The sequence below is a fragment of the Pristiophorus japonicus genome, chromosome 13 (assembly GCF_044704955.1).
Source record: "Pristiophorus japonicus isolate sPriJap1 chromosome 13, sPriJap1.hap1, whole genome shotgun sequence".
NCBI classification, from domain to species: domain Eukaryota; kingdom Metazoa; phylum Chordata; class Chondrichthyes; family Pristiophoridae; genus Pristiophorus; species Pristiophorus japonicus.
The window spans coordinates 120,835,418-121,080,174 of record NC_091989.1 but is presented as its reverse complement, the minus strand read 5'-3'; the positions used below and the strand labels follow the sequence as shown (position 1 = coordinate 121,080,174).

The 244,757-nt window shown below is 44.1% G+C and overlaps 1 protein-coding gene across 1 annotated transcript; it reads left to right on the top strand.

The window, feature by feature from the left end:
- Positions 1–97,285: 97,285 nt before the first annotated feature.
- On the top strand, positions 97,286–216,813 carry carmil2 (capping protein regulator and myosin 1 linker 2). The gene is made up of 35 exons (XM_070896921.1): positions 97,286–97,365; positions 102,470–102,567; positions 103,897–103,967; positions 106,573–106,646; positions 107,676–107,751; positions 111,582–111,670; positions 117,199–117,293; positions 118,742–118,828; positions 122,990–123,099; positions 126,111–126,188; positions 129,040–129,116; positions 133,406–133,510; positions 148,815–148,884; positions 150,092–150,173; positions 150,253–150,349; positions 150,471–150,525; positions 151,710–151,882; positions 162,974–163,042; positions 167,605–167,698; positions 167,832–167,930; positions 168,760–168,888; positions 170,802–170,915; positions 174,653–174,828; positions 177,870–177,957; positions 181,622–181,759; positions 182,493–182,559; positions 183,528–183,793; positions 191,937–192,076; positions 197,575–197,935; positions 199,527–199,643; positions 201,361–201,397; positions 208,372–208,470; positions 211,037–211,333; positions 213,030–213,125; positions 216,369–216,813. The coding sequence occupies exons 1-35, from the start codon at positions 97,286–97,288 to the stop codon at positions 216,470–216,472; spliced, it is 4,008 nt and encodes a 1,335-aa protein (XP_070753022.1). The 3' UTR covers positions 216,473–216,813.
- Positions 216,814–244,757: the final 27,944 nt, after the last annotated feature.

The following is a 244,757-nucleotide window of genomic DNA, read 5'->3' as shown; positions in this document are numbered from 1 at the left end:
AAAGCTGCTAAGGAATGTGTTTTATTTTTTTTAAATCAGGAATTTGTTAGGGAAACTGTAAATGAAGATGCTTATTGTGAAATGTTTGTAAAAGCAACAGCCACTTCTAAGTTTGGCATTCATTCTTGTGTAACTATACTGTGAAAGTAATTATTCACAGGGATAAATTTTGGTCTTGGTGTACATTGAGAATTTGGTGTGTCTCAATGGACAGATAATCTTGGGGGATGCTGCTCAGTTCCTAATATAAGCTGCTGGCTTGTGAAGATCTGCTCCAAGAGTGCTAAAAAATTAAGACTTGCCTGAGGTTTGAAGAAAAATACTTGGCATGTGAAATAAGATTTTTTAAGGAAATAGCAACCTAACTGGGAACCTACCACGGTCTGTGGGTTGGTCCTTCAGTTTGGGGCTGTTATTGTTACCATATTTCTGTGTTTGAGCTCGACTGACCAGCACCTACATACATTCATTGAAAGGAGAACTTAGTTACAGTAGGTAAGTTGGTGAAAAAATACTATTGTAGAGCTCTAACTCAAAAATCTAACTGGTGATCTCACTTAAGTAGCTAGCAACCAAATGATGATTTTATAAATGTCTCTTTTAAAATGAGAAACTTCTGATGTGGCCAATAAAGGGGAATTTCAAATATGCCAGTTCTTTTTTCTTTAAATACTAGTTGGATTATGTTTGAGAGTAAACCAGGGATTTCTAAGAGGGGCTTAAAAATTCAAAGACTTTTGCAGTCCTAAGAAAACTAAAAGGATAATTTTGGATTCGAAAAGTGAAAAACCCTTTGTATAGAGGATGCACTACACTGGGACAACTAATTTGCAAATCTGCCTCAATTTGTTTTTATTCAGCCATTGTTAACAATCCAAAACTGAGCCTATCTAGGTCGCCTCCTGGTGCCCCACATTTTAATCTGTACCGACACCATTCTGGCCTGAAACTACACATGGACTCGAGGTCCAGAACTTGGCAGTGCAATTGTACAGTATTTTCTGAGAACCCTGTCAGCAGAGCACTCATGCTTTAAACCTTGCTGAGGTTGAATGCTTGTCTCCGTGGGTGTAATTGTGTTTGTAATGAAACAAGCATTTGTTTATTTAGATTTTGTATATGGATCAAAGTTGCTGTGTCCACATTGACAAATCACGTTTTGCAGTACCAGGTTTCAGACAGAATGCGATTCAAAGATCTTTAGCACTTCAAACTAAACAGTTAAAGTGAGTACTTGGCATAGATGCCAGTGACTCACTTATTTGGCTATGAAGCGCTTTGGGATGTCCTGAGATGGTGAAAGACACTATATAAATATAAATTCTTTGATCCAATTTTGGGTCATCAGGATAAGACAATCGTTTGACTTCCCTTGAAGCCAAATTAGTTGATCCAAAATCTGACCATTTGCTGTTAGTTGTAGAGTTAGGTGAAATTACTTTGCTGCACGGCTTAAGTCGCATTTGAGCTGTCTGGATAGTAGATTCTCTAGCCAAAAGTTAAGAGTGTGATGGAGTATTCATTCACCTGGATGGGTGTAGTCACAAGAACACGAAGTTCGGCGCTATCCAAGCGATGCACACTCTGTCACTGGATTTAATTAGTTTAAAAATTGGATTAAATGCATTTTCGAGTGCTGAGTGGGTGCCGTGCTTGGAGCATGTGTCCTGTTGTGGATGCAACTAAGGCCCCCTATTTGATCCTCCTGGTTAATTAAAATAAAATAGGTGTGTTGCCAGTGCTATTGTTCATTGGCTAACTAATGGGGGTCAGCAATATTGTGCGTTGCTGACACTTTAAAGCCAACCAGCACATCTTAAAGGGGAGATGAACTTCTGTTGCAGGCAACTATAACAGAATTGTGAACAATAGCAGGCACAGGAGAAGCTTCAAGGGCCCTCTTATTTTCTGATAATGCATTGGAGGGTGTTTGCCGGAGAAGGGACACCTTTGATGCATCAAGTGTGCGAGAGCAGAGGGCTAGGATGGCCCAGGCAACTTGTTGGACAACTTATGTTCTAACACTGCTGCAAAAGGCATACATGATGACATTGAGGACCCACCATTCATGCGAAGACTGATGGCAATCCATATGGACCTTCTATGTGCAATGGGCTGCTTGCCTGCCAGCGATCTTGTGCACAATGTCTGAGAGCATGGAGGAGTCCAACACCATCGTGTGTACTGTGCAGTGAACCATGGACCGAGTGGTCAGCTTTATGATCAGTGCAAGGTGATGGAGTCCAATAACAGCTTCGTTGGAAGTTTAGGCTGCTGCCATTATGGCTGAGGTCTAGCACCTCTTGCAAAGCTTAAAAGAAAGTGGGTAAGGGCTTGGAAAGCCTCCAAGCATGCACTCTTCTCATGCAGAACAGTGGGAACCAATTTGGCCCTGCTCGCATGTCTGGTGTAGAACATTACACTGAAGAATTCAACTTCGTGGTGCCCGTTTTATACCCTGAAAATGGATGATAAATACCAATTTCTACCCCCTTCAGCATTGATGCACTCTCTACAATATGTACTAGCTGTAAGTTGCATTGTGTTAGCTCACCAAGCTTGCTTTAACAGCATCTTCCAACATTGCAATCTCTACCAGGGAAGGACAAGAGCAGCAATATCCAGGGAAGACCATCACTTATAAGATTCTCTCCAAGTTAACATATCCTGACTTGGCCATGTCAAAATCCTGAAATTACCTACCTAAATGGTGCTAGCCCACCACCACAAAGATTGTAGCAATTTAAGATAACAACCGATCATCCCCATCTTGGAACAATTGGGGATGGGCAATTGTTATTTCTTGAGATAATCCTCTTGAATAGTTAGGCACTTCAACAAACCTTTTACAATATTTAACTCTGCAATGATAGCTGGAACTTGCCAGCTGTCCATAAGTTGAATGCAATTCAAAATGAGACACGTGATCCAATTTGAAGCTTGTAACCTCCATAATGGATTCGGTGCTTTTCATATATGATGTCTTTTTAGAAAGAGCCAAGATGGTACAAATTAAGTCAGTTATGGAAGCTTTGATAATCTGACTTTCAAGATCTTCATGAGAACATCCTTAATCAATGCAAACAAAGTGGACATCTTACTCCAGAAGTGGAGAGCAGCATGTCCTGACCAGTTTGAAAAATGAAACCATGTATATTTGGGGATTGGGGGAACAGAAGGAGAGCACCTGTCCAGTTCTTCGATTGGAAGCAAAGGAGAGTGGGACAGCCTGATATGGACTAGTTCAGTTTTGTATAGTCTCAACTCCGAGCCTCTGGGGTTACAGACGGAAACATTGTCGGTTGTCTCAAGAATCAATTAGACTATTTTATGTAAAGTGCATAATCAATTTGAGACAGTATTTTAGTTTGCAAATTGCCATCCCAAAATGTTACAAATTTAAATATATATTTGGTATGACTATTTAGCTCTGTGATGCATAATAATAGATCTGTATGTATATTTTTTATCTTTCCTCTCTCCTTTTCCCCCCCAATGATAGTGCAAAAATAAAGAGGGATTCCTTTTGGTGTCCTTCAAAAAGCAAACTAACTGGCAGAACGAACAATGGACATAGTAAAGGTAGAACCATTTAATTAAACCAATGCTGAAAATGATGGCAAGCTAGTGGATTTCCAGCATAGCTAAGAAAACTGGGAAATGCATCATGTAAGGAGAGCTTGGAAAAATGTCACTTTGCATTTCAAATGTTTTGGGAATATACAAAGAGAAAGTATGTCATCGAGTACAATTTTAAATGCTGCAGTTGGACTGGGTAAATACTTGTTTTCAAATTCTACCCTAATGTACATTGCCCTATAATTTTGTGTGTATGTAATGTAATTCTTGCAACAACAGCTTCAGGCTAATAATTCTATAATGTGCTAATGTTCCATAGTATCATCTATGGATCTTGTAAACAGGCTTCTTGTACAAATAGACAGATTCGTTAATAGATCAGTCATTTTGTTAAGTTTTTTTTTATTGTTACTCTTTTCCACTTGCACATGCAATTAACTTTACCCTTCGAAAAACAAATCCCTACATTCTAAACTATGTTAATTGCTTTAGAACTGCAAATCACAGTTTTCTTCATTCTGATATCCTTGGTTATAATATGAGCCGACAGAAAAAAATGTGGTCTTCCTGAGGTCTACTCTTGGGATTGTTTAGGCTGTCACAATTCCATGATGTGATTGCTTCCCCCATGTTCAACGCATTGGTATGTGTCTAGGTGATCATGGAGTTAAAAATGCTAAGTCTATCAATTCATGAAGATTTCCACAACTGGTGGACATTGCATGGAAAAGACAGCCCTGTCAATTCAGATCTGACAGTTGTTTGAATTATACAATAATGACATTATATTGGATAGCCTACCATTTCTTTGTTAGTGGCATTCTTTTTGAAGGGCGAGAGTTTGATGTTTGGTGGGATTTTGCTTTGCCAAAAAGGCTGGCGAGAAAGCGAATCGGTTCAATAGTGTTAAAACTTTTCATAGTTCATTAAAAAGCAAATTTGTTTTTTTTATACATGTACTAATTTTTTTTATTCTATCCATGTAGTTTACACACTAATGACTGTTTAATACAGAACATGTGTTGAGGTACACATTTCACGATATCTTCATGCTCTGACAGTCAAATTAAAGTCCGTTTAATTTGAGTTGAATACTCTTCCACTCGAACAAATTCATAAATTTGGATTTCCAACTTGCTTGTTTATCACATGCTGCTGACACACTTTGCCACAAGGTGGTGCTATAGGTGTAGGCATGAACTTGTGTTACATGGAAGATGTAAAGCACTAGCCATTCACTAATGTATACGCCCAGATTTTCCTGTTAAAGTAAAGGCTAATGGCACTCATCATTATTTATGTGCATATAGTAGAGCAGCTTCAGACAAGGGACAGACGCACGGTTAAACTCAAATATCCAAAAATTGCTGTCCAAGTTGCACCACCCTGCCATTAACTTTGCTAAAATGGTATCTTGCTGGTTGGCTCACATTTGAAATGCATTGAATGGCGTGAAGTTACTGCAGTTGCACGGTAGATAAGAACTAAACTCACTACAAAGTTAAGTCTTGCCCGTTCCAATCAAAGTGCCCTTTTGACAAAATGATGTGTTAATTACTGCCAAACAACCTCTCTGGCACTGAAAATTAACGTGTGGAGTCTCATTCCATCGGATTTTAATTGTTGGAGATTTTAAAAATGTAAAATTAAAAATATATTTCCCTTATATCATTCCAATCTATCTTTCCCTCTCTGTACTTCTCTTTCTGTGCCTATATTGTCGTTCCTTCATCGTTGTTGGTTCAAAATCCAAGACCTCGCGCCTTAGCAGCACTGTGGAGTACCTTCACACAGACTGCAGCGGTTCAAGGTAGCGGCTCACCACCAAGTAGGGAGGGCAATATGCCCACATCCTAAGAATTAATAATTAACAACTTCCCATTGTTTTTTTTTTTAGTATACCCCAAAAATGTTTTTGCACAGTTGCTAGAATAATGTTTCATTCAGTACAACTAGCAGGGCTCTTGGCTCTTTTTTTGAGAAATCTTAGTGATTTATTTTTTTCTGTTATGTTTTCCATTTCTAGTAGACGATATCCGCATTAAGCTCTCCAAGGCCAAGGTGTAGTCTACAACTTTCTCTACGCTACCTGACTGTTCCTCAAAGCCAACCTAATTACAATGCCTGATATGCCATTGTTTTATCTTCCCACACCTGCGAGTGAAATTTCATTAGTGAGATGCAGGTTTAGGAGCGATATGATTGAAGTTTTTTTTAAAAAGATGAAAGGATGAGATTCTGTCCAGTTGGATAGGTTATTTGAGATGGATAGGGATGGAATGAGGGCATTAGTATAAAATACATATCCAAAGTGTAAAATTAGATGCTAGGAAGTACTTATTTTCATAGAATCCTCACACTACAATAGATTTCCAAGGCATGCCCTTAGAAAGGGAGCTGGACATGTTTGTGAGAGTGGGCGTTTCAGTTATAAAGGGTAAATTGCAGGGTGATTGAGAGTAGTGAAACTCATGAGTGACTGCTCCCTTGGAGTTTCTTGGAATACCTTAAAGGGGAAGAGAGGAATTTCTCTTAAATTGGCCAGAAGTTTTCTTTCGCAGATCCAAGAAATTGTGCGATTAAGGGCTGGATTAATGGTGAACGTGGCTGCAGTATGTCTGGATTGATGGTGAACGTGGCTGCAGTATGTCTGGATTGATGGTGAACGTGGCTGCACCATGTCTGGACAAACGGGATTGCTGGTAGACGTGGCTGTACCATGTCTGGATGAGCGGGATTGATGGTGGCCGTGGCTGTACCAGTACAGGGTCGAGTGGGATTAATGTTCTTGTCCTTTTTTTGTTCAAATAAAGTACCAAATGTTTTGTAAAGTGACTTAACACTTGGGAATAAATGGATAAAACTATAGTTTCTCAAAGAAAATCATAGGCTTGAGATGACTACTTTTCCTAATGCAACTGGTAAAATGTCCTATTTCTTTGTGAGAAAGATTACACCAATGCTGCTCTTAATATTTTTATTGGTACTTCAAACTGGATACACTTTCCAATAAGACATGAAATGTTGCAATAACTTTGCTTTTTTCCCCCCAAACCTTCACTTGCTGCTGATGAGATAATACTTGCGACAAAGTTCCCCACCATGGAAGAGCAATCTTGTACTGTAGTATTGTTGTCATTTCTAGTCAGAGTAGGAATCACAGGATAGTTCAGATGAATACGTGGCTTGAGGAATGGTGCAAGGAGGACGGATTCAAATTCCTGGGACATTGGAACAGGTTCTGGGAGAGGTGGGACCAGTACAAACCGGGCGGTCTGCACCTGAGCAGAACCAGAGCCAATGTCCTACGGGGAGTGTTTGCTAGTGCTGTTGGGGAGGAGTTTAACATGGCAGGGGGATGGGAACCTATGCAGGGAGACAGGGAAATAAAATGGAGGCAGAAGCAAAAGATAGAAAGGAGAATATTAAAAGTGGAGGGCATAGAAACCCAAGGCAAAAAACAAAAAGGGCCACATTACAGAAAAATTCTAAAGGGGCAAAGTGTGTTTAAAAAGACAAGCCTGAAGGCTCTGTGCCTCAATGCGAGGAGTATTCAGAATAAGGTGGACGAATTAATTACGCAGACAACAGTTAATGGATATGATGTCATTGGCATCACGGAGACATGGCGCCAGGGTGACCAAGGCTGGAAACTCAACATCCAGGGGTATTCAACATTTAGGAAGGATAGGCAGAGAGGAAAAGGAGGCGGGGTGGTGTTGCTGCTTAAAGAGGAAATTAATGCAATAGTAAAGAGGGACATTAACCTGGATGATGTGGAATCGGTATGGGTGGAACTGCGGAATTCCAAAGGGCAGAAAATGCTAGTGGGAGTTGTGTACAGACCACCAAACAGTAGTAGTGAGGTTGGGGACAGCATCAAACAAGAAATAAGAGATGTGTGCAACAAAGGTACAGCAATTATCATGGGTGACGTTAATCTACATATTGATTGGGCTAACCAAATGTAGCAATGCGGTGAAGGAGGATTTCCTGGAGTGTATTAGGGATGGTTTTCTAGACCAATATGTCGAGGAACCAATTAGAGAGCTGGCCATCCTAGACTGGATGATGTGTAATGAGAAGGGACTAATTAGCAATCTTGTTGTGCGAGGCCCCTTGGGGAAGAGTGACCATAATATGGTAGAATTCTTTATTAAGATGGAGAGTGACACAGTTAATTTGGAAACTAGGGTCCTGAACTTAAGGAAAGGTAACTTTGACGGTATTAGGCGTGAATTGGCTAGAATAGACTAGCAAAGGATACTTAAAGGGTTGACGGTGGATAAGCAATGGCAAACATTTAACGATCACATGGATGAACTTCAGCAATTGTACAGCCCTGTCTGGAGTAAAAATAAAACGGGGAAGGTGGCTCAACCATGGCTAACAAGGGAAATTAAGGATAGTGTTAAAGCCAAGGAAGAGGCATATACATTGGCTAGAAAAAGCAACAAACCTGAGCACTGCGAGAAATTTAGAATTCAACAGAGGAGAACTAAGGGTTTAATTAAGCAGGGGGAAATAGAGTATGAGAGGAAGCTTGTAGGGAGCATAAAAACTGACTGCAAAAGCTTCTATAAATATATGAAGAGAACAAAATTAGTGAAGACAAACGTAGGTCTCTTGCAGTTGGATTCATGTGAATTTATTAAGGGTGAACACAGAAATAGCAGACGAATTGAACCAATATTGAACCGAATGCACTAGGGGACAATGGGTCTAGTGAGCAGGAGGTACTGAAGGATAGCCTTATTAGGTGGGAAATTGATAGGATTGAAAGCCGATAAATCCCTGGGGCCTGATGGTCTGCATCCCAAAGTATCTAAGGAAGTGGCCCTAGGAATAGTGGATGCATTGGTGATCATTTTCCAACAGTCTATCGACTCTGGATCAGTTCCTATGGACTGGAGAGTAGCTAATGTAACCCCACTTTTTAAAAAAGGAGGGAGAGAGAAAAAGGGTAATTATAGACCGGTTAGCATGACATCAGTAGTGGGGAAAATGTTGCAGTCAATCATTAAGGATGAAATAGCAGCGCATTTGGAAAGCAGTGAAAGGATCGGACCAAGTCAGCATGGATTTATGAAAGGGAAATCATGCTTGACGAATCTTCTGGAATTTTTTGAGGATGTAACTAGCAGAGTGGGCAAGGGAGAACCAGTGGATGCGGTGTATTTGGACTTTAAAAAGGCTTTTGACAAGGTCCCGCACAAGAGATTGGTGTGCAAAATCAAAGCGCTTGGTATTGGGGGTAATGTACTGACGTGGATAGAGAACTGGTTGGCAGACAGTTGGGATAAACTGGTCCTTTTCAGAATGGCAGGCAGTGACTAGTGGAGTGCCGCAGGGCTCAGTGCTGGGACCCCAGCTCTTTACAATATATATTAACGATTTAGATGAAGGAATTGAGTGTAATATCTCCAAGTTTGCGGATGACACTAAACTGGGTGGTGGTGTGAGCTGTGAGGAGGATGCTAAGAGGCTGCAGGGTAACTTGGACAAGTTAGGTGAGTGGGCAAATGCATGGCAGATGCAGTATAATGTGGATAAATGTGAGGTTATCCATTTTGGGGGCAAAAACACAAAGGCAGAATATCATCTGAATGGTGGCAGATTAGGAAAAGGGGAGGTACAACGAGACCTTGGTGTCATGGTTCATTAGTCACTGAAAGTGGGCATGCAGGTACAGCAGGCGGTGAAGAAGGCAAATGGTATGTTGGCCTTCATAGCTAGGGGATTTGAGTATAGGAGCAGGGAGGTCTTATTGCAGTTGTACAGGACCTTAATGAGGCCTCACTTGGAATATTGTGTTCAGTTTTGGTCTCCTAATCTGAGGAAGAACGTTCTTGCTATTGAGGGAGTGCAGCCAGACTGATTCCTGGGATGGCTGGACTATCATATGAGGAGAGACTGGATCAACTGGGCCTTTATTCACTGGAGTTTAGAAGGATGGGAGGAGATCTCATAGAAATGTATAAGATTCTGACGGGACTGGACAGGTTAGATCTGGGAAGAATGTTCCCGATGTTGGGGAAGTCCAGAACTAGGGGACATAGTCTAAGGATAAGGGGTAGGCCATTTAGGACTGAGATGAGGAGAAACTTCTTCACTCAGAGAGTTGTTAACCTATGGAATTCCCTGCTGCAGAAAGTTGTTGATGCCAGTTCATTGGATATATTCAAGAAAGAGTTAGATATGGCCCTTACGGCTAAGGGGATCAAGGGGTATGGAGAGAAAGCAGGAAAGGGGTACTGAGGGAATGATCAGCCATGATCTTATTGAATGACGGTGCAGGCTCGAAGGGCCGAATGGCCTACTCCTGCATCTATTTTCTATGTTTCTATGCACAAAATTCACATCCAAGTTTTGACATCTTGCATTGAGAAAGCAATTAGGTTAAACTTTATCAAATAACACTTATACTTATAGTGCCTTTAATGTAATAAATTGTCCCAAGGCGCTTCACAGGAGTGTTATAAAAAAAAATTGACACTGAGCCATATAAGGAGATGATGGGGCAGATGACCAAAAGCTTGGCCAAAGACGTAGGTTTTAAGGAGCATCTTAAAGGAGGAAAGAAGGGGAGAGCTAAGAAATTTAGGCAGGGAATTCCAGAGCTTATGACCTAGGCAGCTGAAGGCACGATCATCAATGGGGTGGGGCATTTTAAAATTGGAGATATTCAAAAGGCCAGAATAGGCGGACTGAAGAGATCTAGGGGCATTATAGGGATGGAGGAGATTACAAAGATAAGAGGTGAGGCCATGGAGCGATTTGAAATCCAGGACGAGAATTTTAAGATCAAGGTGTTACTTCACTGGGAGCCAATGTAGGCCAGCAAGCATAGATGGGTGAGTGGGACTTGGTGCGAGTTAGCACAGGGGCAGCAGAGATTTGGATGACCTCAACTTTATGGAGAGTAGAACTAGTGAGGCTGGCCAGGAGTGTGTTGGAATAGTCAAGTCTAGAGGTGATAAAGGCATGGATGAGGGTTTTGCAGCAGATTGAGGTAAGGGGGGATACAGGTGATATTACGAAGGTGGAAATGGACGGTCTTAGTGATAGAACGATACTGGGTAGGAAGTTCAATTCGTGATCAAATATGACACCAAGGTTGCAAACAGACTTCCTCACCTTAGTCAGTTTCCAGGGAAAGAGATTGAATCAGTGGAAAGGGAACGGAGTTTGTGGCATGAACTGAAGACAGTGACTTCGGTCTTCCCGATATGTAATTGGAGGAAATTTCTACTCATCTAGTGTTGGATGTCAGACAAGCAGTCTAATAGTATAGAGACAGTTGAAGTTTGAGACAGGTGGAGGAGAGGTAGAGTTGGGTATCAATCTTCTAGTAAAGGATCCCCTCGGAATGAGTGATCATAGCATGATTGAATTTCAAATTTAGATGGAGTGTGAGAAAGTTGCACCTCTAACCAGTGTACTAAGCTTAAATAAAGGAGACTATGAAGGTATGAGGGCAGAGTTCGGTAAAGTGGACTGGGAAAATAGATTAAAGTGTAGAATGGTTGATGTACAGTGGTGTACATTTAAGGAGATAATTCACAACTCTCAAGAAAAATATATTCTACTGTGGAGGAAAGGGTGTAAGAGAAAAGATAGCCATCCGTGGCTAACTAAAGAAATAAAGGATGGTATCCAATTAAAAACAAGGGCATACAAAGTGGCCAAAACTAGTGGGAGGACAGAAGATTGGGAAGCTTTTAAAAGCCAGCAAAGAACAACTAAAAAAATGATTAAGAAAGGGATGATAGACTATGAAAGTAAACTAGCGCAAAATATAAAAACAGATAGCAAGAGTTTCTGTAGATATATAAAAAGGAAAAGGGAGGCTAAAGTAAATGTTGGTCCCTTACAGGACCAGACTGCAGAATTAGTAATGGGGAACATAGAGATGGCACAAACTCTGAACAAATATTTTGTATCAGTCTTTATGGTAGAGGACACTAACAATATGCTGATAGTGGATAGTCAAGGGGCTATAGGGGGGGGGGAGAAGGAACTTAACACAATCACAATCAGTAAAGAGGTGGTACTCAGTAAGATAATGGGACTAAATGCAGATAAATCCCCTGGACTGATGGTTTACATCCTAGGGTCTTTAGAGAAGTAGCGACAGGGATTGTGGATGCATTGGTTGTAATTTACCAAAATTCCCTGGATTCTGGGGAGGTCCCAGCAGATTGGAGGCAGACAAAAAAGCAGGAAACTATAGACCAGTTAGCCTAACATCTATGGTTGGGAAAATGTTGGAGTCCATTATTAAAGAAGCAGTAGCAGACATTTGGAAAAGCTATAAATTTGATCAGGCAGAGTCAGCATGGATTTATGAAGGGGAAGTCATGTTTGATAAATTTGTTGGAATTCTTTGAGGATGTAACGCATAGAGTGGATAAAGGGGAACCAGTGGATGTGGTGTAAATGGACTTCCAGAAGGCATTTGACAAGGTGCCACGTAAAAAGTTACTGCACAAGATAAAAGTTCATGGGGTTGGGGGTAATATATTAGCATGGATAGAGGATTGGCTAACTAACAGAGAACAGAGAGTCAGGATAAATGGTTCATTCTCTGGTTGGAAACTAGTAACTAGTGGGGTGCTGCAGGGATCTGTGCTAGGACCCCAACTATTTACAATCTATATTAACGACTTGGAAGAAGGGACTGAGTGTAACATAGCCAAGTTTGCTGACGATACAAAGATGGGAGGAAAAGCAATGTGAGGGGGACACAAAAAATCTGCAAAAGGGCATAGACAGGCTAAGTGAGTGGGCAAAAATTTGGCCGATGGAATATAATGTTGGAAACTGTGAGGTCATGCACTTTGGCAGAAAAAAATCAAAGAGCACAAGTTATTATTTAAATGGAGAAAGATTGCAAAGTGCCGCAGTACAGCAGGACCTGGGGGTACTTGTGCATGAAACACAAAAGGATAGTATGCAGGTACAGCAAGTGATCAGGAAGGCCAATGGTATCTTGGCCTTTATTGCAAAGGGGATGGAGTATAAAAGCAGGGAAGTCTTACTATAGCTACATAAGGTATTGGTGAGGCCACACCTGGAATACTGCGTGCAGTTTTGGTTTCCATATTTACGAAAGGATATACTTGCTTTGGAGGCAGTTCAGAGAAGGTTGATTCTGGCGATGAGGGCATTGACTTATGAGAAAAGGTTGAGTAGGTTGGACCTCTAATTGGAATTCAGAAGAATGAGAGGTGATCTTATCAAAACGTATAAGATTATGAGGGGGCTTGACAAGGTGGATGAAGAGAGGATGTTTCCACTGATGGGGGAGACTAGAACTAGAGAGCACGATCTTAGAATAAGGGGTCGCACATTTAAAAGAAAGAAATTTCTTCTCTGAGAGTTGTAAATCTGTGGAATTCGCTCCCCCAGAGAGCTGTGGAAGCTGGGACATTGAATAAATTTAAGACAGAAATAGACAGTTTCTTAAACAATAAGGAGTTAAAGAGAGCGGGCGGGAAGTGGTGCTGAGTCAGATCAGCCATGATCTTATTGAATGGCGGAGCAGGCTTGAGGGGCCGTATGGCCTACTCCTGTTCTTATTCCTTATCAGTCTGCATGTGAAAACTCATCTTCCCGGATGATGTCACTAAGGGGCAGCATGTAGATGAGAAATAGGAGGGTGCCAAGGATAGATCCTTGGGGGACACCAAGGGTGACAGTGCGGGAACAAGAAGAGATGCCATTGCAGGTGATTCTATGGTTATAGCTGGAAAGATAGGAATGAAACCAGGAGAGTGCAGTCCCATCCAGCTGGATGACGGTGGAGAGGCATTGGAGCAGAATTTTGTGGTCAACTGCTGCAGGCTGCAGGCAAGTCCTGAAGGATGAGGAGGGATAGATTATCTTTGTCACGGTCAATTAGGATGGCATTTGTGAGCTTGGTAAGAGCAGTTTCGGTACTGTGGCAGGGGCGGATCCTGATTGGAGGGATTCAAACAAGGAGTTACGGGAAAGATAGACATGGATGTGGGAGGTGACAACATGTTCAAGAACTTTGGAAAGGAAAGGGGAGGTTGGAGCTGGGCCAACAGTATGAAAGAATGGAGGGGTCAAGGGTTGTATTTTGAGGAGTGGTGTAATGATGGCAGCTTTGAAGGAAAGAGGACCATAGCTGAGGAGCGAGAATCGTGAACAATATTCTCTATCATGGGAGCCAGGAAGGAAAGTTGGGTTGTCAGCAATTTAGTAGAAATAGGGTTAAGAGAGCAGGAGATCGGTCTCATTGACAAGAGGGGAGATAGGAGAGCAATAAGCCAATTTACGGGGAAAACAGAAAGGAAATAAAGTTGGGTGGACTAGGAGAAGGGAAGGAATTGAAAGCAGAAGCAATTGAACAGATGTTTTTTTTAACAAAAGTCCATGAGCTCCTCGCGTTTATTGTTGGAGGTGAGGGAGGAGGAGGACAGGGAGGATGGTTTGAGAAGACTGTTAGTGGTGAAGAGCAGTCCGGTGTTATTTTTGCCGTCCTGGATGGTCTTAGAATAGTGGGCAGTTTTAGTGATAGAGAGCAGGACCCGGTAGTTCTTTATATGATCTAGCCAAATCTGGTGATGGAAGATTAGACCAGTTGTCCATCAAAGACGTTCAAGTCTGCGTCCCTTGGACTTGAGGGAGCGGAGATGAGGGGTATACCAGGGGACTGAGTAGGGTGTGAGAGTGTAATGATTTTAGTGGGGACATGGGCATCAAAAGTGGTGGAGTGGGTGTGAGTAAGTCAGTAGCTGCAGAGATGTCATGAAGAATTGCAGGCCAAAGGCTAGGTAGTTGGAAATTAGGCATTGCAGTAGTAAGGAACTTGAGGAAGAGTTTTTTCCAGGAGCAAATAAGAAAGGAAATGGGTTTAAGAGGGGTAAGGCGAATATGCAAAGAGACTGATATAAGGAAATGGTCAGAGCTTGCCTTATCGGTGGAGGGGATAGCGAGGCCACGTGAGATGAGTTCAAGGGATGGCCGTGAATATGGGTGGGGGAGTTGACATGAAGGGTGAGATTAAGAGAGGAAAGGAGGATGGTGAAAGCATGATTTGAGTTATTCTGAAAAAGGTTAATGTTATCAATGATTCATTGATGTCAGAAGCCAAGACAATGATTTAAAGTATTTCTTGAGGTTGAGTAGAAATAGAATATTGTCAGTTGGTTAAACGATGCAATAAGAAGTTCCAATCCATGTTCCAACTGTCAATCATGGAAGGTTCCTAAATTCTATAAATGTAAATCATCTTTTGATGCACTCAACAAAGCTTTCAGATGGTATCAGCCTATCAAAATCCCAATTTTATTTAAAATACTTTCATTCTTCTATGCACTCATTGAAAAATGAGAGTGGTAGAGGAGGTGCTTGAGTAAAAACTTCATTATTTTTTATTTTGACAATGAAGAGGAGTTGAGGATTTCGGGCCTGAAGAGACAGCAAGTAAGGATGCAAAAAATAATTCTAAGATACAGTAAAAGTTATTTGGTGAGTGAGTGATAACTTAATTAGGCAATATATGTGGTCGCAGGGCTGGGGTAGTGGGCCGGGTGTATGGCTCAGGCAGTCTATAGGCGGGTACGCGAGGGTGTGTGGCTAGGGCGGTAGCCCAGTGTGTGTGGCTCAGCGTCTATAGGGTGGTGGGCCAGGATGTGTGTGGCTCAGACACTCTGTTGGGTGGTTGGTCAGGGTGTGTGGCTGAATTTACATATTTTGTGTACTGGTACAAAAACCCTCCAGCTTTATGATTTTATTAAATTTTTACATAAAATGTTTTCCAAAGAAAGTGTTTTGTTATATTTAAAGAGCTTATGGGTTTAATAATCTAGTTACAGGCATTCATCTATCTGACAGGCGTTGTTAACTGTCACAAATGGCCTAACACAGGTGTTGTGAAATCTTTACAAAAATCAGTGGAAGGGGATAGGAAACCTAGTGGATATATCAACAGTGAAAAGCTTAACAAAGACTCAAAATCATCATCATCATGTAATGTTAATGTTATGAAGATCTCTTAAATAGTTATAGTGTAAGATGGATCTAGAATTCCCCAGTAATGAATTAAAGTAATATAATCATTATGAATTCATCAAGGGTGTGGAGTGCAGTGACCACATGCATACTTACAGCTCCTGTCAGCACTAAGGAATTAACCCCACTCTCCAAACACTTACTTGAACTCGTGCTTGTCAAATTGAAGTGTCATATACCACAGAGTGATTTCAAGGCAGTAGTCTAATCTAGGTTTCAGATGATAGTTATAACTGGATCTAAACCACCTCAATTATCGCCATACAATATTACTCAAAGTAATTCTCTATATATTTCATTTCTAACTCTTTCCATTCACCATGGTCATTTTAGTGATGTTTCTTTGTGCATATGACTGCTCCATGTTTGCTTTTGTTTGATAGTGTCGCCCAGTGACACTACAGTTCATGCCCACATCACTTAGCCTCAAACTCCAGCTATGCCTCGTGTTTTGTTCACCTTCTGCGCATTGTTTCAGTGGAGCAACTAAAATTAAAACAACATTGAAAATGAATCTGTAATTTGCAGGAGCAAAGTATTATTCTTAGTTTTGATAGCTGTCACTCACTAACAGTTACAACAAAACTTAATTCTGTTTCATTAATTACCTCAGTTACTCAGTGGCTCTGGCTATATTTTGCATGCGTGACTTTTTGCTGTCTACAGGTTAAAATATCAGTTTAATTAACTACAAACAACGATGGCAGTAAATATATTATATATAAATAATATAGGAATAAAAATATTAAACCACAACAATAACATTTCTTGATGTATTCTTGCTGGATCATTTATTGTTTTTCCAAAGACGGCTGCTTCCTCTCAGTGTAGTGTGGTTACTGCAGCAGGATGTGGAACTGCTTCTAATTGGTATTTCTCTCAGTCACAGTACCTGCAGAGTCACTAAGGCTGTCGCTGCAGATATGTCTACTTCTAGTCAAGATATTTCAGAAGAGCTACAAGGTAACGGGTTTGATTCTTGTTAATCCTAATAGAAGACTTAATTTTTGTGTGTACCCTCTTTAGATTCCCATGCAACCTTTGATTTCAGTTTTATTGGTGCAGAATGTCACTCTTGAAAACACAAACCAAACAGATGTACATGTGGCATATGATTCGGTCTGTATCATCCGCAAGTAACACCTGTAAAGTCTACGAGCCAAGCAGATCTATCTAAATAACTAAACAATGTGATGCGCAATGTATTGAGAAAACTTTGTATGGTTTTGTTTCAACTGGGGCACGTCCATGGATGCTGTTTTTTTAATAAAAATGAAAATAATGTTGAGGGCTAAGCAAATATGTTTCAAAATAAAGTTCACTTGGTGAGCAGAAATTTTAAATCTCCATCTATCGACATGAACCTTTTGTCAGCATTTTGAGGATATAATCAGCTTGAAGGTTGCATTGTGTTACTTTTAATAGCCATTTTATCCATTCTGTGGGATTGCTTGCCCCCGGAGCTGTTTGGATGAGACGTACCATGTGGTATCTGTAATGTGGGCCCTGAAAAGCAATGCTGGGGATCTACATGATGAATGTATTGGAAAATAATTTTCACTGAAAACTTCTTTGAAAGGAAAATGGGTACAATTGAAACATTAATACAAAAGCAAAATACTGCGGATGTTGGAAATCTGAAATTAAAACGGGTCAGCAGGTCAGGCAGCATCTGTGGAGAGAGAAACAGAGTTAATGTTTCAGGTCGATGACCTTTCGTCAGAACTGGAAAAAGTTGGAGATATAGCAAATTTTGAGCAAGTGTAGGAGCAGGGAAAGGGGGGAAGGGATATGTGATGGGGTGGAAGGCAGGAGGGATTGAACGACAAAAGGTATGATTGTACAAAGCAAGGGGAAATGGTAATGGGACGAGTAAAGAAACAAAAATGAGTCTAGAAGAGGTGTAAATAGGAAAGGCAGAATCATTAACAGCTGTAATCTGAAAAAATAGGGGCAGAGGTTATGGTCTGAAATCGATGTTGAGTCCAGAAGGCTGTAAAGTGCCTAATCGAAAGATGAGGTGCTACTCCTCGAGCTTATGTTGAGCTTCATTGGAACAGTGTAAGAGGCCGAGGACAGTGAGGTTAGAGTGGGAGTGAAGAATTAAAGTGACAGGTGACCAGAAACTTGGGGTCACGCTTAAATCAGCCCTCCCATCCCCAGACTGAAGGGAGGTGTTCGGAAAAGCGATCATCCAATGTAGAGGAGACCGCATCATAAGAGCAGCAAATACAGTATAATAAATTGCAATAAGTACACGTAAATCGCTGTTTCACCTGGAAGGAGTGTTTGGGGCCCTGGACAGTGGGAGGGGAGGAAGTAAAAGGGCAGCTATTGCATCTCCTGCGCTTGAACGAGAAGGTGCCATTCGAGGGGGAGGGGGTGTTGGGGGTGATTGAGGAGTGGACCAGGTTGTCGCGAAGGGAATGGTCCCTTTAGAATGCTGAAAGGGGAGGGGAAGATGTGATTGGTGGTGGGATCATGCTGGAGGTGGTGGAAATGGCAGAGGACGCTCTGTTGAATGTGGAGATTGGTGGGGTGAAAGGTGAGGACAAGGGAAACCTTATCATGGTTCTGGGAGGGAGGGGAAGGGGTGAGAACAGAAGTGCGGGAAATGGAATGGAAACAGTCAAGGGCCACGTCAACCATGGTAGAGGGGAATCCTCGGTTGAGGAAAAAGGAAGACATATCAAAAGCACTAGTATAGAAGGTGGATTCCATATTTAAACATTGTTTAGTTTGTAATTAGCTTCTTTCAGGGGAGATTTAAATATATTTTTTAAATCGTGAACTATGTTTAATGTTACAAATTACCAACAGAATTTATTTTTGCTTTATTAAAAAAATGATAATGGCTATGTAACCACGTTTTAATTTGCTGGCTTAGAAATTTATCTGCGCAGCGCCCATTTTTCAGGTGCTAACGAGGTCCCAATATGAAGTGCATGCACATTTCCAGCTGGAAGTGCTTGCTATCTTGGCACCAGTCATGACTCTTACATCCTGCGCCAGTCCTTTGCGCTGCCTTTATTTCAACCAGGCCGCCAAGTTCCAGGTTAGCTATTGGGTGACAAGGGCTATCTCCTTCAGACATGGCTCATGACTCCTGTCAGGAACAGCAGTAGAGCTTACAATGAGAATCATGCTGCAACAAGAAACATTTTCAAGTAAACGTATGGTGTGCTCAAGCAATGCCTCCGGTGCCCTGAACTGTTTCGGAGGAGATTTGGAGAACACCCCTGAGTGGGAATCCAGATTTGTGGTTCTGTTGCATGATCCACAACTTTGTCATCATGAAGGTGGAGCCTTTACCACTATCTGGGCAGCAACAAGTGAAGGACGAAAAGAGGCTATACCCCTCTATGCCTGAACTCTCAGACCTGCTCATCGACCTTCACCTAAATCAGCCCTCCCATCCCCAAAACACCAACAATTCCACAATCCTTACTATTGTCTTTACAACCACCCGCCGATTGCCTTCCTTCAATTCAGATTTAGGGATCTTGCCCTCACTTCATTACAAAGATGAACACCATCATCAAATCCAGAACAAAAAACAAATTATCACGCAGCTCAATTACATCTGTCTAATATGTAACATAAATAATTAAGAATCACCCTTGTTCCAATGCTAAGTGCCTGTCTTTCCATATTCTCAAGCTCCTACCAAGTATTTCCCCAATGGCTACAGCTTAGGAGATGGAAGGCTGCTGAGCTTCCATTGAGGACACAAGTAGTAATCTCGGGATTGCTACCAGTGCCACGTGATAGTCAGAGTAGGAATCGCAGGATAGCGCAGATGAATACGTGGCTTGAGCAGTGGTGCCAACAGGGAGGGATTCAAATTCCTGGGGCATTGGAACCGGTTCTGGGGGAGGTGGGACCAGTACAAACCGGACGGTCTGCACCTGGGCAGGACCGGAACCAATGTCCTAGGGGGAGTGTTTGCTAGTGCTGTTGGGGAGGATTTAAACTGATATGGCAGGGGGATGGGAACCAATGCAGGGAGACAGAGGGAAACAAAAAGGAGGCAAAAGCAAAAGACAGAAAGGAGATGAGGAAAAGTGGAGGGCAGAGAAACCCAAGGCAAAGAACAAAAAGGGCCACTGTACAGCAAAATTCTAAAAGGACAAAGGGTGTTAAAAGAACAAGCCTGAAGGCTTTGTGTCTTAATGCAAGGAGTATCCGCAATAAAGTGGATGAATTAACTGTGCAAATAAATGTTAACAAATATGATGTGATTGGGATTACGGAGACGTGGCTCCAGGATGATCAGGGCTGGGAACTCAACATCCAGGGGTATTCAACATTCAGGAAAGATAGAATAAAAGGAAAAGGAGGTGGGGTAGCATTGCTGGTTAAGGAGCAAATTAAGGCAATAGTTCGGAAGGACATTAGCTTGGATGATGTGGAATCTATATGGGTAGAGCTGCAGAATACCAAAGGACAAAAAACGTTAGTGGGAGTTGTGTACAGATCTCCAAACAGTAGTAGTGATGTTGGGGAGGGCATCAAACATGAAATTAGGGGTGCGTGCAATAAAGGTGCAGCAGTTATAATGGGTGACTTTAATATGCACATAAATTGGGTTAACCAAACTGGAAGCAATACGGTAGAGGAGGATTTCCTGGAGTGCATAAGGGATGGTTTTTTAGACCAATATGTCGAGGAACCAACTAGGGGGGAGGCCATCTTAGACTGGGTGTTGTGTAATGAGAGAGGATTAATTAGCAATCTCGTTGTGCGAGGCCCCTTGGGGAAGAGTGACCATAATATGGTGGAATTCTGCATTAGGATGGAGAATGAAACAGTTAATTCAGAGACCATGGTCCAGAACTTAAAAGAAGGGTAACTTTGAAGGTATGAGGCGTGAATTGGCTAGGATAGATTGGCGAATGATACTGAAGGGGTTGACTGTGGATGGGCAATGGCAGACATTTAGAGACCGCATGGATGAACTACAACAATTGTACATTCCTGTCTGTCGTAAAAATAAAAAAGGGAAGGTGGCTCAACCGTGGCTATCAAGGGAAATCAGGGATAGCATTAAAGCCAAGGAAGTGGCATACAAATTGGCCAGAAATAGCAGAGAACCCGGGAGAAATTTAGAACTCAGCAGAGGAGGACAAAGGGTTTGATTAGGGCAGGGAAAATGGAGTACGAGAAGAAGCTTGCAGGGAACATTAAGACGGATTGCAAAAGTTTCTATAGATATGTAAAGAGAAAAAGGTTAGTAAAGACAAACGTAGGTCCCCTGCAGTCAGAATCAGGGGAAGTCATAACGGGGAACAAAGAAATGGCGGACCAATTGAACAAGTACTTTGGTTCGGTATTCACTGAGGAGGACACAAACAACCTTCCGGATATAAAAGGGGTCGGAGGGTCTAGTAAGGAGGAGGAACTGAGGGAAATCCTTATTAGTCGGGAAATTGTGTTGGGGAAATTGATGGGATTGAAGGCCGATAAATCCCCAGGGCCTGATGGACTGCATCCCAGAGTACTTAAGGAGGTGGCCTTGGAAATAGTGGATGCATTGACAGTCATTTTCCAACAGTCCATTGACTCTGGATCAGTTCCTATGGAGTGGAGGGTAGCCAATGTAACCCCACTTTTTAAAAAAGGAGGGAGAGAGAAAACAGGGAATTACAGACCGGTCAGCCTGACATCGGTAGTGGGTAAAATGATGGAATCAATTATTAAGGATGTCATCGCAGTGCATTTGGAAAGAGGTAATATGATAGGTCCAAGTCAGCATGGATTTGTGAAAGGGAAATCATGCTTGACAAATCTTCTGGAATTTTTTGAGGATGTTTCCAGTAGAGTGGACAAGGGAGAACCAGTCGATGTGGTATATTTGGACTTTCAGAAGGCTTTCGACAAGGTCCCACACAAGAGATTAATGTGCAAAGTTAAAGCACATGGGATTGGGGGTAGTGTGCTGACATGGATTGAGAACTGGTTGTCAGACAGGAAGCAAAGAGTAGGAGTAAATGGGGACTTTTCAGAATGGCAGGCAGTGACTAGTGGGGTACCGCAAGGTTCTGTGCTGGGGCCCCAGCTGTTTACACTGTACATTAATGATTTAGACGAGGGGATTAAATGTAGTATCTCCAAATTTGCGGATGACACTAAGTTGGGTGGCAGTGTGAGCTGCAAGGAGGATTCTATGAGGCTGCAGAGCGACTTGGATAGGTTAGGTGAGTGGGCAAATGCATGGCAGATGAAGTATAATGTGGATAAATGTGAGGTTATCCACTTTGGTGGTAAAAACAGAGAGACAGACTATTATCTGAATGGTGACAGATTAGGAAAAGGAGAGGTGCAACGAGACCTGGGTGTCATGGTACATCAGTCATTGAAGGTTGGCATGCAGGTACAGCAGGCGGTTAAGAAAGCAAATGGCATGTTGGCCTTCATAGCGAGGGGATTTGAGTACAAGGGCAGGGAGGTGTTGCTACAATTGTACAGGGCCTTGGTGAGGCCACACCTGGAGTATTTTGTACAGTTTTGGTCTCCTAACCTGAGGAAGGACATTCTTGCTATTGAGGGAGTGCAGCGAAGGTTCACCAGACTGATTCCCGGGATGGCGGGACTGACATATCAAGAAAGACTGGATCAACTGGGCTTGTATTCACTGGAGTTCAGAAGAATGAGAGGGGACCTCATAGAAACGTTTAAAATTCTGACGGGGTTAGACAGATTAGATGCAGGAAGAATGTTCCCAATGTTGGGGAAGTCCAGAACCAGGGGACACAGTCTAAGGATAAGGGGGAAGCCATTTAGGACTGAGATGAGGAGGAATTTCTTCACCCAGAGAGTGGTGAACCTGTGGAATTCTCTACCACAGAAAGTTGTTGAGGCCAATTCACTAAATATATTCAAAAAGGAGTTAGATGAAGTCCTTACTACTAGGGGAATGAAGGGGTATGGTGAGAAAGCAGGAATGGGGTACTGAAGTTGCATGTTCAGCCATGAACTCATTGAATGGCGGTGCAGGCTAGAAGGGCCGAATGGCCTACTCCTGCACCTATTTTCTATGTTTCTATGTTTCTATAGCCGTGGAGGATGACGAGCAGTACTGGGCCTAGAGAGCCAAGCTGCAGATTGGTGTGGGTCAGAGCAGCCTGGCCCAGCTGGCTGTGTGGCACTAACAAGGGCACAGACGGAGCGTCTGGCGAGGGAGCAGGCATGCTGTCATCCTGAGAGAGGATAGCATATGCCTCTCCCATGGAGTCAAGGCCACTCTTCTGGATCAGTGCCTGAGCTATTCATCATAGGCTGTCCCTCAAAATCGAGGGTGCTTCCACTCTAAAAGTGAGTTCTCAGGTGGTTGTACAGTCCAATGCGGAAATTATAGTCTCTGTCACAGGTGGGGCAGACAGTGGTTGAAGGAAAAGGTGGATGGGGAGCCTGGTTTGCCGCACGCTGCTTCCTCTGTCTGCGCTTGATTTCTGCATGCTCTCGGCGACGAGACTCTAGGTGCTCAGTGCCCTCCCGAATGCTCTTCTTCCATTTTGGGCAGTCCCAGTTGCCGGTGAGAATGTTGCACTTTATCAAGGAGGTTTTGAGGGTGTCCTTGAAACGTTTCCTCTGCCCACCTGGGGCTTGCTTGCCGTGTAGGAGTTCTGATTAGAGCGCTTATTTAGGGAGTCTCGTGTCAGGCATGCGGATGATGTGGCCTGCTCAATGGAGCTGGTCGAACATGATCAGTGCTTCGATGCTGGGGATGTTGGCCTGAGCGAGAACACTGACATTGGTGCGTCTATCTTCACAGTGGATTTGCAGGATCTTGCGATGGTAGCGTTGGTGGTACTTCTCCAGCTCTTTAAGATGTCTGAGACATATAGGAGGGCGGGTATCAGTACTACCTTGTAGACCATAAGGTTGGTGCCAGATTTGAGGTCCTGGTCTTCAAACACTTTCTTCCTCAGGCGACCGAACATTATTATGGCTCTGCCCGAGAGCAGAATATAGGATTGCTGTAATACTATCAAAATTGGCACTCAGAGCTAAGATGACAACAGTGTGAGCTGACACAGCAACTGCCTGAGCTTCCATGGCAGCAGTCTGTGCCATGGAATCTGCTAGAGCTGTCAGCAGAGGTTCCACCATCATCATAGGCAGTCCCTCGGAATCGAGGAAGACTTGCTTTCACTCTAAAAATGAATCCTTAGGTGGCTGAACAGTCCAATACGAGAACCTTTAGGGCTGCTGACCAAGGGCCGTGCGGCTCTTTGTCGGCCAGCGTGGACACGATGGGCTGAAATGGCCTCCTTCTGCGCCGTAAATTTCTATGTTCTATGTTTCTAACCACAGTCCCTGTCACAGGTGGGACAGATAGTGGTTGAGGGAAAGGGTGGGTGGGACTGGTTTGCCGCATGTTCTTTCCGCTGCCTGCGCTTGGGTTCTGCATGCTCTCGGCGATGAGACTTGAGGTGCTCAGCGCCCTCCCGGATGCACTTCTTCCACTTAGGGCGGTCTTTGGCCAGGTGTCGGTGGGAATGTTGCACTTTATCAGGGAGGCTTTGAGGGTGTCCTTGTAACATTTCCTCTGCCCACCTTTGGCTCGTTTGCCGTGAAGGAGTTCCAAGTAGAGTGCTTGCTTTGGGAGTCTCGTGTCTGGCATGCGAACAATGTGACCTGCCCAGCGGAGCTGTTCAAGTGTGGTCAGTGCTTCAATGCTGGGGATGTTGGCCTGATCGAGGACGCTAATGTTGGTGTGTCTGTCCTGCCAGAGGATTTGCAGGATCTTGCGGAGACATAATTGATGGCATTTCTCCAGCGATTTGAGGTGTCTACAGTACATGGTCCATGTCTCTGAGCCATACAGGAGGCCTTTATGACCCCGAGATGCAGAATGCCTACAACGCTTGGTCTGCCCTCTATAACCAGTGCTTGCGAAGAGACGCTCGGTCACCAAACCAGTCCTGGTGTTTCCTGGTTGAATGAGAATGACCAGGAGATCCAAGAGCTAAAAGATCACAAGCGCAGGGCACTTCTGAGTCTTAAACAATAACCCAACTCTGGAGCAGCAAGGCTGAGGTCCAACAAAAAACTTGGGATCTAAAGAACAGATGGTGGATGGAGAAAGCACCGAGATACAGCAGCTGACCGACAGCCATGATGTGCAAGGATTCTTCACCACAGTCAAGACCACCTACGGCCCAAACACCCAAGGCCCCACCCCACTACTGGCCAAGAACAAGGACACCGAGGCAGTCAGGGCCCGCTGGAAGGAGCACTTTGAAGATGTCCTCAATTGAGACTTTGCCTTTGACTCGAGTGTCCACAGCTCCATCCTGCAGCAGAGGTTCCACAATAGTGGGTGCAACTGTGTTAATGGAGCTTGGTCCATGTTGGAGAGAATGGTCTCGGTGATGTGCAAAAATCCATGAGGCAAGTTGGACCTGGACTCCTCCATACTCCATGACACTGCGCGCAAGCTTGCTGACAGGTTGCCCAGTGCGCCTAGTATTACCTGGTAGATGCCCATCAATCTTCTTTTATACCTTGGGGCCCTTGAAGTGAGCATCTGAGTCCTCTGCAACAGAACTGGTATGCGACCTCACCCTCCGTCGAGCTAGCACCTGTGACGTTCTACCCATGCCCTAGTTCCTGCACACTTGTGCCTGGTGAGTCATCTTGTGTAGACACCTCCTCTAACCTAGCCTTTGAAGTCCGCACAGTGCCAGTATCTAAGCCAGTGCCTGTGAGAGTCAGATCAATTGATGGTGCATTTTGCTGAAGGCTCACCTGCTCTTCCTCCACTGGCACAGGAGCTTCCACATTCTCAGCACCTGAGATAAAAGAGGGGACAAATGTTAGCTGGTGTTGTGAAAGGAGAGCAGAGAGAGAAAGAAGTGGATGGTGAAAGCATCTCCACCTTGTCATGCAGAGTGTGATAGAAGTCAGATGGGACAAAGAGGATAACGTATGAAGAAACCCTGTGTGACATCTCCTCCAGCGCTGCTAGTCGCCACAACCTCAACTCTGCCCCTGCTCATGATAGCAAGCATTAGAGGGGTGAAAGGATGTGCAGGCGGGCTCTTACTCCTCCGGTGCCAGCCCTGGAGTTGTGTGCGACCTTCTCCTGCAAGAAAGAAGGGAATATGTTTTTGAGAGTCTTGCAAGATGCTTTGAGAATGCACCCATCATGCTGTAATAGCTGATAGTCCATGTGTAACGTGTGAATTCTGGGTGAAGTTTGAAATAGTGGTAAGCCTGCGAATATGAGGAGCAGGAGGTGTGGTGAAGGAAATCGGGGGTAGGGAATCTTGAGTGCTGTGAGGCTGTAGGTGGTGCGGCTGTGAGCAGAGAGTAAAAGAGCTGTAATTCTTACCTTAACAACTCTAGTGAGATCATTGAATTTTCTCCAGCATTGCAGCCATGTCCAGGGTGCTAGGCTCCTTGCAGTCATATATTCTGCAATCTCTTTCCACTGATTACAATGTTTAGCTCAATGACTATTGCTTTTCCAAGGTGAGATCTTGTCTCACCATCTATGTCTGTTTCACATGTAGGATGGACATAGTTTATTTTATTCATCTTTTGATGCCGCAGGGCCAGCTGTACCAATAATAGTAACAAACTACATTGGCAGCAGGTAACATATATCAGGATTACCTTGTATCATCATCATCATCATCATCATGGGTAGTCCCTCAAAACAAGGATGACTTGCTTCCACGCCAAAAAGGGATGAGTTCACAGGTGTTTCAATGAAGGACCTAATATTCCAGGTCCCGAACTACATCTTGAAGGGTGGAAGATGCCTGTGCGTGGATTTTTTTAACATGTGGTGGCCATTGCACACCAGCCACCACACTGGCTTGACAGAGCTAGGTCTTGATCCAGTGGCAAGGATTAACCAAGACAACTGGAGACCAGCTCTGCCTTGTATAGCTCTCACTGCACAGACAAGTGTGAACATTTTGTACTTGATGCAGACTTGTGACTTCCGCAATATAATTGTGGGTTGCATGGTGGCACAGTGCCAGGGAGTGATGGGGCAAAGATGTGCAATTTGTCGATGCTGTCGAGAGCAGGTGCAGAATCAAAGCAAGGCACTTCTCCACAAGGAGAGGGGGAAATCTGGAATGCCAGCACACCTGGCAGCCAGTTCAGGGTGACAGAGTAATATAGAATGAATCTGGGTAGGAAGGTGAAATTAGCTCCCTAAATGCTGGCAGAAAAATGAATAAAACCTTCAAGGATTAATACACCTCAATGCTCATTTGCCTCACTAAAGTGTGAAACATAAATATAATTAACCAGCTTTATGCAAAGCTAGAAATTAAAACATTTTTTTCACAAAGATATATGGAATAGATTTCCATTGAAAGTTCATATTTTTGATTTAAACTGTTTTAATGGGTTCTGAAGATTAGTACATCCACATTTTATGAAGTTATCATACATTCACACTTGTGTTTGACGAAACTTGTACACATAGGTGTATATCAGCTGCAGTTCAGTGGTAGCACCCTCACCTGAGTTAGAAAGTTCAAGTCTTGAGCACATAATCTAGGCTGACACTCCAGTACAGTAGAGATAGTGCGACACTGTCGTAGGTGCCGTCTTTCAAATGAAATGTTAAATTGAAAACCTGTCTGGTAAAAGATCCCAGGGCACTATTCGAATAAGATCAGGGGAGTTCTCCCCAGTGTCCTGGACAATGTTAAGCCCTCAACCAACATCACTAAAAAAGATTACCTGGTCATTATTGTTATATATGTATACTTGTATTTACTTTGTACAGCTACCAGAGGGCTCATCCCCTGGAGTCCCAAGGGATCCCATAATCCCTTGGGAGCACAGGTATTTAAGGAGGCTTCACAGCTTGGAGAGGCACCCTGGAGACCTGTAATAAAAGACTGTCACACTTTACTTTGAGCTCACAGTGTTCAGTCTGACTCTTTCTCCATACACAACAATTATTTTATAGATGTTTGTGGGACCTTGTGCACAAGTTGGCTGCTGGGTTTCCTACAATACAACAGGGACTACACTTTAAAAAGTATTTCATTTGCTGGAAAGCAAATCTCCTGCAATGTTTCTCTTTCCACTCCTGCATCGTTACCTCTGGTGTCCCCCAAGTTCTGTCATTGGCCCCCTCTTATCGCAAGAGGCAGCATATAGTTGAGAAATATCATCTGAAAACATGGAGTCAGTTTCCACATGTACGCTTATGACACCCAGCTCTATCTCTCCACCACTTCTCTCGACCTTTGCTTGGTATCTAAATTGTCAGATTGCTTGTCTGGCATCCAGTACTGGATGAGCAGGAATTTTCTCCAATTAAATATTGGGAAGACTGAAGCCATTATCTTTGATCCCCGCCACAAACTGCGTTACCTAACCACTGACTCCATCCCTCTCCCTAGCATCAATCTGTTCGCAACCTAGGTGTCATATTTGACCCTGAAATGAGCTTCCAGTCACATATCCGCGGCGTAACTAAAACCGCCTTTTTCCACCTCCGTAACACCCCTGCCTCAAGTTTTTCTGCTTCTGAAACCCTCATTCACGCCTTTGTTACCTCTAACTTGACTACACCAACTCACACTTGGCTGGCCTCCCACATTCTACACAACGTAAACTTGAGGTCATCCAAAATTCAGCAGCCCATGTCTTAACTCGCACTATGTCATGATCACCCATCACCCCAGTGCTTGCTGGCCTACATTGGCTCCCGGTTAAACAACGCCTCGATTTCAAAATTCTCATCCTTGTTTACAAATCACTCCATGGCCTTGCCCCTCCCTATCTCTGCAATCTTTTTCAGCCTCACAACCCCACAAGATGTCTGCGCTCCTCAAATTCTGGCCTCTTGAACATCCCTCACTATAACTGCTCAACCATCGGTGGCCGTGCCTTCAGCTGTTTGGGCCCTAAGCTCTGGAACTCCCTCCCTAAACCTCTCCACCTCTTTACCTCTCTTTCCTCCTTTAAGACGCTCCTTAAAACCTACCTCTTTAACCAAGCTTTTAGTCATCTGCCTTAATTTGTTCTTCTGTGGCTCGGTGTCAAATTTATCTGTTTTGTCTTGCAACGCTGCTGTGCAGCGCCTTGGGATGTTTACTACGTTAAAGGCACTATATAAATAAAAATTATTATTATTATCCTAAGGTTGTGAAAGATGCTATATAAATGCAAGTTCTTTTCTTTACATTCATACCTGTTTTTTTTTGAAGGCATAAAATATAGATGTACATTCAACAAAAGAGGGCTGCTGCAGCTCTCTTTCTTCCAAGTGCAGGCCTCTCTGTAATGCAATGCCTCCCCTCGCACCGCCTCTCCCCCGCCCCCCCACCACCCCCGCGCCCCATCCCCCCACCTCTCCTACCCTCGATCCATGAGGCAGCAGGTCCTATTGCAGAAGATTGCAACAGTTTGAAACCACCTGCTTGGAACAGTGTAGCCTCCTTCTGCACTGCTCCACAGAGACCAAAAAACGAGTTTAGAAACTGGCCTGCATGCTGGGTATGGCCTCCTATGAGCAGCCTCCCTCACCTGCTGTCTTCTGAGAGGCCCAGCTACTGCCGATTGCTGAGGCTGCAGCTGCTGCTCCTTCTTCTCCAAGTGTTCCTTGATCCACAATAAAGTAGCAATAGCTGCAGCCTTAATAAGCAGATCAAGCTTACTGAGGGTGATGATGCCCAAACAGTGTGAAAAAAGCAAGCTGGAAGCTGGAAACTCCTCTAAAACCAGACAGCAAAAGTATCCTCTGATCCAGTGTGCTGCAGCTGAGAGGCCCTTATTATACAGTTTCAGTAGCTCTCGCACACCAATCCCGCTGTTTTACTGGCGAATCTGGGACTGAGCGGGGCTTCCATGATTTTGAGTCCGGATGATATTGGAACATGGCTTTTATATTTTAATGAGGCCCCCCTGCCTATGGCAGGTGCCCCATCTGCACTAAATGGCGGCGGGTCGCAGGCGTCAGGAACACAGCAGGAATCTCCTGCTTGGCAATTTAACCCCTCACCCACCCTGAAACCGCTGGGTAGACAGAGTTAAAATCGGGCCTTAAAAGAAAAAAAAATTGCTAAAATATCAAAGAAACATGTGGAATCAAACATCACTGCTTAGACCAAATAATTATCAAACGGAGTCTTTACCTTAACATTTGCAGGTACTGTACACAGAACTTACTGCACTCTTCAATATTTTAGTAAATTAGCATGGGATTTGTAGTTATGGCAACAGGAAGTGGATGATCTACAGAAATGTATATGCCAGTTTTGACAGCACAGACAGAGTAAAATAATCCACTAGGCTGCATCTGGCAGCTTTTCTGCAGGAAAGCAGCACAATATGTCTCTGCTTAAAAATATTGTCAGAAAAGACCTTGGTGTTAATAATGTTGAAAGACTTGGATTTATATAGCGCCTTACCTGACCACCACACGTCTCAAAGCGCTTTACAGTCAATGCAGTACTTTTGGAGTGTAGTCCCTGTTGTAATGTGGGAATGTTGTAATGTTGCAGTCAAAACACATGCATGTGTGAGCAGGAGTGAGAACCTGAATTTTTTTTGCCCGATATACCCCAAGGGCCTTTAAGCCAATTATGGCATCCCTACAACCAGCCTGGCTGAGGTCAGGCAATTCAGCAGAGACCATTGATCAAACCAGGGACTTTCTGATCTGCATGGCCTAATGACTGACTGCCGTTTCCTGCTGAGACAACTATATTTGTTACCTATGTAAAAATCCAAAGTTGCTGTTCAACAGAGAACCAGAATTTTAGGCCTACTTCCCTTCAAATCCACAAGAGTGATGGCACTGATGGGAAAGGGGGTACATGTGTCCTGAGGCGACTCCACTTCATTTCAGTGGGGTTCTTAACTTTGGACATTAACCTGGAGCCATTTGCACCGGACAACTATTAATTAGCAGATCATAGATTACCCAGCCACTAGCTTGTTATGCTCATGATTTCCTGTTTGGAGGCCCTCTGATCTTAGGTTAGTCATCAGAGTGGAGTCTGCTCTTGCCGCACAGGAGGAATAGAAAATACACTTCAGCCGAGGCAACTTTTGCACAATTCCCAGACTAGTGACTATCTAAATAGCAGAACCGAAAGAACCTTATTTGGATTAATGCCCTGCACTTTATTTGAGTACTTTTGGAGGTTGAAAGGAAATTTCACAGTTCCTTTATCTTCAAGGTTTAACTTATGGTTAGTTGTCTCTTTCAGGAGATTAAATGGATTGGTAAGTTTCAATGTTCCAATCGGCATTATTTTAATGATTTTAATAATCACCAAATTACATGTATAAAATACAATATTAGACAGCTGTGTTTTCTCATGAGCAGATCCATTAACCTGCTCATAATTTTGTGAAATCTAATTTCATATTTATGTTTCAAAGAGTTTTATTTGTTTACAGAACATGTAACTAGATTTCTGCAGCCAAAGAAAATAGAGTTTATGAAGAAAGTGAAATCAACAACGAAGTGTAAATCAGAAGAGAAAATATTGGTATGTTCGTCAATGTTTGTGATGGCCTGACAAATAATGCATATCATTTATAGTTGGAGAATGACATTTAAAATGACCTTTTAGCTTGCAGTAACATTAGGAATCCAGTAACTCCACAACACCGACTAGGATAGTCCCAGGTTTCATCCCTGTCTTGCACTGAGTTAACTGATCTTATAAGAACATAAGAAATAGGAGCAGGAATAGGCCATTTGGCTCCTCGAGCCTGCTCTGCCATTTAATAAGATCATGGCTGATCCGTTATCCAGGGTAACAGTGGGGAGGCTGCAACTGGCCTCAGTCTCACTGGGTCTGGTCGGGAAAAATAAGGATGTGGCCCAGCTTTGATGCTCTTCAAAGCTGAATAACTTGCCATTGTCTAGCTTCATTCATGGAGGATGGCCATTTTGATGAGGTACTAGTGGGCTGTTCATTTGTGTGCAATAATACTACAGCAAGAGTTGGTTCCTTTAGTGGAAAAAAAAATTGAGAGGGAAAAAGATTTCTCCTAACATAGTAGGGAGGTGACATTTATTCTGAATGGTATTTAATTGCAATATCACGTTACTGCAATGCACCATAAACTTGTAGACTTTGTACTGGCTCTCAACGTCAGCTAATGCTCAACTGAACTTCCCTTTGATGCTCAGTTGTGTCCAATTGATTGTTGTGCACAATGCCAAGATATGGTGAGATCCTTGTCAACAGGACGGAAAAACTCCACCTTGGATTTCACTTCAATGTCCTTTGTTGGATGGCCACCATTGGTAGAGTAGAAGGTGATGCTCATCATAGAATGGTTACAGCACAGAAGGAGGCCATTCGGCCCATCCAGTCTTGCTGGCTCTCTGCAAGAGCACATCAGCTAGTCCCACTCCCCCGCCCTTTCCCCATAGCCCTGCACCTCATTATCTCTGCTGAAGCATAGAATACAAAGGCCAGGAGGCAACAATCCAGAAAAAAATAGAGGGAAATATAATTGAAAAACTTTATAATTAAAAACTTTAATTCGTAATTGCCACTTGCATGATATTCCATTAAGGAGACTAAAGGTATTTTACTTTAAAATTTATTCATTAAAAGCTGCTAAAAATATTTCAATGGCTTCATGTTTTTAGCCTTCTGAGAATACCCGCAAGTATTTACATAATATTTACTATTTTAGAATTTGAATGAAATTACCTTCAAAAAGCAAATGCAGCCTCCCCTGATAACATGGAGAGTTTCACCAGCGAGTAGCTGAACCATAGAGACCAGGGAGATCCCAGATTCTGTCTCCAGTCTGTACTGAGTTAACTGATCTCAGTCAGGACTGTAATAGGGATACTACAATTGGCCTCAGTACCCTCGGCTAGGGAGGGGAGAAATACTCCTCGCCACTGCTCAAAATTGTGTTTTGCTGGAAGCGTGTGCATGTGGACAAAATTGAATTGTGCTTTGGTGATAGTCTGGTAAGACTTACTGTCAAGTCTCACACATGACTATTTGCCACGTGGAAAGATACTGGAGAATAGGCGGTGTCCAAGGAACTGTACCCTAGCGAGCATTCAATTTCTTCTGGAGAAGAGAGGAGGAAATAAATTGGCATGGGGAAATATGTGTGTTTTACTGTTCTTCATTTCCTTTAAAAAAAAAACGGCTACGCATCTGAAATAAGATTAAGGATAATGAACTCATTGTGCTCTTTAATGGGGCTGTATTGAATTGCATACTGTGGTGAGATATGTGACATGGGTTTGTGTGCAAGAGCTAAGAGATCTGGTGATGCAAATAATACATACTGAGGTTTGACTGTTTCATGGTGGCTGATAGCTGTAGTCTCTGCATGTAAAACTTTGGTTTTAACCACTCTGAACATGTGGTTGAGGCAAGGTGGTAATGTGCACACAATGCTCCCAAGCTGCAGCAGATGATTTGGAGGTACACAGCTATAAAACCAATGTTTTAAAAAAAATAGCATCATCAGAAGGCATTTAAGCAGCACAATAGAATGATGTGCCAGATGGGAGGGTACAGTTGTGTGCGCTAGATACCCCAACATGATGAGATTCCAATCTCAGTTAGTGGAAGCCGGCAAGTAGAGGACTGGAAATGTATGGATGATGCTCTTGCACAAAAAAAGCGATAGAATCACTAGTATTTGCTCTCCCATCACATCACCCGTTGATGGGAACTTGCACAGTCTGTCTTTGCTAGAAGCCTAGATTTGCATCCCCTCTTTACCCTTTAGATTAGGGAATGGTATAGGAGGGAAGATCTATTTTTAAGAAAAAAGTTTTAAAAAATGATTTCCGATCTATTCTGCTGAAGTTGCAGAAGAGCATTGGTAACAGTCCTTTCATGTAAAGTACAGGTACTTTCATCCCATCCCCATCACTTAAAACTTGTAATAAAATTTGATAACTTCTATCTGTGAGAAGTTCTAAATTGTCAGTGTTATGAGGCAGCCTGACACTGACCTGCCATGTTGGAGTGGAGGCATTCAACTAGCTGAATGGGTGGGATTACCAACACCCTTCCTGCCCGTCAGGGTCTGAATATTGTTAGCGTTAGTGTTTTCTTAGAAGAATCACTCAACACTCAGGGTCGGTTCCAATGCTGAAGCAGCTTTTATTACGCTCAGCGGGAAGGAAAAACTCAGGACCGTATCCAGGTTTCTCTTCACAGAACAAAGAGTTACATGTACCTTTATATGTTTCACAACAGTTACAAAACAGTTTACTGCAGTTACACAGTCCATCACGGCTGGACACAAGCCAATCAGAACGATTATAAATTACATATAGGTTCTTTAACCCAATAGAATTAGTTCTTTCATCTGGGAGAAATAATTGGTATATAGCCTTGTTTACAGCAAATGGTTTCCCTCTTATCTTTCTTCCTGAAATAATTGGTTTCATGGCCTTGTTCACAGGAGATGGTTTCCTTCTTATCTCTGTCTTCCCAGGCATTCCTACAGTGGGCCTCACAGGGTTATTGCTCGGTCAGTGAACGTTCAACAGTTCACAGTTTGACTACCTGATTTCCCATAATGCCTGGGCAGCCACTTTATGTGTGTGTCCATTTAAGCTTATGTGAGTTTTAAATATCCAGCAGGTGCCTAATGCCTAAGTCTATATATATTTCTACTCTCTACAACAATTCCCCCCTTTCGGTAAAGGGACTAGTCCTAGTCCCCTTTTAACCGACCGTACTGCCTTTATCTGATATTTGTGCACTGCCCGGTACTCCTTGCCTCAACGTGCTGGCCAGTCACGCGGTTTCAGGAGTTCCGGTTGCTTAAATCAAATTAACAAAGGCTAGCTCCTCCCGTCCCCTTATCAAACAGGCCTGTTTAATATCCAGGGAACGGTGATTAGTCCGTTTCCGCCGTTTGTGGCGCCTGCATACCTGGCAGGCCATCACGCCCCATGTTATTGCTAAGATTAATTGTATTCCGACCAGTGTGTGTGAAATAATTCGGATCCATGGGTGGATGTTCACATTTATTCCCCAGTCCCAGACCTTTCTCCACCAACTCTGACTTTGTAAGTCTACCTCGGTATCTTCTTTGATTTTAGTTTGTAGCTGGTGATAGAGTTTTACAGATTGACCCACTCTGAGCCTCAACTCCCGTAATACTTCGGTTAGATGTGGGATAGGGACCTGCTCTGGCTCGTCATAATCCTGCAAATGATCATGGAGCTGATCAGTTACTTCAATAACTTCGGACTTACGGCGCCTAACCTGGGTGATATGCGCTTGCCCGATCGCGACAGGTCGTAGTGGTGTAAAGCAAAAGTTTGGCTGCGGTATAGGGCACTGCAGGTCATTATACTGGTATGAACGCTCAGTAGTAGAGACGCAGTATCTTCCCCTCCCTCCGTAGCCTGCCCTCGCGAAGTGCATGTGTGCGGGCACTATTTCTAGTACACACCCGTTGGTTCGGTTAAACCCGCACTCGTCTAGTTCCCCTTGGCCCACCGGGTGAGGGCATACTGTGATTTCCCCCCTTTGCTTGCAATCTGCTAGGGAAATCCCAGTAAGTATGTTGTTTCGACGAACGGCAGAGGTGGTGGTTAGGTAGTAGCGTATGGAGACATTTTCCCGTATTACTCCGATATTCTCTAGTTGGTATAAGGGGAACGGCCCTGAGTCCGGCGTTGCTATGGGGATCAACAGGACTATCCCTATCCCGGTAGTCCTACCCATCTGGCAATCTGGAATTGCTGGGTATACTCGGGTCAGTCCCTTCAGAGTACAATTATCCAGTGTCCCCCTTTGGTTCGCCAACTGAGCCAAATGTGAACTGTCTATCCAATCGGGTACTTCCCCGCGTTGGATCTGGTCGAGGTTGTGGCGGATCTGTCCCACCATCCACAGACCATAAGCATGACAGAGTTGCCCCTGTCTTTGCTTTATTGTATCTTCTTGTTCTCTATCAATGAGGTGATTGATGGTTTTAGCGTGAGCTTCCAGGACTGAGATGCCATCCAACTGGATTTCGGCACCCTCCTTTCCTAGGTTGGCCTGGTCTTCCTGGTTTTGCTCCACCCTCTCCAATAACCCCTTCATCACCCCTTTAAGCTGTTCTACCCTCTCATTTAGCCCTTGTATGTCTATCGAGTTCACTACGGAGGTTCCTGTATTGAAAACGGTAGCAACATCATTTACTATTTCCCTCTTCACCCTGGGTGCTAACCCCTGTCCCCGGAACTTACTGGCACCCATGGCATCGGCAGCCTGCTGCATTACGACTTTACTTAATACATTGTACATCTTCCTTGACTGTTCGGTACAATATTCCGGCATCTGGATGCCTGAAATATTGATCAGAACAGGCACAATTTCATGTTTAACATTATCATACAATAATTCCCCTTCGTTGTACATTGCAATCCCATTTTCTGGTCCCTTAGTAGTTATGGGACAAGGCAGTTCTTCGGGCAATGTAGTGATTCTTATGGGGCGCGGTGTCGGAGGGGGTGAGAAACATACATACAATTATATTGCAGCCGCCCCCGCCTCCTCGTAATACCCACACAGCCCTATTCCCTTCTTGCGGATGACTGATTGCTGGGATTGTCCCGGAGGCGCGCAAATTATGCCGAAAGTACATTCATCAGGCCCTTTGACATCCCTCCGTTTAATGCATCTGCTCCTTATACCCGTGGAGCACTGTACACATACTCTTATTCTTATTAGGATTCTTATTAAAATAAGTTCTGTCCTTGCTCCAGTCCTTGGCTGCTGGGATGCACATTCCGTCCGTTAAATTAAACAAGACTCCATAGTTCATATAGTTGTTTATTTCCAGCGTGCTCTGCTGTCCGTCGGTGTTGCCCAGGGTACGTGCCTGTCGCAGGGCTATCCATATTACGAGTAGCGCCGTTCGTATTCCCATTCCGGTAAGTATTATCTGTAATTTTAAACAGACGGCCTGGTCGTCACCAGGGGTTACGTTTTTTGCTCTACGAGAGTCCCTGTCACCCTGCAAAATCAGAAGCACAAGGTTATAATCGAACCATTTCGAGCTGAATCTGTAGGGCGTGCGCCCGTGTCTTTACTCACTTAAATATTACCCAAACTCCTATTATGACCAAGGCCAAAGCTATTCCTCCAAACATCGCTGTCTGCTTTACCGTTAGGTTGGGTTTGTGGACTACACCTACCCACCGTGGGGTACATTGGCTCTATTGCCAGAGGTGATGGTGCTATGGCTGCGCACTGCACTATCCGTCTAGTCCCGTTATCTCTTCCAGCCTGTTTATCTTAGCTTTTAACTCTTCAATTTGTTTTATTGAATATCTATTTCTTTATTGTATCATTACATAAGCTAGTTCTGTTTTTATTTTTGTTTCCTCTGTTAGGTGAGTCTTTTTTTTTTCCCTATTAAGAAATCCAAATTAATAATGTTCAGTATAAAACGGCTGTCAATGGAAAGGGTTAACTCCTTTCCAGGTTTGTAAGAAGACCTGATGTCATTACGTGACTTCACGTAATCATCTGAAAAAAAAAGTCTTTGTGCCTTCAAAACTGGCTTCGAAATTAGGAATCCGTTAAACAGCATAAATCATTAGAGTAAACTCCAATGTTTTCTTTACTTCTAATTCAAGTACTTGCCAAAGAATTTTTTTTTTTAAATTGTTTTAAAACAAGACCACACATACAATAGCAATTTTGTTTACTGAAATTCAATTCTGTTTTTTTTTTATTTCTCTCTTTCTCCTCGTTATCTTCAAAACCCTCCTGCTTGTTTAGACTGTTCGGGACATTTTTGATAAACACTGTCCATTTTGGAAATCTTTTCAAACTGCATTGAAACTTTTTCATAATTTAAAATTCGAATCCATGTAGAGTGTTTTTTTACTTATTCCAATTTTTTTTTCTCTTCTAATTAAACCAATATCTTTTTCACAGCAAACATCAACTAGTATTTAGTAAGTTATGTCTTTTTCCATTTAGTCCGTTACATCTTTTTTTTTTTCCTTTCTTCAAATTAGGTTTTGTATTTTACACGGAGGGTTCGTAACTCCATAAAGTTGTTAATTTAAAATCATTTGTTTACTTTCAAAGTGGCGTCTTTATCTTTTTCTTTTTCTCCATAACTGGAATGAAGTCCATCTTTGAGAGTTTGAGTGCTTTTTCGTTATCTCAAAATGCTCCAGTTTCAAAGTCGTTACTAAAGCTTGCTGTTTTTTTTTTAACATTTTCCAAAAGTTCCTTTTACACCTTCGCAGATAGCTCGCCACTTACCCAGGAGTTTGACCTGATCAGATTTAATTTAATCTTTCTCTTTTTTTTAAATCCACCTCAGTATTTCCTGTGCCTTCTCTGAATATCTCAAAATCCCAATTCAAACGTTGTAATTTCAATCTTTATTTAAAACTTTTTTTTTAGAAGCTCTTTTTTTTTAAAGCATTCTTTATCTCATTCCGAGACTAAATTTATGTCTTTCAACCCAATCAATCATTGCATGTTTTCTTTCGGCAAGTAAGTGAGCATGTCAAATAAATATTTTGCTCAACAAACCTATTCTTTATTTGTTTATTTTCCTAGCTCCGTAACTTATCATCCGAATAAATCCACACCTGCGTTTCTAACTTAAATGTCTTAAAACTTCCCACATACAGGACAACATTACAAAGGGTTTAAAAAAAGACTTTCACTCTGTTTCTAAAATAAACAGACACTTGCATTCCTCTTCCAACCAGGCTTTCGGAACATGAAAACATAAAAAATTCATTCTGCAGTCAAAAATCACACAGACACTTCTCACTCAACGATCAGACATTTACAACAATCTCTCTTCTTGTTTTGGCCGGCTCTATTTTTGGATCCATGACCTTTCAGGGAATTCGTAGTTTTATCTAAATAATTCCTCACATAACTAATTCCTGAGGATTCCACCCTGCTTTAATCATTTTTTCAATTAGCTTCTTTTGTTTTTCCGCCAGGTGGCGGGTAAGCGACCCTTCTGGTCCCCACTCGAGTTTACTTGTTTTCATGGCCATTCCTGGGTAGGACTACCACCGTTAGGAATCTACTCTCAGAGGTCCGCTTTCTTTCTAGCGCGACTTGTAGTAAACTGTCTCTTGGCTACTGTCAGGTCACAAGTTCTGCTGTTGCACAAACTTATACAATTCTTAAAAACGCGTTTAAGCAATTCCCGCAGTGCTCTACATATCCTTAACGACTACCTACCACCGCTCAGCCCGTTGGTCCGACCCTGTTCACAGGTTTGGATTCCGTTAGCCGCTGTACACCGCTTGGTTCTATCCCGGGGTATTTCAAATTACACTACTGGGTCCGGAAGATGTCTCTCGGTATCACGATCCCACGGTCTAAGTGTGTTCCCTACGCCTACTTGGTTCCTGGCCGTCACGTGGGACAAAAGTCCTCTTAATTCAGGCTCAGGCTAGGCGTTTGAGATATTAGACCGTCTCCTCATGTCGATCAACCAGCTTCCACCTTCCGCACCCTTTATACTTAAAAATAGTTTTTTATACTCACCCGGGTTTTTTTTTTCCAAGGGCGTCCAGCGACTCCGGGAAATCCCGTCGACTACGCCATTGTTAGCGTTAGTGTTTTCTTAGAAGAATCACTCAACACTCAGGGTCGGTTCCAATGCTGAAGCAGCTTTTATTACGCTCAGCGGGAAGGAAAAACTCAGGACCGTATCCAGGTTTCTCTTCACAGAACAAAGAGTTACATGTACCTTTATATGTTTCACAACAGTTACAAAACAGTTTACTGCAGTTACACAGTCCATCACGGCTGGACACAAGCCAATCAGAACGATTATAGATTACATATAGGTTCTTTAACCCAATAGAATTAGTTCTTTCATCTGGGAGAAATAATTGGTATATAGCCTTGTTTACAGCAAATGGTTTCCCTCTTATCTTTCTTCCTGAAATAATTGGTTTCATGGCCTTGTTCACAGGAGATGGTTTCCTTCTTATCTCTGTCTTCCCAGGCATTCCTACAGTGGGCCTCACAGGGTTATTGCTCGGTCAGTGAACGTTCAACAGTTCACAGTTTGACTACCTGATTTCCCATAATGCCTGGGCAGCCATTTTATGTGTGTGTCCATTTAAGCTTATGTGAGTTTTAAATATCCAGCAGGTGCCTAATGCCTAAGTCTATATATATTTCTACTCTCTACAACAATATCAATCCTCAACTTACAGTTCCATGTATAGTACTGACCAAAACTCTGAATATATGATGACATTGAATCAGGAGATCTTTATCTGCAGCACCATTGCAGACAGCCATATGCACTGTTTGCAAATGCATATGCCAAATCCGTTGTTGGATTGCAAATAGCCTGTTGGGTGATTAACTGACCAACATTTCTGAATCTCCTGGTTCACCAGCTTCCAATTATTTTTGCAGTAATCTGATTGGTTGCTTTAATCATGTATCTTGCTATTCCATTGGATGACTGTTCCCAGGCCATTGGACATCAGGGGGGAATGGGGCAGGCTGAATTTGAAATAATACCACATGGCACTGAGTCTTAGCAATGTAAATTGTAGTAAGAGACATTTTAAGCAATGCATTAAATAGAGTTTCCTGTAATTAAATTAATATATAAATGTATAATTCAAATGTATTTTTTTAAATTCACACATTTTAAGAAACAAATTTATACTGAATAAGCATTCATATTTAATTGACAATGGCCCTGAAATCCCGGTTGGAGGCTTCCCGCAGGCGTTCACCTGAAAGCAAGAAGTACAATCTGCACCTACCTTCTGCTCCTGCACCCTCCTGTGATTCCGTTTTTCTCTGGAAGTTCCCGCACATCGCAGCACGTCCCCGCCTTCCAGGTATGCAAGTCTAAGATAGAGTCAAGTGTGTCTGGACAACCAATCACGGTACAGTATTCTCATTGATAGTAATGGGAACTCCGTATCTCCGAGTTCCTATTACTATCAATGAGAATAACCTCCTAAAACACCCAAACACAACATCATAAAAAAAAACTCATATTTAAAATTAATTGAAATTAAAGTTACAGTTAGAAAAAAAAAATGTTTAATTTTTTTTTAACCTGTTTTAATACGGTTTAAAATAAACTTAACTTAATGGACAGGGTTTTTAAACATAATGTGTTTTTTAATTTAATTTTTATATGTATTAAAACTCTTACACTGGTAAAAGTAGGCTATGCGCCAGCTTTTACCAGACGTAAAAGTTTTAAAGACATTCGTTGGGCAAAAGATGGGTAAATAGCCAGTTTTCGGCGCATGCACACTGCGCACCGAAATCTGGCTTTTGCAAGGCCTCGCTGGGTCCGTATGCATTCCGTACAGACCCGGCAAGGCCGGGATTTCACGAGTATTAACAGGCATTGGATCCCTCGTAGTTATTGTTTTAATAAACTAAATGGGTCACCCAGGGTTATAATGGCATTTTAAAAGCTGTATTTGTATTATATTCTGAATATCAATGCTCAGTGACAAATCACTGAAAACACCTATTTTGATTCTGCAGTGGGCCAGCCAGCTTGTTAATGGACACACAGGCTGGAATTTTACCGTTGGGTCAGGTGTCAAAATAGAAATGATTGACAGTGGGTCGGGAGCCCGCTGTCAACCCGCCTCCACGCTAGTCTCCCATGTGTCGGGTTTGTCAGCACTTAACAGACCGAACACCAAGCAATTGACATCATTAAGAGGTAGTTAAAGGCCATTAAAGACCATTTTATCCTCTACTTACCATTTTTCCAGCTTTTTGACCTTTTAAAAAATCTCACCTCGGTCCTCAGAATCCCACTATGATCAGCCCCAACACTAAGATCACCAGGCACACCAGCATCAGGCACGCCAGCAGCACCACCAACAACACCAACCTTCTCCGCAGTCAGCTGATGCAGCACAGGACACAGGACATCAGCACCCAACCACATTGCTGCCTGGGAGGTCAGGGATGGCCTGACCATGACCAGATTTACTTTATTTGATGCTGTACACCCTGGCTAGCACATGATGCGCCAGGTTGGCAACAACCCACACCAGCGCCATAAAGCATCCCTGCAATGCCCAAGCCAATCCTTTCACACTCATCACCATTGTGAGGGGTACCGTTATGTCTCACCATTCACTGCAACTGACTAAGATACTTCCAAAGATGCACACAATTCTGTCCAAGAAGGCAAAGTGTTGAAAATAAAAATATTTATGTTTGACACCACATTAATAGAAACTTTACATACATATTGGTGAAAACATCCAACTGCCTACCCTTCTATGTTCTTAGTTGGTATGCTTGCAGAGGGTGAAGATGAGTGTGAGGGGTGGCTAGTGAGATGGGAGACGCGTCATCTGACCCCTTTCATTTTAATTGGCCGGGAATCTCGCTGAGCGGGTTTAACAAGCCGAATCAAGGTAAAATCAATTGGCGAGAGCGAACTGCAGCCAGGAGTGGGTTGTGGCCTCGGCCGCCACAAACTCACTTTGGTCAGCGAAATCGCAGCCAAGGTGTCAGTTTTGGCTCAGTGGTAGCACTCTAGTCTCTGAATCAGAAGGTTGTAGGTTCAAGTCCCACTCCAGGAACTTGAGCACATAATCTAGGCTGACACTCCAGTGCAGTACTGAGGGACAGCTACACTGTCAGAGGTGTTGTTTTTCAAATAAGACATTAAACTCGGGCCCTGTCTGGAATCTCGGATGGATGTAAATGATCCCATTACACTAAAGAGTAGAAAGTTTTCCCAGTGTCCTAGCCAACATTTATCCCTCAACCAGGATTCAATAAGGTAAAGCATAGTAGTCATGACAGTTCGGCTGAATGGCCTGTTTCTGTGCTGTGGGCACAATGTAACTCTATATATTATTGCTGTTTCTGGGACCTTGCTGTATGCAAATTGGCTGTTGTGTTTGCTTGCATTGCAGCAGTGATTACGGTTATTGCCTGTGAAGTGTTTGAAGGGATATGAAAGGTACTGCATAAATAAATGGAAGTTCTTTCTTTCACACACAACTATTCCTCAGGATCTGATACGTTTATGTAGGGTCAAAGATTGAAATTTTAAATTATGATAATCTAAACTTCCTGTAATGAAAATACCACGTAATGGAAAGTAGAAATCCTTTCATCTGATTGTTGTGTTGAAGTTTGCTAAATGCTGGTTGATCTGACTATCAAATTGATTCTCACTGTGTTGTCCATATTTAGTTACTTTCATCTTCAAAATCATAGGCGGTCCCTCAAAACGAGGATGACTTGCTTCCACGCCAAAAAAAGGACGAGTTCACAGGTGTTTCACTGTAGGACCTGAACTACATCCTGAAGGTGCCTGTGCGTGAATTTTTTTTATGTGGGGTGGCCATTGCACACCAGCCACCACACGAGCTTGACAGAGCTAGGTCTTGGTCCAGTGGCAAGGATTACCCAAGACAACTGGAGAACAGCTCTGCTGCACGGACATAGTGCGCACATATATCGCAGTGTGGGATGGTCTGTGCTGCCCCTGGGCTCCTGGCCCCGAACTCACGCCTCCCCTGGGCCCCGATCATGTCCCTCCACAGTCTCTTGTTGCTCCTTCGCCCTGACCTCGCTGCTCTTGCTGCATCTGCCCACGCTCCAATCACCGACCTGGATCTTGATGATGTCCCTCTTCACAGCCGTCGCCCTCCTGCACCAGCTCGCACTGTACCTTGCAGTGGCATGCCTCCACGCTGCTCATGGCCGCCGCTCGCCACTCCTTTTATGGCCCCGACCGCAAGGGCCACGTTAGTGAATTGAACAGGATTTACTGTGATTGGATTGAGGCCCCGATCTGCAAGGGAACATCAGCAGCAGGTCGGGGCCATAAAAGGGTTTAGGTACTTTATCTATGGGTTAGCCTAACTGACATCCACAGAGTAGGGATGGAAATCAATTGTATATTTAAAAAAATAAATACAATTATTGCGTATGATGTGTATGTGTGTGTGTGTGTGGTGAATGGTTAATTAGGTGCTGTACTAGTTCAATAATAGCCTGAACATTTGCTTTGTACTCAGTGTGGCTAACTAGAGTTTATTACGCGATTAAAAAAAGTATATCGGGCAATAATCTTCTTTTAAATGGGCATTGGAGACCAAATATAAGTGGATAATAGATTTTTTGTTTACTGATGAGTGATAAATTAGGAAAAATACATACATTTTAGTAGTAAGGTTGCCCTGGTAAATTCAAATACAGACATTGCATTATTGCACAAATATATTGTTCAAACAAATATGTGATAAATGTAGTCCAATTTTGGCAATTAGTCAATGTGCCTTTATAATGTGAAAAGAAAGAACTTGCATTTATGCATCGACTTTCACAACCTCAGGATGTCCTAATGTCCTTTCACAGCCAGTGAAGTATTTTGAAGTATAGTCACTTTTGTGGTCTAGCGGTACACAGCAGCCTATATGCGCACAGTAAGGTCCCACAAACAACAATGAGATAAATGACTAGCTAATCTTTTTGGTAATGTTGGTTAAGGAATGTATATCTAATTCAAGGTACAGCAATAACCAATTTCTCATAAATTGACTCATTTTAATTTTTAAAATCAATTGTGAAGCAAAAATATGTCCCACGATTAACAGGTTTTAATATGAAATGAATTTTTTTAGCATTGGAGGGAGTGGGCGGAGATCCTTTTGGGAAATGTGCACATTGGCGCACAGCACTGGGAGTGATGTTTTCTAACAAGCTTTGCATTCACTGCACTTGGACTCCATTTGTTTTCCTTTTAATTACACTGTAAGCTGATCATAGAAGTACCTGTTGATATCCAGTGGTAGAATGGTTGTAAACAGAAGTAAAAGGATATGCAGAAGGTTTCACATTCTCCAATTGGTCAGCCAAGTCTGACATGGGTATACCACCAAAGCGCTATTCATTTTTACCCCGGTTTTCCAATTTTTTTCATGGGCACCACACTTTAAGAAGCATGTGAAGGCTTTGGAGAGGGTACAGAAGATATTTACTAGAATAATTCCAGGGATGAGGGATTACAGTTTCGTGGATAAGCTAGAGAAGCTGGGGTTGTTCCCCTTGGAACAGAGAAGGCTAAGAGAAGAATTGATAGTTGTTCAAAATCATGAAGGGTTTAAATAGAGTAAACAAAAGATAAACTGTTTCCAATGGCTGTAGGGTAATGAGAGGTCACAGATTTAAGGTGATTAGCAAAGAACTAGCGGCGACATGAGGAAAAGGTTAGGATTTGGAATGCACTGCTTGATAGGGTGTTGGATACAGATTCAATAGTAGCCTTCAAAAGTGAATTGGATAAATACTTGAAGGAGAAAAAATGGCAAGTATATGGGGAAAGAGCCAGGGAGTGGGACTAACTGGATTGCTCTTGGAAAGAGCCAGCACAGACTTGATGGGCCGAATGGCCTTCTTCTGTGATGTACTATTCTGTGATTCTATAAAGAAAATACAATTGATGTTAGAAAAAAATCACCACAAATATTGACGTAAAACAAATCTATCCTTTAAGTAATACTTTTGGCAAAGTTGTATCACTAACTATATGGGGAGAAATGGCAAACTCGAGGAAACAGTTTTAAAAGTGATTACAGTTTGGAAACCTTCGAAATCGCAGTGAGGATATACCCTGTACTGAGGAATTTGTAGATTCTGAAGGTGGATAGGGCTGTGTGTTGTGACAACTTTCATCCAAGGGTTCTGGCAGAGATGGCTCAGGAGATTATGAATCACCTCACTGATATTTTCCAGAACTCATGTCCTGGAGGATTGGAAAGCGCCAAATGTGATGTTTATGTTTAAAAAGGGGACGATGTACAGATTTTTAATCTTTACCTCAGTTAAGGAAAAGTTGATGAGGGATAGTATAAGAACTCAGCTTGAGGGATGGGGTTTAATTAGCGGTTTTAGGAACAGCTTAAACAACCTCTCAGATTTTTTGAGGTTATGGACCCGCTGGATGATATTGTATATCTGGATTTCTGAAAGGCAATTGACACTGTCTCATACAACAAACTACTGTATAAGGTTTGGGCCCATGGACTGGATTAAAAATTGACTGGTTGGTAGGCAGCAACAAGTTGTGGTGCATGTTTAAGGTATCTGGGTGGCAACCAGCTATTAGTAATGTGCTATAGGGGTTAATGTTGGGACTGTTGTTGTCTACATTTTTAATATAACTGGTTTGAAAAATGGAATCATATCTATGGTGTTCAAATTTGCAGGTGAAAGCAAGTTGGGAACAGTGGCAAATGATAAATATCAATGTGCACAAATCCAAAAATAATCTAGAGTAGCTAGGTCTGTGGGCAGAGCAATTTAATATAAAGAAGCTTAAAATTGAGATCCAGGAAGAGGTAAAACAGGATGGATTAAGTGCCGAATGGAAATGGGCTTGTGGTGTCATGGCAACAAAACGTATCTTGGGCTTTTGGTGAATAGATTGCTTAATGAGTCAGTTCAGAAGGTGAACAAAATATATGGATGTATAACTAACAGCATAACTTAAGTTGAAAGAAATAATACTATCATTATATCTGCCCTTGGTGAGACTGCAACTGGAGTACTATGCACAGTTTTGGTCTTCCTATTATATTAAGTTATTGGATGGAGGGCTACTAAATTAATTCCATAACTAAATTAGTTATCCTGGGACTTTCTTCTCTTGAAAAGAGAAGATTAAGAATTGACAGAAGCATTGAAGATTATGAGGGATTTGGAGAATGTGGATTCAGATAGGTTCTTCTGTTGTGTGTAAAATTCAAGAACAAGGGCTCATAGTTTCAAATTAAGGATAATAAAACAAAATGGTAAATAAAGCCAAGTTTTTTTTAGTCAAAGGGTGATAAATGCGTGGCATGGAGACTGGGTGATAGTGCGTTAGACATTGGCAATTCGCTTCTGCAACCTGCGTTCAAACCAACCAAATTAGGATTTCCCATGTATGCTGGCTGTGAGAGTCCTATGTGAAATATCAATCCACTTCCTAGTATATATGGGCCTACAGCACAAAAACATGTTCCTAATTTGGTAACTATTTGACAGTGTCGATCAGAGAGGCCTAAGGAAGGCTGGTAGGGAAATGAAAGAAATAATAGGGATGTTCTTCTGAGATTAAGGATAAGGAACATTAGTGGGGTTGAGTGGAAGGAGCTTTACGCTGCAGCTAGCTGTGCTACATCTGATCTGGGTATGTGTGATGCTGACCCTAGGGCCCTGATTTCAACTCCAGCCTGCTTATGGGCAGGTGGGTGGTGAGGTGAGTTGGAAGCTCACCCACTGCTGCAGAAAGCAAGCCCAGACTATTTTAAGTCATGGGCCTGATTAACACGCTGCCGTTCTACTTCCCACCTGTTCTGGGAGGGAGCAGAAGAAAATCCTGTGGCCTGGAGGCTGCTCGCCGACACAAGATAGGTGACGGGATCAGGTTCCGGGTAGCATCTCACGTGGGTCTTGTGTTCACAAAGATGGGGATCTGGGAGAGGGGAGACCTAATCTTTTATTGTGGGGCCTGGAGGAGCACTCCTGCTCCACAAAAACATTAGCTTTAATGCCCTGTTCTGAGGCTAATCATCTTCTGTCCTGGGTTGGGGCAGTCGCAAAGGCTTCCCTGCTCAATTAAGCAAAGCAATGGGGGCCTGGAAAGGGCATGATGCTTCTTTTTTGCATATGCAAAAGGCCTATTTCAGGATTGGACACTGCATGCTGAATTTTTGGCCTTTACCAATATGGCAGGCATTGCACTCCCAGCTCGTAATGTATGTGAATTTCCTGCCCGCCATATTGGAGGCTAAGGAGAACAGTTAGCACCCGAAAAACGGGTGCTGCATGGCCAAATTTCTAGGCCCTGGTGTCAACTGATTCTAAACAATTTAAATGGGTCATTCTACCCAGTTGAGAATAACCCAAGCTAAAAGTCAGACAATTTTGTTTCCCCTAAACACGAACATCTTGCATACCATCTAGTATTACTTGATGGTACCAATGTACCGGATACCCATGCCAGTAAAGTGCAGTATTTTTTTTTAATCCTGTAAATGACAGCATTGTCCCATATAACATCACTTCTCAGATGGCAATATCTGGAACAGAGGTTGAAGCTGGTGTACTGCTGCATAGTTATACAAGTTTAATGGAATCTTGTCTTTTCAATATTGAGGTGCTGCAAAACCCTGTACTGTCACTGACAGGAAAGGCGGAATGCATACTGTAGTTTGCATATTCTCAGTAACAAGAGTACCGTGCACTGTGCTGCTAACAGCAGAGAAGTGAATCTCTGAGTTGTATCATTTACTAAAGGGTCATGAATTGATGGTGTGATGATAACAGCAGGGGTACAAATTCAGCTCCAACCTATGATCTCACTTCCTTCTCAAATGTTCCCTTATATAGTAAAGATTGGGTGAACAAACAGCATATTCATAGCCCTAAGTGAGCAGTATTCATACTTGCATCAACAAATTTCACTTTGCTTCTTAATGCATGCATGACAACAAATTAATATTATTACTTGAAGGATTTCTTTACTGAAAGTATGCATAATCAAAACATATTTCCATCACATTTATTGGCATGCATGTCAATATCTAGGTCATAAAGCATGTCCTTTAAAGTAGGCCACCTGAGTTGCCTGCAGTTACAACAGATTACAACTGAAACTGAGGGAAGCTTAGTTTCGGGCTCAAGTTTCGGCTTGAGTTGTTCCTAATTTTTAAGAACAACTAGTTTAGTATGGAGTATCTTAGAAATTGCAATTCTCGGCATTTAGTTTGCTCCAATTCTAGGTAGATAGAATAATTTCGTGTTAGAACAGTTTTTTTTTCAAAAGGGGGCATTACCAACCACTTACGCCTATTTTGCAAGTTTAGGCAGCGAAAACTTACTCCAAACTATCTTAGAATGGAGTAAGTATAGATTTTTGTGCGCTCAGAAAAACCTTGCCTACATTTTAGGAATTAGGCGCAGGGAGCGAGAGATAGGGGAAGGGGGAGGGGGGGAGGGAAGTTAGGGGACTTTACAAGCATTAAACACTTCACTTTTACCAATAAAGAGCCATCATCAATAATAAATTATAAATAAATCAATTTAAAAAAATTAAATTTTCCTACCTCTCCATCAAAGCAGCGGTAGTAGGCACCGAGCTGCGATATTTCGGCCAGTCAGCCAGGGATAGGGTCGGCATGAAAAGCACCGGGAGGGAGGGCGTCGTCAGCAGAGCCTAGCCGCAGCAAAGCAAGCTGCGATATTTCGGCCGTTCGGCCAGGGGATAGGGGAAGCTTAAAAAACACCGGGAGGGAGGGCCAGCCAGCCAGCCAGCCAGCTAGCACCTTTGAAAGTTTAATTTTTACTTCAAGTATGGGTGCTGCATTATCAACACCACGGATTATGCAATGGTTCTCCATCAATTCGCTGCATAGGAGAGAATTGATTAGAGCTCACCGCACCAGGAACGTCATAGCCCGTAGGCTGATGGGCAGGAGGCCTTACCCATGTCGGCAATATCGAGTCAGGCGTTCGTACCTGGACATGAGCGAGGCTAATTGTGTCAAAAGGCTGCGTTTCCACAGAGAAGTTGTCGTTGAGATCTGTGAAATGCTGAGAGCAGATTTACAGCCGAGAAGCAGAACGCTGACTGCTTTGTCTGTTGAAGTGAAGGTTACATAAATGTAATTATTTCTTTTACAAACAGCTCCTGAGACCCCAACAATCTCTCCATTCTGTGAAGATCTGAGACTCAGTGGAAGCATGTTTCTCTTTCTTCCTCAAGCCTGTTCTTGAATCAATGCCTATGCTTAGTAGACCAGATTACTATCCTCAGGATCCTCAGGATCTCCTGGGCCAGTATCGCTCTGTAGTTTAATTGAAAAACTTAACATCATGAGTGGTAATGGCAGTATCACTTCTTGTTCACTCCTTTGCCAGCCTCCATGTAGGATTAAGTGCATGAGGCAAACATGGATCGACAAGGAGCTGCGCTTCACTGTGGAAGTGCTACAGCTGGCTTGTGAGACACTGGTTGGCCACCGCAGAATAAGAGAAAGTTAGTGTTCTTAATAACAAATAAGACAATGTTTAAAAAAACATATGTGGCTAGAATACCATAATGTTTAGATTAATTGTTCTATATTAACTATATAAAAGTACGAGGGATAATAAAAATAGAAAATACTGGAAATACTCGGAAGATAGGGCAGCATCTGCAGAGAGACAAACAGAGTTAATGTTTCAGGTCAATGACCTTTCGTCATGTAAAAGCAAGAGGGGGTTGGGGAGGAACCTGGGTTTTGATCTGGTTATTCACTTCTCTCAGGAGATTACATGGTGGGTGCAGGGTGTATGTATTGTGTTTCAAAAGACATCACAACTGTGTGGTGCAAGCTGGATGGGCCAGTAGATAGATTCCTGTCTGTCATTTTCATATGTACGTAATATGTATATTTTTAATTTATTCGTTTTCGGGATGTGGGCGTTGCTGGCAAGGCCGACATTTGTTGCCCATCCCGAATTGCCCTTGAGAAGGTGGTGCTGAGCCACCACCTTGAACCGTGCAGTTCATGTGGTGAAGGTACTCCCACAGTGCTGATTTTGTTGTAGTGGTTTGATAAAACTGAGTGGCCATTTCAGAGAGCAGTTAAGAGTTGACCACATTGCTGTGGGTCTGGAGTCACATACAGACCAGACCAGGTAAGGACGGCAGATTTTCTTCCCGAAAGGGCATTAGTGAACCAGTTTGGTTTTTCCCGAGAATAGCGTAGTTTCATGGTCACCATTACTAATACTAGCTTTTAAAAAAAAGTTCCAGATTTTTATTTAATTAACTGAATTTAAATTTCCCCTCCTGTGCCTCAAAATACTGGTTTTAATTATTCGTAAGATATTTCCTGATCATAGGTGGCATTTTTTTCTTTACATTTCAGGCCTTGACACTGTGGAGGGCATTTGTGCTGCCTGTTCGAGTTCCTGTCAAGGTAAGCCCTGGAGATTTCTCCATCTCTTGTCATCGTTTTCCATACTTTATGTATTTCAGCACTTGAAGCTGTTTTCAATCATCTTCACTTTTGATTGAAAGTGGTTAAACTATTAAGCCAATGGTAATCAATAAGCTCAATTTTAATATGTCATTGCCCTGATGTAGTAAGAGCAGGCATCACATGGATTTTCCATGAGTTGCCCGGATTTGATGTCCATCTCACGGTTTCACTTAAACTCACGGAAGAACTTTCAGGGCGCCTCACACACCAACATCGTGTTGTAAGGCGGCCTGGGTTGTGTGCCCATGTGGCGCCTTAACCTACTGTGATTGAGAGAAGAGCCAGCCAACTCATTGAGGAAAGTTTGATTGATCTACGCCTCTCTACGGTCGAGAAATATCCAACCAGATGAATATGAAGTTTATTAAAATCTCACGTAGCCCTTGTGTTTGAGAAAAAGCCAATGTGTTAATGACATGATGTCATTGACCCAGGTGAAGGTGTTGGTGTTGCGGATAAAGGACCAGTAACATGTTATAAATGACAGCAGGCCTGCATATGAATGATATCATGCATATGTTATTTTCTTGGAAAAAGTTCAACTGGTGTTTAGTAAATTTGTGTAGTTCCAATTCATTAAGAGTTAATCATTCGATGAAAGAGTTTTATATAATTCTTGAAATCATGAAGCTATTGTTGGAGTCTTGACATTGTGAGCCAAATTTACAGAATTTTCCAATTTCACACATTAGGAACCACGTTCACTCAATTTGCTTTAACAATGTAACCTATCTGTCCATATGAGACTCAATAATAAATATAACTTTATGTCTAAGTGGATTTTCAATCTGGTTTATTCTTTGTGATCCTTAAGCTGATTTGCAATATTTTCTCTAAGTTAGCATCTTGCAAGAAAAGCTGTTCTCTTGCCTCCAAAAATGCTTAAACTGAGTGGCCAGGGGCTTTGTCCTTGGTCACCAACTGAGGCTCTGTTGCTAGACACTTTGGGCGACCCTGGACCCTCAGCAAGTTTTGGAGAAGTTGCCTCACTGATTCCAATACTTAAAAAGTTGACATCTCTGTAGTAGATGATTAATTTGGAAAAATAATAACTGTCATGGCACAGTAACCATTTGGGTCATGTTTGTTACATATGTGTTTGTAAATGTCCAATTGGTTACCTGACTCTTGGAGCAATATGATGGAAACTTCATCAAAAATTGGAAATTGCTGGAAATATGCAGTCATTTCATCAGAATCTAAAAGGTAAAAATGGAATGACATTTTGGATGCGGGCCCTTGTCAGAATGGGCATAAGCAGGCAGGAGAACACCCGTCTCCTGCCTGTCTATACTTAACAAAGTAGAAAATAGTTTTCCTGCCTGCCTGGCGAATGTTGGAGCCTCACAGCAGCCTCCAAACTTGAATAAGCCATTAATGATAGGCCCAACATCACTCAATAAAAGAGCCAAGAAAAGCTGTTCAGCAGCAAACACTGACTACGTTTTCCACTGAGCTGAGGGGTTGAACACCACACATGGAGATTTTAACTGGGAGCGGGTTTCATGGCAAGTGTCAAACCCTCTTGACATCATCAATTTGATGCCCGGGCTATTTTAATTCCTCAATCTCATGTTCAGCCCATCAGCCAAGTACCCACCTGAAATGTGCATAGCGGTTACTGGCTGGCTGCCAACAGGCGTAGATTGGGCGCCTCCGAGGCCACTCGCAGCATTGAGTTAAATTGGTGCTGGGTGGGGTTACAGTAGGGTCTTGTGGGTGGGGTGGAGGGGAGCCTAGGGCAGCAGAGTCCAGACTTTCCTTGTGGGGCTTGGAGGAGCACTCCTGCTCCTCCTGGTCCCATAAAAGAAAGTTTAACACTTACCTTACAGAGCCTCTTGCAGAACAGGTTTCAGTGAGCTGGGCAGAAGCTGTAGGCTCCTTGCTCAGTCAGCAGTTACAAATCATCGGACAACAATTTCCATGTATTAATGCCTAAGCAGGTGGGTGCCTCAGCCATCTTAAAAAAGGGTCCACTTAAGGTGGCGGCAGGCAGGAATGGAGTGAAAACAGGGCGGTAAGTGATTTTAACTGCGGCCACTCCCATTCCTGCTGGGCGAGGTGAGTTAAAATTGCCCACTTTTCTCTGTGTTCTCCTTGACTTTGGAAAGCAGTATGATAAACATTTTAGCAGACCATGTTGTGCTCTATAAACTACCAAGCAGACGTGGTGACAATAGTGGCAAAGACAGACACAGATTTACAGTAATACAGAACCTAACTGTTTTTCAGAACACGGAAAATCATAAACAGTTGCATCTGCTGTGCTAAAACTCGATGTAAATCAGCTTGAAACGAAATCCGTCATCATAACTTTATGTGGGGGTTAATTTCTAACCTAACACAGGAACTGAGCCAGTTGTCGGTCTGTGTGTGTTTCTCTCATAGTTTCTGCCTGGGAACAGCTAACTGAGAATGTATGCAAACCACCAATAGCTGCTGAAACAATCTGATTGGCAGTAAATTGTAAATCCACTTTTGAACTTACAAGTACAAGGCATTTGCATATTAGTGTTTCCATGGTACCTACAATAGATGAATTGAAGCCAATTTTTCTTCAGGGCATTCACTGGACACCTGACAGATGCAGCGTATCTGAAGTGTGCTGTGCCTGTCACGAGATAGGAGTATATGATTTTCCTGTATTTGTCTTTTTGCATGTCTCTGGTGCAATCCTGTCACAGGTTCAAAGCCGTGCCCCACCCTACCCCTCCCCTCCCCTCTTCCTCAGCTGGACCTTGTGTCTAAAAATTGGGGAGGAAATAGCAATGCAATTGCAGACCTCTCCGCTGCTGAGAGCAGGAACCCAGGATCCTGGGTGGGGAAATTACTCCCTTTCAGTTTGGCTTCTTCCCAAAATACATATTAAAATCACTTGTGTGCAAGTCTTTCTTATGGAAAAATAGCTGGAGATTTCCGGAGAACTTCGACAGTTTTGAATGGGTTGCGGGTACCGAAGCTTGCTGAAAAAAGAGGAAGAAGATAATAAGGGAGAAGAAGCACTTGGTGTAGCTTGTAGTTCATTATCCAGTCTAGAAGCTCGGTTTTGATTGAAGTGTGTTGGAGAGGATAACCGTCTTTCCTCTCTGACAATTACGAAAGCTAACCGGCAAAATGAGTTTGACTGTAGTCAGTTCAGTTATTGGTGGACACTGAATCACAGCTCACAGAAATCTCAGATTCAGAAATAGATTTTGTTTCGTGATCCTAATCTTAAATAGAAATTACCACACAGCAACAGGCCAACTGATCTATGCGGGTGTTTATGCTCCATACGAGCCTCCTCGCACTCTGCTTCATCTAACCCTATTAGCATCATAATCATCATAGGCAGTCCCTCGAAATTGAGGAAGACTAGCTTCCACTCTAAAAGTGAGTTCTTAGGTGACTGAACAGTCCGATACGGGACAGATAGTCGTTGAAGGAAAGGGTGGGTGGGACTGGTCTGCCGCACGCACCTTCCGCTGCCTGCGCTTGCTTTCTGCATGCTCTTGGTGACAAGACTCGGGATGCTCAGCGCCCTCCTGGATGCTCTTCCTCCACTTAGGATGGTCTTTGACCAAGGACTCCCAGGTGTCGGTGGGGATGTTGCATTTTATCAAGGAAGCTTTGAGGGTGTCCTTGAAATGTTTCCTCTGCCCACCTGGGGCTTGCTTGCTGTGCAGAAGTTCCGAGTAGAGCGCTTGCTTTGGGAGTCTTGTGTCCAGCATGCGAACAATGTGGCCCACCCAATGGAGCTGGTCGAGTGTAGTCAGTGCTTCGATGCTGGGGATGTTGGCCTGATCGAAGACACTAACGTTGGTTTGTCCTCCCAGAGGATTTGCAGGATCTTGCGGAGACATCGTTGGTGGTATTTCTCCAGCGATTTAAGGTGTCTACTGCATATGGCCCATATCTCTGAGCCATACAGGAGGGCGAGTATCATTACAGCCCTGTAGACCATAAGCTTGGTGCCAGATTTGAGGGCCTGATCTTCGAACACTCTCTTCCTCAAGCGGCCAAAGGCTGCGCTGGCGCACTGGAGGTGGTGTTGAACCTCATTGTCGATGTCTGCCCTTGCTGATAGTAGGCTCCCGAGGTGTGGAAAGTGGTCCATGTTAGATGGTGGATGGGATAGCAGCTCCCTAGGGAGTTCTCCCCAAACAAATCTTCCTCTGACCATCTGCTGCCATTCTCCCCGTCTTTCTCCCTCAAACCTTCCCCCACCTCACTGTTTAAGCCCCCTCTGGCCCTAACTTCGACCCCCCAAAGTATTTTATCTACCCCTAAAACCCTAAAATCTCGTATTGCAAGGGCCCACTGCCCATCCCCCATCCCCTAACCTCGGTTTACCTTCCAGGTCAACCTCTCCGGTGCCAAGTCTCTCCAGCTGGACCCTCGCTTCGCGCCTATCAGCATAATCTGGAAGTGGACTGCATTTATCATAAAGTAATGTGGGGAACAGAAAGTAGGGACGGAAACAGATGCATTGGAAAATGCTGGACAACTGATGCATTTTACTAATAGAGTAAATTTCTTGCCGGCTTAATTAGTCATTTATATTCCTGACAAGCAGACATTTGACTCAGCAGTGAAGTACACACCTCTATCCAATTTTTTTAAAGCCTAAACTTACTCTTGAAAATAGAGTACGAGAGGAAGCTTGCAGGGAACATTAAGACGGACTGCAAAAGCTTCTATAGATATGTAAAGAGAAAAAGGTTAGCAAAGACAAATGTAGGTCCCTTGCAGTCAGAATCAGGGGAAGTCATAACGGGAAACAAAGAACTGGCAGACCAATTGAACAAGTACTTTGGTTCGAATTTCACTAAGGAGGACACAAACAACCTTCCAGATATAAAAGGGGTCAGAGGGTCTAGTAAGAAGGAGGAACTGAGGGAAATCCTTATTAGTCAGGAAATTGTGTTGGGGAAATTGATGGGATTGAAGGCCAGTAAATCCCCAGGGCTTGATGGTCTGCATCCCAGAGTACTTAAGGAGGTGGCCTTGGAAATAGCGGATGCATTGACAGTCATTTTCTGAAGGCTTTGTGTCTTAATGCAAGGAGTATCCGTAATAAGGTGGATGAATTAACTGTGCAATAGATGTTAACAGATATGATGTGATTGGGATTACAGAGACGTGGCTCCAGGATGATCAGGGCTGGGAATTCAACATCCAAGGGTATTCAACATTCAGGCAGGATAGAATAAAAGGAAAAAGAGGCGGGGTAGCATTGCTGGTTAAAGAGGAGATTAATGCAATAGTTAGGAAGGACAGCTTGGATGATGTGGAATCTATATGGGTAGAGCTGCAGAACACCAAAAGGCAAAAAACGTTTGTGGGAGTTGTGTACAGACCTCCAAACAGTAGTAGTGATGTTGGGGAGGGCATCAAACAGGAAATTAGGGGTGCATGCAATAAAGGTGCAGCAGGTATCATGGGTGACTTTAATATGCAGATAGATTGGGCTAACCAAACTGGAAGCAATATGGTGGAGGAGGATTTCCTGGAGTGCATAAGGGATGGTTTTCTAGACCAATATGTCGAGGAACCAACTAGTGGGGAGGCCATCTTAGACTGGGTGTTGTGTAATGAGAGAGGATTAATTAGCAATCTCGTTGTGCGAGGCCCCTTGGGGAAGAGTGACCATAATATGGTGGAATTCTACATTAGGATGGAGAATGAAACAGTTAATTCAGAGACTATGGTCCAGAACTTAAAGAAGGATAACTTTGAAGGTATGAGGCGTGAATTGGCTAGGATAGATTGGCGAATGATATTTAAGGGGTTGACAGTGGATGGGCAATGGCAGACATTTAGAGACTGCATGGATGAACTACAACAATTGTACATCCCTGTCTGGCGTAAAAATAAAAAAGGGAAGGTGGCTCAACCGTGGCTATCTAGGGAAATCAGGGATAGTATTAAAGCCAAGGAAGTGGCATACAAATTGGCCAGAAAGAGCAACGAACCCGGGGACTGGGAGAAATTTAGAACTCAGCAGAGGAGGACAAAGGGTTTGATTAGGGCAGGGAAAATGGAGTACGAGAGACAGCTTGCAGGGAACATTAAGGCGGACTGCAAAAGCTTCTATAGATATGTAAAGAGAAAAAGGTTAGTAAAGGCAAACGTAGGTCCCCTGCAGTCAGAATCAGGGGAAATCATAACGGGGGACAAAGAAATGGCGGAGCAATTGGTTCGGTATTCACTAAGGAGGACACAAACAACCTTCCGGATATAAAAGGGGTCAGAGTGTCTAGTAAGAAGGAGGAACTGAGGGAAATCCTTATTAGTCAGGAAATTGTGTTGAGGAAGTTGATGGGATTGAAGGCTGATAAATCCCCAGGGTCTGATGGACTGCATCCCAGAGTACTTAAGGAGGTGGCCTTGGAAATAGCGGATGCATTGACAGTCATTTTCCAACATTCCACAGACTCTGGATCAGTTCCTATGGAGTGGAGGGTAGCCAATGTAATGCCACTTTTTAAAAAAGGAGGGAGGAAGAAAACAGGGAATTATTGACCGGTCAGCCTGATATCGGTAGTGGGTAAAATGATGGAATCAATTATTAAGGATGTCATAGCAGCGCATTTGGAAAGAGGTGACATGATAGGTTCAAGTCAGCATGGATTTGTGAAAGGGAAATCATGCTTGACAAATCTTCTGGAATTTTATGAGGATGTTTCCAGTAGAGTGGACAAGGGAGAACCAGTTGATGTGGTATATTTGGACTTTCAGAAGGCTTTCGACAAGGTCCCACACAAGAGATTAATGTGCAAAGTTAAAGCACATGGGATTGGGGTAGTGTGATGACGTGGATTAAGAACTGGATGTCAGACAGGAAGCAAAGAGTAGGAGTAAATGGGTACTTTTCAGAATGGCAGGCAGTGACTAGTGGGGTACCGCAAGGTTCTGTGCTGGGGCCCCATCTGTTTACATTGTACATTAATGATTTAGACGAGGGGATTAAATGTAGTATCTCCAAATTTGCGGATGACATTAAGTTGGGTGGCAGTGTGAGTTGCGAGGAGGATGCTATGAGGCTGCAGAGTGACTTGGATAGGTTAGGTGAGTGGGCAAATGCATGGCAGATGAAGTATAATGTGGATAAATGTGAGGTTATCCACTTTGGTGGTAAAAACAGAGAGACAGACTATTATCTGAATGGTGACAGATTAGGAAAAGGGGAGGTGCAACGAGACCTGGGTGTCATGGTACATCAGTCATTGAAGGTTGGCATGCAGGTACAGCAGGCGGTTAAGAAAGCAAATGGCATGTTGGCCTTCATAGCGAGGGGATTTGAGTACAGGGGCAGGGAGGTGTTGCTACAGTTGTACAGGGCCTTGGTGAGGCCATACCTGGAGTATTGTGTACAGTTTTGGTCTCCTAACTTGAGGAAGGACATTCTTGCTATTGAGGGAGTGCAGCGAAGGTTCACCAGACTGATTCCCGGGATGGCGGGACTGACATATCAAGAAAGACTGGATCAACTGGGCTTGTATTCACTGGAGTTCAGAAGAATGAGAGGGGATCTCATAGAAACGTTTAAAATTCTGAAGGGTTTAGACAGGTTAGATGCAGGAAGAATGTTCCCAATGTTGGGGAAGTCCAGAACCAGGGGTCACAGTCTAAGGATAAGGGGTAAGCCATTTAGGACCGAGATGAGGAGAAACTTCTTCACCCAGAGAGTGGTGAACCTGTGGAATTCTCTACCACAGAAAGTTGTTGAGGCCAATTCACTAAATATATTCAAAAAGGAGTTAGATGTAGTCCTTACTACTAGGGGTTCAAGGGGTCTGGCGAGAAAGCAGGAATGGGGTACTGAAGTTGCAAGTTCAGCCATGAACTCATTGAATGGCGGTGCAGGCTCGAAGCGCCAAATGGCCTACTCCTGCACCTATTTTCTATGTTTCTATGTTTCTATGACTTGAGCGCAGCCTCACTGCGGACTCTCAGTTTCAAGTGGTAAAATTTGAAATACATTTGCTGAGCGCTGCCTTTTTATGTCCTTTATCACTGCACCAGTTTTTCAAATGGAAAACCAGGAGCTGATGCACCCTTCATTTGATAATTTTACCATCCCATCACAGAACTATTGCTGCTTATCTGAGCGTTCAGTGGAAAATGGTGCATGGCTGAAGGCAGGAAATAAAGCAAAAAAAAATCAAACAACCTTGTTGCATCTCACCTAAAAAGTTCTCCTAACATTTCATACTTGCCAACAGAAAGCAGAGGGTAAAGGGGTACTGTCTCCTGAGTGTCTTAATCTGCAATAATGTGAACCATTTCATCAGATGGAAATGAATCCAGCTTTACTTAATATTATGTCTGTAATATACTTATGAGTGACTCCACGAGACAATGTGTTGTACTCAAACTGTAGTGACCTTGGCCCTTTATTCCAAACTTCAGAGTGAGGCGCAAGCATGGTGTGCAGCCTTTTATTCTGGGCCCTGCCACCAGGGCAGGAAACCCCGGTCTCCACCAGTTGCACCCTCTAGTGGTGCCAGCATGTATATACTCAGAGTAAATCTTATTGACAGTGCATCAGATGAACAAATCTCCATCCTGTGCAACTTCACAGTGACTACACCGAGAGTATATCTACAGTCTGCATACACAACACTTAAAACATGGTATATCCTCTGGGCGGGTTGGGTGGGGGCGGGGGGGGGCTGGTTTATGGCATGTTGTTGTGCTTATTGAGCTCACTTCCGGGCATTAACTTTTGAAAAGTAGAAAACGTAGCGGCAGATGCTAATAATTCTCTCCTGCCGGAAAATTCAGTTTTAGCATTCCAAGAGGGAAGTGGAGCGCTAAATCAAGCTCTAACCACTTCTCTTAGGGTGCTAAAGTCCGAGAGCGGGGTGGTAATGGTAGAGCATTGAACAATGTGGTGCGCATTGCAAACGGCATCAGAGGCTGCTTCCCTCGCTTAAAGGGAAGGACCAATAATGGTGCACAACTTACTTGTCAGCAGTTCTGCATTGCAAGGCGACCTGCGTGATTGCCATTACAGCCCCAAACACACTTTCAAAGTGGAGGGCTTGGACATCTTGCACCAATGAAACATCATGGTACAAATTATCACGGTTTGCCGACCTGAAAACCATTCCCTTTAATTAGTGCTCCCCAAGCGGCCAGCCGAGTTGACAACGCTTCCTCTTCCTGCCGCTGTTCACGCCGTGCGATACAGCAGAGGGCGAGAGGCGATTTCACTTCCGGGGCGGGAACGGGTTGCTGCGCACTTTTTGATGTCACGGTCTGAAAGTCCCAGGCGGTAAACTGCCACTGAAGTTCGCGGGTATTGCTGCATTCGCTGCGCCCGGTTGCTAACCCCATATCGCCCACCCCCCACCCCCAGACACCAACGGGAGGCGGCGCTAAGCAGTCGAATTCCTCCCCCATTGTGTTTTAATGTGTGTTTCTGTGCTCTGTTTTTGGTGAAGAAAATACTCTACATATGGAACAGATTCCCAGTAAAAGTAGTTAATGTGCTGCTTAACTCCTTTTAAAAAGAAGCTCTATAAATATCTAACCGGAGTGACTGCTGCCAATGACCGGAAGCTGCACAGAAGCACACTGCACAATAATCTGAAAGCTCCAATGACCCGAAGCAAGATGTTTCTGCTTTTTTTTAACGCAACTACTTCAACTGCGTTGGCAGCAGTCACGGCCCTAATTTAATAGACAGAGAATCAAACATACTCCATTGCAGGCATGTGATGCTCCCTGTCCAATTTTTCTTTTTGTGCCCAGGCTATGCCTTTATGCCATGCGCAACAACGGGGAAATCTCCCCAGGATGAGTTTTCTCCTCTCTCCCAGTCTGCTAATTTATGATTTTGGCAAACTGTCTCAGCCAGATTGTCCACTCCCTATCCATGAGAATATGGATATTTGTATACAGCATTTTGCATTGTTTTTCTTTCCTGATACCAAGAGAAAATAACTCTGCCTCTGCCACCGAAAACTGAAGTTAACTTTAAGTTCACTTTATCCTGTCTATCTAAAGGAATATCAAAAATGGTATGTTAGTGAAGTTTACCTGTTCAGGCGTGGTTCCAGCACATTGGCAAATAAATCTTTTTTTTATTCATTCATGGGATGTGGGCGTCACTGGCAAGGCCAGCATTTATTGCCCATCCGTAATTGTCCTTGATAAGGTGGTGGTGAGCCGCCACCTTGAACCGCTGCAGACCATGTGGTGATACTTCTTTATAATGGTTTGGTACAACTCTGAGGGCAGTTAAGAGTCAACCACCTTGCTGTGGGTCTGGAGTCACAGATAGGCCAGACCAGGTAAGGACAGCAGATTTCCTCCCCTAAAGTACATGAGTGAATCAGATGGGTTTTTACGACAATCCAACAGTTTCATGGTAACCATTACTGGTACTAGCTTTTTATTCCAGATTTATTTAATTAACTGAATTTAAATTGTGGTGGGATTTGAACTCATGTCGCCGGATTATTAATCCAGGTCTCTGGATACTCTAGTCCAGTAACATAACCACTGTGCTACTGTTCCCATTAATGCACTGTACTATGGGGTGTAATTCATGAGAGCTGAACGAATTAAGATGGTCATCAGCATAAATGAATGATTGCCCAGAGCTCACCATCTTGGTGAGATACTCAAAAGGTTATGCTGCTTTTTGTAGAAACTTAAGCGTATCCTCAAATTAATTCTCACGTGTCAGCACCTCTGGCTAAGGGTATAAATAACCATTCTTTTTAATTGTCTCACTGAAATATTGAAATGACTCATCATCTCTACAAATGGAGAAGTGAACAGTCCTGGGGGGAGAAATTCCCCAGCGCCCCGATTGGGGTCAGTAACTGACTCGGGGTGGGACTTCTTGCATGAAAGTCGCACCTCGGCTGCGAAATTGCAGTTACCGTCCCTCACAGGAAGTGGAGCGCAATCTCGTGCGCCACACTTCCTGATTGGGCGCGATCCGGGACGATACTGGTGTGTGATCGGCAGTACTATGCAGTTGCTCCGCGTAGCACTGAAGCAGTTCTAAGCCCCTTTCCTTTGGTTAAAGGGAAGGATTGCTGTGCACTCTGCCGAGGCCTCTGATGGCTTCCATTGGGCCACCAGGGTGGCATGGTGCCGAGGCCGCAGCCCAGTACCCAAAACAGGTAAGATGGCGGCGCGAGGCGCTCCCGACCTCCCCTTTAACTTCTGCCCGGTGAGGGGAGTTTGGCCCATTCGCGACTCACGAGGCTGGCACTGACACCATTCATGGCAGCCTTGCGGGGCACTGGCCAATGTCTGTCGCGGGGTAGAAAAGGGGTGGCGCGCACGCTGAGGAAGCGCCGCGCACTGTGATGATGTCATCACCAGTTGCGCGGTGGTCCGAGCGCTACTGCGACAGCGCCACTGCTAACTCCTGTACAATTTGGCGGGAGCCAGTAGTGCCCTCCAAACCCACCACGCCCCCCACCCCAAGGCACTAACGGTCATAGCTAAACAGGACAATTTCAACCCGCTGATCTTTATATATTCAAATGTGCTAATGCCAACTCACAAATTAATCACGGGACACCCGATTTTTAATGATAATTTAACAGAACACGCAATCTCGCAATTCAACCGCATGATTGCACAGCATGGCAGTACTCCAATTGGTCAGTGTGTGACAACAACACTCAGTATGGGCCATGGAGATTGGAACGCTCCCCGGGGACACGCACTTTCTTATTGCAAAAAGTGGTAGATGGACAGACAGTGTTGCTGGGAAAGATCAGCCTTGCCTTGCCTGGCCATGCATGACTTAGTGTTGCTGTCTGCTCACACTGGGCTGCTCATTGTACAGCTAGAGGCGCTTTGTGATCGCAGTCCACCTCGTCGAATGGTCTGCCACCAGGTTCTGTCCCTTGACCACACTCATTGGCTACTTTGCAGGCAACTCCGCTCAGCACTTAAAATTTGGATGGTTTTCCAATCAATGAAACAAACCGACCAGCGTGGTCGCTGTTTTCAAGGTAAAGGAAGCGATACGGGGTGGGACCTGTGGATTAGATTCGGGTTTTGCACAAACAAATAAACTAGAGACGTATCTGAGGGATGTGCGCTTTTGTAAATATTATTTATATTTGTGAAAACAATTGGACCGAAGCCATTGCCTTCAGGCCCCACCTCAAACTCCATTCACTAACCACCGACTTCATCCCTTTTCCTAGCATATGTCTGAGGTTGAACCAGACTGTTCGCAACCTTGGTGTCATATTTGACTCTGAAATCAGCTTCCCACCACATATCCGTCGCATAACTAAGATCGCCTATTTCCACCTCCATAACATCACCCGTCTCTGCTCTTGCCTCAGCTCATCTGCTGCTGAAACACTCGTCCATGCCTTTGTTACCTCTAGACTTGACTATTCCAATGCACTCCTGGCTGACCTCCCACAATCTACCCAATGTAAACTTGAGGTCATCCAAAACTTGGCTGCCCATGTCCTAACTCGTACCAAGTCCCGTTCACCCATCACCTCTGTGCTCATCGACCTACATTGGCTTCCAGTGAAGCAACACCTCGATTTCAAAATTCTCATCCTTGTCCCTCCCTATCTCTGTAATCTCCTTCAGCCTCACAACCCTCCAAGATATCTGCACTCCTCTAATTCTGCCCTCTTGAACATCCTTGATTATAATTGCTCAACCATTGGTGGCAGTGCCTTATGTTGCCTAGGCCCCAAGTTCTGGACTCCCTCCCTAAGTCTCTCTGCCTCTGCTTTTGGTCATCTGCCCTAATTTCTTATGTGGCTCAGTGTCAATTTTTTGTCTAAAGTTTAAAATTGCATTGGTTTAGAATTTAAGAGATCTCAAGGACCCCTGGATATAAAAAAATCCCCAGAAAAGTAAAACACTGAAAACATTTAGCAAAACCAGCCCAAAGCTGGTAAAGTGCAAGTCAAGGTGGCTTCTTAACCATTGTAGATCCTGCCCCTATTTGCCAATCAGCTTGGAATGTACAATACATGTACTGCCCATAACCCTCCACGAAGATATAACACCAACATGAATGTGGAAAGATGTCCTGTGTACGGCCTTGCTGAGAATGTAAACCAGGCATTACAAAGTTTTAATTTTTGTTCAGAATACATTAATTTTGCACTTACTTGATGCTTAAAAATCACCCACACGAAACTCAAGAAGAGTACCCAAACATAGTAACGTTTAAAAAAAAAAAGAAAATGCTGGAAATGACTCAACAGGTCAGGCTGCATTTGTGGAGAGAGAAACAGAGTTAATGTTTTAGGTCGATGACCTTTCGTCAGAACTAGAAAAAGTTAGAAATGTAACCGATTTTAAGCAAGTGCAGGGACAGGAGAAGATGTCAGAGAGGGGAAGGTCAGAGGGGATGCTGAAAACACAGCAGGGGTGAAATTGGAAAAAGGGATGGGGTCAAAGGAAAGTGAAGAAGGAGAAGGTTCTGGAAGAGCTTTGGTGTCCAAGAGTTGCTGAATTTTGCGATCCTTAACACCTGAAAGGATTGCAAGCTTCAACAACTCTTGGACACCAACGCCCCAAACAATTTTACAGTGTCAGCTATGGCTCAGTGGGTAGCACACTCATCTCTGAGTCAGAAGGTTGTGGGTTCAAGTCCCACTCCAGGAACTTGAGCACATAAATCTAGGCTGACACTCCAGTGCAATGCTGAAGGAGTGCTGCACTGTTGGAGGTGTCGTCTTGCAGATGAGATATTAAACCAAGGCCCCATCTGCTCTCTCAGGTGGATGTAAAAGATTGTAAGGCACTATTTCGAAGAAGATCAGGGGAGTTATCCTTGGTGTCCTGGCCAACATTTTTCCTTCAATTAACATAACAAAAACAGATTATCTGGTCATTATCACATTACTGTTTGTGGGACCTTGCTGTGCGCAAGTTGACTGCCGCGTTTCCCACATTACAACAATGACTACACTCCAAAAAGTACTTAATTGGCTGTAAGGCGCTTTGAGATGTCCAGTGACCTCAACAAGGCCTAAGCTTCATCCCCTTATGCACCCACCTGAATGAATTTTGAGCTCGGCACGACGCTGAGCTCTTTTTCCATCACCTTCATCTACGTGCCCACTTCTTTGGCCAGGAATCGTCCCCCCCCCCTCCACCCACGCCTCTCCGCACAGCTGACCCTTTCTCCCGTATTCAGAATTCTCGTTCTACCTGGACCCTTCCCTCTGGCCTGGTACCCTCTCTAGATCTTTTCATTGTAAACTGCCGGTGTGACATCGGCTGTCTCAATTTCTCTTCTCCCCTCACTCACTACAACCTACCTCCCTCTGAACTTGCAGCACTCCGCTCTCAGATCCAGCCCCAACATTGTCAATAAACCTGCTGACAAGGGTGACACTGTTGTTTGGCGAAATGACCTCTACCTTGCAGAGGTTGAATGCCAAACTCCCTGACACCACCTCCTACCTCCCCCTGGACCATGACCCCACTATTGAACATCAAGCCATTGTTTCCAAGACTGTCACTGACCTTATCTCCTTTGGAGAACTTCCTTTCACAGCCTCCAACCTCATAGTTCCCCAACCCTGCACAGCCCATTTCTACCTCCTTCCCAAGATTCACAAACAGGACTGCCCTGGTAGACCCATCGTTTCAACCTGTTGTTGCCCCACAGAACTGATTTCTTCCTATCTCGATTCTCTTTTTTCTCGCCTTGTCCAGTTTCTTCCTACCTACATCCACAATTCTTCACATTGAACAACTTCTCTTTTGACTCCATTCACTTCCTCCTAATAAAAGTGTTGCTATGGGAACCCACATGGGTCCTAGCTATGACTGCCTTTTTGTGGGATATGAGGAAGATTCTTTGTTCCAATCCTACTCAGGTACCCCCTCTCAGCTCTTTTTCTGGTACATTGATAACTGTATCAGTGCCGTTTCTTGCTCTTGCCCTGAACTAGAAAATTTCATTCACTTTGCTGCCAATTTCCATCCTTCCCTCACCTTTGCATGGTCCATCCCAGACTCTTCCCTTTCCTTCCTCGACTTCTCTGTCTCCATTTCTGGAGCTAGGCTGTCAACAAACATTCACTATAAGCCCACTAACACCCACAGCTATCTGGGGAACAAAGAAATGGCAGACCAATTGAACAAATACTTTGGTTCTGTCTTCACTAAGGAAGACGGAAATACTAGGGGACTGAGGGTCTAGCGAGAAGGAGGAACTGAAGGAAATCCTTATTAGTCAGGAAATTGTGTTCGGGAAATTCATGGGATTGAAGGCTGATAAATCCCCAAGGCCTGATAGTCTGCATCCCAGAGTACTTAAGGAAGTGGCCCTAGAAATAGTGGATGCATTGGTGGTAATTTTCCAACATTCTATAGACTCTGGATCAGTTCCTATGGATTGGAGGGTAGCTAATGTAACCCCACTTTTTAAAAAAAGGTGGGAGAGAGAAAACGGGGAATTATAGACTGGTTAGCCTGACATCGGTAGTGGGGAAAATGTTGGAATCAATTATTAAAGATGTAATAGCAGCACATTTGGAAAGCAGTGACAGGATCGGTCCAAGTCAGCATGGATTTATGAAAAGGAAATCATGCTTGACAAATCTTCTAGAATTTTTTGAGGATGTAACTAGTAGAGTGGATAAGGGAGAATCAGTGGATGTGGTATATTTGGACTTTCAAAAGGCTTTTGACAAGGTCCCACACGAGATTAGTGTGCAAAATTAAAGCACATGGTATTGGGGGTAATGTATTGACATGGATAGAGAACTGGTTGGCAGACAGGAAGCAAAGAGTAGGGATAAACGGGTCCTTTTCAGAATGGCAGGCAGTGACTAGTGGTGTACCGCAAGGTTCAGTGCTGGGACCCCAACTATTTACAATATACATTCATGATTTAGATGAAGGAATTGAAAGTAATATCTCCAAGTTTGCAGATGACACTAAGCTGGGTGGCAGTGTGAGCTGTGAGGAGGATGCTAAGAGGCTACAGGGTGACTTGGACAGGTTAGGTGAGTGGGCAAATGCATGGTAGATGCAGTATAATGTGGATAAATGTGAGGTTATCCACTTTGGTGGCAAAAACAGGAAGGCAGAATATTATCTGAATGGTGACAGATTAGGAAAAGGGGAGGTGCAACGAGACCTGGGTGTCATGGTACATCAGTCATGCAGGTACCATAGGCGGTGAAGAAGGCAAATGATATGTTGGCCTTCATAGCGAGAGGAATTGAGTATAGGAGGAGGGAGGTCTTACTACAGTTGTACAGGGCCTTGGTGAGGCCACACCTTGAATATTGTGTACAGTTTTGATCTCCTAATCCGAGGAAGGACATTTTTGGTATTGAGGGAGTGCAGCGAAGGTTCACCAGACTGATTCCCTGGATGGCAGGACTGACATATGAAGAAAGACTGGATCGAATAGGCTTATATTCACTGGAATTTAGAAGAATAAGAGGGGATCTCATAGAAACATATAAAATTCTGACAGGGTTGGACAGGTTAGATGCAGGAAGAATGTTCCCAATGTTGGGGAAGTCCAGAACCAGGGGTCACAGTCTAAGGATAAGGGGTAAGCCATTTAGGACCGAGATGAGGAGAAACGTCTTCACTCAGAGAGTTGTTAACCTGCAGAAAGTTGTTGAGGCCAGTTCATTAGATATATTCAAAAGGGAGTTAGATATGGCCCTTATGGCTAAAAGGATCAAAGGATATGGAGAGAAAGCAAGAAAGGGGTACTGAGGTTGAATGATCAGTCATGATCTTATTGAATGATGGTGAAGGCTCGAAGGGCCGAATGGCCTACTCCTGCACCTATTTTCTATGTTTCAATGACAGAGTTCCCCTTGTCCACACCTTTCACCCCACCAGCCTCCACATTTAGCGGATCATCCTCCGCCACCTCCAGTGTGATCCCACTACCAAACACATCTTCCCTCCCCTCCTTTCAGCATTCCAAAGGTACTGCTCCCTCCGTGACACCCTGGTCCACTCCTCAATCACCCAGAAACACCTCCTCCCTTTCCCACCGCACCTTCTCGTGCAAGCGCAGGCGATGCAACACCTGCCTTTTTACCTTCTCCCTTCCCACTGTCTGGGGCTCCAAACACTTCTTCCAGGTGAAACAGTGATTTACTTGTACTTATTGCAATTTAGTATACTGTATTCGCTGTTCACGATGCGGTCTCCTCTACATTGGGGAGACCAAAGGCAGATAGGGTGACCGCTTTGCGGAACACCTTCGCTCAGTCCATAAGCGTGACCCCGAGCTTCTGGTCACGTCAGTTTAATTCCCAGCTCCACTCCCACTCTGAACCCCAACTCCTCGGCCTCTTGCACTGTTCCAATGACGTTCAACGTAAGCTCGAGGCGTAGCACCTCATCTTTTGATTAGGCACTTTACAACCTTCTGGCCCCTATTTTTTCACATTGCAGCTGTTGATGATTCTGCCATTCCCATTTTCACCTCTTCTAGGCTTATCTTTTGCTTCTTTACTTGTCCCATTACCATCTCCTTTTGCTTTTGTACTATCATATTTGACCCTTCCTTTTGTTCTTTGCTCCCCTCCCCCTTTCCCTGTCCTTACACTTGCTTAAAATCGGTTACATCTCTAACTTTTTCCAGTTCTGACGAAAGGTCATCGATCTGAAACGTTAATTCTGTTTCTCTCTCCATAGATGCTGCCTGACTTGTTGAGTATTTCCAGCATTTTCTGTTTTTATTGCCGATTTCCAACATCTGCTGTATAGGGTATTTTGCTTTTGTATTAGAATTTTTTTAAGTGTTTTGTAAAGTATTTTCAGATGCAGTAATATAGTTTTTGCTAAGAGTTGTGACCTGTTAGAGATTAAATAAAGCCACCAATGAGGTTTATAAACCTATCTATATTGGTTTATGTTTTTAAAAAATAGCAACTCGTGATTTCTGTAATCTCATAATTTTTAAGAGTTTATCTCCTGATTTATGAGGCAGTGGGGTTGGCAATATTGCAAATGCCAACAATTGAGCAAAGATCCTTTAATTTTCCATTCACATTGACAAATATATTGCCTATTGTAAATGCCTGTAAAAGGTGTCCAGATGCTGCAAAAAGTAAACCGTCTCTGATTAATCACAGATCAGAGCAGGCAGGTGGATATGCTTTATACAGACCATAGCTCTATTTATATAAACACCAGCAAACAATGTTAAACAAGGTTAAAGCTAGACACTAAATAAAATGCAAAGTTCCAAGTAGAACGTGCTGTTGCCAGGACCAAATATCATGAGGTGAAAGAGATTCATTATCTGTAGAGAAAGCACAATAGTAAAAGTACCAAGCCAGAGTGAAAGACTCTCAATACAAACACACCTGGATTGATTCATTGCTGCAAACTTGCACATGCCCAGACATGTTTCCTTAATTGCTTGCTTACATGCAGATATGCTGCAAAACTACTGTTTGATTTCCTGCAGTGAATTTTGGAAGCTGAAAGATGGGTTTGGGGTCTCCGTTGTTGGTGTCAGTCACTTCACTTTACAGCGAAATATCCAAATCTTCCACTGTACAACTGTAGAATGGCTACCTTCATTTCACAGTATATTGCCAATTGTACGGAGCTTGGGATATGCAAAGCTTAGTTCAGACAATAAGGGGGGATTATAACTTGCTCCACCCGGCGGGAACAAGACGGTAGTGGCCTGAAAATTGCAATGCTGTACTTAGCGCTCTGTTACCACTCCAATCCCAATGCCATTTTCACTGTCATAAGCGGATTGTGAAAGGCGCTATATAAATGCAACTTCTTTCTTTATTACTGAGCACTTCAGCATGAAATGGCAATTGGAAATGCTATTTAAAGAGCCACTCACCTGCAACAACTCAGATCATCGGTATCTGTGTGCAGTTCTTCTGGTTGGATTTCTTCACAAATCTTTCCATTGGAATTAACGATTTAATTTTTTTTTCAAAACCATCAAGAAGGCTCAATCTTCCTGGCCACTCTACAATAATTGGAGAAAGAGGAGCAGCAGGTCGGGGAACCACAAGGAGCTGCAGTTGGGGCTCTGAGGAGACCACACATGAGGAGGGCTGCTGGAAGATGTCCTTACCCTGCCCATAAGGTCCATAGGCCCAGAGACAGTTGCCTCTAGATTTCCGAGAAGCAGTACATCAGGAGGCTGAAGAGGTTGTTACTGACTAGTGCAGCCTCTTACCACAAGACCGCGACACATTCTCTCAGCTTGCCATGTATTGCCTGTGGCAGTCAAACTGACTATGACCATCAACTTTTTTTTTCTGCGTTGGGCTCTTTCCGAGCTGCATCAGTCACATTAGTCAGTCTGCAGTTCATGCCTGCATCTAAAGGTCACTGATGTCCTCTTTGCCAAGGACAAAAATGCTATATCCTTCCCCATGGACACCAGCAGGAAAGGGTTTGTAGGTTTTGCTCCTATAGCTGACTTCCCCACAAGTTCAGGCTGTGAATGACTGCACCCATGTTGGGGCACTTCGCAATGAGCCAGCAGCTTTCATGAACAGGAAATATAGAACTGTAGGAAATGTACAACTGTAATATAGCTCCACCTAGTGGACTATTGCTCCACCTAGTGGACTACTTTGGTAATGCTGCCACTACTGTTTCCATAAAAAGGAAGTTCCAGATTGAAGCCATCTTGAGTGTGTGTGCTTTAGCGATGTCGTAAGGATATATCACATTTGGTGAAGTAGGATGGGATTTCTAGATTCCCTGGCTGAAATTTTTGTTGGTGGATGTTCCTGCCAATCAACAGAGAGGCTTTGAGAGGTTCTTTGTTTTAAAACCAAACTTGACACAGTCAATAGAATAAAAACAATTAAAACAGAAAGGGAATCATGATAGAGGTAGAGTAAGAGCGAGAAGTGTGAAATTGAATCAGAAGGTTGGGAAGAACCATAAATAGTTACCAGGAAGAGTAGTGAAGATTATGTGGCCCTCGCACATATTTGGTCAAGATGTTTGATCATGGAAAGGTTAGGTTTGTTCACATTGATCATATTTTACCTACAGATATGGAAGGAGTTGAAAGTTGGAATGATTCAATTAATTCTGATGAGTCATATAGTCTTGTTACAAGTAGAGTACCAGTAGCAAATCCGACATCAGATGTACTAGAAACAAGTCCAAGAGAAAGTCAGAATTTAAGTCCGAGTCCAATTAAGGCAGACAAACAGTCTGAAGTTGTAGAGCGTTCAAATGTAGATCAAGGGTTGACTTTGGAGAAAAACTCTCCTCAGGCTCAGCCTAGAATGAGTCTAAGTTTGACACCATATTTAGAAAGTTCTGTTCGAGAGCGAAGGTATCCTCTTCGAAACAGAATACCAGTGGTTAAGTTTGATTTGTAAATAAGTCAATATCTTTTGTTATGTGTATAACCATGCACGTTATGGATGATGATTATTTTGTTATGATGACTTATTCATTAAGGAGGGGGAAGTGTAATATAGCCTCACCTAATGGACTACTGCTCCACCTAGTGAACTACTGTGGTAATGAAGCCACTGCTGTTTACAATAAAAGGAAGTTCCAGATTGAAGCCTTCTTGAGTGTGTCTGCTTTAGTGATGTAAGGAAAAAAATCACAACTATCACTCCATCAATGTTCAGCTGGTGAGTGATCGCCACCAGTGCATCATGCAGGGCTGTGCCCATTTTTCTGGCAGCTGTCAATCACGACGCCTCCATACTGCAAGAGGTGGACATGTGATTGGAATGTTGGTACAGTGCCCTTTTGTGATTGATGGAGATCCATGTGGAGTGGGGTGGTGAAGAGGAGTGCTGGGCGACGGGAAGTGCTGTAACCAGGTTGAATGCAGCGAAATAGAGCTTGGAAGATAATCATTCTTACCCTTGCTATCCAGCTCAGGTTGTTGAAGCAATGGCGACCCTGAACGAATTACCTGGGGTGATGCTGCGGACGTTGACATTGTGTGCCACCTTCTGGCTTGCTGCAGCTTCTGCTTGGGCACCTTCCTGCAATCTGAGTGGAATAGGGCCTGCTTGTCAGCCTTCATCTGCTCCACAAGAGAATCCTGGAGCTCTTGCCTGTGTTCGAGGATAGTTTACCTTCATGATTAAATGTTCTTTTCTCAAAATCAATAAGATTCTTAAACCATTGAGGTCAAGCGGTCATAGATTTATTGAGCATAAAGTACATACAATAGTACTTAAACATGCACTTAAAAGATAATGATTGGAGACTCAAACATGTTACAGTTCTGTGCTCCGTATTTTAGGCTAATGAAATGCTCATTACAAACTGTCACTGTATACACTTCTGTCACTCTGGCTGTAGGACAGTCAACATCTCACTGCATTACATGATATCAATAAAACTAAAATATAGCTTCATATAAGAAGAATTTAATTGCACTTATCGATAACTTCAGTTCATAACCTAGTTTTCTTAGTAAGGAGCCCTTTTTCAGTTCGGCTAACGAGATCGGTAAAACTCACTTACTTTATTATCTTGTCAATAATTTTGCTCTTGTTATGTTTAATTGCTATTCCACCAAATGAAATATTTAATTGTACGCATGTCTTTGATTCTGTAGCATTCGGCACCCGCTCATTCCCTTCTACGGATACCTAGATATTTTCTTTTGCAGGACTAACTGTTGCCCTTGTACCCATTATCAGTTATTACAATCTCCCTGAAACTTAGGAACCAGTATTCAACAATACGTTTTTAATTAAGTTCCTTATTGAGGAGGTGATTACTTTATATTCAAACCTACCAGGAAAGTCGGGGCAGTCTCCGTTCAAAAGTTCAATTACTTTTAAATTAAATCATACTTCTTGCTTAACAAAGGCTAAACGCTTACATTACTACAATATAAAGAAAAATCAATAGCATTATTACATTAGCAGACTTCAAGTCAGTCAGATTAACCCTTTCCTTATAGCTGTGCGACATTGCTCTCCAGAAACCTCCCTGTAGCAGCACAGATTTCCACAGGGTTTGAATTACGCCTTGCTTTAAGAGGCGCCTTTATTCTTTAAGTGGGCATTGCTGGAAATCCCACTCCAACTGCTAGAAGCCTGTGGGCAGTTCATCAAAGAAATGTAAATAAAACTCCACCATTGAAATGGTACAGCCCTCAAAATGTCGACATCAATCGGGCTGTCCCTTCGCCCTGCCCACTGCCCGCCCGAAAACAACCCACAGTAAAAATCAACCCTGTACTTTGAGGTAGTAGCCTGTAATGTTTCTTCCGACCAAGTGTGCTTACCCACCCACACTCCGGCGGTTTCTGTACGTATGTCAAATATAAATATAATGTCGTAAGGCAGTGCTATTTTTATAGTCAAATGACTTTACTCTTAATTTGTTTCGTTATTTCTAAGAACAAAGTAAATGCCAAACTCGATCAGTTATGAGTATGAGGTGGTAGCGTTGGTTGTAAACTCCAGTTCGCTCGGTAGGTAGCGGATCTGATAGAGACTCTCGTCCACCAATGCAAGAATTAACCATTAGATCCTCCGCTCTTCAATGATGAGCTGTTGCTTGTAGTTTTCATGGATGTATTGCTTTCTCAGTTTCTGATGTACTCATTTCTAACAATTCATGCATTCGCCTCTGCTTCCAGGTGGAAAGTTCTTTCAATTACTTGGAGATCAACGCAATCAACGCTGTGGACCACAATCAGGTAAGCACATTAATCATTATGTAGGATGTTGCTAAGTAAGCCGTCCGTTAACTCTGCAGGGGCTCTGAAGCACAGCAACATGTTTGTAAAGAACGTGACAAAAAAACAGAAAGGTGTTAAAATGAGACCTCAGATTTGTTGTCAATCCTCAGAAGATGCAATGTAAGTATTTGCAAATGACTTCTATTGATCCGTTTGCTATCTTGTTTTTAATCGTATCTTTCATCAGTTATGAAATATTATAAGAAGGTGTTTGCTGAATGTTTTGGCTAACATTGCTTGCAATTTTTTTCCACACATTATTGAGGATAGAGAATACATTTTCATTCATTTAAAATAGTCAAACACTCATTAAAATGTAGTAGGATAGATACGACAACCTGTTGGGATTGGGCTAAGCATTTTGCATATAAGATGATGATCTGAGCTGCAAAAAATTGCTGCTGTTCCTATTAGCTACATTTCCCCAGTTAACAGTCAATGCACCAACCTTACCTGCTCTTTGCAACATTGATCGCTTTCGATCAATGGGTTTAGATAGTTGGGGATGTTATTAATAAAGGAAGATAATTTGCATGTTACGGTTAGAAATATTGTAGAAAAAAGGGCTTTCTCTGATTCGTCTAAATAAATTAAACACGGAAATGTGGACTGGCTTCATTTGTATAATGTGTGTAAAGCCCTTTGATAATACAAGAGGAGGGTTACAGCAGTCTGGAAACTGTGACAAGGTAAGAGAGTCCAAATCTATCTTTAAATGCTAATGTAAAATGTTATACAGACAGATAATAACGATCCATATGTGGGCTGCAGTACAGTTCAATTCACCGACCATGATATTTACTGTTGCAATTCACGGCAGCCTCGTAAACTGTCTACTGCCTTGTTTACTTCCCTACTTTCTGATTATGTTGTACGTTTATGATACTGTATTGCGGGATTAACATGGATGAAAGGCAAAATATTAGTGCAGCCCCAAATCCGGGGGAAACTACAATCGCTGTTATTACAGAGCGCATCAAATGAGAAGCCGTCCAAAAGTTAGCTCAGCTGTTGTAGTCATTTTCATGTTCCTGAAGTTTTTGAAGTCAAGAACATAATTGACAGGTAAAACCAATGAGATTGTTTCTCCAATGTAGGTCCCACAGTGCATAGTGGTGTGTGTAATCATGTCTCATTCGAGCTGGATATAGTTGGTATGAACAATATTCTGATAACTATCACTGAGTTTGGAGAAACCAACAGCAAAACTAGGTAAAATGGAATTCTGAACTAGGAGACTCAGTGGAGTGCTATACTCTAACTGACCATTACGAGCTGCACATATCGAGCTGGGGATGATTTGTCTGTTGACTTGCCCTTTCTCCCTCTGGTGAAGTACTTCCCCTTCCTGCATCATGTCTACCAGACATCACAAAAAAGACCACAAACTTATTTTTGGAACACCGATGATGAAGGCTGCTACTTGTTCCAGGAGTTCAAATGACAGTGTTACCCACAAGAGAAAACTTTAAATACATGGACATTGTGATATTAAATTACATTCATTTTTTTAACCATCCATAATTTTTATAATACATAAGACATTCTCAAAATAATACCAGTTAAAAGTGGGGCTAAAATACCAATCACAGATTAGTAGAGGCTTCTGTTATATATGTGGACTTGTATTTACTCTGTACAGCCACCAGAGGGTTCATCCCCTGGAGTCCCAAGGGATCCCATAATCCCTTGGGAGCACAGGTATTTAAGGAGGCTTCACTGATTGGAGAGGCACTCTCGAGACCTGCAATAAAAGACTAAGGTCACACTTTACTTTGAGCTCACAGTGTTCAGTCTGATTCTTTCTCCATACACAACAACTTCTATAATATTAGCTGATTCGCAAGTCTTGCTGTTCATCTTCGCTGGTGTTACACAGCCACAGAGGGTGAGACTGCAGCATTAGAATAAGAGAATTGTTTTGCGGTTATAAAGCAGAATTATAAAATAATTAGGAGCTTAGTATATTTAACTGAGTTTTACTTTCATTGCTCTGAAATAATCCATTTCAGCAAATATGAAAATTCCAACAATGTTTGGAGAATAATTGAATATGTTCTTTTGGCTCAGAATGGACACTAGAAAATAGATAAATCAAGGATACACATTGGGGATCTATTCCATATGTTATTCAAGCAAAGGATGGACCTGGTCAAATATACACTAGACTTCATACAAATATCAACTCCATTGAATTTTGTGGAAGCAAATAAAAATCATTTACTTCAGATAAATTTAATATATGTAAAATAAATCAGATGTAGGTGTCATGGAGTATAGTGAAATCATGAAGGATCAGATACTATAGGAATACAATGGAAGGTGCTGATATTTGGTGCTTTTACCTTTAGACTGCTGGCAGATCCATGAAATACCAGAATCCCTGGCCAGTGGGTTTCCTAAGTTTCCAGCTCACTGTGCTATGAAACAAACACTAATATTATAGCAGTAACATTATTGAAATGTCAGTAGTAACTTTATTACTGTATTAGTAATCACATATACAACAGAAAAAAACCACATTTCATTCACTTTTTTTTCTCTGTCTTGCACATTTTGTCCCTTCACTTCCGCTTTCTCTTGAAGATGTTGATGTATTGCTGAGGTACGGATTCAAGGATGCTGCTGGTCCACCAGTACTTCCTTTATCTGGCCATTAATCATATGGGGAGCCTTGGCAGTGTCAGTCAGCTATTCAACGGCAGGGACCATCACGGCTGAGCCTGATCCTGTTCTCACTTGACATCCAGGCCTGTGGACTTCCATAAGGGGTTGCTGGATAACAATCTGCAACAGGACTCCTGGCCAGTTTCTCCCTTCCCCAAAGGTATTGAGACCAATTATAATAGTTCTCCTACTCCCTCAGCTGAAAGAGGAACATAAGAACATAAGAAATAGGAGCAGGAGTAGGCCATTTGGCCCTTCGAGCCTGCTCTGCCATTCAATAAGATCATGACTGACCTTCTACCTCAACTCCACTTTCCTGCACTGTACTCATAGCCCTTGATTCCCTTAATATCCAAAAATCTATCGATCTCTGTCTTGAATATACTCAAAGATTGAGCCTCCACAACATTTTGGGTTAGAGAATTCCAAAGATGCACCACTTCTGAGAGAAGACATTTCTCCTCATCTCAATCCTAAATAGCCGACCCCTTATTCTGAGACTGTGACCCCTGGTTCTAGACTCCCCAGCCAGAGGAAACATCCTCCCTGCATCTACCCTGTCAAGCTCTGTAAGAATTGTGTATGTTTCAATGAGATCACCTCGTTCTTCTAAACTCTTGAGAATATAGGCCTAGTGTACTCAATCTCTCCTCATAGAACAATCCCCCCATCCCTGGTGAAGCTTTGTGCACTCCCTCTTTGGCAAGTGTATCCTTCCTTAGGTAAGGAGACCAAAACTGTACACAATACTTAAGGTGTGGTCTCACCAGACCTCTCTATAATTGCAGTAAGACATCTTTATTCTTATACTCAAATCCTCTTCTAATAAAGGTCAACATACTATTTGCTTTTCTAATTGCTTGCTGTACCTGCATGTTAACTTTCAGTGATTTGTGTACCCAGGTCCCTCTAAACACCAACATTTCCCAGCCTCTCACCATTTAAAAAATACTCTGCTTTTCTATTTTTCCTACCAAAATGGATAACTTCACATGTCTCCACATTATATTCCATTTGCCATGTTCTTGTCCATGCATTTAGCCTGTCTATATCCCCTTGAAGCCTCTTTGCATCCTCCTCACAACTTACATTTGCACCTAGCTTTGTGTCATCAGCAAACTTGGATATATTACATTTGGTCCCCTCATCCAAATCATTGATGTAGATTGAGAACAGCTGAGGCCCAAGCACTGAACCTTGAGGTAACTAACAGAAAACAGAGAGTCGGGATAAATGCGTCATTTTCAGGTAACTAGTCGGGTGCCACAGGGATCAGTGCTGGGACCTCAAATATTTACAATCTATAGTAATGTCTTGGATGAATGGACCTAGTGTAATGTAACCAAATGTGCTGAAGATACAAAGATAGGTGGGAATGCAAGTTGTGAGGAGGACGCAAATAATCTGAAAAGGGACATAGATAGGCTCAGTGAGCGGACAAAAATTTGGCAGATGGAGTATAATGTGGGAAAATGTGAGGTTATCCACTTTGGCATGAAAAATAAAAAAGCAAATCATTATTTAAATGGGAAGAGATTACAAAATGCTGCGGTACAAAATGCTGGGGTCCTTTTACATGAAACATAAAAAGTTAACATGCAGTTACAGCAAATAATTAGGAAGGCGAATGGAATGTTGGCCTTTATTGCAAGGGGGATGGAGTATAAAAGTTGAGAAGTCCTGTTACAACTGTACAGGGCATTGGTGAGACCACATCTGGAGAACTGTGTACAGTTTTGGTTCCCTTATTTAAGGAGGAATATATTTGCATTGGAGGCAGTTCAGAGAAAGTTCACTAGGTTGATTCCTGAGATGAAAGGATTGTCTTATGAAAAAAGGTTGAGCAGGTTGGGCCTATAATCATTGGAGTTTAGAAGAATGAGAGGTGATCTTATTGAAACCTATAGGATTCTGAGGGGGCTTGACAGGGTAAATGCAGAGAGGATGTTTCCCCTCGTGGCAGAATCTGGAACTAGGGGACATAGTTTCAGAATAAGGGATTGCCCATTTAAAACGGAAATGAGGAGGAATTTCTTCTCTGAGGGTTATGAATCCTTGGAATTCTCTACCCTAGAGAGCTGTGGAGGCTGGGTCATTGAATATATTTAAGGTGGAGATAGACAGATTTTTGAATGATAAGAGAGTCAAGGGTTATGGGGAGCAGGCAGGGAAGTGGAGTTGAGGCCAAGATCAGATCATATACGAGGGACCAAATGGCCTACTGCTGCCCCTATTTCTTATCTTCTTGTGTACCCCACTAGTTATAGCCTGTCAACCCAAAAATGGGCAGTTTATTCCTACTCTCTGTTTTCTGTCTGTTAACCAATCCTCAATCCATGCTAGTATAAATATATTTTTTATTTATTAGTTCATGGGATGCGGGCGTCACTGGCAAGGCCAGCATTTATTGCTCATCCTGAATTTCCCCCGAGAAGGTGATGGTGAACTGCCTTCTTGAACTGCTGCAGTCCGTGTGGTGAAGGTACTCCCACAGTGCTGTTGGGGAGGGAGTTCCAGGATTTTGACCCGACGACGATGAAGGAATGGCGATATACTTCCAAGTCAAGATGGTGTGTGACTTGAAGGGAAACTTGGAGCTGGTAGTGTTCCCATGTACCTGCTGCCCTTGTCCTTCTAGGTGGTAGACGTTGCGGGTTTGGGAGGTGCCGCCGATGAGGCCTTGGCGAGTTGCTGCAGTGCAGATGGTACACACTGAAGCCACGGTGCACCAGTGCTGGAAGGAGTGAATGTTTAAGGTGGTGCCAATCAAGTGGGTTGCTTTGTCCTGGATAGTGTTGAGCTTCTGAAGTGTTGTTGGAGCTGCATTCATCCAAGTAAGTGGAGAGTATTCCAGCACACTCCTGAGGAGGTGAGACACTTGCCGCAGAATACCCACTCTCTGACCTGCTCTTGTTGCCACAGTATTTGTGTGGCTGGTCCTGTTAAGTTTCACGTCAATGGTGATCCCCAGGATGTTGATGATGGGGAATTCGGCGATGATAATGCTGTTGAATATCAAGGGGCGGTGGTTAGACTCTTGCTTGTTAGAGATAATCATTGCCTAGCACTTGTGTGGCGCGAATGTTACTTGCCACTTATCAGCCCAAGGCTGGTCTTGCTGCATGTGGGCATGGATTACTTCATTATTTAAGGTGTTGCGAATGGCACTGAACACTGTGCAGTTATCGGTGAACATCCTCACTTCTAACCTTATAATGGAGGGAAGGTCATTGATGAAGCAGCTGAAGATGGTTGAGCCGTGGACACTGCCCTGAGGACGAATTTTACTAGGGCTCCTCGATGTCACACTCGGTCAAATGCTGCATAATGTCAAGGGCAGTCACTCTCACCTCACCTCTGGAATTCAGCTCTTTTGTCCATGTTTGGACCAAGGCTGCAATGAGGTCTGGGGCCGAGTGGTCCTGGTGCAACCCAAACTGGGCATCGGTGAGCAGGTTATTGGTGAGCAAGTGCCGCTTGATAGCACTGTCGACAACACCTTCCATCACTTTGCTGATGATTGAGAGTAGACTGATGGGGTAGTAATTGGCTGGATTGGAATTGTCCTGCTTTTTGTGGACAGGATATACCTGGGCAGATTTTCACATTGCCAGGTAGATGCGAGTATTGTAGCTGTACTGAAACAGCTTGGCTAGAGGCACGGCTAGTTCTGGAGCACAAGTCTTCAGCATGACAGGCGGGATGTTGTTGGGGCCCATAGCCTTTGCTGTATCCAGTGCACTCAGCCATTTCTTGATATCACGTGGAGTGAATCGAATTGGCTGAAGACTGGCTTCGGTGATGCTGGGGATCTCAGGAGGAGGCTGATATGTATGATCCCACTCAGCACTTCCGGCTGAAGATGGTTGCAAGCACTTCAGCGTTGTCTTTTGCACTCACATGCTGGGCTCCACCATCATTGAGGGTGGGGATATCCATGGAGCCTCCTCCTCCCGTTAGTTGTTTAATGGTCCACCACCATTCACGGCTACATGTGGCAGGGCTAAAGGCAGATAAGTCCCCTGGACCTGATGGCTTGCATCCTAGGATCTTAAGAGAAGTAGTGGCAGGGATTTTGGATGCACTGTGCAAATAGATGTTAACAGATATGATGTGATTGGGATTACAGAGACGTGGCTCCAGGATGATCAGGGCTGGGAGCTCAACATCCAAGGGTATTCAACATTCAGGAAGGATAGAATAAAAGGAAAAGGAGGTGGGGTAGCATTGCTGGTTAAAGAGGAGATTAATGCAATAGTTAGGAAGGACATTAGCTTGGATGATGTGGAATCTATATGGGTAGAGCTGCAGAACACCAAAGGGCAAAAAACATCAGTGGGAGTTGTGTACAGACCCACAAACAGTAGTAATGATGTTGGGGAGGGCATCAAACAGGAAATTAGGGGTGCATGAAATAAAGGTGCAGCAGTTATCATGGGTGACTTTAATATGCATATAGATTGGGCTAACCAAATTGAAAGCAATACGGTAGAGGAGAATTTCCTGGATTGCATAAGGGACAAATATGTCAAGGAACCCACTAGGGGGGAGGCCATCTTAGACTGGGTGTTGTGTAATGAGAGAGGATTAATTAGCAATCTCGTTGTGCGAGGTCCCTTGGGGAAGAGTGACCATAATATGGTGTAATTCTACATTAGGATGGAGAATGAAATAGTTAATTCAGAGACCATGGTTCAGAACTTAAAGAAGGGTAACTTTGAAGGTATGAGGCGTGAATTGGCTGGGATGGATTGGTGAATGATACTTAAGGGGTTGACATGGATGGGCAATGGCAGACATTTAGAGACCGCATGGATGAACTACAACAATTGTACATCCCTGTCTGGCGTAAAAATAAAAAAAGGAAGGGAGCTCAATTATGGCTATCAAGGGAAATCAGGGATAGTATTAAAGCCAAGGAAGTGGCATACAAATTGGCCAGAAAGAGCAACGAACCCGGGGACTGGGAGAAATTTAGAACTCAGCAGAGGAGGACAAAGGGTTTGATTAGGGCAGGAAAAATAGAGTACGAGAGGAAGCTTGCAGGGAACATTAAAACGGACTGCAAAAGCTTCTATAGATATGTAAAGAGAAAAAGGTTAGAAAAGACAAATGTAGGTCCCCTGCAGTCAGAATCAGGGGAAGTCATAATGGGGAACAAAGAAATGGCAGACCAATTGAACAAGTACTTTGGTTCGGTATTCACTAAGGAGGACACAAATAACCTTCCGGATATAAAAGGGGTCAGAGGGTCTAGTAAGGAGGAGGAACTGAGGGAAATCCTTATTAGTCGGGAAATTGTGTTGGGGAAATTGATGGGATTGAAGGCCGATAAATCCCAGGGCCTGATGGTCTGCATTCCAGAGTACTTAAGGAGGTGGCCTTGGAAATAGCGGATGCATTGACAGTCATTTTCCAACATTCCATAGACTCTGGATCAGTTCCTATGGAGTGGAGGGTAGCCAATGTAACCCCACTTTTTAAAAAAGGAGGGAGAGAGAAAACAGGGAATTATAGACCAGTCAGCCTGACCTCAGTAGTGGGTAAAATGATGGAATCAATTATTAAGGATGTCATAGCAGCGCATTTGGAAAGGGGTGACATGATAAGATCAAGTCAGCATGGATTTGTGAAAGGGAAATCATGCTTGACAAATCTTCTGGAATTTTTTGAGGATGTTTCCAGTAGAGTGGACAAGGGAGAACCAGTTGATGTGGTATATTTGGACTTTCAGAAGGCTTTCGACAAGGTCCCACACAAGAGATTAATGTGCAAAGTTAAAGCACATGGGATTGGGGATAGTGTGCTGACATGGATTGAGAACTGGTTGTCAGACAGGAAGCAAAGAGTAGGAGTAAATGGGTACTTTTCAGAATGGCAGGCAGTGACCGCAAGGTTCTGTGCTGCGGCCCCAGCTGTTCACATTGTACATTAATGATTTAGACGAGGGGATTAAATGTAGTATCTCCAAATTTGCAGATGGCACGAAGTTGGGTGGTAGTGTGAGCTGCGAGGAGGATGCTATGAGGTTGCAGAGTGACTTGGATAGATTAGGTGAGTGGGCAAATGCATGGCAGATGAAGTATAATGTGGATAAATGTGAGGTTATCCACTTTGTTGATAAAAACAGAGAGACAGACTATTATCTGAATGGTGACAGATTAGGAAAAGGGGAGGTGCAACGAGACCTGGGTGTCATGGTACATCAGTCATTGAAGGTTGGCATGCAGGTGCAGCAGGCGGTTAAGAAAACAAATGGCATGTTGGCCTTCATAGCGAGGGGATTTGAGTACAGGGGCAGGGAGGTGTTATTACCGTTGTACAGGGCCTTGGTGAGGCCACACTTGGAGTATTGTGTACAGTTTTGGTCTCCTAACTTGAGGAAGGACATTCTTGCTATTGAGGGAGTGCAGCGAAGGTTCACCAGACTGATTCCCGGGATGGCAGGACTGACATATCAAGAAAGACTGGATCAACTGTGCTCGTATTCACTGGAGTTCAGAAGAATGAGAGGGGAGCTCATAGAAACGTTTAAAATTCTGAAGGGTTTAGACAGGTTAGATGCAGGAAGAATGTTCCCAATGTTGGGGAAGTCCAGAACCAGGGGTCACAGTCTAAGGATAAGGGGTAAGCCATTTAGGACCGAGATGAGGAGGAACTTCTTCACCCAGAGAGTGGTGAACCTGTGGAATTCTCTACCACAGAAAGTTGTTGAGGCCATTTCATTAAATATATTCAAAAAGGAGTTAGATGTAGTCCTTACTACTAGGGGGATCAAGGGGTATGGCGAGAAAGCAGGAATGGGGTACTGAAGTTGCATGTTCAACCATGAACTCATTGAATGGCGATGCAGGCTCGAAGGGCCGAATGGTGTACTCCCGCACCTATTTTCTATGTTTCTATGTTTCTAAATTACCAAAATTCCCTGGATTCTGGGGCGGTCCCAGCAGATTGGAAAACTGAAAATGTAATGCCCCTATTTAAAAACGCCCCTAGATAAAAAGCAGGAAACTATAGACTAGTTAACATCTGTGGTTGGGAAAATGTTGGAGTCCATTATTAAAGAAGCAGTAGCAGGATATTTGGATAAGCAAAATTCGGTCAGGCAGAGTCAGCATGGATTTATGAAGGGAATATCATGTTTGACAAATTTGCTGGAGTTCTTTGAGGATGTAACAAACAGGGTGGATAAAGGGGAACCAGTGGATGTGGTGTATTTGGACTTCCAGAAGGCATTTGACAAGGTGCCACATAAAAGGTTACTGCACAAGATAAAAGTTTACGGGGTTGGGGGTAATATATTAGAATGGATAAAGGATTGGCTAACTAACAGAGAACAGAGAGTTGGGATAAATGGTTCATTCTCTAGTTGGCAACCAGTAACTAGTGGGGTGCCGCAGGGATCAGTGCTGGGACCCCAACTATTTACAATCTATATTAACGATTAGAGGAAGGAACCCTGTGTAACGTAGCCAAGTTTGCTGATGATACAAAGATGAGAGGAAAAGCAATGTATGAGGAGGACACAAGAAATCTGCAAAAGGACATAGACAGGCTAAGTGAGTGGGCAAAAATTTGGCAGACGAAGTATAATGTTGGAAAGTGTGAGGTCATGCACTTTTGCAGAAAAAAATCAAAGAGCAAGTTATTATTTAAAGGGAGAAAGATTGCAAAGTGCCACAGTACAGCGGGACCTGGGGGTACTTGTGCATAAACACAAAAGGATAGTGTGCAGGTACAGCAAGTGATCAGGAAGGCCAATGGTATCTTGGCCTTTATTGCAAAGGGGATGGAGTATAAAAGCAGGGAAGTCTTGTAACAGCTATATAAGGTATTGGTGAGGCCACACCTGGAATACTGCGTGCAGTTTTGGTTTCCATATTTACGAAAGGATATACTTGCTTTGGAGGCAGTTCAGAGAAGGTTCACTAGGTTGATTCCGGGGATGAGGGGGTTGACTTATGAGGAAAGGTTGAGTAGGTTGGGCCTCTACTCATTGAAGAATGAGAGGTGATCTTATCGAAACATATAAGATTATGAGGGAGTTTGACTCGGTCGATGTAGAGAGGATGTTTCCACTGATGGGGGAAATTAGAACTGGAGGGCATGATCTTAGAATAAGGGGCCACCCATTTAAAACAGAGATGAGGAGGAATTTTTTCTCTCAGAGGGTTGTAAATCTGTGGAATTTGCTGCCTCGGAGAGCTATGGAAGTTGGGACATTGAATACATTTAAGACAGAAATAGACAGTTTCTTGAGCAATAAGAGGTTATGGGGAGCAGGCGGGGAAGTGGAGCTGAGTCCATGATCAGATCAGCCATGATCTTATTGAATGGTGGAGCAGGCTCGAGGGGCCGTATGGCCTACTCCTGTTCCTATTTCTTATGTTCTTATGTCTTATGACTGCAGAGCTCTGATCTGATCCATTGATTGTGGGATCGCTCAGCCATGTGTCTATAGCATGCTGATTCTGTTTTTTAGCATGCATGTAGTCCGGTGTTGCAGCTTCCCTAAGCTGGCACCTCATTTTTAGGTACGTCCGCTGCTGCTTCTGGCATGCTCTTCTACACTCCTCATTGAACCAGGTTTGGTCCCCTGGCTTGATGGTAACGGCTGAGTGAGTGATATGCCGGGCCATGAGGTTACAGATTGTGGTGGAGTACAGTTCTGTTGCTGCTGATGGTCCACAGTGGCTCATGGATGCCCAGTTTTGAGCTGCTAGATCTGTTCTGAATCTTTCTCGTTGAGCACAGTGGAGTGCCACACAACACAATGGAGGGTTTCCTCAGTATGAAGAAGGGAACTTCATCTCCACAATGACTGTATGGTGGTCACCGCTACCAATGCTGTCATGGACAGATCCATCTGAAACAGGTAGATTGGTGAGGACAAGATCAAGTAGGTTTTTCCCTTGTGTTGGTTCTTTCATCACCTGTCACAGACCCAGTCTGGCAGATATGCCCTTCAGGACTTGGCCAGCTCGGTCAGTAGAGGTGACCGAGCCACTCTTGGTGATGGACATTGAAGTTCCCCATTCAGAGTACATTCTGTGGCCTTGCTGCTTTCAGTGCTTCTTCCAAGTGGTGTTCCACATGGAGGAGTTCTGATATTACCCCCAATCCCATGAGCCCCAATTTTGTTTAATAACCTCTTGTGAGGCACCTTATCGAATGCTTTTTGAAAATCCAAATATACCACATCCACTGGTCCCCCCTTATCTAGTTACAACTTAAAAAAACTCTTAACAGATTTGTCAAACATGATTTCCCTTTTACAAATCTGTGTTGGCTCTGCTGTATCCTATTATTATTTTCTAAGTGTGCTTAATATTAGATTCTAGCATTTTCCCTACTACTGATGTCAGGCTAACTGGTCTGTCGTTCCTTGCTTTCTCTCTCCCTCCTTTCTTAAATAGTGGGGTTACATTTGCAACCTTCCAATCCATGGGAACCATTCTAGAATGTATGGAATTTTGGAAGATGACAACTGATGCATCCACCAACTCTATGGCAACTTCTTTCAGAACCCTAGGATGTCGGCCATCAGGTCCAGGAGTTTTATCGGCTTTCAGTCTCATTAATTTCTCCAGCACTATTTTTTTACGAATACGAATTTATTTCAGTCCCTCATTCTCGCTAGACCTTTGGTTCTCTACTATTTCCAGGAAGTTTTTTGTATCTTCTTCCATGAAGACAGACACAAAGTACTTGTTTAATTTCTCTGCCATTTCCTTATTCCCTATTATAATTCCTCCTGTCTCAGCTGTAAGGAACCCACATTTACTTTTGCTAATTTTTTTCTTTTTACATACCTATAGAAGCTTTTACAGTCTGTTTTTATGTTAATTTACTCTCATATGCTATTTTCCCTTTCTTTATCAATTTCTTGGTCCTCCTTTACTGAATTCTAAAATCCTCCCAATCCTCAGGCTTACTACTCTTTTTGGCAACACTATAAGCCTCTTCCTTTAATCTAATACTATCTTTAACTTGTTTTGTTAGCCATGGTTGGACCACTTTTCCTGTGGGGTTTTTGTGCCTTAAAGGAATATATGTTTGTTGTAAATTATGTATTAATTCTTTAAATGCGAGCCATTGCTTGTTTACCGTCATACCTTTTAATGTAGTTTCCCAATCTACCTTAGCTAACTCGCCCCTCATACCTGCATAGTTTGCTTTGTTTAGATTTAAGATCCTAGTTTCAGATTTAACTAAATCACTTTCAAACTCAATATAAAATTCTATCATATTATGGTCACTCTTCCCTAAAGGCCCCTTTAGCACAAGCTTATTCATTAACCTTTTCTCATTGCACAATACGAGATCTAAAATAACCTGTTCCCTGGTTGGTTCCTCAACATACTGGTCTAGAAAACTAACTTGTATGCTTTCCATGAATTCGTCCTCTACACTATTACTGCAAATTTGGTTTGCCCAATCTATATGTAGATTAAAGTCCCCCATGATTACTGAATTACCCTTGTTACATGCGTCTGTAATTTCCTGATTTGTACTCTGCCCTACATTACAACTACTGTTTGGAGGCCTATAAACAACTCCCACCAATATTTTCTGCCCCATGCTGTTTCTTAACTCCACACAAACTGATTCTACTTCTTGATTTTCCAAGCTAAGATCCTTTCTCTCTACTGTCTTTATCCCATCCTTTATTATCAGGGCTACCCCTCCTCCTATTTCATTTTGCCTATCTCTTCTAAAAGTTAAGTAACCTGGAATATTTGGTTCCCAACCTTGGCCACTTTGCAACCACGTCTCCATAAAGATCAAACATATTAATTTATATCTGCGATATTAATTCATCTATTTTGTTGCGAATGCTTCGCGCATTCAGATATAGTGCCTTTAGCTTTGACCAATTTCTATGATGTCCTATTACCTTTGTTATTCTCTCTATCCCTTCCTGACCCACTCTGCTTATTTTTACCTCAAATTCTACTCTGCCCTAGAGCCTTGACATTTCTCTTGCTGCTTTTAAATGTACTCTTTCCTGGATCTGCAGCACCCCCCCCACCCCCTTCATTAGTTTAAAGCCCTGTCTACTGCCCAATTATTTAGTTCACCAAGACACTGGTCCTAGCCCGGTTTAAGTGGAGCCCAACCCAATGGAACAGCTCCCTCTTTCCGCAGTACTGGTGCCAGTGCCCCATAGAAACATAGACATAGAAACATAGAAAATAGGTGCAGGAGCAGGCCATTCAGCCCTTCTAGCCTGCACCGCCATTCAATGAGTTCATGGCTGAACATGAAACTTCAGTACCCCATTCCTGCTTTCTCGCCATAACCCTTGATCCCCCGAGTATTAAGGACTTCATCTAACTCCCTTTTGAATATATTTAGTGAATTGGCCTCAACTACTTTCTGTGGTAGAGAATTCCACAGGTTCACCACTCTCTGGGTGAAGAAGTTTCTCCTCATCTCGGTCCTAAATGGCTTACCCCTTATCCTCAGACTGTGACCCCTGGTTCTGGACTTCCCCAACATTGGGAACATTCTTCCTGCATCTAACCTGTCTAAACCCGTCAGAATTTTAAACGTTTCTATGAGGTCCCCTCTCATTCTTCTGAACTCCAGTGAATACAAGCCCAGTTGATCCAGTCTTTCTTGATAGGTCAGTCCCGCCATCCCGGGAATCAGTCTGGTGAATCTTCGCTGCACTCCCTCAATAGCAAGAATGTCCTTCCTCAAGTTAGGAGACCAAAACTGTACACAATACTCCAGGTGTGGCCTCACCAAGGCCCTGTACAACTGTAGCAACACCTCCCTGCCCCTGTATTCAAATCCCCTCGCTATGAAGGCCAACATGCCATTTGCTTTCTTAACCGCCTGCTGTACCTGCATGCTAACCTTCAATGACTGATGTACCATGACACCCAGGTCTCGTTGCACCTTCCCTTTTCCTAATCTGTCACCATTCAGATAGTAGTCTGTCTCTCTGTTTTTACCACCAAAGTGGATAACCTCACATTTATCCACATTATACTTCATCTGCCATGCATTTGCCCACTCACCTAACCTATCCAAGTCACTCTGCAGCCTAATAGCATCCTCCTCGCAGCTCACAGTGCCACCCAACTTAGTGTCATCCGCAAATTTGGAGATACTGCATTTAATCCCCTCGTCTAAATCATTAATGTACAATGTAAACAGCTGGGGCCCCAGCACAGAACCTTGCGGCACCCCACTAGTCACTGCCTGCCATTCTGAAAAGTACCCGTTTACTCCTACTCTTTGCTTCCTGTCTGACAACCAGTTCTCAATCCACGTCAGCACACTACCCCCAATCCCATGTGCTTTAACTTTGCACATTAATCTCTTGTGTGGGACCTTGTCGAAAGCCTTCTGAAAGTCCAAATATACCACATCAACTGGTTCTCCTTTATCCACTTTACTGGAAACATCCTCAAAAAATTCCAGAAGATTTGTCAAGCATGATTTCCCTTTCACAAATCCATGCTGACTTGGACCTATCATGTCACCATTTTCCAGATGCATTGCTATGACATCCTTAATAATTGATTCCATCATTTTACCCACTACTGAGGTCAGGCTGACCGGTCTATAATTCCCTGTTTTCTCTCTCCCTCCTTTTTTAAAAAGTGGGGTTACATTGGCTACCCTCCACTCCATAGGAACTGATCCAGAGTCAATGGAATGTTGGAAAATGACTGTCAATGCATCCGCTATTTCCAAGGCCACCTCCTTAAGTACTCTGGGATGCAGTCCATCAGGCCCTGGGGATTTATCGGCCTTCAATCCCATCAATTTCCCCAACACAATTTCCCGACTAATAAAGATTTCCTTCAGTTCCCCCTCCTTATTAGACCCTCTGACCCCTTTTATATCAGGAAGGTTGTTTGTATCCTCCTTAGTGAATACCGAACCAAAGTACTTGTTCAATTGGTCTGCCATTTCTTTGTTCCCCGTTATGACTTCCTCTGATTCTGACTGCAGGGGACCTACGTTTGTCTTTACTAACCTTTTTCTCTTTACATACCTATCGAAACTTTTGCAATCCACCTTAATGTTCCCTGCAAGCTTCTTCTCGTACTCCATTTTCCCTGCCCTAATCAAACCCTTTGTCCTCCTTTGCTGAGTTCTAAATTTCTCCCAGTCCCCAGGTTCGCTGCTATTTCTGGCCAATTTGTATGCCACTTCCTTGGCTTTAATACTATCCCTGATTTCCCTAGATAGCCACGGTTGAGCCACCTTCCCTTTTTTATTTTTAAGCCAGACAGGAATGTACAATTGTTGTAATTCATCCATGCGGTCTCTAAATGTCTGCCATTGCCCATCCACAGTCAACCCCCTAAGTATCATTCGCCAATCTATCCTAGCCAATTCACGCCTCATACCTTCAAAGTTACCCTTCTTTAAGTTCTGGACCATGGTCTCTGAATTTACTGTTTCATTCTCCATCCTAATGCAGAACTCCACCATATTATGGTCACTCTTCCCCAAGGGGCCTCGCACAATGAGATTGCTAATTAATCCTCTCTCATTACACAACACCCAGTCTAAGATGGCCTCCCCCCTAGTTGGTTCCTCAACATATTGGTCTAGAAAACCATCCCTTATGCACTCCAGGAAATCCTCCTCCACCGTATTGCTTCCAGTTTGGCTAGCCCAATCTATGTGCATATTAAAGTCACCCATTATAACTGCTACACCTTTATTGCATGCACCCCTAATTTCCTGTTTGATGCCCTCCCCAACATCCCTATTACTGTTTGGAGGTCTGTACACAACTCCTACTAATGTTTTTTGCCCTTTGGTGTTCTGCAGCTCTACCCATATAAATTCCACATCATCCAAGCTAATGTCTTTCTTAACTATTGCATTAATCTCCTCTTTAACCAACAATGCTACCCCACCTCCTTTTCCTTTTATTCTATCCTTCCTGAATGTTGAATACCCCTGAATGTTGAGTTCCCAGCCCTGATCATCCTGGAGCCACGTCTCCGTAATCCCAATCACATCATATTTATTAACATCTATTTGCACAATTAATTCATCCACCTTATTGCGGATACTCCTTGCATTAAGACACAAAGCCTTCAGGCTTGTTTTTTTAACACCCTTTGTCCTTTTAGAATTTTGCTGTACAGTGGCCCTTTTTGTTCTTTGCCTTGGGTTTCTCTGCCCTCCACTTTTCCTCATCTCCTTTCTGTCTTTTGCTTTTGCCTCCTTTTTGTTTCCCTCTGTCTCCCTGCATTGGTTCCCATCCCCCTGCCATATTAGTTTAAATCCTCCCCAACAGCACTAGCAAACACTCCCCCTAGGACATTGGTCCCGGTCCTGCCCAGGTGCAGACCGTCCGGTTTGTACTGGTCCCACCTCCCCCAGAACCGGTCCCAATGCCCCAGGAATTTGAATCCCTCCCTGCTGCACCACTGCTCAAGCCACGTATTCATCTGCACTATCCTGCGATTCCTACTCTGACTATCACGTGGCACTGGTAGCAATCCCGAGATTACTACTTTTGAGGTCCTACTTTTTAATTTAGCTCCTAGCTCCTTAAATTCATTTCGTAGGACCTCATCCCTTTTTTTACCTATGTCGTTGGCCCCATGACCTGAAACCCCTTCCTCCCACACTACTTTTTGAGCCACGCATTTAAACCTGTAATCTGTTTGTCCCTATGACAATTTGCATGTGGCTGAGGTAACAATCCAGAGATTATTACCTTTGAAGTTCTGCTTTTTAATTTGGATCCTAGCTCCTCAAACTCCCTCAGTAAAACCTCATTCCTAGTTCTACCTATGTTGTTGGTTCCTACATGGACCGCGACAACTGGATCCTCCCTTTCCCACTCCAAGTTCTTCTCCAGCTGGGAGGAGATATCCTTAACCCTGGCACCAGGCAGGCAACACAACCTTCGGAATGCCCTGTTGTGGCTGCGGAGAACAGTATCTATCCCCCTGACTATACTGTTGCTTACCAATACCACATTCCTTTTTACTCCCCCCACTTGAATGCCCTCCTGTACCATGGTGCCATGGTCAGTTTGCTCATCCTCTCTGCAGTCCTTGTTCTCATCCATACAGGCAGCAAGTACCTTGTACCTGTTGGACAGGGTCAAGGGCAGACGCTCCTCCTTCACTATATCCTAAACACTCTTATCCACACTTAGCTACTCATCAGTTATATCGGCTCAGCCCACGTATAGGCTGTAAATCAAATTCCCTGCAACCCGCTCTCCCCCCGCTCCGCACCCCCCCCCCCCCCCCCACTCCCCCCGGTTCTTTATAATGCATCCTCTAGTTATAGCACTTGTAGAAGTCAATGATTAATGCCTAAGGTAAGGAGTGAACAATAGGAGGTAAAGTATAGCACTGGATAGAATATCTAAAATTGTAAACATGGCCTGTCTGTAAGTGGAAGTTTTTGAGGCTGGAAGGAGATTATTAGTGGGGTACCCCAGGGATTGGTCTTGCGACCCATGCTATTCTTAATAACATCAAGAATCCGTAATTCTGGCAACAATATCCTGGAAAGGCTGGATACTAGGGCTGGATCCAGGAATTTCCTCCCTAAACCTTTCCTCCTCGATCTCACTGTCCTCCTTAAAATGCTCCTTAAAACCTACCTCTTTGACCAAGCTGGAGGCAGATTCAATGTTATCTTTCAAAAAGGATAAGTATCTGAAGGAAAAAAAACACACGGGGCTTCGGGGAAAGAGCAGGGGAATGGGACTAGCTGAAAGTCGGCATGGGCTTGACGTGCAGAATTCCCTTCAGTGCTGCTATGATTCTATGAAGCTCTGCCCTAAAATCTCCTTATGTGACTTGGTGTCAAATTTTGTTTGATAACTGCTCCTGTGAAGCGCCTTGGGTCGTTTTACAACATTAAAGGTGCTATATAAATGCAAGTTTTTGTTGTTATCTTGGCCTACGCCACAATTTGTGGCATATTTTACAAGGCAGATGTCTTGGATGCACCCTTAATGGTACGGCCACCCACTAATGGCCTCCAAGTTAAGGGACCGACCCCATACCCCACATACTTTGACGGGGTCAGCAATGGAGGTCACTGGTGGGTCACAATCCTGAACTGACCTAAGTCCTGCAATCAATGGCTTGCAGACTTTCAGGCCTAATATATATTGATGTCTTGGAGAAGGGCACAGTAAGCACAATCTCCAAATTTGCAGCTGATACAAAACGAGTAGGCAAGGATCAATAACGAGTACCAATGCAACCAGAATTTCTTGGCCAAAGATGTTTAAAGCATAGAAAGGTGCTGTTCGACCATCGTGTCTGTGGAGGCTCTTTGCTACAGCATTAACAACTTGTCTTTATATAGCGCCTTTAACATAGCAAAATGCCCCAAGGCGCTTCACAGGAGTATTATAAGACAAAAGAATTGACACTGTGCCACATAAGGAGAAATTAGGGCAGGTGACTGGTCAAAGAGGTAGGTTTTAGGGTGCGCCTTAAAAGAGGAAAGAAAGGCAGAGAGGTTTAGGCAGGGAATTCCAGAGCTTAGAGCCTAGGCAACAGAAGTCATGGCTACCAATGGTTGAGTGATTATAGTCAGGATGCTCAAGAGGACAAAATTGGAGGGGCACAGATATCTCAAGAGGTTGTGGGGCTGGAGGAGATTACAGAGATAGGGAAGGGCGAGGCCATGGAGGGATTTGAAAACAAGGATAAGAATTTTGAATTCGGGGCAATTCTTAACCGGGAGCCAATGCAGGTCAGTGAGTACAGAGGTCATGAGTGAGCAGGTCTTGGTGCGAGTTAGGACACGGGCAGCCGAGTTTTGGATGACCTCAAATTTACATAGGGTAGAATGTGGGAGGCCAGCCAGGAGTGCGTTGTAATAGTAAAGTCTAGAGGTAACAAAGACATGGGTGAGGGTTTCAGCAGCAGATAAGCTGAGGCAAGGGTGGAGACGGGCGATGTTACAGAGGTGGAAATACTCGGTCTTAGTTATGTTGCGGATATGTGGTCGGATGTCCATTTCAGGGTCAGATATGACACCACAGCTGCGAACAGTGTGGTTCAGCCTCAGACAGAAGTTGTGGAGAGGGATGGAGTCAGTAGCTAGGGAATTTGTGGCAGGAACCGAAAATAATGGCTTTGGTGTTCCCAATACTTAATTGGAGAAAATATCTGCTTTTCCAGAACTTGGAAAAGCAGTCTGACAATTTAGAGTTAGTGGTGGGATCGAGAGAAGTGGTGGTGAGGTAGTGCTAGGTGTCATCAGCGTACATGTGGAAACTGACGCTGTGTATTTGGATGATGTCAAAAAGCGGCAGCATGTAGATGAGAGATTGGAGGGGGCCAAGGATAGATCATTGCTAGAGAAATCCAAAAATAATCTAATTGCCCTGTTCTCTCTCCATAACTCTAACCTTTTGTTTCCTGTCCATCAACCAACTTTCTATCGTTGTTCCTACATTTCCTCCTATGCCATAGCTGTAAGTTTTTGTAACAACCTCCAGTGAGACACCTTATTGTGAATGTCTTCTGAAAATCGACTTGCACTGCACTTACTACAGTTCCTTTATCTAAAGAATCTGGCACTTCTTCAAAATACTCTTAAATTTGTCAAACATGATTTGCCTTCAACAAATCTGTGCTGGCTGCCCTTAATCAAGCTACGCATCGATATATTCAGAAAGATTTAGATCTTTAAGGTAACTAAGGCAATAGGCAGCAAATACAATTCAAGGTAGATAAGTATAAAATATTTACTATGGAACCTAAAGAGGCAATTTGCGTTAAATGAAAGTGATACAGTATGCTGATCAGGAAAAGGGAGTCTAAATTTACAAAACTGACGACAATCTTTAGTTGCAGTAAAAAAATGAGCTGCTTTAGCAGAGGGATAGGATAAAAATTTAAAAATATTTATAGTTTTGCTGTATAAGTCCTGATTTAGAGTGCTGTGTGCAGTTATGGAGCTTTGGTAACCTATTACAAACATATGACAATGGAATTAGGCTCAACATGTCTACCCTATCCAGATACAATGATACATTTTGGTAGGAAGAATGAGGAAAGACAATACAAAGTAAATGGTATAATATTAAAGGGGTGCAACAACAGAGAGATCTGGAAGTGTTTGTGCATAAGAACATAAGAACATAAGAATTAGGAACAGGAATAGGCCATCTAGCCCCTCGAGCCTGCTCCGCCATTCAACAAGATCATGGCTGATCTGGCCGTGGACTCAGCTCCACTTACCCGCCTACTCCCCATAACCCTTAATTCCCTTATTGGTTAAAAATCTATCTGTCTGTGATTTGAATACATTTAATGAGCTAGCCTCAACTGCTTCCTTGGGCAGAGAATTCCACAGATTCACAACTCTCTGGGAAAAGAAATTCCTTCTCAACTCGGTTTTAAATTGGCTCCCCCGTATTTTGAGGCTGTGCCCCCTAGTTCTAGTCTCCCCGACCAGTGGAAACAACCTCTCTGCCTCTATCTTGCCTATCCCTTTCATTACTTTAAATGTTTCTATAAGATCACCCATAAATCTGAAGGTGGCAGGACAGGTTAACAAAACAGTTAATCAAGTGTATGGGATCCCGGGCTTTAGAAATAGAGGCACAGAATACAAAAGCCAGGAGATTATGCTAAGCCTATATAAACACAAATTTGGCCCCAGCTGGAGTATTGTGTCCAAAACTGGCCACCACATTTTAGGTAGGATATAAAGGCTTTGGAGAGGGTACAGAATGATTTACTAGAATGGTTCCAGGGATGACGGATTACAGTTACATGGATAGACAGGGGACGCTGGGATTGTTCTCCTTAGATTAGAGAAGGCTAAGAGGTAATTTGATAGAGGTGCTTCAAAGAAAGGTTTCGATAGAGTCAGAGTGGCAATAATTAACCTCAGTATCTGTGCTTTAATAAAGGAAGACACAGCCCGGGGTTCTGCTTCCGATTGTTATCCACCTGTTGGAAAGTGCAGATGTATGCACAGTGGGTTGGGCTTGGCTGTGATCCACCTCATGATGGCCTGCTGACGCACTCTGAAAGCTCACACGCAAATAATAGCCATTCAGATGAGCTATCAGAGGTCACCCGGTGTGCACTGAACCATACCTAGTCAAGGAGTCAATGCCCCTCGGGAGGAGAGAAAAATATTTTTAAAATTGCCAAACAAAAGCACCCCTTCAAGCAAAATGCAAACCTGTTAAAGTTCTCCACCGTTTGCGTTTTGTGGTTTAGAGTTGTAAGGGACAAAAAAATTGTAAAACAAAAAGTTAAAGATGACGTTCACTGAACACAAAGACATTTATGTTGCAGCAAAACTACTGAAATGGCAACATATGCATGTCGGCCTCAATCTGAAATGTAACAGGAAATAATGTGCTCAGGTCAAAAGATTTTATCACTGCTGCACAATGGAAAACAGACTCATTACCTCTTGGGCATAACTGCTTCACACTGCTTTGCATAACCACTAATTTTACTTAAAGTTCTTCCTCCTTCGATTTTTTGAAGAACTGTTCTTGAAATAGCACAAGCACAGTTTGTTCTGCAATAATTTCCAACCAAATTGATTTCTTGTATTCCCTGATTGGAGTTACAAATATGCGAAAATTTCTATATGATAAAGTGATGGTACATTTTAGGGCTGTTCTATGAAATTGGACTTTCCTCATTTATTGGAGTGCATATCCTAGCTTGCACCCCATGATCTTTGACATGCACAAGCATCAATAAAATCAATCCCTGTCGTTCTTGTTCAGACATGGATGATTTTGCATTAAATGAGTGATGTTCCTTATTTATTTTTACTTACTTGAGAGTATATTGTAACTTAATTCCAATCGGCAGTATTTAAGACGTGGGAGTTTAAAAAAAAAACTTTTTTCACCAGTTTACTCTTCTCCCCTGAAGGTGTTGACTCCTTGCTGGGGAGCGGGCAGAGAAATGGAGTTGAGGCCAAGATCAGATCAGCCATAATCTTATTGAATGGTGGAGCAGGCTCGAGGGGCCAAATGGCCTACCCTGCTCCTATTTCTTATGTTCTTATGTCCTTCTGTATGGTCCCATGGGTCCAGCCACCCTCCAGTAGCTCGTGCACGTGTGAGTTCAGACAGTAAACGTTCGCCGGTACTTGACCCATGGCGGTACCACAGCCAAACACAATCCTATTCTTCCTTGACGTCCACACATATACACTTTCCAGCAGGGATCACAGGATAGCAGGCAGGTTTGGGGAATCCTGACCCTTTTGTGTTTATTTCTCTTTTCCAGCCCAAGAGCATCGAGATCAATTGTAACATCCCTACTTCCACTCTAGATGAGATCAATTAACTGCACACACCGATGGTCGAGCTGGGTCCTTCCTGCCCTGCTTGGCTCAGCTGCTGAATGGCCATTACCATTTAAGGCATCATAGCAGCTGCTTAAAATGTTCTAAATTGAGTGCAAGGAAGGAACATAAACTGGACAATATCAACTCAAAACAGGATTAAAATATCTTTAGCCTGCAGCTTTGGAATACAAAATATTCCAAGGTATGTAGGACGTGTTTGGTTTATTTCTATGAAAAATACATCTGGCATTTTTTCCATCAGGTATGTAACCACAGATTGCTAATCTATGTATTACCGTGACGAAGATGCCACAGGTCAAGGAGTGTGTTGTTTCCTTAATAGCCCAGTAAGTTTAGTCACTGAGTAGCTGAGCAATACAGACCAGGAAGATTCCTTAGTCACCCCTGGTCTGTGCTGAGTTCGTTGATTTTAGCTGGGTCGGCAGTAGGGGCACTATAATCTGCCTGTGTTGGGGAGAGGAAAATGAACTGAAGCTCCATCCCTGATTGCTCGCCTGCAAACCATGTATCAACATCGGGTGAGGACACAGGGGTGGGCTCGTCTGTGCTGGACCTCCTCAGTCAAATAGACTGCCAATAATGATTGTCAAGGATCACCCAGGAATGATGGTTACTTGGGCAAGGCACCCAGTGACATGCAACAGCAAAGAGTCAGGAGTCGAAGGGATAAAAATGGAAGCAAATCAGTGAAAGAAATTAGGGATGTGTATTATTCAGGCAATCGTAAATAGGTTGATGGCATTTTAGATTATATTGTTGGGAATTTACCATCTGAGCTGAAAAAACTTAATACAGAAAAAGCACATAGCTAATCTCTACGCAAATCTAATCCATGCTGCTCAGTCAGTTACAAATTTACCATTTATGTTGGTTGTGTTCCTGGTGGGTTGTGTTCCGAAATCCCAGAATGAAGTTCTTTTAAAAACAAAAAGGGAATTGGTAAATAGGTTAGTAATTCTATGGGAATTGAGTAAACTGTCCTTTTACCACAGGTTGTCATAGAAACTGAGAACATTTCGTACTCTCTGAAACTCATGTCCCTTGAAGATCTGGAGCATGTGGTTAGCCATGTCACTGCATCACTCAAAAAAATATTTCCAGATTCATCACCTGGGTAAGTAGCCCCCCAAAACCATGCTTTTATTTTGTGTCTTTGCTTCACTGTTCCATGTTTCACGGCAGTGCTGTGTTTATTAATGCAATAGTTAGAATGGGCATTAGCTTGCATGATGTGGAATCTATATGGGTAGAACTGCAGAACACCAAAGGGCGAAAAACGTTAGTGGGAGTCGTGTACAGACCTCCAAACAGTAGTAGTAGTAATGTTGAGGAGGGCATCAAACAGGAAATTATGGGTGCATGCAATAAGGGTGCAGCAGTTATAATGGGTGACTTTAATATGCACATAGATTGGGCTAACCAAACTGGAAGCAATACGGTGGAGGAGGATTTCCTGGAGTGCATAAGGGATGGTTTTCTAGACAAATATGTCGAGGAACCAACTAGGGGGGAGGCCATCTTAGACTGGGTGTTGTGTAATGAGAGAGGATTAATTAGCAATACTGTTGTGCGAGGCCCCTTGGGGAAGAGTGACCATAATATGGTGGAATTCTACATTAGGATGGAGAATGAAACAGTTAATTCAGAGACCATGGTCCAGAACTTAAAGAAGGGTAACTTTGAAGGTATGAGGCGTGATTTAGCTAGGATTGATTGGCGAATGATACTTAAGGGGTTGATTGTGGATGGGCAATGGCAGACATTTAGAGACCGCATGGATGAACTACAACAATTATACATTCCTGTCTGTCGTAAAAATAAAAAAGGGAAGGTGGGTCAACCGTGGCTATCAAGGGAAATCAGGGATAGTATTAAAGCCAAGGAAGTGACATACAAATTGGCCAGAAATAGCAGTGAACCCGGAGACTGGGAGAAATTTAGAACTCAGCAGAGGAGGACAAAGGGTTTGATTAGGGCAGGGAAAATGGAGTACGAGAAGAAGCTTGCAGGGAACATTAAGACGGATTGCAAAAGTTTCTATAGATATGTAAAGAGAAAAAGGTTAGTAAAGACAAATGTAGGTCCCCTGCAGTCAGAATCAGGGGAAGTCATAATGGGGAACAAAGAAATGGCGGACCAATTGAACAAGTACTTTGGTTCGGTATTCACTAAGGAGGACACTAACAACCTTCCGGATTTAAGAGGGGTCAGAGGGTCTAGTAAGGAGGAGGAACTGAGGGAAATCCTTATTAGTCGGGAAATTGTGTTGGGGAAATTAATGGGACTGAAGGCCGATAAATCCCCAGGGCCTGATGGACTGCATCCCAGAGTACTTAAGGAGGTGGCCTTGGAAATAGCGGATGCATTGACAGTCATTTTCCAACATTCCATTGACTCTGGATCAGTTCCTATCGAGTGGAGGGTAGCCAATGTAACCCCACTTTTTAAAAAAGGAGGGAAAGAGAAAACAGGGAATTATAGACCGGTAAGCCTGACATCGGTAGTGGGTAAGATGAATCAATTATTAAGGATGTCATAGCAGCGCATTTGGAAAGAGGTGACATGATAGGCCCAAGTCAGCATGGATTTGTGAAAGGGAAATCATGCTTGACAAATCTTCTAGAATTTTTTGAGGATGTTTCCAGTAGAGAACAAGGGAGAACCAGTTGATGTGGTATATTTGGACTTTCAGAAGGCTTTCGACAAGGTCCCACACACGAGATTAATGTGCAAAGTTAAAGCACATGGGATGGGGGTAGTGTGCTGACATGGATTGAGAACTGGTTGTCAGACAGGAAGCAAAGAGTAGGAATAAATGGGTACTTTTCAGAATTGCAGGCGGTGACTAGTGGGGTACCGCAAGGTTCTGTGCTGGGGCCCCAGCTGTTTACACTGTACATTAATGATTTAGACGAGGGGATTAAATGTAGTATCTCCAAATTTGCGGATGACACTAAGTTAGGTGGCAGTGTGAGCTGCGAGGAGGATGCTATGAGGCTGCAGAGCGACTAGGATAAGTTAGGTAAGTGGGCAAATGCATGGCAGATGAAGTATAATGTGGATAAATGTGAGGTTATCTACTTTGGTGGTAAAAACAGAGAGACAGACTATTATCTGAATGGTGACAGATTAGGAAAAGGGGAGGTGCAACGAGACCTGGGTGTCATGGTACATCAGTCATTGAAGGTTGGCATGCAGGTACAGCAGGCGGTTAAGAAAGCAAATGGCATGTTGGCCTTCATAGCGAGGGGATTTGAGTACAGGGGCAGGGAGGTGTTGCTACAGTTGTACAGGGCCTTGGTGAGGCCACACCTGGAGTATTGTGTACAGTTTTGGTCTCCTAACCTGAGGAAGGACATTCTTGCTATTGAGGGAGTGCAGCGAAGGTTCACCAGACTGATTCCCGGGATGGCGGGACTGACCTATCAAGAAAGACTGGATCAACTGGGCTTGTATTCACTGGAGTTCAGAAGAATGAGAGGGGACCTCATAGAAACGTTTAAAATTCTGAAGGGTTTAGACAGGTTAGATGCAGGAAGAATGTTCCCAATGTTGGGGAAGTCCAGAACCAGGGGTCACAGTCTAAGGATAAGGGGTAAGCCATTTAGGACTGAGATGAGGAGGAACTTCTTCACCCAGAGAGTGGTGAACCTGTGGAATTCTCTACCACAGAAAGTTGTTGAGGCCAATTCACTAAATATATTCAAAAAAGAGTTAGATGTAGTCCTTACTACTAAGGGGATCAAGGGGTATGGTGAGAAAGCAGGAATGGGGTACTGAAGTTGCATGTTCAGCCATGAACTCATTGAATGGCGGTGCAGGCTAGAAGGGCCGAATGGCCTACTCCTGCACCCATTTTCTATGTTTCTATGTTTCTATGTTTGAACAGACACTGCTGATTATAAACCTATTTACTATACACAGAGTGACGGTTAGGGTTGATGGAGCCCGCTGACTTTGGCAGCAGTGCTGTAATGGAAATGAAGGCAGTGCTGCTGTTGAAGGAGAAGCAAAGAACCACATCAAGAGCTGGCAGGCAGCTGCTACTCTGGAGGCAATGCAGTCACACTTGTGAGTCAGCTGCCGCCGCATGTTCTGGCCGTGGGATGGGTGGATGCTTAGCCTGCTTCTATGGGCCACTGATGTGGTTTTTTCATGTGCAGCTGGTTTTGTGCAGCCCCTAGTGCTGCTGAGTTCACCTCGTAGCACAAGCATCCCCAGACCACTTCTGCTAGGAGGCACGGATATTTTCAACCTTCGCCTGCAACTTTCCTAGTTTGCAAACATGTCCTTCTGAAAATTCAAAACAATGATGAGGAATTTGCAGATGAAGACTGCTGATTGTGGATGTACTGCCTACTGATCTCCCTCGGTTACTGTCCAGGAGGACCCTCTATTGGTCTAGTGACCTTTCTGGCAAGCAGATGGTTCTGATGATTTACAGTTTGATGATTGGTGAGATGGGGCTCATTAACCTATCTTGAAAGCTGCATGCACTTGGTTTCGATGATCCTTTATCAGACCACTGTGTGCATCAAATTAACCAGTGTTCCCTATACAGTACCCATACCCGGTCCAATACATTGATGCATTGGCAGTGTTTACATTGTATATAGTGATTTTTTTTTTTTGCTTTGCTTCTTCTCCAGAGATCTGAGCAATAACTTTTCGCTGCCTCCTCAGTAGCATCTGAGTACTTTGGGCAACTCATTACTGTTGCTCAGTATGAGACAGCTGATTGGCTGATTGTTATTTTGCAGTTTAACCTTGTCTGATGATTTCATTCACCTTGTTATTTAAACATGGAGTTTCAAGAGAAGGCTTCAGTTGCCTCTTTTTAATTGACCCGTAAAGATGACATTGGTTTGCCCCAGTGTCATCAACAGAGAAACAAATGTGCACATGGCCCTTCGTATTAAGGAGGCACAGCTAATATGAGAATTGAAATATAAAGTCCAATTTCATTAGACTCTAAAGGAAACTTCTAAAAAGAAATCATAATGTAATTATGTATGACTATTAGACACTCTATTCCCTGTGGCATCCACTGGTCACAAAAGCCCTAAAACATCACATGCAATCTCTCCAGACCAACCCGGGCATGGACAAGACCGCAGAAGAGAAGCAGGCAGCCAGGACGACCTCCCCCCCCCACTCCCTCCAACCCCCCCTCCACCCCCATGGTTCGCATGATGCCCTTATTTAATTGTTTATCCTACCAGGAATCATATTTTGCCCGATACTGGTATAAATTAGCCAATGGCTTCATTTTGCTTGATTAATATTGCCTGTGCATGTTGTCATGGGTACCATAATGCATTCAAGAGGAAGAATCAGTGAGTTTAGGGGCCTGGCTGCATTCTAACTGCTAATTATATTTGTGTCTTTTTAAAAATTTGGAACGGAGAGATGATTTCCTGGGGTGCCTGACATGTGGCATGAAATGGTCTTCACTTTCATTGTGCCCTGGTGTTTCATGTGACTCTAGCTTAAAATATTTTAGAGTTGTACTATCCTTTAGGTAGTATAATCCACAATTGTACTCCACTGCCCTGATGGGGCAGAATCGGTGTAAATTGTATTGTACAAATAACACTGGGTCCTCAAACAAATTATTTTACTTTGCTTATTCCTGACCACTCTCTTGCCCCTATCTCCCAGCTGAGAACTAGAGTCAAACAGCAGATCACGCCAGTTCAAAACAGTTTGTAAAATTCCATGGGGTCGATAACGTCCCATAACAGGGGCTGTCAGCTGGATTGAGAGCAAAAACTTGAGGTAAGCTTTGCCCCCCAACAGGGGTGTTCTTGCCTTGTTTCTGCCCAATGGTGCCAGTAAACATCTATCCTGAAGAATGGTCATTTGGGTAAGGATATTGAAGGGCTTCCAACACATGGCGAACTATAACCCAGCATGAAAGTCAGCACCTTATGGAGAGGAGAGAAAATGGAACACTAATTCATTAAAGGTCTGTAATCTAAAGGTTCAAATTACTTTTACAAACTGCTTGCACTTTGCTTTCACGGTGTAGGAGAACATCTTGATTAAATTACAGCACTGTAATCATCTGCTGTTCTATGTATAATAGTTGATGTACAATATCTGACAGAAGATTAAACTCAGAGAACAATTACTTATTTTAAGGCAACCAATTATGAGATTGAGTGTTAATCTTAACTGTAACAATGAATCACTTCATTTTTAATTCATTTTCTTAGAAAGCTACTCAAGAAAAATTCCCCTGAGTTACAAGAGAGAATCAAAAAAATCACAACAGCACTGGAAGAACAGACCGACTCTAATCAGGGGCCATGTGGTATGTAAATGAGCCACTGTGTTGCGGAGCCAACATCTCTGATATCCGTAGTGTAAGCCCAAAAGATTCACATAACTGATTAAATTATGAAAATTTAGAAGAAATAATCTGGTAGATTGACTAGCACTGAGTGCAGCACTTGGGAGTGTCCTGAAGAACACAGGAAGGTGTCTCGTAAAAGTCAAGGTTGTCTTTTGAATTGCAAGAAAAGAGTCAGCCTTCACTTGTTTTGTATTTGTGTCTCGAGAGGCTTAGGGCAAGGGCCAGTACCTAAACCAGCTGTTAAAGGTGCAGCACATTATAATTATATTTTATTGATATAAAGACTTGAAAATGCACATCTGTTCAAAAAAAAATCTTTCTAATGTGATTTGCTGTGAATATCTTCACAGAAGAGGTGGGGATAAAATTGCTTCAATTTGTGTTAGGCCTCGATTGTGCCTCCGTAACTGGAAAAAACTGAGGAGTAAAGAGGTCATCAGCATGAGTATGTGACTCTGTATTCTTGACAATCTCCATTGCAAAAGTGCACATTTTCAGAATCTAACGGAACTAAGCAATAAGTTCTTTTAACATACTGGAGGTGATCTAATTACATTAGATGTGGGTTTTATTTCTACACTGGAGAGTCATTATATCGTTGGATATATTCAAGCGGGAGTTAGATATGGCCCTTTCGGCTAAAGGGATTAAGGGGTATGGAGAGAAAGCAGGAAAGGGGTACTGAGGTGAATGATCAGCCATGATCTTATTGAATGGTGGTGCAGGCTCGAAGGGCTGAGTGACCTACTCCTGCACCTATTTTCTATGTTTCAAGCCCACTTTCCAATCAATACCAGCTCCACTCTGAGGGTACTGGAAATTACTGTAATGGAAAAGGTCAGTCCCTACCTCTCCAGTTTTTATTCTTTGGCATGTTACTTTGCCCTAATAAATGCTGATGGGCTCCAGCCTTTCACTATGAGACTGGAAAGAAACTTTTCCCAGCTTGTATTGAGCTCAGTACCTTGCCATGCCTGGGTGTTGCTTCTGCTAACCCAGCTGAGATCAGCGTGTCACCACGACAAGTGTGTGAGGTGGGAGGGAGTACGGTCTTTCTCGCTGTCTCCAGTCAGCTCTAACTGTCCCATTTTCATGGCCCAGCTATTACCTGGAAGGATTCCTACCTCCAGCCAGCTCAGTAACTTTGCCCCAATGACTGCTGCACTGACAAAATCAAGATCAGCAGCTTGGAGGAACAGGGGTATGAATCACTGTCCATTCAAATGGCTTTGATGTGCTGCACAGCAGACTAGCTAGCAAGTCTCATGTTTCTATTTTAAATTGCAGGTGGCTATTCAGAGACTTATGCTGCATTGTGCGATTACAATGGGTTCCCCTTCAAGGAAGAGATCCAGTGGGTATGTCTACATTGCGCACAAGTGTATACAAAATAACTAGCTGGAGTTATATAAATGAATGCAAAATATGCAGCAGTCATGTTGTGAAGGAAGTGAGGAGAATGATGATGATGTAAAGGCTGGCACATACACATAGAAGCACTGCATCACCAATGGTACAGCATATGACTTCTTTTATTCATTCCTGGGACGTGGTCATCGCTGGCACGGCCGGCATTTATTGCCCATCCCTAATTGCCCTTGAGAAGGTGGTGGTGAACCGGCTTCTTAAATTGCTGCAGTCTGCGTGGTGAAGGTACTCTCACAGTGCTGTTAAGGAGGGAGTTCCAGGATTTTGACCCAGTGACGGTGAAGGAACGGCGATATATTTCCAAGTCAGGACGGTGTGTAATTTGGAGGGGAACTTCCAGGTGATGTTATTCGCTGCCCATGACAATGTCTTACAATGTCTTGTACCATCAGACCAACAGGAAAAGTGTTGCAGAACAAGAAAGTTGGGAAATTTGGAGAGTGAACGAACTAGACTGCTCTTCCACATCACTCCTTGTAGCCTGGTACAGATGGGCACTGGACAAGGCTTTGCAGTACATAGTCCATAGTCAAAGGTGGCTAAAATTTGGAAGGACAAATAATTAAAAATATTAATATTGGCCAATATGAAAGGTGTAGAAATTATTTATTTCCTGCAACTGACAGTTATCTGAATATTATTAATTCCCACCATTTTCTCCTCAAGTAGCTCTTGTTGATGTTACAGTTCCACACATGCTGGTTACTCTCCAGTGGCCTTTTTTAACGTGTGAGCCTAGACAATGAGTGCCATCTGGCTATTTGATCACAGGGGTATAACAAATGAGCCCAAATCTATTATCACCCAACATCCCCACTTTTCAGCGGGGTTCACTGGATAACAGTGAGGAGTGAGAATTCTGGCTGTGATTCCCCTCCCCCCCTCCCTTCATAGGCTAGGGGTGAGAGGCCAATTGTAGTGCTTTAACTGAAATTGGCTGACTCAGCCAATTTGGGGTTATTGTCGATAGTTAATTGATTCACAAAAAAGACCTTCTACAGCAACAAATATGTAAGTATATTCTTGTCATTCAACACGTTACTTCACTCTCTATCGCACTGAGATGAGTATCCACACTGCCTCAAGTCAAATTTGGAAATGCTCTGTGGGTGATGGAATAAATTGTCAGTTTGACAGCTCTGTGAGGAGCATAGGAGCAGGAGTAGGCCATTCAGTGGGCAGGTGGATGGCTGATCTGTATCTTATTGCCATCCACCTGCCTTGATTCCATAACTCTTATTACTCTTGTCTAACAAAAATCTATCAATCTCAGTTTTGAAATTTTCAATTGACCAATCCTCAACAGTTTTTTGGGGGAGAGAGTTCCAGATTTGCACTACCCTTCATGTGAAGTACTTTCTAACATCACCCCTGAACAGCCTAGCTCTAATTTTAGTTCTGCCCCCTTAATCTGGACTCTCCCACCAGAGGAAACTCCATTAATCATCTTAAACTCTTCAATTAGATCACTTCTTAATCTTCTATATTCAAGGGAATGCAAGCCTAGTCTTTGCAACCTGTTCTCATAAATTAACCCTTTTAACCCCAGTATTATTCTGGTGAATCTGTGCTGCACCCACTCCAAGGCCAAAGTGCAGTACTTAGAGCTAAATACTGTACCCCAGATAGGGTTTAACCAGGGCTCTGTACAACTGTAACATAACTTCCACCCATTTGTATTCCAGCCTTCGTGAGATAAAAGCCAACATTTCATTTGCCTTTTAAATGTTTTTTTGTACCTGTCCACTAGCTTTTAGTAATTTTTGGACCCCTAAATCTCTCTGCTCCTCCACAATTCCTAGCTTGCCGCCATTTAGAAGATTCTCTGATCTATCTTTCTTGGGTCCAAAGTGGATGACCTCATACTTTCCCACATTGAACTCCACCTGCCACAGTTTTGTCCACTCACTTAATCTAACAATGTCCCTTTGCAACTTTCTGCTCCCATCTACACTATTTACCTAACATAGCGTCATCAGCAAACTTAGATATACAACTCTCTATTCCTTCATCCAAGACATTTATAAATATAGTGAATAGCTGTGGCCCGAGTACAGATCCCTGGGAACACCACTAGTCACACCCTGCCAATTTGAGTACATATTCGCTATTCTTTATTTACAACCTCCTATCCAATTCCCTATCTAAGCCAATGGCTTGTCTCCAATTCCAAGCGCTTTCATTTTTGTTAAGTCTCTTGCGTGGAACCTTGTTGAAAAACTTCTGGAAGTCCATATAAATAACATCGACAGACACTCCCTTATATACCATTTTATTTGCTTCCTCAAAAAATTCAACTAGGTTTGATGGACATGACTAATATTTGTCCCTAATAACAGATTCTAGTATCTTCCCCACAACTGACATTAGACTAATATGCCTATAATTTCCTAGTTTATCTCTCTGGCCCAGGTGTCCTCTACATGACCGTGAGAAAAGTAAATTCTCTTGTAGCCAATGTGTTTAATTACCAGCAGTTTGTGATGCAGTTCAAACGTGACCAGTCAGCTGGATTCTCTCTTTTTCTCCCCCGAGGATGTAGACACCATCTACCACAGCCAGAACACCCGCGAGTTTAACCTGCTAGACTTCAGCCATTTGGACACTCGGTAAGTTAAGGCCAACTCTTCCTTTCACATCACTTAGGTGAGCTAAAATTAAAAGTAAAGTTTCTCTCAATAGGTGCAATAGAAATAGAAATTTATCTTTGGTGGTACTGTAAAACAGGTGGTGTTGCATCAGCCTCCCGTTATACGCCCCACCCGATATTCCGTTCCATTGACTTTAGGTGGACACTCGGCAAGGCCCTGTAGTAAGGGAAAAACACATAGTCCATAGTTGGGTGGTGACTAACATTGGAAGGAAAAATAATTTAAAACGGAGGATATTAGCCAATATGAAAGGTGGACAAAAAACATAGTTCCTGTTACTGACAGTTATCTGAATATTATTCATTTCTCCCCATTTTTTCCTGAAGGTACTCTTGTTGATGTTATAGTTCTACTGAAGCTGGCTAACCTCCAGTGGGCATTCCTTATGTGTGAGCCTTCACAGAGAATGCCATCATGGCTAGACTTTCTCTGGTTTGTGATGGTCATTAACTGGCTCTTACATGATGTGAATGTTACCTGCCACTGACCAACCTAAGCCTGTATGTTATCCAGGCCCTTCTGTAGGCTGGCCTGTGTGGCTTCAACATTGGAGGAGTTGTGAATGGAGTTGAACACTGTGGAATCATCAGCGAATAGCCCCACACCTGACCTTATGATGGAGGAGACTGTATAAAGACCACAGGCCATTCTCTAGAGGGAGGGAATTAAAACCAGAGGAAGAGTGACCCTAGGCCACTCCTAGAAGCCACCACAAGTACCTGTTGTATGGCGTAGAGAGACCAGAAACAGCAAAAGGAAAGAAAACCTTGACAGAAATCCCCCAAGCTGTTTCCATTTTTGCATTCAACCATTTTTATATCTTCACTCTGGGGAGAGAAACATGTGAATACTGACAAAATTACATTCAAAAAGATTGTAATTTAAAAAAATCATCCTCTGAAATGAGTTAATCCATTAAACTTTTCTAAATATGCTTCATGATGTTTATTCATTTGATCAAACGTTAATTCCTTTTCTGTCTAACAGAGATGTGGCATTGAGTGTGGCAACCTTGGCATTTAACCAGTGGTTTACAAAGCTTTTCTCCAAGGATTTACGGCTGGTAAGTCCTATTGGAACAAATTAAATGTATTACACCAAGAATCAGTCCAGCAAAAACTCTGGGTAGCAACACTGTAGAGTGTAGAAAGCAGTTGCAATCATGTCTACAGCCTGGTAATTAGCAGCTTTAAATCCAAATTAACAACAGCTAATTACAAAGACTGTTTTTCTCCAAATTATTTCCTATGTGTGACCCAATATTTGATTGCAGTGAAGGAAATAATCTGATATTTGGTTGACGTCTTAATGCTAAATTTAGTTGATTATTCATACTACAAAATGTAATATAAACACTTTAATAATGGGGAGCAAGCCCCTTGTAGCAGACTGGTCCATGCTGCCCTGATATCTTCTGTTTGCCTAATATCCAACGTAATTTGAGAAGTTACATTTGTACTCTAACATAAAGAAATACAGTAAAAGAATTTTAGTGCTGTTTGCAGGTGGCAGAAGAGATCTGACTAAAAACAAAGTAATCCAGAGATATTCCCAAAACTATGTGGTTCACATTGCAAATCCAAATGTGCAGCAAGCATTATTCCACACTAGTTCACATTTATAACTGCATCAGAGGTGGAACAGGTTCTGCAGAAAATTCCCACTTGTATCAATTTAAACCTTGCGTTGAAGGAAGTTGGAGAGTGAGATTTTTAAGAACTAAATTCTCATTTGAAATTGGTAAAACTAATGAATCAGCAGTCGACTAACAGTCAAATGTTTTAAGAGGTAATGTTCACTTAATATTACCAGTCAGATCAGGTGAACCAGACAACTTCATTAAAGATGTGTCTGGGCAAAACTCGCTTTACTTTGAATACTTTTGGTTTGAGTGGAAGTGGATGAAAGGAGGCAGAGTGGCAGTACATATAAATTCTAGCACTGAAGCACAATATCTCATTAACACTAGGCCAGTGATTTACTTTTAGTTGGCTGCTAACTGACTTGCAGTTTTTTAAAGTTATAAAACTAAGGTCTAGGGCCTCCTGCGTGTATTCATTTATGAACGGGGATTTAACCCTGAGTCCTACTGAGTAAATCATGTGGTAAATGGTTAGTCATTGTGATTATGATTGATTCATATGATGGACAGCTTGTCGATGTCAATCTAACTGTTTACATGACATTCAAGTCTCCATACATGTGGCTCCATACATGTGGCCCCGACCTGCGAGGGACCATCAGTGGCAGGTCGGGGCCATAAAAGGAGTGGCGAGTGGCGGCCATTGGCAGCGTGGCAGCATACACTACAAGGTACAGCGCGAACTGATACAGGAGGGCGACGACAGGGAAGAGGGACGTCATCAAGGTCCAGGTCACTGATTGGAGCGTGGACAGACACAGCAGGAGCGGCGAGGTCAGGGCGAAGGAGCGGCGAGAGACTGTAGAGAGACGTGATCGGGGCCCAGGAGAGGCATGAGTTCGGGGCCCAGAAGAGGCGAGGGCCCAGGGGCAGCACGGGCCAGCCCACACTGGTTTCCAGTCGTCTTGGTTAATCTTTGCCACTGGACCAAGACCTAGCTCTGTCAAGCCCGTGTGGTGGCTGGTGTGCAACGACCACCCCACGTTAAAAAAAATCAAGGCACAGACATCATCCACCCCTCAGGATGTAGTTCGGGATCTGGAATATGAGGTCCTTCATTGAAATACCTGTGAACTCATCCTTTTTTGGCGTGGAAGCGAGTCATCCTCGTTTCGAGTGACTGCATATGATGATAATAACATGAGGCTAAATACTGGAGAGCCATTGCTCAGACTATTTAAAGTTCACTTAGACTAGTATGGAGACTTACTGCAAGTCGGAACTGGCAGTTATACAGTGAAGACAGCTCAAGCGCAGAGCATAACAGAGTGAATGAGGACTTTAAAAAAGGAATTTGCTGTGAGTGGGAATCCAGTGGTAAATAATGCGCAAGTAGTACATAAATTGTGTTTTTATCAAACTAAAATTTAACTTTAGCTTTTTTATAACTTAAACCGAAAGTCAGTTAGCAGTTAACTGTAAGTAAATCACTGGCCAGGTGTTAATTAGATACTGTGTGGCTCGGGGCTGACTGACCAGCCATCACGGTTGTGTCTGAAACTGGTTTTGTGTCTAAAAGGTATTTATTAGAGGGAATACCTGCAAGTGTACAGCAGAGTGAATTGGGAACGTGAGTGAGCAGGGAACACGAGAGAGGGAGATGGTGCAAGCAGATAGCACTGATTCATTCAAATGCAAATTAGATAGATTTCTTTCAGAAAATTATAATTTGGGATAAGGATATGAGTAATTGAAGACATAACAGCCCCAAGTTTCCACATGATTTGCTCCTGATTTTTAGGAGCAACTAGTGTAGAACGGAGTATCTTAGAAATCGGAATTCTCGTCATTTAGTTTGCTCCAGTTCTAGTTAGCTAGAACAATTTCATTTTGGAACAGATTTTTTTTTTCAAAAGGGGGCATGTCCGGCCACTTACTCCTGTTTTCAAAGTTTCGTCAGTGAAAACTTACTCCAAACTAACTTAGAATGGAGTAAGTGAAGATTTTTGTACGGTCGAAAAAACTTTGTCTACACTTTAGAAAATCAGGTGTAGGTTACAAATCAGGCGTAGGGAATGGTGGGAGGGGGGGGGGTGTTTAAAGGGAAGTTTACAAACATTAAACACTTCAGTTTTACAAATAAAGAGCCATCATCAATAATAAATGATAAATACATCAATAAATCAACCAATAAATCAATCAAAAAAAATTAATAAGAAATAATTTTTTTTTTAAATCAATAGATAAAACATTTTCTACTTACCGACTGCAGCACCGGGAGCCCTCCAACAGCATGCTAGGATGCCCCCCTCAGTGTGTCTCTGTCAGTTCTCTATCTCTCTGTCTGTCTGTGTGTCTCTCATTCTCTGTCTGTCAGTGTCTGTGTTTCTGACAGCGAGGGGAGGGGGAGGAGGGGGGTAGAGGGAGAGAGGGGGGGAGCAGAGGGAGGGAAGGGGGAGGGAAGGGGGAGAAGGGGGAGGGATGGGGGAGAAGGGGGAGGGATGGGGGAGAAGGGGGAGGGGGGGAGGGGGAGAAGGGGGGAGGGGGAGAAGGGGGGAGGGGGGAGAAGGGGATAAAGGGGAGAAAGGAGATGGGGGGAAAAGAGATGGGGGGAGAAGGAGATTGGGGGTGTAATTGGGGGGGAAGGAGATTGGGGGGGGAAGGAGATTGGGGGGGGTGGGGGGGAAGGAGATTGGGGGGGTGGGGGGAAGGAGAAGGGGGAGGGAGGCTGAACGGGCCGGGCCCGAGACTTCGGGCAGGGCCCGTCCCCAGCACCAGATTTACAGGTAGGTGACTTTGGGTCGGGTCGGGGGGGTGGTGGGAGGGAGGTCTTTTCGGTTCGGGCCGGGGGGAGGGAGGGAGGGAGGGAGGGAGGGAGAGGGAGGTCAAGTCGGGGGGAGGAAGGTCAGGTCGGGTCCGGTCCGGGGGAGGGGGGGGGGAGTGGGTGTCGGGTCCGGTCTGGGGGCGGGGGAGGGGGGGTGGGAGCGGGTGTCGGGTCCGGTCCAGGGGCGGGGGGGGGGGGGTGATGGGAGCGGGTGTCGGGTCAGGTTTTTGACCTATTTCCTGTAGAAGAGAGAAGTTTATGGGAAATACAGTTCTAGCCATTGTCATTACTTTCTTTGGACAACAGTAACTAGTGTTGATTTCAAAAATTCACCTGGGCTGGTGGAAAATTGGCAAGTTGACAAACCTAAGTACAGGCGATACTCAAGATGGTGATGAAAGATAAGCTTGAATAGGGACATTTTTTATGACGGAATCTACCTGATGGCACGCAAATGATGCTTTGTAATATTCCTTGTCACCGCCAGAGCCCCGATGTGATAGAGCAGGTTCTCTATGTGATCAGTTGGTCCACTAAATTGGAGGAGCTGGTTTTAGAAAATGCTGGAATGAAGTTGTAAGTAAATTATTGATTTTGATGGTGTTTCCATTATGTTAACATTCAGTTATGCATTTTTCCTCCTTCCTTTTATCTAGCAATTTTCTCCCTACTTGCTGGGGCGCAGTTCCATGGGTTTGAAGTGCTATCCATTCCCTCATTATCCCATTATGTGTGAGCCTAGACAATAAAGCTGGAATCTTACCAGCCCTGCTAAAGCGGGTTTGGAGGTGGGCCCACTATCAAAATGGCCGAGATTGACAGCGGGGCTGGATCCCGCTCTGAACCCGCCTCCTTATCAGAATCCAAAGTGATGGGTCTGACTGCGGTTCACAGACCCGACACCAAGCAACGGGCCAGCCAATTGAGATCATTAAGATGTAGTTTAGAGATATTTAAAAATAATTTTACCAGGTATTTTCCAAGTTTTTCAGCAGCTTTCTATCGCTCGGCCTTCACGTCAGGTAAGTGATTCTCCTTTGCTTTGACTAGTTGACAGCTGAAAATGTGGTATAAAAGCTACCATTTCACAGCTGTTCACTTTCCAATCTCAGAGGCTGAAGCCTTCAGGATTTGGAAGGTACCTTTGAGCTGGATACAGTTCTAAGTGTCTGCAGTGAACTCTCTATCCACTGTCACCTCTTTGGAGCAACCTCTCTCACCATTGACAGATCGCTTCTGTCATCTCAACTTCAGTTGCCATCTATTCCAGCACATCAGTGCCCTTGAGAAAATCTCACCTTGGTCCTCAGAATCCCACCACGATTAGCCCACACCAGCACCATAAAGCATCCCTACAACGTCCAAGCCATTCCTTTCACACTCATCACCATTGCGGGGATACCCTTATGTCTCATCATTCACTACAACTCACTAAGCCACTTCCAAAGGTTCACACAAATCTGTCCAAGAACACAATGTTCAAAATAAAGATTTCAATGTTTGAAAACACATTAGCAGAAACTCTACAAGAACATTGGCTAAAAGACCCAAGTGCCTACCCATGTGCTGTGTTAGTTGGTATGATTGGTCAAGGATGATGGTGAACATGAGGTGTGGCTAGTGAGATGAGGATCTGGTAATGTAGAAAGAGAGTGAGGGATGGGTGGAGGTGTAAGGTCAGTTGGTGTGGGTAAGGATGTGCAGGAGTAGGGTAGGGAAGGCAGAGTGATGAGGATGTGATGAGTGGCACAGCAGGATGAGGTTGAGTGTGGCTTTGCAGTAATGTTTCATGATCTACTGAGATCATTAAAAGGTTTGCGCCAGCTCCTCCTGACGACATCCCTGCTTGTGCCCTCCTGTGCAATGTGCAACCAGGCTGCGTTGGTGTCGTGGGGAGGACTCTTCTGCCCTTTGGAAGGGAAGAGAACCTCCATGTGTGCTGTGTCTCCCTCCATAAGCATCTGGAGGGAGACATGAGAGAGCCTGGGTGCAGCCATGCACCTTTGTGTAGTGCTTGTCAGCGCTTGTAGAACACTGACAGAACAACTGTCAAAATCAATGTGGCCATGACGTCATCAGGCCCGCTTCCTTTTAATTAGCCGGGAGCCTCATAGGGTGGGCTTAACAAGCCCCACCAACGGGAGATTCTTCACACAGTACCGGCTGGAGCGAGGAGCGGCTTTGCGACCCGCCACGACCCCGGCCGTCCTGGTCTTGCCACAGTTGGCGAGATTGTGGCCTAAGTGCTGGCAGGTTATTCGACAGCTGAACCAGATGCTTTCCTCACCTAACGTTCGCATGTGCTCACTCTGGCAGAAGTCGGTGGATAATGATGAGTGGGAATCGTAGCTGATTTGCCTGAAGGGTTTAAACCTGAGACCTTTGTGATCTTAATGGTTCAGTTACTCACTGTTTTAACCAGCTGAACCATTAGTGTAGCCCCAGTTGCTTTTGTTAAAAACCTATAAATGTTGGGAATGCTCTAGTTCAAGTTGTGATGGAACAGTCTGTTTACTCCTTTAAAAAAACTCACCATTCTGTTGTGCCTTTACAGATTCATCAATTTCCTGATTTTAACTTGGAATAAAATTAATTTAACTTAGTAATTTGTTGAAAATATTAATATTGTCTTATACAAATAAAATATTCTTTGCATAGCTGTAATTCAAACTGTGGTTTAGATCGGCAATGCTGTTCATACATCAGCTGTTGGGAGAAATTCTTTTAAATAGTGAAATGCCAGGCCATTGTAGGACTCGGAACTTATCACACTATGTGGTAACATCACAACTGAAGTATCTTTCTGCCCCTGAGTATTCTGGTGCAGGTTGTGTTAAACCAGGTATGGTGTGCTGGACTAAACCACAGGGGGACTATTTCTTTTATGGGAGCTGATGGCAAATGTGGTGACATGTTCAACTTATTTCTATTCACAGGTCATCGAATTAAATATTTGTATTAGTTTTGTGACTCAAGGGGAAAAACATAGTGATTTCTTTTTGAATTTAATACTTTATAATTTTTTCAAAAAGGAAACCAACTGTGCTTGGAGAGAGGTTAAAGGCAGTTTAGACACTGCAATAAGGAGTATTAAAGTATCACCCAAACTTGTAATAATCACTTAAATCTAAATGTGAAAAACATTTCGTCTTAACAAAACTATTCCCACACCAATTGCAGCAGACTAGGTGATGTGGAACATGAAATACCCTCAGTGATTTCACATGTGAGAATCATAAAATAGTACAGCACAGAAGGAGGCCATTCGCAGCAATCCAGTTAGTTCTACTCCCCCGCTCTTTCTCCATATCCCTACAATTTTTTCTTCTTCAAGCATTTATTCCCCTTTGAAGGGTACTATTAAATCTGCATTCACCACTCTAGCATTCCAAATCCTAACCACTTGTTGCCCAAAAAAGTTTTTCCTTATGTCGCCGCTGGTTCTTTGCCAATCCCCTTAAATCCCTCTCATTATCGACTCTTCAGCCATTGGAAACGGTTTCTCTTTAGTTACTCTATTTAAACCCTTCATGATTTTAAACAACTCTATCAATTCTCCTCTTAGTCTTCTCTGTTCCAAGGGGAACAACCCCAGCTTCTCTAGTCTATCCACGCAACTGTAGTTCCTCATTCCTGGAACTATTCTAATAAATGTCTTCTGTACCCTCTCCAAAGCCTTCACATGCTTCATAAAGTGTGGTGCTCATGAAGAGAATTGGAAAACTGTGAAAGAAATGAATAGGGCTTTGGTGGTATACCCATGTCAGACTTGGCTGACCAATTGGAGAATGTGAAACCTTCTGCATATCCTTTTACTTCTGTTTACAGCCATTATTCTACCACTGGATATCAACAGGTACTTCTATGATCAGCTTATAGTGTAATTAAAAAGAAAACAAATGGAGTCCAAGTGCAGTGAATGCAAAGCTTGTTAGAAAACATCACTCCCAGTGCTGTGCGCCAATGTGCACATTTCCCAAAAGGATCTCCGCCCACTCCCTCCAATGCTAAAAAATTTCATTTCATATTAAAACCTGTTAATCGTGGAACATATTTTTGCTTCACAATTGATTAAAACAATTAAAATGAGTCAATTTATGAGAAGTTGGTTATTGCTGTACCTTGAATTAGATATACATTCCTTAACCAACATTACCAAAAAGATTAGCTAGTCATTTATCTCATTGTTGTTTGTGGGACCTTACTGTGCGCATATAGGCTGCTGTGTACCGCTAGACCATAAAAGTGACTATACTTCAAAATACTTCACTGGCTGTGAAAGGACATTAGGACATCCTGAGGTTGTGAAGGTCGATGCATAAATGCAAGTTCTTTCTTTTCACATTATAAAAGCACATTGACTAATAGCCAAAATTGGGCTACATTTATCACATATTCATTTGAACAATATATTTGTGCAATAATGCAATGTCTGTACTTGAATTTACCAGGGCAATCTTACCACTAAAATGTATGTATTTTTTCCACTTTATCACTAGTCAGTAAACATATAGGCCCCAAGTTTCCACATGATTTGCGCCTGATTTTTAGGAGCAACTGGTGGAGAACGGAGTATCTTAGAAATCGGAATTTTCCACATTTAAGTTTTCTGCAATTCTAGTCAGGTAGAACAGTTTCACTTTTGAACAGAATTTTTTTTCAAAAGTGGGCGTGTCCGGCCACTGACGCCTGATTTGAAAGTTTCCACAGTGAAAACGTACTCCAAGCTAACTTAGAATGGAGCAAGTGAAGATTTTTGTACGCTTGAAAAAACCTTGTCTACACATTACAAAATCAGGCGCAGGTTACAAATTAGGCGTCGGGAATGAGGTGGTGGGGAGGGGGGGGGGGAAGGGAAGACATTAAATTCTACAATAAATCCTTAGTTATACTTATACAAATATTATACAAATAAATCCAACCTGAATAAAAATTTATAAGCAAAGAAAAGATTAAATAAACCATGTTCCTACCTGTGTGAAAGTGCTTCAGGCAGGCCTTTCAGGCAGCGGTTTGCCGTCGGGACCGTCCGACGGCAGGTGGAGAGAGAAACCTGCAAGAAGCCTCAGTGCTTCAGGCAGCCGTTTGCCGTCGGGACTGACCGACGGCAGCGGGAGGGAGAAAGCTGCAAGAAGCCTCAGTGCTGATCATGGAAGGGCAATGTGGTTTTATTAAAAAATGTTAAAAATTGAACAGCTACAAAGAATTTGAATAGTCTCAAACAAGTGCATGTGTCCCGTTTATCACAGTCTATCTTTAATTACAGAATGCACTCCCTCACACACAGAAATATCAAGAAAATTAAAATACAAGCCTTTGCAAGGGTTCAATAAACAAATTTTCACTTTTTCTGCAGCACCTTTTAAAATGGCCGAGTGCCAATGTTTACTTCAGACTGCGCGTGCGCGAACGCTCCAACGCGCACGCGCAGGGTTGCCGGCACCAAAAAAACTCATTTAAATTGTACCCGCCCCCTCCTACTTACAAAATCGGCGCGAGTGGCAGGCTCCGCCCCCTGCGCGCCGCGCCAAGCAGACATCGAGCTGCAAGGCGCTCGAGAATACCGCGTTTTTTTCAGGCGCCGTTTTCGGCGCGAAAAACGGGCGCCCAGCTCAGAGGGTGCCTGTTTTGCTGCGTGTGGAAACTTGGGGCCATATTATCCACTTATGTTTGGTCTCCAATGCCCATTTAAAAGAAGATTATTGCCTGATAATACTTTTTTTAAAGTCACGTAATAAATTCTAGTTAGCCACACTGAGTACAAAGCAAATGTTCAGGCTATTATTGAACTAGTACAGCACCAAATTAATCATTCACCACACACACACATATCTCTGCCTATCTTCATATCTCACTGCTTGGAATAAATCAACTCTGCCTGTGCTCTATTTTATTCCATAGAATTGTATGTTTTATGATCCAGCAGTAGCTGTGGACAAGTCCTTTACTTTCATTTCTGGTTGTGTGGCATCATCATTCTATCCTAAATAATTGAAGAAACAGTGTTGTTCAGGGCTACAGGCCCCGGATTTGTATGTTAATGTACATTAGAGTGAGTTTCAATGAATCAGTGTGTATGTTACGTAAGTGTCATACTGTTTCAGTGACGCTGGACAGAAAATAGCTCTGGCTCTGGAAGAGAATTGCCACCCTGTGCTTCACACGATAAACCTATCCAACAACCAGCTGGAGGACAGAGGTAAAGATCAGATTTTGGTCTCTTCCGTTTCATTGATTTATTATTTACCGGTAAAGTTTATATAGAACTATTTTGGCACTGGTCAGAATTTTTTTTATTTCTAGTTTTGGTCCAATGCAAGGCCCAACTCAAACCTAGGTCACTACCATGCACCCTCATCCAGAACAACATGGTTGTTATAGTGTACAAAATTAGAAAAAGGACATACTCTGCTTTAGAGTACAGTTGTAGTTCTATCCACAAGAAGGGAAATTCTAATGAGAGCAACAACTACCGAAGGATCATATTGATATTTGTGGTTCTTAAATGAGCTTTTGGGTCATTGTGGGTGTGTTGGAAGCTTGCAGTGTAATCAAAAAGAAAAAGCTGGATTTCATTCTCATGAAAAATGTGTGCGACTTCACACAAGTTCATGGAATACCATAAGACTTCGGGGAAACCAACTTGCATGGTTTTCATTGATTTCAATCGGACTTTCAACATACTTCATGAAAAAGCTGGACAATATGATGGTACATGGCTAAATCCAGGATGGGCACTCTAATTTCAAGATCAATATGAGGGTAGATGAAATATAGCCTATCCCTCTCCAAAGAGGAGTGAAATCGTTCACTATCACCCACCCTATTCAATATCCTCATCAATGATGTGTCAAATGGTATTGTAAGGGACTACATTGGAGGGTCTGTTCCAGACACTTCTGAAAGAGTCGCAATACTTTTTCAAGGATGATCATGATCATCATCATGATATTGTGTTGTTAACAGACTCTCCTAGAGCTGTAATATGGTCCTCATCAGCTTGAACAATGGGCTAATCAATGGAATATGATGCTTCTGCTCTTGAATGCAATATTACAACTTCAGATGGTTGATGAACTCCAGCAGTATTTCTATAGAAATCAGGTGTCAAGTCTTGACTCAGTTAACAAGGTGAGGGATTTCTGCACGTATCAGGCACACAGCTGATCACAAAAAAAGCTGAGGACTAAAATAGGAGGAAAAGTAGCTAAGCCCAAAAAGGTGAACTGACGGTTTCTAACTCATTGACGCGGCAATTTTTATTATATATGTAATAACTGACTAGGTTGGTGAAGCAAAGTACTGTGTCATCAACTGATAAGGTGAGGGGTTGGTCATATGGTCCTCACAAGGTGAGTTCTGAGCCAGGGCATGGGAAGTACCAAGCACAGGCTAGACCTTTCCAAAAACTGAAGGAAGGGAGGAAGACTAAAACACTGAAGGAGCAGTCATATTGTGGACTTCCTTACAATTAGTGTATGAAACAAAATGGAGAAGGGTCCTGGAAGCAGGTTGCTTCTCTGCTCTCTTACACTAAGCAGGTGTGTGAAAGGGGGAGGGGAACATCAAAAGTTAATGAAAAAAATGAAGTCAAAGATAAATTGATCAATAATTTATTGTAATACCAGTCTTCCCTGTCTTCAATAGGGGTGTCAGCACTCAGTCAACAGTTTGAAAAGCTGTCGAAAGGATTGAAGTACCTCAACCTCTCCAGAACATCGCTGGCTGCAAAAGGTACGTCTTCACCACGCCGCCAAGTTTCAGTCAGCTGCAAGCTTGAACACAGTTACTTATATGTGGACCTCTTATGCTTTTGAAAAGGAAGTTGAAGTTATTCTTAAATATGTACCTCTGGTCCACAAGTCATGAAGAAATATGACAGCATTTGGCATACGAGAAAAATTGTAGAAAGGGCTTATTCTGAACTATAGCCAGGCTCAGTTTGCAAATTTGCAAAACAGCTCTCATTTTATGCAGTGCAATTGTATAAGAAAACTAGCATTAGAGCTGTAGTATTTTGTGTGCATGGAGCTCACTGAAGCATAAACAAAAGGAAGGTAATGCTGGATGCACATACTCACATGACAGAGCAGTGGCAATCTATTTTAATTTTAATTTGCCCAGATTTGCATCCTTTATGATACGACAGTGAAACACCACAAAACAGAACCCTTTTTTTTAGTGTAGTTAAAAGGAGCAACATTAGTTAGCTTCCTCCCTGAGTTAAAGGGACATTCCACTGTTGTTCGGAGAGATCAAGCGTGGCAACTGTATCACTTCATATAACTTTAAAAGTGGCTTGAGAAAAGAAATAAAACCATTTTGCAACATGAAATATTTTTTTTAGATATTTCTTAACGTCAACCAATGATTTAATTCTCATCATTTTTCTAACTGCATTTTTTTTTCTTTTATGATATTTAAAGTCCTTTCGGAATTTGGCTTTAAATTTAACACAAACAAACCATTTCAATGCTGCATAAGGAAAAAAATTACAAAAATGAAATGATTAGCAGTTCTAATATATAACCATTAGATGCTACTTATCATTTATTTTCTTTGCGTGACTGCTCTGCCTTATGTGGAAGCTCATGTGATTGGCTGACCATCTGCATGGTGGGTTGACATAGCAACACTGGATCACTGATAGATTGACAGTACACATAATAAGGATGGGAAGAGAAGCAGAGTGATCAAATACAGGTATATTGGATGTGAATATTAGCAAAAAAAACTGTCATTAATCAGGCTATTTATGTGCACCTATAATTCTTGATTGCAGTATCAACTAATTTGGAAATATTCAAGAAGAGAAATTGAGTTGTTACCCTGGTACATGGATCTAAACTTGGTAGTCAAAATGTTCAAATAATGCCTATTGTGTCACTCCATTTTCCCCTCCTACTAGGGGGATCAAGGGGTATGGCAAGAAAGCAGGAATGGGGTACTGAAGTTGCATGTTCAGCCATGAACTCATTGAATGGTGGTGCAGGCTTGAAGGGCCGAATAGCCTACTCCTGCACCTATTTTCTATGTTTCTATGTTTCTTCTTCTGAATTGGGTGCTGGGAACGGTTCAGTGGATGCTGGGAATGGTTCAGTGGGTGCTGGGAATAGTTCAGTGGGTGCCGGGTATGGTTCAGTGAGTGCCGGGCACTGTCTGGTCGATTGTACAAGTAGCCTGTGTGTGACTAGCAGAAGGCTATTCAATCATACACCTGAGCACAGTCATCTGTCATCCACACACACATTTTCCCAGCGGAGTTCACTGGACGGTGATTTGGAGAGGGAGTCATGTTCACCAACCTGGAGACACTGGCACTGTATTTCTGCAGATTTTTCCCCAATCTCCTGTCTTAACTTCAGTGGAAGATCAGCAGAAATCCCAAAGAAATGGAATAAACTACCGTTTTTAGCCATGTGTGCTGTTTTTGATGGGGTTCCACTGATCTCTACCTCAGTGGGAATATTCCAGGTGTAGATTACTGTCTTAGTGGGAATATTCCAGGTGTAGGTTACTGTCTCAGTGGGAATATTCCAGATGTAGGTTACTGTCTCAGTGGGAATATTCCAGGTGTAGATTACTGTCTCAGTGGGAATATTCCAGGTGTAGGTTATTGTCTCAGGGGAAATACTCCTGGTGTAGAGTGTTGCCTTGCCTACATATTATAAAGTAGTATTATAGGGCCCAAGTTTCCACACGATAAAAAACGGGCGCCCCTCCGAGCTGGGCGCCCGTTTTTCGCTCCTAAAACGGCGCCTAAAAAAAAAAATCGCAATTCTGGAGCGTTCTGCAACTCCTTGTCTGCCTGGCGCGGCGCCCAGGGGGGCGGAGCCTACACTCGCGCCGGTTTTGTAAGTGGGAGGGGGCGGGTACTATTTAAATTAGTTTTTTTCCTGCCAGCAACGCTGCGCGTGCGCGTTGGAGCGTTCGCGCATGCTCAGTGTGAAAAAAACATTGGCACTCGGCCATTTTTGTAGTTCTTTGTAGCTGTTTAATTTTTGAACATTTTTTTAATAAAAGCACATTGCCATCAGCACTTGTAGCCTTCTCACTGTCTCCTTCTCCCCCCCCCCCACCGCGGAAAGAACGGGCACCTCCCCCCCCTGCGGGAAAGAACGGGCGCCTCGTCTCCCCCCCCCCGCGGGAAGAACGGGCGCCTCCCCCCCCTGCGGGAAAGAACGGGCGCTTCCTACCCCCCCCGCAGGAAGAACGGGCGCCTCCTCCCCCCCCCCCGCGGGAAGAACAGGCGCCTCCTCCCCCCCCCGTGGGAAAGAACGGGCGCCTCGTCTCCCCCCCCCCGCGGTAAGAACGGGTGCCTCCCCCCCCTGCGGGAAAGAACGGGCGCCTCCTACCCCCCCCGCGGGAAGAACAGGCGCCTCCTCCCCCCCCCCCCCGTGGGAAAGAACGGGCGCCTCCTACCCCCCCCGCGGGAAGAACGGGCGCCTCCTCCCACCCCCGCGGGAAGAACGGGCGCCCCCCCCCCCCACCGCGGGAAGAACGGGCGCCTCAGGCTGACTGCAGCATTCTCCGTGCCTGAAGCACTTTCACACAGGTAGGAAGATGGTTTATTTAATCTTTTCTTTGGTTATAAATGTTTATTCAGGTTGAATTTATTTGTATAATATTTGTAGAAGTATAAATAAGGATTTATTGTCGAATTTAATGACTTCCCTTCCCCCCTCTCCCCCCCACCTCGTTCTGGACGCCTAATTTGTAACCTGCGCCTGATTTTTTAATGTGTAGACCAGGTTTTTTCAGTTCTACAAAAATCTTCACTTGCTCCATTCTAACTTAGTTTGGAGTACGTTTTCACTGTGGAAACTTTGAAATCAGGCGTCAGTGGCCGGACACGCCCCGTTTTGAAGAAAAAATTCTGTTCCAAAGTAGAACTGTTCTTCCTGACTAGAACTGCAGAAAAAAAAATGTGGAGAATTGCGATTTCTAAGATAGTCTGTTCTCCACCAGTTGCTCCTAAAAATCAGGCGCAAATCATGTGGAAACTTGGGCCCAAAAAGTCAGTTCTGACGAAGGGTCACAGACCTGAAACATTAACTCTGTTTCGCTCCACAGATGCTGCTTGATCTGCTGAGATTTCCAGCATTTTTGTTTTTATTTCAGATTCCAGCATCCGCAGTATTTTACTTTTGTTATAAAGTAGTATGTTCAGATGAGATATGGGCTGGATTTTTGGCTTTGCTCATTTCGGGGCATTAATGACGGCGGGTTGTTCCTGATAGCGCCTGGGAAAAGTTTGCGCCTCAGTCAGCAAAATTGGGGAACTGGGCCCTGAGTATGGGATGGAGTGCCAAGGGAGGCGTTGCACACCGCTCTTGGTGCTCGGTTGGCTGAGCATGCGAAAATCCTGAGCTAAACAGCCGGCTTTGGAGCGCTCCAAGAGAGGCCTGGGGGTGTGGGGGGTAAACACCAAAAACATTCCCAATAAACTAAACAACTCACACCACCACAACATAAATCACAAAAAAAAACAATCACCTTTACCTGAGGTTGACATTACTTACCTCAGTGCAGCTGCTACAAGTCGGACCGCCCGCCTTCACAGGCGGTCACAGCAGGGCGCTCTACTGAGTGCTACGGATCGGGCTAGAGCCAAAAATTGAGCCGGTATCGCAACCAGGGTAATTGCATACCGGTTCGCCTCTTCCAGGTGGTAATGCTCCATGCCCCACCAAAACCGGCACCGAAAACCCTGGCAGGGCTCTGGAAGCTGGCCGCCCGACCGGAAGAGCATACCGCCGCCATTGTCGCCCCCCCCAGGGGCGAAAACAGAGGCGGCAACAACCGAAAATCCAGCCAGGCATAACTTTATTTTTTGTTATTGATCTCTTTCTGTAACCTACACTGTGTTTACACCTTTTTTCTTCACCTTTTCAGGGCTTAACTCTTTGGCTCAGTCATTTATTGTTAATGAAACTTTCGCATCCTCTCTTGTTCACCTGGACCTCTCTGGGAATCCCGGGATATTAGCTGCCGAAGATACCTGTGTAAGTGGATGGAAGCAGTGGCACAGACCTCAACATAACCCCCTTTTTGGTTTCTGAAGTGCCTTAACTTTGAATTCAGCGTCTGAATATTCTCATCTGGTCTATAATGTATTGGATCTCAGAACATATAACTGTGTGGCAACTCAGCTCACTAATAATAGTGTACAGGACTGGATTTTCGGCTGGTTTGCGACCGGGTTTTCGCCATGTTTTGACCCTCCGCAGCGAAAATCCGGTCGCAAAGCCCGGGCGGGATCCTGAGCTTGTTGTTTGTGGCAGCAATGGGACGTACCACGGGGAGAGGTACATTGACATGTAACGACGCGGATTGCGTTACTGTCATACTTTCGGCACTCTCTCAACCCATACGCGCGCGCCCAGAATGCCGACAGGTCAAACCTGTCAGTGCAGCCCTGCCAGCAGCGCTAAGTATGAAAACCTGCAAAAAAGATAAGTTAAAGTTTTTATTTTTAAATTATTTTTCAGCGATTTTCTAGCTAAGGGTTTTGTGAATGTTTTTGGAATGTTTTTTGCAATTTTATTTGATTTTTTTTCCCCCTCCCAAGGCCTCTCTCACAGGGCAAATGACCATGGACTAAAGTTGCCCAAACTTGTGTTTTGCGCCGCTAATAGTCATGCAACGCCTCATTTACTGACCTGGTGCAGGCATAGAGGCCGAAAGCTCGGCCTAAAAACGGTAGCACAATGTAAACGGTAATTTTGACGTATCGTTACTGTTTTTGCCGAAAAACCCTGAAAGCTGAAAATCCGGCCCTTGCAAATAAAGGTGAAGCTGAGAAACTTCCATGTTCCTATTTCTAAAAAGCTTCTTACTAAAGCCCAAATAACTTCCTTCACAAAAGACATTCTCAGATCCACTCCCAGTTTGAGTTTGCAATTATTGGAACTAATGTTTCTCATTAGTAAAATGGCCGAGCTTGCAAACCGTGTCACACTCCCACACTGATTTTAGCTGATCTGTTTAAAAGTGACTGGGGGTCATTTTGACTTTGGCGATAGTGTAAAATGGATGATAGCAAATCAGCAGCCCATATTATCTCTCTCAATGTTTTATTTTTATTGATTTCAAAATTACCCCCAATGACCAAACATGCTGCTCAAAACCGCACTGACTAATTCAACACTCCCTTTTTTATGGATTGTCCTACATTTGCTAGGAATAATCATGGATAGGAAAATAGATCAAAGCACAATCTACAAGTTTGTTTGACGCCCATTGTAGTGTTTGACACAAGCTTTTTCTAGCTTGTTTCTATTAGATTCTGTAGATGATTTTCTCAGTTAATTTGTATGCTAATTAGTAAAATAGAATACCAATTCCCATAATTTACCTGCTGCATCAGAATAAATCAGAGTTTATAATTTTCAACAGCTGAAACATGGTGGACATTTTGAAACCTGAGTAATTATTGCAGGAAGTCCCATCTTAAATTGCAAATGGAAATGTTTAAGTAATAAAACTGCTTAACAGTAGCATTATACTGCACATGTTGTGTTGCTGTGGAGCAGATTTGGTTTCACAGGAATTGCGAAGTGCACATTATAACTGCAGCTGACCCAGGTTTCAGTTTTGGAATGAGACAGCCTTCAGCACATGGTATACTTTAATGAAGCTCCCCGGTGGTCTGTTTGATTACCTATCATTTTCTAATCATTAGTAAAAAGGTGACAGAATGGTCAACTTTCTAATAACATTAGAAGTGTCACTGGCCTTCAGACACTTATTAGCAGAGCTCTGTGTCTGTATTACTCGCATGTGGTTGTTAGAATATTTTAATCATATAATTTAAACCTAAATAGTCAAGTATGCCAGCTTACTTAGCTCCAGACATTTTAGCAAGAGGGTGGATGTTGGTGGAGGCTGAGTCTTGTCTAGTCTCTGTGTATGAACAAAGACAGTTTGTAAGCAGAAAGAGAGCAGATTTATCAGAATAATATCAAGATTTAGAGGGTTAAATTATGAGGGCAGGTTGCATAAACCTGGCTTGCATTCCCTTGAGTATAGACAGTTGAGGAATTGTAAGAAAGTTAGCCATGACTAGTTGACCATTTACCCATCAGACCCTGCTTGTGTACAGCAAGTTGTAGTCTCCTCTTGACTTACTAGCTGAGCTTGTATTATTTGGGAGCAGACTGAGCTTGTAGCTGCAAGGACCAGACACTTACAGATAAAAAGATGGTGAGCAACAGGATACGGTCAGAGGCAAAGCCAGTATGTACGTAATTAAACCATGGCTTATTGGGTATAGTTATAGGACTAGTAGTCAGTAATTTTTAGAATTCTCAGGACTGTTGGAAGTCCACAGCCGAGCAGGCAGCCTGCAGAAGCCAAAAGTGATCACCTTGAGCCTACGAACCAGGTTGTATTACATACTTGTCATTTACTTGCTCGTAATTTAATCTAATCTGAAGACAATTATCGTGAGTCAATATATATTAAAGCTTGTTGTTGAATAAGCATTTGGGCCTGAGCCACGCAGAGGTTATTGTTGAAGGACGAGAACCCTTTGTTGCGACAGTAACAGGAAAGAAATCCGGTAGCAGCAGTGCTCTGCTTTTCTCTCTGGGAACTGTGTGGTGCCGGCAGTATACCTGTGTGCTGTCAGCTCACCACTGTCAAACCAGGTACCTCTCCACACTCAGTGCTTCCACTGTGACAACAGCATTAGAAAGCAGTCAATGCTGGCCCTTTCAGTGACTGAGACACTCTTTAAGTAGTAAGGGTGCTGGGAGCATTAGACTTGACACTGAGTCATTGCGTCACTGCTCCCAGCTTTGAAACCACACCAAGTGACCCCTCTGATGAGGAGGCCAGCTATCTATTCTATTCTGATCTCTATTTAGGCACAAAGGAAATAAAGGGAAGAATAGAATATTGTTTTATACTTAAAGATTCAGCCTTACAATTAAATATTTATTACTTAATCATGACTCCAGGCATCTCATACAGAATGTTTACAAATATGGCTTCTATTTTCTTTTTGTGTCAGAACTTTTATAATTTCCTTTCCCGTCCGAATGCGCTGGTACACTTGGATCTGTCTGGTACTGATTGTGCCCTGGATTCTGTAAGTACCACAGCCTTTTGGTGCAGTTTTCTGACATTATCCCTATCTTCCCAGAACTCGATAATGACTGTCAGTTTAGCCCTTGTGTTAGTCTCTGTCTTATTTCAAGAACTTACCATTTTCAAACTCTTCACAATGCACTATATTTTTCTGATTTGTTGAAGTGTGTTAGGGCACCAACAGATGGCGCCATTGCATCACCAGATGACAAGTCTCTACAAAATGACATATTCCCTTCAAAATAGCTGCATCATCAAATATCAAAAATTGGCTTTTTAGCAGTCTATAGAAAGGCTGATTCAAGCAAACCACATGTATTTGTCAGGATTCGATAAAACTATGATGCATGCACTGTAGCTCCTTTTCCTGCCTCCTATCATTCCAGGATGCTGCCTTTGGGAGCCTTGACATGTGTTACATAGAAACATAGAAACATAGAAAATAGGTGCAGGAGTAGGCCATTCGGCCCTTCTAGCCTGCACCGCCATTCAATGAGTTCATGGCTGAACAAGCCAAGATTACAGCGTGGGGTGCCCTATAAAGGCCTTATGAGGGGAGAAGCGTGATGTGTTCTCAATTAGTGAGGAACCATGAGCAATATTCATTTTTTCAGCAGTTGAGGTATGTTAAAAAGTTTTATGAAGGGGTTTTCATAGAATCATAGAAGTTTACAAAACGGAAGGAGGCCATTTCAGCCCATCATGTCCATGCCAGCCAGCAAGAGGCTATCCAGCCTAATCTCACTTTCCAGCTCTAGGTCTGTAACCTTGCAGGTTACGGCACTTCAGGTGCACATCCAAGTACTTTTTAAATGTGGTGAGGGTTCCTGTCTCTACCACCCTTTCAGACAATGAGTTCCAGACCCCCGCCACACTCTGGGTAAAGAAATTTCCCCTCAAATTTCCTCTAAACCTTCTACCAATTACTTTAAATTTATGCCCCTGGTTGTTGACTCCTCTGCTAAGGAAAATAGGCCCTTTCTATCCACTATATCTAGGCCCCTCATAATTTTATATACCTCAATGAGGACCCCCTCAGCCTCCTCTGTTCCAATGAAAACAAATCTAGCCTATCTAATCTGTCCTCATAGCTTAGATTCTCTACTCCTGGCACTTTCTCGTAAATTTCCTCCGTACCCTCTCCAGTATAATCACATCCTTCCTGTAATGCGGTGACCAGAACTGCATGCAATACTCCAGCTGTGGCCTAACCAGTGTTTTATACAGTTCAAGCATAACCCGCCTGCTCATGTCTTCTATGCCTCCGCTAATAAAGGCAAGCATTCCGTATCTACCTGGCCTGCTACTTTCAGGGATCTGTGGACATGCATTCCAAGGTCCCTTTGTTCCTCTACACTTCTCGGTGTCCTACCATTTAATGTGTATTCGCTTTCCTTGTTAGCCCTCCCAAAATGCATTACCTCACACTTCTATGGATTAAATTCCATTTGCCACTGTTCTGCCCACCTGACCAGTTGATTGATATCTTCCTGCAGTCCGTAGCTTTCTTCTTCAGTATCAATCACACAGCCGATTTTAGTATCATCTGCAAATTTCTTAATCATTCCCCCAATGTTTAAGTCTAGATCATTGATGTATTATTGCAAAAAGCAAGGGACCTGGTACTGAGCCCTGCGGAACACCACTGGAAACATCCTTCCAGTCACAAAAACACTCATCAACCATTACCCTTTGCTTCCTGTCTCTGAGCCAATTTTGGATCTAACTTGTCACTTTGCCCTGGATCCCATGGGCTTTTACTTTTGTGACCAGTCTGCCATGTGGGACCTTATCAAAAGCTTCGCTAAAATTCATATTCATTACATCATACACTTTGCCTTCATTGACCCTCCTGGTTACCTCCTCGAAAAATTCAATCAAGTTTGACAGACACGACCTTCCCTTAACAAATTCATGCTGACTGTCCTTGATTAATCCGTATCTTTCTAAATGAAGATTTATCCTGTCCTTCAGGAGTTTTTCCAATAATTTTCTCACCACTGAGGTTAGGCTGACTGGCCTGTAATTACTCGGTCTATCTCTTTCTACCTTCTTAAACAAAGTTACCACATTAGCAGTCCTCCAGTTCTCTGGCACCACACCTGAAGCCAGAGAGGATTGGAAAATGGTCGTCAACACCTCTGCTATTTCCTTTTTTGCTTCACTTAGCAGCTGAGATACATTTCATCCGGGCCTCGGGATTTATCCACTTTCAAAGCTGCTAAACCCCTTAATACCTCCTCTCTCACTATGTTTATTTAATCTAATATTTCACACTTCTTCCCCTCGATAGTAGTGTCTGCATCGCCCCTCTCTTTTGTGAAAACAGACGCAAAGTATTCATTAAGAAACATACCCACATCTTCCACCTCCACACACAGATTATCCTCATGGTCTCTAATAGGCCCTACCTTTTCTTTAGTTATTCTCTTGCTCTTAATATATTTATAAAACATCTTTGGGTTTTCCTTGATTTTACTTGCCCAGAACTTTTTATGCTCTCTCTTTGCTTTCCTAATATGCTTTTTAATTTCACCCCTGGATTTTCTATACTCCTCTAGTGATTCTGAAGTATTTAGCCCTCGGTATCTGTCATAAGCTTTCCTTTTTTTCTTTATCCTACCCTGTGTGTCACTCGACATCCAGGGGACTCTAGATTTGTTAGTCCCTCCCTTTTTCTTTAAGGACACATATTTGGCCTGAGCCCTGAGGATCTCCTCCTTGGATGCCTCCCACTGCTCTGACACTGATTTACCTTCTTTCCGGTCCTCTGATAAACTGTAATGTTAAACTGATATCTGCCGTGATATGTTGTATGTTCCATGGCTGATTTTCTGTTTCCCTTTTGTCAGCTTTTTGGAGCATTGAATCGTGGGTGTTGTGCACATCTGACCTCTCTAATCCTCAACCGAAATGTTTCTTCCCACAAGTAAGTAAAACCTATTGAAGTGAAACCAATTGAAATTCCTTTTCTGCTGGTTGAGTTCTCTATAAAGTGATGGACTTGAAGCAGGGCTGGATACTGGCAGAAACACAATCCCAAATCATTCCATTTCACATGACCCTGATAGATTCAGACATCCCCAAATCCGAGCTGGATTTGGAGTGATGTTGGCTGGATTATGTGGTGGCTGCTAATCAAACATTAATCATTAGGCGTGCCTGTGAAATTGAAGTGAAATCACTTTTAATTCCCCAAAGGGTTCGGCAAATGAAACCATCCTTATTTTCTGAACCAAATGCGTTGTTCTAATCTGTAAGTAAATAGTCAGAGAGGTTCTTATCCTATGGATATTTACACTGAATTTGTTTCTCATGCGAGGCCTGGGGTTGTTTAGATTACAACTCTTCTTAAACCTTAGCTTGGATGAACAAATAACACAAGTGACTTTCTCATGAGGCTGGCCTCCCGCACTGTTCGGCCTCCTGTGACCTCCCACATTGTTCGACCTCCTGTGGCTTTGAGATCAGGAGCACATCACGTGGCTAATCAGCCATGGATCCTGCGTCTTTCTGTTCCATGGCACTCTGACTGCTGCCTCCCCGGATTTCAAAGTGAGCCTATTGCCTATAGCACAGCCCACCTCTCCTTCAACTGTACATTTTAGCAGATCTGTGATTCCGTGGATTTGTGGACTTCCATTTGTAGCTTGTTGGCTCTGGGATGTTGCTGGAACTAGGGGCCCAAGTTTCGAGCCGCGCCTAGAACGGCGCAGTCCCAACCTGGACGCCCGTTTTTCGCGCCACAAAGTGCGCCTAAAAAAACCCTCCAGATTCTCCAGCTCCCTGCAGGTCGTTTGCAGCGTGGCACAGCACGAGCTGTAGGGGGCGGAGCCAGGTCCCTGCGCTGAAAACAGTGCCGGGACCTCTGCACATGCGCGCTACAGTGGGCGCGCATGTGCAGTAGCTCCAGGCACCCAAAACTGTGTGGGAGGGGCCGAAGCACGCAGCCCCTAGCCCTGGCCCAATGGCCTCACTGGGGTTCCGTGAATAAGGCTCCTCCCATGCTCAGCTCCTGCTTCCTCCCAACCCGACTTCCTGCCCCCCGCCTCCAGACTGGACCCGACACCGACCCGACTCCCGCTTCCCCCCCCGCCCCCCCGCCCCTGGACTGGACCCGACCCGATCCCCCGGACTGGACCCGACCCTACTCCCGCTCCCCCCCTCACCCCGCCCTCCGAACCGGACCCGACACCGACACCGACCCGACTCCTGCTTCCCCCCACCCCCCCCCCCCCGCCGCCGCCCCCGGGCTGGACCCGACCTGACCTCCCTCCCCCCGACCTGACCTCCCTCTCCCTCCCTCCCCCCGACCCGAACCGAACCGAACCGACCTCCCTCCTACCACCCCCCCCGACCCGCGCTCCACCCCGGCCCGGCCCGTTCAGCCTCCCTCCCCCATCTCCTTTCCCCCCCCCACTCTCCTTTCCTCCCCCTCTCCTTTCCCCCCCCTTTTCCTCCCCCCTCTTTTCCTCCCCCCTTCCCCCTTCTCCTCCTCCCCCCTCTTTTCCTCCCCCTTCCCCCTTCTCCTCCTCCCCCTCCCCCTTCTCCTCCTCCCCCCTCCCCCTTCTCCTCCTCCCCCTCCACCTTCTCCTCCTCCCCCTCCCCCCTCCCCCTTCTCCTCCTCCTCCCCCTCCCCCCTCCCCCTTCTCCCCCCCTCCCCCTTCTCCCCCTCCCCCCTTCTCCCCCTTCTCCCCCATCCCTCCCCCTTCCCTTCCTCTGCTCCCCCCCTCTCTCCCTCTACCCCCCTCCTCCCCCTCCCCCCGCTGTCAGAAACACAGACACTGACAGACAGAGAGTGAGAGACACAGACACACAGACAGACAAAGAGATAGAGACACTGACAGAGACACACTGGGGGGGTGGGGGCATCCCAGCACACTGTTGGAGGGCTCCCGGTGCTGCAGTCGGTAAGTAGAAAATGTTTTATTTATTGATTTAAAAATTTTTTATTTCTTATTAATTTTTTTGATTGATTTATTGGTTGATTTATTGATGTATTTATCATTTATTATTGATGATGGCTCTTTATTTGTAAAACTGAAGTGTTTAATGTTTGTAAACTTCCCTTTAAACCCCCCCCCCCCACCATTCCCTACGCCTGATTTGTAACCTACGCCTGATTTTCTAAAGTGTAGACAAGGTTTTTTCGAGCCTACAAAAATCTTCACTTACTCCATTCTAAGTTAGTTTGGAGTAAGTTTTCACTGATGAAACTTTGAAAACAGGCGTAAGTGGCCGGACACGCCCCCTTTTGAAAAAAAAATTCTGTTCCAAAGTGAAACTGTTCTAACTGACTAGAACTGGAGCAAACTAAATGGCGAGAATTCCGATTTCTAAGATACTCCGTTCTACACCAGTTGCTCCTAAAAATCAGGAGCAAATCATGTGGAAACTTGGGGCCTAGGAGTCTGTAGGGAAGGAAGAAGCAGTAAATGTCGACCTAGGAAACCAGAAAACATTGACACCGCCATTAAAAACAAGCTGACAACTCAAAATAACTCCGAATTGTGACTTTGACGTGTAATTACACTGAGAGTGCAGCAGGATACAGGCTTGTCTGAAGCTGTAGGTATACCCAATATTCCATCGCTCTGATAGTGGATGGTTGTGGCAAAACATCTGGGCGGTTTCCCTCATTTCTTGTAGAGAATTTGTGGATATGTATTGATATCACTGTTGCTAAAGCTGATTGTTAAAGTGTTTATTCAGTTGTCACAGTGATACAGCGACACTCTTCACCTCCTTCCTCACTCTGAACTCTTCACCTCCTCACACCGACACTCCTCACCTCCTCCCTCACTCCGACACTCTTAACCTCCTCCCTCACACCGACACTCCTCACCTCCTCCCTCACTCCGACACTCTTAACCTCCTCCCTCACACCGACACTCTTCACCTCCTCATCCGACCTCACTCTTGTCTTACTTCTTAACAAGGTATTATCATAGCATTTGCATTGACGCATCGGGAGACTATAGAGATGGGGATGAGGCCAGGTGATGCGGGATCCCACGTGATGGGAAAGTGTAGGCTGGATGGCTGAAGAGCCCAGAAGGTGGGAGTGTGCAAGGGAGCTGGGCCGAACCTCACCGTACTTGATACTGCTGCTCCAGGGGATTGAAATTCAGAAATTCAGCATGTAGTGAGTGGGAACAGTTTCATGGGTTCAGGAATTCCTGACAGCACCATGTTTAATAAAGTTTGGATCCTCTGGTACAGCAGCTTGAGGTGTGAGTGAGAAGGGAATTGAGGAGCAAATGGGGACAAGGGGACATGAAAATCAAAACACTGACTGACTGTGTGAGATGCAGATCATTGACCTGTATGGAGTAAAACTCTGTTTAACAAAAGAAATGTGGGAGTTGCTTTATGGCAGGTTCAGGGGGTAAATCTTAAGCAAGTCATTGCTCAAGATTGTGACTCTCAAAATATATTTGCGATCATTCCCTCCTATTAGTTAAGGACACGGTTTGCAGGAAAGAAATGTATAAGGTTACCCAGCAACATCCTGACATGATGAGCTGAGCAGACAGAAAAATCAGTGAAAAGAGATAAACCTAACCCCTCCCATTGGCCTGTGTGGCTTCTTTGAAAACCTTCCACTGAATTATCCCTCATTTCAGGGGCCTTCTCGTGTGATGCAGAAGATTTTCAATTTGCCACCCGGGCGTGAGACTGACGTTGTAGGTCAGCTGCCCATTATAGAAACCACCCAATTTCCATTTCTATTGATTTATATAATGGGTGGTTAATCCTTAACACCAGTTTTACTGTCTGGTGGCAAGTTGAAAATCTACCCCAATGTCTCTGGTGAGACAAGTACAGATTCACATGCAGAGTCTGTTCTGATTATAGTCTGTGCTGTCATTGAGGTGAATACAATTAAGAGGGGCCTAGATATAGTGGATAGAAAGGGCCTATTTCCCATAGCAGAGGGGTCAACAACCAGGGGGCATAAATGTAAAGTAATTGATATAAGGTTTAGAGGGGATTTGAGGGGAAATTTCTTTACCCAGAGGGTTGTGGGGGTCTGGAACTCAGTGCCTGAAAGGGTGGTAGAGGCAGGAACCCTCACCACATTTAACAAGTACTTGGATGTGCACCTGAAGTGCTGTAACCTGCAGGGTTACGGACCTAGAGCTGGAAAGTGGGATTAGACTGGATAGCCTCTTGTTGTCAGTGTAAATTTCTATGATTCTATGTCTTGTCTTGCAGGAAAGCACGGGAAATCCCTCCTTCGATGAAGCAGTTCTTCAGCAACTGTTTATCCTTGAAGTGCATCACACTGTCTGGTATCAAGCTGCCATTGGAAGCAATAAGGTGTGCTGAAGAGATCAGTAAAGCTTTTGAAATGTGACACTGTAATAAATGTCCAGATCATTCTGCAGGCAGTCATTAATTTAACTTTATTATTGACTATGCCCTGTGACAGTGGTACAATAATCCACAGCAGTGGTCCTGCATGTGCCAGGAGAACAGGCGGGCGAATGATGCAGAGCAACTGCTGAATCCACAGAGCAAACCCAGCATTAGTTTTCTTCCCAAGCTTAACTAAAGAGAGACTGCAGCAAGATACAGAACAGTGAGTGGGGGGGGAGAGAGTACACTGGGTACAGAACAGTGAGCGGGGAGAGAGAGTACACAGGTACAGAACAGTGAGCGGAGAGAGAGAGTACACAGGTACAGAACAGTGAGTGGGAAGAGTACACGGGATACAGAACAGTGAGCGGGGAGAGAGAGTACACAGGTACAGAACAGTGAGCGGGGAGAGTACACAGGTACAGAACAGTGAGCAGGGAGAGTACGCAGGTACAGAACAGTGAGCGGAGAGAGAGAGTACACAGGTACAGAACAGTGAGTGGGGGGGAGAGAGTACACAGATACAGAACAGTGAGCGGGGAGAGTACACGGGATACAGAACAGTGAGTGAGGAGAGAGAGTACACAGGTACAGAACAATGAGCGGGGAGAGAGAGTGCACAGGGTACAGAACAGTGAGCGGAGAGAGAGTACACAGGTACAGAACAGTGAGCGGGGAAATAGAGTACACAGGTACAGAACAGTGTGCGGGGAGAGTACACAGGTACGGAACAGTGAGTGGGAAGAGTACACAGGTACAGAACAGTGAGCAGAGAGAGTACACAGGGTACAGAACAGTGAGCGGAGAGAGTACACAGGTACAGAACAGTGAGTGGGGAGAGTACACAGGTACAGAACAGTGAGCGGGGAGAGTACACAGGGTACAGAACAGTGAGCGGGGAGAGAGAGTACACAGGTACAGAACAGTGAGTGGGGAGAGTACAAGGGATACAGAACAGTGAGCGGGGAGAGAGAGTACACAGGTACAGAACAGTGAGCGGAGAGAGAGAGTACACAGGTACAGAACAGTGAGTGGGAAGAGTACACGGGATACAGAACAGTGAGCGGGGAGAGAGAGTACACAGGTACAGAACAGTGAGCGGGGAGAGTACACAGGTACAGAACAGTGAGCAGGGAGAGTACGCAGGTACAGAACAGTGAGCGGAGAGAGAGAGTACACAGGTACAGAACAGTGAGTGGGGGGGAGAGAGTACACAGATACAGAACAGTGAGCGGGGAGAGTACACGGGATACAGAACAGTGAGTGAGGAGAGAGAGTACACAGGTACAGAACAATGAGCGGGGAGAGAGAGTGCACAGGGTACAGAACAGTGAGCGGAGAGAGAGTACACAGGTACAGAACAGTGAGCGGGGAAATAGAGTACACAGGTACAGAACAGTGTGCGGGGAGAGTACACAGGTACGGAACAGTGAGTGGGAAGAGTACACAGGTACAGAACAGTGAGCAGAGAGAGTACACAGGGTACAGAACAGTGAGCGGAGAGAGTACACAGGTACAGAACAGTGAGTGGGGAGAGTACACAGGTACAGAACAGTGAGCGGGGAGAGTACACAGGGTACAGAACAGTGAGCGGGGAGAGAGAGTACACAGGTACAGAACAGTGAGTGGGGAGAGTACAAGGGATACAGAACAGGGAGCGGGGAGAGAGAGTACACAGGTACAGAACAGTGAGCGGAGAGAGAGAGTACACAGGTACAGAACAGTGAGTGGGAAGAGTACACGGGATACAGAACAGTGAGCGGGGAGAGAGAGTACACAGGTACAGAACAGTGAGCGGGGAGAGTACACAGGTACAGAACAGTGAGCAGGGAGAGTACGCAGGTACAGAACAGTGAGCGGAGAGAGAGAGTACACAGGTACAGAACAGTGAGTGGGGGGGAGAGAGTACACAGATACAGAACAGTGAGCGGGGAGAGTACACGGGATACAGAACAGTGAGCGGAGAGAGTACACAGGGTACAGAACAGTGAGCGGGGAGAGAGAGTACACAGGTACAGAACAGTGAGTGGGGAGAGTACAAGGGATACAGAACAGTGAGCGGGGAGAGAGAGTACACAGGTACAGAACAGTGAGTGGGGAGAGTTCACAGGTACAGAACAGTGAGTGGAGAGAAGTACACAAGGTACAGAACATTGAGTGGGAAGAGTACACAGGGTACAGAACAGTGAGTGGGGGAGAGAGAGTACACAGGTACAGTACAGTGAGTGGGGAGAGTACACAGGGTACAGAACAGTGAGCGAGGAGAGAGTACACAGGTACAGAACAGTGAGTGGAGAGAGTACACAAGGTACAGAACATTGAGTGGGAAGAGTACACAGGGTACAGAACAGTGAGTGGGGAGAGTACACAGGGTACAGAACAGTGAGCGGGGAGAGAGAGTACACAGGTACAGAACAGTGAGTGGAGAGAGTACACAAGGTACAGAACATTGAGTGGGAAGAGTACACAGGGTACAGAACAGTGAGTGGGGGAGAGAGAGTACACAGGTACAGAACAGTGAGCGGGAAGAGAGAGCACACAAGGTACAGAACAGTGAGCGGGGAGAGAGAGTACACAGGGTACAGAACAGTGAGCGGGGAGAGAGAGTACACAGGGTACAGAACAGTGAGCGGGGAGAGAGAGTACACAGGTACAGAACAGTGAGTGGAGAGAGTACACAAGGTACAGAACATTGAGTGGGAAGAGTACACAGGGTACAGAACAGTGAGTGGGGGAGAGAGAGTACACAGGGTACAGAACAGTGAGCGGGAAGAGAGAGCACACAAGGTACAGAACAGTGAGCGGGGAGAGAGAGTACACAGGGTACAGAACAGTGAGCGGGGAGAGAGAGTACACAGGGTACAGAACAGTGAGCGGGGAGAGAGAGTACACAGGTACAGAACAGTGAGTGGAGAGAAGTACACAAGGTACAGAACATTGAGTGGGAAGAGTACACAGGGTACAGAACAGTGAGTGGGGGAGAGAGAGTACACAGGGTACAGAACAGTGAGTGGGGAGAGTACACAGGGTACAGAACAGTGAGCGAGGAGAGAGAGTATACAGGTACAGAACAGTGAGCGAGGAGAGAGAGTACACAGGTACAGAACAGTGAGTGGAGAGAGTACACAAGGTACAGAACATTGAGTGGGAAGAGTACACAGGGTACAGAACAGTGAGTGGGGGAGAGAGAGTACACAGGTACAGAACAGTGAGCGGGGAGAGAGAGTACACAAGGTACAGAACAGTGAGCGGGGAGAGAGAGTACACAGGGTACAGAACAGTGAGCGGGGAGAGAGAGTACACAGGTACAGAACAGTGAGTGGAGAGAAGTACACAAGGTACAGAACATTGAGTGGGAAGAGTACACAGGGTACAGAACAGTGAGTGGGGGAGAGAGAGTACACAGGGTACAGAACAGTGAGTGGGGAGAGTACACAGGGTACAGAACAGTGAACGAGGAGAGAGAGTACACAGGACTAGAACAGTGAGTGGGGGAGGGAGAGTACACAGGTACAGAACAGTGAGTGGGGAGAGTACACAGGGTACAGAACAGTGAGCGAGGAGAGAGAGTACACAGGTATAGAACAGTGAGTGGAGAGAGTACACAAGGTACAGAACATTGAGTGGGAAGAGTACACAGAGTACAGAACAGTGAGTGGGGAGAGAGAGTACACAGGGTACAGAACAGTGAGTGGAGGGAGTACACAAGGTACAGAACATTGAGCAGAGAGAGTACACAGGGTACAGAACAGTGAGCGGAGAGAGTACACAAGGTACAGAACAGTGAGCGGGGAGAGAGAGTACACAGGGTACAGAACAGTGAGCGGGGAGAGAGAGTACACAGGTACAGAACAGTGAGTGGAGAGAGGGAGTACACAGGGTACAGAACAGTGAGTGGGGAGAGAGAGTATACAGGTACAGAACAGTGAGCGGAGAGAGTACACAAGGTACAGAACAGTGAGCGGGGAGAGAGAGTACACAGGTACAGAACAGTGAGTGGGGAGAGTACACAAGGTACAGAACAGTGAGTGGGAAGAGTACACAGGGTACAGAACAGTGAGTGGGGAGAGAGAGTACACAGGTACAGAACAGTGAGCGGGGAGAGTACACAGGGTACAGAATAGTGAGTGGGGAGAGAGAGTACACAGGTACAGAACAGTGAGTGGGGAGAGTACACAAGGTACAGAACAGTGAGTGGGGAGAGAGAGTACACAGGTACAGAACAGTGAGCGGGGAGAGTACACAGGGTACAGAACAGTGAGTGGGGAGAGAGAGTACACAGGTACAGAACAGTGAGTGGGGAGAGAGAGTACACAGGTACAGAACAGTGAGTGGGGAGAGTACACAAGGTACAGAACAGTGAGTGGGGAGACAGAGTACACAGGTACAGAACAGTGAGCGGGGAGAGTACACAGGGTACAGAACAGTGAGCGGGGAGAGTACACAGGGTACAGAACAGTGAGCGGGGAGAGTACACAGGGTACAGAACAGTGAACGGGGAGAGTACACAAGTCATTCTGAGTTTCAGCAGTACCTGGCACTGTCTGACACGGTTACATCATTGTTTTCAAACCTAGTTAGTTCCCTATTTGCAAATCTCTGGCTTCCTTTCAAAACATGTATTCTTGCAGCAATTTTAACAGCAGGTGGGGAAAACCAGACAATGAAAATTCTTGTGTTCTTTGATCAATGGGGTGGAGTCTGTCTAAGCTGCAAATGCTGAATTTGCTACTACATCACCGTTTTATTACTTTATAACATATTGAAATATCCTCTTTGCTTTTTAATGGTAACACACTCCAGTTCTGTAGTGAGAAAATACTTTTGCATAATATACAACTGCAGTTGAAAGAAAGGTCACTGACTAGAACCTGTTGTTTTATTGCATGACCTTGACTGCGAGCTTCCTTTCTGCAGATAACACTGTAAATAGATGTGAGGAACACTGTTTTTTGTATTCATTTATGGAATGTGGGCATCACTGACAAGGCCAGCATTTATTGCCCAACCCTCATTACCTTTGAGAAGGTGGTGGTGAGCTGCTTTGTTGAACCGCTGCAGTCCATGTGGTGAAGGTACTCCCAGGGACAGATTAAGGGTGGCCCGGGCACCGGACAGTACCCGGCTATGGGCCCCCTACTCCCGTTCATATTCTGCAGTAAATGACATTAGTGAGCTAAGTCACAGGGCACTATTACTGAGTATGCATCAGGTCATAGAAAAATAGAAACATAGAAAATAGGTGCAGGAGTAGGTCATTCGGCCCTTCGAGCCTGCACCGCCATTCAATAAGATCATGGCTGATCATTCCCTCAGTATCCCTTTCCTACTTTCTCTCCATACCCCTTGATCCCTTTAGCTGTAAGGGCCATATCTAACTCCCTCTTGAATATATCCAATGAACTGGCATCAACAACTCTCTGCGGTAGCGAATTCCACAGGTTAAAAACTCTCTGAGTGAAGAAGTTTCTCCTCATCTCAGTCCTAAATGGTCTAACCCTTACCCTAAGACTGTGTCGCCTGGTTCAGGACTTCCCCAACATCGGGAACATTCTTCCCGCATCTAACCTGTCCAGTCCCGTCAGAATCTTATATGTTTCTATGAGATCCCCTCTCATCCTTCTAAACTCCAGTGTATAAAGGCCCAGTTGATCCAGTCTCTCCTCATATGTCAGTCCCACCATCCTGGGAATCTGTCTGGTGAACCTTCGCTGCACTCCCTCAATAGCAAGAACGTCCTTCCTCAAATTAGGAGACCAAAACTGTACACAATATTCCAGGTGAGGCCTCACTAAGGCCCTGTACAACTGTAGTAAGACCTCCCTGCTCCTATACTCAAATCCCGTAGCTATGAAGGCCAACATACCATTTGCCTTCTTCACCGCCTGCTGTACCTGCATGCCAACTTTCAATGACTGATGAACCATGACACCCAGGTCTCGTTGCACCTCCCCCTTTCCTAATCTGCCGCCATTCAGATAATATTCTGCCTTCGTGTTTTTGCCCCCAAAGTGGATAACCTCACATTTATCCACATTATACTGCATCTGCCATGCATTTGCCCACTCACCTAGCCTGTCCAAGTCACCCTGCAGCCTTTTAGCGTCCTCCTCACAGCTCACATCGCCACCCAGTTTAGTGTCATCTGCAAACTTGGCGATATTACACTCAATTCCTTCATGTTGTGCAGCTGGCCTTGCTGGGCTGCCTGGTTTGGCGATTCTGTTGGGTAGCTGCGGATGATGCGTTCTGCTTTGTGGTCACCCGCGGTGTCGGTTGCCACTGGTGTGTATGTTGGGGGGTCAAAGAAGGTCAGGTCCAAAGTGGGTTGCTCAGGATAGTCCGTGACTCTGAGTTTGATTTGATCCAAGTGTTTCCAGTGAATGAGTCCATTTGAAAGTTTGACCCGAAACACCCTGCTCCCTTCTTTGGTCACAACAGTGCCGGGAAGCCACTTGGGACCTTGTCCATAATTCAATACAAATACAGGATCATTGATTTCAATTTCGGGTGACACATTTGCATTGTCATGATCTGTACTTTGTTGAAGCCACCTGCTCTCTACCTGTTCATATAGATCAGGGTGAACTAACGAGAGCCTTGTCTTAAGTGCCCTTTTCATGAGCAGTTCAGCAGGTGGGATCCCAGTGAGCGAGTGGAGTCTCGTGCGGTAACTGAGCAGGACTCGGGCTAGGCGAGTCTGCAGTGAGCATTCAGTTACCCTCTTCAAGCCCTGCTTGATAGTTTGCACTGCTCGCTCTGCCTGACCATTAGATGCTGGTTTGAACGGGGCAGATGTGACATGTTTGATCCCGTTGCGGGTCATGAATTCTTTGAACTCTGCACTTGTAAAACATGGCCCGTTGTCGCTCACAAGGACATCGGGTAGTCCGTGCATGGCAAACATGGCCCACAGGCTTTCAGTGGTGGCAGCAGACATGCTTGCCGACATCATCTCTTTTCAATCCATTTGGAGTACGCGTCTACAACCACAAGGAACATTTTACCCATGATGGGCCTGCATAGTCGACATGGACCCGAGGCCAGTTTAGAGGGCCAAGACCATAAACTTAGTGGCGGCTCCCTGGGTGCATTGCTTAACTGCATGCAGGACTAAGTCCGCATCGATACCAGGCCACCACACGTGGGATCTGGCTATCACTTTCATCATTACGATGCCTGGGTGGGTACTGTGGAGGTCACTGATGAAGGTGTCTCTGCCCTTCTTGAGAACCACTACCCGATTTCCCCACAGAAGGCAGTCTGCCTGTATAGACATTTCATCACTGGAGTGGCTTTATCTCTTCCTGCATTTCCAGTGGGACACTGGACCAGCTCCCGTGAAGCACGCAGTTTTTAACTAGAGACAGTAAGGGGTCCTGGCTCATCCAGGTTCTAATCTGTCGGGCTGTGACGGGTGATTGCTCACTCTCAAATGCTTCCATAACCATGACTAAATCTGCGGGCTGCGTCATTTCCACCCCCTTGTGGGCAATGGCAGCCTACTGAGAGCATCGGCACAGTTTTCTGTGCCTGGCCTGTGGCGTAATTGTATGCGGACAATGTGAGCGCCCATCTCTGGATGCGGGCCGATGCATTATTATTTATCCCCTTACTCTCAGAAAACAGGGATATCAGTGGCTTATGGTCAGTTTCCAATTCAAATTTTAGCCCAAAAAGATATTGATGCATTTTCTTTACCCCATAGACACATGCTAACGCTTCTTTCTCAATCATGCTGTAGGCTCTCTCGGCCTTAGACAGACTCCTGGATGCATAAGCAACTGGTTGCAATTTCCCAAAATCAATAGCTTGTTGCAATACACACCCGACGCCATATGACGACGCATCACATGCTAGTACCAAACGCTTACATGGATCATACAACACAAGCAATTTGTTTAAGCATAACAGTTTTCTAGCTTTTACCCATTCGTCTCCTTTACGCAGTAAGACATGCAGTGGTTCTAACAGTGAGACCCGGGGTAAGAAGTTACCAAAATATTTCAGGAGTCCTAGAAACGACCGCAGCTCCGTCACGTTCTGTGGCCTCGGTGCGTTCTCGATTGCCTCGGTCTACAAATTGGTGGGCCTGATGCCGTCCACCACGATTCTTCTCCCCAGGAACTCCACTTCAGGCGCCAGGAAAATGCACTTCGAGCGTTTTAACCTGAGGCCCACGCGGTTGAGTCGACTAAGAACCTCCTCCAGGTTCTGTAGATGCTCGCTTGTGTCCCGACCTGTAACCAAGATGTCGTCCTGGAAGAACACCGTGCACGGGACCGACTTCAGTAAGCTTTCCATGTTTCTCTGGAATATTGCTGCCGCTGATCGAATTCCAAACGGGCATCTGTTATAAATGAAGAGACCTTGGTGCGTGTTGATGCAGGTGAGGGCCTTCGATGATTCCTCCAGCTCCTGCGTCATGTAGGCCGAGGTCAAGTCCAGCTTCGTGAGCGTCTTGCCTCCTGCCAATGTAGCAAAATGGTCGTCGGCCTTTGGTAGTGGGTATTGGTCCTGCAGGGAGAAATGATTGATAGTTAATTTGTAACCACAGATTCTGACGGTGCCGTCTCCCTTGAGGACAGGAACGATCAGACTGGCCCAATTGTTGAATTCGATCGGCGAAATGATGGCCTCTCTTTGCAGCCAGTCTAACTCGATCTCTCATCATGTGCGGTACTGCTCTCGCCTTGTGATGGATGCGTCACGCCCCTGGAATTAGGTGGATCTACACTTTTGCTCCTTGGAACTTCCCGATGCCTGGTTCGAACAGTGAAGGGAACTTGTTTAAGACCTGGGCACACGAAGTGTCATCAGCGGATGAGAGCGCTCGGACGTCGTCCCAGTTCCAGCGTATCTTTCCCAGCCAGCTTCTGCCGAGCAGCGTGGGACCATCGCCCGGTACTACCCAGAGTGGTAACTTGTGCACCACTCCATCGTAGAAGACTTTTACAGTAGCACTGCCGATTATGGGAATCAGTTCCTTTGTGTAAGTTCTCAGTTTTGTGCAAATTGGAGTCAAGACTGACCTTGAGGCCTTGCTGCACCACAATTTTTCAAAAGTCTTTTTGCTCATCATGGACTGGCTTGCACCCATGTCCAGCTCCATTGACATCGGGAGTCCATTTAGTTCAACCTTCAGCATTATCGGGGGACACTTTGTGGTGAATGTGTGCACCCTATATACCTCTGCTTCCTCGGTTTGAGGCTCTGGTTCATCCTGATCCGCCGTGGATCTGTCTTCCTCTGCAACATGGTGGTTTCATGATTAACAGGATTTTCAGCTCGCCTGCACACTCATTGGAGGTGTCCCATCGTTCCACAGCCCTTGCAAACGTACCCTTTGAATCGGCATGAATGGAAACGATCATCACCCCCGCAGCGCCAACAAGGTGTTAATGGCCTTGCAGTCATCACCCTTGATGGTGGACTCTGAGACATCTGCGGGCGTGCAGCTGCAGGCATGTAGGGCCGGCCCTGTATGTTGCGATTTGAAAACAACATCACTTTGTTCACAGTATTTGTAACAGCACTTGTGTGCTGAGAGATTTGCTTCATATTGTCACTGGTCTATCGCTATCGCTTTGGCCTTACTCAAGGTTGGGGCCTCTACAGTCAAAAGTTTGCGAAGTATGCTTTTGTGGCCAATGCTAAGTACGAAAAGGTCTTTGAGTATGTGCTCCAAATGTCCTTCAAATTCGCAATGTTCTGCAAGGCGTCTTAGCTCGGCGACTTAACTCGCCACTTCCTGGTCTTCAGACCTTTTGTAGAATGGTACCTCGCCATCAGAACGCTTTCCTTCAGGTTCAGATGCCCCCGGACCAGTGTGCAGAAACGTTAGTGGGAGTTGTGTACAGACCTCCAAACAGTAGTAGTGATGTTCGGGAGGGCATCAAACAGGAAATTAGGGGTGCATGCAATAAAGGTGCAGCAGTTATAATGGGTGACTTTAATATGCACATAGATTGGGCTAACCAAACTGGAAGCAATACGGTGGAGGAGGATTTCCTGGAGTGCATAAGGGATGGTTTTTTAGACCAATATGTCAAGGAACCAACTAGGGGGGAGGCCATCTTAGACTGGGTGTTATGTAATGAGAGAGGATTAATTAGCAATCTCGTTGTGCGAGGCCCCTTGGGGAAGAGTGACCATAATATGGTGGAATTCTGCATTAGGATGGAGAATGAAACAGTTAATTCAGAGACCATGGTCCAGAACTTAAAGAAGGCTAACTTTGAAGGTATGAGGCGTGAATTGGCTGGGATGGATTGGCGAATGATACTTAAGTGGTTGACTGTGGATGGGCAATGGCAGACATTTAGAGACCGCATGGATGAACTACAACAATTGTACATTCCTGTCTGGCATAAAAATAAAAAAGGGAAGGTGGCTCAACCGTGGCTATCAAGGGAAATCAGGGATTGTATTAAAGCCAAGGAATTGGCATACAAATTGGCCAGAAATAGCAGCGAACCTGGGGACTGGGAGAAATTTAGAACTCAGCAGAGGAGGACAAAGGGTTTGATTAGGGCAGGGAAAATGGAGTATGAGAAGAAGCTTGCAGGGAACATTAAGACGGATTGCAAAACTTTCTATAGATATGTAAAGAGAAAAAGGTTAGTAAAGACAAACGTAGGTCCCCTGCAGTCAGAATCAGGGGAAGTCATAACGGGGAACAAAGAAATGGCGGACCAATTGAACAAGTACTTTGGTTCGGTATTCATGAAGGAGGACACAAACAACCTTCCGGTTATAAAAGGGGTCGGGGGGTCGAGTAAGGAGGAGGAACTGAGGGAAATCCTTATTAGCCGGGAAATTGTGTTGGGGAAATTGATGGGATTGAAGGCCGATAAATCCCCAGGGCCTAATGGACTGCATCCCAGAGTACTTAAGGAGGTGGCCTTGGAAATAGCGGATGCATTGACAGTCATTTTCCAACATTCCATTGACTCTGGATCAGTTCCTATGGAGTGGAGGGTAGCCAATGTAACCCCACTTTTTAAAAAAGGAGGGAGAGAGAAAACAGGGAATTATAGACCGGTCAGCCTGACATCGGTAGTGGGTAAAATGATGGAATCAATTATTAAGGATGTCATAGCAGTGCATTTGGAAAATGGTGACATGATAGGTCCAAGTCAGCATGGATTTGTGAAAGGGAAATCATGCTTGACAAATCTTCTGGAATTTTTTGAGGATGTTTCCAGTAGAGTGGACAAGGGAGAACCAGTTGATGTGGTATATTTGGACTTTCAGAAGGCGTTCGACAAGGTCCCACACAAGAGATTGATGTGCAAAGTTAGAGCACATGGGATTGGGGGTAGTGTGCTGACATGGATTGAGAACTGGTTGTCAGACAGGAAGCAAAGAGTAGGAGTAAATGAGTACTTTTCAGAATGGCAGGCAGTGACTAGTGGGGTACCGCAAGGTTCTGTGCTGGGGCCCCAGCTGTTTACACTGTACATTAATGATTTAGATGAGGGGATTAAATGTAGTATCTCCAAATTTGCGGATGACACTAAGTTGGGTGGCAGTGTGAGCTGCGAGGAGGATGCTGTGAGGCTGCAGAGCGACTTGGATAGGTTAGGTGAGTGGGCAAATGCTTGGCAGATGAAGTATAATGTGGATAAATGTGAGGTTATCCACTTTGGTGGTAAAAACAGAGAGACAGACTATTATCTGAATGGTGACAGATTAGGAAAAGGGGAGGTGCAAAGAGACCTGGGTGTCGTGGTACATCAGTCATTGAAGGTTGGCATGCAGGTGCAGCAGGCGGTTAAGAAAGCAAATGGCATGTTGGCCTTCATAGCAAGGGGATTTGAGTACAGGGGCAGGGAGGTGTTGCTACAGTTGTACAGGGCATTGGTGAGGCCACACCTGGAGTATTGTGTACAGTTTTGGTCTCCTAACCTGAGGAAGGACATTCTTGCTATTGAGGGAGTGCAGCGAAGGTTCACCAGACTGATTCCCGGGATGGCGGGACTGACCTATCAAGAAAGACTGGATCAACTGGGCTTGTATTCACTGGAGTTCAGAAGAATGAGAGGGGACCTCATAGAAACATTTAAAATTCTGACGGGGTTAGACAGGTTAGATGCAGGAAGAATGTTCCCAATGTTGGGGAAGTCCAGAACCAGAGGTCACAGTCTAAGGATAAGGGGTAAGCCATTTAGGACCGAGATGCGGAGGAACTTCTTCACCCAGAGAGTGGTGAACCTGTGGAATTCTCTACCACAGAAAGTTGTTGAGGCCAATTCACTAAATATATTCAAAAAGGAGTTAGATGAGGTCCTTACTACTCGGGGATCAAGGGGTATGGTGAGAAAGCAGGAATGGGGTACTGAAGTTGAATGTTCAGCCATGAACTCATTGAATGGCGGTGCAGGCTAGAAGGGCCAAATGGCCTACTCCTGCACCTATTTTCTATGTTTCTATGTTTCTATCATATGATTGCTCTGTGGGTTTCGCTGGAGCAAGCACGTTTTTCATGAGGCCATACGTTGGTGCCCATAGACGGTGAGGAGAATCGCCCTTCGTTTGGCTGCGTTCGCTTCTCCTTCCAGCTTGTTGGCCATGAAGTATTGGTCGAGTCGCTTCACGAAGGTTTCCCAATCATCTACCACTGAGAATTTCTCCAGGATGCCCACTGTTCTCTGCATCGTGGGTTCATCATTTGTATCTCATCGCCAGTTGTTATGTATGAATAAAGAGTCTGACTGGATCCTTTGAGCTCAAAGTAAAGTATGACCGTAGTATTTTATTGCAGGTCTCCAGAGTGCCTCTCCAAACTGTGAGGCCTCCTTAAGTACCTGTGTTCCCAAGGGATTATGGGATCCCTTGGGACTCCAGGAGATGAGCCCTCTGGTATCTGTACAAGGTATATACAAGTTTACATATATAACAAGAACCCTTTGCAAACTAAAGGTATAAAGATTTTGAAAGTGCCCTTTAAACTCCCGACATCACACTTTGAAACTGACAAATCACAACTGAGCAATCTTTTTTTTAAAACAATGTGCAAGGAAACCCAGTTTTTCCAGCTGTTTTATTTCTGATCTTGAGGTTGAGGGAGTGAACTTGGTCACCAGTAGTGCAAACTGGGTGATAGCAAATCAGTCGTCCGTTTCACACCACGTTCATATTTATTTTCCAATGAGGTTTATGTAAAAGAAAATCAGTCATGGTGTAAAACAGGCTGCCGCTCAGCTGTGAGTCCATTCACGCTACCGCCGAAGACCAATATCACCCCCAACATGGAAAGATTATTGATGTAACAAGGACATGAGCTAATCCTGAGAATCTTCCAACAAGAGCAATAATTAACAACATGGTCAAACATGTCCAATGGACACAGATCACTGCAACAGCTAAAATATCATACTTCAGATTCAGCTCGCTGGGCTGTTGCAAACTGATTGTTTTACCTCCTTAATTTAGGAATGTTGCGGCTAACTGCAGTTCACCCCCCCCCCCTGCCCAGTGCTCCACCCCCCCAGCCCAGCGCCTCCCCATTCCCACCCAGCAACCCCTTCCACTCTTTCCCAGCACCCCCACTGCCATCCAGTGTTCCCCCCAACTCCCATCCCGCTCTCCCACAACTCCCGTCCCACTCCTCCACAACTCCCGTCCCGCTCCCCCCCAACTCCCGTCCCGCGCTCCCCCCAACTCCCGTCCCGCGCTACCCCCCAACTCCCGTCCCACGCTCCCCCCCCCAACTCTCATCCCGTGTTCCCCCCCAACTCTCATCCCACGTTCCCCCCCCAACTCCCGTCCCGCGCCCATCCCCAACTCCTGTCCCGCGCTACCCCCCCAACTCTCGTCCCGTGTTCCCCCCCCAACTCTCGTCCCGCGTTACCCCCCCCAACTCCCGTCCCACGCCCACCCCCAACTCCCGTCCCGTGCTACCCCCCCAACTCCCGTCCCGCGCTCCCCCCCAACTCCCGTACCGCGCTAACCCCAACTCTTGTCCCGCGCTCTCCCCAACTCTCGTTCCGCGCTCTCCTCAACTCTTGTCCCGCGCTCTCCTCAACTCTTGTCCTGCGCTCTCCCCAACTCTCGTTCCGCGCTCTCCTCAACTCTTGTCCCGCGCTCTCCTCAACTCTTGTCCCGCGCTCTCCCCAACTCTCGTTCCGCGCTCTCCTCAACTCTTGTCCCGCGCTCTCCTCAACTCTTGTCCTGCACTCCCCCCCCTCCAACTCCCATCCCGCGCTCCCCCCACCAACTCCCGTCCCGTGCCCACACCCAACTCTCGTCCCGTGCCCACACCCAACTCCCGTCCCGCGCTCCCCTCCAACTCCTGTCCCGCGCTCTCCCCAATTCCCGCCCCGCGCTTCCCCCAACTTCCGTCCCGTACTCTCCCCAACTCTTGTCCCACGCTCCTCCAACTCCACCCAGTGTCGCCCTGCGCCACCCCCCCCCCACCCCAGTGGCACAATTCCACCTTATTCTGGAATTCCCCAGCAGAGGGACATAGTTTCTCAGTGTCTACCCTTTTGTGAATCCCTTTTATCATTTTAAATATCTCAATTAGATCACAGCAGCAATTAAACTGACAGCAGCATTTAATTGGGGAATCAACCCTAATAGATACTTGCAAATTCTGGCTCCCATTCTACTGACATCAGCATAATGTGAATGTATGGAAAGAAGGACAGGTACAGACCAGCTTGTCTATCAAACCCATCCCATCCTGGCATGGGGTGGATTCTGAACACAATTCCCCACCCTTCCCCCACCCCCTCACCAAATGTGTACACAGGCACACACACACACACACACAAAGATACACAGACATACACACACACACAGAGAAAGACAGACACAGAAAGACACACACAGACAGACACACACAAATAGGCACACAGTCACACACACACGGAGACAGACAGACAGACACACACACACAAAGATACACAGACATACACACACACACAGAGAAAGACACACACAGAAAGACACACACAGACAGACACACACAAATAGGCACACAGTCACACACACACGGAGACAGACAGACAGACACACACACACACACACACACACACAGAGCCAAGCAATCTTCTGAGAGAAAACAGAGAAAAAAATGTGAGGCCAATTTAGGAACAAACTGTAAAATTCCAATTAGACGTCCAAAGCCAATCAAGCAAGCTCTAGGAAACAATATAATAACACACCTGCTCTTTTCTCATACAGTGCTTAGATTGAGTCTGTATGATATTTAATGGCAATTTGTTTTGTTAATAGTCTCTTTTTTTTAACTCTACAGAGCCATTCTTCAGGGCCTGGCTTGTAACACTCACATCTGTGACGTACACCTGGATCTTAGTAATTGTGAGGTAATGAGCAGAAAGCTGTACTCTCAGATCATGATCCAATATTTCCTGTAGAGGGTCCATCCGGTCATGTTTTTAAAAAAAGGATTTTTCTGCAATTTATCCCTGAAGTGCAGTCAACCTTGCCAACACTTGCAATATTTATCATCGACTCATTGATTTTGCACTTACTTTTAATGCAGCAATTCACAGGGGTGAAGGAGAAAATCATTTGCTTTAAAACAAGAGTGCGAAATCGGTAAATTGTTAACAATTGGCAACCCTGCCAAATCTGAAAGGAAGTACAGAAACCAGGTGAATGGATATGTGAGCTAAGGCAGAAGAATACTTGATTTTCTGCATAATTAACAACCCACTAAAGTAAATCACGGAAATGCTCGGTTTTGAAATGTGTGAATTCCACAAATGCAGTTTCATTAGCGCGGGCAGTCTTTTGTTTACATTAAAGCAGGAATTTCACCGCTAATTTCTCACATGGTGTGCCCTTGACCCCAGTAATGCCCTTGTGGGGAGTTGTTGAGCAGAGGTCACATAGTGCCTCACAAGTGAAGAATCGGGTAACAGAGTATGTCACCCTGAATTGCCTCTTCACATTTCCGAAGTTGCTGGTTTTAAAAACACCATTGGGTGTGAGGCGATAAACAACCTGCACTATACTGCAATGGAGATGCTTCAGAACAACCTCCCAGCCGCCGACCTCAGCAAACACAGCAGATTTACATTAGAGTTGCCGCTGGCTGTATGAGACCTATGGATCGGGAGCGACATTAGATTAGAACTTAGCCCAAAATAAAAGCAGCTCATATACCTGACCGGGAGGCCTGCCTGGTGTGGGGATGCAGAACCTTAACTCATTTTGGAATAAATTCAAAAAAATCAAAACAAAGGGAAAACATTGTTTAATTTCTCTCACTTCCACGCTTTCATTTTGTAATTGTTTTAATTTTGACCTCTCTCCCCAGCAGTTCTTGCGGCCCCTGCTGAAATTTGTGAGACTGTCCTAGAGGGAAAAGGAATCATCATTCCCTCCCTGCAGGAATAAATGGTCCCCAGCAATTGCCTTCCTCTTAGCAGCCTGGATGAATCATTGACTTTCCATTCCGCTGGGCAGTGCAGACCAGTGGGGCAAGTGCAGCCTAGGAAGCCTATTGACAGAGTGAAGTAGTCGCAGTATTGTAAAACAAACCTCTTCCCTTTGTTTTCTGTGTAGTTGAGATCAGCAGGTGCTCAGGTGATCCAGGATCACATTATTGATGCCAACACCATCAGTAGCCTGGATTTATCAGACAACGGTAGGTGATTCTCCACAAGTGCAATTTGACTGAGACATGGGGATGATGGTGTTTAATTTACGCTTTCCCTCTTTTGCAGGGTTTGACTCTGACATGGTAACGTTGGTCTTGTCTATTGGAAGAAGCAAATCCATCCGACATGTAGCACTTGGGAAGAATTTCAATATAAAGTCAAAGTAAATGCAAACACACCGACAAGTTTACATGTTTGTCCCTTTTTAAAAAAAAAGAGAGAGTTTCTGCCCATGTTCTTCAGGAAGGTGAATCAGTAGCCTTACACTGTGTTAATATTTTCAGAGCCTTGGCTGATATTCTTCACAGGATCGTCCAGCTCATCCAGGACGAAGAGTGTGTAAGTTTATTATCGTCAAGTAAAATAACCGAAGTTGATACAATTAAATAAAAACAGAAAATGCTGGAAATACTCAGCAGATCAGGCAGCATCTGTGGAGAGAGAAACAGAGTTAATGTTTCAGGTCGATGACCTGTCGTTGGAACTGGAAAAAGTTAGATACTCCTCACAGTTTATAAGCAAATACAGAGCCAGGAAAAAGGGGGAAGAGGAGAAGGAAAGAACAAAAGGGAAGGTCTGTGATAGGGTAGAGGGCAGGAGTGATTAAATGACAAAATAAATGATGGTGTAAGGGAAAAGAGGGTGGTACTGGGACAAGTAAAGAAACAAACGATGGGTCTAGAGGAGAACCATTACCAGCACCTGCTGTCTGATAAAATGGAAGTGGTGGTTATGATCGGAAGTTGTTGAACTAAATGTTGAGGCTGGCTGGCTGCCTAATTGAAAGATGAGGTGCTGCTCCTTGAGTCTTCGGTAATCTGATTCAGTGATATGTGTTCAAGTAGCCTTTTTCAGTTTGGATCCAGATAGAATTACACCCTGAAACGAAAGACACTTTGCAAATGTGTTCAGGGTCTTTGGTGGGAGCTTCCACTTGCACAATATTTCAAGCAAGGAAATTACAACTGCTTCCAGAATATCAATTATCCTATATTTGGGCGATCCCAATTGAAGCTTTGGTTTGAGAGGGTCAATGGGGTTTGCTTCCAGATATCTCAATTCATAGCTCAGATTGGGGTTGTTGGCTAAATTTCACCCAAATTGAGAAGACTTGGATTGATTTTATAAGTGGTTGATATTTAAGATAATAGTGTGACTTTACTTGGTTGGATGGTGGTGTGGAACTGTCAACATTCTAATTTACCGCTCCATGGAAGTGTAGGACAGGGCTTGCAGCTCAGATTCCTCTCAGAGTAAGTTCCCAATCTCCACTGTACTGCTAGAGGGAGGCACTAGTGGAGGGCAGGCCTTTCTTGGCAAGGAGAGAGTAGTGTCTTATCTTAGCAGCTGGCCACAGAATGGCACTGGCTGAAGCCTGCGTCTGAGCCGGTTGCTTTCCCATTTAGCTGCGAATGATGTGTGGTATAGGGAGGCAAAGAAAAGTCAAGGGGAAAATGTGATAAATGCACCTTAAAAAAAATGTAATTAAAAAAACAAATAACCAATTCTGCTTTTTGTTTTAGCCCCTGCAGTCACTGTCGGTTGCTGATTCACGATTAAAATCTGGAACCAATGTTCTCATTAATGCTCTGGGCAGCAACACCTGCTTGAAAAAGATTGATATCAGTGGCAATGCCATGGGAGACACTGGAGCAAAGATGCTGGCCAAAGCTTTACAGATTAATTCGAGCCTTGGGTAGGTGTGGTGTATGTGTAATATTGAGTCAGCCTCTCATATCACTGGGAGCCCATGTCATGTGGGCTATTAGTGACGATCAGTAGGCAATAGTTTCTCATACCACAATGTTTTTATAGCAGTGCAGAGCTTTTTGAAAAGACAAAACTGCACCATGACCGTGGCACAACACAAGCTACACCGTACACTGCATCTTCATCTCACATTGAGCCCGTGAAGCGAATAAAAGTGCCACACTTCATAATAAACATGGAGTATAACATTGCCTGTATCCCAGAGACTATAATCAGCACCATTTATTTTATGTGCAGCCAGGAACCCTAACCGCTTTAGAGCCTTGAAGTCACCCCATGTATCCTATTTTTAAATAATATAGATATTGTGAAAGGTGGTTTCGTAATGAATGTGGACAGCCAAAGCATTGGATATCACAGAAATATGTTGATGTCCGGTTCAAAGTACTAATGAAACGTCTGTTGAGTGTGGATCAACATTTAATTACTTAAAAATGAAGCGGTCAATGAACATTAGATATTGGGAACATGTCTACCCTGACTCTATTGCTAAATTTCCATATGGTGACATCTGTAGTCACCAGTGCGTATTGAAATACAATTGTTAATGTTCATATTGTATTTCAATATGCACTGGTGACTACAGTACAGTCAGGGCAGACATGTTCCCAATATCTAATGTACATTGACCACGGAATTTTTAAGTAATTAAATGTTGATCCTCACGCAACAGACTTTGTGATTATCATCACAATCATTAGTACTTTGATGCGGACATCAACATACATCTGTGATATCCGATACTTTGGCTGTCCACCTTCATTACAAAACCACCCTGGACTTTCACAATATCTATGTTATTTAAAAATAAGATACATGGGGTGACTTCAAGGCTGTGATCTCATCCTATGATTATACATTAAACTTTTCTCTTGCGGTTTCATAGAATAGAATCATAGAATGGTTACAGCATGGAAGGAGGCCATTCGGCCCATCGAGCCTGTGCCGGCTCGCTATAAGAGCACTTCAACTAGTCCATTCCCCACTCACCCCCGCCCCCCAACTTTCCCCGTAGTCCTGCAAATTTTTATCCTTCAGGTACTTATCCAATTCCCTTTTGAAAGCCACAATTGAGTCTGCCTCCACCACCCTTTCAGGCAGTGAATTCCAGATCCTAACCACTCGCTGCATAGAAAAGTTTTTCCTCATGTCGCCTGTGGTTCTTCTGCCAATCACCTTAAATCTGTGTTCTCTGGTTCTCGATCCTTCTGCCAATGGGAACAGTTTCTTTCTACCCCTCATGATTTTGAACACCTCTATCAAATCTCCTCTCGGCCTTCTCTGCTCTAAGGACATCCCCAGTCTATCCATGTAACTGAAGTCCCTCATCTCTGGAACCATTCTTGTAAATCTTTTCTGCACCTTCGCTAAGGCCTTCCTAAAGTGCGATGCCCAGAACTGGACAGAATACTCCAGTTGAAGCCAAACCAGTGTTTTATAAAAGATCATCATAACTTCATTGCTTTTGTACTCTATGCCTCTACTTATGAAGCGCAGGATCCTGTGTGCTTTTTTTTAAACTGCTTTCTCAACCTGCCCTGCCACCTTCAATGATTTGTGTACATATACCCCCAGTTATATCCCCAGGTCTCTCTGTTTCTACACCCACTTTAGAATTGTATCCTTTAGTTTATATTGTTTCTCCTCATTCTTCCAACCAAAATGCATCACCTTGCACTTTTCTGCATTAAATTTCAGCTGCCACGCGTCCACGCATTCCACCAGTCTGTCTATGTCTTCTTGAAGTCTATCACTATCCTCCTCACTGTTCACTATACTTCCAGGTTTTGTTTCATCTGTAAATTTTGAAATTATGCCCTGCACACCCAAGTCTAAGTCATTAATATATATCAAGAAAATATATAGTACCGACCCCTGGGGAACACCATTGTATACCTTCCTCCAATCCGAAAAATAATCGTTCACCACTATTCTCTGTTCCTGTCACTCAGCCAATTTCGTATCCGTGCTGCCGCTGCCCCTTTTATTCCATGGGCTTCAACTTTGCTGGCAAGCCTATTATGTGGCACTTTATCAAATGCCTTTTAGAAGTCCATGTACACCACATCATTGCCCTCATCAACCCTCTCTGTTACCTCATCAAAAAACTCAATCAAGTTAGTTAAACACAATTTGCCTTTAACAAATCTGTGCTGGCTTTCCTTAATTAATCCATACTTGTCCAAGTGATTGTTAATTTTGTCCCTGATTGTTTCTAAAAGCTTCCCGACTATCGAGGTTAAACTGACTGGCCTGCAGTTGCTGGGTTTATCCTTACACCCTTTTTTGAACAAGGGTGTAACATTTAAAATTCTCCAGTCCTCTGGCACCAGCCCCGTATCCAAGGAGGATTGGAAGATTATGGTCAGTATCTCTGCAATTTCCACCTTTACTTCCCTCCCCATCCTAGGATGCATCCCATCCAGGCCTGGTGACTTATCAACTTTAAGTTGAGACGGCCTTTCTAGTACCTCCTCCTGATCAATTTTTATCCCATCCAGTATCTCAACTACCTCCTCTTTCATTCTGACTTTGGCAGTATCTTCTTCCTTGGCAAAGACAGATGCAAAGTACTCATTTAGTACTTAACCATGCTCTCTGCCTCCATGCGCAGGTCTCCTTTTTGGTCCCTAATTGGCCTCACTCCTCCTCTTACTACCCGTTTATTATTTATGTGCCTATAGAAGACTTTTGGATTCCCTTTTAGGTTAGCTGACAATCTATTCTCATACTCCCTTTGTTCCTCTTATTTCCTTTTTCACTTCCCCTCTTAACTTTTTATATACTGCCTGGTTCACATTTGTATTCTCAACCTGACATCTGTCGTTCGCCCCCTTTTCCTGCTTCATCTTACTCTATATCTCTTTCATCATCCAGGGAGCTCTGACTTTGATTGCCCTACATTTCCCCTTCGTGGGAATGTACCTCGATTGTACCCGAACCATCTCCTTTTTAAAGGCAGCCCATTGTTTGATTACAGTTTTGCCTGTCAATCTTTGATTCCAATTTACTCGGGCCAGATCCATTCTCAACCCACTGAAATTGGCTTTCCTCCAATTAACTATTTTACTCTAGATTGCTCCCTGTCTTTTTCCATAGCTAGTCTAAAGCTTATGATACTGTGATCACTGTTCCTGAAAAGTTCCTCTACTGACACTTGCTCCACTTGACCCACTTCATTCCTCAGAACCAGATCCAGCAATGCCACCTTCCTTGTTGGGCCAGGAACGTGTAGTGACTAAGAAAGTTCTCCTGAACACACTTCAGAAATTCTTCCCCCTCTTTGTCCTTTGCACTATTACTATCCCAGTCTATATTAGGATAGTTGAAGGCCCCCATTATCACTAGTTCTTGCACCTCTCTGTAATGTCACATGTGTTTCTCAACTTTGCAATCACACCCAGTATCTATTATTCTCTAAATCAGGGATTTTCTAACTTTTCACAGAGCTATACTGTTCAAGAGATGCATTTAATATCTTCATTACCTTTACGATAACTAATTTCCTAAAGAAAGAAAGATTTGCATTTATATAGCGCCTTTCACGACCACTGGGCGTCTCAAAGCGCTTTATAGCCAATGAAGTACTTTTGGAGTGTCGTCACTGTTGTACTGTGGGAAACACGGCAGCTAATTTGCGCACAGCAAACTCCCACAAACAGATTATGACCAGATCATCTGTTTTTGTTATGTTGATTGAAAGATAAATATTGGCCAGGACAATGGGGATAACTCTCCTGCCCTTCTTAGAAATAGTGCTATGGGGTCTTTTATGTCCACCTGAGAGGGCAGACGGGGCCTCAGTTTAATGTTCCATCCGAAAGACGGCACCTCCAACAGTGCAGCACTCCCTCAGCATTGCACTAGAATGTCAGCCTAGATTTTTGTGCTCAAGTCCATGGAGTGAGACTTGAACCCACAACCTTCTGACTCAGAGACCAGTGTGCTACCCACTAAGCCACAGCTGATTTACCCTCACACAATACTCAGTATTAACTTTTTAAAAAATGTTGCCTTTTGGCAAATGTTTGGTTTGTTTCCATTGTCAAATGCCATTTACTTTCCTGAAATTATATGCATGGATATCATTTTTAATTTTTGTTCTCCTAATTAAAGCCCTAATTAAACACAATCTATAACAAGGACTATTTGAACACTACAGTGTCAGCTTGGCTCAGTTTGTAACATTCTCACCTGAGTCAGAAGGTTGTGAGTTCAAGTCCCACTCTGGAGTTGAGCACACAATCTAGGCTGACACTTCAGAGCAGTGCTGAGTACTACATTGTCGGAGGTGGTGTCTTGTGGTTGAGATGTTAAAGCAAGGTCCCAGTCTGCCCTGTCAGGTGGATGTAAAAGGTCTCATGGCACTATTTAAAAAGAGAAGGGTTCTCACAGACTCCTGGCCAATATAAGCTTGTTCCAAATAAAGAACCCCAATGTGTATATGCTGTGTTTACTACTTTCTTTAATACTTTGATATAGTTTAAGCAAAAGTTGCTCAGCAGTGACCACGGGTAGTGCTGATGGGGAAATCACAGACTCACAGCACCTGATTTCCACCCACTAATGTAAACGGGTGGTAATCGGGGCAATGTGCGTGAGCCACTCTACAGGAGCATCCAATCAGAAAATCAGCCCTATAATCTGCCTCAAATTGTACAATGTATTTCTTCTTTATTAATAATAATAACCTGGTACTTTTATTGGCACAGTGTTTGTATCATTGATTATTATCCAACTATAAGCAGTTTAATCGCTCTCGGTTGCAATAGAATGTAATTAATTTCTACGTTGATTTAACAGAAGAAATAATGAAAGTCAAATCAGGCTGCAGTTAAAACACCATTTTCACATCAATGCAAAGCAATTTCAGATGCATAGCAATCTGAAAGAGGCAGTACAGCTCGGGAATCAGTCCCGATCTGGCTCTCAAGCGTACTCGGGGAAAATCTGTGTGAGTCCCACCTACAGACCACCTGACACCAAGTGGGCATCATACCACGTGCAGTGTGATTCCAGTGCAGTAGGTATCTGGGTTTGAAAAGCACTCGCACGGGCCATGCATCACCTGGGCACTTTCTGACCCATTCTAACGTTACGAGAAAGTGGACATTCCTAGCCACCAGCTACTGACATTAAAACAAATAGTTGCTGGGAAGTGTAATATGTGAAAATGATGCCTTAATTTTTAGATAGGATTACATAGGATATACGGCACAGAAACAGGCCATTTGGCCCAACCAGTCCATGTCGGCATTTATGCTCCACTCGAGCCTCCTCCCGTCTTTCAGCATAACCCTCTATTCCCTTCTCCTTCATATGTTTGTCCAGCCTCCCCTTAAATGCATCTATACTATTCGCTTCAACCACTCCCTGTGGTAACGAGTTCCACATTCTCACCACTCTTTGGGTACAGAAGTTACATCTGAATTCCTTATTTTATTTCTTGGCGACTATCTTATATTGATGGTCTCTAGTTATGTTTTTCCCTACAAGTGGAAGCATTCTCTCTGTATCCACTCTATCAAAACCTTTCATAATTTTAAAGACCTCTATTAGGTCACCCCTCAGCCTTCTTTTTTCAAGAGAAAAGAGACCCAGCCTGTTCATCCTTTCCTGATATGTATACCCTCGCATTTCTGGTATCATCCTTGTAAATCTCATAAGAACATAAGAACATAAGAATTAGGAACAGGAGTAGGCCATCTAGCCCCTCGAGCCTGCTCCGCCATTCAATAAGATCATGGCTGATCTGGTCGTGGACTCAGCTCCACTTACCCGCCCTCTTCCCGTAACCCTTAATTCCCTTATTGCTTAAAAATCTATCTATCTTTGACTTGAAAACATTCAATGAGCCAGCCTCAACTGCTTCCTTGGGCAGAGAATTCCACAGATTCACAACCCTCTGGGAGAAGAAATTCTTTCTCAATTCGGTTTTAAATTGGCTCCTCCGTATTTTGAGGCTGTGCCCCCTAGTTCTAGTCTCCCCTACCAATGGAAACAACCTCTCTGCCTCTATCTTGTCTATCCCTTTCATGATTTTAAATGTTTCTATAAGATCACCCCTCATCCTTCTGAACTCCAAGGAGTAAAGACCCAGTCTACTCAATCTATCATCATAAGGTAACCCCCTCATTTCTCGAATCAGCCTAGTGAATCGTCTCTGTACCCCTTCCAAAGCTAGTATATCTTTCCTTAAGTAAGGTGACCAAAACTGCACGCAGTACTCCAGGTGCGGCCTTATCAATACCTTATACAGTTGCAGCAACACCTCCCTGCTTTTGTACTCCATCCCTTTCGCAATGAAGGCCAACATTCCATTTGCCTTCCTGATTACCTGCTGCACCTGCAAACTAACCTTTTGGGATTCATGCACAAGGACCCCCAGGTCCCTCTGCACCACAGCATGTTGTAATTTCTCCCCATTCAAATAATATTCCCTTTTACTGTTTTTTTTCCCAAGGTGGATGACCTCAAACTTTCCGACATTGTATTCCATCTGCCAAACCTTAGCCCATTCGCTTAACCTATCCAAATCTCCTTGAAGCCTCTCTGAGTCCTCTACACAACCCGCTTTCCCACTAATCTTAGTGTCATCTGCAAATGTTGTTGCACTACACTCTGTCCCCTCCTCTAGGTCATCTATGTATATTGTAAACAGTTGTGGTCCCAGCACTGATCCCTGTGGCACACCACTAACCATTGATTTCCAACCGGAAAAGGACCCATTTATCCCGACTCTCTGCTTTCTGTTCGCCAGCCAATTCTCGATCCATGCTAATACATTTCCTCTGACTCCGCGTACCTTTATCTTCTGCAGTAACCTTTCGTGTGGCAACTTATCGAATGCCTTTTGGAAATCTAAATACACCACATCCATCGGTACACCTCTATCCACCATGCTCGTTATATCCTCAAAGAATTCGAGTAAGTTAGTTAAACATGATTTCCCTTTCATGAATCCATGCTGCGTCTGCTTGATTGCACTATTCCTATCCAGATGTCCCGCTATTTCTTCCTTAATGATAGTTTCAAGCATTTTCCCCACTACAGATGTTAAACTAACCGGCCTATAGTTACCTGCCTTTTGCCTGCCCCCTTTTTTAAACAGAGGCGTTACATTAGCTGCTCTCCAATCCGCTGGTACCTCCCCAGAGTCCAGAGAATTTTGGTAGATTATAACAAATGCATCTGCTATAACTTCCGCCATCTCTTTTAATACCCTGGGATGCATTTCATCAGGACCAGGGGACTTGTCTACCTTCAATCCCATTAGTCTGTCCAGCACTACCTCCCTAGTGATAGTGATCATCTCAAGGTCCTCCCTTCCCACATTCCTATGACCAGCAATTTTTGGCATGGTTTTTGTGTCTTCCACTGTGAAGACGGAAGCAAAATAATTGTTTAAGGTCTCAGCCATTTCCACATTTCCCATTATTAAATCCCCCTTTTCATCTTCTAAGGGACCAACATTTACTTTAGTTACTCTTTTCCGTTTTATAAATCTGTAAAAGCTTTTACTATCTGTTTTTATGTTTTGCGCAAGTTTACCTTCGTAATCTATCTTCCCTTTCTTTATTGCTTTTTTAGTCATTCTTTGCTGTTGCTTAAAATCTTCCCAATCCTCTAGTTTCCCACTAACCTTGGCCGCCTTATACGCATTGGTCTTTGATTTGATACTTTCCTTTATTTCCTTGGTTATCCACAGCTGGTTATCTCTTCTCTTGCCGCCCTTCTTTTTCACTGGAATATATTTTTGTTGCGCATTATGAAAGTGCTCCTTAAAAGTCCTCCACTGTTCCTCAATTGTGCCACCGTTTAGTCCTTGTTTCCAGTCTACTTCAGCCAACTCTGCCCTCATCCCACTGTAGTCCCCTTTGTTTAAGCATAGTACTCTTGTTTCTGACACAACTTCCTCATCCTCAATCTGTATTACAAATTCAACCATATTGTGATCACTCATTCCGAGAGGATCTTTTACGAGGAGATCGTTTATTTTTCCTGTCTCGTTACGCAGGACCAGATCCAAAATGGCTTGCTCCCTTGTAGGCTCTGTTACATACTGTTCTAAGAAACAATCCCGTACGCATTCTATGAATTCCTCCTCCAGGCTACCCCCTGCGATTTGATTTGACCAATCGATATGTAGGTTAAAATCCCCCATAACTACTGCCGTTCCTTTTTCACATGCCTCCATTATTCCCTTGATTATTGCCCGCCCCACCATGAAGATATTATTTGGGGGCCTATAAACTACGCCGACCAGTGACTTTTACCCCTTACTATCTCTAATCTCCACCCACAATGATTCAACATTTTGTTCATTGGAGCCAATATCATCCCTCACAACTGCCCTGATATCATCCCTTATTAACAGAGCTACCCACCTCCCTTCCCTTCCTGCCTATCTTTCCGAATCGTCAGATACCCTTGTACGTTTAATTCCCAGTCCTGGCCACCTTGCAACCATGTCTCTGTAATGGCCACCAAATCATACCCATTTGTAATGATTTGTGCCGTCAACTCATTTACTTTATTTCTAATGCTGCGTGCATTTAGGTAGAGTGTTTTCATCCTAGTTTTTAAACCATGATTTTTAGTTTTTACCCCTCCTGCAGCCCTTTTATATTCAGTGGCCCTTTTTGTTTCTTGCCTTTGGTTTCTCTGCCCTCCACTTTTACTCATCTCTTTTCTGTCTTTTGTTTTTGTCTCCTTTTTGTTTCCCTCTGTCTCCCTGCATTGGTTCCCATCCCCCTGCCATATTAGTTTAACTCCTCACCAACAGCACTAGCAAACACTCCCCCTAGGACATTGGTTCCGTTCCTGCCCAAGTGCAGACCGTCCGGTTTGTACTGGTCCCACCTCCCCCAGAACCTGTTCCAATGCCCCACGAATTTGAATCCCTCCCTGCTGCACCACTGCTCAAGCCACGTATTCATCTGTGCTATCCTGCGATTCCTACTCTGACTAGCACATGGCACTGGTAGCAATCCCGAGATTACTACTTTTGAGGTCCTACTTTTTAATTTAACTCCTAGCTCCTTAAATTCGTCTCGTAGGACCTTATCCCTTTTTTTACCTATGTCATTGGTACCAATGTGCACCACGACAACTGGCTGTTCTCCCTCCCTTTTCAGAATGTCCTGCACTCGCTCGGAGACATCCTTGACCCTTGCACCAGGGAGGCAACATACCATCCTGGACTCTCGATTGCGGCCGCAGAAAAGCCTATCTATTCCCCTTATGATTGAATCCCCTATCACTAATGCTCTCCCACTCTTTTTTATGCCCTCCTGTACAACAGAGCCAGCCACGGTGCCATGAACTTGGCTGCTGTTGCTCTCCCCTAATGAGTCATCTCCCTCAACAGCACTCAAAACAGTGTATCTGTTTTGCAGGGGGATGACCAGATGGGACCCTTGCACTACCTTCTTTGTACTACTCTTCCTGCTGGTCTTCCATTCCCTAGCTGGCTGTGGATCCTTCTCATGCGGTAAGACCAACTCACTACACGTGCCACTTATGTCATTCTCAGCATCGTGGATGCTCCAGAGTGAATCCACCCTCAGCTCCAATTCCGCAACGCGGTCCATCAGGAGATGGAGGCAGATATACTTCTTACAAATGTAGTCGTAAGGGACACCGGAAGCGTCCCTGAGTTCCCACATGGCACAGGAGGAGCATATCACGTGACCGATCTCTCCTGCCACGCCTTAACCCTTAGATACCCTTAAATTGGTAACAACAATGTTACAGTTTACTTACTGATATAAAAATAAAAAGAAAAGCTACTCACCAATCACCAGCCAATCACTTACCCCATTGGCTGTGACGTCACCTTTTGATTCCTTTCTACTTCTTTTTTGCTTTCTCTCCCGCTGTAGCTGCACCGGTACGCCTTTTATAGGCCGCTCCGACGCTGCTCCCACCTCTCGCCAACTGCCGCTGACTCTTGAGCTCCTGCTGGGCCTTTATAGGCCGCTCCGACACTGCTCCCACCTCTCGCCAACTGCCGCTGACTCTCGAGCTCCCGCTGGGCCTTTATAGGCCGCTCCGACGCTGCTCCCACCTCTCACCAACTGCCGCTGACTCTCGAGCTCCCATGCATCTCCTCTGCATCTTCTCCAATGCCTCTATATCCTTTTTAGAACATGGCGACCAGAACTGTGCACAGTACTCTAAGTGTGGTCTAACCAAGGTTCGTTACAGGTTCAGCATAACTTGTCTATTTTTCAATTCTGTCCCTCTAGAAATAAACCCGAGTGCTCGGTTTGCTTTTTATATGGCCTTGCTAACCTGTGTCACAACTTTTAGTGATTTGAGTATTTGTACTCCGAGATCCCTTTGTTCCTCTACCCCACCTAGACTTGCACCCTACAAGTAATAAGTGACCTCCCTATTTTTCCTACCAAAATGCAATACCTCACATTTATCTGTGTTGAACTTCATTTGCCAATTATATGCCCATTCTGCAAGCTTATTAATGTCCTCCTGTAATTTGTTGCAGTCCTCCTCAGTATTGACTACTCCCGCAATTTGGTGTCATCCGCAAATTTAGAAATTATGTTTTTGATTCCAAAGTCTAATTCGTTAATATAAATTGTGAACAACTGTGGTCCCAGCACAGATCCTTGTGGAACACCACTACCTACCTTCTGCCACTGTGAATAGCTACCCTTTATCCCTACTCTCTGTTTTCTGTCTTGAAGCCAGCTGATATGACACTGTGGAATTTCAATCCACAACTGCTGCCTGTGCATTTTTAATTCTGATGTGATAGTGTTCATTGTCTTAAAAAACTAAACAGGAGATGGTATTGTTCAAACAAGATTACATTTTTATAACTGATCACAATTTAGCAGTTACTGCATTATGGATACAATGTAAATGACATTTCTACCGATGCGACACATACTTCACCTGTGGCCAATTAAGATTTTCCATTCAGATTTGTGATGAAGGAAATACTGTGCAAGTGTAAAGCGGTTAATGATGGTTTTGACTTTCTTAATGGCAGGACCGTGATTTGGGACAGAAATAACACTACAGCCGTGGGATTCCTGGATGTTGCAAGTGCTCTGGAAAGGTAATCTTCTTCTTCTTTCGTATGGTAGCAAAGCCAATCAAATGTCAATATCCAAGTTGGATATCCAGGCCAAAGATTCCGATGTAACAGCATGGATATCTTTAGGTTGCCTGCGAATTTCCTCTGAGGGCAGTGCTCAATGATGTGCTCCAGGGTCTGATTGGGAGCTCCACAGTCACATGATGGGGATGCTTTAATCTTCCACCTATGGAGAAGGAATCAGCATCTACTATGACCAGTTCTGAGGCGGCTGATGGTTGTCCACTGTTTGCGGGGAAAGTTTGATCCTACAGATTGTACTGTGGGGTCCTCTATAAGGAATCCATTCTGTATTTCGCAGTTCTTCCAATCATTTCACCAAGGCTGAGGGGAGATCGCTGAAGGGCTTCAGCGACAATCCAAAAAAGCCTTCTAGATTTGAGACGGGTTGGTGGTAGGTTGTTCAAGTCGGCGTGGATCTTTGCTGGTACAATGGTTTTATTCTCTGGAGATGCATCTGGAGAGGTAGTTGTGATATAATGCGGTGTTAATATTTATCTTTTGTGCTAGTTATTTCTGTAATAAAATGTTAGAAGGCAGGAGAAGGTGGCTTTTGTTGTTGACCAGATTGAAACAAATCAAAGATCTGATCCAGAGTCACATGATGTTATTCGTACTTTTCTCACAGTTTCCAGCGCAGACACGATGGGCCGAATGGCCACCTTCTGTAAATTTCTATGATTCAATGATTGCTTAATAAAATATAAGAGATTAATAAATGTAAAGCCGTTTAAATAAATTAGTCATCAGCATTGCACTGTAATAATTATTGATTCCTCTGTGTATGATGTTGGATTCATTGAATGTTTAAAAAAAAGCAGTTGTGGATTGAAATTCCATAGTGTGATATTAGTAACAAAGACAAAGGAATGTCAGATGAACATGTTAGGATGTCCATTCCTGGTAAAACACAGCGCTGTTTCAAACCGCTAAAGTTTTCTTTTTCAAAGATGTGTACTGAAGGAAAGGCTGTTTGCTTCATCCTTATTTTTACCCCATTGCTTTCTCCTGCTCTTACCCCTTTCTATCTCCTCCACTCACATGCAAATCTACCAGCAAAGAGGAAAGCATGTGACGTTCTTCTAGACTTATTCAGGAAGGATAGACAGAAAGGAAAAGAAGGTGGGGTAGCGTTACTGGTTAAAGAGGAGCTTAACGCAACAGTAAGGAAGGACATTAGCTTGGATGATGTGGAATTTGTTTGGGTAGAGCTGCGAAACACCAAAGGGCAGAAAACATTAGTGGGAGTTGTGTACAGACCACCAAACAGTAGTAGTGAGGTTGGGGATGGCATCAAACAGGAAATTAGGGATGCGTGCAATAAAGGTACAGCAATTATCATGGGTGACTTTAATCTACATATAGATTGGGCTAACCAAACTGGTAGCAATACTGTGGAGGAGGATTTCTTGGAGTGTATAAGAGATGGTTTTCTAGACCAATATGTCGAGGAACCAACGAGAGAGCTGGCCATCCTAGACTGGGTCTTGTGTAATGAGAGAGGATTAATTAGCAATCTTGTTGTGCGGGGCCCCTTGGGAAGAGTGACCATCTTCATTAAGATAGAGTGACACAGTTCATTCAGAGACTCGGGTCCTGAACTTAAAGAAAGGTAACTTCGATGATATGAGACGTGAATTGGCTAGAATAGACTGGCGAATGATACTTAGGGTTGACAGTAGATAGGCAACGGCAGACATTTAAAGATCACATGGATGAACTACAACAATTGTAAATCCCTGTCTGGCGTAAAAACAAAACGGGGAAGGTGGCTCAACCATGGCTAACAAGGGAAATTAGGGATAGTGTTAAATCCAAGGAAGAGGCATAGAAATTGGCCAGAAAAAGCAGCAAACCTGAGGACTGGGAGAAATTTAGAATTCAGCAGAGGAGGACAAAGGGTTTAATTAGGAGGGGGAAAATAGAGTATGAGAGGAAGCTTGCAGGGAACATAAAAACTGACTGCAAAAGCTTCTATAGATATCTGAAGAGAAAAAGATGAGTGAAGACTAATGTAGGTCCCTTGCAGTCAGAATCAGGTGAATTCATAATGGGGAACAAGAAAATGGCAGACCAATTGAACAAATATTTTGGTTTGGTCTTCACTAAGGATGACACGAATAACCTCCCGAAAATACTAGGAGACCGAGGGTCTAGCGAGAAGGAGGAACTGAGGGAATTGAGGGAAATCCTTATTAGTCAGGAAATGGTGTTAGGGAAATTGATGGGATTGAAGGCCGATAAATCCGCAGGGCCTGATAGTCTGCATCCCAGAGTACTTAAGGAAGTGGCCCTAGAAATAGTAGATGCATTGGTGGTCATTTTTCAACATTCCATGGACTCTGGATCAGTTCCTATGGATTGGAGGGTAGCTAGTGTAACCCCACTTTTTTAAAAAAAGGAGAGAGAGAAAAAACAGGGAATTATAGACCGGTTAGCCTGACATCAGTAATGGGGGAAATGCTAGAATCAATTATTAAAGATGTAATAGCAGCGCATTTGGAAAGCAGTGACAGGATTGGTCCAAGTCAGCATGGATTTATGAAAGGGAAATCATGCTTGACAAATCTTCTAGAATTTTTTGAGGATGTAACTAGTAGAGTGGATAAGGGAGAACCAGTGGATGTGGTGTATTTGGACTTTCAAAAGGCTTTTGACAAGGTCCCACACAAGAGATTAGTATGCAAAATTAAGGCACATGGTATTGGGGGTAATGTATTGACATGGATAGAGAACTGGTTGGCAGACAGAAAGCAAAGAGTGGGAATAAACAGGTCCTTTTCAGAATAGAGGCAGTGACTAGTGGGGTACCGCAAGGTTCAGTGCTGGGACCCCAGCTATTTACAATATATATTAATGATTTAGACGAAGGAATTGAATGTAATATCTCCAGGTTTGCAGATGACACTAAGCTGGGTGGCAGTGTGAGCTGTGAGGAGGATGCTAAGAGGCTCCAGGGTGACTTGGACAGGTTAGGTGAGTGGGCAAATGCATGGCAGATGCAGTATAATGTGGATAAATGTGAGGTTATCCACTTTGGTGGTAAAAACAGGAAGGCAGATTATTATCTGAATGGTGACAGATTAGTAAAAGGGGAGGTGCAACGAGACCTGGGTGTCATGGTACATCAGTCATTGAAGGTAGGCATGCAGGTACAGCAGGCAGTAAAGAAAGCAAATGGCATGTTGGTCTTCATAACGAGAGGATTTGAGTATAGGAGCAGGGAGGTCTTACTGCAGTTATACAGGGCCTTGGTGAGACCACACCTTGAGTATTGTGTGCAGTTTTAGTCTCCTAATCTGAGGAAGGACATTCTTGCTATTGAGGGAGTGCAGCGAAGGCTCACCAGACTGATTCCTGGGATGGCAGGACTGACCTATGAAGAAAGACTGCATCGACTAGTCTTATATTCATTGGAATTTAGAAGAATGAGAGGGGATCTCATAGAAGCATATAAAATTCTGATGGGATTGGACAGATTAGATGCAAGAAAAATGTTCCCGATGTTGGGGAAGTCCAGAACCAGGGATAATGATCTAAGGATAAGGGGTAAGCCATCTAGGACCGAGATGAGGAGAAACTTTTTCACCCAGAGAATTGTGAACATATGGAATTCTCTACCACAGAAAGTTGTTGAGTCCAGTTCGTTGGATATATTCAAAAGGGAGTTAGATGTGGCCTTTACGGCTAAGTATGGAGAGAAGGCAGGAGTGGGGTACTGAAGTTGCATGATCAGCCATGATCATATTGAATGGTGGTGCAGGCTCGAAGGACCGAATGGCCTGCTCCTGCACCTATTTTCTATGTTTCTATGTTTCCATTCCAATGTTTCTCTTCAGCCAATCTCAAGGAGGGGTGCATGAGAATGGCCCAGAGTTTCCTCACCATCGACTTTTCCCTCCATTCCAGTTTGCAGCTGCCATTAACAGATAGCCAGGATTGGAAAATTATGGAATGGGGGAATCTACCTAATCTCCACAAATTTATGCTGTGTAGATCTTGCTGGTGTTGAAAGACTATGATTTTGTTAAGAGAAAAAAGAGCAGCTTAATGAGAAAAATCATTAAATATCGACATCTGAACAACTCAAAACATGAAAGATTGGAGCATCATTATCACGCAGTTTAGTCCAAGATCTAATATTCTTTCATCATTGTCAATGATCTGTGATATAATTTATGAAATAAACATTAGATAGAACATGAATATCCTTTCAAAACACTCTGCAGTTTTTCTTGAATTGGAGCTAAATATTTTGTCAAACAAACATTTAAAACCTGAAATTCAAAACAATTCTGAATCCCTTTGAAGCCTGACTTTTGGTGACCGACATATAAGGCCCACCTGCGATCCCCGGGGAAAGTGTATATAAAGGAGATGAGGTTTTAAAAAAATGATTGTGGTGGGACCGAAAGGTCTTTATTTGTTATGCATCAGCCTTTGCCTAGTTCCTGTTGATATTATTTTGTGATATGAATGAAAAGAGATCAATCATTGCTGTCATGTTTGCTGACTATTTTCAGGAATTATACGCTAAGATCAATGCCTTTACCAATGAGTGATGTGTCCCAGGCTTACCGCAGCAATCCAGAGAAAACAGAGGAAGCCCTGCAGAAGGTAAAGGTGGTCACTATTCTATTCGTGACAGCACTGAAGAATGGAAGATGTGATTTTGAATCTGCCTGTGGTACAGCACTGGTTTGGTAGTGTATAACATATAAAACTTAAATGGCCAATTCCTGATTTCCAGATACAGTCATATCTCCTTCGGAACAATCAGATGAAGAAATTTTTTCCAGAGCAGGCCTTTCGACTACAAGAGGGAATTGTAACCAGCTCTACACAACAGGTAAGAAAATCAGAATTTATTGTAAATTCTTACCTAACATATTCCTATTATGAATAATCATTTACTACACCTTACATTTACCAGGCAGAAATGTATAAAGAAGTCATGCCAATTTCTATCTTTAGCAGTCAATAGGTAATAAATTGGCTTATTTTCTTGCCCCCCACACCGTGACCTATGGAGCCCCTATGAATCTGTCCTCGGCCCCATCATCATCTTCAATTACATGCTGTCCCTTGGTGACATCATCCACAGACATGAGGTCACCTTCCACATAGCTGACCACACAGCTCTAATTCTTCACCACCTGATAGAGATCATTACTTTACTGTTCTCTTTTGAAAAACAAGGATTGGAGGAAAATATTGTGTTAGTTTACATTGCATCATTGCTGGTGTTAATGGAGCTGAAAATATTAGCTAAGGTTTACCAGATATGGTCATTACCAAAGATCAGAATTTGTATTTTTGTATTTCTCAAGGTTCTGCAAAATGTAAGATAACAAATTATTCGTGGTCAGTTGCTGAATATAAGGTTTCTTTTGTACACAGAAAGTCATGGAATTGAGAAAGAGACTTCAGAAACATGCTCCACAGTGCCAACTAGTGGCCAGAGCCTGAAACTAAATTGTGACACGTGACGTAGCAAAGTTGAATGGGAAATGTTGATGTAGAAATGTACAATGGTAAATGTTGATAGAAAAGCATGTCCAAAAATTGTGACAACAGGAAGTAAGGTTTGTGGACAGGAAGTACACGCCCTATGCAAGACATTTAACAATATATCGTGTCAAACTAAATCCACAATAACTTGTTCTCTTTTTGTACAGATGATGGATAGTATGTGTGAAAAAGTGCAAGAACATCTGAACATCATTAACAACGGGTCTGTGAAAGAAAGGCAAGAAGATGTAACATTTGCTGAAGAAATTATAAAGGATGCTAAGACATTAACCACTGTGAGTCCCTGAAAGGCTGCTGCCATTTTAATTACTAAATATTTACGAGTATATCTTCTAACTGCAGTGTCATACTGGAATGGAGGATCACTATTGTGGAGTGATGATTTACATAAAGCCATTGTGAATTATGTGATGTAGCATAGTTTCAATTATCTCAGTTCCCAGGAACATAATAGATTCAATAAGAATATATTTTACAATAAAGGTTTGACTCACGTTCTGTCATTGTATCTTGAATTTTGTCTTGAATTGTGATAAGTACCTTATTAATAGGAACAAATCTGAAGCATGAATCTGAACTGGTCCAAATTTGGCCAATTCAGATCACCGTACAACTCTGATAAATTCAGATTGAATGTGCAGTTAAAGATTCAATGGGCTAGAATTTGGTCAAAACCACCACTGCCGGATTGCTGCCCAATAAACCACTAAGATTATTAAATTAAGGCTGGTGCAAAATTGATCAAAAAATGGAAAAAATTCCGCCCGGCAGGAAAAATCGGTCTTCCACGTGGATTCTCGGCGGAAAACGCGATCCTGGTCAAATTGGGCAGTACTTATTCAAAATTTAGTCCAAAGCTGCAAGTTGGGCCGAGGGAGGGGGGAAAAAACACAAAATATTTTTCAAAAAAACAAAAATCGGAAAACATTCACAGGACCCTTTTCCAGTAAATCGCTGCAAAAGAATGTAAAAAAACTTTCACTTACTTTTTTTTGCAGGGTTTCATATCTCCCGCTGCTGTTCCGGCTGGTTTCTCCTGTGTGGTGTTTTTTTCAGCAACTACGGAGCAAAGCTACCACCAAACTTGGGTGGTGGCGGTTTTTCCCAGTATTGCAAGCCGGCGGTCCGCTCCCCAGCGGTATTTCGAAACTGTCAGCGGAACACTTTAACGAAAGAGGTGGTTTTCAACAAAAAAATAGGAGTACCGCCGAGAAACCAGGTGGAAATGGTGATCAAATTCCAGCCCAATGTTATCAAGAATTTAGTTTGGGGAAATGGGAATTACAATGAAGCCATCAACACTAGCTCTAAATAGGCAGCACATTTGATATATGGAACTTTTTGGTTGTGGAATTGCCCAAGTTCTCAGAATTGACAAGTATTTAACGTGGCTAGGTTATTGCTAACCAGGGCTACAGCTTCAGATGTACTCTACTCTTGTGCATACACAAGTTTGCAAAAATTACTGACCGATTTCCACCATCTGTTTTTAAAAGTGAAAAGTAAGTCCAACAATAAGACTTTGAAAAAAGCATGAGACTTTTTTCTGTGAAAGGATGCAGACAACCCCATTACATTAGCATCCTCTCTGCCTGCTTTTGAGCCTCTTATTGGAAGGGGGACGGGTGGGGGAGGCGGAAGTGAGTGAGATTAGATGGTTTATTTGGAGAAGAAGACAAGCACAGTCTTGAGGGTCTGAATGGTCTGTTCCTGTTTTGTAACATTCTATGCTCTCAGTGATGACACATTTTTCCAACTCCTGGTAACTGGCTGAGTAGGGTAGTAGAGAAACAACCTTTTCGGCAATTAAAACACAGTGGGCTGGGAGAGTTGGAATATTTTGCTGGGCTGAATGACCTTTTTTCATCCTTATCTTTTCTCGTATTCTAACTAGTTAACATCGAAGGAAATCTGGTCACCACTTGCCTTATTCTCCTAGAAGTGCATTCCTGACACTGGATCTAGGATCCCTTCTGCTCATTAATACCTCTATCTTTCAACTCCCCACCCTCCTTGATACAGATTGGAGAAGAAGTGAAAATTTGAGGGGCAGTGTTATGAAACCTTAAAAGTTCAGCTTTAAAATTGTTTTTAATTATTAATGATGTTACAAACTTTAAAATTTTGATTTACCACCATAAATTTCTCTCTGCTTCTCTCTTTCCACCTATTGCTTCTTGTGTTGCAGCTGTTACCGGCCTTGTATCAAGTGGGTAACACTCCACCTTTAGTAAGGCCAGTGCAGGCCAGGCTGGAGTCAGCTGCTGAAGAGGTCTCCCAGGCTGTAAATGAGGAAATCCAGGTATGAACTAGCTGTACAACTGATTTGGTTCTTCAAAATTTTTCCCCACAGATTTTGTGCTGATGGTTTTCAGTGTTTACACTGTCACCACTGTCTGGAAAATTAAGATGCTTCCTTATTCTACTGATTCTATGATGCTAAAGAATATGGGGATGAAACAACATTATTTGAGTGCTTGTCTCTGGTGTGTCTCTCCTTTCATTTACTAGTTTTTCTGTCGCTCTGGGTCTTTCTCTTTATCTCTCACGCAGTTTAGCTCTGCTGTAGCAGATTTCCTGTGGGCCTTCTCTTCAGGACCTGCTGTGCTGCTTTGTTGGTAGGGCTCCAACCTTTTGGCTATTCCATAGCCAAACAGGGAGCTGGACAGCGGGTGGAGCTTAGACATGATGGACCTGCTCACGCATGCATGGAGCCACAGATGGAGCAATTAGCATGTGTTTGCACAGAGCATTTTTATGCTCTGTTTTTCAGTTCTGAAGATTCAGGGAGTCACTCAGCGTACCATGGTTGCAATGTGTACTATTTACAAGATGCACTGCAGCAACTTGCCACGGCTTCTTCGGCAGCACCTCCCAAACCCGCGACCTCTACCACCTAGAAGGACAAGGGCAGCAGGCGCATGGGAACTCCATCACCTCCACGTTCCCTCCAAGTTACACACCATCCTGATTTGGAAGTATATCGCAGTTCCTTCATCGTTGCTGAGTCAAAATCCTAAAACTTCCTCCCTAACAGCACTGTGGGGGTATCTTCACCACACAGACTGCAGCGGTTCAAGAAGGTGGCTCACCACCACCCTCTCAAGGGCAATTAGGGATGGGCAATAAATGCTGGCCTTACCAGAGACGCCCACATCCCATGAACGAATTAAAAAAAACTCTGCCTGACTCATCTCCAGAAAGAGGTTTTGCTTCTGTCAAAGCAGCAGATCCTGTCTGAGCCATTGAAAAGCGCAGGCAGAAGAGAACTGGGTCTTTTTTTTGAGCAGTGAGTCCTAAATGTCTGACAGCTTCAGAGAATCAGAAGTGCGGCTATATTGAACAGGGGTAATAAGGGCCTGAATGGGGCTGGGAAGGACATCGCTTACAACAGAAGAGAAACTCCCTGCAGTATGCAGTCCCACAGAGGAGGATTATGACTGGACTGCTGTGTTTTAGTTATACTATACCAGGTATAGTATTCTTCCATCATCTCTCTTTTGGGTATCAGGCATGTGAATAGATGCTGGATGAGTGTAGGTTTGTGATTGTGAGAGTATTCTTACAATGCAAAGGGACAGATAGGGTTGTAGTCTGATGTTGTAGGTTGTGAGTGCTTTGTATTTAAAGAGGTAAGAAGTAATTGTGGTGTTCCAACCTCATCTCTCTCAACTGGAGCGGGGAGAGCATGCCGGGAGATCTCAGAGATGCAGTAATCGTGACCATCTTTAAAAAAGGGGACAAGTCCAACTGCGGCAACTATAGAGGAATCTCTCTGCTATCAACCACTGGGAAAGTCGTCGATAGAGTCCTCCTCAATTGTCTTCTCCCTGTGGCCGAGGAGCTCCTCCCAGAGTTGCAGTGCGGATTTCGTCCCCTCCGGGGCACAACGGAATTGATTTTTGCAGCGCGACTGTTATGTAATGTGTGTATCGTCCCAGTACCTTAAATGTAATGTAAGCACTATGCCACACCACAGAGGACGCAGTGGTGGGAAACCCTGGTAGTACCTGCAACAGGTGCTATATAAGGCTGACCACCACACCTGGGAGGCACTCTGGAGCTGAACAATAAAGGACGAAGGTCACAGCAATTAGATTTACACCAGACCGTGTGGAGTCAGTGATTTGTGTGCTACATACACCACAGCGACAGCTGCAGGAAAAATGCAGGGAGCAGCGCCAGCCCTTATACATGGCTTTTTTCGACCTTACAAAGGCCTTTGACACTGTCAACCGCAAGGGTCTATGGGGCGTCCTCCTCCGTTTCGGATGCCCCCAAATGTATGTCACCATCCTCCGCCTGCTCCACGACGACATGCAAGCCGTGATCCTTACCAACAGATCCATCACAGACCCAATTCATGTCCGGACTGGGGTCAAGCAGGGCTGCGTCATCATCCCAACCCTCTTCTCAATCTTCCTTGCTGCCATGCTCCACCTCACAGTTGATAAGCTCCCCGCTGGAGTGGAGCTAAACCACAGAACCAGTGGGAAGCTGTTCAACCTTCGCTGTCTCCAGGCCAGGTCCAAGACCACTCCAACCTCTGTCGTCGAGCTACAGTACACGGACGACGCCTGCGTCTGTGCACACACAGAGGCTGAACTCCAAGACATAGTCGACGTATTTACCGAGGCGTATGAAAGCATGGGTCTTACGCTGAACATTAGTAAGACAAAGGTCCTCCACCAGCCTGTCCTCGCCGCACAGCACTTCCCCCCAGTCATCAAGATCCACGGCGTGGTCCTGGACAACGTGGACCACTTCCCCTATCTCGCAAGCCTCCTATCAACAAGAGCAGGCATTGATGATGAGATCCAACAGCGCGCCAGTGCAGCCTTTGGCCACCTGAGGAAAGGAGTGTTTGAAGATCAGTCCCTCAAAACTGTCGCCAAGTTAATGGTCTACAAGGCCGTAGTAATACCCGCCTTCCTGTATGGCTCAGAGATGTGGACCATGTACAGTAGATACCTCAAGTCGCTGGAGAAATACCACCAGCGATGTCTCCGCTAGATCCTGCAAATCCTCTGAGGACAGAAGCACAAATATTAGCGTCCTCATCCAAGCTAACATCCCCAGCATTGGAGCACTGACCACACTTGATCAGCTCCGCTGGGCAGGCCACATAGTCCGCATGCCAGACACAAGACTCCCAAAGCACGTGCTCTACTCTGAACTCGTCCATGGCAAACGAGCCAAAGGCGGGCAGAGGAAATGTTACAAGGACACCCTCAAAGCCTCCCTGATAAAGTGCGACATCCCCACTGACACCTGGGAGTCCTTGGCCATAGACCGCCCTAAGTGGAGGAAGTGCATTCGGGAGGGCGCTGAGCTCCTCGAGTATCGTCGCCGAGAGCATGCAGAAATCAAGCGCAGGCAGCGGAAGGAGCGTGCGGCAAACCAGGCTCCCTGCCCACCCTTTCCCTCAACGACTATCTGTCCCACCTGTGACAGAAACTGTGGTTCTCGTATTGGACTGTACAGCCACCTAAGAACTCATGCTAAGAGTGGAAGCAAGTCTTCCTCGATCCCGACGGACTGCCTATGATGATGACCAGGTATAGTATTCTTCCATCATCTCCCTTTTGGGCATTATGCATGTGAATAGATGCTGGATGAGTGTAGGTTTGTGATTGTGAGGGTATTCTTACAATGCAAAGGGACAGATAGGGTTGTAGTCTGATGTTGTAGGTTGTGAGTGTTTTGTATTTAAAGAGGTAAGAAGTAATTGTGGTGTTCCGACTCAATAAATTGTATGTGTGTTACTGCAGCTTCTGACTTCATCTCTCTTTTGAACTGAGATCTACTTTGATCTAGCCCTATACCTATACTGCTCAGAGGTTCCCAGGGTTACTTAAACATGGGTATCTTTTCTGGTATCATAAACTATGGCTGAATCCCCTTTCTGGGAATACAAACGTAAACGAGTCCCACAGCACAAACACATTTTAAAAAGAGAGCAAGCATCCTTAAAATTATTTGCAAGCTCTCCCAAAACATTTCAGAAAATTAATCGTCTCTTTTCCATTCTCTTCTTAGACTCTCATTCAGTCCCTCCTGGAATCTACCAGCAGCCTCTGTCCCAATGTTCTGCAGAAAACCAACAATCAGGAACAGCTCGTTAGCAGAGTGTCCGGCAAAATCTTCATCCCCAAGGACTTTGCAAGGAGCGTGATTATGGAACAAGCTGGAATTGAGATTGTGAACAAACTCAGGTCTGGACAGTCCTCCGTCCCAGGGTTACTCGGCAGCCCTCCATTAACTACATTTAATGGGGACGAAAAGTCTCGAAGAGATTCTTGTTCAAAGTGCTCTCCTAATGTCCATTCAGAAACATGATATGACTTGATATTTTTGTAACTATTTTTTTAAGCTCAACAGAGACTCATCATCTTTTTATTGATGCATAGTTTTTGAATGGATATTGTGAGCAAAAAATCTAGAATGGGGAAAATGGCTTTCCTCATTAGCTATTTTGTGAAAAGTCTGCCTGGATTTTTTCCCCTTTTAATAATCAAATTTCTCTGAGCCTATCTCTGCTAAATATTGTTGTTCCTGTGTAATCATTAGCAGACAATAAAATTCTCATTTCAAAAGGAAAATCATTTTTAAATGTATTAGCATTATTCATTTTAGAAATGATGGCTAAAACATTTGTTGGGTTTTACCTTCTGGTTACCTGGTCATATTAACACGAGAACAATTAATTCAAATGACAAGCTTTAGCAGAGAGTGGCTGATTAATTAATAACATCTATCTCTCTTGACTTTGGGTCACAAGTGAAATGAGCTGTGAGAGTTTCCGTCTAATGTGCAGTGGACATTAATAGCGCAAAGCTGCCTATTTGATGGTAATTAGCTCAGAAAGCAAGAGAAAGGGAATCGGGACTGGAAATGTCAAACCCTGTGTGTAACTCCTGTAAGGTTGGAGCTTAAAAGTGCAATGTTAGGGTAGCAATGGGGAATGCACGACCTCCGACCCATTCCTCAAGTGGTCACCCTGGAATTTATTGCTGGATTTAATCCAGTAACATTTTCCTTCCTCTACTCACCTAAAAGAGCACAGAAACCAGTAAATAACTTTGAAATGTGAAATGTTGGTTACTATTCTTTGTCAATTATAATTCCACATTCTTTATTAAATCCATGGCTTCTTCATAAAGATAGCAGGGAAGGAATGTTCAGCCAAATAAAATGCCACTTTTCAAGCTGGCCTGGTGGTGTGGCATGCTGCTACCCTATGCCCTGCAATGGGTGATGAGGACATGGGTTTGTGCCCACACAGCAGCTGTACAGTGTTAAAACAATTTCAGCATCAACTAGGCAATGTATCTCCGAGGTGGTGTCTCTACACTCTGCTTCTCACTTTGAAAGTACCTATGGATCTCTGTTGAACAGTGCTGGGGCTGAAAACACACATTTGATCTGTTTCCAGTCACTTTTTAAAATGTGTTTTCTAAATGATGTATTCACAGAAGTAGCGGGGGACGGGGGTGGGGGGGGGGTGCGGTGTATTAATAACCACTTCATATCATTGCTTTGTAAATCCATTCTTCTTCAATGGAGCTGCACCTATATTAGATACATCTTCCAAAATTCCATAGGTTCTAGAACGGTTCCTGCAGATTGGAAGGTAGCTAATGTAAACCCGCTATTTAAGAATGGAGGAAGAAAACAGAAACTACAGATGAGTTAGCCTGACATCAGTCATAGGGAAAATGCTAGTATCTGATTTTAAGGATGTGGTAACAGGGCACTTAGAAAATAATAATAGGATTGGGCAGAGTCAACACAGATTTATGAAAGGGAAATCATGTTTAACAAATCTGTTAGAGTTTTTTGAGGTTGTAATTAGTAGAATAGATGAGGGGGAGACGAGTGATGTGGTGTATTTGGATTTTCAGAAGGCATTTGATAAGGTGCCTCCCAAGAGGTTATTGAACAAAATTAGGGCTCATGGGTTTGGGGGTAATATATTAGCATGGATTGAGGATTGGTTAATGGACAGAAAACAGAGAGTAGGAATAAACGGATTATTTTCAGGTTGGCAGGCTGTAACTAATGGGGTGCCGCAAGGATTGATGCCTGGGCCTCAGCTATTCACAATCTGTATCAATGATTTGAATGAGGGGACCAAATGTAATATATCCAAGCTTTTTGTTGATACAAAGTTAGGTGGGAATGTAAGTTCTGAGGAGGATGCAAAGAGACTTCAAGTGGATATAGACAGGCTATGTGAGTGGGCAAGAACATGGCAAATGGAATTTAATGTGGAGAAATGTGAAGTTATCCACTTTGGTCAGAAAAATAGAAAAGCAGAGTACTTTTTAAATGGTGAGAGATTGGGAAGGGTTGGTGTCCAGAGGAATCTGGGTGTCCTTGTACATGAATCACTGAAAGTTAACATGCAGGTACAGCAAGCAATTAAGAAAGCAAATGGTATGTTGACTTTTATTACAGGGGGATTTGAGTATAAGAGTAAAAACATCTTACTGCAATTATATAGGGCCCTGGTGAGACCGCACCTAGTGTATTGTGTACAGTTTTGGTTTCCTTACCTAAGGAAGGATATACTTGCCATTGAGGGAGTGCAATGGAGGTTCACCAGACTGATTCCTGGGATGGGGTATTGTCCTATAAGAAGAAATTGAATAGACTAGACCTATATTCTCTAGAATTTAGAAGAATGAGAGGTGATCTCATTGAAACATACAAAATTCTTACAGGGCTTAACAGGGTAAATGCAGGAAGGATGTTTCCTCTGGCTGTGGAGCCTAGAATCCGGGTTCACAGTCTCAGAATAAGGGGTCGGCCATTTAGGACTTAGACGAGGAGAAACTTCTTCACTCAGAGGGTGGTGAATCTCTGGAATTCTCTACCCAGGAGGGCTGTGGAGGCTCAGCCTTTGAGTATATTCAAGGCAGAGATCGATAGATTTTTAGATATTAAGGGAATCAAGGGATATGGGGACAGTGCAGGAAAGTGGAGTTGAGGTAGAAGGTCAGTCATGATTTTATTGAATGGTGAAGCAGGCTCGGGGGGGTGGGGGGCTAATGGCCTACTCCTGCTCCTAATTCTTATGTTCCTGTGTTCTTAGTGTCATTAATAACCAGCTCACGATGCAAAGTAAAACTGAATTTGTACCATGGAATTTGTGTTCAGCTTTAGCGTTGTTACTAGGGCGATTTCACCAACAGAGAGAACTCTTGATTAGCTCCAATAAATAACAAATGGTGTTTGCTTTGTGTTGACACAGTGAAGTGAAGCTCAGTGTCACTGCTGCTCTAATCGACCACATTGTGGACCATGTTCTGAAGGACCTGACCATTGCTCAGCAGAAGCTTGTGAGTGCTCTGTTTTTATTTATAGTGGTGGAGTCAAATCGAAATGGAAACTGTCCATATCATTTACATAGAAGTAAACTACTAACTATGTATAGCCTGCCGTCCGGGGGGCTGCAGTCCGCCTTGCTCCCAGCCTACCACCTGGCCACTTTCATGCTTTTCCTACCCTTCCACAGGAACCATTTTACCTTCAGTAGCCCCACCCCACTGGAGCCACCCTCCCATTCCCCTATCCCCGTCCACTGGAGCCACCCTCCCATTCCCATCCTCCCCCCCCCTCCCCCCCCACAGGAGCCACCCTCCCATTCCCCATCCTCCCCCCCAACCCCCCACAGGAGCCACCCTCCCATTCCCCATCCTCCCCCCAAACCCCACAGGAGCCACCCTCCCATTCCCCATCCTCTCCCCCCCCCACAGGAGCCCCCCTCCCATTCCCCATCCTCCCCCCAACCCCCCACAGGAGCCATCCTCCCATTCCCCATCCTCCCCCCCCCCCACCCCCCACCCCCCACCCCACAGGAGCCACTCCCTCCATCCTCCCCTCCCCCCCCCCCACCACCACAGTGGCCTCCCTCCCATCTCTTCTATCCCCGCCCTCCCCCAGGCACAGGGTTACCCTCCCATTCCCTATCCCCCCACTGGAACCGTCCTCCTGTTCTCCATCCCCCGCCCTCCACAGGGACCACCCTCCCGTTTCCCATCCCCCCCACAGGAACCACCCTCCCGTTACTCATTCCCCCCCACAGGAGCCACCCTCCCATTCCCCATCCCCCCACAGGAGCTACCCTTCCGTTCCCCATCCACCCACCCCCCCCCCCCCCAGTGGAACTGTCCTCCTGTTCCTCATCCCCCCCCCCCCACCCACAGGGACCACCCTCCCATTCCCCATCACCCCACAGGGATCATCCCATCCCCCCCACAGGTACCACCCTGCCGTTCCCCATTCCCCTCACAGGGACCACCCTCCAATTTCCCATCCCCCCCCCCCCCCCACAGGGACCACCCTCCCATTTCCCACCCGCCCCACAGGAGCCACCCTCCCGTTCCCCATACAGGGACCACCCTCCAATTTCCCATCCCCTCCCCACAGGGACCACCCTCCCGTTTCCCACCCGCCCCACAGGAGCCACCCTCCCGTTCCCCATCCCCCTTCCACAGGTACCACCCTCCCGTTCCCCATTCCCCTCACAGGGACCACCCTCCAATTTCCTATCCCCCCCACAGGGGCCACCCTCCCATTTCCCATCAGCCCACAGGGGCCACTCGCTCCTTTCACTAGCCCACTGCAGAAATTGAGTTGCCCTCCTCTTCCCTTACCCTGCTACAGGGCTGCCTTCCTCTTTTCCTAAGCCCCTGCAAGGACTAACGTCACCTTCCCCAGCCTGCCACAGCGCCTCCCTCCTGTTTCCCCTCCCCATTCCTGCTACCATGGAGATGCTCCCCCTCTTTAACTTTCACGGTGCCATGTAATATTCTGAGTTTTACAATCTCTTTTAACAGGGACTTTACGCAACTTAGTTGTTAAAGTAGGGAGAACAATCCAATGTACAACTGACAAAGTAGCTCTGAGGAAACATTATCCTGCTGCAATGGTTACACACAATATTCAGTTGAGAATTGCATGGAAATTGCAACATGCAAACAGGCCATTTGGCCCAAGCAGTCGTTTTATCTTCCACGCAATCAGTGTCCCAGTGCCCACCCTGTTCCTATATCCCTTTATCCCTCTTTCCTTTAACCACCTTTCTAATCTATTCTGAAATGTTGACATGATCTCTGCTTTGATCAGCAACTCTGTGCATGCCATAGCCTCACAACCCTGCATGGGTTTCTAATTTCTGTCCTGAATAATCTTATACTCAGCAAATCCACACAATGTTTTTTTCTGTGTATTCAAATAGATTTTCAATCTCTCAGGACGTGAAAGTGGAATATTACCAAATAAAGATGTAGGCTTCTCCACATGATAACCTAACCAGCACCAACTCTATGCTGATCTGTAGCTGTGTAGCTCAGTGGAAGGTGGGACCTACTGGATGGTTCCAAAAGATTAATGACATGATAACATTAATTCTGAAAGCTTTTTCCTTGAGTTTGTTCCCCCAGTCTCTACCTCAGTACCTCTGGGTAAGAGGGGAGTAAAATCAATCCCGATTTCTGCTCCTGACAACTTTCGTGCTGGAAAGTGCACGTTTATGAGTATCAGTAGAGGATGGGATCAGTCTCAGCTGTGATTTCCTCATGTGACCAAATAGCATGATGACATTCACTGGCTAGGCTCGTGTGTAAAGAATGGCCACTGGCTAAGTCCTGTAGAGCAGTTAGCACCTTAAGAATGGGAGAGGAGAAAATTGATTAAAAATAATTATGGTCTGGAAATCCCGGCCTCCCCAGGTCCGTACTGAGTGTGTACGGACCCGGGAATGCATCGCAAAAGCTGGTTTTCAGCACACAATGCGCATGCGCTGAAAACTGACTTTTTCGATCTGTCAAGCTCTCACGCATATTGGGAGCGAGGACATTTGCATGGGCAAGATTGTGGGATTTACCCATCTCTTGCCCAGCAAATGTCCTCAAAATTCTTGCGCCTGATAAAAGCATGCGTATAGCCTACTTTTACGGGCGTAAGAGTTTGAAAACATACAAAAATATAATTAAATTAAATTTTAAAAACACATATTTTTAAAAATCCTGCCCACTATGTTGCATTTATTTTTAACCATGATTTTAAAAACTCAGAATTTTTTTTTCTCTAAGATACTTGTTAACTTTAATTTTAATTGTGAGGTGTGTTTTTTATTTTTTATTATATGTGTTTAGTGTGTTTGTTTATTTTTCTCATTAATAGCAATGAGAACTCGTAGATACGGAGTTCCCATTGCTACTAATGAGAAAGCTGTGGAATACTGTACCTGATTGGCTGAGCAGTCACATGTGACTGCACCTTCTGCATGGGAACCTCAAGGACGGGGGCGCGCTTCTCAGCGCGGGAAGAGAAGACCTCCCACCGGAATCCCACGCTCCTCCCGGACCACCAGATACTTTCGTAGAAATGTTTCAGGTCGGAGGCAATTGCCCGTGGGAAGCCTCCGACTGCAATTTCAGCCCCTATATCTTTTTTTGCTAACCATTTAGTTATGTGTACATGGATGAGAGTGCATCTATAAATCTAAGGGGGTCAGTTTAACCTAACTTACCCGGCGGGAAACTGATCAGGTTGCATCAGCCGACTATTTTACACCCCGCACAATTTTACTTTCCCCTGTAGTCAATCAGGGCAAGGTGTAGAACGGGCGGCTGATCCGTGTGTAAATAGGGCTCCCACCGCACTTCTGGTGTAGTTACAGTGATGGAGCGGGAGCAGCTCCGAGGAAATTTCCAGCCAAAAATTTTTATACAATGGTCAACGAGGAAAACAATAAACAAGTCCATCAGTGTATGAGCCACAGCCCTTGGCAGTGGAAACCAAAAAGTAACTGGAACCATAGTACAGTAACAAGATCTATATAGCATGCAGGGGCAATTCTGCACTCATTAATAAATCAACCTTTCTGTTATCTAATGATGAGCCTTTTCGCTCTTTAAGTCTGACCATAATTGAAAGCATGAAGCATCATTTTTTGCCATTTCAATTACAGGCTCAACTAAGTCTTTTTCCATTTAGGCATGTTATGTGTCAAAGCCACCGTATGAAACATCAGCCTCAGACATAGCAAGTACAGAAACCTCAGAAGATGAAGCCACGAGCAATAAAACCGAGGATTCACTTAATGTACCCGATAACAACATGGCACCAATTGAGGTATCGTTCACAGTAGATGTTCAAGTTGGGAATTGGGTTAAATTGAAAATTCCGTTTTTCCTCTGATGCCTTTATGTACTCAGGATCTCCATGCGTATTTTTAAGCTGAAAAAGCACTCGGCTCTTGTCTCTTTCAATATTTTTGCAACAATTTAACATAGTTGTTTTTTTTCCCCAAGACTCATCAAAGATTGTAGAATCCTTATTGAGGTTAAAAACAAAAAATGCTGGAAATACTCAGCAGATCAGGCAGCATCTATGCAGAGACCTTTCATCAGAATTGGATTGTAGAGTCCTTATTGAGGTTGTTTCCTTTAGTTAAATATTCTTTACGGTGTAAATGAAAACGAGAAGAGTTTGGTACATAAATAGCTCAAACCAGGCTTCAGATTAGTATATGACACCCAGCTCTCAACCCAGCTTGTCCTTTAGTTTCAGTCCATTTTCCCTATGGATTATTCTCATTGTGTCCCATATCAGGCTCTCCTGCTCTATCACTGAAGATGCTGGTATTAAGAGGAGGGTGATCATATTCAGAGGCAAATGGCTTTTCAATAAGGGACTGAAGCAGCTAAAATCGATCCAAAATTGGATGTATTTATGGCAATTTTAACTCGGTTGTGAATCCCTGACTTCACACTCCAATCAGACTATTCAGAATGTCAGAATAATGGGACAAGGCTTTCAGTTTTAAATATCAGTCATTTTTACGGATGTAATGTTTCTTCCATAGAAAGCGACTATGCTTCGCAGGAAGACAATGCGCTCCAGAAGAATCAGGCCAACCACAGCTTTGAAACGTAAGTGGGAATGTTAATGTATTTGTTCAACTTGATTTGCTGCCTTTTTCTGACCCAGGCAAACAATTAAAGTCATTACATCTCCAGGAAAGCTACCAGAGAGCAGAGAATGCCCAGAGGAAGTGGGCATCAGAGTTTGCCATCCAGCCCCTTCAGATTGGAGGATCTGAAAGGGGGCTACCAGCAACTTGTTTGGAATCTACAGTACAATAAGTTTAATGTTTTTGGGGGGAGGGTCGTCAAAGAGAAATAGTGGGGCTGGAAGGCACCTGTCTGTATCTCCCATCAACCAGAGGCCCAGAACACATGGGAATTTGTGCTGGTGCAACTTCCTTTCCCTAGTCTGAGGTCACCAGCTCGCACAAAACCAGCCCATGTAAATGAAGGAAACAAGAAGTTCAGCTGTGTTCAGGTTGGGTGAATTTCACACCACTAGACTTGCATTGTGGCAAGGCAGGGGAGGAAAATGAGCCTTTAAATGTCTGGGATTATGGTTCAGCTTCCCGTTAAGATAAATGTATATTTCTTCCAAAGAGTAAATACACTGCCCAGTGGAGCCACACACAGCAGGAAAGTCCCAGATTCAATTCTCAGTCTGTGCTGAATTTGCTGGTCTCAGCTGGGGTGGCAGTATGGCCATTACAATTGACCGTAGGATAGCAAGGAGCACAATCATCCAAGCTACTCACTCCTGATCACTGCAACAGCCCCTACTAGAAAACAAACACATTTGGACATTGAATGAGGACAGGATTTGGGCTTGGCTCTGAAAATTCTGTTGACATTTAGATAAACAATGGCCATTTGGATGAGATACCAGAGTGCAAATAAAATCAGTGGAACCCAGTCCAACATAAGTCAGCACCTTCAAGAGTGGAGGGGGTAAACAGAATAAAAACATGAGCGACAAATTTGCTGAAATAAACAATTTTGGAGAAAGACTGGTTTTGTCATTTTCTTTCCCTCAGGCATCTCGGGCATGGAGCTAGAAAGACAAGCTGAGGAAACCGATTCTTCAGCAATGAAACAATTGTTGACTGTCAGCAGTCAACCTGTTCAGTCATGTCCGGCCTCCACAGATATGGCTGCTGTCGACAATGCACCTGCAAATACAGAGGCTGCTTTTACAGACTCACTCATGGATTTACCAACTGAAGGGGTAAAACTGGAGCATTACACCAGGGGCAGACCAAGACCAAATAGGACCAAGAGACACCCTCCTTCCAAACCTGCTGTAAGTCTGTCTCTGATGCATCTTTATATGGAGGCAAACCAGTAAAGAGGTAGAACATTGGGCCAATCACTTATATTGCACAATCCACTAATTTATTTGCTAACAATTTACGTTATAAATAGGAAAGGTCAGGGAGAAGCAAAAATTAAAAGAGCACATTGCTTCTTCCTCTTGATCTTTGTCACTCCACCTGTTCTTTCATTATAGAGATGAGTGGTCAAGGCCATTGTACGGCTGATGTTCCAGGTCCCATGTTGTTTCCTAATTTTAGGATTAACTGGCTTACTTAGTGGACCAGACCAGACTTAGAGTTGTCAATACTCGTGATTCTGTTAACTTTCTATTGATTTTGGACTAATGTTTTAGTGTGTACTATTCACTGAGATAGAAGAGGAGAGTGAAAGGAAAGTTGTGTGTCTGTATCTGTCTCTCCCTCCCCTAACCTGGTAAATTGCATACATTTAAATAATAGTGCAAAATCAATAAAACGGCAGGTGCTGGCAATTTAGCACACTTGACTGGCATATTTTGGTCAGAGCCAATCACTTTTAAGTAGTTCCAGCAGGTGTTCAGAGAAGTGAACAGACAGGTCCTCAAATTACAGCGAGTTTTATTAAGCTTTGTGAGTATTGTGGGCAATGCCAGCAGACATTAAAATCATATGTGTACAGATTTTAACTCACTGACAATTGAGGTAATAAATAGCTCCTTTCATGAAGCAATCAAAGTTTTTCATGAAGCAATCAACACTCTTGCAAGACTTTAGAAATTGAGGGTTCTCTGCACAGCCTTAGTTCTGCAGAAAGTTATCTCTAAACGTACGTGCTTATTTGTACCGTACTGCAAAAATGGCCAACATGCTCCACTCTTTGTTTCTGATTGGTCCCCTTGGAGGATAAGCCACACCCTGAAGTTTCACAGGAATGTGTAACTGCAACCGCCCATCCCATTATCATCATCACCATAGGCAGTCCCTTGAAATCGAGGAAGACTTGCTTCCACTCTAAAAGTGAGTTCTCAGGTGACTGTACAGTCCAATACGGGAATTACAGTCTCTGTCACAGATGGGACAGACAGTGGTTGAAGGAAAGGGTGGGTGTGTAGTCTGGTTTTCCACATGTTCCTTCCACTGTCTGCTGTCATGCTCTCGGCAACAAGACTCAAGGTGCTTTACGCCCTCCCGGATGCTCTTCCTCCACTTCAGGCAGTCCTGGGCAAGGGATTCCCAGGTGCCGATGGGGATGTTGCGCTTTATCAAGGAGGCTGTGAGGGTCATTGAAATGTTTCCTCTGCCCACCTGGGCATCCCAAGGTCTCACTGACTTTACAAATTGTAACTCGATCCACTTTGACTTCCTGAAGCGACAGAAGACAGAGCGCCCCAGAACACAGCAAGGGCCAGCCAAAGTCCCGTACCCCAGTCCAAGTGCATGCCTCCTGTCATGTATCTTACATTATTATATATAACTGTATCCTAACATGCTATACATGACTGTAATAAGATATGACCTGTAACCACCAGCATATCTTACCACCAGGGGTGCACTTGCAAGAGACAGGTATATAAGGGCAGGTCTCAGGCAAGTGCAGCATTCCAGAGCTGTGAAATAAAGGTGCAGGTCCAGAGTGACCTTGACTTCACTACATGCCTCGTGTGAATCTGTACTGAGGGGACAGGACTTTACAGTGGCGACGAGTTACGGGATTACAGAATCCACAGAATGGCGAACAACGGATCAGATGAAAAGTACAATGCAGGAGACAATTGGGAGGACTTTATAGAAAGGCTCCAGCAAAGCTTTGTAACCAAGACTGGTTAGGCGACGATAAGGCAGACAAGAGAAGAGCCCATCTCTTGACCAGCTGTGGCTCAAAAACATACGCTTTAATGAAGGATCTGTTGGCACCCGAGAAACCAGCAAGCAAGTCGTTTGAAGAATTGAGCACACTGGTAAGAAACCACCTGAAGCCAGCGAGCAGCCTACACATGGCCAGACACAGGTTCTACAACTACAGACGTTGTGTGGGCCAGAGCATACCCGACTTTGTGGCGGAACTTCGGAGGTTGGCTAGTTTATGTGAGTTCTCCGATGAACTGAGGAGAGAAATGCTGAGAGACTTTTTCATTGAAGGAATAGGCCACGCAGGCATATTCCGAAAGCTCATAGAGACCAAGAACCTGACCTTAGAGGCAGCAGCACTGGTTGCACAGACATTCTTGGTAGGGGAAGAAGAAACGAGGTTGATTTACAATGCAGGTACGACAACTAACGAAATATCGGAACAAGAAGTTCACAGCACTAAACAAGCTGCTACCCCCCACACACAGACAAAACCGAGAGAACAGGTTCTCGACAGCAGGCAAAAGCCATCAAGGGCCACAGGAACGGCCGTTCACACCTCATCAATCAACTACAAACTGAGAGAAGCTCAAGAGAGATCAGCCAGACGCAGCTCATTCTTTGGAAACTCTTTGAACAATGGAACAAATCTGTGCTTGAGGTGTGGGGGTGGGCACTCGGCAAGGGGATGTCGATTTCAGCAGGCTGTTTGCAGAAATTGTGAATATGCAGGGCATTTGGCCCGTATGTGCAAAAAAACGGCAGCTCGGCTGGTATACGAATCGGATGGGTCGGAAAGCGGACCAGAAGATGGTGGGGACAGTACCCGGGATACCGATGTACAGCGGGTCAACACGATCAAAGTCCGCTGCTCCTACAACAGGACGCCTCCTATAATGATGAAGGTCCTACTCAACGGGATATCTGTCAACATGGAGCTGGATACGGGAGCGAGTCAATCTCTCATGGGCGCTCAACAATTTGTAAAACTGTGGCCGCATAAAAGAGACAGACCAAAACTCACAAGGGTCGACACCACACTAAGGACCTATACCAAAGAAATCGTACCAGTCCTCGGCAGCGCCATGCTCTCTGTCACACACAAAGGGACAGTGAACCGACTTCCCCTGTGGATTGTCCCCGGAGACCCCCCAGCACTGCTGGGGAGAAGCTGGCTGGCAAAACTAAACTGGAAATGGGATGATATCCATGCCATGTCATTAGAGCAATGGACCTCCTGCTCAACAGTTATAAAGTGATTTGAACATCTCTTTCAGCCAGGTGTGGGCACTTTCAAAGGGGCCAAAGTCAAAATCTACATCACACAGGATGCTAGACCGGTCCATCACAAGGCCAGAGCTGTACCCTATGTGATGAGGGAAAAGATTGAACACGAACTAGACAGGCTTCTGCGGGAAGGCATTATATCACCTCTGGAATTTAGCGACTGGGCAAGTCCCATCATCCCAGTCATGAAGCCTGATGGATCCGTACGAATCTGTGGGGACTACAAATCTACCATAACAGAGTCTCCCTACAGGACCAGTACCCGCTGCCCAGAGCGGAGGACTTATTTGCCACATTGGCTGGAGGTAAACTTTTCTCAAAATTAGACCTCACATCTGCGTATATGACACAAGAATTGACCGAGGAATCCAAGCTACTCACCACCATCAACACACATCGAGGCCTTTTCATGTACAATCGATGGCCATTTGGCATCAGGTCGGCAGCTGCCATATTCCAGCGCAACATGGAGAGTCTGCTCAAGTCCATCCTGGGGACGGTTGTATTTCAAGACAACATACTTACCACGGGCAGGGACACCGACTCCCATTTCCGTAATTTGGAGGAAGTACTAAAGCGGTTGGATCGGGTAGGCCTATGAGTCAAGAAATCCAAGTGCCTGTTTCTCGCACCCGAGGTTGAATTTTTGGGCAGAAGGATTGCCGCTGATGGAATCCGCCCAAAACAGAAGCAATTCGCCTGGCATCCAGGCCCCGGAATGTCTCAGAACTGCACGCCTTTCTCGGGCTACTCAATTACTTTGGGAACTTTATGCAGAACTTAAGCACGCTGCTGGAGCCTCTCCACGTGCTACTCAGAAAGGGGTGCGATTGTTTTGGGGTGACGCCCAGGAACGCGCCTTCAATAAGGCACGCAACCTTCTTGTTCCAACAGTGTTTTGACTTTCTTTGACCCAGGTAAAAAGCTAGTTCTCACATGCGATGCGATAGTGTATGGAGTCGGGTGCGTTTTGCAACATATCAATAGTGCGGGCAAATTACAACCCATAGCTTATGCCTCCAGGTCACTTTCGCGGGCGGAGCGTGGGTACGGAATGGTAGAGAAGGAGGCGCTCGCGTGCGTGTACGGTGTCAAAAAGATGCATCAATACCTTTTCGGGGCCAAGTTCGCGTTAGAAACAGACCACAAGCCCCTCACGTCCCTCCTATCCGAGAGCAAGGCAATAAACACCAACGCCTCGGCACGAATTCAACGGTGGGCACTCATGCTGGCGTCCTACGACTATACCATAAGGTACAGACCAGGCACAGACAACTGTGCCGACGCGCTCAGCAGGGTCTGATGAACAGGACTGTGAGATGGTCATGGCAATCAATGCCTTTGAGTCCACAGGTTCGCCCATGACGGCTCGCCAAATCAGAGCCTGGATGGCCAGCGACCCTACGTTATCCTTAGTAAAAATATGTGTCCTAACCGGTGACTGGGCAGAGGCTCGCGATGCCTGCCCCGAGGAATTAAAACCCTTTCATAGGCGCATGCATGAGCTATCACTACAAGCAGACTGCCAGATGTGGGGCAGCCGAGTAGTCATGCCTCTGCGAGGCAGAGAGGCATTTGTCCGGGAGCTCCACCGCGAGCACCCAGAGATTGTTCTCATGAAGGACATAGCCAGATCCCATGTCTGGTGGCCTGATATTGACGTGGACCTGGAGCTTTGCATCCGAAGGTGCACCATTTGTGCCCAACTCAGCAATGTCCCCAGGCAGGCTCCACTGAGCCCCTGGCCCTGGCCTACCAAACCGTGGTCGCGGGTGCACGTAGACTATGCGGGCCCATTCATGGGCAAAAATGTTCCTCGTAATTGTAGATGCATTTTCAAAGTGGATCGAATGAACCATTTTAAACTCAAGCACAACCTCCACCACTGTGGAGAGCCTCGCAACCATGTTTGCAATGCACGGAATCCCTGACATATTGGTCAATGACAATGGTCCGTGCTTCACCAGTGCAGAATTCCAAGACTTTATAATTGACCACGGCATAAATCACGTCAAGACGGCACCGTTCAAGCCGGCCTCTAACGGCCAGGCGGAGAGAGCAGTGCAAATCATTAAACAAGGCATGCTTAAAATCCAAGGTCCCACGCTGCAAGGTCGCCTGTCGCGACTGCTGCTGGCATACAGATCTCGTCTGCACTCATTGACTGGGATCCCCCCGCGCAACTGTTGGTGAAAAGGACTTTAAAAACAAGGCTCTCATTAATCCTCCCAGACATGTACAAAATCGTTGAGGCAAAGCGCCGTAAGCTGACTGAGTACCATGACAGAAATTCAAGGGGGAGATGGAATGAGATAGGGGACAAAGTGTTTGTACTAACCTATGGCAGGGGTCCCAAATGGCTTGCAGGGACAGTAACGGGCAAGGAAGGAAACAGGCTACTGGTAGTACAAATGGACAATGACAAAACCTGCCGGAGGCATGTAGACCAAGTCAAAAGCAGATTTACCAACAACACTGCGGAACCAGAGGCAGACTACAATGTGGAACTCGCATCACACCTGGTGGACAGACTGAGGGAACAACCTGAGGAAAGGGCAATCCCAACAGACAGCCCAGGCGAGTCAACAACAATCACACCAATCCGAACAGACAGCCCAGGCGAAATACCAGCAACCACACCCAAAGAAAAACAGATATCAAGGCAAACAACTGAACCACAACTCAGACGCTCCACGTGAGAGTGTAGACCACCTGAGAGACTGAACCTATAAAGACAATAAGACCTTGGGGGAGGGTGATGTCATGTATCTTACATTATTATATATAACTGTATCCTAACATGCTATACATGACTGTAATAAGATATGACCTGTAACCACCAGCATACCTTACCACCAGGGGTGCACTTGCAAGAGACAGATATATAAGGGCAGGTCTCAGGCAAGTGCAGCATTCCAGAGCTGTGAAATAAAGGTGCAGGTCCAGAGTGACCTTGACTTCACTACATGCCTCGTGTGAATCTGTACTGAGGGGACAGGACTTTACACCTCCCCCAGCCGAAGTGCCATACCCCAGCGCAAGTGCATCCTTCTCACCCCCCCCCCCCCTCCCCCCACCCCACCAGAGATGGGACAGGGATTATGTCCAGATTATTAACAAGTTTATTGGGTATGAAGTGAATAGTGACAGTGTCGTGACTTCTGGATTTCATCCACTCCAACGATGTCCCTTGTAGGGGGTTGGAAGAACGTGATCCGTCTTCCTCCCACCCGTCTCTCCCACCCCCCCCCCCCCACACCCGTGTCTCTCTCTTCCCCCCCCCCAAGCCTCTCTTCCCCCACCCCAGCCTCTCTCCCCCCCCCAGCCTCTCTTCCCCCCAGCTTCTCTCCTCTCTTCCACCCCCAACCTCTCTTCCACCCCCAGCCTCTCTTACACCCCAGCCCCTCTCTCTCTCTCCCCCCCCCCCCCCCAACCCGCCCAGCCTCTCTCTTCTCCACCACCCCCCCCCCCCCCAGCCTCTCTCTTTCCCTCCCCCCCCGGCCTCTCTCTTTCCCCCCTCCCCCCCCAGCCTCTCTCTCGCCCCCCCCCCCTCCCCCCATGCCAGCCACTCTCAAGTTGGAGCCTCAGGTCCTGCTTCTCAGCACCACATGCATGGAATGATTCGGGCCAGTGGGGCCGAGCTTGTCGACTGTTGGTCAAAAAATGCAGTGCAGAGGGCGGGCGCGGGAGGGGGGGGAGGGGGTTGGGGGTGGTGCTGGACAGAGACGCCTGTCTATCAAAAAAAGTGCAGTACAACTAGTTATGTCATCTCTATACACTGTGTAATCATCAGAGGCTAGGAACTAATCCTTTAGGCTTATCTGACAAGACACTTAATAACAGAACAGAGGGGTTAAGTTGTCAGAGAAATATTGGATCTCATTTTAATGAATAGCAGAAAATAGTTTTGAATAGAATTTGGGGATCTGAGTTCGACCGGGGGGGAAATTTTGCAACAATATCCACACTTTAACAATGCCACACTGTCGATATGGATAGGGCAGGGAGCTGGAAACTGGGCATCCAATTCTCTTTTTCAATATGCCTGGAGAATGCTCAGTACATAGACACAAAGGAGAAGAAAGAGGTGATGCTGGATTTCTGCTCCCTTTACTTTGTCCCAGGAGTGCTGCTGGTTCCTCTGAGGGGGGAACTTGGTTATTGTATTTGCAACAGGCAACAATCAAAGAGCAAGATAATGAGGTGTGAGGGAGTGTTCCCCTCTGTCCCATCTCATTCCCCTTCCCCCAAATGCTGGAAGGATGCCTAGTTTGTGGGTGCCAGAAGAAGTTGGTGGTAGGCCTCGCTCTAAGCCCCTTTCAGATTGGAGGGCCGGAGGGGGCAGGCAGTAAGGATGGTTTTTTTCCACCTCAGCACCTCCAAGATCTTCTGTCCAAAATCTGCCAAAAGCCCTAAAGCTGGTGGCTATTCCTACTGCTGCAGGCCTCTTACTTCCATTCCTGCCACATCAGGGGTCATTATAATAACCTGAGCCTGGAAACACTTCATGTGCACTCTGCCTCCTGGAACCCAGGTGCTGCGGGAATGTTCTGCACTGCCTGAAAACCATTTTATTAGCACTGTTCCTCCCTCTTCCCAGCTTCTGGTGTCGCTGTTTGGAAGGGAATCACTATCAGGTGAGTAACTTTTAGCAGTTATTGTTTTGTTGTTGGTCTGTCTTTGATCTGCTGGTTCCTACTCTCCCTCGACCCTATACACAGTAATGAAGGTCATCATTTTAGTCAGCAGGGTATGGGCCTCAAGTCTGAATTAATCAAAAGTCCAATACCAAATATGTCTGTCAGATGCCAAATTAACTCGAGTGAAGGGCGGTTTCACTGTTTTATTGAAACTTTTACCAGACTAGAAATGATTATCAATTAGGATTGAAATGGTGATTGAAATTGCAATTAGCCCATTCTGAGAGGGGACGCTTTAAAAACATGTTTTAGAATTCTGTTGTTTAGATGCTGTCGGACTGGGATGGTCATTGTGTCCTGTTTGTATATGGTATAGGTGCAGCCTGTAGACCATGAAAAAGGAGAGAATGCAACCAACAGCAAACTAGATGATGGACTGGAAGAATTCTTCACAAAGAAGATAGATCAGGAAGAAACCACAGATTTGCCTGTTACTTTGAGTAATCCATCATCCAGGTGAGTGGCGAGTATTCCATCACAGTTCTGACCTGAGTCATGTAAATGAAGCCGAGGAATTGAGATGTCAGGAGCTGAGTTTCTCACCACAGAATATCCAACCTCTGTCTTGCACTTATAGCCACAGTGCTGATGTGGCTGGTCTACTTCAGTTTCTGCTCAATTGTGACGCCCAGGTTATTATTGGTGGGGTACTCAGCAATGGTGGTGCCAATGAAAGTTGTGGGGAGGTGGTTGGGCTATCCCTTGTTCAAAATGATAATTACCTGGCACTTATGTGGCACAAATGTTACTCCCACTAGTATGCCCAAATCTAGCTGTTATCCAGGACCTGTTGTAGGCCAGCTGCTTATTAGTGTAGCCGATGACTCTTCTGTCTTTTCACAATGTATTATATTTGAAAACAAATAAGCAGAGTTGCGGGAGTATTAATGTTTTTATATTGATGCCCCCAACCCTCTTGAGCTCTGCAAGAGCCCAGGAGAGGTCAAAGCAAGAAAATTAACAGAAAATATTTTTGCTTATTAACAGACATTATCACCTTTTCGAGGAGTATTTTCCAGAGTGTTTCTGGAACTGGTTGCACCAAAAAATTGAATTTTCACAGCTGCCATATTGGCTCCAGCGAAACCTGCACTGTGGGCTTTATTGAGAGCATTTTGATTTTTTTAACAATTTTTAAAAACTAATTAACTAAAGCTCCTCTAATGAGCGACATTTCTAACCAGGTTATTGCCGTTTATAAACCTGATGAAATGGGGATCCTTGCACATTATCAGGACCAAAGTAAAATCAGATCACATTATTAGACATGTGGTCGTGCAGTAAGGAGGTTACTGAGTGCAACAATGAGCAAAAGACTCAATACAACTTTCAGTCAGCCTGCCCATTCTTACAGGCGACCTGATGCATTTCATGCGGACAGCCGATGCTGTGAGGTCAGTCCACTTGCCTACGTAAGTTTGAGGCCCAGGGTATCAGCTCTGCTCATGAGCGCAGCTCCCACCTGATGATGCTGCTGCTGCTGCTGTGGGTGGGAATAATGGTAGTAGTTTTGCAAGATCAGAATTTCCACAGGAACGTGACAGCATCATCAGGTGGGAGCTGTGGTGAATACTTTGGGGGATGAGTTCCTGATCGCTGCCTGCAGGAATGACTCAGCATCAGCAAGACAAATCTTAATTCTGAGTTAAAATACCCTAGGCCTCAAACTTAGGCCTGCAAGCCCATCCCCTACCCGCTCAAAACCCACAGGGGGTTAAAATCTACTCCAGGGAATCTGTGGGAACAACGGTTGTAAACCTATGTCCTACCATTTTATTTTACATCTGTCGCATCATGCTTGCTGGCCGCTTGTCAGAAAACTTTTTAAACTTTGAAATGAATCACTTATGCGTTTTCCTAATAAATGTTGTGTGAATAAGGAGTAGAGAACCATTCAGTGCCACCTCAAAGGGAGAAGAAACATCTGAGGCCAGTACCAGACTCACTGCTCGTGTGCACCTCCTGGTGGTCAGTTGAAGAGTGACAGACATCCTTTACTCGCAATCAGGAATTACAATGGTCAGGGGGGAGGGGCAAGAGAGAAAACCCCATATCACATGCGGAAAAGAAGTATAGCTGACCATCACCAGAAAAATAATCTTTTCCCTCCAAGATATTTGATTTTAAACAAATGAGATGGGGAGGGGGAGATATTCTTTGAAATATTTGCAGCACTTTATTTACCTCAGCATGCTACTATCTTAACCGATATTAATTCCTTCACTAGAAAGCTACAACGTACTCCTGGGCCTGTATTATAGAATCTTACAGCACAGAAAGAGGCCATTCAGTCCATCGTGCCTGTGCTGGCTCTTTGAAAGAGCTATCCAATTAGCCCCACTCCCCTGATCTTTCACCATAACTCTGCAAGTGTTTCCTTTTCAAGTATTTATCCAATTCTCTTTTTAAAGTTACTATTAAATCTGCTTCGACTACCCTTTCAAGAAGTGCATTCCAGTTCATCGTAACCTGCTGTGTAAAACAATTCTCCTCTCCCGTTTTTTGTGCCAATTATCTTTAATTTATATCCTCTCCTCCTGCCATTAAACAGTTTCTCCTTATTTACTCTTTCAACAACCTTCTTAATTTTGAACATCTATTATATTTCCACTTAACCTTCTGTGTGCTAAAGAGAACCCCAGTTTTTCCATGTAACTGAAGTCCTAGTTCCATTCTAGTTAATCTCCTCTGCCCCCTCTCCAAGACCTTGACATCCTTCCTAAAGTGTTGTGCTCAGAATTGGACACAGTTCTCCAGCTGGGGCCTAACCAATGATTTATAAAGGTTTAATATAACTTCCTTGCCTTTGTACTCTAACCCCTATTTATAAAGCCAAGGATCCAGTATGTTCCTTGTGCATGAAAAGTTAGTTTGCAGGTGCAGCAGGTAATCAGGAAGGCGAATGGAATGTTGGCCTTCATTGCGAGAGGGATGGAGTACAAAAGCAGGGAGGTCCTGCTGCAACTGTATAGGATATTGGTGAGGCCGCACCTGGAGTACTGCGTGCAGTTTTGGTCACCTTACTTAAGGAAGGATATACTGGCTTTGGAGGGGGTACAGAGACGATTCATTAGGCTGATTCCGGAGATGAGGGGGTTACCTTATGATGATAGATTGAGTAGACTGGGTCTTTACTCTTTGGAGTTCAGAAGGATGAGGGGTGATCTTATAGAAACATTTAAAATAATGAAAGGGATAGACAAGATAGAGGCGGAGAGGTTGTTTCCACTGGTCGGGGAGACTAGAACTAGGGGACACAGCCTCAAAATACGGGGGAGCCAATTTAAAACCGAGTTGAGAAGGAATTTCTTCTCCCAGAGGGTTGTGAATCTGTGGAATTCTCTGCCCAAGGAAGCAGTTGAGGCTAGCTCATTGAATGTATGCAAGTCACAGATAGATAGATTTTTAAGCAATAAGGGAATTAAGGGTTATGGGGAGCGGGCAGGTAAGTGGAGCTGAGTCCACGGCCAGATCAGCCATGATCTTATTGAATGGCGGAGCAGGCTTGAGAGGCTAGATGACTCCTGTTCCTAATTCTTATGTTCTTATGTTATGTTCTTATTAAAAAAGCTTATCAACTTGTCCTGCCACCTTCAAAGATTTGTGTATGAACAGGTCTCTGTTCCTGCACATCCTTTAAACTTGTACCGTTTAGCTTATATTGACTCTCATTCGTCTGACCAAAATAAGTCACTTAACACTTCTCTGCATTACATTTCACCTACCATGTGTTTTTCCATTTCACAAGTTTGCCACTATCCTCTCATTGTTTACTACATTTCCAAGTTTTTGTTTCGAATGCAAATTTTGAAATGATGTCCTGTTTACTCAAGTCCAGGTCATTAAAATATACCAAAAGGAGCAGTTGTCCTAATACTGACCCCTGGGGGACACCATGGTATACTCCCCTCCAGTCTCAGAAACAGCTGTTCACCACTGCTCTCTGCGTAACCAATTTCATATCCACACTGCCACTGCCCCTTTAATCCTGTCATGTATTCAACCAGCATTGTAACCCATGTATAAACTGACCTAAGTTGTACACCGTGAGAACACTGACCACTAGGTGGGAGACACTCCTAACCTGGACCTTCAGGTATAAAAGTGGAAGCTCCACCCACCTTCATCACTTGAGTGCTAAGGAATAAAGGACAGGTCACAGACTGACCTTCTCTCAAGCATGGGCCTCGTGTGCATTTATACTGTGTAGTAAGGACATTTCAAATCCCATGTGCTTCAATTTGTTTAACCAGTCTATTATGTGTCACTTTATCAAATACCATTTCAAAGTACATGTACACAACATCAATTGCAGTACCTTCTTCAATCCTCTGCTATATCATGTGGTCGTATTATCTGTAGACAAACCATGCTGCACAAGAAGCGGCAGTGGTTGAGGATTAACTCTGAACCAGCTAAGCCTCCATTATGAGATCCACTGCTGATCCTCACTGGTTGTTCACTTTCAAGGAGCTGAAATTGTCTAGACTGCCATTAGGATACATTGCTCCTCTAATCTACTTAAGAATAGTTTGTTAGGTAATAATGGATTTAAGGAACTAATGAGTTCTATTTTAAAGAATGTGTGCAAAGCAAGAGTGCAGTTAGGATTGATTGTTTCCTCTTGTGTTTCAGAATCTCATTAACATGTATTTCAGTTCTTGAGTGTGTTCTGCTCATTATAACCACGAGCACTTGTCATCCATCACTAGCTGTTCTTTGGAGCAGAGGTCTGTAATCTGGGGACCCTGAGCCACGTGTGACTCTTTTAATTGTGCTGAGACTCTTTGTAGTGGAATCTCCTCATTCTCTGAACTGGTGACTATCTCCTCAGTTGCCATCTGCTTAAGTAGAGATTAGGTTCTGCAATACTCGAAATCGCTAGTCTCCCTGAATTTCCTATTATCCTGATACAGGTAGTTGTACAAATCATGCGTGAAAACAAAAGTCCTCCTTCTGATCCAGTTCAACCTTGAACAAGCAACTTGAACATGCATTTGGATACACATTGGGTAGAGCATAATAGAAGGAAAATTGATTCTGTTTTGTGAAGTAACTGAATTACTTCTAATGTTTTACGGGGATATTTCTTTCCCCTCCTCTCTAACCCCACTGTCCATGCACTTTTTATGCCACACCCAATTTTAGTTACCATTAACTTCAGTAGAAGTGTAAAGCAGGCGGTTGATCCGATCCTGTTGGCTTCTGCTGGACGGTTTAGATTAAAATGATCCCCAACATTCCACTCTGCATTAACTGCTGATTTAGTTGATTTCCATAGATACTTTCTAGTTACTCGTGTGTTTCATATTCATACAGCCTCGAGGGAATTTGCAGTCTGTTGCACTGTGTTAATTGTCAGAGAACAGCAAAAATCCAAATTATTCTTCCTGTTCCTACAATAACACGCTGCAGACTGACAGCTATTTATAGGAGGGTGCCTTTTGCAGTTCATCTGGTTTTGACTAGCCCTGCCAAATGTTCAAAGATGGGCATAACTGATAACCAGCGCTGACGCTGGTCAGCGTGCAGTGAAACTAGACAACATCATACCTACCAAAGATTTATGTTACACTTTACATTTTGCAAGTATTCGTCAAGATGACCAGTCGCTGTTTGCAGCTTGAAGTGGTGATGACCTTGCACTCAATTGTTTTCCATGATGAACAGCCTGGATCATCTGTGCAGTCGATGTTGTAAAATGCCAGGCGCTAATTCCAAGCTGAGTCAACATTTGTTAAGGAATCTAATATTAACGATAATTTCAAACATCAAACAAGCTCTACTTTCGTTGATCACAACAATCTAGTTGGCAAATGAGTCGCCTTTAACACCTTGGTGTGCAGAACCTCATGGGCTGAGGTATCCAAACAAGAGAGGGTGTCTGTATCCCAATGACCTGTATCGCTGAGATCTGACTGATTCTCTCTGACGTATCTATCTGCTTTGTACAGGAATGGCCAGCCTCCGAAGCAAGAAGAACCAAGCAAGAAAAAGAGATATCCCAAACTCAGTGACTTTTTTGTTTTCAAGAAAGCCAAGTTCAATAAAATGCAAAAGACAGAGAAGGATCCTGAGGGAAGCCAGCAGAAAGGCAAGAAGAGTTCATCCATGGATTTCCTCAAACTCCACAGTAAATCAGAGGAGATGCACAGTCAAGCTAAAGCACAAGAGGGTATTACAGAACAAGCCAAGCAAGAGAATGCTCTCCAACACAAGCCATCATTACGAGGTGTCAAAACACGCTCATTAATTCTGTTCCCTCGAAATAAGGATGCTGAGGATTTGCCAATGCAGTTCTCGGTACATGACAAGGTGTGTTAAAACAATGGGGATACTCAAAAACACATGCTACCAAAAAAAACGTGTGTGCAGTAAGGGTAAGAATACAGATTTGTTAAAAAAAAACTGCAAATGCTGGAAATCTGAAATAAAAGAAATCATTGGACTCTGTCCAAATCTGATGGAGGGTTATATCTGAAACATGAATCTGCCTTTCTCTTTTCAGATCCCGATGAACCTGCAGTTTATTTCCAGCATTTTGTTTTTTATTTATGGATAAGAACACAGTTTAGGAAGTGTATCACACCTTTCACAAGGACAATTATCAGTATTCTTAAAGTCAAGTCACCTGATTTTAATTTCTCTTCACACCCTGACTTCAAATACCACACCATTTTCTGGCTGAATGGATGTGCAGGTTAACTCCTCCCCAGACTCTCAAGACTGCTGTGCAATTCAGTACAGGTCATGCATGAGCGCTCTGCTACCGGATTCAGCATCTCTCCCAAGGACCTACTGAGGAAGTTGCAATCACAATACTTGTGTTCAATCATTCTATGAGAGAACGAAGGAGTAAAACCCAGCATCCTCCAAGGGTGGACTTTTTGCAACCCAATGGAACAGCCTATGAGATGCCCATGGTGTAATCTTCTACCCTTTTGGCTGAATGAAAATGCCAGGCTGTGAATTTGAGCATTTGGAGTTGGGTGAATTTATGGTTGTAGAAGGAAGAAATTGGGACCCAGTAGCTTCTTTGGTAACAGCATTGAATAATTTACTCATACAGACCAGAAAGTCCAAGCTATTATTCCCTATCTGCTAAGTTAGCTGGTCACAGCAATGTTGGTAGCAGCACTACTGTTGGCCTCAGTATTATCAGCTGTGGCGGGAATGGAATTATTTTTGTGGGGAAGAGGGTTACCATGGAACTATGCTGGGAAGTGGCATACGTAGGTTTTGTTTTAGGACAGGATCAAGCTCTGGTGTGATGCCCTATATGGTCAACACTTTGGGCAAGGTGGCAGCACCCATGGAGCTGGCCAGCAGGTTGGGTCCTGTTGGGGGGGTGGGGGGAGGAGAAATGAGCCTGCATCAGGCCCATGGGGGACATAGTTTCAGAATAAGGAGTCATCCATTTAGAACTGAGATGAGGAGGAATTTCTTCTCTGAGGGTCGTAAATCTGTGGAATTCTCTGCCCCAGAGAGCTGTGGAGGCTGGGTCATTGAATATATTTAAGGTGGTGATAGACAGATTTTTGAAAGATAAGGGAGTGAAGGGTTATGGGGAACGGGCAGGGAAGTGGAGCTGAGCCTAAGATCATATTAAATAGCGGAGCAGGCTCAAAGGGCCAAATGGCCTACTCCTGCTCCTATTTCTTATGTTCTTATGGAGCAGTACCCAGTATGAGTCAACAACACCAGGAGAAGGTAGAAGGGAAAGGAGATCCAAATAATAATAGTGAAAACAAATATAACATCAGTTGTATTTTTCACTTGATGTTGTGCCTTTCCTGTAAAGAACTAGTGACTGTAATGCCTGAAGTTTGTTTAAACTAAATAATGTGTTGTCATTTGAAATCTATGGCTTTATCAGTAGGACTCTAACATTTCTGTATACACACAGGAATTTCCATCAGAGCTGTGTGAAGAGAGTCTGCTCCTCAGATCTGAGCAGTACATACACCGAGTGCTAGATAGAACAGGTCTGAAAGTGATGCCCTCTGATCCTAAGACGAAACTGGTAAGAGATTATTTATTTTGAAATTAGGATGAGAGTGTTTGAAGTCACTTTGTTCTCTAGGGTCTGCAGCAATCTTTCTGATACCGCAAGGAAACCTATATCATTACATTGGCCTATGTAACAACTGTGACTGCACCACAAAAATAATTCACTGGCTGTGATGTCCTGGGATGTGAGAAACACCCTATAAAATCAAGTTCTTTTCTTTCTAGAACAAAGCTCAAATTGTACAGTTTGTGTGAAGAATTACAGACCACAAAACATTTCTGTTGTAGCTGTGCACTAGTACTTTATTTGACACAAGTATCCGGATTAAGATTTGCTATTCCATCTCAATGTTGTTACAAGACATTACCAGGCACTTAAATGGCTGTTTTTGTCCTAGAGACATCCCAAAGCCCATCACATCCAGTGCAGTCACAGCACAAGGCCTGCTCCACTCAGAGCAGCTCAATTCCTTGTAAGGGTCCTTAAATGGGTGTTGGGCATTTCATTAGCATCATCATCATCATCATTATAGGCAGTCCCTCAGAATCGAGGAAGACTTGCTGCCACTCTTAGAATGAGTCCTTAGGTGGCTGAACAGTCCAATACGAGATCCACAGTCCCTACTACAGGTGGGTCAGACAGCCATTGTGGGGAAGGGAGGGTAGGACAGATTTTCCGCACGTTCTTTCTGCTGCCTGTGCTTGTCTTCTGCATGCAATCGGCGATGAGATTCGAGGTGCTCGGCACCCTCCCGGATGCATTTCCTCCACTTAGGCGGCCTTTGGCCAGGGATTCCCAGGTGTCGGTGGGGTTGTTGCACTTTATCAGGGAGACTTTGAGGGTGTCCTTGTAACATTTTCTCTGTCCACCTTTGGCTCGTTTGCCATGAAAGAATTCCGAATAGACCGCTTGCTTTGGGAGTCTCGTGTCTGGCATGTGGACAATGTGCCCAGCGGAGCTGATCAAGTGTGGTCAGTGCTTCAATGCTGGGGATGTTGGCCTGGACGAGGACACTGATGTTGGTGCGTCTGTCCTCCCAGGAGATTTGTAGGATGTTGCGGAGGCATCGTTGGTGGTATTTCTCCAGTGACTTGAGGTGTCTACTGTACATGGTCCATGTCTCTGAACCATACAGAAAGTATGCACCTGTGGTTTTCCCTTCCCTCACTACAGCCATTGAATTACAGATCACAGATTCATAAGGAGGGAGAGGGAACATTTGCTGGAGAGCCATTCCTGGATTACTCTCGGGTGGCTCCCTATGGTCGGTTGAGCATTGCCAATTCTCGAGACTCAGTTGAAAGTCGCACAATTTATGGACATTTCTAATGGCTAATGATGTACATGAGAAATTGAAACATGTAGGAAGCTATCTTTAAATTCCTCATGTCAATTGCAAAAATACCTCCACAAATTGTGGGGCTTGCGAGTGATCCACGAGTATTGGCAACACTACCAGCTTCAGAGTCAGCAGAAGCCAGGAAGAAAGTTACCGACTCAGCACAGGAGCTGCATAATGCAGGAAAGAGAGAAAGTCACCCAAAAAAGAGAATGATCATCTTCTGACTTTAAAAAGAGCTTAAAATTAATTGTCCATTTGTGGTTGGTTTGCAGAAGGTTTGTTTAATAGCTGTTTTAACAGCTCTGGGTAAATGGAATTAACACAGCTAATTATGCATACCATAGTACACTGTGTGGCAACTTATTCTTTCCTTTTTGTGCTTTTTAGAGTACAGAATCAGAGTTACAAGGAACAGACTCTAATGGTAAGACATAGGAAACTTAAAGTAATCATTTTAGTATTCAGTAAAGGCATTACTGAAAAACCCTTCTCGTTCTTAATGGAATTCAACAGCCACCACAAATGGAACCAAAGTTTACTACGTGCAGTGGCTGTATTCAAAATTAAAACACAGTACTGGGGGCTAGATCGTGCAATGGGGTGCACAATGTTGTTTCAGATCTGTGATCAAAGCCAGGGTTCAGGTGCAACTCCATGCTGATGGGATGTAGGTGGCCCTCTATTGCTGGCTGTCATGGCTGCAATGGTCCAATCAGAGCCCAGTTCCTATTGGGAATATAACTCTTCCCATTTCAAAACTGCATATTAAATAAAGATTGCATCCTAGATTGGAAATTTCCATGGTGGAGGTCTTGGTTCTTGGTTCTGTGTTGAGCATGTTGATAATGTAGCTCTTTGCCCTTTTTCCGAACCCCTTCAGTCTCTTGTACTGGTGATTTTTTTTGTAGTCTGTACAATAAGTTTTGTTTTAATATTCCATTGGTTATTTTCCTGCAGAGGTGCTAGTGTTAAGAAAGCATGAAAGGACAGTAAAATATTATGCTTCCATGTAATGTTTGAACCTTCTATGCTATGGGAATTCCCGATCTCAGGTGGTTCATTGGTGGGAAGCACCAAGTGGATAGCAGGCATTAACTCACTTGGAGAAAAGGAAAACTCTGGCTAAACAAATTACTCTGTGCTATTCCTGGCATGCAGCTTCAGAACTCAAGTGGAATGTGCCCAGGAGCAAGGTTCAGATTAGCAGCCCACCACCCAGACAATGAATAGATAATTTTAACAAAGTTAAATCATTCTGAACTGGCTCTGCAAAATTAACATTTCTAGTTAGTGATGCACAATTCCAGCCCGGTTTTTAATTAGGGTATGTCTCTATTGACACCAGCAGCCCTTTGATGCTTTGCCTAAGTCCCATTCTTCATGACAATGTATAATGACCATCATCATCATCATCATAGCCAGTCCCTCGGAATCGAGGAAGACTTGCTTCCACTCTTAGAATGAGCCCTTAGGGGGCTGAACGAGAGCCACAGTCCCTGCCACAGGTGGGACAAACAATTGTTGAGGGTAAGGGAGGGTGGGACAGGTTTGCTATGCATTCCTTCCGCTGCCTGTGCTTGTTTTCTGCATGCACTCGGCGATGAGACTCAAGGCGCTCAGCGCCCTCCCGGATGCACTTCCTCCACTCGGCAGTCATGGTTAACTTAACCATTTGAACAAAATGCAAAAATAGAAGCTCCTTGCAATGAATGGCTTATTAATGAATAAAGCACAAATTAACTCTGGAGATCCATTGGTGTGTTCAGTACTGTTGAATGAGTAGCGCGCTTGCTTTGGGAGTCTCGTGTCAGGCATGCAAATAATGTGGCCTGCCCAGCGAAGCTGATCGAGTGTGGTCAGTGTTTCAATGCTGGGGACTGTCCCACCCTCCCTTACCCTCAACGACTGTCTGTCCCACCTGTAGCAGGGACTGTGGCTCTCGTATTGGACTGTTCAGCCACCTAAGCAAGTCTTCCTCAATTCCAAGGGACTGCCTATGATGATGATGATGATTATGACTGTTGAATGAATAACGCTGCAATTCATTAGATTATTTCTGTCCATGAACCATGAGTTACAGACCTGAAATTTATATGACCCTTCTGGTGTAAAAGGTCTCGGGGTGCATTTACACTGCAGGTGTAACGTTGGTGTGGATTTGCAAAAGTGATTATCTTTAGAGGGATGTTCCAAATTCACGGGATGTGGGAGTCACTGGCAAGGCCAGCATTTATTGCCCATTCCTAATTGTCCTTGGGAAGGTAGTGCCTTATACAACTGAGTGACTTGCTGGGCCATTTCAGAGGGCTGTTAAGAACAATCAAATTGCTGTGGGTCTGGAGTCACATATAAGCCAGACCTTGTAAGGATGGCAGATTTCCTTCCCTGAAGGATACTAGTGAACTAGATGGCTTTTTGCGACAATCTGATGCTAGCTTTTTATTACTGATTTATTTAATGAATTATCTCATTCCTGTTTGTGGGGCCTTGCTAAGCACAGATTGGCTGTTGTGTTTCCAAACATTACAACAGTGACTACACTTCAAAAGTGTATAATGCTTATAAAGCGCTTTGGGATGACCTGAAGTCAAGAAAGACACTATATCAATGCAAGTCCTTTCCTTTCCGCCTGAACTCCATGGGGGAGCAATGTGAGACCCCTGGAGAAGGCAGTTTCATACTGCTGGAAAACAGAAAATGCTAGAAACACTGCAGACCAGGCAGCTTCTGTGGAAACATATGAACAATGATGGACAGGTAAAGACCATCTGGTCCATTGAGCCTGTCCCACACCATTGCGATACCTTGTGTATCACAACATATATACTCCACCTCACCCCAAACCATGTGGTTTCCTGGGAGAGGCCAAAAAAACAGATTTAAAACAAACTCAGACCAATTTGGGAGGGAAAAAATCTGGGAAATTCCTTTCCGACCCATCTAGGCGATCGAAACTAGTCCAGGAGATCACTCTGGCCTTGAATTTCCTGCAGTACCTACCTTCTGTAAGAGATGATCTCCACCGCAGCCAGAAACAAATCCAGCTTTCGCTTGACGGAATTCAGTGAGTCTGCATCCACCATATGAAATGGCAGCTTGTTCACTGGGAAAAGAATCATCTCCTAAAGTCTAACCTAGATCTAGCCTGAGACAACTTAAATTTGTGTCCCTTGGTCCTGCCGATCCTATTTAATTGAAATAAACTGTCAGCTGGAACACTGTCTATTCCCTTCATTATCTTATAAACCTCAATCAGATCCCCCCCTAAGTTTAAGCTGCTAAGGTATAGAGTCTCAACTCTTTTAGCCTATCTTGATAATTAAGATGCATTAGACTTGAAATTAGTCTCGTGCCCCTCTTCTGCCTCTCCAGAGCCTCAATATCACTCACCATGTGAGGAGACCAAAACTGGACACAGTATTCCAAGTGCGGCCTGACTAAAGTCTTGTACAAGGACAAAACAGTACGCCTCGTCTTGTACTCAATTGTCCTGTGGATACACCCCAACACCCAATTTGCTCCAGCTATCGCTGCACGGCATTACTCATGTACCTTTAAGGATGTATGCACTAGAATGCCCAAATCTCTTTCTAACGCCACCATCTTTAATGCTGTTCCATGGAGGCTGTATGAATGTTGAGCATTTGCCCTGGCCACATACATAACACTGCACTTATCTAAGTTATACATCATTTTCCAGTCTTGAGCCCAATCTCCCAACACATTAAGATCTGCCTGAAGCAGACAATCATCTTCTACAGTTCTAACACTTGCACAGATCTTGGTATCATTTGCAAATTGTGCCCCCAACCCCAAAATCCAGATCATTAATAAAAATAGTAAAAAGCAACGGTCCCAACACTGATCCCTGTGGGACACCACTGGTGACTAGTCTCCAAACAGATCTAAATCCATCTATTACTACTTTTTTCCTGTGTCCTGCCAGCCAGTTCTGAATCTAACTCAATATATAGATAAGCCTCTTATGCGGTACCTTGTCAAAAGCTTTTTGGAAGTCTAAGTAGAACATGTCCACCATCATTCCCTCATCTACCAGCTTTGTAACTTTTTGAAAAAATACAATTAGATTTGTGAGACATGACCCCTTTTTTTTTTATGAAGCCATGTTGGGTGCCCCTAATATGTCCCTCCCTATCCAAGTATTCCTATATTGCATCCCTTATGATTCCTTCAAGCATCTTACCTATTACTGATGTAAAACTGATGGGCCTATAGTTACCCGGGTCTGTCTTGTCACCTTTTTTAAAAATGGGGGCTACATAAGTCTCCTTCCAATCTGCAGGAACCATTCCAGAATGCAGTGAGCTATTAAAAATACAGGCCAGGGGCTCGCACAGCACATGTCCCATCTCCCGGAGGACCCTCGGGTGGATATCATCTGGCACGGCTGCTCTATCTAGTTTCAAGTTCTTAATTCTTTCTAAAACAATGTTTGTCTGTTAATGTTATTAACAAAATTAGTATTATTAAATTCTAATATTCGAGCATCATCTTCAAGGGTGAAGACTGATGCAAAGTACTCATTTAATATTTCCGCCATACCTCCTCCTCATCATCATCATCTTAGGCAGTCCATTGGAATCGAGGAAGACTTGCTTCCACTCTTAACATGAGTTCTTAGGTGGCTGTACAGTCCAATACGAGAACCACAGTCTCTGTCACAGGTGGGACAGATAAAGGGAAGGGGTGGGTGAGACTGGTTTGCCGCACGCTCTTTCCGCTGCCTGCGCTTGATTTCTGCATGCTCTCGGCGACAAGACTCGAGGTGCTCAGCGTCTACTTAGTGAGTCCTTTTTAACCTGTCCTTGAACACTCTTCAGTAGCCCAATACACGGCTCGGAAATCAGCGTGGTCCCGGCCTGCAAGACCATTAGCAGGCCGGTTCCATTAGAGGGAGCAATGTGCGGCGGCATGCCACTGCAGGGAGCAGCGCATGCTGCTGCAGGAGGGCGATGGCTGATTGCAGTGCGGGCAGGTACAGCAGGAGTAGCGAGGTCAGAGCGAAGGAGCGGCAAGAGTTTGTAGAGGGATATGATTGGGGCCCAGAAGAGGCGAGGGCCCAGGAGCAGCACGGGCCAGCCCATACTGCGATATGTGTACGCACTCGGTCCGTGCAGCAGAGCTGGTCTCCAGTTGTCTTGGTTATTCCTTGCTACTGGACCAAGACCTAGCTCTGTCAAGCCCGTGTGGTGGCTGGTGTGCAACGGCCACCACATGTTAAAAAAATTCATGCACAGGCATCTTCCACCCTTCAAGACGTAGTTCAGGATCTGGAATATTAGGTCCTTTATTGAAACACCTGTGAACTCATCCCTTTTTGATGTGGAAGCAAGTCATCCTCGTTTTGAGGGACTGCCTATGATGACTCCTTTAACAGGTGTCTAAGGACCAAGGGTTCTTTTAAAAGCAAACAATTTTGTTTGGAATCAATACACGTTAAAGTATCAACTTTCTTAAGTTTTATTGCACTGTAATAAAAAGTGACCTGACCTGCATGAAAAGAACAGAGCTCAAAGAATGCGATTATATTGCATAAGCTGTTTAGAATTCAGTATTGTATGATGTGGCCATGCTCTCTGAATGATTACCAGCTCAAACATTAAGTTATACAGGGATCAGTAGGATCTTGAGTAATGGATTTGGAAGTAACAGAAAAGCCTGTCTTGAATGTAGATCTAAGGAACAGAGTGCTACAGTTTAATATGGAGCCGATTTTCACAAGGTAATATACTGCCACATAAAGAACGATCCCAATTAATGTCATTTTTTTCTAGTAATTTAGTTGCAAAATAATGTCGCTAAACTCAGTGCAAATATACACTTTCTTGAGATCTAGTGCAGTAAAAGAGTAATAAAATCAAGATGTAAGGATCCCTCCCACAAGCCCTCACTTTCTGTGAACTGAAGTGGCACCTCTGGTAATGTAACATGCCCACTATAACTGGAGATACCATGAACCCTTCAGATAACACAAGAATAACCACTCTGTCAGAATTTATGACTTAAGCTACAACTAAAAATCAGGTTTATTAAAGGTAATGTTTAAACAGCAGCAAAAGTTCAATGCAACAGATTCCACTATATTACAAAAGTTAACTTGCATCTCATTAGTTCACAAAATAACAAAAGATTTGAAACTTCACTAACTCTCCTCATAACCCTGAACTTGAATCAGCACCTGTAATACAAAGTTTGTATGTGAGGCAGAGCGTTTGCATGTTCACCTCTACACAGGCGGCAGTGCAGTAGAACAGGAAGAAGTGATGAAGTAGCCTCAAGCTATTGAATATATGGAGCTGTCAATCAGGCACTTTTCCCAGAGACTCCTTGTGAGCTATCACCTGCTGTGAGAAATGAGCTATTTAAGGGCAGATTTGACAGACTTTCAAGATTCTCATTCATCAAACAAACTCATAACAGCACTTGTCTGACTGGAATATCTGCTAAGAACATACTCGTCTTCCCCAGTGGGTCAGCAATTAGATTCCAAAACAATGAGGGAGCATCAACAACCATTGACATCATCTTTGACCAGACAGAAACCAAATCTACAGGAATCAATTTAAAGTGACACTCTCACAAACCTTAATAAGAAAAAAACATAAAAGTTCTTGCAATATCAAACAGGACAGATTTCCAACTTCTCCTAATATCTTCCTTGTGACAGTATTGTGAAATCCTTATCATAAAGTGGTTCTGTAAATGTCGCATTCTTGCGTGGAATAACTTAACTTGTAATCTATTACAAAATTCAGGATGAAGCTTTCCACAAAATTATTTCTCACTGAATCTAGAACATAACTTTAAAAAATACTCCTTGTGGGGTCTTTATGTGCAGTTATGATAGTGTATTTGTGCATCAAACTGTATAGTGTTCTGCTCAGATCACACCTCGAGTCCAATTCAGACATTTGAGCCCTTGAAGTGGTGCATGGGAGAGCCACAAGACTGATCCCTAGTCTCAGGAGGCTGAGTTAAGTGAAAAATTTGGAGAAACTTCAGCTCTAAAAGAAGGTGACTGAGAAGCAATCTTTTGGAGGTGTAGATGATAGAAAATGAACGTATAGAACACTAACACAAACTAAATCGTGACAGTAGGAAAAGGACACTGGTTCAAACTAGTCAATGGAAAATTTAGGATTGATGTCAGGAAACTTCTCTACACAAAGTGTGATCAACACAATGAATGGGTAATGGAGGTGGAAACCATGGAAACCTTTAAGAAACAGCTGGATGCTGTGATGGGGGACTGTAGAATTTTTCCAGGTGGATGAGCTAAACTGGGTCATCTGTATTTATCTTGTGATAAGCAGTATGTGTATGTACTGTGTTTGAGATATGAAAATGGATTTAATACAGTTTTGTCTTTTATTTTAGAAGGAATCTCTGAAGAGAACAAACCACAGCCTCCATCTCAAGCACTGAAAGGTTCTGCGTTAGCCAATATGGCTAAATCCTTTGCAGGCAGTAATGCAGGTAAAATCTGATATTCTTCCATCTTTAAAAACTTATCTTCAGTGGAGGGAGGCAGTTATTGGATTTTCCATAGAATTATGCAACCATGTTCCCCTTTAATTTTCTCAAATCCCCCTGAAGGCACTGACTTCTTGCTGGATTGCAGTATCAGTACAGTATTACAGATGGGCATCAGCCACCATCTGATGCCTCACCCTTCATGTATGAGCCTTTTCAATGAGTTTCAGCAGCCTACTTGACAGTGGGGCTATTGCAACCAAAACCCAATTCTGACTTCGACTACATGACAACAGTGACTACTTCAAAAGTAATCCATTCGTTGTGGAATGTTTTGGGATATTGTGAGGGGACAATAACATGGCAAACTGGTTAGAAAAGTAAAAGCCCATGGGATGCAAGAGAAAGTGGCAAAATGATCAAAATTAGCTCAATGGTTGACGGATGTTTTTGTGACTGGAAGGCTGTTTCGAGTGGGGGTCACAGGGCTCAGTACCAGGTCCCTTGCTTTTTGTGGTATATTTCAATGTAGGGGGCACGATTAAGAACTTTGCAGATGATACAAAAATTGGCCGTGTGGTTGATAGTGAGGAAGAAAGCTGTAGACTGCAGGAAGATGTCAATGGACTGGTCAGGAGGCCAGAAAGTGGCAAATGGAACTCAATCCAGAGAAATGTGAGGTAATGCATTTAGGGAGGGCTAACAAGACAAGGGAATATACAATAAATGGTAGGATACTGAGACGGGTAGAGGAACAGAAAGACCTTGGACTGCATGAAGGTAGCAGGACAGGTAGATAAGATGGTTAAGAAGGCATACGGGACACTTTCCTTTATTAGCCAAAGCATAGAATACAAGAGCAGGGAGATTAAACTTGAACTGTATAAAACACTAGTTAGGCCACAGCTTCAGTACTGCTTAGAGATCTGGTCACCATATTACAGGAAAGATGTGATTGCAATAGAGAGGGTACAGAGGAAATTTACGAGGATGTTGCCAGGGCTGGAGAATTTGGACCATGAGGAAAGATTGGATAGGCTAGGGTTCTTTTCTTTGGAACAGAGGAGGCTGAGGGGAAACTTAACTGAAGTGTGTAAAATTATGAGAGGTCTAGATAGAGTGGATAAGAAGGACCTATTTTCCATAGCAGAGAGGTCAATAACCAGGGGCATAGATTTAAAGTAATTGGTGGAAGGATTAGAGAGGAGTTGAGAAGAATTTTTCTCACCCAGAGAGTGATGGGGTCTGGAATACACTGCCCGATAGGGTACTAGAGGCAGAAACCCTCATCACATTTAAAAAGTACTTGGATATGCACTTGAAGTTCTGTAACCTACAAGACTAAGGACCAAGAGCTGGAAAGTAGGATTAGGCGGCATAGCTCTTTCTTGGCCGGCACAGACATAATGGGCTGAATGGCCTCCTTCTTTGCTGTAAATTTCTATGATTCTAATAAGGTATTAATCAAATGCAAGTTTGTCTTTCTTACCTGACATCCACGTGTATGCATTTTCCAGCAGAGGTCCCTGGATTGTGATCAGGAGTGGAATTCCTGGCGGAGTTTTCCTCTAACTAGCCTAGAGGCAGGCACCGAGACCAATTGTCTGAAATCAGCTAATTCAGTACAGATCTGTATGGCTCAGTTCCCATTGGGCTGTAGCATCTAAATGCACCTCTACTAAATACAAGAGCTGTGTTGCAAGTACAGAATTTATATACAGTATTACTTTTTGCCTTGCATTTAATTTACTGTATTGAATTGGAGGACACGCCAACTTTGACTTTCCCTTCTCCTGTCACTAATAATAACTCCAGTAGTAATTCTGGGCATGATTCCTCTAGACCATGATAGCACCACATTCTCCAACTGGATCCGTGAACTGGAACCAAAGTCAAGCCTTCTGATAAATGATGGCAAAATATAGTAAGACTAAACTTTCATGCTGTAAGGACAGTTTTGCAGCAAATATCATTTCTTATAGTCAATCTCAATAGGATGCTCTACAGATAGCCATATACAGGTTTAGAATATGTTCAAATTGAATGCACTGGCACTGATCTCTCTTGATTTTCAGACAGCCGTACAATAGAACATTTTAAGAACATGGCATAGAGGTGCCCAATGGTTTAATGGGTAAATGTATGAGCTGTACACAGGTTCAGTCCCCAGTTTCTGTTGAGTTGGCTAGCATGGTAATAGGGGTGCTACAATTGGCATCTCTTAGCTAGGAAGGGGACAAGTCTGCCAAGGTTTCTGCTCCTGAGGACAGGATAGGATTTGGCTGTGATGCCCTTATAGTGAGTAGCCTTCCAACATTACTGTCTAGGCTGATAATTAGGACTGGCACTTGGGTGACATGCTGGGCAATTGTTGGCTCCTGTGGACCGTGAAGAGTTGCTGTCTACAGGAGAGGAGGGGGGCAAATTAGAAAAATAAATAACTATCCCACAAGGTACAAAAGTCGTTTGAACAGAAGATCCGAGAAGAGAAGAGGAGAGAAAGATTTTGGAAACCAGGATCCAGATGTTTATATATTGTTTAAGAAAGTGTCTTCATTTATTTATTCAGATAAAGAAGAGAATTCTGAAGGTCAGTTGTCCAAAGAAGCCAAGAATGCAGAATCTGACAGTGAAGAAGAAAGTAAAAGACAAGAAATTAAATCGGGAGGGGCCCAAAGAATCCTGCTTCCTCCTCTCAGGAAACCTCTGCAACAAAGGAACACCGACCAGAGTTTAAATCCTGTACCAGTTCCAAGAAAGTTTGTAGCATTGCAAAAAAGCTTAACTCAGGATGAAGCTCCCAGCACTGAACAGCATACAACACCAACTTCAACATCAACAAGGAAAGTGGACAATGAGAGACAAGGTAAGGAGAAGAATGAAGAACGTTCTGAAGGTACAGCTGACCCCTTCGTTAATTTTATTTTAAATTCAGAAATATAGCTAAAGCATCAAGACCCATAGTTAAAGTAAGTGATTTGTGATCAGTGTTTTCACGGTCTATATATAGCATGTGCTTAATAAGGTTCCATGGTTGTAAGACATTTAAAACAATACATGCAAATGAAGAACTTACAGAATTTGCCAGGTAAATATTACTCTTCAGTGATAGGTAGCTGGATTCCCATTCAGTGATAAACAGCTGGGCTCCCATTCGATGGACCTCAGTCAGTTTTAGACTTAACTCATTATGATTCAATTCCTATCATTGAGATTTTCTCCAGCTCATATCCAGGCTATGAGATGAAGTGTTTTCCTCTCCTGAGACCCTTGGAGCTGCATTGACTACAGCTATGGAGACATCAAAGATACAGGCCACTCTCTTCTCTGACCTGGATGGAGTGCGGTACTGAGTTCGCAACAAGGGAGGGAATGGAAATCAAGGGAGGCCACTGACTTGTGGATATGGATTTGCAGCACAAAACTTTATATTAAGTTCCTATAGACCATTTAAGTTTGGAGCATCAGACAGACGCCATTCGGCTTAGTGTGTCGGTGCTGGCTCTTTGCTAGAGCAATCCAAGACTAATCCCAGTGCTCTGCTCACTCCCCATAGCCCTATGTATCTCTGCTTCCACACAGTGACATGATCAGGAACTTCTTAAAATGATGAAGAGTTTTGATAGAGTGAATAGGGAATGATGGTATCCTCTGGTTGGGAGACAGTGATAAGCGGTCATCAATTTAAAATTGTAACTAAGAGAATGAGCTTAGGAGAATTTTTTTTCGAAGATTGTTGTAGCACGAAATTCTTTTCCCCAGAAGTGGCTGATACAAAGATGATTTTCATCCTTTAAGGGAAAATTCAATACTTGAAACAGAAAGAAGAAAATCAGAAGCCATTCATCCCAAGTTACCCTTATACAGCCAGCCATAAATTATAATTAATAGGTCCTGACAACACTTCTCCAGCCTGCCTCCTTGGCCAGAAAATGTGTGTGTTTGGGGAAACCACAGGAGAAATAAAGATGGAAATAACAATTGAAAACAAAATAAGTACATGTATGCTGTCTGTCTGTAAAGAGCAGCTTGCCAGGGTTTGCATAGTGGAGACAAATGAATACTCTGGAAGGATTGTTCCAATTTCCGAAGGTGATCAAGTGTGGCTGCTGGCAGCGCTCCAGTACCCAACTAAAGTGGCCATTTTTCACATGGGAACCGTCAATGATTTCCCCCTCCCTAATTCAGGGTTGCTGAAGCCAGTTGTAGCATCCCACTGCTACACTGGCTGAAATCAGTTAACTCAGTATGGACTGAGAACCACACCACAATATCTGTACATTTACCTAGTGGGCCATCAGGGAAGCTTATTCTGGAGTTTCGCTTAATTACTTTTCGGAATCATGGTGTATTTATGCCAAACTTTCTCCCGGCAGAATAAATGAATGGAGTTGATTCCATCATGGGGTAAATTGTACATGATCAGTGGAAGGAGTAGCTTCATGGGTCAAATGGCCTTTTCTTGTTCCACATGTTGGAAGCTAACAACTCTTCCATTTTATGCCATGTTGTTTTAAATCGTGCACACACTATATTGTCATAACAATCTTTATCAACCACAGAGTTAAAGATGCCTTTGTCAAGAAAACCAAGAACTCCAGTCAGGACAAGAGTACAAATGGAGGCAGGTAGCAGATTAGAACATCGCAGACCAGAGGGTGAGTTATTTGTTCAGTAGGGTATAGGTCTGTTATGCTTCGGTGCTGTACACATTTCCCAGTACTGTATCGATCTATAGATTTGGATACTGGTTCATGCTGAGGCCATGGGCGGAGGCCAAAGAGGGAGACATTGATAATGTTGAAGTTTTTCTTCCCCCTCAGAATAGGCTCTATGGCCTGGAATGTAGATCTGTGCATATTGAATGCCAGATAGTATGTTAGAAATAACAGTATGTGCACATATTAAGTTCCTATGGACCAGACAGCCTTTTATCTGTCAGACTATTTTACTTGACACTTATGGAAGGAACTGCATACTTGTTTAAAAATAATTCTGGCAACCTTGCATTTGAGTATGAGGGATGTTAGCAGTGGGAAATGGAGCATTTTCCCATTTCAGACAACCAGTGGCAGCATCAGTGTTCCCAGGACCAGTATAGTTTGATGAGATAGAGAGTAAGACTCCCATATATATATATATATATATAGGGTCAGGCAGCATCTGTGGAGAGAGAAACAGTTAACATTTCAGGTCGATGAACCTTCATCAGAACTGGCAAATGTTCGAAATGAACAGATTCTTAAGGAGCTCTGAAAGGGGATGGGAAGGAAAGAACAAAGGGGAAAATCTGTGATAGGGCGGAAGACAGGGGAGATTAGAGAGACAAAGGGCCGACTTGAGATGGTAATGACAGAAGTTAGAAAAAGGTTAGTCTAGATAGGGTGCGAATGGCGGAATAATTACCAGCTGCCATTGGAGACAAAGAGAAAAAAAGTTACATAAGATCGGGGAGGCGGGCAGGAGGGGGTTTAAAAAAAGGAGAAAAGGGAGTCTCCCTCTATTCTGCCCAATAAAATATGCCTTCTTGCAGTAGGGAATTGGCATTCCCTACTGCACCATTGTGAACTTGTGCATTTTCTGCACCAGCCAACTGTGACTGAGATTGCCAAAAAATGCAGGATTAGCAGTGGTTTTGCGCAATGGGCTGATGTCCACTCACATCTAGGTTCAGACCACCCAAACTAATTTCATAAAGGACCCTTATAGCCAACGGACAAAAGGGCTGGATTCAAAACCTAGGTCCTCATGGTGATAGGACAATGTGCTAACCCACCTGTTATACAATAGATACCTAAATATCTATTTAGGTGTCTGTGAAATTCTTCTGTCTTCCTGTGTTGTCTATTGAGTTCGCTATTAACTTAGTAATGAGTTCACATATGTACTGATTTGATCCTCACAAGAAAGGGAGATGGAAGTTTTACTACAGTTGACACTGATAAATTGAGAAAAGGATCTGACTGGAAAGTGATCCACTGCACCTTACTATATCTGGCCTATGCTACAGTAATGTTATCACACTAGGTGAATGTAATCGCCTACAATCTGTGATTTTGATACTTTGAGAATTTGACTGTTATTAAGATCGTACATTTGTGTGTTTTTCTCCTTTTTCCTATTTAAAGTGTAAATGAACTCTGTATTGCCTCCAGACCAACCATCTGGCAGTGATGAAACAGAAAGGACCTCGTGTCATACGGGCTTCAGTCATACGGACACACTATGGATCTAAAAAAAAGTGAAAAGAGACTGTGGAATGCTAGACATTGAAGTTCTTACAAGTGTCTAATCTTTTCATTGTTTTTTGTCCTGTCTTGTTTGGGGTTTATAGACAAAAGTAAGGATTAGAAAAATTATATATTTATTTTCATCCATAACTTTTTGACCCCACTCCCTCTATACCCTATTTCCAGGCCTGGATCAGTAACTAGAATAATTTATATTTATATAGCACCTTTAACATAGTAAAATGTCCCAAGGTACTTCACAGGAACATTATCAATCAAAATTTGACACTGAGCCACATAATAACATAGCAAGTACCCAAAAGCATGGTCAATGAGGTAGGAGCATCTTAAAGGAGGAGAGAGAGGCGGAGAATTTAGGGAGAAAATGCCAGAGCTTAGGGCCTAGGCAGCTGAAGGCACGGCCACCAATGGTGGGGCGATTAAAATCGGGGATACGCAAGAGGCCAGAATTGGAGGAGTGCAGAGATCTTGGAGGTTGTTGGGCTAGAGGAGGTTACATAGATAGGGAGGGGCAAGGTAAGGGATTTAAAAGCAAGAAGGAGTATTTTAAAATTGAGGCATTGCTGGGCCGGGAGCCAATATAGGTCAGCGAGCACAGGTGATGGGTGAATGGTACTCGGTATGAGCTAGGATATGAGCAGCAGAGCTTTGGATGAGTTTAAGTTTATGGAGGGTGGAAGATAAGATACCAGCCAGGATAACATTGGAATAGTCCAAGGCTAGAGGTAATAAAGGCATGAATGAGGGTTTCAGCAGCAGATGTGCTAAGGCAGTGGCGGAGATAGGTAATGTTACCGAGGTGGAAGTAGGCAGTCTTAGTGATGGAGAGGATATGTTCTATAGTCTTCAATGATTGTCTGCCCCACCTAAGACAGCGACTGTAATTCCAGTATTGGACTATTCAGTCACCTAAGAACTCACTTTTAGAGTGGAAGCAAGTCGAGGGACTGCCTATGATGGATATTTAGTTGGAAGCTCATCTCGGTCAAATAGATGCCAAGGTTGCGAACGGTCTGGACAACGACCAGAGAACAGAGTTTGTGGCGGGAATCAAAGACAATTACTTCAGCCTTCCCAATATTTAGTTGGAGGAAATTTCTGCTCATCCAGGACTGGATGTCGGACAAGCAGTGTGACAAATCAGACAGTGGTTTTAAGATTTCTCGTCTGTTAAAATCACGCTAGAATTGAATGCAGTGTATAAGTTCCAAAGAAATATGGCTACCACCTATCTTAAAATGTAACTGATGCAAAGTACTGTAAATTCCTTCCAAAGGATCCAATATAGTCGAGAATCAATCATAAAAAATCTCTCCATCTTGTGCTGAATAATGGAAACACAGCAGCCTGGAAATTTCTTAGGGTCCAGCTCTGCTAAATTGCAGAGATGGGGTCATGTTATTGGGATGGGCAGTTCGTATTCATAAGAGCACATCACAGACAGAAATTCCCCATGGCACTTCCCTGGGCTCGGCCCCAAATTCTGCCTGCACCTCCCTCCAATCCACCAATTCTCCACCTTCCATGATTATTTTTGTTTATTCCATGTATTTTTGTCAAACATATAATCAACAGCAGATAAGACACTGGATCGAGGAATGTCTAGTGCAGGTCTGGTTCTGTATTAACGAGTGATCATTGATCTTACAGATGAATGTGAAACCCACTCAGCAGAACTGGTACCTCCAGAAACCGCGAAAGGCACAGAAGAAACAACTGCAATTTTAAAAGAAAATCTTTCCAATCAGTGCTGATGGACAGACCACCTAGAACCAGCATGGACACGCAAGAAATTAAAACACTGAAGTATAACTGGGCTGGGTTGTGGAGAAGTCAGTCCAGTTTACCTGCTCAGATTATTTGTATTACAAAAATGAATGGAAACAGGAAATCATATTCATTTGACAATATTTTTTGATACAATTTATATGAAGATGTGTCACAGAAAGGAAGGATATAAAATACACAAACTGCATGTACATAGATTTGGCCATGGCACAGCACTGTATATCAGATCTACTTTTATAGAAACGTTATTGGCTGTATTATACCTCGTTTACCTTCGGACCTGGAGCAGGAATCCAGGGACGAGCAACTGGATGTACTACCTCTTTTTTGTGAAACTGTCCAGTTTATACTTTGGGGTGATTTCACAGACTGGAGAGAGAAACGTAGGGACTGGTGGAGGAAAAATTGGCCACTCACAGCTCCCCCTTCTCTGAGCAGTTTTAACAGTATCTCACTGTACCTGCCATAAGTAGTCCATGGAGGGAAAGTAAAAAGTCGATCCAGTCTTTCTTCATATGTCAGTGCTGCCATCCCAGGAATCAGTCTGGTGAACCTTCACTGCACTCCCTCAATAGCAAGAATGTCCTTCCTCAGATTAGGAGACCAAAACTGTACACAATATTCAAGGTGTGGCCTCACCAAGGCCCTGTACAACTGCTGTAAGACCTCCCTGCTCCTATACTCAAATCCTCTCATTATGAAGGCCAACATGCCATTTGCCGCCTTCACCGCCTGCTGTACCTGCATGCCAACTTTCAATGACTGATGTACCATGACACCCAGGTCTCGTTGCACTTCCCCTTTTCCTAATCTGTCACCATTCAGATAATATTCCGCCTTCCTGTTTTTGCCACCAAAGTGGATAACCTCACATTTATCTACATTATACTGCATCTGCCATTCATTTGCCCACTCATCTAACCTGTCCTCGTCACCCTGCAGCCTCTTAGCATCCTCCTCACAGCTCACACCGCCACCCAGCTTAGTGTCATCTGCAAACTTGGAGATATTACATTCAATTCCTTCACCTAAGTCATTAATGTATATTGTAAATAGCTGGGGTCCCAGCACTGAATCTTGCGGTACCCCACTAGTCACTGCCTGCCATTCTGAAAAGGACCCGTTTATTGAGAGTCTGGCCAGTATCATAGGAACAGCAGCAGGCCAGTCAGCCCCTTGAGCCTGCTCCGCTATTGAATTAAATCATGGCTGATCTGTACCCCAACACCATTTACCTTCCTTAACTCCACATCTCTCGATACCCTTACCTAACAAAAATCTATTGATCTCAGTCTTGAAAGTTCCATAGTCCCAGGCTCCATAGCCTTATGGAGGAGAAATTGTTCCAAATTCCTAGTAGTAGTCAGTAGTCAGTAGATGATTTGACCACAGAGGCCAAGTGGAAATCATGTGAGAGTCCATTTCTGTCCTCACCCAACATTCCTGCATGTCCATTTTTCAGCAGCAGCCACTGGGCAGCGACCATGCGTTGGAATACTGGCTGATGTTTCCTTTGACCTCCTTATTCCAGGATTGCTGACATCAATTGTAACAACACTTAACACTCCACTCAATAGATTAGTTAACCCATTTAAGGCTGCAGATCTAACTTGAAAGGGTAATCAAAGGACAGGTGGGGCCGATTCGGGATCAAAAAAAGAGAACTTGTGGAGGCAGGGCACATGGCTGAGGTGCTAACTGAGAACTTTGCATTGATCTTCACTTAAGAAGAGCATACTACCAATGTCACAGTAAAGGAAGAGTTAGTAGGGAAATTGGATAGGATAGAAATAAATAAAGAGGTACTTAAAAGGTCGACAGCATTCAAAGTCGACAAGTCGCCCGGTCTAGCTGAGCTGCATCCTAGGTTGGCTGAGGGAGGTATTCTTCCTTAGATTATGTGAATGGTGCTAGAGGACTCCTTTTCAAAAAAGGGGAGAGGGATAAATGTGGCAACTACAGGCTAGTCAGCCTATTGTTGGCGGTGGGGAAACCTTGAGTTAATAAAGTTGGAGGGGATACTAAGCTAAAAACATACATATACATACATCTATAGATAGACTTTGAAGCAAACTAATGGGACAACTAAGACCCATTGCCTGCGATTCCTGGATAACCACGTGTGCAGGAAGTGCCTCCAGTTGCTTGTACTCGAGCTCAGGGTTTCTGAGCTTGAGGAGCAGCTGGAGTCATTGCAGGGCATATAGGAAGCTGAGAATTTCCTGGAGCACACATTCCAGGAGGTGGTCACCCCACAGCTATGGAGAGTTCAGCAGAATAATAAGTGGTTGGCCATCCGATAGGGTAGGAAGAGGCAGGCAGTGCAGGAAACCTCCAAGTTTGTGACTTTCTCAGTGCTGAATAACAGTAAGGATGATGTCACCTTGGGGGAGTGTAGTCTACAGCATATCCATGGCACTGCGAGGCAAATTACTGCATGCGCACAGCAAAGTGTAGAAATACAGTGGTCATAGGAAATTAGATAGTCAGGGAGACAGATTGGCGTTTCTGCCACTGCTGAGACGAGTCCCACATGGTGTGTTGCTTCCCTGGTGCCAGGGTATAGGACACCACTGAGAGGATGTAGAACATTTTTTGGGGGCGGGGGAAGTGAGTGGAACAGCCTGAAGTCATGGTCCATGTGGGAACCAATAACATAGAAAGGAAAAGGGTTGAGGTCTTGCAATCAGAGTTTCAGGAGCTAGGGAGGAAGTTAAAAAGCAGGACCTCAAAAAGTACTAATCTCTGGATTACTCCCAGTTACACACACTAGTGAGTGTAAGAATAGTAGGATATAACAGGATAATGAGTGGCTGGAGAAATGGTGCAGGAGGGAGGGCATTGGGACCAGTTATGGAGCAGGAAGGCCCTGTTCAATGGTGGATTGGTTGCACCTCAACAGAGCTGGGCCCAATGTCCTCATGGGAAAGTTAACTAGTACAGTGGGGGACGGTTTAAATCTAATTTGGCAGGGAGTTGGGTATCGGGATGAAATAAAGAGAAACGAAGTGCACAGAGGACTGGGAGAGGCAAATAGCACTAGAGTTGGAATAGTTCAGAAATAGCAGGGATCAGACAGTGGGCAAATGCAAGACAGCCTAAGATGGGTTTGGACTGCATGTACGTAAATGCACAGAGCGTGGTAAATAAGGTTGGTGAGCTGCAGGCATAAGTCACCACATGGGACTATGATTATAGTGGCAATAACAGAGATATGGCTCAAAGAAGGGGAGAATTGGAAACTTAATATTCCTGGTTACATCATATTCCAGAAAGATAGGGAGGGAAAAAAATGAGGTGTTGGAGCAGAGGGTGGCAGTATTGATCTTAGCACTGGAGAGAAATGATGTAGTTGAGGGGCCAAAGACAGAGGGCTCAATTTTCCCCGTTCATTTGCACTGTTTTTTTGGCGTATTTATTTTTTTCAATGTTTCCCCCTGCGATCTGTGCCGGGGTAACTGACTTAGTTACGATTTTTCTTGGCCAGTTTTTTGTGACTTCATAGTTCCCTCATATCTGTGCCAGTTTTTTCAATTGTTTGCAGTTTGGTCAACATTTTTTTCTCTCAGGTTGGTCTATCTGGTCACTCCCGAAAAACCTTCTGGTGATTTAAGAAAACCAGCGCACATTCAGAAATCTGCGCTGAAAGACGCCATTGTTTTTAAATCGATTTTGGAGGGAGTCCAGAGCACTGTCAAAATCAATAATAAAGTTCAACTTTTTTTAACCTGTCAATGTAGAAGTGTAAATTTGTTGGATTTCAGAAGTTCTCTCATTTTTTTACTCACTCAAATGCCGCCACAAATGTCTTGAAGCAGGGCTTGAGGGTCGTGGCTTTGGCCGGCAGAATCGGCCCCATGCCTGGACACAGGGGCTCGGGGCTCGGCTACAAAACAAGCCCGGGGGGGGGAGAGAGAGAGAGAGCGAGGTGCCGATCAGAAAGCTTGAAACCTGGGGAACGAGGTGCTTTCTGCACTGAAGACGACAATAAGTTGGGGGGGGAGGGGTGGTGGAGGGAGAAAGAGAGCGGTCACAAGACTCCAATTAGTAAAGGGGGGGAGGAGAGAGGATGTCACAAGACTTTTGGGTGTGGTCCATCTTGGGGAGAGAAAGAACTGCAAACCTGTCCCGCCTGTTTTCCTGCTGTTTTGAGATTCTTTCAAAGTTAAGTTTAAGTATGTGGGCAATACTGACAATGTCATACCTTGTGCAAGTCTTCTGCATCGTAGTGCTACGTAGGAGACAATTGATTCGACTTCATCGCATCAGGAATATCAGAGCCCATAGGGTTATGGGCAGGAGGCCTTACCACCTTGAGTATATCGAGTCAGGCATTCGTACCTTCACCTGAGTGATGCAGACTGTGTCAGAAGGCTGCGTTTCCGCAAAGAAGTTGTAAGTGAGGTCTGTGAGTTGATCAAAGCAGACCTGCAACCTAGAAGTGTCAGGAGGACTGCTTTGTCAATTAAAGTGAAGGATACAGCTGCACTTTCATTCTATGCCTCCGGATCGTTTCAAGCTACAACTAGGGATTCGTGCGCCATCTCGCAACATGCAACACATGTCTCCATTTGCCAGGTCACGGCTGCACTGTATGCACGTAGGAATGACTTCATAAAGTTCCCCATGACCGCCCAAGCAATCCATGACAGGGCTGTGGGCTTCTCCAGGATTGCTGGCTTCCCAAAAGTACAGAGCTGCATTGATTGTACCCACATTGCCTTGCGAGCACCTTTGGAGGATTCCGAGATGTACAGGAATAGAAAAGGTTTCCACTCCATTAATGTGCAGCTCGTGTGTGATGACATGCATCATATCATGTCAGTTGATGCAAGATACCCTGAAAGTACCCATGATGTGTTCATCGTACGCGAGAGCGTTTTATCTGCCATGTTTCAGCAGCAGCCAGAAGTGCAGAGCTGGCTACTGGGAGACAAAGGGTACGGCCTCGCCACCTGGCTCATGATGCCCCCAAGCATAACCCGGGCGAAAGCTGACCGGGAATACAACGTGTCATACATTGCGACGCGCAGCATATTAGAGGACAATTGGCATCTTGAAGCAGCGTTTCCGATGCCTGGACCATTCCAGAGGCTACTTGCTATACTCCCCTGAGATTGTTGGTCAATTCACTGTTGTGTGCTGCATGCTGCATAACATAGCTGTCATGAGGCAGCAGCAAATGGTAGTAGAAGACCCACCTGAGGTGAGAGTGGCAGATGATAATGATAAGGAAGATGCAGATGACAAGGGGGAAGAAGAGGACGAGGAAGCCATGCAACTACCTGAACCCGGAGCCTGACGGCAGAGAAGGGCAGGCCATCGTGCCCCTTTAACGATTGCTCACGCCTTGCGCCAGCAGCTCATCCGTGAATGCTTTGCTGCCTGAAAGCCCAGCGACAACTATTCCACATGGGCCATGTTTACTGTTTGGACCTGTTCCATAATGTTGTGTTGTGTTAATGGAACAAATAATGGAAATGATTCTTGTTTACATCAAAAGTTGTGTTAATATTTGAACAAGTAATGGAAATGATTCTTTTTGAGTTCCAAAAGTTGTGTTACTAATGGAACAAATAATGGAAATGATTCAGTTATAATTTAAAATATATTTTATTCAAAAGTTTAACAAATATTTGTTTGTACTTAACTTAACTTGAATATACATATTCTTGAATCAAACATTAAAGTTTATACTTAAGATCACTTAGAAACTTTAAGATCACTTACTAACTTTTAAACTTGTAAATTTACATAACTTACAAAAAACTTTTAATTTGAGAACAGTTACAACAGTAACAACAACAACAACAACAGCAGCAGCAGCAAAGAAAGGCCGCACCCATCTCTCCTCCACCTTATTTTAAGACCGCCCGCTGCGTTTGGTCTTGGTGACTCTAACAATGCCCGCAGGCAGTGGCGCAGTATTTCTCGGGTTGGTACCAAGCTTATTATTTCGAACATCTCGGGTAATGCTCACTTCTTGATTGGGGAGGGCGGGGGGGGCAGGCAGCAATGTGGAAGGCCCGGCTTGTGCCTCTTCAGAGGCTGGTCTGGGGATTGGAGTGGGAGTGGCAGTTGATTTTGTCAATGGGCACAGGGTCTGGGTGTGTTCCCTTATTGCAGCAGCTAACTCCAAAATTCCCTCCCTCATGTGCCCTGACAGTGTCTCAACTACCTCCAACATTCCCTCTCTCATGTTCGCCGACAGTGTCTCACCTACCTGTGACATGCCCTCCCCGATGTTGAGTAACATTGTGTCAACTACCTGCAACATTCCCTCCCTCACGTTCACTGAGATTGTTTGAACTACCTGCGACATTCCCTCCCTCGTGTTCACTGACAGCGCATCAGCTACCTGCAACATTCCCTCCCTCATGTGCACCGACATTGTATCAGCTAACTGAGATATTCCCTCCCTCATGTTCCCGGACAATGTTCTCATTTCTTGTGAGAGAGTTGTTACTTCTCCCAACAGTCCCGATACCTCATCACCCACCCCACTGATGGTGTCCAGGAGTGATCGGGTAAGGTCAATGCTCCCCACGCTCATTGCCATCATGTGAACCACATCTGTTAGATTCTGCACCTCGGGAGAATGCTGTTGAGCTCTCCTTCCCCTTCTCACCCTGGGTGTGGCTTGTAGCATCCCACTGGGACCCGCAGCCTGGGACAGTGTGGTCCTGGGTGTGCCTTGCTGCATCCCACTGGGACCCACAGCCTCGGATGGGGGAAACCATGGAATGTCCCACCAACACTCAAACCACTACTCAGGTAAGGGGCTAGCACCTTAATGGGCACCTCCTCCAAAGTGAGTACAACAGTGGGGACTTCATCCATCCCCCTCCCCCTCACCCCCATGCTCTTTGTCTGGAAGGTGGGATTGGAAGATGTTCTCCTCTTCAGGCTCGTCGTCGTCTGAATCTTCTTCATCATCAGGGTTGGCCTAAAGTTCTACAAAATATAACAGAACAGACCAGGTTAGCAGCAGAGGAGGGGGCAGAGTGGCATGAGTAGGTATGCACAGTGCAGGCAGCAGGCTGATTTGAAGGACCACAATGAATGATCAATTGCATCAACATTGCATCAACCGAAGCATAGCTGAGGGAGACACCCCCATGAACCGAAACATGGCTAGCCTGTGCAGTACTTAGCATTTAGCAAAGCCAGACTCTGGAATTTGCAGGACTTACCCTCTCCAAGTGTGGGCCCAGCTTGTGCAGTGGTGGTTGCTTTTCCTCAGGTAGGACCCATCAAAGCAGCGACCCTCCCTTCCGAGGGTTTCCGTGGGTGCAGATTTGCTGGGCCTCCTCCTGTTCGAATTCTTTCTCATTTGTTGTGTGCCACTTTCCTCTGCAAAGATGAAAATAAAGCTTTTTGGAGAGTATGCCTTTCTGCTGGGTGGGACATGTACAGATGGTCACATTTACAAGTGGAATTCCATTGAAAAATGAAAATATTACTTATATTCACTCCTTAACCAATATCCTGCCACATCTTTTTGCAGTGACCTCCAGACCTTAGGGTGGTCACAATTGCACAGAAATCTTGTTAATGGGTAAATCGACAAAAGATCACTGTGGGGTGAAAGAATTTAATGTGATACAGAACCTGTTGTATATGTAAACTTGTATTTACTCTGTACAGCCACCAGAGGGCTCATCCCCTGGAGTCCCAAGGGATCCCGTAATCCCTTGGCAGTACAGGTATTTAAGGAGGCCTCACAGGTTGGAGAGGCACTCTGGTGACCTGCAATAAAAGACTAAGGTCACACTTTACTTTGAGCTCACAGTATTGAGTCTGGCTCTTTCTCCATACATAACAACTGGTGATGAGATACAGATAACGAACCCAAAGATGCAGACAACAGTGGGCATCCTAGAGAAATTCTCAGAGGGAGATGATTGGGAAACTTTTATGGAGCGACTCGACCAATACTTCGTGGCCAACGAGCTAAATGGGAAAGAGAACGCTGTCAAATGAAGGGCGATCCTCCTCACCGTCTGTGGGCACCAACGTATGGCCTCAAGAAAAATCTCCTCACTCCAGCGAAACCTACGGAGAAATCATACGATGATTTGTGCACACTGGTCCGAGAGCATTTGAACCTGAAGGAAAGCGTTCTGATGGCGAGGTACCGGTTCTACTCCTACAAAAAGTCTGAAGGCCTGGAAGTGGCAAGTTATGTCGCCGAGCTAAGATGCCTTGCAGGACATTGCGAATTTGAAGGACATTTGGAGCACATGCTCAAAGACTTTTTCGTACTTGGCATTAGCCACGAAACCATACTTTGCAAACTTTTGGATGTAGAGACCCCAACCTTGCGATAGCCGAGGCATTCATTGCCACTAGTGACAATACTAAGCAAATCTCTCAGCACACAAGTGCTGCTACAAGTACTGTGAACAAAGTGATGCTGATTTCAAATCGCAACGTACAGAGCAGGTCACACATACCTGCAGCTGCACATCCGCAGATGTCTCAGAGTCCACCATCAAGGGTGATGAATGCAAGGCCATTAACACCTTGTTGGCGCTGCGGAGGTGATCATCGTTTCCATTCATGCCGATTCAAAGGGTATGTTTGCAAGGGCTGTGGAACAATGGGACACCTCCAACTTAAGTGCAGGCGAGCTGCTAATCCTGTTAAACCTGCAAACCACCATGTTGCAGAGGAGGACAGATCCACGAGTCTCAGACCGAGGATGCAGAGGTACATGGGGTGTACACATTCACCACGAATTGTCCCCCGATAATGCTAAATATTGAACTAAATGGACTCCCGGTGTCAATGGAACTGGACACAGGCGGTCCATCATGGGCAAAGAGACTTTCGAAAGATTGTGGTGCAACATTGCCTCAAGGCCAGTCTTAACTCCAATTCGTACAAACTAAGAACTTACACAAAAGAACTGATTCCCGTAATCGGCAGTGCTACTGTAAAGGTCTCCTACAATGGAGCATTGCACAAGTTACCACTCTGGGTGGTACCGAGCGATGGTCCCACGCTGCTTGGCAGGAGCTAGCTGGGAAAGATACACTGGAACTGGGACGACGTCCGAGCGCTATCGTCCGCTGACGACAATTCGTATGCCCAGGTCTTAAACAAGTTCCCTTCGCTGTCCGAACCAGGCATCGGGAAATTCCAAGAAACAAAAGTGCAGATCCACCTAATTCCGCGCCCCATCCATCACAAGGCGAGAGCAGTACCGTACATGATGAGAGAAAGGGTAGAGATCGAGCTAGACCAGCTGCAACGAGAGGGCATCATTTCACCAATCGAGTTCAACAAGTGGGCCAGCCCAATCGTTCCTGTCCTCAACGGAGATGGTACCGTCAGAATCTGTGGCGATTACAAAGTAACTATCAATCGTTTCTCCCTGCAGGACCAAAACCCACTGCCAAAGGCCGACGACCTCTTTGCAACGCTGGCGGGAGGAAAGATATTCACGAAGCTGGATCTGACTTCAGCCTACATGACGCAGGAACTGGAGGAATCATCGAAGGTCCTCACCTGCATCAACACGCACAAAGGTCTTTTTATTTATAACAGATGCCCGTTTGGCATTCGATCAGTGGCGGCGATATTCCAGAGAAACATGGAAAGCTTACTGAAGTCGGTCCCGCGCACCATAGTCTTCCAGGACAACATCTTGGTCACAGGTCGGGACACAGTCGAGCATCTGCAGAACCTGGAATAGGTTCTTAGTCATCTCAACCGCGTGGGGCTCAGGTTAAAACACTCGTTTTCCTGGCGCCTGAAGTGGAGTTCTTGGGAAGGAGGATTGCGGCGGACGGTATCAGACCCACCAACGCGAAGACATAGGCAGTCGAGAACGCACCGAGGCCACAGAACGTGATGGAGCTGCGGTCGTTTCTGGGACTCCTGAACTACTTTGGTAACTTCTTACCAGGTCTCAGCACACTGTTAGAACCACTGCATGTCTTACTATGAAAAGGTGACGAATGGGTTTGAGGTAAAAGCCAAGAAAATGCCTTTGTTAAAGCGAGAAGTTATGCTCAAACAAATTGCTTGTGTTGTATGAGCCATGCAAGCGTTTGGTACTAGCATGTGATGTGTCGTCATATGGCGTCGGGTGTGTATTGCAACAAGCTAATGATTTTGGGAAACTGTAACCGGTTGCTTATGCATCCAGGAGTCTATCGAGGGCTGAGAGAGCCGAGAGCCTGATTGAGAAAGAAGCATTAGTGTGTGTCTATGTGGTAAAGAAAATGCATCAATGCCTGTTTGGGCTAAAATTTGAATTGGAAACTGACCAGAAGCCACTGATATCCCTGTTCTCCGAGAGTAAAGGGATAAATACCAACGCATTGGTCCACATCCAGAAATGGGCACTCACGTTGTCTGCATACAATTACTCCATCCGCCACAGGCCAGGCGCAGAAAACTGTGCCGATGCTCTCAGTAGGCTGCCATTGCCCACCACGGGGGTGGAAATGGCACAGCCCGCAGATTTAGCCATGGTTATGGAAGCATTTGAGAGTGAGCAATCACCCGTCACTGCCTGGCAGATCAAAACCTGGATGAGCCAGGACCCCTTATTATCCCTAGTCAAAAGCTGTGTGCTTCTGTGGGGTACTGAAGTTGAATGTTCAGCCATGAACTCATTGAATGGCGGTGCAGGCTAGAAGGGCCGAATGGCCTACTCCTGCACCTATTTTCTATGTTTCTATGTTTCTATGTTTCACGGGAGCTGGTCCAGTGTCCCAGTGGAAATGCAGGAAGAGATAAAGCCGTTCCAACAGTGCAAAGATGAAATCTCTATATAGGCATACTGCCTTCTGTGGGGCAATCGTGTAGTAGTTCACAAAAAGGGCAGAGACACCTTCATTAATGACTTCCACAGTACCCACCCAGGCATCGTAATGATGAAAGCGATAGCCAGATCCCATGTGTGGTGGCCCGGTATCGATGCGGACTTAGAATCCTGCGTTCACAGATGTAATACATGCTCGCAGTTCAGCAATATACCCAGGGAGGCGCCGCTAAGTTTATGGTCTTGGCCCTCCAAACCGTGGTCTAGGGTACACGTCGACTATGCAGGCCCGTTCTTGGGTAAAATGTTCCTTGTGGTTGTAGACGCGTACTCCAAGTGGATTGAATGTGAGATAATGTCGGCTAGCACGTCTGCTGCCACCACTGAAAGCCTGCGGGCCATGTTTACCACACGGCCTACCCGATTTCCTGGTGAGCGACAATGGGCTATGTCTTACCAGTGCCGAATTCAAAGAATTCATGACCCGCAACGTGATCAAACATGTCACATCTACCCCATTTAAACCAGCGTCCAATGGTCAGGCAGAGAGAGCAGTGCAAACCACCAAGCAAGGTTTGAAGAGGGTAACTGAAGGCTCACTGAGACTCGCCTATCCCGAGTCCTGCTTAGCTACCGCATGAGACCCCACTCGCTCACTGGGATCCCACCAGCTGAACTGCTCATGTAAAGAGCACTTAAGACAAGGCTCTCGTAAGTTCACCCTGATCTACATGAACAGGTAGAGTGCAGGCGGCTTCAACAAAGTACATACCATGATAGCGCAAATGTGTCAAGTGAGATTAAAATCAATGATTTTAATTTGTATTGAATTATGGACAAGGTCTCAAGTGGCTTCCCGGCACTGTCGTGGCCAAAGAGGGGAGCAGGGTGTTTCAGGTCAATCTTTCAAATGGACTCATTCACCGGAAACACTTGGACCAAATCAAACTCAGATTCACAGACTATCCTGAGCAACCCACCTTGGATTCTACCTTTTTTGATCCCCCAACACATACACCAGTGCCAACCAGTAGAACCCATCATCCACAGCAGCCCAGCAGGACCCAACACACCAGGCAGCCCAGCAAGACCAGCTGCACAGCAGCCCAGCGAGGGCCCAACAAATTCAACAGCACCAGCTTTCACACCGAGACAATCAACCAGAGCAAGAAGGGCCCCAGATCGACTCACATTGTAAATAGTTACACTATTGACTTTTGGGGGGGGGGGAGTGCTGTTATATATGTAAACTTGTATTTACTCTGTAAAGCCACCAGAGGGCTCATCCCCTGGAGTCCTAAGGGATCCCATAATCCCTTGGGAGCACAGGTATTTAAGGAGGCCTCACAGGTTGGAGAGGCATTCTGGAGACCTGCAATAAAAGACTAAGGTCACACTTTACTTTGAGCTCACGGTGTTCAGTCTGACTCTTTCTCCATACATAACAGAACCAGTTTATACCCCAAAGTGGCTCGAGCTCTACTTGCCAAAAAGAAAACAGGCATTGATGAGAAAAGAGATAAGGTACAACATAAAACTAAAAGAGAAAACATACAAGAATAGGACAAATCTTGGTGACTCGGAGAGATATAAAGAACAACAGAAGATGATAAAACAGATAGTAAGAGCTACAAAATAGAATATGGGCTAGAACCTCCACTTTTGTGCTTATCGTCCAAAAATTGACGTTATTTCTGGCGTGGGTGGTAAAAAAGGGTTTTCGTCAGCTTCTTGCCCATTCTGAAAGCACCTAGTTTCCATTTTTGAAAATGGTCATTACCGCGAGCGATATGAAATGGGTGGTAGCGTTAAATTTTTTTGCCCTTCTGCCGTAAAGTGTGGCTGTCCTTAGCAACGCCATGGCTACGTTCGCTTCCCGCGATTCAGGAGGTGAACAGTCATCATGACATGCACAGAAGTGGAGACAGAGAGAGAGGGAGCTCAGAGGGACTGAAGGCGTGTCTGGGTGTGGTGTGGCTGCTTTGGGAGGTACGAGGGAGACTTTAGAGCTTCACAGCAAGTAGGCAGACAAAAATTAGCTGTTACCAGCCACATATTTGCCCGAATTTGGCCTATAATGGAGAGAGAGGAGGAGGCATCACAGCGCACTGTGGAGACTGATGCTGGAGAGAGCAGTGAGGTGGGAGAGGAGCACATTGGAGGGCGCAAAAGAGCCAGGAGGTTCTCGGACGAGGCAAATGCCTCCCTCCTACAGGAGGTCGACTCATGCTGGAGTGATTTGACACACGGAGGGCGTGGGAAGCCCACCCCAAAGGCCTACCAGAGGATATGGACCGAGATAGCAGAGGTGGTCTCGTCGACAACCAACGAGGTTCGTGAGGGCAACCAATGCCGCAAACGATGGAACGACCTTGTGGGATCTGCAAGAGTAAGTATTACATTGATTTACATGTACTTATGTATTTATATAATTTGATTTGTAACAGTCATGAGTGACTATCATCAGATGTGAGGCCTTTCACTTTTACCGGGAATGTTTTACTCAAAGCCTGTGGTCACGGTGTACGTCTTTAGGTAAAGAATGATAATAATCATAATAATCATGATTACATCTGTTGGTTATGTGTTGTATCAGTCTCTGTGACAGTACCTAGCAGTGATATCATACAATGATCTCATGCCATGTCATCCTGTCACAGAAGAAGCTATCGGCGATGAGGTCCGTGCAGAGGCGAATGGCTGGGGGGGCCACCAGTCCCCAGCGACATCACAGAGATGGAGGAGCGAGTGCTCGCACTCGTGGGGAAGCACCCCCGGACAGCCACGGAAGCATCTGCAGACCCTGAAGTGAAGTGAAGTGAGTAAAGCTTGCACCATTTCGTGATGTGAAGTCAATAGATGCCACACCCACTCATATTCGAACAATCATATATGATAGATGATTTCTAAAATTGTCATCGAAATAATGATGGCCTAATGAAAATCATTGCAATGCAAATGTGTTGATGGTCATGAAATGTGATGTCTGCGATGTTTTTGAGAGCGGTGGTGCTTTTGTCGTGCATATGCTGTGTGTAGTGCTGGACTCACCTTGCGACCCTAGCACCCCCTTCTCCTCTAATAACCTCATTTGTGTCTAGCAGCTCAGCCAGCAGAGTGGCCCCAGGCAAGACCACAGTGGCCAGAAGGTGTGGGCGCGGGGCCCGACTCTCCGGGTGATCCTTCATCTGGTGCTGAGGAGCTCCGATTCTCGCCCGTCAATCCGCTGGGTCTGTTCTCCATGGAGAGAGTGCGGACTTCGAGGAACCTGCATCGCCATGCTCCAGAAACCATTCCACCCCAAGGCAATCGAGTGATCCTCCAGTCATTCCCGCCTCCATTCGGGAGGTACCAGCCCCAAGCACCTTGCCACAGGGCACCCCATTTGTCCCCAGGACGGCGCAGACTCCGCAGAGGTCTCGTGGACATGGCTGGTCTGTTCCATGAGCGCCATATGGAGACAGTGGAAAGATGGTACAGTTGTCCAGGAGGACTGTAGACATTGGTGACCAGCTCATCGAAGCATTGGGAGGCATATCCCGACAGCTGGCCACTATGACCAAGTACATTCCGCGGATGGCAGAGACCCTGGATGCGATAGCCAGGAACACTGCTGCCAAAGGCCTCCCAGTGGTCCCTGAGCACGGCACTCCACCCCTAGGTTCCGCACCACCACTGCGAATGACAGATGAGAGCAAGGACCAAGATCCTGCTTCTGCATCAGAGAATGTTGCTCCCTCGACACCCCCCGCTCCCGTACCCGTGCAACGACCGCATCTGCCTTCATCCCCCCCCAATGAGGCACCGCCTGAGGAGCTCCTCGGCCAGGCGCCATGGAGCGAGGAGGGGAAGGGGTAGAGGTGGGGAGAAGAAGGGGAGGGGGGAAGGAAAGTGAGGTGCATGTCCGCAGGTGATGGCTGTGTTACATCTGGATATATGCAATTTGTTGCAATGTGTGGGGGCTGGGGACCACGCTCCTGCTTTGCCTTTGTATTCTGTGTTGCTGGACATGTTGAACATTTGATTGATGTCAATGGTGGAAAAAGTGGGGTGTGGGCCGGGGTTGGGTGTTTATTGCCTGTGATACTTATGATTTCAGACCAATGTTGGTATAAAATTTTTGTTATTGAACATAACCTTGTTGTGCATTGTCTCAGATAGCTGCACCGTTACACATTGGTGATTCCTTAACATGAAAGGGTTAAATACAACTTAACATCAATCAACGTAAACTTTAACTGGCATCAAGGTGATGGGCACCATTGATGTCTGAGCTGCACAAGCGCAGCAGTGTGTCAGCATTGTCACTCACATCAACGCTCTTTCAGGCAAATCATTCAGATTTCAGCTCCTCATGTAAGAGTCTTGCAGCTATGTAGCCACCACCGGCCCTTTCCTGTGGTTTGGAGAGGGTAGTGTGCATGATTGCATAGTCAGCCTGATTGTCTGGCCCTACCTAGGTCAGTGTACAGCCCCTCGACGTCCTCTTCCTTTCTCTCCTGAGGTGGTGCATCAGTGTTTTCTGGCAATTCTTGGCTACTCATCATAGCCAGGTTGTGCAGCATCGAGCACACGACCACAAATTTAGCTACTTGCTCAGGGTTGTATTGTAGCTTCCCTCCTGCGTGGTCAAGACATCTGAAGCACTGCTTAAGCAGTTATTGTTTGGTGGCCCCATTGCATTGGAAGTATAATAGCGATTGATCAGAAGCAATAATTTCCTCACTAAAATACACCTGGAGTAAAGCCCCAATAGTCCAGAGTCTGAAAATATGTCTGTTAAGATGTTCACTTCACCTGAGAAGAACTCCAGAGTCAATGCAAACTCCCCCCGCAGTTGAGGCAGCCTTTTGAATGAAGCGACCTGCAATTTTAAAAATGCCAGCCACACCACTGGCGTTTGTTCAGAACAGTTCCACTTTTTCTGGGCGTTTTTTTGGGTGAACGATATTGTGGGCGATGTGTGCGAGGTGGTGAAAGTGACAGTGAGTGATCTCCTGGGCGTTAGTTTTGCCGAATGTGCTCTTTACAACAGAAAAAAGTGGGCGGGCGGTATTATTGAATCTCACCATTAATTCCATGCGGAAACAAACGCTGGGCGATATTATGGGCATTCATTTCGCCCAATCTGATGATTCCGCCCAAAAAAAGTGGGTGGGGGGTAATATTTTTCCCGGCGTTAAGCCCATGGGGAAAGTAACGCTTGGCGATAAGTTTCCGAAAAATAGCCGTCAGTTTCCATTTTGTACCAAAATGCGATATGTGGGCGTTATACGTCATTTCAGTGGTAAAATGGGCGTTAAGTGGGCGTTAAGCATGCAAAAAAAGTGGAGGTTCTAGCTCTATAAAAAGAAACTTGCAAGGGATATCAAAATCAACACAACATTTTTTACAATTATATTAGAAAAAAGAGGGTGGTCAGGCACAATATTGACCCCTTGAAACCACTTTTTAAAAAAGGAGGGAGAGAGAAAACAGGGAATTATAGACCGGTCAGCCTGACATCGGTAGTGGGTAAAATGATGGAATCAATTATTAAAGATGTCATAGCAGCGCATTTGGAAAGAGGTGACATGATAGGTCCAAGTCAGAATGGATTTGTGAAAGGGAAATCATGCTTGACAAATCTTCTGGAATTTTTTGAGGATGTTTCCAGTAGAGTGGACAAGGGAGAACCAGTTGATGTGGTGTATTTGGACTTTCAGAAGGCTTTCGACAAGGTCCCACACAAGAGATTAATGTGCAAAGTTAAAGCATATGGGATTGGGGGTAGTGTGTTGACGTGGATTAAGAACTGGTTGTCAGACAGGAAACAAAAAGTAGGAGTAAATGGGTACTTTTCAGAATGGCAGGCTGTGTCTAGTGGGGTACCATAAGGTTATGTGCTGGGGCCCCAGCTGTTTACATTGTACATTCATGATTTAGACGAGGGGATTAAATGTAGTATCTCCAAATTTGCAGATGACACTAAGTTGGGTGGCAGTGTGAGCTGCGAGGAGGATGCTATGAGGCTGCAGAGTGACTTGAATAGGTTAGGTGAGTGGGCAAATGCATGGCAGATGAAGTATAATGTGGATAAATGTGAGGTTATCCACTTTGGTGGTAAAAACAGAGAGACAGACTATTATCTGAATGGTGACAGATTAGAAAAAGGGGAGGTGCAACGAGACCTGGGTGTCATGGTACATCAGTCATTGAAGGTTGGCATGCAGGTGCAACAGGCGGTTAAGAAAGCAAATGGCATGTTGGCCTTCATAGCGAGGGGATTTGAGTACAGGGGCAGGGAGATGTTACTACAGCTGTACAAGGCCTTGGTGAGGCCACACCTGGAGCATTCTTGCTATTGAGGGAGTGCAGCGAAGGTTCACCAGACTGATTCCCGGGATGGTGGGACTTACATATCAAGAAAAACTGGATCAACTGGGCTTGTATTCACTGGAGCTCAGAAGAATGAGAGGGGATCTCATAGAAACGTTTAAAATTCTGACGGGTTTAGACAGGTTAGATGCAGGAAGAATGTTCCCAATGTTGGGGAAGTCCAGAACCAGGGGTCACAGTCTAAGGATAAGGGGTAAGCCATTTAGGACCGAGATGAGGAGAAACTTCTTCACCCAGAGAGTGGTGAACCTGTGGAATTCTCTACCACAGAAAGTTGTTGAGGTCAATTCACTAAATATATTCAAAAAGGGATTAGATGTAGTCCTTACTACTAGGGGGATCAAGGGGTATGGTGAGAAAGCAGGAATGGGGTACTGAAGTTGCATGTTCAGCCATGAACTCAACGAATGGCGGTGCAGGCTCGAAGGGCCGAATGGCCTACTCCTGTACCTATTTTTATGTTTTCTATGTCTATGTTTTCTATGTTTTCTATAACGGTGATATTGTAAATTAAAATAAGGAAATGACGGACATGTTGAGTAATTACTTTGTGTCAGTATTTACAATATAGAGGAAGAGGATAGATAGCATGCCAAACATCTGAAGGGAACTTCTATATTGAATCAGGGACTCATCAAAATTAACGTAAGCAAATTAACAGTGATGAAAAAATAATGGCACGAAAGAGTGACAAATCCCCAGGACCAGATGGTTTCCTTTCCATTCCAGGGTTTAAAAGAAATAGGTGAGAACATTGCAGATGCCCCAACTATGAACTTCTAAAGTTCTCTTGATCAGGAACTGTTCCTTTAGATTAGAAAATTACACGTCACTGCTATTTAAGAAAGGTGAGAAAGGCAAGCCAGGGAATCATAGACCTGTTAGCTTAACATCTGTTGTCGGGAAATTATTAGGGCTAGAAATTCAGTAGGTTAGTGCCCTGCGGGGACACTAACAGGGTGCTAAGGTGTGGTGACACCCGCGATCTTCAGTGCCGGTTTAGTGCTGTGCTAACTCTTAGCGCCTGGGCCTCTAGTGTCTCGGAGCTCATAACGTCATAAAGTGCGCAGCGCCCCGTTATTGCCCCAGATGGAAAATTGACTCTTGCCCCCTGCTGTATCGCCTCGCGCCGACAACACCAGCAAAAGACGGCTTTGTGAACTCGGCTGGCCGCTTCAAGAGCGGTAATTAAAGGGAATGCTTTTCAGCTAGCGCAACCTTTATTATTTGCACCAGTCTGATGCTTGTACAAAGTTTTTAATTGCTGCAAGATATCCAAACCTTCCACTTTGTGAGTGTGTTTGGGGCTGTAATGGCAATCGCGCAGGTCACCTAGCAGACAACCAGCTTGTGCAGCATCACTGGCCCTTCCCTTTAACCGAGGGAAGCAGCCTCTAATGCTGTAACCGATGCACTCGAAATTGTTTAGCGCTCTGCTGCTACCGCCCCGCTCTCGGACTTTAGAGTCCTAAGATAAGTGGTTAGCATTTGATTTGGTGCTCCACTTCCCTCTTGGAGCACTAAAACTGAACTTCGTGGGATCCGAGAATGATGAACGCCTGCCCCGTTTGGAGTTTTAGCACTCCAAACGGGGCCATATCGAATTTCTCCTCAGAGTCTATCATTAAGGAGGGGGTGACTGAACACCTTGAAAATTTTCAGTTGATCAGAGAGAGCCAGCATGGATTTGTAAAGGGTAGGTCATGCCTGACGAACCGGATTGAGTTTTTTGAGGAGGTGACTAAAGTAATGGACAGGGGAATGTCTATGAGTGTTATTTATATGGACTTCCAGAAGACATTCAATAAAGTCCCATATGAGACTGTTGGCTAAAGTTGGAGCTCATGAAATTGAAGAATAATTATTGACCGGGTTAGGAAATTGGCTGAGCGGCAGGAATTGGAGAATAGGGATAATGGGTAGGTACTCTAATTGGCAGGATGTGACCAGTGGTGGCCCGCAGGGATCCGCATTGGAGCCTTAACCAATCGTCGTATTTATTAATGACTTAGATGATGGGATAGAAAGCCACATTGGAAAACTGCAAATGTAATGCCCCTATTTAAAAAAGGAGGCAGACAAAAAGCAGGAAACTATAGACCAGTTAGCCTAACATCTGTGGTTGGAAAAATGTTGGAGTCCATTATTAAAGAAGCAATAGCAGGACATTTGGAAAAGCAAAATTCAGTCAGGCAGAGTCAGTATGGAATTATTAAAGGGAAGTCATGTTTGACAAATTTTCTGGAGTTCTTTGTGGATGTAATGAACAGGGTGGATAAAGGGGAACCAGTGGATGTAGTGTATTTGGACTTCCAGAAGGCATTTGACAAGGTGCCATATAAAAGGTTACTGCACAAGATAAAAGTTCACGGGGTTGGGGGTAATATATTAGCATGCATAGAGGATTGGCTAACAGAGAACAGAGAGTCGGGATAAATGGTTCATTCTCTGGTTGGCAACCAGTAACTAGTGGGGTGCTTCAGGGATCAGTGCTGGGACCCCAACTATTTACAATCTATATTAATGATTGGAGGAAGGAATCTTGTGTAACGTAGCCAAGTTTGCTGATGATACAAAGATGGGAGGAAAAGCAATGTATGAGGAGGACACGAAATCTGCAAAAGGACATACAGTCTAAGTGAGTGGGCAAAAATTTGGCAGACGAAGTATAATGTTGGAACGTGTGAGGTCATGCGCTTTGGCAGAAAAAAAAATCAAAGAGCAAGTTATTATTTAAAGGGAGAAAGATTGCAAAGTGCCACAATACAGCGGGATTTGGGGGTACTTGTGCATGAAACACAAAAGGATAGTATGCAAGTACAGCAAGTGATCAGGAAGGCCAATGGTATCTTGGCCTTTATTGCAAAGCGGATGGAGCATAAAAGCAGGGAAGTCTCGCTGCAGCTATATAAGGTATTGGTGAGGCTGCACCTGGAATACTGCGTGCAGTTTTGGTTTCCATACTTACGAAAGGATATACTTGCTTTGGAGGCAGTTCAAAGAAGGTTCACTAGGTTAATTCCGGAGATGAGAGGGTTGACTTATGAGGAAAGGTTGAGTAGGTTGGGCCTCTACTCATTGGAATTCAGAAGAATGAGGTGATCTTATTGAAACGTATACAATTATGAGGGGGTTTGACAAGGTGGATGCAGAGAGGATGTTTCCACTGATGGCGGAGACTAGAACTAGAGGGCATGATCTTAGAATAAGGGGCCGCCCATTTAAAAGTGAGATGAGGAGACATTTGTTCTCTCAGAGGGTTGTAAATCGGTGGAATTCACTGCCTCAGAGAGCTGTGGAAGCTGGGACATTGAATAAATTTAAGACAGAAATAGACAGTTTCTAAAACAATAAGGGGATAAGGGGTTATGGGGAGCGGGCGGGGAAGTGGAGCTGAGTCCATGATCAGATCAGCCATGATCTTATTGAATGGCGGAGCAGGCTCGAGGGATCGTATGGCCTACTCCGTTTCTATTTCTTATGTTCTTATCCCAAGTTTGCCGATGACACAAAGATGGGCGGCATTGTAAACAGTGTAGATGGAAGCATAAAATTACAAAGAGATATTAATAGATTAAGTGAATGGGCAAAACTGTGGCAATGCACTTCAATATCGACAAGTGTGAGTACATTCACTTTGGAACTAAAAAGGATAGATCAGAGTAAATGGTGACAAGAAATAGTGGAGGTTCACAGAGACTTAAGGATCCATGTACATCGATGGTTAAAATGTCATGGACAGGCACAAAAAATAATCAAAAAGGCTAATGGAATGCTGACCTTTCTATCTAGAGGACTAGAATAGATTTTTGTTAACCAAAGGTATTAAGGGATATGGAGCAAGTCAAGTATATGAAGTTAGATCACAGATCGGCATGATCTCATTGAATGGAGGAACAGGCTCGAGGGGCTAAATGGCCTACTCCTGTTCGTATGCAAGCAGATTCAATAACTTTCAAAGGGGAATTGGATAAATACTTGCAGGGCCAAACTTTGCAGGGCTATGGGGAAAGAGCAGGGGAATGATACTAATTGGATAGCTCTTCAAAGAGCCAGCACAGGCACGATGGGCCAAATGGTCTTCTTCTATGCTGTATCATTCTATGATACTATGATATGGCTCCGTTCCACAGAGTAGTGTAGATACCAAGAGATCTATCATTCACATCTTTCAAAATATTTCTGTCAAGTTCCGTGAACAGAAACTTGGTTAGTGACTGTTGAGGACGAGATTTGATGACTTGGTGTTGCAGGACCTTTTAATATTGTAACAAGATGGCAATTATTCAATTCATTCTAAAAATGTTAGGTGTTTTAGATTTCTGTACATCTCTATAATAATTTTATAAAAGAAATTCACAGAAAAAAAGTCCTTTTTGCAGATCTTGTGCAGAAAATGTGAGCAGACTTTAATTAGATTTTAGTCTCACAATGAAAGCTATATAATGGGAGTCAGCTGCCAACACCAGCACATTGTACTCCAGGTGAGATGATTATAAATTTCATGCATAAAATGAATTGATAGTCAGCTCACAATTTAAATCCCTGTGCACTCCCTCCAAGCTTGCAGCTAGGCTGTTTAGTTGTATTTTCTGCCTGCCTGTGTGTAATGGTTCTGCCTGGTGCTGATGTGATGAATGTTAAATCACATATTTAAATTACAATTGCATTAGATTAAAAAACCCAAAACTGCATTCAGTTCTAGGGATGTATAATTGGACCTGATCTAACACTCCAATCAGACCAATAGTGGTGAAAGTAGTGGTTCAAATGTCTGGTTTTAAAGCAAGTAAAATAGATTTTTTTTTTAAAAAGCAGAGTTGGTGCTAAGCAACAATATATTAATGCGGAAGACCAGTCCATGATCTATATGAACTGAGCACCGGCTGTGGACACAATCCAAAATGAGAACTTGGAATTTTACATGTGTGCGTGACATCTGTGCAATCTTTTACTATACTGGCTTGAGTTGAATCACTAAAGGCATTAAGTACTCTTCTCAGTCCTCATAACCAAGGTCGTTGATTTGTTTCGGCAGCAGATGGGCTGAGCTGGAGGTGGAGAGAGACAATGTTACAGAGGTGGAAGTAGGCGGTCTTTATGATGGAGAGGATATGGGGCTGTAAGCTTAGCTCAGGGTCAAATAGGACACCAAGGTTGCGAACACCCGGGTTCAAGTTGAGGCATCGCCCGGGGTGGGGAATGGAATTGGTAACAAGGGTATGGAGTTTCTGGCAAGGGCCAAAGACGATGGTTTCCATTTTCCCAATATTTAACTGGAGAAAATTACGGCTCCTCCAGGGCTGGAGGCTGACTCTGACACAGACGCAGTGAAGGGTCAAGAGATGTGTGGAGAGGTGGAGTTGGGTGTCATCAGCATACATGTGGAATCTGACCTCATGTCTTCAGATGACCTTAAGATGCAGCATGAGGAGAAGGATGGAGCTAAGGATACCTTAAGGTATTCCAGAGGTAACAGCATAGGGGCAGGGAGAGAAGCCATTGCTGGAGATGCTTGGGCTACGTTTGGAAGAGTGGAATCAGCAATGGCAATCCCATTCAGCTAGACAACAGAGGGAAGGCATTAGTGAAGGATGATGTGGCTGACCATGTCAAAGACTGCAGAGGGGTCAAGAATGACTATGAGGAATATTGTACCACTCTCTTTTACAGCTTTGATTTCAGTGTTCTGGAAGTAAATCTGTTTGGAGAGATTCAAACCAGAAGTTGCGGGAAAGATAGAAAGATCGGCACCTGTGTAGAGTCAGCCTGTGTCAGCATCCAGTCCTGGATGCGCCACAATTTCCCCCAGTTAAATATTGGGAAGATGGAACCCATCGTCTTTGGCCCTTGCCAGAAACTCCATACCCTTGTTACCAATTCCATTCCTCACCCCGGGCGATGCCTCAACTTGAACCAGGGTGTTCGCAACCTTGGTGTCCTATTTGACCCTGAGCTAAGCTTACAGCCCCATATCCTCTCCATCATAAAGACCGCCTACTTCCACCTCTGTAACATTGTCTCTCTCCACCTCCAGCTCAACCCATCTGCTGCCGAAACAAATCAATTACCTTGGTTATGAGGAATGAGAAGAGTTCTTAATGCCTTAGTGATTCATATTACTTTTGAACACATACCCTATAGAAATGCCCTGTAATAAACAAACTATTCTGCATTGAAATATTTTAATTACATTTATTTTAATATGGGAGCCATTACAAACCCTAAAGCATAAATTGAGTTTTAAATCAATTTTAAATTACAAATGGCCTCAACTGCAGCTAACCTCCTTGTTCTATTTTTTTTTAAAGTCTTGCATCAAGCATGTGTTTTGTCAGTTACACTTCAAATGATACACCTGTCAGTTACACTTCAAATGTTACACCTGTCACATGATTTATTTATTTTTGTCCTGATTGGTTCAAATTTGATATTTATAAAATAGCAAAAAATCACTACCGAACAAGGAGGGAACACACCAAAGCAGGAAAACAAAAAATGTGTCATTTTACAGCAATTAGACTTTTTGGTTTAAAAACACAGGCAAGGGGAAAGACAGCTCAACTTAGCAGCAGAATACATTGTGCAATACATAGTATAACACTCCTGCTATTACCATAAATCATATCATGGGAGATCCATTCATACAATATATTTATAATAAATAAAAATTGAATATTACATTAGGCTGTACTTAGTTCAAATAACATTTATATAATGGGTGTGGATGACTAAGAAAATAATTCATGTTATTTCTACAATCTAGGAATGACAAAATGTGTCCAAACCAAATATTACTTTTCTGAAGCTGTGAACATTGTCCCTTTTCCCTATCACAGTAATTGCTCTATTATCACAACAGGTTACTTGTGGCATTGTGCAACACTTACACAGGCTTTGCTATATAAAATGTGCACTTTTAATACATATGCTATGCACAACTGCACCATCGAGTAGACTCTTGCCTTTATTGGCCGGCTGTAAAGCACTGTCTGGCCGGAATGCAGTGGGGAAAATTGGGTGACAAGCATCGCATAACCACAACGGAGCCCACCTGTTTTTGTTGAGAAGAGAGGAGACAGGATAACTAATCATTAAGATTTAAAAAGCGGTGGTTGATCTGCAGCAGAACTATCAGATATTGTTTTAGTCTCCATTCCCCCCCCCCGCCCCCCCCTAAAATTCATCAAAGCACGTGATTGCTGAAATATATCACTCGTTAGTTTTCTTTCTCTGATCTTCCCTAAACCTTCTGGTTAATGGTTTACTTGTCACATGATGGCAACAAGTCTCTCAAAACATGAGGCCAATAGATCTCATTGAGAATGAATCTTACTTCTTTTAAACAGTCAGCCAAACAAAAAACAGATTTTACAAATCGGACTGGTCAGGCTCTAGTAAATAAATTTAAATGGGATGTTCTGGATAGTGCAAAAGGTTCCTCACAAGAGACAGAGCTGGAAGAATTGAGAGATTACAACAAACCCCACTCATCTGTTTCACTCCATTATATCTCCTTTAACAAGCAACAGTACGGTATTATTATAAACTAAGATCAATGTTTTAGTAGGTTAATCCAGGATTAATGAATTGGTCAACCATCTGCTTAAACATACAGTACCGATGCATTTTAAAATGCATTGATGTTCTTTTTTTAATTACTACATTTTTTAAAAGCTCGCAACAGATAAATATTAGATTAAATAAAATTGTTCACTTGTTTAATATCCCAGGCCTATCTCTTCAATTTTATTTCCAGATTTATAATGCTCATTTTTATAAATAGTAGGTCTGTTACAAATCAACCCATCGCCCAACACTCTTTACTGATGTTCGTCCCAAAAGGCAGCTTCCACAAGCATGCCTGCATTTCTTATTAACCAAACCCTACCTTATGCATGTAGCTTTTTGTATTTGTTCTCAGGATGTAATATTATTGGTAAGGCTGCATTTATTGCCCATCACCATTTCTCTGAGAAGTGGTGGGATTTCTACCTGAAGCAGCAATTGTTGGTAAAACTGAGTGCTTTAAATGGCATGCAATGACTTTAGGCCTTTTACAGTAGGGTTGTGAGGAAATAGTACTTGATGGCTGATCTTCTACCTCAACTCCATCTTCCCGCATTATCCACATATCCCTTGATTTCTTTAATAACCAAAAATCAATCGATCTCTGTCTTGAATATACTCAACGACTGAGTATCCATAGCCCTCTGGGGTAGAGAATTCCAAAGATTCACAACCCTTTGAGTGAAGAAATTTCACCTCATCTCAGTCCTAAATGGCTGACACCTTATTCTGAGATTGTGACCCTTAGTTGTAGACTTTCCAACATCTAACCTGTCAAGCTCTGTAAGAATTGTGTATGTTTCAATGTGATCACCTCTCATTCTTCTAAATTCCAGGGAATATAGGCCTAGTGTCCTCAATATCTCCTCATAGGACAATCCCCCTCCCCCCCCACACACCCAGGAACCAAACTGGTGAACCTTCATTGCACTCCCTCTAAGGAAAGTATATCCTTCCTCAGGTAAGGAGACCAAAACTGTAACTATACTATGAAATATCACAAGAAAGGAATACACAGAAGTTAAATCAGTAGATATTTTTACAATATAGTACTTAATAATTTAATCGACTGGTGAAATTTATGAGTCCAACACAACATGTTGTCTTGAGATTCTTAGTCCTTTAGATGGATCTTTTTAAGAAAGATTTGCATTTAGATAGCACCTTTCATGACCACCGGACGTCTCAAAGCGCTTTACAGCCAATGAAGTACTTTTGGAGTGTAGTCACTGTTGTAATGTAGGAAAGATGGCAGCCAATTTGTGCACAGCAAGCTCCCGCATACAGCAATGTGATAATGACCAGATAATCTGTTTTGTTCTGTTGATTAAGAGATACGTATTGGCCAAAACACCGGGGATAACACCCCCACTCTTCGAAATAGCCTGATGGGATCTTTTACGTCCACCTGAGAGAACAGACAGGGCCTTGTTTTACAGGGCCTCGGTTTAACGTCTCATCCGAAAGACAGATACATAAGATGCACATGTTTACTATCGTGCAGTTGTCTTGCTGCAGTGACCTGGAGATGAGCAGCTATCTCAAGGCCTTTATACAAAAAGAAGCATAATATCAGAAATGCTAACTTTGAGCCAGCAATGGCTTTCCTAGCAGGACATCCCCTCAGTCATAAACTTTATGCATTGAGGAATTAACCAATTTGGTCCTGAAAGGGGTCTGTCTGCAAGAAATAGGCAAGCCATTGTCTTTAAGTGGCAGCTTTATTCCAGACATTTTTATGTACTTTCCTCACACAAACGAAGGTTCGGCAAATGTTTGGTGTGGAGGTGCGGCGGGAGATCGTGGTGGAGGTGCGGCGAGTGTTTTTGTGGCGGAGAAGCGGTGAGGGATCGTGGCGGAGGTGCGGCGAATGTTTGTGGCGGAGGAGCGACAAGAGATCATGGCGGAAGTGTGGTGAATGAGGGTACGGGGCTCAGAAGAGCCGAGGGCCCAGGGGCAGCACGGGCCAGCCCACACTGCGATATGTGTGTGCACTAGGTCCGTGCAGCAGAGCAGGTCTCCAGTCGTCCTGGTTAACCCTTGCCACTGGACAAAGGCCTAGCTCTGTCAAGTCCGTGTGGTGGCTGGTGTGCAACGGTCACCACAAGTTAAAAAAAATCCATGCACAGGCATCTTCCACCCCCTCAATTGGAGTTCAGGACTGGAACATCGGGTCCTTCATTGAAACATCTGTGAACTCATGTGGAAGCAAGTCATCCCCATTCGAGGAACCGCCTATGATGATGACATAAAGTCAATTGGAATCCCTTCCAGAAAGCAGTTAACAGAAACCAGTTTAACTTGTTATTAACGTGTAATGCTCCAGGCAGAGGTGCACATTTGTTTTGGGTACACGGCCTCTAAAGGGAAAAATACTCAACACAAATGCAATTATGGCTTCCATTTAAATGATACAACAGAAATGTTACCATCTAAAACCAGATAAATCCGTATGTCTGTCACAAGACTGTTGACTGATCATAATAACTTAATGCAGTACGAGGATTTATATAGGATATACAGCACTGAAGCCAGCCATTTGGCCCAACCAGTCCAAGCTGGAGTTTATGCTCCACTCAGGCCTCCTCCCGCCTTTCCTCATTTAAATTTATCAGCAGAACCCTCTATTCCCTTCTCCCTCATATGCTTGTCTAGACTCCCCTTAAATGCATCTATACTATTCGCTTCAACCATTTCCTGTGGTAGCGAGTTCCATATTCTTAACACCCTTTGGGTAAATTAGTTTCTTCTGAATTCCCTATTGGATTTCTTGGTGACTATCTTATATTGATGGGCTCTAGTTATGCTCTCCTCCACAAGTGGAAACATTCCCTCTGTTTCCACTCTATCAAAACCTTTTTCAAGAGAAAAGAGAACCAGCCTGATCATCCTTTCCCGATATGTATACCCTCACATTTCTGGTATCATCCTTGTAAATCTTCTCTGCACCCTCTCCAGTGCCTCTATATCCTTTTTATAATATGGTGACTAGAAGTGTACGCTGAGTGTGGTCTAACAAAAGTTCGATACAGGTTTAGCATAACTTCCCTACTTTTCAATTCTATACCTCTAGAAATAAATCATAATGCTTGGTTTGCTTTTTTATGGCCTTGCTAACCTGTGTCGCAACTTTGAGAGATTTGTGTATTTGTACTGAGATCCCTTTGTTCCTCTACCCCACCTAGACTCGCACCCTCCAAGCAATAAATGACCTCTCCAGTCTTCCTACCAAAATGTAATACCTCACATTTATCTGTGTTGAACTTCATTTGCCAATTATATGTCCATTCTGCAAATGTATTAATGTTCTCTTGTAATTTGTTACAGTCCTCCTCAGTATTGACTATCCCCCCAATTTGGTGTCATCCGCAAATTTAGAAATTGTGTTTTTGATTCCAAAGTCTAAATTGTTAATATGTATTGTGAATAGCACTGATCCTTGTGGAACACCACTACCCACCTTCTGCCACTGTGATTAGCTACCCTTTATCTCTACTCTCTGCTTTCTGTCTTGAAGCCAGCTAGCT

Excerpts from the sequence above, each read along its gene's own strand:
- carmil2 (XM_070896921.1), top strand. The coding sequence starts at position 97,286 with ATGTCCCTTGAAGATCTGGAGCATGTGGTTAGCCATGTCACTGCATCA. Across the intron at positions 123,100-126,110 it reads TAGCTGCCGAAGATACCTGT|AACTTTTATAATTTCCTTTC; the intron begins GTAAGTGGATGG and ends TTTTTGTGTCAG. Across the intron at positions 126,189-129,039 it reads CTGATTGTGCCCTGGATTCT|CTTTTTGGAGCATTGAATCG; the intron begins GTAAGTACCACA and ends CCCTTTTGTCAG.